General features: G+C 53.0%; 12 protein-coding genes and 6 long non-coding RNA genes across 36 annotated transcripts; 8 read left to right on the top strand and 10 right to left on the bottom strand.

Annotated features, from left to right (window-relative positions):
• The first annotated feature begins 12,621 nt into the window (after nucleotides 1-12,621).
• Nucleotides 12,622-15,390, top strand: LOC124093085 (uncharacterized). The gene is made up of 2 exons (XR_006851843.2): nucleotides 12,622-13,225; nucleotides 14,974-15,390. It is a non-coding gene; the product is annotated as an uncharacterized LOC124093085 (long non-coding RNA).
• Nucleotides 15,391-27,573: 12,183 nt separating this feature from the next.
• LOC124092663 (uncharacterized) lies at nucleotides 27,574-28,603 on the bottom strand. Its single transcript, XR_006851690.2, has 3 exons — nucleotides 28,416-28,603; nucleotides 27,867-28,062; nucleotides 27,574-27,742 (listed from the first exon to the last, which is right to left on the bottom strand). It is a non-coding gene; the product is annotated as an uncharacterized LOC124092663 (long non-coding RNA).
• A 16,127-nt stretch (nucleotides 28,604-44,730) lies between these two features.
• On the top strand, nucleotides 44,731-47,437 carry Gstp1 (glutathione S-transferase pi 1). Its single transcript, XM_046444579.2, has 7 exons — nucleotides 44,731-44,845; nucleotides 45,143-45,178; nucleotides 45,455-45,561; nucleotides 45,671-45,758; nucleotides 46,034-46,137; nucleotides 46,913-47,020; nucleotides 47,170-47,437. Coding segments are annotated over exons 1-7 (633 nt in total). The 5' UTR covers nucleotides 44,731-44,844; the 3' UTR covers nucleotides 47,359-47,437.
• Nucleotides 47,438-48,094: 657 nt separating this feature from the next.
• On the bottom strand, nucleotides 48,095-56,847 carry LOC124092652 (uncharacterized). Its single transcript, XR_006851684.2, has 2 exons — nucleotides 55,442-56,847; nucleotides 48,095-48,339 (listed from the first exon to the last, which is right to left on the bottom strand). It is a non-coding gene; the product is annotated as an uncharacterized LOC124092652 (long non-coding RNA).
• A 9,229-nt stretch (nucleotides 56,848-66,076) lies between these two features.
• Ndufv1 (NADH:ubiquinone oxidoreductase core subunit V1) lies at nucleotides 66,077-70,838 on the top strand. Its single transcript, XM_046445046.2, has 10 exons — nucleotides 66,077-66,247; nucleotides 67,340-67,422; nucleotides 67,496-67,666; nucleotides 68,406-68,589; nucleotides 68,862-69,051; nucleotides 69,437-69,649; nucleotides 69,813-69,979; nucleotides 70,225-70,306; nucleotides 70,420-70,565; nucleotides 70,672-70,838. Exons 1-10 carry the CDS (start codon nucleotides 66,176-66,178, stop codon nucleotides 70,756-70,758), a joined length of 1,395 nt encoding a protein of 464 aa, XP_046301002.1. The 5' UTR covers nucleotides 66,077-66,175; the 3' UTR covers nucleotides 70,759-70,838.
• Nucleotides 70,839-71,066: 228 nt separating this feature from the next.
• LOC124092995 (double C2-like domain-containing protein gamma) lies at nucleotides 71,067-77,418 on the bottom strand. 7 transcript variants are annotated; one of them, XM_046445047.2, is made up of 13 exons: nucleotides 77,306-77,418; nucleotides 75,017-75,103; nucleotides 74,792-74,863; nucleotides 74,328-74,683; nucleotides 74,088-74,167; nucleotides 73,942-74,013; nucleotides 73,662-73,771; nucleotides 73,448-73,583; nucleotides 73,277-73,330; nucleotides 71,827-71,984; nucleotides 71,655-71,736; nucleotides 71,447-71,543; nucleotides 71,067-71,375 (listed from the first exon to the last, which is right to left on the bottom strand). In XM_046445047.2, exons 4-13 carry the CDS (start codon nucleotides 74,566-74,568, stop codon nucleotides 71,191-71,193), a joined length of 1,215 nt encoding a protein of 404 aa, XP_046301003.1. In that variant the 5' UTR covers nucleotides 74,569-74,683; nucleotides 74,792-74,863; nucleotides 75,017-75,103; nucleotides 77,306-77,418; the 3' UTR covers nucleotides 71,067-71,190. The 7 variants fall into 7 exon arrangements, with proteins under 7 accessions (XP_046301003.1, XP_058435428.1, XP_046301004.1 ...); XM_058579445.1 differs by having other exon boundaries at nucleotides 74,788-74,863; nucleotides 77,302-77,417; XM_046445048.2 differs by having other exon boundaries at nucleotides 77,302-77,417.
• A 1,285-nt stretch (nucleotides 77,419-78,703) lies between these two features.
• On the bottom strand, nucleotides 78,704-80,713 carry Nudt8 (nudix hydrolase 8). 2 transcript variants are annotated; one of them, XM_046445056.2, is made up of 4 exons: nucleotides 80,410-80,713; nucleotides 79,663-79,795; nucleotides 79,094-79,171; nucleotides 78,704-78,835 (listed from the first exon to the last, which is right to left on the bottom strand). In XM_046445056.2, exons 1-4 carry the CDS (start codon nucleotides 80,601-80,603, stop codon nucleotides 78,776-78,778), a joined length of 465 nt encoding a protein of 154 aa, XP_046301012.1. In that variant the 5' UTR covers nucleotides 80,604-80,713; the 3' UTR covers nucleotides 78,704-78,775. The 2 variants fall into 2 exon arrangements, with proteins under 2 accessions (XP_046301012.1, XP_046301011.1); XM_046445055.2 differs by having other exon boundaries at nucleotides 78,704-79,003; nucleotides 80,410-80,708.
• Nucleotides 80,714-81,673: 960 nt separating this feature from the next.
• On the bottom strand, nucleotides 81,674-86,215 carry Tbx10 (T-box transcription factor 10). Its single transcript, XM_058579634.1, has 8 exons — nucleotides 86,197-86,215; nucleotides 85,199-85,469; nucleotides 85,019-85,120; nucleotides 84,353-84,524; nucleotides 83,217-83,372; nucleotides 82,912-82,979; nucleotides 82,688-82,782; nucleotides 81,674-82,319 (listed from the first exon to the last, which is right to left on the bottom strand). The coding sequence occupies exons 1-8, from the start codon at nucleotides 86,213-86,215 to the stop codon at nucleotides 82,030-82,032; spliced, it is 1,173 nt and encodes a 390-aa protein (XP_058435617.1). The 3' UTR covers nucleotides 81,674-82,029.
• Nucleotides 86,216-90,708: 4,493 nt separating this feature from the next.
• Nucleotides 90,709-94,716, bottom strand: Acy3 (aminoacylase 3). Of its 3 annotated transcripts, none has more exons than XM_046445036.2 (8): nucleotides 94,406-94,716; nucleotides 93,924-94,227; nucleotides 92,957-93,158; nucleotides 92,594-92,693; nucleotides 92,344-92,451; nucleotides 92,135-92,251; nucleotides 91,112-91,131; nucleotides 90,709-91,014 (listed from the first exon to the last, which is right to left on the bottom strand). In XM_046445036.2, exons 2-8 carry the CDS (start codon nucleotides 94,157-94,159, stop codon nucleotides 90,799-90,801), a joined length of 999 nt encoding a protein of 332 aa, XP_046300992.1. In that variant the 5' UTR covers nucleotides 94,160-94,227; nucleotides 94,406-94,716; the 3' UTR covers nucleotides 90,709-90,798. The 3 variants fall into 3 exon arrangements, with proteins under 3 accessions (XP_046300992.1, XP_046300991.1, XP_046300993.1); XM_046445035.2 differs by having other exon boundaries at nucleotides 93,924-94,161; nucleotides 94,406-94,712; XM_046445037.2 differs by lacking the exon at nucleotides 91,112-91,131 and having other exon boundaries at nucleotides 92,142-92,251; nucleotides 93,924-94,161; nucleotides 94,406-94,704.
• Nucleotides 94,717-96,694: 1,978 nt separating this feature from the next.
• Aldh3b2 (aldehyde dehydrogenase 3 family member B2) lies at nucleotides 96,695-102,662 on the bottom strand. The gene is made up of 10 exons (XM_058579444.1): nucleotides 102,530-102,662; nucleotides 100,605-100,767; nucleotides 100,072-100,182; nucleotides 99,766-99,886; nucleotides 99,534-99,619; nucleotides 99,370-99,451; nucleotides 98,686-99,072; nucleotides 98,095-98,261; nucleotides 97,454-97,553; nucleotides 96,695-97,230 (listed from the first exon to the last, which is right to left on the bottom strand). Exons 2-10 carry the CDS (start codon nucleotides 100,764-100,766, stop codon nucleotides 97,046-97,048), a joined length of 1,401 nt encoding a protein of 466 aa, XP_058435427.1. The 5' UTR covers nucleotide 100,767; nucleotides 102,530-102,662; the 3' UTR covers nucleotides 96,695-97,045.
• LOC124092992 (uncharacterized) lies at nucleotides 99,069-107,742 on the top strand. Its single transcript, XR_006851813.2, has 8 exons — nucleotides 99,069-100,187; nucleotides 100,659-100,834; nucleotides 101,631-101,800; nucleotides 102,079-102,917; nucleotides 103,004-103,094; nucleotides 107,114-107,215; nucleotides 107,351-107,494; nucleotides 107,601-107,742. It is a non-coding gene; the product is annotated as an uncharacterized LOC124092992 (long non-coding RNA).
• LOC124092993 (uncharacterized) lies at nucleotides 107,009-108,623 on the bottom strand. Its single transcript, XR_006851814.1, has 2 exons — nucleotides 108,339-108,623; nucleotides 107,009-108,228 (listed from the first exon to the last, which is right to left on the bottom strand). It is a non-coding gene; the product is annotated as an uncharacterized LOC124092993 (long non-coding RNA).
• A 10,654-nt stretch (nucleotides 108,624-119,277) lies between these two features.
• Nucleotides 119,278-129,110, bottom strand: Unc93b1 (unc-93 homolog B1, TLR signaling regulator). Its single transcript, XM_046445034.2, has 11 exons — nucleotides 128,956-129,110; nucleotides 128,712-128,853; nucleotides 128,200-128,353; nucleotides 125,459-125,620; nucleotides 125,134-125,266; nucleotides 124,701-124,794; nucleotides 124,175-124,299; nucleotides 123,385-123,567; nucleotides 122,316-122,589; nucleotides 120,719-120,837; nucleotides 119,278-119,899 (listed from the first exon to the last, which is right to left on the bottom strand). The coding sequence occupies exons 1-11, from the start codon at nucleotides 129,049-129,051 to the stop codon at nucleotides 119,597-119,599; spliced, it is 1,785 nt and encodes a 594-aa protein (XP_046300990.1). The 5' UTR covers nucleotides 129,052-129,110; the 3' UTR covers nucleotides 119,278-119,596.
• LOC131424195 (uncharacterized) lies at nucleotides 119,896-122,216 on the top strand. Its single transcript, XR_009226850.1, has 2 exons — nucleotides 119,896-120,058; nucleotides 120,310-122,216. It is a non-coding gene; the product is annotated as an uncharacterized LOC131424195 (long non-coding RNA).
• A 9,884-nt stretch (nucleotides 129,111-138,994) lies between the features above and the next one.
• On the top strand, nucleotides 138,995-152,766 carry Aldh3b1 (aldehyde dehydrogenase 3 family member B1). 3 transcript variants are annotated; one of them, XM_046445025.2, is made up of 10 exons: nucleotides 138,995-139,124; nucleotides 142,176-142,338; nucleotides 144,688-144,798; nucleotides 144,898-145,018; nucleotides 145,243-145,328; nucleotides 145,676-145,757; nucleotides 147,272-147,658; nucleotides 148,083-148,249; nucleotides 149,949-150,048; nucleotides 152,126-152,766. In XM_046445025.2, the coding sequence occupies exons 2-10, from the start codon at nucleotides 142,177-142,179 to the stop codon at nucleotides 152,314-152,316; spliced, it is 1,407 nt and encodes a 468-aa protein (XP_046300981.1). In that variant the 5' UTR covers nucleotides 138,995-139,124; nucleotide 142,176; the 3' UTR covers nucleotides 152,317-152,766. The 3 variants fall into 3 exon arrangements, with proteins under 3 accessions (XP_046300981.1, XP_046300980.1, XP_046300983.1); XM_046445024.2 differs by having other exon boundaries at nucleotides 139,073-139,124; nucleotides 142,173-142,338; XM_046445027.2 differs by lacking the exons at nucleotides 138,995-139,124; nucleotides 142,176-142,338; nucleotides 144,688-144,798; nucleotides 144,898-145,018; nucleotides 145,676-145,757.
• A 1,196-nt stretch (nucleotides 152,767-153,962) lies between these two features.
• Nucleotides 153,963-158,185, top strand: Ndufs8 (NADH:ubiquinone oxidoreductase core subunit S8). Of its 5 annotated transcripts, none has more exons than XM_046445031.2 (7): nucleotides 153,963-154,062; nucleotides 154,986-155,043; nucleotides 155,127-155,177; nucleotides 155,926-156,015; nucleotides 156,101-156,273; nucleotides 157,769-157,897; nucleotides 157,978-158,185. In XM_046445031.2, the coding sequence occupies exons 2-7, from the start codon at nucleotides 154,986-154,988 to the stop codon at nucleotides 158,107-158,109; spliced, it is 633 nt and encodes a 210-aa protein (XP_046300987.1). In that variant the 5' UTR covers nucleotides 153,963-154,062; the 3' UTR covers nucleotides 158,110-158,185. The 5 variants fall into 5 exon arrangements, with proteins under 5 accessions (XP_046300987.1, XP_046300984.1, XP_046300986.1 ...); XM_046445028.2 differs by lacking the exon at nucleotides 153,963-154,062 and adding an exon at nucleotides 154,097-154,280; XM_046445030.2 differs by lacking the exon at nucleotides 153,963-154,062 and adding an exon at nucleotides 154,098-154,299.
• A 2,330-nt stretch (nucleotides 158,186-160,515) lies between these two features.
• Tcirg1 (T cell immune regulator 1, ATPase H+ transporting V0 subunit a3) lies at nucleotides 160,516-169,498 on the top strand. The gene is made up of 20 exons (XM_046444987.1): nucleotides 160,516-160,600; nucleotides 162,542-162,662; nucleotides 162,978-163,056; nucleotides 163,762-163,982; nucleotides 164,065-164,153; nucleotides 164,387-164,513; nucleotides 164,586-164,668; nucleotides 164,842-164,935; nucleotides 165,007-165,219; nucleotides 165,417-165,561; nucleotides 166,659-166,798; nucleotides 166,866-167,023; nucleotides 167,119-167,209; nucleotides 167,673-167,791; nucleotides 167,871-168,084; nucleotides 168,298-168,429; nucleotides 168,588-168,698; nucleotides 168,774-168,891; nucleotides 169,091-169,268; nucleotides 169,341-169,498. Exons 2-20 carry the CDS (start codon nucleotides 162,546-162,548, stop codon nucleotides 169,417-169,419), a joined length of 2,508 nt encoding a protein of 835 aa, XP_046300943.1. The 5' UTR covers nucleotides 160,516-160,600; nucleotides 162,542-162,545; the 3' UTR covers nucleotides 169,420-169,498.
• A 1,829-nt stretch (nucleotides 169,499-171,327) lies between these two features.
• Nucleotides 171,328-229,071, bottom strand: Chka (choline kinase alpha). Of its 4 annotated transcripts, XM_046445004.2 has the most exons (13): nucleotides 228,719-229,071; nucleotides 207,561-207,672; nucleotides 196,085-196,114; nucleotides 195,066-195,119; nucleotides 187,596-187,709; nucleotides 183,229-183,362; nucleotides 182,809-182,913; nucleotides 182,017-182,075; nucleotides 179,859-179,946; nucleotides 179,318-179,426; nucleotides 177,401-177,507; nucleotides 176,488-176,569; nucleotides 171,328-172,418 (listed from the first exon to the last, which is right to left on the bottom strand). In XM_046445004.2, exons 1-13 carry the CDS (start codon nucleotides 229,054-229,056, stop codon nucleotides 172,359-172,361), a joined length of 1,392 nt encoding a protein of 463 aa, XP_046300960.1. In that variant the 5' UTR covers nucleotides 229,057-229,071; the 3' UTR covers nucleotides 171,328-172,358. The 4 variants fall into 4 exon arrangements, with proteins under 4 accessions (XP_046300960.1, XP_046300957.1, XP_046300958.1 ...); XM_046445001.2 differs by lacking the exon at nucleotides 196,085-196,114; XM_046445002.2 differs by lacking the exons at nucleotides 195,066-195,119; nucleotides 196,085-196,114.
• Nucleotides 229,072-250,757: the final 21,686 nt, after the last annotated feature.

Raw genomic sequence — 250,757 nt, 5'->3', positions numbered from 1 at the left:
CCTGAGTGTCCATCGAGGGGGGAATGAGTGAACCAAGTGCTAGGTCCATATGATGGAATCGTTTGGGGCCATAAAAACATAGAAGCCCAGACACAGCCACACCAGGGATGGACCTAAAAATATTGTGCTAAGTGAAAGATGCCCGTCACAAAAGTCCAAATGCTGTATGATTCTGTCCACGTGACGCGTCCAATATAGGCAGATCCATGGACGCAGAAAGGGGATTAGCGGTTGCCAGGAGCTGGTGGGAGGGAGGAGGAGGAGAGACTGCTAATGGGTGCAGGGTTTCTTTTTAGGCATGATGAAACATTCTGGAATTAGATAGTGGGGACACAATTACACAATGCCGAATTACTAAACCCACAGAGTGTACATTGTATAAGAGTGAATTTTACATAACAAGGCTGCTTACATATGTATTTAAAACCCACCAAAAACAGGTGCCAATGTCGCATGGATTGGAGGTTGGAGATGGGCAGTGGGAGATGCCTGGTCTGTTGACCTGGGACCCAGAAGAGGGGGCCCAGGGCAGTCACAGAGCCATACCACAGCCTGGGCCTGTGAAGCCAGAGGACTGTGGGTAAAGGCAGCCAGCTACCTGAGTGCCACAGCAGAGAGCAGAGCCATTCTGCGGGAGAGCCTGCACAGGTGTCTGGCTTGACATGGACTATAGAGGGTGTCTTGCTGAGTTAGTCAGCTTTCCATTACTATAACAAACAACCTGAAATACATCAAGTTAAAAAGAGGAAAGGTTTTTTGGCTCCTAGTCTCAGAGGTTTTGGTCCATGGTCACGTGGTCCCATTGCCTTTGGGCCTGGGATGAGATAAATGGTTTATCATGGTGGAGAATGTGGACGAAACTTCTCATCTCATGGACAGAAAGCAGAGAGAGGGAGAGGAATGGGGTGTGATCCCCGTAGCCCCTTCAAGGGCCCGCCCCTGTGACCTAACTTCCTCCCACTAGACTCCACCTCTTAAAGGCTCCACCACTTCCTTCCTCCAGCAGCACAGACGGCAGCCTAGTCTAAGACACACAGGCTTTTGGGGGACGTTTGTCCAAGTCATTGCACCTGCTCTCCTAGTGATGCTTTTGCACAGCGGGAGGGTGTGTGTGGACTAGAGCAGCTGAGGGGAGCCGAGCCTTGGTGCCCTCCTTTGTATAACGGGGACAGGATTCCCTCCCTCCCAGGGTTTTCCTGGAGATGAAATGAGATCATTTGTATGAAGGCTCTTTGTAAGCGGCTCCATGCCGGGCAGATGTTCCCCCGCTGTGAGTGGGATGAGAGCCCAGCTCAGCCACCACCTCCTCCACCCGGCCAGCCCCAGAGAGCTATGCTCAAGTCGGGCTGGGGAAGTGCTCCAACCCTGCGCCCTGGCTGCAGGGGGCGCCCCTGCGTGGGATGGGCTCTGGGCTCTGGGCTCTGGGTAGGGAGGCTCCCTCCCTGTGACTCTGGCAGGATGTGCCTGGAGAGCCCGTGGGAAGGGGGCAGCCAGGGGGACACCAGGCAGGGGAGCCAGGGGGCAGGATGGAGCCCTTCCAGGCCCGCGAGGCCCTGCCTGTGTCCCCAGCCGGGCCTCTGTGGGAGGCGAGTGGCACACTGGGACTCAGCGGGACCACACAGGGGAGGGAAAAGGAGGCTCTGCCCAGCCTTCCCGAGTTCTTAGTAGGGAGCCCCCCCCACACCAGTACCCGGCACCCCCCCACCAGCATAGAGCAGGAGATTCCAGAGAAAGGCAGGACGCAGGGCTGTCTCCGCCTGCGGCAGGGGTGGGGGCACAGGCAGGGGACACCTGGCAGGAAACTAATGAAGCAGGTTGGTCTGCAGGTTCCTGAGCCGATGAGTTTTCTCCAATAAAGGAGAATTTACATCCTGCCTTTAGGGAGAAAGGGGGCGAGATAAAGAGCTTTTCCTGTGCTTGCTGCTTCTCAATTGCCTTCAGCTCAACAGTAATTTTATGTCACCAAGGCACACACGGGGTAACACATTCGAGTTTCCTTCTACCACAGGGTCTCAAAGAGGAAAGAATGAGGGCTAAGAGCTAGGTCCCTGGAGTCAGCCAGATCAGGCCAGCTGTGTGACCTTGTGCACAGCAGTCAACCTCTCTGTGCTTCAGTTTCCTCTTCTGTAAAGTGTATGTCAAGTTCTCAGTCTTCTTCAGTCCCTAAGGATTTGCTCTTGTCCCAGAGATAGGATGGGAAAATGGATGTTTATTTGTTGAAATGGCATTCATTTGTGCAAGAAGCATTTACTGAGCATCTACTATGTGCTGGTGCTGGGGATCTAGGGGTGTGCAGGGTACTCAGTCTTGTCCCCATGTGGCCATGAAGAGCTGTGACATGTGTGTGAGGCTGTGTGGCTGCCTCTGGCAAAGCCACTGCCCTGCTGGCAGGGTACACCTCAGGTGGGCAGGTGGGCCTGGGGCCTGCCCAGCCTTGTTGATGCCACACCCAGCACTTCTTTGCCTGGGACCTGCCGGCTCCCAAACCTGGCCTGTGGCTGGGGTGGAGCCAGGGGTGGAAACAAGGCCTCTGGTCCTCTGCCCACTTCCTGCGGCTCTTGCCCTGCCCTGTCCACGGGTGAGCAGGGTCTGCCCGGGGCGGGTGGGCCCAGGCAGAGCCACCCTCCATTCCTGGGCCTGATCCCCAGTCTCCGTGCCCTGGGCCCTGCAGCCAGAGGGGCCTCGTTGCTGTGCTTTCCCTGTCCCCGGAGCCACCCCTCCCCTGAGGTGCAGCCCCAGCTCCCTCAGGGGGACCGAGGCTCAGGGACGGCTGTTCTGGCTGCTCAGTGGCCCCGGGACCCTGGGTGGGGTCCTGGCCTCCTCTTTTCTCCAGCTCCTTCCCCTTCCAAGCTGGGGTTCCGTCCTGTCTCCACTCCCCCCGGGCTGCCCTGAGGCAGGGCCTCTGTGCTGTCCCTACGCCCTGTCTTGTCCCTCCACCCGGGCATGGCTTACTGCTGCCCTGCTGGGGCCAGAGCTGGAAGCAGGGGTGACCTTGGACACCTGGTCACAGGCCTGCTCAGAGACTCGTCTGTGAGTGACCACACCTTGGTGGGCCTGCACTGGGCCTCAGGAGTGACCAGGGTGGCAGCAGCCTGGCTCGGCAACCCTCACAGACCAGGCCAGGTCCCAGCTGTGCAGGCAGCTCCCCAAGTTCCAGGGCGGGGACCTCACTCCTGGGTCACCTGGGCTGCTCCCTCAGTGAGTCCTGTGGCCTGGGGTGGCCCAGTCCAGAAGGATTCCCGGCAGGTGCTGGCACCACCTCCTGGGGCCTCATGTCCTGGGGCCTGAGCTGCAGCTCCCCAAATCCTGCCCAACCGGAGAGTGGCCAGGTGCCCCGCAGAAGGCCCAGGGCCTGGGTTCCAGAGGGTCGTGGGGTACGGGGTAGGGGCTGCCGTCCCACCCCGACAGAGCTGTGCCGTGCCGTGGGTCTGCAGTGCCCAGCAGGCAGACGGCCACCAGCCCCTGGCGCGCGCAGTGCACGTGAGGCCGGGGGCTTCCGAGTCGACCCCCTGCCCCTTGCTTCCCGCTCTGGCCACATGCGAAGCTGGGAGGCCCAGGCTCGCGGCGGGCAGGCAGGTGGCCTTGTTTCAGGAGCGGCAGGAACTGGCTTCAGGAGAGACCTGACCCTTCTCATGGATTACGAAAGGGGTGTCTGGGAAGCCCAGGGCCTAAGAGGGTGTGGCAACCAGGGAGACGGCGCAGAACCTGGAGCGAACAGAGGCCCCAGGGAGAACAGGGGGGGGGAGAACGGGGGGGGGGGGGACAGAGGGGGGGAGAACAGAGGTGGGGGGGACAGAGGTGGGGAGAACAGAGGTGGGGAGAACAGAGGTGGGGGGGACAGAGGTGGGGAGAACAGAGGTGGGGGAGAACAGAGGGGGGGGAGAACAGAGGGGGGGGGACAGAGGTGGGGGGACAGAGGTGTTGTTATAACATTGATTTTTGTTGTACATATTGTTGTGTAGAACAATATTGGTGGTTACATATTGTTGTTACGATAGTTGGGGGATAACATATTTGTGGTGTTACCCGATTTTGGTGTGATAACATATGTGTTGTGAGGTTTTTTACATAGTGTTTTGGACAAGAGGTTAAGACCTAGGGTGGATAACAATTTTTTTATTGACAGATGGTTGTGGTACCGTATTTGTGTTAGAAACAGTGTTTTAAACTATTTGTTGTAGAACCATGTGTGTGTTACAGAGGTTATGTGTAGAACATATTGTGTTTTATAACATAGTTTTTTTAAGCATATTTGTGGACATATTTTTGAAACATATTGTGGAAAAACAATGGGTTTTGGATAACAGATTGGTTTTTTACAATATGGTTGGTACAGAGTTGGATAAACATATGTTGTTTATAACCGTACATTGTTATACAATATTTTGTTACCCTTTTTTTAAACAATTGTTGTATAACAGGACTTTTTTTTCTAAACAGGAGGTTGTTTTTTGCTAACACATTATTGGTTGTGACCATTATTGTTTTTGTTAGAACACGATATTTGTGTGAGACACATCATGTTTGTGGAGACCATATTTGGGGGTGAGAAACAGAGGGGTGTTGAGAACAGAGGGGGGGGGACAGAGGTGGGGGGAGAACAGAGGGGGGGGACAGTAGTTTGGTTATGTAAACAGATTGGGGTTACAGAGGGTTTGGTAGAACAGGATACATTATTGTTTTTTGATACAGATTTTTTTTTTGGTTTGTTTTAGTAACATATTTTGTGTTTCTTTGTGTTACATATTATTTTTTATTATTATAAAATATTTTTTTTACATATTTTTTTTTTATAACATATTTGGGAATAATCAGATTTGGTTATTAACATATTTGTTTTTAACATAGTTTTTTTTACATATTTTTTTTATAACATATGTTTTTTTTGACATATGTTTATTTTATAACATATTTTTTTTATCACATATTTTTTTAAAAACATATTGTTCTTTACATATTTTAATTGTTTTACATATTTGTTTTTATAACATCTTTTTTTCTACCAGATTGTTTATAAACATATTTTTTGGGGGACAGAGGCCTGCCTCCTCCTCTCATGCCTCATGCTGGCCGTGACGCATATGGACACCAACCTTTGTGTCCGAATCTGTCTGGGTCCCCACAGACACCCAGCCTCCGGCCAAGGGAGGCACACACCTGAGCTTCGGTTGTCCTTTGCGGGGACCAGCCTGGGGGACAGTTGGGAAACAGGCACGGCTTTGGCTGGTTATAGGACCCTGGGCCTACAGACTGCCAGTAGCCAGGGTGGGCAGAAAAGTGCCCCCAGAGCAATGGACCAGAGCGGCCTTCAGGCTTCAGGGGAGAGGACAGAACCTGAGTCCACTGCCTGGCCACTGGCCTAGAGCTCTGTGACAAAGACCGGCGAGAAGTGGCACTGGTGGCCATGGTGGCCATGGTAGAGGACAGGCTGGAGGAGCCCCTTACGCACTGCGTCCACCTTCTCCATAACTACGTGAGCAGGGGCTGTAGGCTGGTGCGGACGGGTCCGGGGTCACCTTGGTCAGTCTTGGTCAGTCTACTCCCAGCCGGAATCACTCCTGTGGGTGGGAGGCGGGAAGGCCCAGTGTGTGCAGGGGCGTCCAGGACACCTGAACCTTTGAAACCCTGCTGGCCCAGAACCTGGGGGCCAGGGCTTCTGGTGGCTGCCCAGGTGAGCGCTGGGTCTGGCCCCTCCCAGCCTGTCCTGGGTCCATTTCTCAGAAGGGCAAACGGAGGCCTGGAGTGGGCCAGTTCACCAGAGCAGAGCCAGAGCTAGGGAGCGGCCAGTGTCCTGTCCCTGAAGCCGCCACACCCCCTCCTCACCCGGTTCAAGCCCCTGGTGCCCCTGCCCTGCAGACGCCCTCGCCGACCGCAGCTTGCTGGACTTGCTGCTGAGCCTCCAGGTGCTGGCCCTGGCTGGCTGGAGGACCCCGACTCTCAGCGCCTGGCCCAAGGCCTTCCTGGCCTCCGTGCTCCTCAGCATGCGATTCTGCTTGGCCTCCCCTGGGAGAGGGGCGCCCTGGGGAACCCTCAGAAACACTGAAAGGAAGCTGCGCTGTGGTCGCTGTCTGTGGTCGTGGAGGAGCTGGGGACCCTCCGCCCTTTCCCGGCTTTCCTGGGGAGGGCGAGGCAGGGTGGGTGCCTGGGCCACTCTGCAGGGAACCGGTGCTGGACTCCAGGAGAGAGAGAGGAGCACAAAGCCCGGGACCCCTGGTCGCACCCAGGGCTGCCTTCAGGACAGGGGTCATGGTCTGAGCAACGCGGCAGCGACCTCGACCTGAGAAGAGACGGAACACTGTGCCCTGGGAGGGTCCATCCAGGGCCAACACACCCACCGGAACACTCCCACAGCTCATGCTGCCGTTCTCACGGGTCACCCACGGTCACAGACACGTGGACACACAGCCGGTGTGCAGCCGGCCAGCGGGCCGTGGGTGTGAGAAGCCCCGGGCAGCCTGGAGCTCAGGGTGCCTCCTGCTGCTCGGGGACCCCGGGGATTGAGGGGCTCCCTCAGCTCAAAGGGGCCTCACCCTGGCCCTGAGGGCCCCCCGCTCCTGCCCAGTCCCAGCCCCAGCCTGTTCTGTCCCTCCTGAGCACCTCCTGCCGAGTCCCTGAGTCTGCCTGACACTGTTGGCACAGGTGGTGAGATGGGGAGGACCGGAGGGGACAGGAGGGGTAGGTAAATGGCCTGACGATCCACCCAGAGGTACGAGGCTTTGGCCACATTCCAGAGAGAGGCCAGCCCTGTCCCACGGAATCCCAGGCACACATCACTGTTCCCAAGGTCACGCCTGCGTGACAAGCTGCTCCAAGTTCCAGTTGACTGCATACGACCTTCTGAGGATGACACTATCACCGTCAACTTGGTCCTTGTCCCCGAAGCCAATCCAGTAGCGAGGACATGGTTTTGAGAAAAGAAGTTTTTCTTGCTTTGCCTGCACAGGAGGAGCACAGGGGCCTCCTGTGCTGGAGGCTGGGTTCTGCCCATGGGGGGGAACGGGGTCTAGGGGTGACTCAAAGGCTGCCTTTCACGTGTGCGCCGTTGGAGTCGAATTCACTTGTTAATCTGGGAGATGGTCATTTCTGAGACCTTCTGCTGCCATCCCCAAAGTCTGAATCCTTGGGTCCTGTGTTGGCGTGTGCTCAGGGACAGATTACTGCCTAGGATGGGCAAGAAAGGTGACCCCGTTTCCCCTGAGACCAGGGAGGGGGAGGGATTAGGCAGGAGCCGGGAGAGAGGAAGAGAAAGAAACATGTCATTTTAGAAATAAGTCACAGTGGCAGAGCAGCAAGGGCGATATTCAAACATAAAGTGGACACTGGTACAGCACCAGGCCAGGAGGGGCAGCATGACCCCAGTACACAGGCGTCTGCCCCCTTCACCCAGGGCAGACTGACTCCCACCAAATGGGCAATTGCACGGCGCACAGGGTCCAAGGAGTGTGGCCAAGGTGTGGGGACACTGCAACTCCCTCCCCAGTTGTGATCTTTTCTATTCTGATACCAAGTAACTGCAGAAGGTCCAACGCGGTTACTCTCCGTAGTTACATGGTGGCGGGAGGTCAACAGAAAGGCTGGGAGTTCCAGCCAATTAGGGTGGGATGGTTCAGGGATTGAACTCAGGGGCACTCAACCACTGAGCCCCATCCCCAGCCCTGTTTTCCATTTTATTTAGAGACAGGGTCTCACTGAGTTGCTTAGGGCCTTGTTTTTGTTGAGGCTGGCTTTGAACTCGGATCCTCCTATCTCAGCCTCCAGAGCCACTGAGGTTACAGGTGTGTGCCACCACACCCAGTGGATGGCTCATATTTCAAGGTGGAAACATTTAAAGACAGGGCCTGGACTTGCTCCCTGGCTGGGGAGGTGGGGCGTCTGGTGACCAGGAGAGCCACGGGGTCAGCAGGAGCTCCTGGTCCTCCCAGCAACTGTTTAGGAAGGATGGGGGGGGCGGTTCAAGGGGCTGGCCTCAGTTCACCCAAGGGTTTGTCCTTTCGTGGAAGAGCCCAGACTGTGAGGTAAATGGTGCATCCAGACTCCGGGGTAGAACCAAGGCTGCTTTCAATACTTTTATTTATTTTTATGGGGTGCTGAGGACTGAACCCAGTGCCTCACATGTGCCAGGCAAGTGGTCTGCCACTGAGCCCCAGCCCCAGCCCCCAAGGCTGCTTTCAACCTGGGATCAGGGCTCAGACCTGGGACCAGGGCTCAGCCTAGGGCTCAGGGCTCCCTGTGGCCCTTGCTCCTCAGTTGAACCATCCGGGCAGGGGAGCTGCTGGAATCTGGTGCCATGTCTCCCAGCCTCACCTCCGACGGCAACTGTTCCGTGGCCCCCTCCCCCTGTGAGTGACCTGAGGGCTTGTCCCTCTTCCAACGGCCGGGTGGTCACTGGTGCCGAGCACCTTCTGTGGGCCAGTCGCTGTTTTAGAGACGAGCTGCCGTTTGCAGCAGACGGACAGCAAGCAGGCATTCTTTCCCAAACCGCCCCGCAAAATTCTCTCGGGTATGTTCCGGGAGCTGAAGTGGCCAAAATGGCAGTTTAAGACACCAATATTAGTTAAATAGTAAACATCCCGACCGGAGCGGAGTCGGAGCCACAGGCATTTCTGAAGCAGAAGCACAGGTCACGTCCAACCTCCGGCGGCTGGGCCTGTGCTCGCAGGGCGAGTGAGCTGGCCACCAGGGGCTCCTCTCCCCCAGGGGACGTCTGGTCCCCGAGGATGGCCTGGTGCGTCTCTGGGAGTTGTTTTTGGCAGTGACCCCACACTGAGCTCCAGACCTTCCCACTGGACACTCGGAACAGAGCGAGGGAGGGGCTCCTTGCCTTTCCTGCGGGGACCCTGGCCCCCAGGCAGGAGCTCAGAGCTTCCCGGGCGCTTCTCGGGGCCTGTCCTTCTGAGCAGCAGCTGGGAGGGAGATGGAGTGAAGGCTGCGGCCGCCCATCAGCTGTGCCTGGACGGGGTTCTGGTTTCCAAGCGGCAAGAAGGTGGTGGCCTCGCGGAAGTTTGAGGCGGTACTTTTAGTGAGTCTTCAGGGAGATCTAGCGACCAGGCCACTCTGGTGGAAAGTTACCATTTTGAGACTTTGAAGCAGCTGTTTTTTCCTGCTATTCCAAAAATAGGGCTACTGCGACCTTTGGCTCATAAATCCAGCCAAGCCACAGTTGCACGCACAGCTGGGACGGCTGCCCGGCTCCGGCCTGGCAGTCTTGGGTATCTCTCCCTCCCAGCTCACCAGTTCCCGGCATCCCGCTCGGGTACCGGGTCCTACCCTCCAGACACAGGCCTTGACGTGTGACCCAAGGCCGGCCAATCACAGAGCCTCAGCTCTGGCCACGGTGACTGGGCCCAGGGGCCAGCACCTGATTGGAGCTGGACTAATCCGAGTCCATCCTTGACCCTCCCAAACACAGGAGGCCAGAGGCCAGGAGCTCCCACTAGGGCCTGAGCTTCTGTTCTGGCCAAGAGGCTGTGAAACGGGGTTTCAGGCAGTCGTTGACGTTGGTCATGGTGGAGAGAGAGGGCACTTTTAGGTCCCTGGGACCAGTCCCTGAGAGACCAGCTCTGCCCCATCCTCCCCTGGTTCGTTTGCAAGACCCATAGCTGCTTCCTTACTGCAGTTGAGGTTCTGTGCTCTCAGCTGAAAGAGACTGTGATAGGCTGGAAATACGTCTACAGATCCTTGGACATTTCCCCCTTGAAGTCTAGAGCCTCATGCCCCACCCTTTGAGGTGGGGACAGACCTAGAGACCCCCCTCTAACTGCAAGTGTTTGGAAGTGATGACGACACCCAGGACCAGGCTGGGAGAGGCCTTGTGGCCACCGTCTTGCCCACTCTCTCCAATCATGTGTTTTGGGAAGGCAGCCGCCATGTCATGAGGATGCTCAAGCTACCTGTGGAGGGGTCAAGGTGAGGAGGACCTGAGGTTCCTGCCAGAGCCAGCACTGAATGGCCATCCACGTGAGTGTGCCATCTTGGAAGTGGGTCCTCAAGCCCCAGTCAAGTCTTTGGGTGAAGAAAGCCCTGACCACTATCTTGATGGCCACATCATGGGAGATTCCAGCAAGAACCACTCAGCTAAACCACTCTGCAAATTCTGACTCGGAAATAGAGATGATAAATCCTCATTGTTTCAAGATGCTTGGTTTTGTAATTGGCTATGCAGCCACCGATGATGCAGATAGCACCAACCTAACAATTAGACCTACAAGTTTGCAACTTTGTAAGGATGGGAAAGCATACCTGCATGTCTGTTCTGTCTTTCGCTTTCAGGACAATATTTAATAAATTGCACGAGCTGTTCAACACTTCATTATGAACTAGGCTCCTGTTAGATGGTTTTGCTCAACGGTCAGCTAACGTGAAGTGTTATGAGCACATTTGAGGCAGGCTGTGCTGGGATGTTTGGAGATTGGGTGGGATAAATGCATTTTCAACCTATGATGGGTTCGTTGGGATACAACCCTGTGGGAAGTCAAGGAGCGTCCTTGTGGAGTCACAACCAGTCATTACCGTCAAGCTCCAGTCTGGGACAGAAGGTGAGAGGTTTGCTGGGCTGAGATTTAGCGACCTGAGCTTTTTCGGGGTCTGGTTTCCAGGGTTGAGTTCTGCAGTCCTCTCTGTTGTCCTGGGCAGAGCTTGCCAGCCTGGGGTGAAGGCATATCCTCCACTCAGGAGTCTTTCTTTGATGTTCCCTGGGGTCCCGATTGTCAACCCAGTGTGGCCAGAGGAGCAACGCTGAAAATCCCAATAGTTTTCCATTGAAGTTCACTCATGTTAAGATGGTAGTGAGGACAGTGGATGCCGAGCTTGACTCCAGGTCTCAGCTTGGCCCTGGGGTCTTTTTAAAAATTCGTTCTTTTTAGTTATACATGACAGTAGAGTATATTTTGCCATATCCTACATACATGGAGTATGACTTTCCCTTCTTGTGGTTGTAACATGATGTGGAGTTTCACTGGTCGTATAATCACGTATGAACATGGAGAAGTCATGCCCAGTGCATTCCACTGTCTTGCCTATTCCCATCCCCTCTCCCTTCCCTTCATTCCCCTTAGTCTAATCCAGTGAACTTATATCTCCCATCTCGGTCCCGCCTATTGTGAGTCAGCATCCGCATATCAGAAAGAACATTCACCTTTGGTTTTTGGGATTGGCTTATTTCACTTAGCACGATAATCTCTGATTCTATCCATTTATCAGCAAATGCCATAATTTCGTTCTTCTTTTTTTTAAATATTTTTTTAATTGCAGTTGGACATAATACCTTTATTTATTTATTTTTATGTGGTGCTTAGGATTGAACCCAGGGCCTCGCACATGCTAGGCAAGAGCTCTACTGCTGAGCCACAATCGCAACCCAATTTGGTTCTTAATGGCTGAGTAATATTCCGTTGTGTGTATGTGTGTGTGTGTGTATATATATATCACATTTTCTTTATCCATTCATCTGTTGTAGGGCATCTGGGTTGGTTTCAACTCATTGTGAGTTGAGCTGCTATAAACATTGTCTGTGTTACTATCATATGCTGATTTTAAGTCCTTTGGGTATATGCTGAGGAGTGGGATGAGTGAGTCAAATGGTGGTTCCATTCCAAGTTTTCTGAGGAATCTCCATACTGCTTTCCAGAGCGATTTGCAGTCCCACCAGCAACGTATGAGTGTGCCTTTCCCCAACATCCTTCCTGAGGCCATGGGATCTTGAGCTAGATGTCTAAATGAGACAATGCACCTAAAACATGTAGCACAGTGCCTGGCACAAAGTAATAATGCTCTAATAACTGGCTAAAATCAAATTCAGTAAAAACCCAGTCTGGGGCTGGGCTTGTAGCTCAGTGGTTGAGCGCTTACCTTGCGTGCGTGAGGCACTGGGTTTGATCCTCAGCACCATATATAAATAAATAAATTAATTAAATAAAGATATCGTGCCCATCTATAACTAACAAAATAACTAAATAAACCCAGTCTGGAAGACATCACAACCATTAGCTTCGTTGCTATCTCAGCATCTTGAGAAAATAGCTGTTGCCATGTATTTTGTACAAATAAGCAGTGGAGCACAATTTGCTTCTTTTAATACATTCATCTCACCTCATGGCAAGAAAGGAAACAAAACAGCAAAACCCTGGACTGACCCCTGGGAAAGGACTTGGCATTCGAGATCTTCAGCCAAGTCATCCATCAAGCACTTGAGTCTGGTTGAAACAAAGAATTGCAAAGTTGTGACTTCCCCTCCAAGGGAAGTTATTTCAAACCACATTTTTTTCTTAGTCTTGAAAATCAACGTTACTCAATAATGAGAACCAAATTGATTATGCTCATCACATCAAACAGGTTGAAAATCTATTTTCCCAGACATAGTCCTTAGTGTGTGATTCTTGTGCTTAAGTAGTCTATTGGGGTTCTCCAGAGAAATGGAATCCACAGTCATACACCACCAGGAAGCTGGCGCAGCTCAGAGGTCTGAGAGCCAGTGAGGTAGTCGCACCAGGTGGGTCTCAAGGCCTGAGGACAAGGCATGCTGATGGGGTAAGTCCCAGTTTGAGGGCGGGAGAAGACTGATGTCCCAGCTCCAGCAGCCAAGCACAAAGGGAATTTGACTTCCTCTACCTTTTTGCTCTATTCAGGGACTTCATGAAAAATGGATGATGCCCCTTACATTAGTCTGTTTTCTGTTGCTACAACAAAATACCTGGAGCTGGCTGATATATGAAGATAAGAGGTTCATTTAGCTCACAGTTTTGGAGTCCGAGAGTCCAAATAGTTGTTGCTGACTTTGGGAGCCCCCCATCCCATCATGGCAGATGGCATCCCAATGGTGGGAGCACATGGGAGAGGAGGAGCTCATGTGCCCAGATAGGAAGTCAGAGAGGAGGAGAGGCCAGGCTCACTCTTTCACAACAAGCTCTTGCAAGAACCAACCAGCGGCCCCTGAAACTGCATCAGTTCCTTCCTGAGCAGCACCCTCCACGCCGCCCTGAGCTCACCGCCCCCACCAGCCCCGTCTCTTAAATAAGTCTCCACACCATCTCCCGGCCCACAAAGCCAAAGCCCCGAGGGACGCAGTCAGACACACCACCCACACGGGGAGGGCCAGCTGTGGCTCAGTTCACCAGTGCAAATGCCGAGCCCTTTTGGAAGCCCCTTCACAAACATCCCGAGAGAGCTACTGGGCGCCCCTTGGCCTGCTCAAGTCGACACCTCAAATTAGCCACCCCTCAAAGCTCTGGTAAGTTCCCCTTTTGTGTAAAAGGTGCAACTCATGTTGCACTCAGTCTTGCATCTGAGTCTGCCGCCATCTTCCCCTAGGTTAGCCTCCACCACCTCTCGTGCTCCTGCCCCGGATCGCTGTCCTCCTCTCTCCCCACGCTGCCAGCCTCCCCTGCCTCCCCTGCAGGTTCTAGGCCTAGCCCGGTGCCCCTGGGCCTAGAAGTCCTGCCTGTGTCCTGTGAGAGCTGACCCGGCTGCCTGGCTTGGGCCTCGAGGGAGAGACGCTGTGGGTGGCCCTGCGCTGCCCTCACCCAAGTGTGGTGGCAGCTGCCCTCCCAGGGTCCCTGCGCCTGCCTCTGCGCAGCCAAGCGTGTTTAGGCCTCCCGCTTTGCAAAGCGTGTTCTCTGAATCAGAGCCTTATTTACATGTATGCTTCCTTATCACAACAGCACAGACCTTTTAAGAGAAGGGGCTGATTGTTTTTTCTTTTTCCACTTTTTAATTGGGCCATAATTTTTTTTCAATTTTTTTTTTTTAGTTATAGTTGGACACAATACCTTTATTTTATTTATTTATTTTTATGTGGTGCTGAGGATGGAACCCAGTGCCTCATACTTGCTAGGAGAGTGCTCTACCACTGAGCCCCAGCCCCAGCCCCAATTGGCCATAATTTACATGGAGTGGGCTCACTTACCTGAGTGTACAGCTCAATAAATCTTTAGATATGAGCACCTGGGTCTAGGTTTACCTGTGGACCGTGACCAAGGCCAGGTGTGGAACATATCCAAAAGGACAGGGGGATTCTCTGCTTGCTGGTGTCACTGGGTTTGGGAAAGCCAAAAATTGACACAACCCATTTGTTATTTCTATATAACAAACCACTTCAGTCTTTTTTGTTATTGTTGTTCATTTTGTTTTGTTTGTGCAACAGATATGGAACCCAGGGGAGCTTAACTACTGAGCCACATCCCCAGCCCTTTTTTGTATTTTACTTAGAGACAGGCTCTCACGGAGTTGCTTAGGGCCTTGCTAAATTGCTGAGGCTGGCTTTAATCTTGTGATCCTCCTGCCTCAGCCTCCTGATCCACTGGGATTACAGGTGAGCGACCCTGCACCTGGCCCTCTTCAACCTTTACTGGCTTGAAGTGTTATGGTGTGCATGATCAATATAATCAAAAAGTCATAGACATAGGTTATAGGTATAAGGCAAGATAGAATAGATAATCAATAAGCAATAGACCTAGATTAAAGACTATAGGAATAAGGTAAGATGACATAGGATTTAAGCCATAGGATAAGCCAGTGTGTCGATATAGTTATAAATAAACATAAGCAAGTAGGTTAATATAGATATAGATAAGGTTAGACTAACAACTTGATCTTGTAGCTTTGCATAGGATAAGGACATAGGGTTTACAGGTATTAGTAAAATGACAGATGAACGTGTGTGAAGACCATAAGATAACTGTAGTTTTAAGCAGGCATCAAATAAGTTACTAGTTTACTGAGTGTGCAAAGCAGTTGCTCTGGTGGAGACTCATTAGTCACTTGCGAGAACTCCCACCTTGCTGGGATTACAGGAATAGGGCCACTGTAGTCATTTGAGTAAAAAGATGTGACTATAAAAACTCCATCTTAGTTTCTTTTTTACTGTCCCTGTGAAGGGAGAACTGCATGCCCCATTTCTAGGAAATAGAAACTAAAGCCGTTTTCTTATAGAAGATTGCTTTTCTGTACTTTGTACCCCACAAATTGAACCCTACTCAGGATGCAGCAGTGGTCGCGGTGAGCTACGACCTGGGTGTGAATGCCCTCGTGGGGCTAAGAAGATTCTCGCCCCTCCGACCCCCGCCCAAATTCAGGATGCGACTGTCTAGCACCTGCTCGAGCCCGGGACTGTGGTCCATTGAACTGCAAAGCTAATGCGTTTTTAGCTTCTGTTTACCGCTTGCTTGCTGCCTGGAAAAGTCCAGTCCTGCCCAGAGCCCACAGGTCCCACTTATCAGTGTTTTAATTTCTGGGATTGGCTAGCTTCTGTGACGATAAGCAGGTCACTGAGTTGTGGTTTTTGTGCTTAGATTCCCCTTAGATGGACCAGGAAGCTGCTGCCCTCCCACAGAGCTTGGTCTCTGCGGTGAGTGTCCGCCCCTGGCCAGGTAAATAAAGCCCTCTTTTGATTTGGAATCCGGACTTGAGTGCTTTCTGGAGTGGCTCCCCATAACACTAGTTCTGTGGCTTGGCTGAGGGTCTCTTCTGGGCCAGGCAGGGGCCTCAGCTGGAGGCCTGGGAGCTCTGCCCCTGGTCCTCACTGGCCTGGAGGCCAGCCGGAGCCTGACCATGTGCTGGCCTCAGGCCTCCAGAGCTTTCCGCTTTGGTACCATCCCATGGCCGAAGCCAGCACACAAAGCCAGCCAGCCTCAGGAGGGGGACAAATACCTTCTCTCCTGGTGGAAAAGCAACAAAATCAGAAGTCTGTGGTCCTTTCCATGGGCCGTGGGTGTTCTTCAGGAAGAAGGCCAGTGACCACAGGTAGGGGATGGCGGGAGGGAGTCAGTGGGGTGCAGCTCAGTGGTGGCTTGGGCCCTGGGCTCCCCCCAGCACCGCAGACACAAACGAGGAGTTGGTGGGGACAGTTCTGGGGGTAACTCTAAAACTGGGATGGAGACAGGGAGTGAAGAATCAGAATGACGCTCTCCACCCTGCAAAAGCTCGCAGTGAAGAGAACAGAACCGGCGGGCCAGACAGACAAAGACAGACGGCAGACAGGAACCGCATCAGCCATTGAAGTATCAACAGACGGCCACGCGAATATGCTCCACTAACTTTTCCCCATTTTTATTCATTTTTAATTGTTGATGGATCTTTAATATATTTATATGCAGTGCTGAGGATCAAACCCAGGGCCTCGCACATGCCTGGCAAGTGCTCTACCACTGAGCCACAACTCCAGCTTCCCCCACCCCATTTTTTTTTATTGTGGAAAAATATACATAACATAAAAATTTCCATCTTTTTTTTTTTTTTTTTTTGCAACACTGGGGATTGAATCCAGGGGTACTGAACCACTGAGCCACATCCCCTGCCCTTTTTATTTTTTATTTTGAGGTAGGGTTTTGCTACATTGCTGAGGCTGACCTTGAACTTGCGATCCTCCTGCCTCAGCCTCCTGAACCACTGGGATTACAGGCGTGGCCACAAGCAGCATTTGCCATTTTGTGAGGCTTATATCACTTAGCAAGGTGTCCTCAAGTTTCACCCAGGTTGCAGCACAAATCAGAATTTCCTTCCATTGCCAGGTATAGTGTAATCCCAGAGGCTCGGGAGGCTGAGGCGGGACGATCACAGATTCGAAACCATCCTCAGCAACTTAGTGAGACTGTACACAACCAAGTGAGATCCTGTCTCAAAATAAAAAATAAAATGGGGGGCTGGGTTGTGGCTCAGTGGTAGAGCGCTTGCCTAGCACGTGTGAGGCACTGGGTTGGATCCTTAGCACCCACCTAACAAAATAAATAAGTAAAATAAGGCATCGTGTTCATTTACAACGAAAATAAATATTTTAAAACAATAAAATAAGACGGGCTGGGGATGTGGCTCAGTGGTTAAGCACCCCTGGGTTCAATCCTGGGTACCAAAAAAAAAATAAAAAAATAAAAGAATTTCCTTCTACTGATCACTCACAGAGATGCCAAAACAATTCAGTGGAGGAAGGAGAGCCCTTTCCACACAAGGTCTGGCAGCAAAAAGGCGTCCACAGGCCGACAGAGAAATGTCTTCTAAACCTCACGTCTTACGCGAACATTAACGGGAAGTGTGGGATTATATAACTTTAAGAGAAGAGATGGGAGAAAACCCTCAGGATTTGGAGCCAGGCAAAGATTTCTTTGACTTGATACTGAAGTGTGACCCATAAAAGGAAAAACGAATAAACTGCACCTTACAAAAACCGAAAAAGTTTGCTCTGGAAAACACCCTGTTAAGAGAATGAGAAGACAGTTGGGAGTGGGAGAAATATTTGTGTCCAGTGAAGGCCCAGCCTCCAGAAGAGTCCCCGCCTCCAACCGTGTTGCTGTTCCTGGTTTCAGTTATTTGTGATCTAAAAATATGAAATGGAAAATTCCAGAAATACAATTCATAAGTTTTAAAGTAACTTTGATGACAGTATATTGTCATATGGTTCTAATATTAGTTACGGCTGTTAATGTCTTACTGTGCCTAATTTGTAAATTAGACTTTATCTATAGGAAAAAACACAGAGACAGAGGATTTGGCACTCTGAGCTTTTAGGCAACCCCTGTGGGTGAGGGGAGACCCTCTCAAGTGGGGAGACCCCTCTTGAGACCCCACAGTACTGAGCCCTCAGACATTTCTGTCTCTACATATTTCTCCAACGAAGACACACAGGAAGAGGTGTTCAACCTCAGCCGGGCAGGAAATGCAAATTAAAACCACCACGAGACCTCCCAACACCTATCAGAGCTGCTAGAAAAATCACCACTGCGGACACTGGCGAGAGTTCCTGGAAGCTGATTGCTCTTCTGTTTCTGGTGGGAATGTAAATCGGTACCTTTGCTCTGGAAGACGGTTAGGCAGATCACCATTCTACCCAGCAAATTTTGCACTCCTGGATAATTTATTCCAAAGAAATGGAAACTTAGGTTCACACATGAAAAACTTGCACATGAATGTTGATGATAGGAATTTTTTTTTAAATTTTGGGGGCTGGGGGAGAGAAGGGGAATACTCAGGACTGATTTTGAGCAAATTATATTCCATGTTTTTAAAATCATGTCAAATGAATCCTAATGGTGTGTATAACTAAAAAGAAACAACAACAACAACAAAAAAAACAAATTCTGGGGGCTGGGGGTGTAGCTCAATGGCAGAGGACTTGATTCACATTTCCCAGCACCGTAAAAAAAAGAAAGAACAACCTAGAACGCTTAACAAATTTTACACGTCATTCGTGTGCAATTTCTAGCAGTTTTACTCATAATAGCCCCAAAGTAGAAGTAACCCAGATGTCCCTCAACGGCTGCTGTTAATGGCGTGGACAGCTACTCAGCCATGAAAAGGGACGAGCTGTGGATACTGGTGACAGGCTGGGCGACTGTCTGCAGAATCCTACTGAGTGGGAGAAAAAGCTAATCCCCACAGGTTACATACTGTTTGATTCCATTTATGTAACATCCTGGAAATGAAAAAATTATGGCGATGGAGAACAGGTTAGTGGTTGCCTGAGATTAAGGACAGGAGTCAGGGGGAGCAGGAGTGGTTATTAAAAGGTGTCTATGGGCCTTGTATGAAGCTGCTGTATGCAGACTGTGCTGTGGATCTAGGAACCACCCAGGGGAGGATGCAATTGCATAGAACTCAGACACCAGGCCAACCCAAACTGCGGAAACCCAAGCAAGATCCATAGGTCATGTCAACATCAATGTCCTGGCTGTGACATCGTAAGATGCTATCTCATCTCAAAATGAAATGTTTAAATAGATTCAAACACTCTCGTTAAAAGACGGAGACTGTAAAAAATGAAAAACAAAAGAAAATCAAATCCTAGTCTGTTAACAAGGAACACTCTAGAAGGGTAGTAGAAGAAGGTGCCCCACACAGGCATCAACCAAGGGAAATCTAGGGCATCTCTATCCTTGCCAGGCCAACGGCACTTGGAAGAAGAAAATAAATAACAAATAGAGAAGCTTCCAAGACAGGGATAGGCTGGGGGCAGCTCTGAGGTAGAGTGCTTGCTTAGTAAGTGCAAGACCCTGGGTTCAATTCCCAGCACCACAAAATAAATGAATCAATTGAAATAAAAATACAGACGGAAATTTGTGAATGGGAAAAAACGTTCAGTATTTATCAGGAAGTTGTAAAAATTATGAATTTGTGTGCATCTAATAACATGGCCTTGAGCTACTTAAAGCAAATCACGGTCGTGAGACACACAGTGTCGATCATTCTAAGAGTGTGTGTGTGCGTGTGCCTGCACATACACACTTGTATTTGCCAATTTTGTGTCCTTTATATTTCCTTCCAGATTGTTGGGGGGGGGGAGTATTTTGACCCTCCAATAGTTGACAGAATAGCAGGAAAAACTGTCAGAGGAACTCTGAAGATCTGAAGGCCTGCAGAATACACCTTCATTCCCAGGACATGAGGACACACAGAGTGGATCCTCTGTGGGGCCTGACTTCAAAATGCTTCAGTGGATTGAAATCAAAGCAGGTTTTCTGCACACAGTGCAAGAGAGCCGGAAACCAGTTACGGAAAGATGACTCCGTCCGCGTAATGAAGAGCCTGCTTCTGGGCGTACAGCAGACTCCAAAGTGTAGCGTGTGGTGCTCCGGAGAGGACGTGTGGGGAGCTATTGTTCAGGCACACACCCATGTGACCACTCCAGCATTCCAGAAGTTTCCCTCATCCTGCCCCTTAGCTCGTACCCTCCCAGGCACTGTGCTGACCTCCAACTCCACAAAACTAGTTGGTGCCTTTAAAATTCCACTTACATGGAGTCACATCCTGTGCATCCTGAGGCAGCTTCTTTTGCTTAGTGGGATGTCTGGGGGACTCCTCTTGCTGGGTGAGGGGGTTCAGACCACAGTCCACCTCTCCTTTCTCTCTCTCACGGCTTGACATGCGGGTTGTCCCTGGTCTGGGGCTGTTATGGATCAAGTCACGACGAACATCCTTGTAGGAGCCCTTTGATGGACCTATGCACTCTTCCTTGAGTTTTGTATTAGTGAGGATTCTCCAAAGAATCAGAACCCATAGTGTGTGGGAGAGGGAGGGAGGAAGGGGGAGAGGGAAAGAGAGGGGGTGGAGAGATCTCAAGGAATTGGCTTACATGACTGTGGAGGCTTGGGAGGTCCAGGCAAGTCCAAAGTCTGCCAGGTAGCCAGGCTGGAGACCTATCACCAAGCACTCTGCCGCCGAGCTGCACCCTCAGCCCTCATTTTGGCTTAAACTTGCATTTCCCAAGATATTGAGCCCTTCTCCTTCTCCCTTCTCCTCCTCCTCTTCCTACTTCTTCCTTCCAGGGATTGAACACAGAGAATTTAACCACTGAGCCACATTCCCAGCCCTTTTTTAAAAATATATTTTATTTAGACACAGGGTCTTGCTGAGTTGCTTAGGGCCTCACTAGGTTGCAAGGCTGGCCTTGAACTCTGGATCCTTCTGCCTCAGCCTCCCAAGCTGCTGAGATTACAGGTGTGCACCACCACACCTGTCTCCTTATTCTTCAAGACTGTATATAGCAGCCTGTGAATGACACAACGACCACAAATTGTTCTAGAGTGCAGAGCTGGGCTATGGGATCCTTGGCTAGACATTGCATTTCCCTCAGAGTTCCTAAATATTCCCTCCAATGAACTTAAGTTTGCTGTGTAGAAGCTGCTTTGTCATTAAAAAAAAAAAAATGAAGAACGTCAACAGAAATGTTTCACTTTCCAAACTGAAAAAAAATCCTCCCCATTTCCTGCTTCTCTGTAGTTCTTGTTCTCACCCCAGGTTGTATATTAATCAGAGAGGTTCAACCGAGGTTACAAAGTCCCCAAATAACAGCTGCGGAAACAGCCAGGAGGTTTTTCCCACCCAGCACCGTGTCATCCTGACTCCGTGGTGTTAGGGTTCGGGTTCCGGCTCCTTCCTGCTCTCTGTCTCTGTGGCCTCGCCTCCTGTGGGAGGCAAGGGTGGTCTCTGAGCAAGCCCTCCCACGAGGCCGTTCTAGGTGGGACCCCCTGCAGTGGCAGAGTGGCTCGGAACCTCTGACTTGCAGTTGACAATGACCTCTAGTGATGATGCGCCACAGAAACGCTCTGACCGAGAGCTGCCCATGTCATCAAGGATTCTTTTTTCTCTCTCCCGAGTACTTCATCTAACCCACTTAGAATCCGGGGGCAGGGGGCTGGCTGCTCCCTGGAGCTGGTTATCCCAGGAAGCCTTAGTGCTGGCCCCGGGAAGCTCCTGCTGACGGTGACTAGGGCCAGGCTGCAGGGTCCACGGCACGGAGGGGGCAGGGGGTGCAGCGCCGGGGCAGGGCCTGCGGAGGCTCCCCAACAAACAAAACCCAGAGCCCTGCCTGGCCGCTCCGATCGCACCCCCCGACACGGCCCGGGGCAGGGCTCCGGGGCGCCGTCCAACGCATCCTCTTTCTCCCCTGTCAAAGGCCGGGGGCTGCAGCCGCCCAGACACCGGTGGAGAGAAAATGGAAGGGATGCCGGGGACCGTTCGGTTGGTTGCCTTGTTTTGCCACGTTTGCGTCCGCTGGCCACCTGCCAGGGGCTGCTGGTCAGCTGCTGGGACTGAGGGGGACTCAGCCACCACGTTAGGTGGGGACTCACCACGGAGGCATCCGCAGGCCTGAACTTACCAACGCCCCCTTGTGGTCAGAACCTCACGCGGTGACCACAACTCAAGGCACAACTGTCAGTCACCATCATGTTGGATTTGGGGCTTCAATGTGCCATTCGTGTACTCAGTGTCCTCATGTTTCTTGGAGTTTTGCATCGGTTCAGCCAGTGATGCATTTTTGTCACCAAGCAGCTGCATGCAACCAGGCATCAAAGACTTGGAGAAGATGAGAAGACCCAAGGGGCCGGAGGAGCCATTGTTTCCAATTCCCCTCAGGAGATCCGTACAGGAGGCTGAGTCACTGCTTGATAGGAGTCCCTATCCACCGACTCATCAAAATCAAATGCATCAAAGTTCAGGTGACACAGACGCTCCCCGATGTCTGCTGGCCACAGACTTTGTTCCAAACACAGTAGTAATTAAAGACCAAGGCCACCACTCAGCAGGCTGCTTCAAAGAGCCACTCACTTCTGTGGCTAGCTGGGAACACCTGGGGGACTGACTGCAAAGATTTGAAAGCCCTGGGGAAGTCACTCTGGGCCTCCACAAACTCTCCTGGGTTTTCCTGTAGGGACGAGAAAAGGGTTAGAGAGCAGGCAGTGGGGGTGGGGGGGGCAAGGCTTTGGGGATGGCAGGGGAGTCAGCAGCCACGACCTTGGGGAAGCTGTCCCCGTCTGGGTGTTGTCTGCTTCTGGGGGGACGTTCCCTGTCAGCCGTACCTGACGATCTCTGGCAGGGGTGCAGGTCTAGAGTCTAGAAGGGCCCTTTGGGGAGTGAGATGGGAACCAAATTCAAGGCGTTGGCATTTAGCTGCATGTGGGTGGGAGAACTGGCGTGCCTTCCCCCGGGGGCCAGGACAGTCTTTCTGTGCCGTTCTCCTAGACTCTCTAGGGTTGGATTATCCTCTGTTGGTGGATCCTGAGAAGACGCCTGTGCTTGGTGAAAATGCATGTCGGCTCAGTGCATTAGAGCCTCGCCCCTGAGCCGGGTCTGGGTTTACGACCAGAGCTATGTGAGGTTCTGCAGCTGCATCTTGGCCCTCCTCGCACGCACAGCTTCTGTGCAACCAGGACACGCAGGCCACACAGAAGGAGGTCACGAGAGCGTCTTCACATCCCCCTGGAGGTGGCAGGTGAGTGAAGCCCCCTGTGGGTACAGATGGCCCTTCAGGTAGCAGACACGTACCACCGGAGACCTCATCATCTTCCCAGGATGATGACCCTGGTTATCAGTGATTTTAGTGGTTTTATTTTAGTCACCACCCCACTGTCTTCCTACAGGTTGTGTTGTGCTGTCTACTCCACCGTCAGCCGATGGGTGGGGAACTTGTAATACAGGAAGCTTCAAGGAGTCAGGAAAGACCAGGCACATCCGGCCCTCCGTGAATCCGTGCTTAAAACTGGGTTTACATCCCTTCCCAAAACTGTTTTGTTTCTCCAACTTGGGTGCATAGCATGGCTTATTAAATCGGTTATCAGAGGCAATTTGACTTGGATCAATCGTATGGAGCCAATTCAAACTGCATATTTTTAAAATATTTTTTTAGTTGTTGATAGATCTTTATTTTATTTATTTATAGGCAGTGCTGAGAATCAAACCCAGTGCCTCACACATGCCAAGCAAGTGCGCTACCGCTGAGCCACAGCCCCAGCTCAAATTGCATGTTAACAGTTTGTTTTGCTTTTTCTTTCTTTTCTTTTTTTCTTTTTTTGATATTTGTCAGTTATCAATGGACCTTTATTTATTTATATGTGGTGCTGAGAATCGAACCCAGTGCTTCACACATGCTAGGTAAGCCCTCTACCACTGAACCACAAACCAGCCCCCTGTTTTGCTTTTTTTTTTTTTTGGTTCTGCAGGATAGAACCCAGGCGTTCTCTACCACTGAGCTACATCTCCAGGCCTTTTGTTTTTTGTTTTGAGACAGGTCTCACTGAGTCCTAGAGGCTGGGCTCCTACCCCAGCCTCTCAATTTGTTGGGATGACAGATGTGCACCTCTGTGCCAGGCTGAATGACAAAACATAACTTGGCCATGGGTAAAGATTGGGTGAGAGTTCACTCATTACAATAATGCCACAACTGACAAGAGGACTTGGTGGTCTCTATTGCATGCAACCTTCCAACAGAATGGCTATATCAGGGCTATTAGGAGTTGCATGCCATTTCTGAAACACATATCAATAAAACTCACACAAATACTACTTGAAGAAAGTCCAGCATTATTCTTTGACAGGGTTTCTCATGTAATTTATCAAATAAGCCTAATAAGCTTTTTTTTCTTGTTTTTTGGTATTGGGAATTGAATTCAGGGGCACTTGACCACTGAGCCACATCCCCAGCCTTATTTTGCATTTTATTTAGAGACAGGGCCTCATTGAGTTGCTCAGCACCTCGCTTTTGCTGAGGCTGGCTTTGAACTCGTGATTCTCCTTTCTCATCTACCCAAGCCAGTATATTACAGGTGTGAGCCACCATGCCCGGCTCTAATAAGCTTGATACCTTTCTTTTTAAAAAAATATTTTTAATTGCAGATGGACACAATACCTATTTTTATGTGGTGCTGAGAATCAAACCCAGTGCCTTCCACATGCAAGGCAAGCACTCTACCATTGAGCTACAATCCCAGCCCTCTTTTTCTTTCTTAATATTTATTTCTTAGAAGTAGTTGGACACAATACCTTTATTTTATTTATTTATTTTCATGTGGTGCTGAGAATCAAACCCAGGACCTTACACGTGCTAGATGACTGCCCTACCACTGAGCCACAACTACAGTCCCCCCATACCTTTCTTTCACAAGATAAGAGACACATTTTTCAATACTTTCCAGTGGCTCAACTGGAAAACTCCACAGTTAATTCTAATCCAAAAATATTTGAATTAACTAACTGATCAAAACAGGATCACAGGTCACCTTGAAATAATAGTCATTCATTTAACCAGAATGATAATTAAACACTTAAAAGATAAATACAGGCTGGGGTTGTGGCTCAGTGGTAGAGCCCTTGCCTAGCATGTGTGAGGCCCTGGGTTCGATTCTTAGCACCACATATAAATAAATGAATAAAATAAAGGTCCACCAACATCTAAAAAATAAAAAAAAGATAAATACAGAAAGTTATATAGTTTTAGGAAAAATCTTAGCTTCCCAACAGAGGCCTCAATCTTCTTAAGTGATCAAAACCCAATAATGGTGACAGGGACACAGGGGATGATTGTTTAGTCCCTAGGCCAATTTCCTACCAAGAGTAGATTGACCTCCAAGAGGACATTTTTGCTTTAGCAAAAGGGACCAAATTCTAGTTTTGCATAAGTACACTTTCAATATAGAAAAACTTGTGATTCTAACTACATCTGGATTGATGACAGGTGACATTCCTCAGGAGGTCCCCCTCCTGTAAACCTCCCACTACCTTGTCTCACCCCTTGGTGGGGGTGTCCCGTGCACTCCAGCCTCTCCTGTTGGAACAAGCCATCATTCTGCTTTGGGACCAAAATCTCTCTCTTTTCCCCTTATCAAAAACACATCTTCCACGTTAGTGTCACTTATCAAAACAACCCTTACTTTGTCCACGTGCAGAATCGACCCCCTTGTTATTTCTAGTTTTAATGACCATATACTGATTTCAAATTACCAAAAAAAAAAAAAAATTCTTTTGAAAGGATGACGGGATCGCTTAGGAAGCTTTGCCTAATTTACCTGTTCTTAGCTATTACACGTGAATTTCTCATCGAATATGTTCGCCACTGAAGGAATTCACGAAGCGCCACCTGAAACACACACACTGGGGGCCTATTTTTGGAGAAGTAGTACTCTGAGCCCCCTCCAAATGCCCCAAGCCCCGATCCTCGGAAGGAGCTCACCTTTCCCCAAAGCCTTTTCCTCTGAGGATGTTTCTTCACCCCTGACCACGAGCCCATTCCAGCAAGGTCACTTGCCCGACCTGCCCCACTAGTGCCCTGACGACTGTCCGCCAGGTGGCGCTGCCGGCGGGAGTCGCTGGAGATGGCAGGGGTGGGGCGGGGACGGGCGGCGGTAAAGGACCCTGAGCAGCAAATGACCCAGGGGACTCATCATGTGACGCCACAGGACACTCATCCCCACCCCCGTGAGGTCGACTGTGGAAGGAATCCCTGCTGGGAAGGCGGGCCAAAGACTCAGAGCCACCGATGGGCACCACCGGTCCCCACAGTCCACCACGGGGCCACCGCGCTCCTCCGTAGATTTGGGGGCACCAGCCGCGTTCCCAAGGCCACCCAGGCAGCCGCAAAGCTCCAAGGGTCGGGGCTGTCACATGACCCGTGGGTGGCGCTAGGCCGGAAAAGGCAAAGTGACTGGAGCTCGCAGGCCCCTGCGCCAGGTGCCCATAGCACAGGCGTCTGACCCCCGCCAACCCGCCGCCCCGAGGTTCAGGCCTCCGGCTCCACCCCAGCCCAAGGGCACCCAGAGCCTGGCGTGAGGGTGCCGTGCAGCCTCCCGCGCCCTCTCCCGGGGCTGGATCTGCGTCCTCCTGCCTGCGCTCCCGGGGATGAGCCTGCCCGACCGCCCCGCCCCGCCCTGCCCTGCCCTGCCCTGCCCTGCCGTGCCCTGCCGTGCCCTGCCTCTGCACACAGCAACCAGGAGCCTCCGCCCACCTCCAGCAACAGCTGCTCATTGTAATCAGATTTCAGACCTAAATACCTCCACTTACCAAGACAAAGATGGAGACAGAAATCCTCTAGGGAAGTCAAAATGCCAGACAGGCGTGTGGCAGTCACCTGTAGGGTCACCACTCACGGCCTAGGCCGGAGGATCACAAGTTCAACACCATCTGACAACTGAACAAAATCCTGTCTCTAAATAAATAAATAAAATGGTCTGGAGATGTGGCTCAGTGGTGGAATGCATGCTCAAGGATTTAAAAAAAAAAGCCAATGGTGCAGCTGGTTATATGGGCTTGTCTTTTGATTATTGTTCTGAACTTGTGATTTTGACCAAGGCACAGAGGTGGTTAAAGAAACAGATCGTGTTGATTTAATCTAAGGTCTTGATGCCACAGGACACACATCTTCCTCCCTTGTAAATGTAAATTTTTGTTTGTTAGTTTCTTTGGCTGTACTGGGGATGGAACCTGGGGTCTGGTAATGCCAGGCTGTACTCTGAGCTGTACTTTAGCCCTAAACAATTTTTTCCACCTTTGAAGTGGGAGAGCAAGAAAACACCTAGTAACTTCAGTTCAAGCAGAGGAGGGCAGGGGGAAGACAGAATGTGAGGTGAGAGCTGTCAATCAATGTAAACTATTTTCTCTAACCCATTAGTTATATAAGCTTTCCATTTGCCTTTTGTAAAGTCTTTTTAAAAAGACAAAAACAATCTTTTTTGAAATGTTTCTAGAAGCTTCTTCTCATCATCCCTGGGTGAGCAGAATTTTGGAGCCTACCTTTTTTTAATATATGTTTAAATTTTGGCATTGGGGATCAGACCTAGGACCTCATGCATTCTAGGCAAGTGCTCTCCCACTGAGCTACACCCCAGCCCTTTACTTCATTTGTAGGCAGGATCTTGCCAAGTTGCCCAGACTGGCCTTGAAATTTTGATTCTCCTGACTCAGCCTCCTGAGTAGCTGTAATTACAGGCGTGTGCCACCACACCTGTCCGTGGCTCGGAGATCCCCTCGACCAACTTAGCCAATGGTCCTGCTCTGCCCACCCAGCCACACACCTGAGGCCTTTCTGCAGGACCCTGTCCTGTTTCTGTCAGGACTTCCACTCTTGCCAATGACCCATCAGAAGGCAAATCCCAAATGGTCACATGCTCTCTCATGACACAAACTAACTCTGGATTCAATGGGGACTCATTGTGGAAAAGGCAGAGTCCGACCTGAGAGATGCTTATGGCTGACTCTTTGGGTTCCCAAAGGGTTGGTGGCACCCTTCCCAGTTCCTCAAGTGTCATGTTTCTCACGACTAAAACACTCAGAGTCACTCCAGAGGAACTGGGCTGCATGAAATAACCACACAAGAGACAGAGATACCTTTTTCTTTGGGTCCTGTGACGGCTCCTCTGACCTTAGGGATCCGTGGAAAGAGAGAGCAAGTGCTGAACCCTTTTATTGAAGCCACTCAAATGAGGCCAGGGGTCAGGTTTCAGGGGGCTGAGTCTAGCTTCTTGATGTCTGCTGTCAGCAGGTTGACTGACATCTAGGAAGGCCACACCCAAAGGCAGAGCAAGAGAAGGGGACACACAAAGGGAGTTTCCATGGAACATTCTATCCCCAACAGGGCAAGGGGTAATATCACAAAGGGACAGGTGAGTGCAGCTTACCCCAGGGTCTGCCTGCTCAGAAGACTTGGCCTTGCTGTCCGAGCAGAAAAGAGTCTGGAGGTGCCAGACTGCAGTCATCTTTCAGGTCTCCGAGGTGCCTCAGGACTGGAAGGCGGGTAACTCAATGTGGCTGCCCACACTCAAGGGTCTCAAAGTTGCCAGCTGTGTCTTTGGGGTTATATGTTTGGGCACCGAACTATGAAAAAACAAAATCGCTACACATTGAAGATCTTGATCAGCTTCTATCCACGATTCTAGAATTGGGCGGCTTCAGAACCAGAGCAGGTTCAGGGACCCCCAGGGCTGCGACATGGTCAGGCACTGGAAGCCACGTCCACAGACAGCTGTTTGGTTACAGCTCAGTGTTTCGCCTTTTTTGAGTCAGCTGGCTGCCTGCGATTGCCTGAGGAGGATTGGGCCCGGCCACGAGTACCGTCAGGTCCCTGCCTGGATCATTGGACTCCGGTAGGGAGGCGCCCTCAGGCCCCCAAGTCACTTAATTCAACGCCCTCTTCTCTTCCTCATGCCCACCTCCCCCCCCCCACTTACCTCTATGTGGCTCCTCTCAGTTATGCCCACATCACTTAAGGCTTCCAGGGACCCAGTGGCACCGAACCACTCTTTCCCGTCGGCTTTTTATCCTAGGTTTGCCACCCTGGTGTGGCTCCCCAGTCACCACCAACCCTGAAGAATCACCAAGGCTGGGAGGAGAGGCTCCTGATTGGCTCACCTGGGGTCACATGTCCTCCCTTTGGGTAGAAGTGGTCAGTTTTCCTTCCGTCGTGTTGATTAAGTCCCTCCACCAAGGATGAGGAGGATGAGGGGTTCTATTATCAGAGGAAAGAGCAAGAGATGCTCAGCTGACAAAGACTTCCGATGGCCTCTGTGCCATCTTTGTCACACTGGGCCTGCTGCTCTGGGCAGCTTTTTCCTGTGCTGCATGATATGAGAACAACGGGTAATGAATGAGGTGGAGAAAATGTGCTCATCAAAAATTCCTAAGAGGAGCTGGAGATCGGCTGGGACTAGTTTGGCCAAAGGGAACATATCTGTGCCCCATGGATGGCTGGCTCTTCCTGGGGACAGGCAGGCAGGAGTGGAGGTACCAGGGGAAGGATACGGAGGCCAGGCTGTGCCTGATGTCACCTCCTCTCTGTGCTCTGCCTTGACCTTCAGTGGCGGGCTGACTCCTCACAGTGCCAGGAACACTGGACTTCTCACACTAATGAGAAAGTGGATTACCCATGATGGCGTCTGAAGACGGGGGGAGCCCACAGGCCTGGTGGGCAGCAGGACGGAGGAGAGAAGGGGGGCTTGAGGTGCTCCGGCCTGGCTGTCGGGATTCACGCCAAGTTTTGCTTCAGTCTGCAAGGGCCAGAGACCAAAGAGATCCCAAGAGCATAGGTCCCTCCAGTTTTCTGATCAGGAGGATGGTAACACCAGCAAGCGTTTCCCAAGCCAGCAACCAGTGCTCTCATCCCCACGCACCAGCTGCCGGGGGTCAACAGTTCAACCCAGTTCTGAACCTAAACTGCCCTTGATGGCCACCCCACGGGCTCAGGCCTTGGTCTTACACAGCATCCACCACTGTCCTGGGCCTCCTGTGCTGCTGACCAACTGTTTATAAATTGGGGGATCCAATGACCCCCTCCACTGGTGCATAATTTGCTCCACAGGCCCACAGAACTCAGGGACACACCTATTGACAGTTTATTACAAAGGATACAACTCAGAAATGGCCAGATTTAAACCCAGAAAATACCTTAGGAACTGACACTATCATTTTGTTATAGGCAACTGTTATAGGCAACTATGGTGCCTGAGAGTCTCAACCCATACAATGGAAGCTCCTGGAACATTAGAAATAATTTAGCAGAATAATATTAGCATAATTTTTAAAAATTAAATCATACAGAAGAGCAAATGACTAGAAAGACTCCTCTGCTTTCCTCCTCCTCCCCAGCCTCTGCTTCCCTGGAGGCAAACACATTTATATCTGGTTCATTCAGCAATTTCCTCTTGCTATTTTATATGGGGGGGTGGCACTGGGGATTGAACCCAGAGGTGCTCCACTGCACTATATCACCAGCCCTATTTAAAAATTTTACTTTGAGACAGGGTCTCAGTAAGTGCTGAGGATGGCCTCAAACTTACCATCCTCTTGCTTCAGCCTCCTGAGCCACTAGGATTACAGGCATGTACCACCGTGCCCAGCCTCTTGCTAGTTCTTAACCCATCTGCTTTGAGCATTACTTGTTGACTTCCTGTTTCATAGATGAAAATGTAGCTCATTCACACACCTCATTCCTCACAAGGTGGGTTAGTCAGTTTCTCTATTTTATTACTGTTACTGAGATCCTAGGATCTAGAGTGTCCTCCTTAAGGACTGCTGCTTCCTGGACTTTAAAAAAATACGCCTTGGGCTGGGGATGTGGCTCAAGCGGTAGCGCGCTTGCCTGGCAAGGGTGCGGCCCAGGTTCGATCCTCAGCACCACATACAAACAAAGATGTTGTGTCCGCCGAAAACTAAAAAATAAATAAATATTAAAATTCTAAAAAAAAAATGCCTTTATTTTTATATTATAAAATACAGACATTATTTCATGATTTTGTACTTTGTTAGGTGAATGAATGTGAGCTACTACTTTTCTCAGCTTTCATTTCCCCATTTCTGGTCATAAACTCTTTTATATTGTCAAGGTTCACAGCAGAAATAATCTGGTCTATAACCATAATTAAAGATTCTACAATTAGCTTGTAAATTTGATTCTAAAAGCTGAAAAACTAGTCCCTAGTGAGTTCATTACGGTGGCCTGCATCATTCCCAGTGGAGTGGACGTGTTGTCATGCCCCTTTGTTGTACAGCTTTTTAGTTTTCAGGAGTTTCTGATTGCCTTTCTTTTTTTCTCTTTGCCGTACTCATGTGTATCATATCTTCTTTATGCTTCAGACTTTCCATTCAGGTATTTTCTCTGCCTACCTTTCCTTGGAAACTTTCCCTAGGGACCTTCTCCCTCCTGTTTTTCCTAGACTGCTTCCTACTCCTTGGGCCTCTTACGTGGCAGTGTCTGGGAACGTCCCTGGCCTATTCCACTATTTGGGGCACATGAGGACTGGTTTCTAAGTGTGAAGGGAATTCTGAAGGTGACAGATTACCTGGGGTGCATGTTAGCTGATAGTGGGACAAAGGGATGTTTCTCCTGTGTCAGATGAGGGAGCTGTCCCCGGGCTTCTTCAAAGGGTCCTGGCCCGAGAGGGGCCACCTCAGGGGTGACCCTGACAGAGCAGGGGATCCCTGATGTCAGGCTGAAGGGGGAGTTTTCAGCACCCAGTTAGAGGACAGACATTGCCCATGTCAAGAGAAGGATCTGGGTGCATATGCGTTTCCAAGGATCTAAAAAAACTTTTCCATGAAAAAACCAGTAACCATCCATCCCCACCTGGGCGTGTGGCTGCCAGTAGGCACCTGAACCTCTGAGCAGGTCAGTGCATTGTCCCTGCCCCTCCCCTGGCCCCACACCTTACCCTTGGGACTGCTGAGAGAAAGGGATGAGAGGATGGTGGGAAGGCCAGACCCCTTCCAATCTGGGCCTCCAGACCAGGGTCTGATCCAACCCGGGGCGGGAGAAGCTCCACGCTGGACGGGCATTCAGAACGTCGAGGGTTGACCTGGACCAGTGCTGAGCACCTGGAAGAGCTTCTGTGGCTGCAGAGCAGTCGGCGAGGAGGGGGATCCGCCCCCGACCTCCTCCAAGGGGGTGAAGCAGCAGGTTCAGTGAAAAGGGGGTGTGGGTGCAGCTTGGCCTGTAGCCCTCTCCCCCACTCTGAGGCATGAGGGAGGGCTCCTGGCTGCCCAGTGTACCCGCAGGACTTGTCTCGGAGTGTCCCAGTGGCTCCCCTCTGGCTGGACTCCACACTTGGTGCTGGGATGCTGGGGATGAACCGGGCACTGCAAGGGGGCCAGTGCTGCTAACACGGGGGAGGGGGGGGGTTGCTATAGCAACTCCCTGCAGAGGCAGAACAGAGGACATTAGAAGTCTGTCATCTAATGCTGCGGTTCAGGACCGCTCTGTGGGTCAGGGGTCGGCCAAGTTTCTGTAGAGGGCGAAGAGTTTAACCTTAGGAACCACACAGATGGCTGCCGTCTGCATTTCCTGCTCTCGAAGCCCAAAAGCAAACACAGATGCCACCCTGATGCGTGAGCTGGGGTGGGCTCCAGTCCGACTCGATTTACAAAATCCACACTTTGTCACTTTGTCCTTTGGGTTTAAGTACATTTTAAATTTATAAAATCATATAAAAAATAAAGCATTTAAATTTATGCTTTATTTTTGGGGAGATGAGAGTCTCAGTATGTTACCCAGGTTGGTCCTGAACTCCTGGGCCTGATCCTCCGGCTCATCCTCCCAAGTAGCTGGGACCACAGGCATGTGCCACGGTACCCCAATTCATATCCTTCTGTTCCTTAAGTTTATTTTCCTCCTTCAGTCTTTTACATCATTCGATTCATCCCAGACGTTATTGACTTTTGCAACGATTGTTTTTATATAATCCACTAATTCCTCCTAACTTCCCATTTCTTATTGCCAGCTACAGTTCTATCCTTGTGTATTTCTTTCTTCTTCGATTCTTATTTTTTGTGGGGAGGGTACTGAGGATTGAACCCAGGAGGCTTAACCACTGAGCCACATCCCAGCTCTTTTTTATTTTATTTAGAAACAGGGTCTCTCTGAGTTGCCTAGGGCCTCACTAAGTTGCTGAGGCTGGCTTGAACATGATCCTCCTGCCTCAGCCTCCCAAGCCGCTGGGATCCCAGGTGTGCGCCGGACCTGCATATTTCTATCCTGTGCGTTCTCTCTGTGGGGCCCACGAGTTTTACATCAGGTGGTACACCTGCTGCCTGACCTTCCCCATACCTGCGAGCTCATACACCCTGATGGAATTGGTCAGTCTGTCTGGTAACAGGGACGGAGATGAGCCCCAGGCACCAGGAGACCATGGTCACCCTCCACACAGTGCCCGGGGCAGGGCAGCACTGGGGGAGGGGCTTCCCAGGTTCTGGGGGTTTCAGGGGAAGCGTGGAGGGAGAAGCCGCAGGGGGGAAGCCAGTCCACCCTCCGCCACAGCACAGTCTGGCAGCACCGAGGGACAGCTGAGGAGAGGCCGCAGGCGAGCTGCTGCCCGCGGACGCCCCAGCGCCAGGCAACAGCCAAGATGGAAGGAGGAGGTCTTGGGGGTAAATGGAGACGCATTTCTTAGAACCAAAAGGTGACGGGAAGGCCAAAGGGCTGAAGTGAGAGGTTGGCAGACCAAGAGCGCCCCAGCGAGAGGACTGGACAGAGTCCCCCGGGCAGGAGAGAAGATGCCCCGTCTCCAGCGAGCGCCCGGCGCAGCGGCTCCGGCACAAAAAGGCCTGGGTTCCCCCCCCCCCCCCCAGCGCAGGGAAAGGCCCCGAGAGAAAGGTCAGAAGGTCAGATTCTGGGGACCAGGAGGACGGGCTCCAAGGGTGTCAGACTCCTCTACAGGATCAGCCGACCGGGCGCGAGAGAGCAGTGAAAACGCCCGCAGCCCGGGACTCGGAATCCAGCCCGACTGGTGTGCAGGGGGCTGCGGCTCCGGCCCCAGGTGGCCACGGAGACTCACGGTGAAGACGCTGTGGGAGGAAGTGATCGAATTAGGAGAGAACTCGTGCAGTGCCGCGGCATGTGTGGAGGAAGGGTAGACGGAGGACAGAGACGAGGGTTTGCATGTGTTGAAACATTTACAGTCAAAGGAAAGGAAAAGGCTACCCATCCGCAAGGGCGCGCGATGAAAGTCCAGGTGACACCAACGCTTAACGGGGAGAGGGGAGGGAAGGCCCAGATAGCTTTGTACCCTACTGACTCATCAATATGCCTCCCCGCGTCAAGTCTCTGAGTTAAAAAAAACAATAACAACAAAAGAACTATCATCAGGACAAAATTGGAATGTATGATTTTTATCAATAGAAAAAAATTTGATCCATCAATGGAGACAAGGGATGGGGGGAAAATTTTCAAGGAAAGTAAAACCAGACAGCACTGTGGATCCTAATACAACAGTCATTACAATAAATGTAAATGAATCGAATTCACCAGCGGAAACAGAAAACTTCAGTTAGATTTCTTTTCTATTTGTGTATGTTGGTACCAAGGACTGAACCCAGGGGCGCTTAACCGCCAAGCCACATCTCCAGGCCTTTTTAATTTTTTTTTTTTTTTTAATTTTGAGATGGGGTCTCTCTAAGTTGCTGAGGCTGGCTTTGAACTTGCAATTCTCCTGTCTCAGCTTCCTGAATTGCTACAATTATAGGCGTGTGCCACTGTGTCTGACTAGCTTTCTTTTTAAAGATTCAAAAATCTGCAAGGTCTATTTTCTGAAAAAAGTTTGAAATCGTGCTGAAAGAAATTAAAGAAGTACTCAGGAGAATGAGGTGGGGATTGCAAGTTTGAGGCCAGGCTCAGGAATTTAGGGAGACCCTGAGCAACTTAGTGAGACTGTCTCAAAAGAAAGAATGAAGAGGCCTGAGGATGCAGCTCAGTGATGTAACCACTGGGTTCAACCCCCAGTCCAAGAAAGGAAGAAAAACAAACGGAGAGATGTTCCAGTGCTGTTCTGTTGCTTGTTTGTATTGCAGAGGTGGGGATGGAACCCACGCCCTTGCACATGCTCAGCAAGCCCTCTACCACTGAGCCATGTCTCCAGGCCAACCAGCACTGTTAAGGTGTCAATTTTCCCTAAATTGCACTAAAGATTAAGTATAATCCTAGTCAGAATTCCAATCAGATTCTAAAATTCACATGGAAGAAACAGAAGAAGTAGAATGTTTCAAGAGCCCCGTCTCATTTGCCCAGGGAGGCTAGTGTATGCTGTGGCCACGATGCACACCAAAGTCTCAGTGGCGTCACGGAGCAGAAGCTCACTTCTCATTCACCCACGGTCTGGTGCAGATGGAGGTGCCGTCCTGGGTGGCGTCACTCAGGCAGTGGCTCACAGATCCAAGTGCCTCTCACCTATGGTACTGCTGCTCTCTGGGGCTTTCTTGGGGTCGAGCCTCCAAGCCAAAGAATGAAGGGGTGACCAGTGAGGAGACTGTGGGAGACACTTTGTGGTCATCCGTGGAACTCTGCCTCCATTCCACGGCCTGGCACCCAGTCACATGGCCTCGGCCTACAAGCAAGGGAGTCTGGGAAACGTGATTTTATTTTTTAATGCTCAGAAGAAGTCAGTGAGGTTGGTGCCCTCTTGCCCAGGTCATTCCACGCACGTTTACAACAAAAGGAACATTCACAGATGACATCATTATTTATGTGGAAAACTCTACAGAATCTAGAAATCTAGAACTTGTGAGTTCAGCAAAGCCATAGATCACATCATCGTGTGCAAACCCATTACAAGTTTATATGCTGGTGTTATGGTTGGGATCTGAGGTGTCCCCCAAAAGCTCCGGCTGAGACAATGCCAGAAGGCCCAGGGGAGAAATGCTTGGGTTGTGACTTAGTCCCCTGATAGGGATTAACTGAGTGGTGACTGGAGGGGGGGTGTGGCTGGAGGGGTGGGGGTGGGGGGTGTCGCGGGGTGTGTATATTTTTGTGTCTGGTGAGTGGAGTCTCTCTGCTTCCTGATCACCACACTCTTCCCCTACGATGTTCTTCCTCACCTCGGGCCCTGAGGAATGGAGCCGGCCTTCTGTGGACTAAGGCCTCTGAAACTGTGAGCTCCAAAATAAACTTTTCCTCCCCTAAAATTGTTCTGGTCAGGTCCTCTTAGTCATAGCAGCAAAAAAAGCTGACCAAAACAGCTGGTAACCAAGATTATCCAATGAAAATTTAAAAACAGTCTCAAATTTTAAATAACCTTTTAAAAGTTATTAGAATTAAAAAGTCTGACACATAAGGGCAAGCAATGCAGTCAATATTTAAAAATCAATTACTCTGGTACATACTAGCAATAAAAATGAAAAATGAAATTTAAAATATCCCATTTATCATGGTATCAAAACCAGAAATACGCAAAGGTAAGTTTAACAAAATAACACAAGTTCTATATTCTACAAAAGTATAAAATATTGCTAAGGGAAAATAAAGAAGACCTAAATAAATGAAGAGATGTACCAGTATTATTAAGATGTTAATATTCCCTAAATTGTACTAGAGATTAAATATAATCCCAGTCAGTATTCTAAAAGGATTCCAGATTTTATAAGGAAAAAGAAAATAATTAGAATAACCAGAACAAGTTTTAAAAAGAATAAGATTAGAGGACACTCATACCTGATTTTAAGGCTTTATAAAGCTACAAAATTAAATAAAATGTGGTGTTGAACAGACAGACACATAGATCAATACAATAGAATAGAGTCCAGAAGTAGACCCACATATATTTGGTCAACTGACTTTGCATAAAACTGCAAAGTAAATTACTGAACAAAGGACAGTCTTTTCAACAAACCATGCTAGAACAATTGTGTGCCTGTACAAGAAACAAAACAAAACAAAATCCTCAACCCATAGTTTGTATCATATATTACAGTAGTCAGCTTTCCATCACTATAACAAAATAACTGAGATAATCAGGTTATAAAGAGAAGAGGTTTTGGCTCACAGTTCTGGAGGTTCTGGTCCATGATTGGTTGATCCCATTGCTTTGGGCCTGTGGTGAGGCAGCACATCATGGTAGGAGTACACATGGCAGAGCAAACCCACTCACCTCCTGAGGACCAGGAAACAAGAAAGAGGAAGAGATGGGGTCCTACAACCCCTGTCAAGGACAGGCCCCAGGGACCTTCACCAGGCTTGGCTTCCTGAAGGTTCTACATCTCTCAATGGTGCCACCCTGTGGGCCAAGCCTTTAACACACGGGCCTTTGGGAGACATTCTATGTCCAAACTGTAACATGTGTAAAATTCAGACTGATTGTAGACATAAGTGTAAAACTTCAGTGTATAAAATTTTTATAAGAAAGCATAAAATACATCTTAAAAAATTTTTTTGAGAAGCTATCTCATTATCTCGCTCAGGCTAGTCTTGCACTATGGGCTCAAGTAATTGAACTACAGGTGTGCGCCACCATATCAGCTCATAAGTCTTTTTTTTAATTTTTATTTTGGATTAGGCAAATATTTTTTAGATATGACCAAAAACATAATTAAAATTGAAACATTGATATATTTTTCTTTATTGTATTAATCTGTTTTCTGATGCTCTGACACAATGACTGGGGCTGGGTAATATATATTTTAAAAAGAGGTTTCTTTTGCTCACAGTTTTGTAGGCTGAAAGTATATGATCAGGTGGTCCCATGGATTTGTTCTCTGGAGAGGCTTCGTGGTCCACCACAATGGTGAGAGGCCTCGAAGAAGAGACCCCATGGTGAGACAGGAAGCCAGAGAGATTCAGGTGCCAGGTTGGCTCTTTTTGTATAACAACCTGCTCTTGCAGAAACTAAGTTCCCACTAAAACTACATTAATTTCTTCCCAGAGCAGCAAGTACCCCAATGACCTCACCCCCTCCACTAGCCCCCACCTCTTGAAGTTTCCCCCACCTACAAATGCCACCACACTGGGGACCAAACCCTAACCCTAACACTAACCAAAATTAAAAATGTCTGCACTGAAAAAATAATTTATTCAGAAAAGATAAGCCAGAGTGGAAGACAATATTTTTAAAAGTCATATCTGATAAAGGATTTTATCTAGATGATATGAAGAATTCTCAAGTCTGAATAATAGTAAAACCTACAGTTCAATTAAAACTGGGCAAAAGATTCGAACTGCCACTTCAGCAAAGAAGATGTACTGATAAGCACATGAAAAGAGATTCCGCATCAACTAGTGCAGTGGTGCATGCCTGCAATCCAGCAGCTCAGGGGGCTGAGGCAGGAGGACTACAAGTTGGAGGTTAGCCTCAGCAACTTAGTGAGACCCTGTTTCAAAAAGGAAACAAAAGAAACAAACAAAAAGATCTGGGGATGCAGCTCAGTGGTAAAGCAACCCTGGATCTAACCCCAAGTACCACCAAAAACAAAACAAACAACAAAAGCCTATCAGAATGGCTGGGGAAAAGGCTGGCCATATTGAATTTGATGGGGATGGAAAACCACCGGAGCCCTCACACACAGCTGGTGGGTGGTAAGTGGCATAACCACTTGGCAACAAGTGGAGAGTGATATATGCACTTACCATATGACTCAGTAACCCTGCTCCTGGGATTTTATCTAAGACAGCGAGGACTTTTGTTCCACGTAACCTGTGTGCAATCAGGCAAGGCAGCTTTAGTCATAATTGCTGCAAATCCTACCCTCCAACTGCTGAACGGATAAAGAACTTCCTTCAATGTAGTATGATTCAGCAATAAAAAGCAAAGAACCAAGGATCCTCCCAGGAGCATGAGTGAATTTCAAATGCATCACACGAGAAGAATGAGACTCCAGATTCTACAGATGGGACGATTCCACTTCTAGGACACTCTGACAAAGATGCAGCCACCAGGAGAGAGAGCAGCTGAGTGGTGGCCAGGGACTAGAGGCGATACATGTGTCCCATCATGTGACAATATATCTATATCTATATCTGAGTGTCTAGGGTTCCAGTCCCTGTCTGGGTGCCAACTCTGGAACCCGCACAGCTGTCCATCGGAAACCTGAGGGGGGTGAGGGATGAAGGAAAGGAAGACAGACACACCTAGAAAAAACCTGGGCCCGTTGGTTCAGCCAAGCCCTGGCGAGGGCGGACGACACCGGAGCTAGCTCAGCACATTTACTATCGGGGGTTTTTCATCTCCACCTCTATATAATACATGGCCCACGATAGCACTCACCGAATTGCCCGGACTGGCCTCAAACTTTCAATCCTCTTGCCTCAGCCTCCAAGTAGCTGGAATTACAGGTATGTACCACCTTTCCTGGCTCAAGAAGGGTTTATTCTGGAATTCATTAGAAAACACATCAATCACTGGGCACAGTGGCACATGTCTGTAATCCCAGCTGCTGGGGAGGCTGAGGCAGGAGGACCGTGAGTTCAAAACCAGCCTCAGCAACAGCGAGGTGCTAAGCAACTCAGTGAGACCCTGCCTCTAAATAAAATGCAAAATAGGGCTGGGGATGTGGCTCAGTGGTCAAGGTCCCCTGAGTTCAACCCCCAGTACCCCCCAAAAAAAATTAAAAAAAAAACATCAATCTAATTCTCCACACTAATAAAATAAAGGAGAAACTATGTGATAGCATGAAACAATGTAGAAAAAACTCTTGATGAGATTGTAACCTATTAATGAGACACATTATTTTTTAACTTTTGAATATTTATTCATTTTTATTTGTCCTACTCAGTTGTACGTGACAGAAGGACGTATCTCAAATTCATTGTACACAAATGGAGAGTGACATTTCAATTCTCTGGCTGCACACGATGTAGAGACGCACCATTTGTGATGTCCATCTCATTCCACCATCTTTCCTACCCCTATAACCCCTCCCCACCTCCCCTTTGTGGGAAGCCACTCTAAATGCACGCACCTTGAAGTCCTGATGTACCACAGGGATCTGAAAGGTCACTGTAGTCTGGTGTGGTAGTGCCGTGACTCGGGACTGGTCTTTTCCCTCGATGGGGTAACAAGGCCAACACAGCGTGGCCCCAGGAGACCCTGGGGTTGAGCTACACTCTCCTATTCCTTTGTAATCCTACCTACCCCTTTGCCCTGTTTAGATGGAATGTTCCATGGAAACTCCCTTTGTGTGTCCCCTTCTCTTGCTCTGCCCTTGGGTGTGGCCTTCCTAGATGTCAGTCAACCTGCTGACAGCAGACATCACGAAGCTAGACTCAGCCCCCTGAAACCTGACCCCTTGCTGCATTTGAATGGTTTCTCCTCAATAAAAGGGGTCAGCACTTGCTCCTCTCTCTCTCTCTCTCTCTCTCTCTCTCTCAACCACTAAGGTTGGAGGAGCCAGCACAGGACCCAAAGAAAAAGGTATTTCTCTGTCTCTGTATGATTATTTTGTGCAGCCCAGTTCACCTGGAGTGACCCTGACTGTTTAGTCATGAGATGTGACACTCCTTTGCCCAATCCAAAGACTGTCCATTCTTCCCATGTCCCCCCCTCCCCCATCATAGATCAGCATCCACTAATCTGAGAAAACATTCAGTCTTTAGTTTTTTGGGATTGACTTACTTCACTTAGCATAGTATTCTCCAACTCTATCCATTTACCTGCAAATGCCACAATTTTATTCTCTTTTAAAGCTGAGTAATATTCCATTGTGTATATTAACCACAGTTTCTTTATCCATTCGTCTATTGAAGGGCATCTAAGTTGGTTCCACAGTTTAGGTATTGTGGATTCAGCTGCTATAAACATTGGTGTGGCTGTGTCACTATAGTATGCTGATTTTAAGTCCTTTGGGAGGAGTGGGATAGCTGGGTCAGATGGTGGTTCCATTCCAAGTTTTCTGAGGAATCTCCACACTGCTTTCCAAAGTGGTTGCACCAATTTGCAGTCCCACCAGCAATGTATGAGTGTACCTTTTCCCCACATCCTCTCCAACGCTGATTATTGCTTCCATTCTTGATAATTGCCATTCTGGCTGGAGTGAGATGAAGAGTATTTTTGATTTGAATTTGATGAGACACATTCTTTTTTTTTTATTTTTTTTTAATATTTATTTTTTAGTTTTCGGCGGACACAACATCTTTGTTTGTATGTGGTGCTGAGGATCGAACCCGGGCCGCACGCATGCCAGGCGAGCGCGCTGCCGCTTGAGCCACATCCCCAGCCCGAGACACATTCTTTTTTAATATTTATTTTTTAGTTTTAGGTGGACACAATATCTTTATTTTTTTTAATTTTTATATGACACTGAGGATCGAACCCAGTGCCTCATGCATGCTAGGCGAATGCTCTACCACTGAGCCCCAGCCCCAGCCCAAGAGAGACACTGTCTTACTAAACTGGGAAGAGAAGGGAATTTCTTGAACTGATGAGGCTTCCATGCCAAAAATCTAAAGCTGGCACTAGACACGATGATCCTCAGCCTCAATAGAAGAAGTAAAGGTAGGGAGAAAGGAGACAGAGAAAAGGAAAAAGACTGTAGCTGTGAATCTGAAAGCTCCTGTGGTCAGACTTACTCTCCAGATCTGATTTTCCTCCAGGCCCGTCTCTCTCAAATTTCTGAGAAATTTACAAATGTTAGAGTTACTGTACATTTGCTCATCTATAAAAATTGTCCTATTTTTATTAAAGCTCAAATGTACTGTTCACTTGTGCAATGTATTTTCAGATTAGATAAAACAGAAATGTGTATTTTACAAATCTGTACTATAAACCCATTCCAAGCATTAACTAGGTAGTGCAGATAATGTCAACCTCAAGCTCCTGGAAAGAACCAGAACATCATAAACAACCTGTGACCCATGATCAGAGAACTGAGTTCACCATCTGATGTTCCCAAATACAGCCCAAGTTCATCCCTGGTAAAGTTTTCTTTAAAAGAAGAGTCGTAGCCAGAAGAAGTGGCACATGCCTGTAATCCCAGGAACTCAGGAGACAGAGGCAAGAGAACCCCAAATTCAAGCCCAGCCTGGGCAACTTAGTGAGACCCTGTCTCAAAATAAAAAGATCCGGGGGTGTGGCTCAGTGACAGAGTTCTAGGGGTGATTTCAATCTCCAATACTTTAAGGGGGAGGGGGGGAAGATACAAAGTATCTAGAATGTAGAAGAAGGAGCCAAAAAAATTTTTTTGAGCCAACTTTTTTGACAGAATATTTTGCTAAAGGAAAGAGAATCTGAACAAATAAATATTCCATCAAGATGTGCATGTTCTCCACATTCATCTCCCAATGTCATACGATGCTAACCAAAGTTCCAGCTGGAGTTCCCTGAGAGATTTGATAAATTTACTAAAGCATTTTGCTAGCTGTACAAAGATCCACAAATTACTAAAAAAAGAAAGAAAGAAAAGTCTGGAGGGTAGGCTTTTTTCCCTCCAAGATTGAAAAAACCAAAATAATAAAAACATCTGTGGCCTTGGCACAAGAACAGACAAGGAGAGGATGAACGGAAGAGAAGAGAGGACCAGCAGGCAAGCTGGCAGGGAGAGGGACTGGACATCTATTAAGCCAGGTGACGTTGGAAGAGACAGCTCTTTATGTTCAGAAAACCAAAACTGGATTCCTACCTAACGGCCCATGCAAAGGTGGCCCCTAGATGGTTCGCTGTAGACGTGAAGATCGAAAGACAAAATTAAGCTGGGCATGGTGGCGCATGCCTGTAATCCCAGAAGCTGGGGAGACTGAGGCAGGAGGATCATGAGTTCAAAGCCAGCCTCAGCAATGGTGAGGCACTAAGCAACTCAGTCTCTAAACAAAAAATACAAAATAGTGCTGAGGATGTGGCTCAGAAAGTGCCCATGAGCTCAATCCCCAGTATCAAAGGAAAAAAAAAGACAAAATTAACAAAAGACAGTGCAGGAGGGTACTGTTGCAGTGGGGCAGGAATAAAAGACTTAAAAGTTTCAAAAGCATAACAGGTAAGCACTGACCCCTCCCCCCGCTTTCTGCAGAAAGAAAAAATTTTAAAGAAAACTTGATGAATTTGATTATGCTAAAATGAAGAGTTTTGTTAAATGAAAACACACCGTGGGCAAAATTAAGAGGCACTTAACAGAACAAAGAAGGTGTTTGTGATGTCTAAAGCCAATAGGACATTAATATCTAGAATAAATGAAGATCTTGTGCAAGTCAACAGAAAGTCGGCAAAAACCCCAAAGAAAATGGCCGGAGGATCTGAACTGGCAATTTCCAAAAGACAAAAACTAAATCCAATAAACACACGAAGAGATGATCCAAATCCTTAGTAATGAAAAATGGGGCAGAAGAGGTCTAACAGCTGGGTGTGGGGTGGTGGGTGGATCCTTGGGGAAGCTACCTGGTTCTACTTATGCAAATCAGGGTTTCATACCTGGGGTACACCAGGGGCTCCCCTCCCAGCCACCCTGCAGACATGGTAGAAGTGAGAGTGGAATGGTGGGTAAAAATGCATAAATGGATGCATGCAGATAAGAGAGAGACCTGCCTAGACCAGCCATATAACTGACTAGGAACTGAGGAGCATGGTAACACCCCCCATCTACACAAGCCCACGTCTAGAGCTTGCAGGCCATCAGGGAGGCCCAGAACCACTGTGGGACAAGAGAGGGAGCCCAAAAGTTTCAGTGACTCATGGGAATATCTTATGGTCTTAGGGCACAGGGACAGAGTGGAAAATGCTCCTGCACATCCCAGTGCAAACGAGGAAACTGACTTGGGCTAATCTAAGTGATCAGAGTACTAGAGGTGAGAAGGGGGCAGTGACCTGGGCTAGGGTAGTGGCAGGTGAGGGGTGGGGGGAAGGTGGGAGGGGTGAGACCAATTACGAGCACCCACGCCTCCTGCTTTTATGGCCCAGATCCTGGCTTCAGCCTGTAGGAGAAAGGCCAGGGCAGGGGGGTGGCTGCAGGAGCAAGCAGTCCCAGCCAGACGACCAGGGCCAGGTCCCCCTGCCCCTGGCAGCTCTGGATAGCCCAGTGGAGACCTCCTTTGTGCTGCGCGCGCGCGCGTGTGTGTGTGTGTGTGTGTGTGTGTGTGTGTGTGAGAGAGAGAGAGAGAGAGAGAGAGAGAGAGAGAATATGAGTGTGAATGGCTCTTTGTGTGCATGGATGTGTGCGCCTGAGCATGTGACAGCAAGCTGTGAACTAGTGTGTGTCTACTGGCTAGTGTTTCCGCAGTGGCTCAAGCTCAGCACCACATACAAACAAAGATGTTGTGTCCACCAAAAACTAAAAAATAAACATTAAAAAAAAAAGGAGTAGATTACTTTTGAAAGGGCCCCAGAATTGGCTGCAAGGAAACAAAGTAGCAAAAGGGCACAGCTTTCAATTTTTTTAATATAAAACTGCAACATAGTTTCTTTGCTTTTGGGGGGGGTAGTTTATTGAATTGAAGGTCATACCTTGAGGATTGGGGAAGGCAATTGCTTTTAACTCAAACAAGCAAATTAAAGAAGAAAGATGAAAACAGATCGGGTGTTAAGGGTGGGAGGCACCGGCAGGACACCTGTAGGGAGGAGGCTGGTTGTGTGCGCATGGGAGAACCCAGGCAGAGACACACAAGGCAGACGTGGAGAGTGTTCTCTGGCCCAGGCACAACCTCGGCCCAGCCCTTCCTGGGCAGAATTTTTAGCACAACCTTGGCCCAGCCCTTCCTGGGCAGAATTTTACCTCTGCTCCCAAACAGTGCCTGTCCCTACTTGTGCCACCTCTGGGTGGGCCTTTTCCAGAGGGCTCACCCTCTGTCCCCTCACCAGTTGGCACAGGGGAATGGCTGCCCATTAGCAGCTCTTGGAGTCCCTCTGAGCTTGCGGAAGCCCCAGCGGGACTTTGTGGGCCACACGTGCAGGCGCAGGTGGGTGCAGGGTCTGTCTCCTCCCAGCCCTTCCCCAAGCGCAGCTGCACCGAGGGCCCTGGCCGCCTGCCATGAGGAAATGAGGCTCCGCCTTCCACACCCATCTATCGTGGTCTGGTACCGAGCGCCTCCCCCACCCCCGTCTCTGCTCTGGGTGGGCTGTGGTCGGGGATGTGGAAGAGAAAGAATCGAGAGGTGCTCTCCCGAGTGCTCCAGGCTCAGCTGAGTCCTGTCTGGGTTTCTTTGTGCCTGGTGGGGACCCCATCCCACTGGCGCCTGGACTCACGAGGCCCAGCAGGGAACATGTGACCCGCAAACGCGGCTGTCTCGCGTCCAGCGGGCGGGGACGGGACGAGCCGGGGGGCCGCCGCTGGTCAGGACTCAGCGGCCAGCGCGGTGACTCAGCAGCAGGGGCGGAGCGGGGCGGGACGCCCCTTATAAGGCTCGGCTGCCACTGGGCCTGCGCCGAGCTCCGCCGCCGTCGTCCACGCACTCAGTGTCGGTCCCGCTCTGCTGACCGCGCAGCAGCCAGTGAGTCCGCGTCGTCTAGTCTCCAAGGGCTCCCAGGATGCTGTTGGCGCGGGGCCCGGGCTACCCGGGGACTCGGAGCTCCCAGCACCGGGCAGCTCCCACCCAGTGCCCCAGTGGGACTCAGGGGTCTCAGGGCGTCCCCAGCGCGGAGCTGGGAGCTCTCAGGGGGCCCAGAGCAGGGACTGGCCCTGGGGAGGGGGCGGGTGCACTCTCCGCCCAAGTCCCCACTGGAGCGGACGGAGTGCACCCGCCCCACAAGACACGCAGGGATCTAACTGTCTTCTCTCCCCGCTCTAGTGCCGCCCTACACCATTGTCTACTTCCCGGTTCGAGGTAGGAGTCTTCGGCCGCAGGGATGGGAGGTACAGGGTGGTATCTGCAGCCCCTGGCCCCTCGCCCACCTGCAAGAGGCCCCACCCACCCTTGCCTCTCCATGTGGCTGCAAGGCCTGGTCTCCTTTGCCATGCCCAGGTCTCTCCCCCGTATTCTGTGAATCAATTGGAGTCTCCTTTCCAGTGACCCCTCCCCTCTCTCCTTCCTCTGGTTCCCCTGAGGCTGGGTCTCTGGGCTGTCCCTCAACCCACCCACCCCGTCCTGACCCCCACCCAGGGCGATGCGAGGCCATGCGCATGCTGCTGGCTGACCAGGGCCAGAGCTGGAAGGAGGAGGTGGTGACTCCGGATACCTGGCAGCAGGGCTCTCTGAAGGCCTCCTGTGTGAGTGACCATACTTCTGTGGGAGCATGAGCTGGGCCTTAGAGGGGCTGCAACTAGGGCAAGTGGCAGCCAGGCTTGGTGGCCCTCACGGAATCATGTCATCCCCCAGGTGTATGGGCAGCTGCCCAAGTTCCAGGACGGGGACCTCAACCTGTACCAGTCCAATGCCATCTTGCGTCACCTGGGCCGCTCCTTGGGTGAGTCCTGAGGACCATGTGTGGCCTCCCAGTCTGGAGTGGATGCAGTTGAGACATGCAGAAGCTGTGCCCTTTGCCCAGGGGGCTGCCCAGGCCCACCTCCCTCCTTGCCCTGGGCCAGGCTGCCTCTCAGGAGCTCTGAGCACCTGCAGTGTGTTAGGCTCAACTGTGCCTCCATCTGTGTCCCCTTCCCCTCCCAAGCCGAGGCCCACCGAGAGCCACATGCCTGTGTTGATCAGGCGCCACTCATGCTGTCTGCTCCCCTGACCCCCCAGGGCTCTATGGGAAGGACCAGCGGGAGGCAGCCTTAGTGGACATGGTGAATGATGGCGTGGAGGATCTTCGCTGCAAATATGTCACCCTCATCTACACCAACTACGTGAGCCTGGGCACTGGGAGTAAAGGAAGAAAGGGGCTTCTTCTGTCCTGACCCCCCACCCTCATGTGGTTCTGGTTGATCCCTATGCCAGTCAGAGTGCCGAGGCTGGGTCAGGCTCAGTGCTGGGGCCCAGGGACCTTCATGGGCAAGACAACCCTCACTCATCCTCATTGCCAGGGATGAGCCAGACTAGTAACAGTAGCGGTGGCAGAGTGCAAGCCCAGGAAGCCTCTGGCAAGACATGGGTCCCCTGGCCTCTGCTGGGCCGGGGCTTCCTGGAGCAGCCTGAGGAGGAGGATCTGTTGCCGGTTTCTGGAAGGAGATGCTGGCAGTTTTGATGGGCAAGGCATGCAGATCTGGAGCATCAGGACCAGTTTAGCAGAGGCCGGGAGCAGGCAGGCACTCACCAGTGTGTGTGTGAGGCCTGGGTGTGGAGCTGGAGCATGAGGAGACAGAGGTGGGGGACAGCAGGCCAGGTCCTGAAGGCCTTGGGCTCTCCTGTGGGCAGTTCTAAGCAGGCTGTGTCTGCTTGGGAGATCTAGAAGAATCCTCCAGGGAAGCCAGCTGGGCAGCCTTTGCAGATCCCAGTGGGGAGAGGAAGGTGAACAGAGTGGAGAATTAGCTGAACTGGAGGCACTTGGAGTAACCTGGGGAGCAGCCAGGCTCCCGTCTCTGGCCTGCCCACCGTGGGCAGCAGAGGGGGTGCATCTCGGGGGCAGCAGGGGCTTGGGTGCGGGTGTGGAGGATGATCGCAGCCCGGGCTTCCTCCTGCCAGGAGGCTGGCAAGGAGAACTACGTGAAGGCACTGCCCGGCCACCTGAAGCCTTTTGAGAACCTACTGTCCCAGAACCAGGGAGGCAAGGCCTTCATCATTGGGGACCAGGTGAGGATCTGGCCCTTCTGGGACACCCCCTCCTTGTGAATGGAAACCGGCAGAACCATTCACACAGCCCAATGGGGTAGTCCTGGGGGGTGGGCTCCGCTCTCTGCCTCCGTCCTGCTCCCACCAGCTGAGACCCACCTTCCCCGCAGATCTCCTTTGCTGACTACAACCTGCTGGACTTGCTGCTGATCCACCAGGTGCTGGCTCCCAGCTGCCTGGACGCCTTCCCCCTGCTCTCGGCCTACGTGGCGCGCCTGAGCGCCCGGCCCAAGCTCAAGGCTTTCCTGGCCTCCCCGGACCACGTCAACCGCCCCATCAATGGCAATGGCAAACAGTGAGGCTGCAGTGAGGGCTGCTGGGCCCTCCCAGAGGCGGGCTGCTTGCTCCCTTGAGACCAATAAAATTTCCACGACAGATGCTGCAGCGTGAGCGTTGTTTTTTGGGCAGAGGGCTCTGGGACCCTCGCTTGTCGGGCTGGGAAAGGTACAGACTGGAGAAACTTGCATCCAAGGCCCAGAGTTTCTTCCTGGAGCCTGCAACCCAGGCAGTTCACTGAAACAGGAAGCAAGAAAGACAGGAAATGAAAGTAAACAGGGGCGAGTACTCACAGCCATCGTCCAGAGGACGCCACGGTCTAGTGAGGGGGAAGTTCATGGATGTGATTTCTAGTCCCGCAGGTGCATGCTAGAGTGACCCTCCAGGACATGAGAGCTGAAGGGACTCGACAGCTGTGGGTGTTGTCCCCCTCGGCTGGGCTGGTGGGGGCCTCCCTCCTGTGGGGGGCTCGCCTCACTTCCTGGGGACTTGGGACTTTGGTGCATCCTGGGCAACAAGCCACACTAGTGTCCCAGTCCAGCTTCTCCAGAGGAGTAGAGCTAGTAAGCTGCTGTAGGGAGGCAGAATTTTTTCCTCTGACCTTTGGCTGGCACTGAGAATTACCCTGAGAGATCAATAGGAGGAAAGCGTTCGGGAACCCCGAAACACAGCTAGTGTTGAACACCTGTATACTGAGACAAATAGCAGAAAATGTGATGGCCCAGTGGCTTGGGCTAGGGCAGTTAATTGAGTAAAGTGTCCATGAAGATAGGGTTAGTTTAATAAGGTTGGTTTGTACAGATTTTCCTTGGCCTCCGTATTCTGTCCTTGATGAGAATGGCACTGTCCTCTGTCCGTTTCTGTTGCTACAACAGAACACCTGAGACTAACTTATAAAGGAAAGAGGTTTGTTCGGGTTCATAATCCTGAAATTCCAAGAGCATGGCACCAGCATCGTGGCCAGCTTCCTGCAGAGTGGGAAGTGGTCCTGGAGTGACCCATCCCTGCAAGAAAAAAAAAAAATCCATGATGGTTCCACCCCCATGACCCAATACCTCTTAAAGGCCCCTGCGTCTCTCAATACCGTTACGTTGGAGCTTGTTTGAACAGGAGTTTTGATGAGGACAAGCAGCATTCAAGCCATAGCAGCATTATTCACAAGGGCATTTCATCCCTTGCTTTTAAGCAAAGGAAGGTCACAGGGTCACACACCTGCTGTACTTCAAGTCTAATTCCAAATACTCAGGATGCCAGAGGCGCATCTATTGGGGTGGCACACCTGGAACTCCTTTTCCCACATCCTCGACTGCCCTAGGCTTACAAAGGCCGAGTTGGTGGCCACAGAGAGGAGGATCAGGCTAGCGGCTGAGCAGTTGCAGAAGGACAAAAGAACAGGTGAGAATCAACACCAGAGGTCAAAGGGAGAGCGTTTCCCCCAATGGCTGACCGGCCTCCGTCCCACAGGACAGATCCATCCACCAAACGTCGGGCTTCATTCATCTGACGGAGAGAGAATATCTTGCCCTCTAAAATGTGCAGATTAGACACTTTGCCCAGAGTAATCCAAGCAGGCGCAGCATGGGGCTATATGAGAGCCCCTCAGGTCATCGGAGGTATGCTCTTGAAGGGGACTGTGGATTCTGGCCCCTTCCTCTTTCGTTGCTTCCTGTCTCGTGATGTAAATGCTTTTGCTCTGCTCTGTACGCTTGTTTTGATGTGCTGCGTTGCCTTAGGCCCTAAAGCAACAGGTCCTCCTGATCATGAACTGGGACCTCTAAATCCATGAGCCAAAATATACCTACTTTCTTTTTAAGTTAATTATGTCAGGTATTTGGTTATAGTGATGGGAAGCTGACTAACTCAGAGCCAATCTCTCAGGGAGGAGTTCACTCTGAGAGACTGCTGAGCTCGTCAGAGGGCAGTGCTCCCTGTGACTGACTGAAATGCCTCCCATCGGGTGGATTTGGGGGAACACGTTCAGACTATAGCAGTTTGTAATAGGGCAGCAATTGTGTGCCCACTGGCAATAGGAGGACCACGGGATTCCCAGGTTGTGTCAACACCGTGGCAGACCAAAACACATCTGGAGCCGTGTCAGTGGGGCAGTGTTTCCTTCTTCCAGTTCGATGGCTTTGTAGCTGGTGGATTATGCCTGCAATGTTTCATGGGGCAAAAGTATGGCCCAGCCAGTTGTTAGGTTTCCCTGGAAATTCCACCTTCAGGAGCTGCTACAACCCAGAAGGAAGTCAGGACAGGTATCCAAGAGGCCTCCGTGACCGGGGTACCATGTCCCCAGCTGCCAGGCTCTCAGAGGGCGGCAGGGGAGCAGGATGTTAAGTGTTATGGGGACCCAGGTGATGAGGCTGGTTAGTGGGGCTCGTCATAGGTGGCCTGTCATCGGGAAGAGCCGGGATGGGTCTTGTGAACTGGCAAGAGAGCTGACAGCCTGGGGACTTGTTTAAAAACATGGGGGGGGGGGGGCCTCTGGCCCTTTCTTTACCTGTATAATAAATTCCTACGAAGCCTCCTGTGAACAGTAAGAGGAACCTGGAAACTGCACCAACGAGAAGCGGCTTCTCACTCGGCAATCCCATCGCTTTCTTTGCCTGGCTCCTGAGAATACTCTGTAAGTTTCCCTGGTGACCCTCCCAGAGGAGCGCAGGTCACTGTGACCTGGTGCTGACCCCAGTGAGGAATCACTGACTGCTCCAGCTCTTCAAAACCTAGAGGTGCCTAAGTCCACCATTCACTGATCTGATCTGTCAGAAGTGAGTCCGGAAGAGCCACCCACCCACCCCGACCCATGACGAGGGCAAGGGCGCCAGGAGCCCTGAGCTTCAGCTTAGATCCCCAGCCCCCACCCCCCCACACCCCCGCACATTTGCAGGTTGTCACCGACTGCATCTGAGCTCCGTGTGTGTGTGTGTGTGTGTGTGTGTGTGTGTGTGTGTGTGTGTGTGATGTGGGGTTGAACCCAGGGCCTTGTGCATGCGAGGCAAGCACTCTACCAACTGAGCTGTATCCCCAGCCCCCGAGCATTTTTGATCTTGGACTGAAGTTATAGAAATTGGGCTGCGTTAGGGCTGGGGACATGGCTCAGTTGGTAAAGTGCTTTCCTCTCATATGCACAAGGCCCTGGGTTCTAATCCCCAGCACCACAAAAAAAAGAAAAAAGAAAGAAATTGGGCTTGTCCTGTGGTAGGAGCTGAGGGAGGAGTGGGTGCCTGATCAGGTTGGAGAGAAACTTAACTGGGCCTTGTAGAGCTACCTGGTGGGTGAGTTTCCAGGAAGACAGAAAATGATGGTTTTATTTAAATCGAGGGAGTCCTAAGACTCTGTCTCAGAACCTATGCTTCTCTAGGAAAGAGGGTGAATCTTACAAAAAACAATTTAGAATTTTACTGGCCACAAGGGGTGGGTTTTAACTTAAAGTTGCTCATCTATGGGTTCCATGGAGAAGGGGAGGAGGGTCTTTCAAACCTCTCAGAGTCCACAGGGTAGTTCTGGCTTTTTGGCAGGCAGAGGCTTTAAGCTTTCTTTCCTAGGTGGGGGGTGGGCCCTTTAAGAGGTGGGGCTTAGTGGGAAGTCCAAACTGGCAGCTGGCCTCCAAGTCAAGCCCTCTTTTTTTTTTTTTTAGCTTTCGGGGAACACAACATCTTTGTTTCAACATCTTTGTTTATGTGGTGTTGAGGATCTAACCGCAGCACGCATGCCAGGCGAGCGGCGCTACCGCTCACTTGAGCCACATCCCCAGCCCAAGTCAAGCCCTCTTGAAAGCCTCCACTCTCTATCTGGCTTCCTGTTTTGAAAAGTGATCCCTTCCTTTCTCACATGTTCCTGTCATCTGCCCTGGGACCCTCATCCCATCCTGCATCATGCATTTGAACTTTGAACCTCACACTGTGAGCTAAATAAATCTCTTTATTTTATAAGGTTAGCTTGCCTCAGGTATTTTGTTATAGCAAAACAAAGACAGAGGCCCTAAGAAATTTTTTGGTCATCTGTTCCCTCTCTAGGGATATTTACCCCCAAGATCATCTGGCCAGTCGGATAACTACAGGGTAATCATGGGTGGAAGAACACCCCTTGCCAGTGAGTGTTTCTTGCTGGGGATGGAACCCAGGGCCTTGCACACTCCAGGCAAGTGTTCTGCCCATGAGCTGCATTGTCAGCACTAATTGTTTCCCCCCAATATAGAAGCCCTTCCCATTCAAAGGGTCCGCTGAGGCCACTGCCGAGCGGGAGCTTCGAGACTTTTATTCCAGGGGTGATGCTGCCCATCACAAGAAGCCTTTTCAAAGAAACACCAGGAGGGAACTTTCCAGGCTTAGAAAGAATCTGTAGCATGGCCACAAGAAGTATCCAGAGAGCAGATGCACGAGATCCAGCCTCCATGATCCCAGACTCCACTCCCAACGGCTGTGCAAGAAAGCAAAGTCCTTGGTTGTCACAGGTGGTGATAAAAGTGCTTGTGAAACAGTGGGTCTCCCGCGGAGGCACCAGGTGGACCACATGGGACAGTGAGGGTGGAGATGAGGAAGCCCTCCCTGGGGCCTCTTATCAGGACAAACTCCCAGGGAGTCAAACAAAGAAAGAGCTGTGTGTCTCTCAGACCTTTGTTCCCTGTGTGTTCTGCTGGCAGCCCCACACCAGCCAAGACTTGTGTCCCCCTGCCTGGCAGAGGCCAGACGGGAGATTCTTACTGTCACAAAGCCAAGCCCTCGGTGTAAAATAAGATGTAAAATAAGACGGGTGAAGAGTTTTCGCGGGAGTGGCAGAAAGTCTGCACGGAGGCCGGCCTGACAGGGGACGTGACCTGCCTGGCCACGAGGGTGGCTCAGGTAACAGGCACAGGACCCACATCTGGGTTCCAGCTGTCCTCCTCCTCCTCACTCCCAGTGACGGGAAGGACAGAGACTGGAGAAAGCAGTGACCATCTCTGGGAGGAAAAGGGGCAACAGAAACAAGAACAGACCTGACAGACTCCGGCGGGGGCTCTCCCCAAAGACCTGGCTCACCCAGAGGTTTTCTCCTGAATTTTGGAAGGGAAGGAGACAAGGAGAGACTCTTGCTAGGCTTCAGCTGGACCTGGCGCCAGAGGTCTGGGAGCAGGCCGGGCTGAGCATCCTCCCCTCCTGCTGGCTTCTGTCAGGAGTCTCGGCTTCAGCAGCCTGGAGCAAGCCGGGTCCCAGCCAGGGAACCCCTTCTCCTTGTTAGAAACTAGGGGACCCCGGAATTTACCTCTATCTTGTTCCCCCTCTCCTTTGGCTAGGCCTGAGAACTCAATCAACAGGAGCCAGACCAGCCCGAGAGCGTTAAATTGACTTCATCCAAACTTTCCAAGGCGCAGGAGGCTTCGTGGGATGAGAAGACCAAAGACATGGTTAGCGTGGGAGTGTGAGTGTGAGCTGGACAAAGAGTAGCTAATTGTGAAAATGGAGGAGGCTGAGCGGCTTGGGAGGTGGGTAACTGGATGGAGAAGAGGCTAGGGAGAGGGGGGTGGGTTTAATGAGGATTGTCGGGGGATCTCCCTTGCATCCTTGCTGGTGGGAATGAGGTTTTCCCTCTGTAGAGGGAGGGCAGCGTTCACGTGGGAATTTCACCTCCTGCTTTTAAGTCAAGGAAGGACGGTCCGAATGATCCAGTACCTGTTGTCTTTTGAGTGTCTAACTCAATATAGTCAGTACACCAGAGTGGCATATTCTGGAGCAGCATGTTCTTAATGCCTTCTGTATACACACACGTGCATATGAAGAAGTCTATTATAAGGTACGCTCATGGGATCATGGAGGCCAAGAAGTTCCACGATGGGCCATCTGCAAGCTGGAGACCAAAGCCCTAGAGCCAGAGCGCTCTCCCCAGACTCTCAGGGGGTCGGACAATGCGTGCCCACTTTGGAGAGGGCTGCTGCTGCTGTGCTTCAGCCCACCCATTCAGATGCCAGTCTCCTCCAAAATCACCCTCGCAGACACACCCAAAAGTCACATTTAATCAGCTATCTGGGCATCCCGTTGCACAGCCAAGCTGACACATGAAATTAACCATCACAGTGGACAGTCCAGTGGGTCTCCCACCTCGTCTCATGTCCAGTTTGTGGAAGGAAGGACTGGAGCAAAAAGATGAACCCACGGGCTGGGGTTGTGGCTCGCCTAGCACGTGTGAGGCACTGGGTTCCATCCTCAGCACCACACAAAAATAAACAAGTGAAATAAAGGTGTTGTGTCCAACTACAACTAAAAAATAAATATTTAAAAAAAAAAGATGAACCCAGCTTGGTAACTGGGGAAGGGGCGTCCATAGGGGCAGAGGAGCCAGGCGAAGCAGAGGCCTGGGGTAGGCGCAGGGAAGGGCAGGAGGGACCAGCCGGATAGCACTCCCAAGAACAGCCAGAGGAGCAATGCCGTGGTAGGCTCTTGGCCAAGACCAGAGCTTGCCATTAACCCGGGGGACACCCCACATACAGGAGTCCTTAGGGACTCCAACCGCCTTCCCTCCATTTCCAAGAAAACTTATCCTAATGAGTTGAGCCTTTCGAGGAAATGTCACTGTCGGGTGGAGGGGAGGCATTTGTGTCCTGGCTGCCGTCTTCTGCCCTGGTGCCCTGTGACGGGCCCTGAGGCAGATTCCACGTCCAGAGGCTGAGCTCTGGGGCCATTCAAGGTGTCAAAACATGCCAGCTTCAGCATCAGGGCAGGTGCCTGGACAGCTCCGGGAGCCTGGGACACAGAGCAGCTGAGGGCAGCGCCGGGCAGCGCCCAGGGGCTGGGAAAGTGGGCAGTGGCTGCAGTTGATTCACCAGACAGAGGCCTTTGGATTCAGGATGTGCAGGTCAAAGGTTAAAAGTGTAAAAGTGCACCCACCCTTGCCAGGGGCTGAGGCGCAGCCTGCAATTCCAGCGACTGGAGAGGCTGAGGCCGAAGAATGGCAAGTCTGAGGCTAGACTCAACCATTTAGTGAGACTTTCAGCCACTTATCAAGCCGGGCACTGTGTGCGAGGAAACCCGGCTCTGACCCACCCCGCACCGTGAGACTGGAGACGTCTCAGATGGTGGTGACTTTGCCAGCCTGGGTCCCCAGTGAAGATGACATGGAGAGGGCCCCTGCTAATGTGTAATGGACATGCGGTATGACTGAGAAATGCCCCTGACCTTGTACATTGCTGCCTTCTGAAGCTGTTTGCTACTGCAACGTGACCAGACCCTCGATGCGCTGCTCTGGGCTCAGGCCGAGGGGATCCAGTCAACCCATCTGCTTTCAGAGTTGATCAGAGAAGGAGATGAGAGAGAGAGCTGTGACTCTGGTGTAGTCCCCTCAAGACGCGACAGAATCTGATCTGGAGGGGGAGGGCCCAGGAAGGCACAGGCAGAGGGGGCAGCGGAGAAGAAGCTGAGGGTCCCAGCTCTCTTCTTGACATGGGCGTTGGGCAGCAGCCTGGAGGGAGGAGCAGGCCTGGGGTGCCCTGAGCTGTGGGCATGACTGGTGCTGTTCCTGGGCCACTGGGGACAGCAAGGGGTGGCTCTGGAGCTGCCCCTTCTGACCGGTTGGAGATGGCTTGAGTGTGTCCCCCAGAGATTCATGGCTCCATGTGGCTGTGTGAGACGAGATGGAAGCGGCAGCTCTGCCCTGGGAAGGAATGAATCCTGGTCTCACAGAGCCGGTTAGTTCCCACCAGGACGGGCAGTTCAGAAGAGCAGCACCGGCCCCTGCGGCTCGCTGGCTTCCTGCCTCACCACGTGATCTCCCGCTCCCCCTCCGCCACTGACACGCTCAGACCTCAGCAGAGTTGAGCAGAAGCCACCCAGTGCTCTGGGACCTGCAGAATGGTGACCTAAATAAAGTCTCTTTTTAAATTACCCAGCCTCAGGTATTTTTTTAATAGCAACAGAAAATGGACTAAGACTCGGCCCAAGAAAGGATCCACAGTCGCGCTTCTGTGGGCTTCCCAAAGCCCCACCCTCACCCCCCCACCCCCGCCCCTGGGAACTTTTGACCCGCTGTGCAACTTCTTCCAACCACAGCTCCGTCATTTCCCTCCAGTCTGCTTCTAGTTACCCTCTGAAATATACACAAGGACCAACCGACCGAGAACATGCTCGGGCTACTTACCCAAGCTTGCTCCAACAGGGAACCAGCCACTGTGGCTTGTGTTTGCGGAGATTCAAAGGCAGGCAGGGAAGGAGAATGGTTTTCAGTGGACACAGGGAAGGAAGGCTCCGGCATGTCCTGATGGAGGGAGCTGCTCCAGGGAGCTGGGGGAGCCTGACTCAAAGCAGATATCCCACTATACACCTGGCTTTCGCTGGGAGGTCTTAAGTTAAAAGCAGAGACAAAAACTAGCCCAGTGTCAGTTATCAACCAAGTCCTGGCATCTGGGGCTGATCACCACAGTTGTCTTTTGCAGATGGTCAGGGAGGGAGCAGTCTCACTGTGGCTGGCCTCTGGCAGGCTAGTGTAGATGGGGGTTGGTGTCCTGGACTTGGTAGCTGCCAGTTGCAGGCTTGGGCTCTTTTCCCATGTGGTCGGCCATCGTCCATCTGCACATTCACAGTCATTTCTCTGGAGGCCAGTGACCCCACCGTGCCACCTGGAAGTCCTTGCTCAGGTGTCTGGAACTTGAGTGGAGAACCATCCCACAGTGGACCGCGGGCGCCCACAGGCTCTTCCCAGGGAGGAACAACTCCTGACTGGTTTCTGGGCTCTTGAAGAGACTGGACACTGGATCACAGGCATCAGGGAAAGCTGATCAGGAGCCGCCCACCAGAACACTGAGACACAAGCCCAGGGAGCCCAATAGCAGGGTCTGCTGGCAGAAGTTCCCTGTCAGCTTCCTGCAAATTCCCAGGGCATCAGATATCAATGGACAACCAAGATTGCCAGATATTTGAGAGAAAGCTCTAACATGAAAGGAAAAGGTAGCAAACAGAAGGCACTCAGAGAAGAGAGAGGTCCTACGGGATGCTCTTGTGAGCGTGCGAGCGCACACACAACTTCAAATGAACTTTAATCCTTATCTTCAGGGATTTTATATTAAAAAAAAATTTAGTTGTTGATTTTGTTTATTTACATGCGGTGCTGAGAATCGAACCCAGGGCCTCACTTATGCCAGGCAGGTGCTCTACCGCTGAGCCCCAGCCCCAGCCGCTCTTCAGGGAAATTTTAAAAAAGAGAGCAAGAGATTAAGAGAAGGAGGCTATCGAAAGGAGCACCTGGAGAGAAAGAAGGCGTTCTCGGGAGTTAAAAATAGGAGAGCAGAAATGAAAAATCTCAGGAGATGAAGTTGAGGAAAATGCAAAAATAGAACAAAAGATAAAAGGTAATAACGACTTGAGGAGGTGCAGGGAGAGGCGGGGAGAAGGCAGAAAACCAAAGAGCAGGGAGGAAAGGACCCAATGAGTAATACAGTTCCGCCTCCCAGCCTGAGGAACAGCAGCTTCCGGAATGAAAAGAACCCAAGACTGATCAGAAGCACATTGTGAAATTCCAGAGACGGGAATAAGATGAAGACCCTGCATCCTTCCAGAGAGATAAACAAACCGAATTTGGAATTGCATCACTTTCTCATGGATTTTTAAATGTGTCCACAAACACTTGGATAGCACTGCCCCTCTGTGCCTCCCGGGAAGCCGGCCAGCCTTTGTGTCGCCTCAGGGTGAACCGAGCAGTGGAATGGTGGGGGTGGGGGGTTCCAGGCTTGGCGGTTTCTGTGACATTCATCCCGGGCTGCCTGCTCCACAGGGAGAGGGGAGAGGGAGACAGAGACACAAAGCGTCTCCAGTTGCTCTCCCAGCCCAGGTGACAGGTGCCAGCCAGGTGACCAGGGTGCCCTCAAGGTGACCCCATGCAGCTGCTATCTGACTGACCACTGGGGGCCCTGGGTGAGAATTGCCTGGTTAAGCCCAGATTCATTGTCCTTGGAAAGGACAGAGGGGACCAACAGGGTGACCTGAAGCTGCAGATCTTCATTCTTGTGTTCTCATGAAAGAAAACTTAAAGTCAGACGCAAAAAGTCAAGAGAACTTTATCACGAAGGAAGGTAAAGTAAGGCTCAAGCATGAAGCCCTCTCAAGAGGGAATGGAGGTCCACAGAGGAAACAGGGCTGCTTCCTCGTTCATCAGGTTGACATTTGCCTTGAGAGCTGGGGTTCCCCTTCTGCACCCTCTGCCAATCAAGTGTTCAGCCTCTCCTTGACGTTGGGCAGGGGAGGTTTTGATCCTCCTTGGTCTTTTCTAGAACTGTCTCCTTGATCATCCTGTCCAGGGAGGCTTCGTCTACACGTCCATCCTATGTTAATGTGGATATTGGGGTCAGTGGCTGGGCAAAATTTATCTTAGTGCACCTGCGCTACTAAGAAATTTCTCTTTTGAAATATGCTGAGAAACCTGTGGCCATAAATCCTAGCTTTACAATGACTCCTACAGACCCTGTTGGGTGTAGGTCCCACTGATCCTCTTTTCTTGAGGTGTTTCTTTTTATTTATTTACTTACTTAGAGTGTGTGAGTGTGAGTGTGTGTGTGTGTGTGTGTGTGTGTGTGGTGCTGGGGATTGAACCCAGGGCACTGCGCACTCGAGGCAAGCACTCTACCAACTGAGCTATATCCCCGCCCTCTTGACATATTTCTTAATTGGCTCCCTTGGTTTCCACTTGTTTATCTGCAGGTTTGTGAGCCTGTGGTTGTTGTATAGGTTATTCGATTATTCATTTGCCTTAAAAGTCATTTAAAGAAACCTGTGACCTTGCCCACTGCTCATCACTGACTACTACCTACACGTGGGGGTAGAGAGAGAGAGTGGTGACACACACCTGCTTGCAGCTGCCCAGGTCTGGAAGTGACACACTCTGCTTCTGCTGCCCCATTTGGTGGCAAGGGGGCTGGGAAACAGTTTCGCTCTTTGCCCTGGAAAAAGAAGTGAGCTTGTAATGTCCATCCAGTCCCCGCCACACACACGAGAGCCCACGTAGACCCAGGAGCTTGGGGTGCGATGGCAGAGGCATCTAAGTAGAGTCCTGTATCATTTGACAGGGGGACATTTTGTCATTGTGCTAACATCATAGAACCTACTTAGGGGACCACCGGCATCCATGCCATCTGTCATTGACTGGAAAGTCATTCTGCAGCACAGGGCTGTAAGTTTGAAGAGTTATTTAATAGTATTAATAAAATCCACTCGCTGTATTAAGGATGTTACTGGGTCCTTGCCTCACACTATATATAATAAACTCCAAATAGATCAGCAGTTCTTGACCTTCCCAGGGGCAGTTTAGTCCCCCAGAAGACATCTGGCAATGTCTGCAGGCAGTTCTGTTGTCACAATGGATGCTGCTGGCACTGGGAATGCCCCTCAGCTCCTGCACCTACAGGATGGCTGCTCCCAACAAGGAACCGTCCCGTTGCCAACATGCACGGCAGCAGGGCTGGAGAAGCCTGTGGCGCACCTGCCTGGGAAAGAGAAGAGTCAAACACAGAAGGAAGTTAAGTGTGCCTACGACCTTAGGTGTGGGGCGAATTTCTTTAAAAAAGCCCCAGAGTGAATGAACACGACTGCATCGCAGCTGAGAGTCCCCTGTGCCAAGATCACTGCTGTGCATCAGGTTATCCATGATTATCAGCAAGACCATTGCATCTACTGACAGGAGGCATTGCAGCCTCTGATGGGGGAGGAAGGCCTGTGGTTGGGGCGGATGTTCTCACCCCTCTGTCACAATCCCCCAAAGCCATGAAGACCAAGAGAGAGCCACTACACACCTCCCCAAAGTGGGGACATACAAAGCAACTACAATATGAGTTTCTGTTACCAAATCACATACCCCGGCGTTCACACACCAGTCGCTAACAAGGAGACAGGGCTTCCTGCAGGGAAAACAGGGAGGGCACTGTCCTTCCAACTGCTCTTGGGACATTCTCTATGACGACCACAGATCAGGCCTTGAAGAGAGTTTTAGAACATTCCGAAGAGTTCAAGAGAAGTAATAAAACCCAAAATAACAAAACCAGGACGTAAAACACCCTAATGGCTGTATATCTGTAGAAATTACTTCTCCAGGAAAAACTGCAGTACATCAAGCACGTGGTTATGAAGAAGCCCCTCCATCAGAGCCCGGCCAGCTGTCTCGGCTCAGCTCTACGCTCTCCAGAAGGGAGGGCCTCACCAGAGAGCAACGGACCCAGCGCAGCAACGGAAGCCCCTCCAAACCTCCTCTGTGGCTTGGGGGAAATCATCTTTGCAGGGAGCCAAGGGACAGCAGGAGGAAGAAAATGTAACCGAAGACGAAGGGCTCAACCTGTTTCTAATAATAAACACAGCAGGGGCTTCCTCCTTTTGCTGGTTGATAAATGGGGTCTGGCATTTCTAAACACTGGACCCTCAAAGAGCGGTGAAGGTGGGTTTCGCATTACCAACAGCCTGGGATTCACGGAGGGACATGGAAGCTCCTCTTGGTGTCTGTCATCCCAAATAGCCATCAAGGGCTATGCTGGGCAGAAACAAAGAGACTGGTGCTTTTGTGTTGGGGGACAAATAGCACCTAGGCAGGATGCCAAGGTCAATTGGGGGAGGGGCCACGGGGAGACAAGGCACATACCCAGGCCAGATCTGCAGGGTGTCTGATCCCCACAGGGAGGTGCCAGGAGTGGTGACCTGAGGGCACTGTTTGGGGACCTGAGACCTGTGTCCACTGAGAGCTCCATGGTCCATCACCTGACAGCAGCTGCAGGTGATTTGAGAAACTGATGTGACTCCATTTTTGAAAACAGCTTCTACCTCAAGGCCTGTCCAAGGAAGGGGGAGTGACCTTTATCCTTGGAAAAACCCACAGAGCACTCCTAGGCACATCCCCACCCTGCTGAGTTGTTTGTCTGCAAATAACAGGAGAGATCTGCTGCGCCAGGTGTCCCTGACTCAGTCAGGCTAGGTGGGGACCCCTAGCAACCCCCTAGCAACCACCAATCAGCATGAGACAGGGAAAATACCTGGGATGCCAGATGACCCCCCCCCCCCCCTTAGTCTGGGTGGTTGATAACATGTTGGGAAACGTACTCCCCTCAAGGATTAAACCAATCAGTTCAAACGAATCCCCCTCTTGTACTAACCAATCACCCCTACCCAACTTGTTCCTGCCAGTGAATGTGCAAACCAATGTTAAGAGTTGTTGTTTGACTTTCTCGCGGTGTGACATGATTTGCTGTTTGATGTTGTGACGCACAGAGTATCCCCTAAAACCTATAAATCCTTACTGAACAAAGGGATTCACTCCCTGGGACCCCTACGTTGGGAACAGCTGTGAGTCCAGGGCTCGAGCTTGTAATAAAGACTCTTGTGTGATTGCATCGGATTCGGCTCCTGGAGGTCTACTGGGGTCCCACGAATCTGGCATCACAATGTCAGGTGTCAGGATCAGTATTAGCCAAAGGGGGACTCAGAGACACTGGCAGGACGGGGGCTGGGCCGCGTAGCAGAGAGCTGAGAGCAGCCAGGAGGAGGCCTGGCGGCAGCAGAACAGCCCACCCCGCACACACTCCTGTTCTAGGTCACCGTCAGCCTCCACCCCCTGACTTTCCTTCCCCCGGTTTTAAATTTATAGACAAAAATTAGAAAGGTGTCTAGTTGAAGAAAGACGAGACCAGCCTGAGACCCCCTCTGTCCTGTCAAACACGTTAATATGAGAGAAGAAAGAAATCTGAATACTGAAATCTCAGCCGAGAAAAAGCAGAGTTTTGTGTAGATTTGAAATAAACCTCTCTCCCAAGGAGGGAAACAGGAATTAACCTGCAGCCAGGGTGGGAGCCAGCGTCTGGGTCGCAGCCAGGATGCAGGTGCCCAGCCATGGCTGAGATCCTGAGGTCAGGCCTCCGCCATCCGCCTGCAGCAGGGGCCAGAAAGGCCCAGCCAGGCCTCCATTGAACAGGGCCAGGGAGGGACTTGGGAGAAAGACATGGTATACATACAGTTGGCCCCTATCTGTGGGTTCTGAGTTCCAGGATTCAAGCAAACAGGAATTGAAAATATTTGATTAAAAAAATACCGCCTCTATGCTGATACTGAGCTTGGCCAAGACTTTATTTCCTTAACAATACCGTAGAACAACTATCCACACGGCATTTAGACTGCATCAGGTATTCTAAGTGTTCTAGAGATTTAACATATACAGGAGTGTGTATGTAGGTGACACGCAAATACTACACCATTTGATGTAGGGACTTGACTATCCATGGATATTGGAATCCTGGGGGTCCTGGAGCCAGTCCACTGTGAATGCCAAGGGACAACTGCACACTGTTTTTGTTTCATATTCAGCAGGAGGGTAGAGAGACATTAGCTAGCTTTTGCCTGGAAGTGAAGTTTAGGCCTGACTTAAAAATTTGAGAGTAGCCACTAAAAATAGAAGCAAAATGTAAAACTTCCAAACCCACAGGAGACCGCACACAGAAAGCTCAGCTAATGCAACAGAAGACCCAGAAATAGAGGGAAAATGAAATAAAGAGGAAGAATACTAAACAGAAAGCACAATATGTGGCCGATATGAGTCCTGGTGGCAATAGCAATAAAGGTAAAGAGCTCAGGCTCTTTTGAAAAGGCAGACCCTGATTGTGTTCGAGTAAAACAGAGTGAAGTTTAATGAGATCTTGTTTTTAAGAGATGCTAGGAAAACGGAAGAAAGACTAGAAGTAAAGAGACAGAAAAAGAGTTTACCAAATACAAACTAAAAGAATGCATGCATAGGGCTGGGGATATAGCTCAGATGGTAGAGTGCTTGCCTCACACGCACAAGGCCCTGGGGTCAGTCCCCAGCACTACAAAAAAAGCATGCATAGCAAGAGAACATAGACCTTGAGGCAAAATTATTCAAAGATACCGACAGGCGTAGTGGCACAGGCCTGTAATCCCAGTAACTCCGGAGGATGAGGCAGGAGGATCACAAGTTAAAAGCCAGCCTCAGCAACTTAGCAAGACACTGTCTCAAAAAATAAAAAGGGCTGGAGATATGGTTCAGGGGTAGAGTTCCCAGGTTCAATCCCCAGGACCAAAAAATAAAAGAGAGAGGGGGAGAGAGAGATAAAGGGAAAGTGCTGGAGAATCAAATTGGCCAAATTATATTGTTCTATTGTGTACACATATGGTTAATAGGTAACAACAAATCTCAACATTGTGTGCAACTACAATGCACCAATAAAAAATGTGGAGAAACAGAGAAATGGTTTATATTGGAAAAATAAATAATCCAATAAGAGAATGTTCTTTTAAATTTTCTGGTCAAAATTGGCTCAAGGAAACAAGAAGTGGTCAGCAAGGTGCCAGCTCCCGGTGGCTTACAGTCAGTCCTAGTCATGATGCAGGAATGGCTCAGCTTTGCCCTCAGCAAACACTCCCAGTACATACAAAAAGGCAAAAGCGGCCCACCCTGTTTTAAGCGGCTAGCAGGACACTGAAGCAAAACTGAGCAAGATCCTCCAGAGGAAACAAGCTCCCCTCGTGCAGAGCATGGATTAAAAAGCTAAATCAGGGGCTGGGGTGTGGCTCAGTGGTAGAGCACTTGCCTTAATCCTGACTGCCTTCTGTCTCTGCTCTCACAGCCTCACAGGGCCTCCTCTTTAGGTCAATAATAGTTCAAAAGATTAGTAAAATGATTGATGTTGTTATCCTCAGATTAAAGAAGGAAAACAACATAATCTCAACTGTAGTCGAAGCAGCTCAACACCACTCAGTAAAACTTCGCTCTTGGATGGAAATTTTCTTAACATGATCAAGGTGTCTGTCAAAAGCTTCAGCAGACCTCATACTCCCTGTCAAGATCCTAAACCATTTGGTGCTGGACGTGGTAGCACACGCCTATAATCCCAGGACACTGAGGCAAGAGGATCACAGGTTCAAAGTCAGCCTCAGCAATTTAGCCAGGCTGTAAGCAACCAACCTAGTGAGACCCTGCCTCAAAATAAAAAATAAAAAGGGTGGGGGATGTGGTTAAGTGCCCCTGGGTTTAGTCGCTGGTACTAAAAAAAAAAAAAAAAGAAAAAAGAAAAGAAAAGAAAAAGAAAGAAAGAAAGAAAAGAAAAAGAAAAAAACATTGGGCAGGGAGAGTGACTTTTAGTTTTTTCTTTGAAGCTCTAAATTTTTAGAGATCAGTATATTTATATGCTATTTGAAGCATTTTAAAATCACCCAGAAGACAGAATGAAAACGCCGCAAATGACAATGTGTTAAAATCTAGGTGGTAAAAACAGGTTACTATTTCGGCTTTCCTGGAAATTTTTAAATTTCCAAGTAAAGAAAACAAATTTTCATTTTCCAAATATAAAATTCAATTACGGTATCGAATCAGCACTTTCCTCGAGCTCTGCACGGGGGTTGAAGAAGAGAGACCTGATGGTGCCTTCCTGGGCCTGTGATGTTAGTTACCAAGAAAGTTAATCCTGTGGCTGAAGAAAGTTTCCTGGGGGAGGCGACAGCCAACAGGCTCCTCAGGAGGAACAAGAAAAAGGAGAGAGTAGAAGACAGATCCCCGTGCGCCCAACTAGCATGCACTGGAGCTGGGCTGCAGGGGTTTGGACACCAGACCAAGAGCCCTGGGTTTTGACTTGAGGACAGCGGAGAACCACAGTCTCAGGCAAAAAGTGTCTGAAATTTACAGTATGTCCACTGGTTCCATATTTGCAGATAAGACATTGAAGGGACGGAGAGATGAGGCTGGGATACCCCCAGGAGGCTTTGCAAACTACAGGTGAGAGATGAACAGACCTGATGACACAGGCCATGTTTGGAAGGTAGAACTGGCAGGATGCCATAGATCTGGAACCTGCGGGACCAGGAGGCTTCCCTGATGCTTCCTAATTTCTGGCCTGGATGCTGGTTAAAGAGGCAGACAGGCTGGGATGGGTGCTGAGGAAGAGGTGAGAGTCAGGGCCTGGGACACCACAGAGGACAGTGCCTAAGAGGTGACACTGGAGGGACCCCCCTCTTCACCTGGGGAGCCTAGCAAGTAGGTGCTCTAGGTGAGGGGGGACCTAACGGGGGATTTACTGTTGGGAAACTCTGCCTGAGCTCTGAAGTCTTGGGCAGGCCAGACGCAGTGCACCCTGGGCAGGCCACTTGGCGCTGTGGATACACTGCTTCTGCAAACAGAGGCTCATCATTCCCACGCTCTGGGTGTGGGAGGATTAAGGGAATAACACAGACCACTACTTGGCCCAGAGCCTGGCCCTGAAGGAACATGGGGACTCTGCCTCTCGGCCTCCATTTCCATTAGCCCGTGCCCAGCACCTCCGGTCTCCATCAGCCTAGTCTGCTTCTCCCTGCAGTTCTGTCCCCTTGGCTCACCGAGAGAAAGAGAAGGAAGGCATTCACCCTCTGGCTTCATCCTGCTCCCCTTCTTCTGCCCAGAGCCCTGGATTAGCTGTGTAATCCCCATCTATGCCTAGACAATCTCTGTCCCTGCCCAGAGCAGAGGGTCTGGGCTGGTCCTGCTCTACCATCTGCGAAACTTCAGAAGGGTGGGGGTGCTCCTGGTCCCTCTGGGGAGCATCACTGACACCCACAGGGACTGTCACAGCCTGTCAGTTGTGCTGCAGGATTGCAGTGTGAGCACTCTGGGAAGGACAGTAGGCCTGGGTGCCAGCCCATCCCCACCAGTCCCCGGGACCTCAGAGTTTTCACGTACAAAATGGAGTTAACACCATGGAGGGGTGCTGTGGGGAGTTCACGGGAAACGGTGTAGATGAGTTTTGTAGATGGCACGTTTCTAGAGGGGTAAGAAAGGATGATTACAGCCCAGGAGAAGAGAGGACAGGGTTCCTTTCCATGAGGACTGGAAGACTGAGCCGGCAGAGAAGACCAAAAGGACAGTCTTACATGGGGACCAGGGCATGGTCCCAGAGCTGAGGGCTGCACACAACTGAAAATGACCAAGTTAGATTACCAAAAGGACAGAGGACAAAACTGGATGAGGGGGACGGCCACAAAACCCTCTACAGCGTAATGAGGCCAGGAACGGTGGCCGGGGATCGCAGCAGGGGCTTGGGCATGATGATCTCGGCGGAGGAAGGGATGGTGGAGCCCTTAAAAGTCAAGCCAGGGCCTGATTCCGAAGGCAGGAGGGGCCGTTCCGGGAATCTGAGCAGGAGCACGAGGTGCTGGATCCTCCTGACAAGGGCCGAGAGAGCTCAGCAGCGCGACAAGGGGATGGGCCACCTTCCGACCATCTCTTGTCTCTGCCTCACTCCAACCAGGGCTGCAGCCGCATCCCCTGGGAAGACCTCCGCGAAGAACCCGCCTGCCCTGGAGCCGGCCGGGCTCTCTGCGGCTAAGGAGCGTTCTTCCTCGGCACACGGATGCACGGGGTGGGGGTGAAGGCTCAGTCCGGCAGGGCTAGGACTGGGGCAGCACCATGACTTCGGAGTCATGAGGATCCGGCTGTGACCGGCCTGATTCCTCCTTCCTCCCCCCAAGTGCATACAGCAGGTGCACACTAAACACGGAGCCTATAGGAAGTGAAACACACCAGGACCTAACAGAAGTCCACGTGATAGGTTTGTTTACTAGGCGTGTGAAAGAACCGCCGCTGGCAGCTGACTGGCAAACGACTACACGCGGAGGGAGGAGAGCGGCCTGAGGCCAGAGGGACTACATCTCCCAGACGCCCCAGCGACAGCCAGGCCACTCCCTGCCCTCTTCCCGCCCTAGTGGGCGGGGCGGGGCGGAGTCGGGAGGCGCGGGGGTGCCTGGGCGCGTCGCCGGCCGGGGGAGCGTGACGCTCTTCCTGTGCGCCGCCTAACGTCTCTGTGGCGCTGGTTCCTCAGCCTCCGAGCTGTGAAGGTGACAGCCGGAGGTGACCGGCCTGGCCCCCGCGATGCTGGCGGCACGACGGCTGCTCGGCGGGTCGCTCCCCGCGCGGCTCTCTGTGCGTTTCAGCAGCGAAACGGTGAGGCCCGGCCGGGATCGGGCCCGGGGCGTCCGCGGGCCTCCGCGCGCCGTGCGTGCCTGGATTCTGCGGTGCCTTCTGCAGAGCCCTTCCCTTCTCCCTGGGCCCGGCGGGAAGCAGAAGGGCACGGTGCAGCGGAGGCCGACGCGCAGTGCGGCTCCCTGCCCGCTGGTCTCACAGGCCTAGCGGGAAGTTGTGCGGGTTGTAAAGCATCCTAGTCTCGCGTCCCTTCCTTGCAGCGTCGTCGGGTGAGAAGGGGTCATGGCCCCGTTCTGTAGATGCAGAAGACAGCTTCGGAGAGGGATGCACACCTCCGGGTTCCTCCTCCAGGCTCTGCTCCCTCGTGACCGAGAAGCGCTTTTAAGGTCCCCTTAAAAGTCAGGTCCTCTTAGCCCGGAGCTGGGTGCTCTTCGCTAGTCACGTGGATTCCCAGTCCCCGCCCCTCAATTTTATCCCAGGGGGTCCCCTCCGGCCCCTTCGTCCCAGCCCCGGTGGGGCATTTTTTTCCTCTCAGTAAACACTGTTTGCCCTTAGTACCATTGGTAAGATGCTGTCATTCTGGGCTTTGGGAGGCAGTTTGGTGCCAGGCCATGAAAAAAGGTGGACTCAAGGACCATCTGCTGGGGCTGGGGCTGGGGCGCAGTGGCAGAGCGCTGACCTAGCACGTGTGAGGTCCTGGGTTCGATCCTCAGCACCACATAAAAATAAATAAATAAATAAAGGTATTGTGTCCACCTACAACTAAAACAAAGAACCGTCTGCTACTTTTGGCTGCGTGACCTTTCATAAGTTCCTTTTGTTCTGAGCCTCAGTTTACTTCTCTGCAAAATGAAAGAAATCATTCCCATCTCAGTGTTGTCATGAGGATAAATTGAGGCTTGAGCTATAAAGTGCTTAGGCCAGTATCTCTGTGCGGGAAGTGCTTAAGTGATGGTGATAGGTGTAACATTTCAAAAAGTTTTGAGGCTTAGGCCTCTGCCTTCCCTGGCCCAGCCCCTCCTAAGCAGGAGGACCCAAGAATCTGTAGCTTCTGGCCCAACCCCTCTTGGCCCCCAGAGCTCTGCTGGGTCTCCTGACACTCGGTCTCCTCAGACAGCACCCAAGAAAACCACATTTGGCTCACTGAAGGATGAAGACCGCATCTTCACCAACCTGTATGGCCGTCATGACTGGAGGTGAGACAGTATCCTTAGCCTATTGTGTTCCTTGCCAGGGCCTTCCCCTCACTGTCTTCCTCACCCTGTCTAGGCTGAAAGGTGCCCAGAGTCGAGGTGACTGGTATAAGACAAAGGAGATCCTGCTGAAGGGGCCCGACTGGATTCTGGGTGAGATTAAGACATCAGGCTTGCGGGGCCGTGGAGGTGCTGGCTTCCCCACTGGGCTCAAGTGGAGCTTCATGAATAAGCCTTCAGATGGCAGGTATGTGAGGGGAGCCTGAGACATGGTCGCAGGAGAGACTTTGTGGGTGGCTAGGGCTTGTCTGACCCTTAGGACTGTGTCCTTAGACATTGTAGCATGAATGAGGCAAGAATACGTTCCCAGGTCTCAAGTGGATGGGACTCCAGTTCTCTTTGCGCTTCCTTGGGGGAGGTGTTGTGGTCTAGCATAGTCAATACAAGATATTGAGGCTGGCTCCGCTGTTCAAATCCCAGTTCTGCCTTCTAGTAAGTCTAGAGCTTTGGGAAATCTTTTGTGAACCTCGTGTTTCCTTTTTGTTCATGGATATGGTGATATCCTGCTGGAACCAAAGAGATAATGTTCATTTGGCTTTTGCCTGTACTTTAGTTAGTACACAGAAAGTAAATAATAAAAATCAGCTACTTTGCCTCCTTTGGCCCCAGAGATGTGAAGGTTGAGGAATGCTCTTTGTAACCAAGAGCAGAATTTGGCTCTCAAGGGAAAACACGGGGAGAGAGTATTGGGCTAAGCAAAACAGAGACCTTTCCTGTGGTCATATCTGCCCAAAGATGGATCAGGCAGTGAGCTCCCTGTCATCGGTGGTGAATAAGCAGAGCCCCTGGGGACATGTTGGGAGGGTAGAGAGGGATTGACTATTGGTGGAGACATCTTTGAAGCCTCTGGAAGGAACAGGGATGGATGTGGTGGAGGACTCAGTCCTGGTGGGCCTGTAGCCTGACTGACCTGCAGGCTCCCACAGGCCCAAGTATCTGGTAGTGAATGCAGATGAGGGGGAGCCAGGCACCTGTAAGGACCGGGAGATCATGCGCCACGATCCTCACAAGCTGGTGGAAGGCTGTCTGGTGGGGGGCCGGGCCATGGGCGCCCGTGCTGCCTATATCTACATTCGTGGGGAATTCTACAATGAGGCGTCCAATCTGCAGGTGGGCAAAGAGGGTATCAACAAGCAGAAGGTGGCCAGCGGGTACTTGCTTGCATGCCCTTCCCCAGCACAGCTGATCTTAGTTATTAGCACTGGTCTGTCAGGTGTCCACTTGGGAGAGGAGTGACCACTTCTGCATGTATCCTGATCAGGACTTGGTTCCTAAAGCCCCCTTCTCTGGGCTCTTCCTTTATGCTCTAGAGCCTCACCTTGGGAAGCCTTCAGGGGCTCCATGATTCCTGAAATTACAAGGCTGACACCCTTGTCCCACAGGTGGCCATCCGAGAGGCCTATGAGGCAGGCCTGATTGGCAAGGATGCCTGTGGCTCTGGCTACGATTTTGATGTGTTTGTGGTGCGTGGGGCTGGGGCCTACATCTGTGGAGAGGAGACGGCCCTGATTGAGTCCATCGAGGGCAAGCAGGGCAAGCCACGCCTGAAGCCACCCTTCCCAGCAGATGTAGGTAAGCCCTCCAGCCCTGGGCTTGTTGTGGCTGTCCTGTGGAGTCCCCCTCAGGGGCTCTTATGGTATTTCTGAGTGCATTCCAGGCTAGGTGGAGAGAGGAGGGTGGTAACAATGCACAGGCTCCCCGTGCCACCCTGTCTCAGCCCCACATTAGACACCCAAGCCCCTTCAAACTCTGTGCCTTGGCAGTATCTGCTCTTGGAGCCGGGGCATGGTGGTGAGCAGACAATACGGCACCTCTGGAGTTTGGGGTCCAGTGGCGGGGGAGAATGTTGAGGGTAAAAGAGCAGGAGCCCTGCCCGGGAGCAGGACCCACAAATCCCACTGCCAGGAAACCTGGCCACTCCCTTGCGGCTACTGTCTCTTTTCTCATTTCCCTGAAGGAGTGTTCGGCTGCCCCACAACCGTAGCCAATGTGGAGACAGTGGCTGTGTCCCCCACCATCTGTCGCCGCGGGGGTGCCTGGTTTGCCAGTTTTGGCCGAGAACGCAACTCGGGTACCAAACTATTCAACATCTCTGGCCACGTCAACCACCCTTGCACTGTGGAGGAGGAGATGTCTGTTCCGCTGAAGGAGCTCATAGAGAAACACGCTGGTGAGGCTGGGGGCCAGCCCTGAGGGGTGTGGTGGGCGTCCACAAAGAGAGCCCAGTGGGAGGACCTCAGGCTGGGGCTGACAAAGGTCCAGGCTCAGGACTCGGCAGGTGTGCCAGCCCAGCCCCGACCATCATCCTTTTGGGGACTAACTTGGGGCCCCAGGGGGTGTCATCGGTGGCTGGGACAACCTCCTTGCTGTGATTCCTGGCGGCTCGTCCACCCCACTGATCCCCAAGTCTGTATGTGAGACGGTGCTGATGGACTTCGACGCCCTGGTGCAGGCTCAGACAGGCCTGGGCACAGCCGCGGTGATCGTCATGGACCGCTCGGTAAGGGTGATAAGGGTGGCCCTCACACCTGGCTGGTGTTCCCTGTGCTGCCTGGCCACTGCCTCCCTCCCCGGGCCTCTCTGAAAACCCTCTGACCAGCTCTCAGCTTCCTGCTGTCACAACCTGAGCTGTTGTGAGGAAGGAGAGGAGGGTAGCAAGGCCACCCTGCAGGAGAGTTCACTGGAAGCCAGAGCATGCCAGTGGAGTGCTGTAGGGGCACCTGCTCACTGTCCCTTGTCTCCCAGACAGACATCGTGAAAGCCATCGCCCGCCTCATTGAGTTCTACAAGCACGAGAGCTGCGGCCAGTGTACCCCGTGCCGCGAGGGTGAGCACCTGGGCAACTTGGGGTGTACTGGTCTCGGTTCCACTTAGCTCCCACCCCAGCGTGTGCCCTGGCTGGGGAGACCATCAGGCCCTCTCCTGTTGCTATGGCCTCAGGTGTGGACTGGATGAACAAGGTGATGGCTCGCTTCGTGAGGGGGGACGCTCGGCCAGCTGAGATTGACTCCCTGTGGGAGATCAGCAAGCAGATAGAGGGCCACACCATATGTGCTCTGGGCGATGGGGCCGCCTGGCCTGTACAGGTATGCATGGAGCTGCTGCGCGTCACTGGTGTGGGCAGTGCTGAGAGCCTAGGACGGGGAGATTTTTGGATTCTGTTTCACCCAGTGCCTTCCTCCTTTCTCCCAGGGTCTCATCCGACACTTTCGTCCAGAGCTTGAGGATCGGATGCAGCGGTTTGCCCAGCAGCACCAGGCCCGGCAGGCTGCTTCCTGAGCCCAAACCCCGGCCTGCTGCCTTGCATTCCTGTCTGGATACTGGACAATAAAGCAAGTGCCACCCACTCTCCCACTGCAGCACATCTGTGACTTTGCTCTTTACCCTGCCATTCCCTGCCACTCCTCAGTCCTGCTCTCAAGATGTGGTCACATCCCCCTCCCTCAGTGTAGGAAGCAGAATGTGGTGGGGACTGGGAGCCTGGTTTGGCAAAGGCCTCTGGAAAGTGGGAGACAGGAGAATGGCATCTGTCTGCCCCGTAAGGTGATGGCAGGGGAGGTGGGGTGCGTGACCAGAGAAGACAGATCTGGTGTGGCCAGAAGATGTTTATTTTGGCTTTGTGGTGGGGTGAATGTGAAAGGGGATAGGAAACGTCCCTGGGTCAAGGGAATGGGTACAGCAGGTGGGGCAGTCCCCTGGATCCTCCCAGCTTCAGGGGTGTCCTGGCCACTGTGGGGCAGGTCTGCAAGCAGGATCCTGTACTGGCTTGTCGCCAAGCTGGTGGGGCACACCGTCCAGCGGGTGCCACAGCTCCAGCCGGTGGTCTGTGTGACCCAGGCACTCACACCAGTGGCGTAGTTGCTCCCCGCTGGCCTGGCTGCTCAACTGCACCCCACCTACCAGGGACACGGATCAGGGTTGGCAGGAGCCCATAGGGCTCCCCCCAGTGCCCCACATTCCTGCTCACCGATGAAGTCATCTGCCGTGCCCAGGTCATAGTCCCACACAGACACTAGCAGTGTCTTCTGGGCCAGCTCCTCTCTGGGGCCTGCGTAGAAGAATTCCTGCAGGGAAAGGGGCAGGAGGGAGCAGGCGAATCTCAGAAACAGGTCCAGGCCAGGGTGGCTCAGCAGTCAAGGCCAAGTGTGGCTGGGCCCTGCTTAGCCCTGGCTCACCTCATTGAACTCGGGGTTCAGGGTCTTCCTCCGAACACTGGTCTTGTATTTAGATTTCTTCCCCAAGTTTGGATGCAGGAAACTGAGGAGATGGGCAAGTCAGGTGTGTCCCTGGAGAGGTGAGCAACTGCCACCTTGCCCTGCCTGCCCACCCATCTACCAATTCACTCACAGGCGGACAAAGGGGTCAGAGTAGCCATTGGCATCCATGGGGGCCAGGTGGGCACAGCGCAGAATGCCCACCAGCAGGCCCCCCCTCTGGGAGCTATAGCACAGGGACAGCAGGATGCGCCCACGTTCCTCCCCAGCCGTCTCGGCCTCTGCCTGCTCCTGCAGGTAAAGGCTTTGGTCAGACCCCATCCAGCCCAAAGTCTACCACCCCACCAGTGTCCAGGCCCCAAGAGGAGGCTCAAACTGGCTGCAGAGAAATTGGGCCAATTCAATTTAATTTTATGGCAATCTCCCTAAATAGCCATTCATCTGGTACCCTAGAAAGGACCTTATGGGTCAGCTGTGCCCTCCAGGGCTGGAGGAAAGGGGCTTGCTGGTCCATTCAGCTCATCTTTGTCATGGAGGGGAGGTAGATAATAATGGTCTCTTGAGTGCCACAAACATGACAGGAGCTTCCTGTGTGGCCTTCAGCAAGTGCCCATAACCACTGCCTATAGGACCAGCCTGGTGCCACAGGGGCACCTTTGGAAGACTGTTCTGTACCCAGGGACCAACAGATCTCTTCAGTTTCAAAACCTATCCTCTTTGTCCCATCCATTACTTCTCTGGGAATAATGTCTTTTGCCATACTACGGGACCCTGGTGCCCACAGCTTGGAGGATGCCAGAAAGTGTCTCCTCCTATGCTTTGAGTAGAATGACTGCAGGACACCCAGCCACCACGTCACAGGCAGTTCTCAGTAACACCGGAGTGCTTGGTGAGCAGCCACTGGGCGCTGTGGTGTTGTACGTTGGTCCTGGGACAGGAGGTGGGTATGACAGGGTGCTTGGTGATGTCCACCACCACCACCTGGGTGTAATTAATCCACAACTGCAGCAACTCGTGTCTCCACTAGGGGGCAGGGCGCCAGGCCCTTTTGTTCCCAGAGGAGTGGGTGGAGGGCCCACCCTAGGCCTTAGGGATGCCTTCCCCTGCAGGGCCATAAGGGTTCTGGCCAGGTCTGTGGTCTCAGGTGGGGTCGAAGAAGCCCACTGGTTACCTTTGCTGCCTCCTAACAAGGGCCTGTCAATGACAACCAGCCACAGGATGGCACCCATGCTGACCCTGGTGGCAGAGCCTGTTCTCTCCCCCACCTTGCCCAGCCCTTCCACCTCCAGCTTTCCGCCTCTACCTAAAAGTTGCCAGGTCTGTGTCTGGCTGTGCCCTCAGGGGCTTCTGGTTTGCCCCAGGGTTCCCATGCTGCCATGGCCAGAGAGTGCCCCCCAGCCTGCCCAGCCACGGGCTTCCCCAGGGTTATAAGGGCTCACAGAGCTTGTGAGAGGTGGCTGCAAATTCCTCCAAGCCCACCTAGGCTAGGACCCCTGCCCACTCCACCCACGTCCTGCCTGACCCACTGCAGCCTGGGCCTCCAGGCCTGCCCATCCCATCCCTCCTCCGTTCAGCAATCTCACCTCCTCATACAGGGACATGCCCCGGGCTGTGTCCAGGCTCTTGGGCCTCTTGGTCTGGAAAAGCAGGGCCCAGTTACCTCAGGGTGCCCCTCCCTGCTCCTCCCTCTCCAGCAACCCCATCACAAGGCCGCTGTCCCCTGCAGCGGCACCCTGGGCTCCCTGGCCCCTCACCAGCCTCCGCTTCTCCAGGCAGATGTTGAAGCTCCTGGCTCGGTTGGGCACCAGTTTCCTCAGGGGCACCCGCAGCTCCCCCAGGGGTGGTGCCCGCCGCCGTCGCCGCAGCCGAGGGTCTTCACACACACACAGCCTGGTGGCCGCCAGTATCAAACCTGGCCAGTCAAACCCCATCCCCCTACCCTGCCCCAGGTGGCCCAGGGATTCTCACCGCAGGGTCTTGCGCCCAGCATCCTGGCAGGTGAAGCCATGGTAGGTGAGTGTCTCCTCCCAGACAGGTCCCCTTGTACCCCGAACGGTGTGGGTCCGAAGCTGGCTGGCCTGGATACCAGGTGGGGTGGGTCAGAAACCTTCCCTGGCCCCCTGCCCTGCCTCCTTGATCCCAGCAACTGAGGTCTAAGTCCTGGGGATTGGGACAAATTGGGGCCAGGTGGGTGCCCTGGGTTGGACCTGCCAGAGAGCAGCAGTAGAGACCTGGGTCTTGCCCTCACCTTGCTGGCCCCTGGCAGCAGATTGGCTTTGACGTAGGTGTCAACAGAACCTGAGGCCGGTGGCTTGAGACCCTGGGAACAGAAAGTGGATGTGGGGTAAGCCTGTGGCCCCGCCCCCTGTCCCAGGGACCCCGCCCCATCCTCACCTGGGCGCGATGGGCAGTGCAGTGCAGGGCGCTGTTGTCCGCATCAAAGAGAAGTGTGAACTCGAGGGTGCCCAGCGCAGCTACGGCAGGTGGCAGGTAGGGTCAGCAGCCAGCTCGGCTCACCTGCCCACTCTCCACGGCACGGTGCCTTCTGCCTGGCCCCTCCACGGGAATGCTAGGGACACCCCAAACCATCCTGGGGGTACCCCCTTGCCCCCCCCCCCACACACACACACTCACTGCTGTCGTCCGAGTCTCCCGGTGGCTCTGGGTCAGGCTGCGGCGGGGGTGCAGAAAGGATGGCCGGAGCGCGCTGGTCACGAGTGTGCAGCGCGGGCTCAGCAAACGCGTAGAAGTGCGGGAAGTAGTCGGAAATGCGGCGGATGGGCCGGATGGGGCCGGGGCTCACATCGATGGCCATGTGCTCCTGCATGCTCACCCTCGGCGACCGCCGCCGGCCCGGGGGCGCCGTGCCCTCCATGGGGGCTCGGACAGGCGGACCGGCTCAGAGCGACCCTGACGGACTGGGGACTGGGGGAACGCACCCGGCCACCGAGACGGAGCGAGGAGGCATCGCTGAGGCCATCAGGGGCGTTCTAGGGCAGAGCGGGGGTCCTGAGGTCAAGGTCTCCAGCCTGGAGGGTCGGGGCGAGTTGGGGGCGCACGGGCGTGTCGGGAGGCAGCCCGCAGGGCTCCTTACCAACCTAGAGCTGCTCCACCGGGCTTCGTTCGCAGCTGCGGGCGCTGGGTGCGCTTGGGAAGGCAGAGGTGACCGTCTGGGCAGGGGTGTGACAGAGCAGGAGAAAGACTCAGAATCAGGAGCCGGCACCTCCCGCCCTCACCCCCCAAGGGCCCCTCCCTAGTGCTGGGGCTCAGCTTCCCCTCCCGCTGCCCCTCTGTTCACACGCTGTCAAAGGAGTTATTTTTACCAGGGTCAGGCGGTCCCGCTCTCGGGTGAGGAGGCTGGAGGGCCGGAGGTGAGGAAAGGGGTGGCGGAGGAGCATGGGAAGTGAGGGCTGCAGGAGAGGAGGAGGGAGGTGAGAAGGCAGGGTCAGGTGGGGAGGAGGGAGCCCTGGGGGGCAGACCCTGCGGGGTGGAGAGGGGGCACATGGGAAGGTGGGATGGGGGCTTATGTGGGGAGCGGGGTGCAGGGGAGCATGCCCTGCTATTTAGACCCCTTGAGGTGGCCAGCTCAAGGTCACTTGGACACCCCTCTACCCGCTCTCCTGGCTGGGAATACAATCCTAACCCATCCTTGAGGGTGTCCCTTGTCTCCTCACCAAGGAGGCGCTCCTTAATCCCATGGTGGCCCTCTATGTGGTGAGCCGCCCCCTTCCCTTCTCCACCTGCTCTTCGTCCCTTCACCTCCCTGCATTGCCCAGCAGCACCTTCTGCCTGAACTGACCTTTGACCTAGCCCCCTGCCTACCTGACTCCCTGGCTTTAACTGCCCAGCATCCCTCTCCTGGTGATCTTTTAATCTTTTAAAAAAATTATATGTATATGTATGTAATTGTATATATATATATATATATGTGTGTGTGTGTGTGTATATATGTATAAAATTATATATATATATATATATATATATATATATATATACACACACACACACATTTTTTTTCTTTTTTAAAAATATTTTTGTAGGGTTGATGGACCTTTATTTTATTCGTTTATTTATATACGGTGCTGAGAATTGAACCCAGTGACTCACACATCTGAGGCAAGCACTCTATCACTGAGCCACAATCCCAGCCCCATATACACACACGTATTTTTTCAATGGATCTTTTATTTTATTTATTTATCTATTTATATGTGGTGCTGAGGATAGAACCCAGGGTCTCACATATGCCAGGCAAATGTTCTACCACTGAGCCACACATTCAGCCCCTGGTCTCTTAATTTTTAACCAAGAAATAACAATTGTAGATATTTATGGGGTTCAATGGATGTCTTGTTATAACTATGTCCCAGTACTTTTTAATTTTTTTATTTTGAGACAGGGTCAAACAACATTTCCCAAGCTGGCCTTGGAACTGCAGTTCTCCTGCCTCAGCCTCCCAAGTCCTGAGCCACCAGACCCTGCTCAGCTTTCTTGGGTTCCATATAAAAGTGAGTTGGTGTCATGCTCTTCTTTGCCTGGCTTATTTGGCTTATCATAACACCCTCCAGCTTCATCTGTGTTGGTGCAAATGACAGAATTGCCTCTGTTAAAGCTGAAAAATACTCCATGTGTGTATGTAACACATCTTCTTTATCCATTCATTAGGTTGATTCCATGTTCTGGCTATTGGCAGTGAATAGGGGGGCACACATCTTTTTTTTTTTTTTAAAGGAGAGAGGGAGAGGGAGAGGGAGAGGGGGAGAGAGAGGGGAGAGGGGGGAGGGGGAGGGAGGGAGGGAGGGAGGGAGAATCTTTTTTTGTAGATGGACACAACACAATGCCTTTATTTTTATGTGGTGCTGAGAATCAAACCCGGGTCCCGCCCGTGCTACATAAGCGCTCTACAGCTGAGCCACAATCCCAGCCCGGGCAGGTATCTTTTTGACAGACCAGTTTTGATTTCTTTGGGTATGTACCTGGAAGCGGGGTGCTAAGTCATATGGTAGTTCCCTTTGGTTTCCAAGGAACCTTCATACTGTTTTCCAACATGGCTATACATATTAGTTATGGTCCCACCCAGAGTATTTAATGGTTCTCTTTTCTGCACTTGCTCCAGACTCTTCTTTTGTGGTTTGTTTGGGGTTTTATTTTTTTTATTTTTTATTTTTTTGCAGTGCTAGGGAGGGAACCTAGGGCCTCACACACGTTAGGCAAGTGCCCTGCCACAGAACTGCAGCCCCAGCCCTCTTTCATTTTAAAAAAATCGCCATTTTAGGGCTGAGGCTGTGGCTCAGCGGTAGAGCACTAGCCTAGTGCGTGCGAGGCCCTGGAGTCGATCCTCAGCATCACATAAAAAATAAAAAAATAAAAGTATTGTGCCCCACTACAACTAAAAAATAAATGTTTTTAAAAATTGCCATTTTAACAGGTTGAGGTAAGATCTCATTGTGGTTTTGACTTGCATGTCCCTGGTGCTTAGAATGTTGAATATTTTTTCCCTACATCCATTGCAATGTCTTCTTTTAAGAACGTCTTGTTTTTGGATTGGGCTGTTTGTTTTCTTGCTGTAGAGTTTGAACCTTAGCCCCTTACCAAACGTCTGGCTCACCCACATTTTCTCCCGGTGTTTCTTCACTGTTGATTTTCTCCTTTGCTGTGCAGCGTTTGGTTTGGTGTCGTCCCATTTGTCTATCTTTGGTTCTGCTGCCCGAGCTTTTGGGGTCCTATAAAAGAAATCATCGCCCAGACCAACGTCTGGAGTGATTCCTCTGTGTGTGTTCTAGTAGTTTCACCTCTTCAGGTCTTAGAGCTGAGTCTAAATGATGTGCCCCTCAGGTGTTCTTTAAGGGCCACCCTTCTCTACTTTTAGTGCAGGGGATTCACCCCTAGCCCTGTCAATCCATAAACTTTAAATCCTACATGCCATGTGCTGGGGTCAGGAAAGGGCATGTGACCAGGGAGGCTAATCAAGTGCAATCCTGAGTTAGACAGCCAGGAGAGGTGTTTTTTTTTTTTCTTTATTTACTTTTTTTTTTGTGGAGGTGGAGGAGCTACTGGGGATTGAACTCAGGGGTGCTCAACTACAGAGCCACATCCCCAGCCCTGTTTTATATTTAATTTAGAGACAGGGTCTCACTGAGTTGCTAAGTGCCTAGCTTTTGCTGAGGCTGGCTTTGAACTCGTGATTACAGGCGAGTGCACTGCACCCGGCGAGAGGTGTTTTCTTTTGATAGGAAGCTGTTGCCCTTTCATCTCTTATGTTTCTGGACTAGAGACAGCCCCTGCACAGTTTAAAAGAGAAAGGGAGAGACCCTGAACCCCTAGACCCAGCCATACCTGAAGCTAGTTATTTCAGGAGTGTGTGATCACCAGTCCGCTTCAGGAAGAGTTAGCTAGTGAATGGAGTTTTCTATTACTTGTCCTGGTACTGCCCAAGAATTCCTCCTATTCCACCATGCAAAGTTCAGATTGTCTAGCCCTCACTCGCTTACAGAATCCTGGTCTACATAACTGATGTTTAATTCCACTATTATTGACTAAGGTACAGTCCCACTGTTATCCATGTGACCACCTCTGAAGGACAGGGCAGGTTCTGGCTGAAGCACAGACATGGCTTCCACACAACACCTGGTCTGCAGCAGGGTCTCAGCAAGTTGGAACTGCACAGTGACATCCAGGGAGAGGGGCCTCCACATTCCCCTCTGGACTCCCAAAGCCCAACAGGGGTGAGCCAGGCACAGGGAACAGGAGGTGTGGGGGGGCATGCACAGCACAGCAGCCTGACACTCCTGTCCCAGCCTTCGGAGGCTGGAGCAAGGAATCCATCCCCCCACCCCAGCTCCAATCTCATCAGCCAGAGGACTGTTGAGGGCGAAATGAAATGGCTCCACACACCTGGCACACAGGAACTGATCCCTACATGGGGACAGTGCGACTGGACTGAGGAGCCCTTCCAGTGGCCTCAGGGGCATGCCCAAAGTCAGGGCCTCCACACAGAAGAGGCAGGAACAGAGCTGTCAAAGACCCTTTATTCAGTCCTAGAGGGCCTCGCAGGAAGGCGGGAGTGACTGAGAGCCAGGCCTTCAGCTGGGGTGCAGCTCCGGGCTGATCAGGCGGGGCTGGTAGGCGCCAGGGGCCAGCAGCTGCAGGGTGAAATCGGTGACAACAGCTGTAAGCCCCCAGATTCGGTGTGGTCCGTGGAGGAAGACGGGCAGTGTGTAACGGAAGTGGCCATCCTGGCAGAAGTGGGTATAGCCCTGATTCTGTGTCTGCAGCAGGTGTGCCAGGGGCAGCACAAACACCTCATCTACCTGTGAGCGGGAGGCAGAGAGAGGGTGGAGGGAGGGCTGGCCGCTGCAGCCTCCCCCAGGGGACAGCCCACCCCTGAGTCCCCCATTTACCTCCTCAGGGTTGGGCTTGAGGCTCTGCAGGTCCAATGGGCCCACACTGGCAAGCACCGGCACCACTGTGGCCTTTCTCTAGGATGGGAGAAGGATAGGCATCAGGGGAGGCATGGCCTGGGTGGGGCTCTGGGGTCAGGAGCTGAGTCAGGGAGGAGGACCTGTCTTGCCATCCATAGGCCTTTGGTGGGCATGGCCAGGTCCAGGGGCTCCTGCTGACTGTCTCGGGGCGCCAAGTGCACTAGGCCTGGTCATGCCTTGGCAGACTGCTTCCCCACCCCCACTTAGTCCACCTGCCACCTTTATAACCTTAAATCTCAAATCTCCCACTTGTCATTCAGGCCCAGCTCAGTCCCTGCCCATCCTGTGAAGCCTCCCCCCAACCTGTTCCTTCACATGGGGCCCCAAGGGTTGTGTGGGGATGGAATGGTGACTCCCAGGCAGTTGCTGGCTTACTACTCCATACCCTACGCCTGCAGGGAGCTGTGACCCTGGGATTCTGGCTCCCTGTCCAGGGTGGGCACAGAGTGGGTGACAGGGTGAGGGTAAATTCGGGCCTGATGGCTCACCGTGTCGTGCACAGGCTGTAGGATGCCCCACACTTGCTCCTCCGACACAGCCAGGCCCAGTTCCTCCTGGGTTTCCCGCAAGGCTGTGTGCACCACATCCTGGTCAGCAGGGTCACACTTGCCGCCTGGGAAACTGAACAGGCACAGGGAGTCTGGTTCTTATGTTCTGGGGGCCATGGAGGGGTGGGGGAGTGGGCCGTGACATAAGGCTAGTAGCCCACCTAGACATCTGCTTCTGTCCCTAGCCACATGACCTGGAGAAGCCAGTTTACCTCCCTGATCAATATAGGTAAGGGAGAGAGCCCCGATCAGTCAGGATAGGGTATGAGGGTCTGCCATCAGGGGCGAGAAGATCCTGGGGCTCAGACACAGAATTCTGCCTGTGGTGGCCCCATGGTGCTTTCATTGACCTCAGGGTGTCCTTAATTCCCACCAGGGGCGGAGCCAAGGCTGGAGGCTGGGGAGCCTCGCTCCTGGGCTCTGGGACTCTCTACAGCCGCCGGCAGGGGGCAGAGTCCTGCCTTTTTAGAGATGGGAAACAGCTCGAGTCCCGGCGGACGTGGTGCGCCGTCTCAGGGGACAAGGGTCGCTCAGTCCTCGCTGAGGCCGTGGGCAAACCGTTTCTCCCAGACCCATTTTACAGAAGCCGAACGAGGCTGAGAGAGGCTGAGTGCCTTGCCCAAGGTCCCTGCGGTCTCCGGGACTCCTCGGCCTCCGGCAGCCGGGAGGAGCTCCCGGCCAGTGTACCTGACGTCCCCCTGGTGCCGGCCTGTCAGGCGACTGGAGCGCAGCGTGTAGAGCAGCGACGGGACCCCGCGCACAAGGCACAGCGGGACGAGCACCGCGGCCGCCGCGGGCCGCGCGCGGAACCGAGCAGTGGTCCTCGCCAGCAGCTGCCTGCAGCGCCGCTCGCCCTCCGCGGACAGGCAGTCAGGCTGCATGTCCCAGCTCCGAGAACTTACGGCGCCCGCCTACCGGGCGAGGGGCGGGCAGCGTCGGGCCCTGAGCAGGCCCGGGGAGTGTCGGCCCTAGGGCTCCCGAGGGGTGGGGCTACGGTGATGCAGGGGCGGGGCCTGCAAGGGGGGCGGGGCTCCAGTGAAAAGAGGCGGGCCCCAAACCGGAGGGCGGCGGGGCGGGGCCTGCGGAGAGCCACCACCCGACGTTATTGCGAGGGCGACGGGGCGGAGCCTGGGAAGCAAACAGGGGCGTGGCTGGGGGGCGGAGCCTGGGCACAAGCTCTTTAGCGCAGGACGGGGGCGAGGCCTCAGGCAGGTGCCATTGCCTCCAGATGGGGCGTGACCGGAAGGGCGTGGCTAAGTGGCAGGGCTTCCGGGTGGGGCGGGCGTGGGCGTGGTCGGCTGAGAAGGCGCCCAGAGAGCGCAGGAGTGTGTTCCAGACCCATCGGAGCTGACGCAGCTCTTACTACCTCGGGGTCAGGGAGTTTGGAGTCGGGTCCAGTGTCCTTCGCCCCAGCGGTGTCCATATCTCCCTTGAAGGGCTCACAGAAAGAGCTCCAGGATTGCAGATGAGTCAGGGGCCCATGTGTAGCTCACCCTGTACCCACTCTTGTCCTGCTCTCTGTTCCATCAGACTGGACTTCAGCTCCAAGATGACAGGGGTCTTGTCCCTCCCTTCCTGTCTTGAGTCTTGATTGATCACCAGATCGCTACCCCCATCCCTACGGGGCCTTTATGGCCACTGCCTATCGTGGTTCTGCACCCCTCACCAGACCCCGGTCCCTCGAGGACCAGGCCATACCAGCCTTGCACACAGACTTTAAATGTGGAATGGCAGATGTTGGCAATGTTTGCTGTGTAACTCTGAGCAGGTCCATTGCCTCTCTGAGCCACAGTTTTGGTTCTCCTCTGGGGATAAAGCAGGGAGTAGGACCCTGGGCCCTCTTCACAGGGCTAAGTGCAGTTCTTCTGTGACTCGATGGTGTCCCCACCTTTACCATCACTGCACTCCCAGGGATGTGGAAGCCACTGGACTGAGCTTTGGGATGCCTACTGAGTTGATATGGGGGCTGTCATGCCTGGTAGTTCCTGAGTCCCTCCACCTTGACCCTTGAGGACACAAGTGCTGTACCCATGCCAAATAGTTTAATGGTTTAATGGTGGAGGAAGAGAGAGGTGAGAGAAGAGTTTGGGGGAATCACCCCCAAGGCTGAAGGGGTCAAGATTCTAGATTGCTGGGGTGGGAAGGAGGAAGACTGGTTCCAAGCCTGGCAGGTCCCAGCCTGGCTGTGACAGGGCTTCCAGCCACCCTGCTCTCTGTGGAGAGGGGCCTCTGCACAGGAGGGGCTGCAGGGGGTAGGGTGGAGACACTCTCACATGGGTGAAGGTCCAGGGTAGAAGGCTTCTGCCATCACTGAGAGTCCTGGCCAGGTCCCAGGTGTGCAGCGGTTGGGGACAGCAGCCCCAGCCCAGCTGGGAGGGTCAGGGTGCCCTGATCTCCATTAGCCCGGATGTTGGGGAGAGGGTATGGTGCTGGTCGGGTCCTTGGAATCCCAAGATGGCTTGGGGCTCCAGGGTACAGGCCCTGGTAAGTGAGGGGCCTATAGGTGGCCGGGGCCAGCAGGGCTTCAGGAGAGGGCAGCAGCTGACGGTGGAGACGGACATGGGTCCTGGAGGTGGAGGCTGAAGCTTTGTTGGGGTCTGAGGGAGCAAAATGGTGCGAGCGGATCCCAGGCCTTCCCTTACACTCTCAGTCCTCATCCACGCCCGCCCTCTCCTCCTTCCTGCCTGCCTTGGCCTATCTCGGCCTCTGCCCTTGCTTTCTTTTCTGCCTGAAATTTCTTCCCCACTCCTCCCACCCAGGACTGAAATCTTTCCCAGTCCTGGCTTGAGAACCACCCCCTCCAGGAAGCCTGCCTGGCACCCCCTGTCTCTGCTCTTGCACCATGTTCCCCACCCTGTTCTCCCTGCCCTGCACCTCATGTCATCTTAGGAAACTTAGCCTCCCCCTTGGTGTCACACAGGGGCCCAGCAGATTTGCTGAGCAAGTCCCTTCCTGGAGACCTCACCTTTCTCCTGCTCTGTGGCGCCTGCCAGCAGGCAGGGACTGAGGCTGCTGCGACTCCGGGCTGGGGTACTGAGCAGGGGCCCTGGGGCCACAGGCCTGAAGATGGGGCAAGCAGGAATGGGGACTGGAGTTGAAGGACCGGCACCAGGGGAGGCCCCAGGAGATGCCTGGAGCGGGAGGGGAGGGGGCGGGGCCGCTGAGTGGGTGGCGGAGGCCAGACAGTACCAGGAGTCCGGGTCACTCTCTCTGAAGCCCTTGGCAAAAGGGTTGCTGGCGATCTTCAGCTGGGTGATCTACGGAGGAGAAGGTGCAGTCAGGGGCTGCCCGGGCTGTGGGGCCCACGCCCCGTCACCCCGCCCTCCAGGGACCCCAGTCCGGAGGCCCGCAGGTCCCAGGCCCTTTGGCCCGGGAACTCGGGAGCCAGGGAACAGGAGGCAGGGGGATTTCTGGGGTGGACGCCTGTGGACGAAGGGCGGGGGGGGGGGCGCAGGGCTCAGGCCTCAGTGTCCGCCCTGGGAGGCGGGCCGTACCCGGTGGTTCTGGTAGGCCGTCACCGCCGTGAACTGGGTCTCTGTGAAGACGAAGGACTTGAAGTTCTCCTGGGCGTAGCGCTCGCTGTCCTTCCGCGGGTCCACGAAGACCACGTGGAATCGCGGCTGGTAGCGGTGCATGGAGTTGAGGATGATCTGTGGGAGGTTGGGGGGGGGGCTGGGCGCCGCGACCCCGGAGCCCCCAGCCCTCCGCCAGGACCCCTCAGCCGCCTCCCTCTTTCTTGAGAGAGCCTGGAGTCCTAGGTTCCAGGGCCCTTTGTATTTAAGTGTCCTTCTTTTGCCCCACATCTGACCCCTCGAACTGCCTGCAGAACCATCCAGAAGGTGACCCGTTCTCCCACCCAGCCAGCCACTGTCATCTTTCCCCTGAGTGCTTCGGGTGCCTCTGCCCATTCTCCATGCAGCAGCTCTGGCAGGACCCATCCTTTAGCTCCTGTTCCAGACCTTGAGACTCCCACAGAGAAGGAAAGCCAGAGTCCTCTTCATGGGGGGCCTGGCCCTATACAACCAGCCCCAACCACAGGTCTCTTTTTTCACTTCCCCTCCTTGCTCCTCTCTAGCCACGCAGGGAGTCCCTGGAAGCCCCCCAAGTCACCTGACATCCTCTGGCCTCAGGGCCTTTGCATGTGCTGTCCTCTGGCCTACAACCGCCAATCTGAATGTTTAGTCTCCATCCCTCCCCCACTTCCTTCAGGTCACTGTTCACGTATCACCTCTTCAGCCTCTGTCTCTGCACCCTTCCTGTTTCCTTTTGCTCTTTGTCATTTATCACTATCTGTGACCTCTCCAGTGTCTGCTGGGTTCTTGGCCTCCCAACTGTCTGCAGCCTCAGGACTTGAGCCTGGGGAAGGTGGGAAATCTTTGTCTCATAAAGTGTCAATCACTATGCCAGGCCTTCCACATCTCCCCCGCTCCTCTGTTGGGATAGTGTCTAGACAGTCCTTTGTGCCTTCCGGGGCCCCACCAAGTGGCCATCATGAGTGGGCAGGGTGCTGGGCACCAAGCCCACAGGGCACCAAAAGTGCCACCAGCCCTGGCTCTCCAGGCTTTGTCACAGTGGAGGCCCAGCCCCCGACACCTGGCTCAGTCCCTCCCCACTGCAGCCTGGACCTCACATGGCCATTGTCGTCCAGCAGGTTGTTGGTCAGCTTGAGCTTGTCAAAGGACACGATCTGACGCATCCACTGGGCGCCCTTGGCTGGTGAGTCCGGATGGAAGTGCACGCGGCCAGGCGTGGCCGGGTCAGCCTTGCCCGCCACCAGCCAGGCTGAGCTGTGGAAGGCGTACCTGGGGAGCAGGGTGAGGTGGTGAGGGATGACCCCACGCCAGAGAGACTGGTGGGCCCCGGGGCTATTGCTGAGCACACCCCTGCCAACGAGGCCTCTTGGTCCTCAGTTCTCCATGGCTGTACCTGGTCCGTAGGAGTCAAGATAACCCTTGCTGTCCTGGGCTAGACCACTGTGCCTACCCCCAGGTTAGCCCACTGATCTGGGCCCCCTCCCGCCATCGGCCTGTTTGCCCTTTAGGTTTTCATTTTCCCCTCGTCCTGGGAATTGACCCCGGGGTGCTCTACCACTGAGTTTCGTTCCCAGCCCATTTTAATCTTTTGTTTGGAGACAGGGTCTTGCTAAGTTGCTGAGGCTGGCCTCAAACCTGTTATCCTCCTGCCGCAGCCTCCAGAGTTGATGAGATTACAGGCATGGCCACCATGCCCAGGGCACAGGTCTGATTCCTGGCCTCAGCACCCTAGATCTGTCCTGCTCCCGGAGCTGGCCCCACACCTGTATCTCTTGTCGTCCAGCGGGATGAAGTCCATGAGCAGGGCGTAGTCGGCCAATGTGTCCATGCCCAGGATCTTCACCTGGAAGGTGGGGAACATCCTCCTGCGGAAAGGAGGTGCTCAGCAGCCCGACGCGACCCCCATCCCTGGCCCTGCCCTGCCCTGCCGCCCATGCCCACACCTGCCCGCCTTGGTGACAATCATCTCGGTGCCCAGCTGGTTGAATTCTTCCCACAGGGGTTTCATCTCCAGCTGAACCATCACGCTGGACACACGCGGGTTCTTGGGTCCCTGCCCAGTGGGCTCAGCCACGGCGTGGGCCTCTGCAGAGGAGCTAGTGCCAGGGCCCTGTGGAAATGGCGCCCCCAGGCGGGGCTCCCAACTGGAGCTGGTCACTGGCAGCGGGTAGGTTTCTGAGGGTGCAAGGACGCTGAGGCCAGCAGACAGGAAGGCTGGGGAGAGAGGACAGAGGCATGGGCCCCAGGCGGCCTCCACCCCCGGCCACGCCCCCAGGAGCCCTCCTCCTCAGGCTGCACCCATGTGCCTCTAACTGGAGCAAGGCCCCCTGCCTGCCGGGCCTGTGTTCCAGTGTCACCTGGTCAGCATCACTTGCAAAGTAAATGTTCACTTAAGATCTTTTCCCCAGAAGCTCCTGGAGAGCGGAGATAGACAGGACCCGACTTGCTCCCCAGGGAAGTGGGTTTTTTTTTTTTTTTTTTTTTTTTTTGGTATTGGGGATTGAACTCAGGGGTGCTGTACCACTGAGTTACACCCCAAGCCCTTTTTATGTTTTATTTTTAGACAGTTTCTTAAATTGCCAAGGCCAGCCTTAAACTTGGGATCAGTCCTCCTGCCTCAGCCTCCCAAGTTGCTGGGATTACAGGAACATGCCACCATGTTCAGCCTCCCCAGGGATTTTTTCTTTTAATAAACATATACATACTAGGGATTGAGCCCAGGGGCCCTTAGCCATTGAGCTACATCCCCAGCCCTTTTAATATTCTATTTTGAGAAAGGGTCTCACTAAGTTGCTCAGAGCCTTGCTAAATTGCTTTGAACTTGCGATCATCCTGCCTCAGCCTCCCGAGTTGCTGGAATTACAGACCTGCACTACCACACGGGGTTCCCCAGGGAACTTTTAAATGACCCTGTGGCTGAGAGCTCGGGCAGTTGTCTTACCTCCAGCCTTAGGTTCCATACTTGTCACAAGGGGTTCTTAAGACCTGCCCCCAGGGCTGATGTGAGGATTGGGAGGACACACACAGGGCCTGGCACACAGTGGCCCCTTCACAAACACCCCCTGTTATACATGATGTGCATCGAGGTCGCAGGGAGCAGCTGGGGCTCTCCACGCTCTGGACACCCTGTGCCTGGTGCTGCTTAAGGAGGGCAGAGCTGAGCAAGAACCCATCCTCCATGAATTACTCAGGCCAGCCTTGAAACCCCCACAGCCTGCCTCCAGAAGCCCATTCTGAGACCTTCTGCTCTGGACCCTTTACTTTCCCCCCCACACGCTATCTTTTGATCTGTAATCCCAAGTAAGCCTTGGCCAAAAGCCTTGCCACCCCCACCCCCATTAAAATAAAATGCTAATCATAAGACACCAATTAACCCTCATTAAGAAGAAAGAAACCCAGAAAGGAACCCAGGGGTTAACAAGTAATGGTGAGCATTTGCAGAATGGAGTCCTTGTATACAGCTGGTGAGAATATAAAATGTAAAACAAATACCATATGATCCACTTTTGGATCTATACCCTCAAAAGTCAAAAGGAGGAACCCAAACAAAGGTATGTGTACATCCATGTTCATAGCAGCATTTATTTACAGTAGCCAAAAGGTAGAAATGACCCAAGTTTTCTCTGACAGATGAAGGCACAGATGAAATGTGGTATAGACATGCAACGGATGTTATCCAGCCTTAAAAGGGAAGGACAGCATGGTGCGTGACTATAATCCCAGAACTCAGGAGGCTGAGGCAGGAGGATCACAAGTTCAAGGCCAGCTTCAGCAATTTAGCATGACCTTGTCTCAAAATAAAAAATAAAACTGTGGGGGATGGAGCTCAGTGGGAGAGCACCGCTGGGTTCAGTTCTCAGTACAAAAAAAAAAAAGAGGGGGGAAGACCTTCTGACACTTGCTGCAACCGGGAGGGACTGTATGCTTCTGCTCGCGAGAGGCACCCGAGAGGTGGAATTCATAGAGACAAAAAGTTGAGCGGTGGTTCCGGGGGTTAGGGCTGGGAGTGGTTTGGTGGGAGGAAGCTGGAGCTCTGCAGGGTACAAACAGAGGCCCCTGGGGCTCTCAGCCTGGAGGGTGCAAGGGTCTCCGGAAGGGACAGGAAGATTGGATGGGTTGACGTCCCCTACCACCCAGGGCCAGGTCATCAAGGGGCCACTGCCTGTGGCTCAGCTGCTCTGCCTGGGCAGGTGGCCCCTGCCAGCCCCCAGGGTCTTGGCGACGGTCCCAGGGGAGGGGCTCATGGCTTCCCTGGGCCTGGGGGCCATGCAGGTGGCACTGGCCCCAAGCCTCCTCCAGGCTCACCCTGCCCACCCCAGTCACTGTGTTCCCCTCAGCTTTTCCAGGAACTCCGGGAGGGGAATGTGCTCCATCTTCTAGAAGCCACACCTTTCCCAGAGGCACAGAGTGCCAGGTCTGGAAGGGAAGTTAGAGGAGTCTTGCTCCAGGTCGGGGCTGAGGTCCAGAGATGGCAAGGGACATACAGGTCACATATGAGGCTGGCATCTCCCAGAAGCAGCTTTGTGCCCTTGCCTCCCCCCCACCAAAAAAAAAAAAAAACTGGCACATTGTAGGCTCCAGCCATCAGCCCTGCCTCACTCACCCTGGAGCCTGACCCACCCATCGGCCACCCTGGTGGCCCACGCCATACCTGCCATGGGGATGGCCCAGATGTCCACTTCCTGAAGAAACCTCAGCTGGGGCTGGGCTGTAGCTGCCACCCAAGGGGCCCTGCCTGCCGGGTGGGTCGCCCGCTGCCCCACGTCTGCTTGTCTGCCCAGCACTGCAGCTCGGCTTGGGCACACACGGTCCTCGGTGCAGTCTGTCCTCGTCTCCTGGTGAAGTTCTCCCCTGCTGCTGTGCACCTGGTCTCTGCAGGTGAGACCCTGGCTCGGGGGTCTGCAGGGTCCCTCTCCAGGCCACCCTCCGACTGCAGTGTCTGAGGCTGGGCCACTGGCGGGGCTGGTCCAGCTCCAGGGGCGGGTGCATGCAGGAGGGGGCAGTGGGAAGGCTCTGACGTCACGAAGCCCCCTCCCTCCCAGTCCTCCTCCCTGGCTCCCTCCCTCCCCCAGCCAAGAGCCTCCAGCCATTCCTGATCAATGGGCCCAGGTGCAGGTGGGAGTGGGGAGCCCAACTTGAGGACAGGCTCTGTGTCCCCAGAGGCCCCATCTGGCTGGAGGGGTGGTCGACGGGGCCTTGGGGAGACTGAGAGGGAACAGTGGTGGCAGGAGATGAGGATTGATGGCAAAAGTGGTGCCCCCCCTTAGGACCCAGACCCTGGCCCTGGGCCCCTGGCAGGGCCTGCTGGTGTGAAGTCAGGGAGGGACCTGAGCAGGAACCGCAAGGGGCAGCAGCCGAGAGTGTGGCGACACCGAGCCCCCAGCCTGGTGGGAGGAAGGTTGGGTCCTCCTGACGGATGGCCTCAGGAGCCAGGGGACACTGGCAGGTCCCTGGCCGTCCTTGTACCTCACTCTTCCTAACTGACCTCAGCGAATCATGTCTTCCACCCGGGACAGCCCAGCCCAGCCTGGGGGCAGCAGGCCTTCCCCGCCTGGAGCAGGGGACAGTACCCTTGGTGATGGTCCCTATAGTCCTGATGAGTACAAGTGGAGTCTCTGAGGCTGCCCTGGGCACAGACCTTTGAGTGGGTGTCCGTTCTGCCTAGAAGTCCATCTCTGTTGACTTGACCCCTTCTCCAGGCAGTCCTGGCCTGTCCTGGGCTAGGCATTCAGAGGCCAGCACTTGGGGACTGCAGGGTCCCAGAGGGAGGTAGAGCAGCGGCTTCCCCTGAGCTGATCCCTGTGCCTTGGCCGAGATGCTCTTGGGCCACGGAGTCCGCGCCTGGCTGCCCTGGGTCAGTCCACCCTGGGCTGGAGCCCCCAGGCGGCGCCGGGACCCCACAGCTCCTCCCAGAGTCTGGCGTATGATGTCTGGCTGAGGAAGCCCCACCCTAAAAAGAAGCACCGGGGACAGGAGACAGGGGTGGGAGGGGCTGCTTCTCTCTGATCCTGCCCCAGCGGACCCTCTTCTCCCTGCAGCTCAGGGATGCGCGCTGGCTCAGTCCCCTGTGTCCCACATCCCAGCGTGCAGGGCCACAAGGGCCCAGGGCTGTGAAGGGAAGAGCACCCATCGCCCCACGGCCCCGCGGGAGGAGGGCTCTGTGCAAGGTGGAGGGTCCCACTGGCCTCCAGGGCCACCCAATGAAGTGTGGCTGTGCCACCCTGTCCCAGGCTCCCAGTGTGGGGGGTGAGAAGAGGGGGTGATGGAGAGGGCGGGGGTCGTCCTGGCCCAGGCTCCCTTCAGCCTAGACGCCCGGGAGTGGCCCGCCTGGGGCTCTGCGGGCTCCTGATGGTGTGCACAACTGTGACCTGTGTGTTGGAAACACCCCGCACCCACACGGGCACGCGCACCCCCCCGCCCCCGCACACACGCACGCCTGAGCGCTGGGGCTTCCCGCAGACACCGCCTGCGCACAGCAGGCACCCGCTGGCTGCCCTTCCGCCCCAGGCGCCCGCTGGCCCCTGCCCCTCATCCATCTCGCCTGCCGGCCTGTCCCTGGCGCCCTCGTGTCTTTCACACCTTCTCATCTGGCCGCTCAATACCAGGAGGCAGCGTGGCAGCCGTGGCCGCGGGGAGACGGATGGGCCAGGCGGGGGCAGGAGAGCTCCGCGCTGGGCTCCAGCGGCCCCTCCAGCCACGCCCCTGTCGGGTTGAGTGGCTGTGGGCCGGTGGCACTCCCGTCAGGCCGCCCTGTCCTGCCCTGTCTGTGCCGCTGTGACCGCCCTGAAGGGGACCTGTGTCGGGACTCAGGGACCCAGCGCTGGATCCCGATGACCCCCGGGGCCTGGGGATGGTGGAGGCGGTGGAGGGGAGCCTCCTTGGGCTCCCTGCTAGGACTCCCTGGTGCCTCCACAGCTGGACAGCTGTTCTGGGTGTCCCTGACCCCAGCTCGACTCTTGAGAGTCACCCATGACCACACACTGGCAAATGCACATGTGGGCTCTGCACCCAGCCATGGACAGACCCCTCAGAGGAACGCCCAAGGTCCTGGGCTCCTGGAAACACACACACACTCCAGGTGGCACCACTGGCCACCACCGGCCCCAGGACACACAGCATAGCCACAGCTACACTGCCAGACACGCACACGTGTGTGCACAGACAGGGAATGAGTGTGCAGCTTGTGTCTCTGCTCCCCCCAGACCACCCTCCGGCCACAGAACTGCTGGGGGCTGGCGCCAGGACAGTCCCCCTCCAGGTTCTTCTCTGTACTATTGGATCTTCCCCCAGGTGTGTGGACAATGTGGACAGAGACAGCCACCACTGGCCGCAGGACACACAGCACAGCCACAGCTACACTGCCAGACCTCCTGGGACCCTGTGGTCAGCTCTCCCCTCCCCCATCCACCTCCTCAGCCAGAGAGGGGCTGCGGAGGACAGAGGACACCAACCATGGGCCCTGGACATTTATTGCTCAGACAGATGGCGGGGCCCTGGACATTTCTTGCTCGGATGGATGGTGAGGCCCGCAGTGTGGCTTGGGTTAGAGAACCTGTGTGGGGGTGGGTGACAGCGGTGGCAGTGGGGGCACAGAAATCATGAGCTTCTCGGTCCGGAGGAAGGCAACGTGCTTCTCATAGTAGGCCGCCTCGTTGATGAACACTGGGTACACAGTGGAGTCCCCCTCGTACAGCACATCCTCACCACTGAACTTCTGGAAGATGGGTGCACCTGGCTGCAGAGGCTCATAGTCCCTGTCCTGGAGGAGAGCCAAGGCCAGCTGGTGACACTCAAGAGATTCCCCTCAGAGCCTTGCCCCACTCACCCTTCACTTCCTCCATCCATGTGACATGTACCTGGTGACATGCCAACTGTTCTGTGAGTAGAAATGGAGATATCAGTCACCTTGAAAAGATGGTTGTCATTATGGAAGTGTTGCCTAGTGGTTATGGGCACAGACATGTCAGTGTTCAAAGTCTGAGTTCAAATCCTTGTTAGCTGTGTGACCTAGAGTACGTTCCTTAACCTCTCTATTCCTAGGCTTCTCATCTGTAAAACGGAGATTATAATATCTCCCCCTATCATTCTGAGATCTAAATTCAGTGGGTTAATAGTGCTGAAAACATATTCGGCACACAGTAAGTACAATATAATATGGTCAGGTGCCACTTAATGATGGGGTTAGTTCCAAGAGAGGTGACATTAGTTGATTTCGTCATCATGGGAATGTTATAGGGTATATTTACACAAGCTGACATGGCGGAGATGCCACTAGCCAGGAGTCTTGCAGGACAGGTTCCCATATGCTGTCTGTCCTTTAGGGAAATGTCGTGGCAGGTGATGGTACTAAATGCTATCACTGAAAATCTGCAAGGCGGATCTGACCTCAACACGGCCAGGTCGGCCTCCACCCGAATGTCTTTACAAGTAAAATAGCACCTCAGAACAAAGCTGCAGGGAACAAGGGCCGTGGACGGCACGAGACCCGGTTCCACAGTGACCCTGTGAGCCGAGCAGCAACTGGCCCCTCTACCAGGAGCAGACACCGGATTGCCGGATTCAGGAACATTCAGAAAGGAGGCTTGGAGAGGGGCACTGGTCAGCCTGCTCACAGGCGTTGCAAGGCAGGGCTCCGTCCGTATTTGCACCTCTGCGCAGGCGCAGCGGGTGGCCACAGCCTCCCTCCCTCTGCCCACAGTTGAGGATCGCTGTGGCCCCAAGGGCCAGGCCTGAGTGTGGAGGTTCCAGAGGAAACGGAAGGGGCGGGGTGGCGACTGCAGCCAGCCGCTGTCCAGCTCCGGGTGATGCGGTGCTGGGGACCCTGCGGGGGTCCGGTTTCTCTCCACCCCCAAGGCCGTGGCCCCCAGCCTCCCGCGCACCTCTCACCTGCAGCTGCGGGTGCACCATGCCGGCCAGGTCCCCGTCCTGGGTGCGCGGGAAGTCCTCGCCGCCCAGGTTTCTATAGACTTCCATCTCGAAGGCAGGGAAGGCCGCGCCTGGCGGAGGCTGGGGGTGAGAGCCGCCCGCTCCGACCCCGCTGGACGGGTCCCCTGACCTCAGGTCCCCGCCAGCGCCTGGGGCTTCTCACCCTGGTTGAAGAGCTCCATGAAGTCCAGAGCGGAGGCCACCAGGGCTCTCATCCTGGAGAAGACGTCAGCGCGCAGCACGCCCTGGGGCTGCGGGCCCAGCTCCACAGCTGGGGACCCGAGGCGGGGGTCGGGCAGGTGTCCCCGCGGGCTGCGCCCCCAGGCCCCCCCCAACTCCCGGAGCCCCGCCCCTCGGCCCCGGCCCCGCCCCTCGGCCCGGCCCCGCCCACTTCCCCAGAGCCCTGGGCCCACTCATTCCGTTCTTGGCCACAGAGTCCAGGCTGAAGCTCTCGCTCGCCGACTGCGGTGGCCGGGTCAGGAGCACCTGGCAGGGCACCTCGGGGAACTGCAGCTGGGTGGGAAGGGAAACAGGCGAGGAGGGAAGTGTGCAGAAGGAACAGGACTCCGGCCTCCCTGGCCAGCCTCCCTGGCTGGCGGCCTCCCTCTGCACTCCGGAGGGGCTGGGGTCCCAGAGGTCCTGGAGTGCCTGCTGGTGGCAGGCCCCCAAGGGAAACCTGGCTGGGAGAAAGGAGCCAAGAAGAGCCCACACTGTCCCCTCTGCTCCCTCTGCCCACCCCCTGGCCTCTGGGGTCTGTGGCCAGCGGCTAGGGCTACCTGTAGGTGGCGGGACAGGTGCAGGGCAAAGGTGTTGTGGGCGCCATCCACCAGGAGGCAGGTGCCCATGTTGGCGGTGGTGTTGTGCAGGTCGAGGACAAAGTCAAAGGCCCGGTCGGAGCCAGAGGCCTTGGGCCCCAGCAGCTGGTCCAGCTCCCGAGCTCTCGTCAGTTCGTGTGGATCATTCGGAGTGGCCCTGGAGCTGTGGGGCGGGAATGGGCAGCGGCCCCCACGTCTCAGGCTGCCGGCAGGAGAGCCTCAGCGTGGCTCAGGCCTGCGCCGGGCCTGCCCCTGCTCCTGGCCCTCGTTGGCTCCCCCTTCCCCATGAAGGGCAAGCTCTGCCTGGCCCCGCCCCCACCTGCCTCATGCTGTCACTTGGGCCACACTTCCCCAGCACCATGCTGGTGCCACCACGAGGCCTGTGTCCTTGCATGGCCCTCCACTGAAAACCCCTGCCTCCTCCTTTCACCTGGCCAACTGCCTACCTCTGGGGCTTGGTGGAGACATCACCTCCTCCAGGAAGCCTTCCCTGACTCTCTTGGCCAGGCTCTGTGCTCTGTGCAGCCCCAGCCCCTGCATTTAGCCTCCTGGGCTGTGGTTGAGTTCTTGCTCCATGTCCCACAGTAAGCTAAGGCCACCCCCCTGGTCTTCTTCCCCATCCTCTTGCCCGAGGGGTCCAGAGCCTCCCTGGAGCTGGGACCCAGTGAGGCCCACAGGAGGAGGGCGTGCACAAGCACAAAGCTGGTGGACGGGACCTGAGGCTGATCTGAGGGAAACTGGCCATCAGGAAGGGCTTCCTGGAGGAGGTGACATGGATCAGGATTTCTCTAAACTGAAAAGAGAGGAGGAGGCAGCGTAGGCAGAGGGGGACCAGCGGGGAGGCAGGAGCAGGCCCTGCTGGTGGCGGAGGGAGGGGCGGTGGGGCTGTGGTGCAGGGCCTCGCTGGCGGCCAGGCCAGGGCACTCACACGAGTAAGGTGTCCGTGAAGGTGCGGTTGAGGTCACGGTCCACATAGCGGCGGCAGGCGGCCGCAGCCGCAGGGTTAGCCAGCACAGGCGTGGCAGAGAAGCTGGGTCTCCGCAACTCCCTGGGGTCCCGCAGCCAGTGCCGGGCCAGGTAGACGCCGGACAGCTCATTGCCATGGGTGCCGCCGGTCACGGCCACATGGCGCAGGGGCGCCTGGGGCACCGGCACGGAGCACATCCCTGTGTGGTGGAGCACAGAAGGGCTCCGTGACGGTGGCACCCGGCCTGGGAAGTTCCTGCCCTAAGCTGAGAGAGAGGCCAGGCTTTTGGGCGCATCCCGACAGCAGGAGGACTCTGTCCCCATTGTACAGACAGGAAAGCTGAGCCGGCCTCAGGGAGCAGCCGGGCTCCAGGGGACCCCTGGGCCTCCTGCGCCTCGTGTGGCCTCTGAGCTGGTGCCGGACTTCGGGAGGCCACTACCTACCTGCTGGTGTGGGTCTGGGCTTCCTGGCCCCGGGCTGCGGCACCTGCCTGCGGCACCTGCCTGCTGGACGGGGGCTGATCGTGGGCCTGGAGATTTCCAAGCAGGAAGCGCTTCTGTCGGCCGGCCAGCAGGGCTGTGGGGGATGGGCAGGTCCCTGCAGCCAAAGGTTGCCCTGGTCTCCTCCCACCGCCGCCCTGCCCAACCGCCACAGCCCACTGGGTCTCTGTCTTGCAGGCAGGTTCCTGTCTTTGCCTTCTGTCCATCTTCTGACCCCAAGGGTCACTCAGGAGCTGGGCACGGCCTTGGGGACTTATTTGCAGAGGTTCCCTAAGACCTGGATGTCGACCAGAGAAGATTGGGCTTTGCAGACTGCCGCGTGCCAGGTGTCCAGCCATGGGTGGACGGGCCTGGGTCCAACCCAGGAGCCACTGGCTAACCAGGGCTAAGTCCATCCGGATGGGCACCTTCATTAAGGCTCACACCTGGCCACTGAAAGTCTCTATGGAGGCACGCACCCTGCTGGCCACCCAAGTAAGAGTCCCCTTGCCTCCACTAGCTCAGAGCAGGTCACTCCTTGCACTCCTATAGGACCAGGGTCACTCCAAGGTCACCCCATCCCAAAGGATTGGCTCCCAGTGGAGTCTGGATTTATGGCTCTTTGATGCTTGAAAAGAAGACCTCGGTGCTTCACCAGTATTCTAGTTATTTCCAGACAACGCAACGGAGTCGCCTGTTGACTGTGGGGGGAATTGACCCTCCCACCCACTCACACATGTCGGGGGACAAAGGTGAAGTCCCCTCACCCAGCCCCAGGGCCGGTTTCTTCCACCCAGCTCTGCGGGCAGGACACAAGGAGAGTCCAGAGTCACCGAGGAGAGAAGCAGAGCTCAGGCAGTAAACCGTCCAGACGGGTCCCCTGTGGCCTCTTGTATGCCAGGTGGTGTTTGAGGGGACCTTCCCCAGGCTTCAGTTCCCAGGCCTTTGCCACATCGGATGGAGGCCAGCCCACGACCCTGGTGGCCAGCCCCCTAGGCTGACCCTCCGAGGCCACTCAGCTCAGACTCAATTCCTGTGTGGCCTGGCTGCCCTCACTCTCCTCCCTCTACCCCCAAGGCTGTGGGACCTTGGCTAGTGCCTGCATCTTGCTGGGGTCACCAGAGGGTGGTAAAGGTGTAAAAGCTCCTCCAGGAGCCACCGTGCTGGGACCTGGGCCTCAGCAGAGATCTCCCTGAGGACCTCTGGGAGGGCCGCTAACCCTTCCTTGGCTATACCCCTGGAGGGCAGCCTAGGAGGCTCTAGGAGGTGGAATGACTATGCCGAGCCACCCCTGCAGGTGACAGGCAGTGGTGGAAGGAGCCAGCAGACGAACCTGCCTCCCTCCCTCCCAGGCCCTGCTAATGCTTTGGGCAGGGGTCTCTGGGCCCTGTTATGAGTCCAAAGTCTTGGTCTTCATCCTAAAGGCCCACCCAGGCTGCTGGGATCCTGCTGACTCATGTAGGATCTCACAGGAAGAAAGGGGCTACTCAGGGAACCTGGCTGTTTGGAAGCCAACCCTTCTCTGTCTGGAGACCAAAGTGCTCCCTACCAGGAGATGCTGGGTCCCCAGCTCTGCAAAGGGCAAGGGCAGGGAGGGCTAGGAATTTTCACTTCCCTTAGCTGCGGTCTAACTTCCCCATTTCGGTGGGTATTTATAGAATGTGTGTGGGGGGGGCTGGAATCTGATGCAAGAGCTCTCAGAAATGGCACCCAGTTGAGTGTGTGGAGGCAGCCTGCTGAGCTACACCTGGGAGCCCAGGAAGGGGAGGGCCCTTCCCCTGGTTCTGACCCCCCAGACCTCAAGAGGCTGTGTGATCTGGAGAGAGCTGATGCCCTCTCTGGGCTTCAGCTCCTGCTAGGGACATGGGGTGGGGCTCTCTTCTAGCCAGGGGCAGTGGTGCGCAGGGCGGGTCCAGGCCTGGGAAACGGGCATCAGAGAAGGACCCTGGTTGTCCTTCCCCACCAGCTTTTCTAGAAAACCTCGGCCCAAGGGAGGCTCGGGGCTCAGTCCTGGGTGGCATATGACTCCTGAGGGTGACATCCCAGACCCAGATGCGTGTGTGTGTGTGTGTGTGTGTGGCTGTTCACACATGCTCCCAGGATGGCAGCTCCCACGGACTCGTCCTAAAGCCCCCAGAAGGGACTGGGGGCCTCACGCTGGGCCCTGTGGCCCCCTGAGGGCTGGGGTGCTGCTCGGGAGGAAGCAGCCCCGGGGCACTGAACCGGGAGGGTTCCTAGATTCTGGGATCCTGCCTCGGGGGACAGCAGATGGCAGGACGGCAGTTCAGCACACTCACACTCTGGACCCTGGAGGGGGGTCAGAGCCACCTTTATGGATCTCACTGAAGCCCTCATCAGCTCCAGCGTCTGCCCGGCCTCGGGGAGACCCCAGACCCCTCCAGTCAGAGGGTGCAGAGGGACTTTGGTACAGAAAGCGACTGGCCAGCTGTCCAGAGGTCTGTTCAGAGAGAGCCCCAGCAGTGGGGTCCTCACGCCTCGGACTGGTCACCTGCCTTTCAGGGACCCCTGGCCTGTGGGTAGCGGCCGGCAGCCCAGGGTGGGCAGCAGAATGCAGGGTGGGTGGGTGCTGGAGGTGGGCAGGGCTCAGAGAAGGGTGCAGCTCTGCGAGTCCAGGGCCCACCGTATCAGCTTCTGGCTCCAATGGCCATAGGGCGGGTAGCGGATCCTGTTGAGCCTCTCCAGGCCCGAGGGGGACAGCAGGCAGGCGCGGTGGTGCGAGAAGGTGTCAAAGGAGAACTTCCCGTGGTACCTGCCCATCCCGCTGTGGCCTGCAGGGGCGGAGGAGGTGGGAGTGAGGCCGGGCGTCCCCTCCAGCCCAGGGGCTGCCACCACCCTGGCCAGAGGCCCACAGCTGGCAGGGAGCTCAGAGAGCCAGGCCACCCTTAGGGACCATTCGACAGATGGGGAAACCGAGGCCTTGGAGGCCCAGGGTGAGCAGTGATGGGGCGACTTGAGCAGGTGGGGACAGGAGGGCAGGAGGCAGGAACGCACCCACTCCACCCAGGGGCAGGGATGGCAGAGTCATGTAGATGAAGCCTTCGTTGCCACCGAAGCTGCCGCTGCTGGTCCCCTCCAGGACCTGGTTCACCACCTGCAGGGGAGGGCGCGGCTCAGGGAGAGGCTCGAGCCCCACACTCAGAGGACGTCTCCGGGCCTCCCACCACCACCCTCCACCGAGCATCCCAGAAGGGTGCAGAAATGAGGAAGCCCCCAAAGCAGCGAGAGGCGCGTGCCTGTGACTGGGACCGTGACCGTGGCTGTGAGGCGTGGCGGCACCGTTAGGACATTGTAGCAAAGTGCATCCGCCCACAGCAACCAGCCCGGCTCTCACTGTGGGGACTTGCACTGTCCCCCGTCCCATCTGGGGCTGTGCTCCCTGTGGGGAGCCTTTACATGGTTCAGAGAAAGGGGGATCCCTGAGCACCCCTTCCCCCAGGAGGAGGCTGCCCAGCCAGAGAGACAGCTGGACAGCCTGGATCCAGCAGGTTGTGACCCCACCCAGGTTCCCTCTGCCAGGTGGCAGTGACACCAGGCAGCCTGGAACATAGTCACCCTGGAGGTGACAGCTGTCCTAATCTGCCCCCCAGGGCCTTGGAAGGGGACGGGGGCCGTCCACTCCTGCCGGGCCGCACCTGGGAGCTGTTGGAGAAGGCGTACAGGGCCAGGGGCTTCTCCCGCCGGTTGATAAAGTCGATGGCTTCATCCAGGCTCCTCACGGTCACCAGGGGCAGGATGGGCCCAAAGATCTCCTCCTGCATCACGGGCTCCGTCTCCTGCACGTCCACCAGCACAGTGGGCGCTGCGGGCGGGCACGGCGACAGTCAGCCCAGGGCCACAGCAGGGACACCCCAGGGGAGGGGATTCAGCAGGGCCCGGGCCCAGGATGCAGGCCGGGGACCCCCTGGCCTGACCTCCCAGCTCTCCAGGCTCTGAGGACCTGGGTCCTGGCCTCTCGGAACTGCAGATGGCAGGACAGACGGCAGGACGGGAGCTTACACCACCCTCCGGACCCTGGAACTGGGGTCCGGCTCAGTGGATCAGAGTTTGGGGTGAGGAGACAGGCTCCGGGCCGTGGTGACGTGGGGCCTTCGTGTTCTGGAACCAGGCACCGGGCCGGGGACCCAGGCCTGGCCAGCAGGGAGCGGGGCCGGCTTTCAGGCGAGGCCCCTGCAGCGAGGAAGGCCCTCGGCCCAGGGGGCTGCGGCAGGGGAGAGGGGACTCACCGATGTAGAGCTCGCTCTCGTCGCTCTGGCCACCGATGGCCACCCGGCCACAGCCCAGCAGTCCCTGGAGCCGCTTGAAATGCTTCTGGCTGATGATGCGGCCCAGGTTGGGGGAGCTCTGGGGGTCGTCGCCATAGAAACGGGTGATGGCGTTCTGCAGGGCAGGCAGCAGGCGCTCGCGGGTCTCGGGGCTGCACAGGACGTAATCCGGGGCCACGCAGGTCTGGCCGGCGTTGAAGTACCGGAACCAGGTGACGCGGTTGGCCACGGTCTGGGGGTCACAGTCGTCGTCCACGTAGCACGGGTTCTTGCCCCCCAGCTCCAGGGTGACGGGTGTCAGGTGCTTGGCAGCGGCGGCCATGACGATCTTGCCCACACGGGGGCTCCCTGGGGGACACCGTCAGGGCTGCCCATCCTCAACTGGCTTTGGCCAGAGACTGGGGGCCCCTGACCCTTGTTGCCTCTCTTTCCACTGAGACAGCCCAGGTCCTGGCCTTCCTGCCTCCATCTGTCCCCAGCCCAGCCACCCAGGATCCAATCTCCGGGAGTCCCTGGGGACCCAGCTGCCCTGTCCGGCTGAGTGGCCCCTGGACCCTGTGTCCAGCCTGACTCTGGCTTCTTTCCCCCCCTTCCCACCCTTTTCTCTGCCGGCTGCCCCCTGGCCGGACCTGGCCAGGCCCTCACCTGTGAACAGGATGTGGTCAAATCTGTGCTCCAGCAGCCGCCCGGTGTCCTCAGGCCCGCCCAGCACCACGGCAAAGCAGCTCTGCCAGGTGGCACAGGAGGTCAGCGGGCAAGCCCAGGGGACAGTAGGACAGGAGGGGACTAGTGGGGCAGGTCCTCCTCACCTGGTCCAGGTACCGGGGCAGCACCTCGGCCAGCACCTTCTCGGTGCCCTTGCTGATTTCCGATGGCTTCAGGACCACGCAGTTCCCTGCAGAGGCACAGGGGGCTGTAGGCGGGGCCAGGGTCCCCCCATCTGCCAGGCCTGCACCCAGGGGCCACCACAGCCCCGCGACTCTGGAGGCCCTCTTTGGGAAGGGGCGGCCGATGGGAGGGCGGACCAGGGCCTGTCCTCACCTGCAGCGATGGCCCCCACCAGGGGCACCAGCGTCAGGTTCAGCGGGTAGTTCCAGGGCGCGATGATGAGCACCAGGCCGAAGGGCTCCTTGCGGATGAAGGCTGAGTGCAGCTTCGTGAGCTGGGTGCAGGGAGGACAGTAAAGTGCCACCAAGGACCACGAGACCCCCTCCCGCAGCCTGGGTCCTCCGCTCCTGTGCATTAGCGTCTCCTGGAGAAGACTGGCCCTGGCCTCGGGGACAGGAAGGAGCCTGGACCAGAGCCATCCCCTGCCCTGCTGCCACCCGGTCAGCCCACAGGGCTCACCAAGTTCGTGGCTACCGGCTCGTCCTTCATCCAGGTGTGCAGGCTCCTGAGGGCCAGGTGCACCTCATTCTGGCACAGGATGAACTCCGACATGTCCGCCTCGAAGGCCGACTGAGGTGAGGGGGAGAGGCGGTGGTCAGCCCTGGCCAGCAGGGTGGGCGGGAGCGGGTCCCCACGGGCACTGAGTGGCCCCGTGGGTGCTGCACACGGGCTGGGACGGCTCTGGAGCCACTCAGCCTCCCCTTGGCCTGTCACCTCAGGCGAGTGACAGCACCTAGTGTCTCAGTTCCCCATTTGGAATAAATTTGGGGACACAGCTAATCACTTTGGTGGGCAAAGATGCTAACGGGGGGGACAGCGATGCTGTGGAGGACATGACCCCAGCCTGGGAAGGACTGGTCTGGACCCCCCGCGGCCACCTCGAACAGGTCCTGGCCCGGTCAGGAGCTGGGCTCTGGTGGCTCTTGGTCCCTCTGTCCCAGCTGTGCTGCCTGACCCCTCCCTGCAGGGCACCCTCTCCCCCACCCGGCCACCTTGTGCAGGTCCTGGGCCAGCGCGTCCAGCAGCAGCTGCCGGTTGTCCTGCAGGAAGCGGCCCAGGCCCTGGAGCTGCGCCGCCCGGAACTCTGCCGGCCGAGTCCGCCCCGAGCCGAAGGCCTCCCGCAGCCGCCGCAGCGTGTCCTCGACGGGGTCCATCCTGCTGGACAAGGCAGCGAGAACTGGGTGCTCCACCTCCAGGGGCGACCTGCAGCTGCCCCTCACAGGTGACAGTCCTCCGCACAGGGGCCGGGGCTGCAGGCGGGAGCTGGAACCCCGGTGGCCCAGGCGTTCCCAGGGTGTCTGGTCTTGTTTGGTGGCCCCGGGCGTCTCCGTGGGATGAGTGTGTCTGTGTCTGTGTGTGGACGTGAGCTGTCCCCAACCTTCAGCAGCACGTCCCGGGGCCATGCCCAGGATCCCTGCCTCAGATCCCCGTGGCCGCAGGACGGAGCAGAGGTTGGGCATCCCCACCGAGTGCCCTGGAGGGACACCCACCCTCCCGGGGCCTCGGCAGGTCAGCAGCCTAGTCAGCGCAGCGGGGGGACGTCCTGGGGGTCAGGGTCTGCCTGGAGGCTGCTCCGAGGAGCAAGAGGAAGCCGAGCAGCCAGGCCCGACGCGGGGACCCGCCCCCCCGCAGCCGCAGACCTGCTGACCCTCCGAGGGCAGCATGAGGTCACTCCTGGCACTGGGGGCCTCCTCTCAGCTCTGCCCTGCCCATGAGGGCCTGAGGGCCACGGCATACAGGCGGTGCTCAGTGAAGACTCATCCACTGAGTGGGCTCAGCTCCCGTCTCGGGCTGGGGGCCCCCCTTCCTTCATGCCTTCCCTCCGCCAGGCCTGGGGAGCTCTCCTAGACCCCTGTCCCCAGCAGGGCCGGGCCATTCCCTGCCCACAGCCCCCACAGGAGCTGGCTGGGCGGGTTGGGCTTGCTCAGAGCCACGGGCGGCCCGGCTGACCTGGAGGGTTCCCAGGCCTGGGCTCTAGGCCCCTGACCCTCACCAGCCCTCGCGGTCCCCCTGCCTAGGTCCAAGGCTCTGGTGACCTCGGCTTCCTACCCGGCTCCCTGTACCTCCCTGTACTGATGCCATCCGTGACACTGTGGGGCCAGGCACCAGGTGCCGCAGGCTCCTCCCACAGCCCATCAGAGCCGCAGCTGGCTCTACGCAGAGGCCAGGAAGGGGCGGCCTCTCAGAGGTGGGTGAAGGACTGGGGTCAGCATTCTGCCAAGGCCCTGTGGGGGTGGACTTTGAAAAACAAGATGTCCCTGGGCCTGGCGACACCTTGATGGGACCTGTCAGCAGGGCTGGCACCTCTGGGCGGTGGGCACACCGGGGAGAGGGGCTGGAGGGGAGCAGAGCTGCCTTGGAGCCGAGGGCTTTGCAGCAGCGTCTCATTTAAGCCTCACAGCTTGACCCCATCGTGAGGATGCGGCGCCTTCGGCTCCAAGAGGCCACCTGACTCTCCTCCCACAGCTGACCTGATGCACACGCCCGCCACCACCCCTGTGTGCTGTGGTCTCAGTGCCCTCCTGCAGCTCCCCGGTTTGCTACAGTGACAACATAGTCCTTCTAGAACCCTCCACGAACAGGGAATGTGGCCCGTGAAATCTGAAGCCAAAGGCTCAGCTCTGGCCTCACCACCCGAGAAGCCCCCTGGCCGCCTGCCCACACAGCACAGCGCTGGCCACTCCTGCCGGCCCCACCTTCTCCTGGCTAGGCCCCTCCGGAAGGACAGGAGTCTCTCCCCGGCCCTGGGGTCCCAGGGCTTGGGGTCCCAGGGCTTTCCCGGAGCTGACCGAGGCCCGGAAGTCCCGGCAGTGAGGGCCGGACAGGGCCTGAGCACCCGTCTGCGCTGTCAACCTGCACCCGGCCGCGCCCTCTCCCCAGCAGCAGCCCCCACCCGCTTTGCCCTGCGCCCTCGTACCCCAGCGTGGGCTCTGAGCGGGGGTCCTGTGTCGACAGCGTGTCTCCAGTGCCCCGACTGCGCTCCCAGCTCTCCTCGCCGGCCCTCCTCTGCCCCTGCCCGGCCTCTGCCTCTGGCTCAGCTGCTCCCACCCCCAGGCCTGGCACTGGGTGCTCCCACCCCTCCTCGCTCCCACTGCCAGTCTCCCTGGCACGGCCCGCTGGGGAACAGGTTGGGCCGGCTGTGAGGCTGCTGTGTCTGCAGGGAGGGCTGGCAGGGCCCCGCCCGATAAGGAGAAGCCCCCCGAGGCGAGATGAGCTGCCAGCCACCTCCACCCCCACGCAGCGGGTCCAGGTCTGCAGGAGCAACAGTGGCTCCTTCTTTTCTGCTCCCCTGTGACCAACTGGAGGTAGGTGGAGGGGCCTCCACAGCAGGGAGCAGCTCCAGGGTGAAGCACACTTGGTTTGACTATTCTCCTGTTTACTGTGTCCCCAGGCAGGTGACTCAGCCTCTCTGAGCCTCTCTGAAGTAAGAGTCACGCACAAGTGTCATGGTTCTTGAGAGAATCCTGGGCAGAGGACAGGAGGTGGGTCACAGCTCCTGATACAGAGCCAGTGCTGCTCAGAGCTGGCTGCTAGTGTCGTTCGCACACGTTCTAGATCTGGGGGAGCAGGAGGCTGCTCAGACTCCTCCCAAGCTGGCACCAAGAACACCCCCACCCACTCAGGGCAGTAAAAAGAGCTTCCTGGCTGTGTGCTGGTGTGCCCTGGCAGGCCGCGGGGACAAACCTTGGGTAGGACTGGAGCCGGCCCCGGGGGAGCCACAGGCTACTGCAAGTCCCGGGCCTGGAATCCTTATTTAGCAGCCAGTAAGATCGCAGGAAGGAAACTGGCGTCTGGGACAGAGGCACGGGATAGTGTCAGGGCTGCCAGGGCCCCTCGAAGAGCAGCAGGTGGGGGGCCTCCTGCCCCCAGGCCCTGGTGGCGTGCCATGTGAATTCTATCCAAGTGAAGCCATTTTTCTTTCGGCTGTCAAGGGACCTTTATTTCTATGTGGTGCTGAGAATCGAACCCAGCGCCTCACACGTGCCAGGCAAGTGCGCTACCGCTGAGCCCCAGCCCCAGCCCCTAGAGCCATGTGTTAAAGAAAAATAAATTGACCGGGCCTGGTGGCCCAGCCCTGTCATCCCAGCCACTCAGGAGGCTGAGGCAGGAGGATTGAAAGTTTGAGACCAGCCTCGGCAACCTAGTGAAATCGTCTCAAAAAGTAAAAAGGGCCAGGGTGAAGCTCAGTGCTGGAGCCCCTGGTTCCAAATTCATCAGTTAAAAAGTGAAAGCAAGAACCCACACAGCCTTTAAGTGTCTTAAAATATGCTCTCCCCAAGCCGTCTCCCGCCTCCCAGGATCTAGGGCATTAAAGTCAAGTCGTCCTCAGAAACTCATCACCCGTCTCGCATTGGTTCCCTTGGCTGCTGCTGGAAAGAATCATTGCAAATGGGGGAAGTTGAAGACAGGGGAAATGTCTCCTGTCCTGGCTGGGCGAGGTGAGGAAGCTGGAAGCAGTGGCCACGCCTGTCATTCCAGCTGCTCGGGAGGCTGAGGCAGGAGGATCGCGAGTTCAAAGCCAGCCTCAGCAATGGCGAGGTGCTAGGCAACTCAGTGAGACCCTGTCTCTAAATAAAATACAAAATAGGGCTGGGGATGGGGCTCAGTGGTCGAGTGCCCCTGAGTTCAATCCCCAGTACCCACCTACCCTGCCCAAAAAACAATCCTCTGGAAGACAGAAGACAGAGACCAAAGTCCAGGTGTGTGTGGTTGGGGGGGCTTTGGCTCCAGGGGAGGGGGCTTCCTGCCTCTTCCAACTTCCGGTGGCTGTGGTGGTCCTGTGCTTGTGGCCACAGCACCCCACCTCTGCCTGCTTACTCTGCTCGGGGTCCACCCATTCTCCTGCCTCCTCCGATCAGGAGGAGTTAGGGTTGGGTCTAGAGGCCCCCAGAAAATCCCGGATGACCTGCACAGGACCTTCCTTCCTTCCTTCCTTCCTTCCTTCCTTCCTTTATTTATTTTTTCATTTTGAAATAGGGTCTTGCTAAGTTGTGTAGGGTGCTGCTACATTGCTGAGGCTGGCCTCAAACTTGCGATCCTCCTGCCCCAGCCTCCTGAGTCCCTGGGATCCCAAGTGTGCGCCCAACTGTAAAGACCTGTTTCTAAACAAGGTCACATTCACAGGCCCCAGGAATCAGGAGGTGTCTTCAGAAGCCATTGCCACCTTACCACAGGGAGCAAAAGCCGCTTGCTTTGTCACCCAGGGGAATATTGGATCATGATTCCTCAAAAATTGTAATCCAATGTCAAGAAATATTTGCTAAGCCCCTGCCAAGTGGCACTTGTCTGCCTCCCAGCACCCAGCCCAGAGGGTGGCAGTACAAATAAGCCACCGACCAAGGCAAACGGTACAGACAATGGTGTGCTGAGGAGATGACGTCTGAGCTGGGACCCCAAGGGTCACAGTGAGGCAGACACGTGCCAGCCAGAGTGACCGGTCCAGGCAGATGGACGCAGGGGAAAAGGTCTCGGCAGGCAGGACTGTAGCTGTGGCTGGGGTGGGGGACACAGTCCAGGACACCCTGCTGGTGGGTGGAGCTGGGATCCCTGTCCTGGAGCAAGGGGAAGCCATGGTGGGGTCAAGGAGGTGGCACGGTCAGAGTCCCCGTTTGGAGGACCTTTGATGGACTGGTGGTGGCGGGCGGTGGGCACCCCCTGTAGGGGTACCCGGGCCAGAGCAGAGCAGAGCTCGGGGAGCCTGTCGGCCTGGACAGGGGGGCGCCCGCAGGGAGCCCTTCTGGAGGGACGTCAAGGGTTTCTCTGAGTGGCAGGTGGCGGGCTGTGGAGAGGGAGAGCCGGGCTCCGCAGGCCCCCGGTGGACGAGGAATGCCCCTTTCTGAGGCCAGGTCTAGGGACTTGTGGGGACACAGATTCAGGGCCAGCAGGTCTGGTGGGCAGGCGCCGGGCGCCCTGGTCACCCTCCCAGGTGGGCTCCGGGGACATGGCTGGGCTGGGAACCAGACTGACCGCAATGGCATCAGGTGCCCCAGGCTGTCCCCGTACATCGCAGGGCATGGGCACACTCCCTGGGCCATTCACACCCCCGCCGTGACAACCCCAAATGTCTAGACATTGCCAAGTGTCCCCTGGGGTCAGCATCACCCCCGTGGAGAACCGCTGACCTGGAGGGTCTTCCAAGGACCCGAGGGAGGCAGAGCGGGAGGGGCTGGGGGGGGGTTTCAGGGGCACCCGTGGGTGACAATTGCGGGTGACCACTGGGGGCTGGAGTAGCATGCGTGGCCACTGGCCAGCTGGCGCTGTGGGGCGTGGGAGGTGGCCTTCCTCGGTGTCGTGTGTTCGCCTCGGGCGGAGAGTGGGACGGTGGCAGGTGGAGCAGGGAGCCGACGGCTTGGTCGAGGCCTCCCAGGCTTGTCCGTGACCCTCCAGTGAGACCTGACAGGTGGCCGTGCTGACCCGTGTCCTATACTGAAGCCCTGAGCCCCCGTGGAGGAGATGGGGCTAGACGAGGTCACGAGGGAGGGCCACCAGGGAGCCTGCTGGTCCCCACCTCCCTCGTGGGGGGACAGCAAGGTGCCCGACTGCAGCTGGGAGAGTCCTGCCAGGCCTCCCTGCCCAGCCTCCACCTTGGACTTGCCCCCAGAAACGCGGGAATGAACCTGGGGAAGTCCGGCCTCCCGGGCTGCCTCCACACAGACCCAGGACGGGCCGCACAGAGGCCGCCGTGGAGGGGGAGGCCCGGGAGAGGGGGCCAGATGCGAGGCTGCGGGTGGGGGAGAGAAAACGGCCTTGGGCCCTGGCTGACAGCGCGCAGCACGTGGTCCACCCTGACCCCCCCACCTGGGGACCCCGAGAGCCACCCCGGCAGGGACATCGTAACCAGCCTCCCTTGATGGTGACGTTTGGGCAGATTTAGAAGCTGCCACTGCGTTCACTCTTCTGACCAGGTGGCCTTCCCTGGATGCTCCCTGGGAAAAGCCACCCTATAGGGTTGGTGACAGGTGTCAGGGCCCCTCCTCAGCTGGGGGAACTGCCATGACTAGGGGGCCCAGGGCCTCAGTCTCTCCGTCCACAGAATGGGGGAGAAGAAAGGAGGACTCGGGTCTCATGAGGTTGCTGAGAAGTCATTCCGGACCCTTCAAAGCATCACAGAGGACAGAGGCCCTAAGCAACTTAGCAAGACCCTGTCTCTAAATAAATTATGAAGAAGGGCTGGGACCATGGCTCAGTGGTTAGGTGCCCCTGGGTTCAAATGAAAGAGCTAAACTAGAATTACCATATGACCCAGCAATTCTATTCCTAGGTGGATACCCCCCAAAATTGAAAAAGGGTGGTCAGACAAATATTTGCACACAAATGTTCCTAGCAGTGTTATTCACAACAGCCAAAACATAGGGACCACCGATATGTTCACCAACAGATAAACAAACAAACACAATTCAGTGTATCCATGGACTGAAATATTATTCTGCCATAAAAAAGGAGTGGAATTTTTCTGTGAACTTAAAACAACTCTAAAAAATAAGGTTCATGTCTTAAAAAGTAATGAAGAGCGAAGGACTGGCTCACGCTGCCATGTGGAGGGATCTTGAAAACAGGACGCAGAGCGAAGAGGCACACACATATGTTGGGATTCCTCTGGAAGGTGAGGGGCTAGCACGGGCTGATCCGCAGGCGGAGAGAAACTGGTGCTGGCCCAGGGGCTGGGGGAGAGGGGTTGGGGGTGACCACTTAGCAGGACTGAGCGTTCTTGGGGGTGATGGAAAGGTTTCAAATCTAGAGCGGTGAATGCCTGTGTGCCCATGAGCTACAACTGGGAGGTGATGGATCACACGTGGATTTTACCTCTCCAAGAGCAAAGGGCTGGGATCCCGCTGGCTCCCACCCCCCTGCCCATGTGCCCTGATGGAACCTCCGCCACACGGTGAGCTGCCCACACCCACGTGGGCGAACTTGGAGGGGGTCATCTCCCCAGAGCCCAGATGGCCACGCCCTGACTGCTGTCCTGACAGTGGCCTTTTCTACCTTAGGGCAGGGCATCGAGATGGGCATTGCTGTTCAGAGGAGAAACAGGGGGCACGGTGGGGCCCCGGTCCCAGGCCACCTGAGACCAGCGGGAGACAATAAAGTGCCCTGCCTGGACCCCAAGGTCTGGGAAGGATTCTCCATGGCTCTGGGCTTTGCTCTCTGGGTCTCCATCCTGTCCTCTGAGCTGTCCGTCCTTTTTCATGGAAGGCCATCTGCGTCTGGTCAGTAGGACGTGGGGGACCCACTGCCCCCTTTTCTGCATGTCCCTGAAGGCTGCCTGGCAGCTTTTCTCAGGAGCCTGTGGGTCTCCCTGAGGCTCACTTCATCCCAGGAAAGTTCCACCCATGATCTCTCCGGGTTGAGCTTTTTCCCATCTGGCCGCTTGCGGGGAGGCTGAGGGCCTGCCCCGGGGATCCTGGAGGGGCCGCGGTCACTGGGTCATCTGGGAGGCACACCCAGGCCTCAGTACCTGGACCTGCGAGAGAATCACTCATCCTTTCCTCTTCCTGAGGTCTCAGCCACCATGTCACCCTCATCTCTAGATCACAGCTCGATGCTCAGAAGTCATTTTTTAATTTTAGCATCTTTTCTCTCTGGAAATTTTGAATTCCAAGGGCCACACGGCCAGACCTATCTCAAAAGAAAAGAGCGGTCAGCTTGTTGTGAGCTTGGGTCACAAAGGGGACGGGCACCCCTGCCTCCCTCTGTGACGTCTGTTCCAGGCGCAGCTGCTCGCCTACCGTGCTGTCTGCCCCCACTGTCCAGCTCATCAAATGGGGCTCTGAGGTCCACAGAACCTGCCCAGTTCTGACCACCCAAGTTACCAGGAGAGACACCTTTCCAGAGTCAAGGGTCACTAGTCTGAGGAATTCCTCCTGCCGACCACAGTGGACTTTGGTCCGTATCAAGACAAAAATAAAAACGAGTGGGATCCGCGTGCAGGTCGCCAGGAAGCCGTGGTGACGAGTCCACCCAACGGGTTAGAGAAAAATCTCCCAGCACAGGTCAAACTTTCTGCCACTTCGACTTTGTTTCCTGCCCTCTGGCCTGACTACACCGCAGCCCAGGCTTAGCTAGGAAGACCTCTGCCCCCCTAGTCCCAGACTGCAGGGAAGGCCACCTGGACAGAACAGAGGGCACGCGGCAGGAACCAGCCTCAGCAACCCCCAGGCCCCATCAGCAGGATTTTTTTCAAATCATTTGTTTTCTTTTAGATCCATGGGTCAAGACGCTCACTGATTCTCATAAAAGCAAGATTAATAAGCAACGCTGGCGTCCACCCATCCAAAACCTGTCCCCAACAGAAACCACATAAAGAATCTTGCTTAGGGCTAACAGCAAGATGCTCACTGAGATCTTGACCCTTTTCCAAGCTGACTTGTTAATAATGAACTTTCTCCTCCCGTCGCTCTCTGGTCATCCGCGGCTTCGCTCTGTGGTGCGGAATTGAGACCTTTCCCATGATCGAGGCTCATACAAAACCCCACAGTTCCAACCATGACCAAGAGAGCAACGACAGCTGACTGGCCTTTGGGTGATACTTTGCACCGTCGGTGTGTCCAGAATGTTCTGTCCAGTGCCTCTTTCCACAGTCTGTGTCCAAAATGTGCAGTCACCCTTGAGTGGGCTCACCAGCCCCCAGAACCTTTCGGAAAGGCTCTCCATGTAGGCACCTGTCCCCTGGAATCAGGTGACCTTTTATCGGTGACATGCTTTCCACCTCAGATACCCTGAGCTTATTAAAGAACTCTCTAAAAACACCTGTTGGAGCTATTTGGACTTTTGAGCCAACAGAGTCCCATTTGCAAATTTTACTAAAACCTATTTGTGGAATGTCTCAGTCTCTCAGTAATAAGTGGGGTCCCTTCAGCACGAGCCTGTGGAGCTCTGTGGAGGGGCAGCTCTGGGGCTCCCTGGAGACCTGGCCTTGTCCATATAACCGGGACCATGGCCCCTTGGAGTGCTGATGGCTGTATCATGGTCCCCAGAGGAGGGGACCCCTCGGGAGCCGCTAGGAGGCCTCGTCTCCCCGGGCGGCTGTCAGGAGTCATCTGGGGTCACCTCCAGGTTCCTGTGAGGCCTGAGGCTTGGAATCCAGCCCTGGAATATGGAAGAACAGGTTCCTCACCTACTGGGCACCCCACAGTCCCCTCTGCAGGGGACCTCAACATTTCAGGGTCATCCTTTTTGGTGTGTAGGACAAGGACCTCAGGACCCAGCACCTTCGGCTCATTCTCCTTTTCCTATACAAAAAAAAGGTGTCATTCCTGACTCCAAGAAAGAGGAGTGGGGGCGCCGGGGACAGGGGAGCGGTGAGGGAGGCCTCTCCAGGACACGGCCTGTACAGGCCCAGCTCCAAGCAGCTGCCTCCTCCTTAAGACTCTCTTTTCCTCTCAGCAATGACCTCAAGCCTAGTTCTACCAGAACGGCCACCGCTAGCCAATCAGAGCTCACCGCTCCTGCAGGCACCGCGAGTGCCAAAGAGCAGTCCTCAAAGATCATTTGCACAGATTTCTGTCCTAATAAAGCCCCTGGGCTTTTCTTTGTTCTCTGGACACACCAGAGGCCACCCTGGCCCCAGCATTACAGTCTATCCTTGGTTCCAAATAAAAGTTCCTTTTTTTTTTTTTTAGAGAGAGAGATGGAGAGAGAGAGAGAGAGAGAGAGAGAGAGAGAGAGAGAGAGAGAGAGAGAATTTTTTAATATTTATTTCTTTTAGTTCTCGGCGGACACAACATCTTTGTTGGTATGTGTGCCCGGGGCCGCACGCATGCCAGGCAAGCGCGCTACAGCTTGAGCCACATCCCCAGCCCAAAAGTTCCTTTATGGGAGATTCTCCTCTGGATTTTTGACATAAGCGACGAGCTGTCTACACGGCCAAGTGGCTCGGGGGATCTTCCCCAGGGGAAGCTTCCCGGTGTGGCCTGCCTGTGAGCGTGGTGAGCTGCACAGTTAAGGACCAGGAGCGTTCCGGATGCCACCAGGGCACTCCTCCCTAGACGGGGCCTGAGCCTCCCTCGCTCCTGCCTCCACAAGCCCTTGGACTACTCAAGTTGGCCCCGAGCGCTCAGGGGTTTCTAGGGCAAAAAACTGCTTATACTAAATCAGCTGGAGCCTTTCATCACAGTGGGCTTGTCACGGGCCTCGGTGGCCCTGCCTTCCCTAACCAGAGCCTACTTGCTGACCTTCTAGAAACTTCACCTGAAGATATTTCTGCTCACCTCATTGCCCAACAATTATCCCCAAATTTCCAATTATCATTAAATCGTGTACCAGACCCCATTCTTCCTCCTTCCTCTGTATTGCAGTGCTGGGGATTGAACCCTGTGCACGCCAGGCAAGTGCTCTACCACCAAGTCACATCCCCGGCCCCACTCTTTTTTTTTTGGGGGGGGGGAGAGGGAGTACCGGGGATTGAACTCAGGGGCACTCAACCACTGAGCCACATCCCCAGCCCTATTTTGTATTTTATTTAGAGAGACAGGGTCTCACTGAGTTGCTTAGCGCCTCATTTTTGCTGAGGCTGGCTTTGAACTCGCGATCCTCCTGCTTCAGCCTCCCGAGCCGCTGGTATTTCAGGTGTGTGCCTCCGTACCCGGTTCCATTCTTTTTAATAGTAGCTTTTTAAAGATACAATGCACATACCTTAAAATCCCAGGGGAATTTGGAATTCTTAGAAATTCCAAGGTGCCATAAGAAATCAGACTCATGCTCAGAAGTGGGTGGGCGAAGCACAATTGTCCTTCTCAGTGGTAGAGCACTTGCCTCGATCACGTGAGGCCCTGGGTTCATTCCCCAGCACCACATAAAAATAAATGACTAAGTAAATAAAATAAAAGATAAAATCTGAGTGGGCACAGAAAAGGGCTACAGTGTGACTGGACACCTGTTAGGGGATTTAAAAATGGCTCCACGCTGCCCAACATGAAACTCGCATGTCACGTGTGTCACGGTGAACACACCTGTGTAACATTACGGATTTAACTTTGATAGAAAAGACAATTCTTACAACTTCCCCCTCTTATATTATCCATATGTAAATCATCTTCTTCAAGTTTGGATACCATCTTTTGACACTTATGTTCAACTGTGTCTAATACTAAAGGATCATTTTGATATAAGACCAGAGTCTGTTGAGAGCCGTCTCCATCAGTCACTGAATGAGACCCTCCCACACACGGAATCACATACCATCGAACTGGATCCATTGCTCCCAATACAACAACTAATGGGGCAATAATAGATGTGATTGGTTCTTTCCATATTATTCTTTAAAAAATTTTTTTTGAAGTCATAGATGGACCCAGTGTCTTATTTGTTTATTATTTATGTGGTGCTGAGGGTCAAACCCAGGGCCTCACAGATGCTAGGTAAGTGGTCTGCCGCTGAGCCCCAGCCCTAGCCCTAGATGTTATTATTTAGTAACGTCTATTAAAAAAAAAGTAACATCTATTTTTTTTTGTAATTCCCTTGAGAGCCTCTCAAATATCAACCCCCTGTTGATTATCATCAATGTAATTAATCCAGTCTGTTTTTGTTTATCATAGATCACCAAAAAAGAACTGATTTAAAATGTGCTGTTATCTGATTTTTGGCTTTGAGCTGATTAGGAATCCCTTGAGATATCCCGATGGAATTTATATGAATATGGGGGGTCACATGACCCTGAGGAAGAGCGAGCCATCTTTTCCCCAGAGAACTGGGAATTGGTCTAAGTGGTCTGCTGCCCATGTGGGTCCTCTAATCAAGGGCTTCAGGTTTATTAAAGTTTTGAGTTTCTCTGGAACCCAGTTTTGCCTAATCCCAGAGGATAAAGGGCGGAGGGGGAGGAAAGGGAACTGGCCTTTTCCTCCCTGGGGAAGGAAACCTTGAACACCCCATTTGCATTGTTCTAATTCTTTTTAATCTAGGCAGGGAAGGGTCTGGCACTGGCCCAGGGGCAGAAGCCTGCAGCTGCTCCGTTTCCTTTGCATCCTCTTTTGACACACTCCGGGGGCAGGAGATGGATTCGGTTGCAGCAGGGTTTGAGTCCACAGGAAGGTAGAGCGGGGGAGTTAAGGGATCCCATGTGTTTGATTCGTCCTTCTGGGTCTCACCATCTTTAGTCATCTTAAGAAGAACAAGGACTTTGGGCCTCTTTCTCTCCAAGACAGCATAAACTACCTCTTCTTGACTAAGAGGGCCTTTGTCATTTATTCTATCAATAATTGACAGACCCGATCTTCATCTGTCTCAAACTTTGGTCAGCATACGGATGGCTTTAGTTTGGCGGCTGAGTCCAAATAAAACAACAGTATTTTATCATCTTTGCTTTCTCCTTCTCTTCTGTCCTAGGGTACCTTTCCAATACTTTAACCTGCGGCCTAGAGGGCTACCGGGGGAACTCTGGTGTCCTTTCCCCTGCCCGGCACCCTCTTTCCCTGGAGTAGCTTTTATTTTCCATCCTGTCCCCTGGGTATGATCTTGTGTTCCTGAGCCTCCGGAGGTGTAGCCGCCCTCGGTTAGGGAGGACTCCTGCCCCTCCCCAGCCGCCCCCTGACTCTGGCCTGCTCCCCCGGGCTTTGCCCACCGACTCCTCCGCAGCCAGGACTTGGAGCACACGCATGCGCACTCGCCTCCCATTCTGGGGGCCACCAGGACAGCGCTCCTCCCCAGCTCGGGTTATTCCCTGGACTAAGGTGCTTGCCAGAGCCCTTCCTCGCGGTGCTGACTCACCTTCGATTTAGGGTCTGCTGTTGGCCTCGGAGTCTCAGCTTTCTCCCCCACCCAGCAAGGCAGCTGGTGTCTCCTCCAAGAAGGGGGTCCCCAGCACCCCCAGGCATGTATGGAGCCCCAGCTGAGCGCCAAGAAATCAAATATGGGACAAAGAATAACTGTCTATAACCACCCACTGTTATATTAACCCCCACTGAGTATAAATGGAAAAGAATTTCCAGACCTGGGGTCCAGAGATTTTTTTGGCATTAGCCCCTCTGGACCGCAGCAGCTTAAATAAGCCTGCTTCCTGGGAATTCCTGGGTGTCCAGCCTCATCTGTCCTACATCACTCAGAAGTGGGTCAGCAAGGCATACTGTCCCTCCACAAAAAGGTGTGCCTCAAAGAGCATCTGGATCTAGCACACCTGGGCAGGTGGCCTGCCAATATTTATCCCTAAGGAGGCATTGCACCTCACTTCTGATAGGAAGAGTTGAGGGTTACAATCTATGTGATTAGTTAATTTAGAATTGGGGTGGGTAAGGAAAAGGGCTACAGTTGTGATTGGACACCTGTTAGGGAATTTTAAAGTGGCACCATTCTGCCCACATGATTCCCAAACTTAGGATGGCTCCATTCTGACCCTATGAAACTTAAGTTACAGTCAACACGCCTGTGTTACATTACAGGGTTAACTTTGATAGAAAAGAAAACATAAATCTTACTACATGATATGTATTTCAGTGGCTTTAGCACAGATGATCCCAACTTGCTCAGCTTAGGACTTTTTGACTTTATGAATGTAGGATGGTAGGCAGAGATTTTCTCAGAGCACAGAAAAAGATAGCAGGACACCATTAGTACCAAGGTGAGCCCTCCCAACTCAGTTGTAACATTGTCGCTCCTCTGTGATCTAGAGATAGAACGTCTAACCAGATATTACCACAAATGGTGAAGTGGCACCCCCTTTCTCCACAGAAAAGCCCTCTTCACCATAGCTGACTTTAGGACTGTCAGCAAAAGAGTCTCTGCAGCAGAGTCCAATGTGATAAACTTCCTATTTTCGTGTCGCCCTGTTTACATGGCTACTGGCACTCCAGGTGCTGGACACCCCCTTACTAGTTTTTCACAAACGTATCCAGTATAGTACTTTGTAGAAATGTGCAAACAAGGCCTCTGGCCTTGAGCTGGGCTTCACAGAGATGTCTACATTCTTAAGATAAGTTACAGATGGGCTCCATAGTAACAGCTGGCAGGGGAGGAAAGAGAGGGGAGAAGAAGCTCCCCCCTTCTCAGGTGTTGTCCTTGAAGAGTTAACTTGCCCAGAACAGTGAAAGAAAAAGCTGCTTTTATGTGAACTTCTGCAGACTGTGAACTTCTGAGCCCCTCCCCTTACATGCTGGATATAAAATTCTGAAACTCCCTGAACTCGGGGTTCAGGGGATTGATTGATTACAGCAAAAGCTGTGCCCCCTGAATCTGGCTGCAGCCAAATAAAACTGTTTCCTGTTGTCTTGGGTGCCTTGCCTCGTTTGTCCCCACAACAATGGGAGAAGGAGTATGTAAGAAATAGTGTGTAAAAGGAAACTAAAAAAGTATATAAGGCTATGGCTCCCTGCACTAAATGCTCAGCCTTTGGATAGGAATCCCCTGAGCCTTTGACGACACAAATAAACACTGCTTCCTGCTGAATGCCCTGGTGTCCCATGTCTCTGTGTCTCTGTGCAAGAATCCTGCAACAGTACCAAAGTGATATGATCAGCAGAAACAACACTTCAGACTTTGACTTTCGCTCTTTTCCCAGGTTAGGAATACACAGTGCCATGGTCTTTGTCATGCCGGGGAGTGGCGGCAAGCACTGCTCCCAGTCCCCCGCGATGGGGGTGAGCCGCTGATGCTCCACAGTGCCCTGGGTGCTAAGTCACCATATTCCATAATTTAGGTGTATTTGGTGCATTTTCAACTTACAATGGATTTACCAGGATGTAACCCCACCTTAAGTCTGGACCATCTGCATCCTCACAGAGTTGTGCAACCACGGAAATGGGGTGACCTGCTGCAGCCACCTAGCCACAGAGATTCCCAGAGATGGGTGTGGCTTCCCAAAATGCCAGTCAACCTTGTTGACTGCAAGACACCTTGAAAGAAGACTCCACCTCTGAAGCCTCATCCCTGCCTTTGATGCTATCCCTTAAGTAAAGAATCGGAGCCATTTTCTAACTGTTCTGTTCCAGCTCCTGTCTATCAGGCGCCCCCTTAAAACTAATTCTGACTTTGTCCCTTGTTTCTTCACTAATTACTTCAGGCTTTAATTTTCTCAGGTGGCTTATCCCCTCCTGTGCAGGAAGAATTACCCTGGAGAGGCGCTGGCCGCCTCGCGATACAGGTGCAGCTTAGGGCCTTGCTGGAAGAATCTGCTTCCAAGTTACTCCCCTGGCCGCTGGGTGGAAGGCACAGGGCCTCAGTTCCTTGCAGGCTGTTCCCGAGACCACCCTCAGCTCCTTGCCATACGGGCCTCTCCGTGGGGCTGCTGACAGTGCAGCAGCTGGCTTCTTCAGAACAAATGAGTGGAAAGCAACAGAAAGTGCAAATGACGAGATCAGTCCTTTGTCTCTCTCTCAAGTGACATCTCACTACTTTGGCCATTGCATTAGTTTTCTGTTGCTGTGTAAAGGTTACTAAATTCAGAATCTAGAAACAACACCCATGTATTATTACCCAGTTGATGTGGGTCAGGAATCGAGCACAGTGTAGCCGGGCTCTCGGCTCAGGGGGACTCATAAGGTCACAGTCAAGGTGTGGGCCGGGCTGTGTTCTCATCCGGGGCTCAGGGTCCTTTTCCATGTTCCCTCTGATTGTTGGCAGAATTCAGTCCCCTGTGGCTGGAGCTCCTAGGCCCCCATATTTTTGCTGGCCGTGAGCAGGGGCCACTCTCAGCTCCTAGAGTCTACTTAAAGGTACCAGCAGGCTGCTCACCTTCCTCCAACCAGCAGGTGAGGGCCTATCAGGTACACACAGGTAATCTCCCTCTCGATTAGCTCCAAGACACTGAAATGATATCCCTTTCTGTTCCGCAGCCCTGACCACACTCACAGCAAGGACATTAGTGTGGTGGGTGCCCAAGGGACCGAGAAGCTTAGAGGCCAGCTCAGAATCCAGTTTGCTACAAGAAATACACTGAAAAATACATAGGAAAAAATACAAAAGATAAAAATAAAAATTAAAAAAAAAATTTAATTTTAAAAGAAAAACAAACATTAACTAGATCCGGCCCATAATGAAAGGATGGAGATTACACAAAGATGTGAAGAATCCAGGGTCAGGTCACTGGGATCCCTCTTAAAATGAGCTGCTGACCCCATCCATCTATTTGACAGCCTATTGTGTTTGGAGGGGGTGTCTAATCCTGCTCTTTCAGGGTCTGTTGTCTAGTTCACAGTGACTCGTTTCCTTGTGTGATCTGTAGTTTTGGATTGTGAGCTCAGCTTCAGAAGGGACTTGTGTGGGAAGCCATGATGGCCAGGCTCAGGGCATGTAACTAGAGAGCTTCCCTATTGGTTTGGCCAGGTACCCCAGGGCCTATCATAGGCAAAGACTGCTAGTCAACGTTAGCCTCTCAACTTCAGGGTTCCTGGACCTTACGAATGGTGTAACTTCTTTGTAGGAATTCCAAACTTATATAAAAATTTCAAGGGAAACGTCTTCTGGACTTAAAGCTCAAGATTTTTTGCACCTTTCTGCTTCTCTGGGTGGACATTTTTTTCTGTCCTTTGTTCTAATAGTGTTGTCTTCCTTGGCCCCAGCTTTAGCGTTGCATTGTAAGAGCCCCCAACCCTCAGCCGTGTCCCCACTTGGCTCGTGAAACTCAACCCAGGCCCCTGGGCTGCCTCAGTTCTCTGTCTGCACCCTGCTTTGCAGCTCTCTCTTCATTTTTGGCCCTAGGAGACTTGGCTTCTTTTCTTTTCTTTTTTTTTTAAAGAGAGACAGAGAGAATTTTTTAATATTTTATTTTTCAGTTTTCGGTGGACACAACATCTTTATTTTATTTTTATGTGGTGCTGAGGATCGAACCCAGCGCCCTGTGCATGCCAGACGAGTGCGTTACTGCCTGAGCCACATCCCCAGCCCTGGCTTATTTTCTTGAATGCTCAACTCTATATTTAAAAGGAAACTTATCCAGTGGCTCTGGAGGCTGAGACAGGAGGATTTCGAGTTCAAAGACAGCCTCAGCAGTTCAATCCCTGGAAGTAAAAAAAAAAAAAAACTATAAAAGGAAACTTGTTTCTCATCAAGCATTTTTATGTGTTCTGTAGAGGGGCCCTTGTCAGGTTATCTCACCTGCTACGGAGAATTTAAAGATGGTAGAAATCCTAGACTGGAGGTTTGAGGGATCATACTTTTAAAATCACATCATGCCAACAGACAAGACATCAGAGTTGCTTTTGGAGCAACGATAGTGCTCTGAGGCAGAGGCTTCAACACAGACTTTCCACCCAGGGATCAAGGCCTCCACTAGCCACTTTATGCAGGGATGACGGAGACAGGGGAGGTGACACCAATGGCACTGTCATCACTGACTGTGAGACCTGGAGCTGCTCAGGGAGCAGGCATTCTGACCTTGGTGGCTCAGTCACCACTGCCCAAAAGAGCCAGCATGTTGCTGCCGCCCTCCCTGTGGCCTGCCCTGTGTGTGCACATGGGTCGCCTGTTGTGTTACGTGGTGCCTGTTCTAGGTATCACCTGTCATGTGTGGGTGTGAGTCTCATCCACGTCCCGGGGGCAGCTAGGTGGATGTGGGGTCCTTGTGGGGACCATGACCCCGTAAGAGGAGCAGGACTGAAGCCGCAACCTCACACTACGCCACACACCTGGGTCACCTCAGTCTGCTCCACATTGGAGACTTGGTCCTTCAGCATAATGAACTTAGAGATGAACTGTGACATCTGTAGATCCACTGTCCAGACATGTCCCCTCCCCATGTTCACCCAGCACACGTAGGACCCACGTCCTTCCAAAAGGCACCCACCCTGCATCCAGGTGCCCATTAGCCCAGGGTCTGGTCACCAACTCCAACTGGGGCTCTGTTGGAATCCTGCCAGGAGGAGGTTGCCACCTTCTAGAATGCTCCCTTCCTCGGCAGGTATTGATGGGACCTGGAGGGACTTGCTGTGTGACAGTGTCTGGGTCTGCTTGTCATTGAAAATTTGCAAGCGAGGCAGGCTGCTTTCCCTCCAACATGTAGACAACGTCTCCTCTCCTCTCCTGCGGTGCCCTTAGAGGACCCGGTGCTGAGGGGCCTACTGCCTCTTTTATGGACTGTCCCGGGAAGCTGTGGTTCAGATGGGAGGGGGGCGCCTTGCAAGGCCACAGCACCTGGCTTCAGGGCCCACTAGAGGCTTGAGAAGGCAATGGGGGGGGCAGAGAAAGGAGAGAGGGGAGCCACAGAACATGGGCAGGAGAACCCAGGAGACCCAATGCTGAGGACGGCGTGGAGGGGAGGCAGAAGCGAGGGTCTGGCCTTCAGCCAGGGGCCCAGGGGCTTGAGCGGGAGTAGTGTGGCCTCAGCAGAACACCAGGGGAAAAGCCACAATCCCCCAGGGCGCCCTGACTCCTCACCCAGTCCTTCAGAGGTCTTCACAGAGGGGTCTGGGTCTTCTCTGTCACAGTGGGCACCTGCAGATGCTTAACACTGCCTGGTTCGCCACCAGCTTCTGGGCATCCTAGCTGAGGCTGTGGCCCAGGACAGTGACCAAGTGTACCTGGGCTCGAGTCACTACTTGGCACCGGGTGACCCCCAACGTGATTCAGAAGTGGAACCTGCCCTCAAAGGTGTCCCTGGGAGATTGTGGCCAACATGCTGCAAGAGACAAACAGGGCTGGGGCCAGGCTGCCCGCCACCACAGTGCCCCAGGGGCGGGACCAGAAAGGCACACACCCCAGGCGCTCTTCATCCCCCTGCACCCACGGCCAAGACCCCCCAGTCAGGACAGTATAAAAATCTCTTTATTGCTTATTTTCTATAAAAAGGCGGGCTCTCATAGGAAGTGCAAAGCGCGAGTCACAAGAGTCACAAGCGGTCCAGGCCCGCAGCGCCCCGGGCTGGGGCGGGGTCCAGTGGCGTCCCTCGGGGCTTCGGCTGTGCTGGGACCCTAGGCCCCCCTCACCGCCGCGGTTCCAGTGGCCCCGGGCTCTGGGGTGGCTTCCGGACACAGATCAGAGGGCGCAGGGCTCCGGGACCGGCTACCGGGGCGGTCGTGCGGCCGGCGGCGAGCAGGGAGGCGCGGTCCAGCCGGCGCCCGGGGCCTCAGTGCTCCTCGGGGCCGTCGCCCCCCAGCGCCTGTTCGTAGGGGCAGGGCCGGCGGCAGGGGACGGCTGGCTCCGGGCCCGGCCCTGCCGCCTCCTCCTCGGCGCAGTCCCCGCCGCGCGCCCCCTCCGCGTCGCTCTCGTCCGAGTTCTCCTCCTCCAGGTAGCGGTAGCCCCGCACCTTGTGCTGCGGCCGCGGGATGCGCGGCTGGCGCGGGGCCATCCCGCGCCGCAACTTCCGCTCCATCCACAGGTACGAGGCCGCCGCCGCCACCAGAGTCACCAGCAGCACCGCCAGCTTAGCCTGGGCGCAAGGGAGCCATGAGGGCACCGTCCTCCCCGCTCGCAGCCCAGCTCGCAGCCACCTGTCCCGCTGCCTCCGGCCGGCCCCAGAGCCTCTGCCCCGCGCCCACACACCTCCAGGGCACCCTCGGGAGGATCCCGGCACCGCCCCGGTTTCCTGGTAAGCCCGACAATCCCTTTGCCTCACGGGTAGATAAGATTGGGTAAAGTCTGACCCAGGCCCGACCCTCTTTGACCAGGGCTTCGATTACCGTCTGTCCCCTCAACACAGCAGGCCGCAGTCAGGCCTTTCAGATTTTTAAAACTGTAACCCGCAGTCAGAGAACAACCGTGACTTGGCTCACAGACTCATATTTGCATCCCTGTTTTGCTGGTTTCTATTCTACTTCATTTTTTAAAAATGTTGCTCAGGACCTGCTAAACTGACCTGCCATGATGAAGCAGCAGCTCAGCGGGACACACTGGCCTAGCATGCTCCAGGCGCTGGGTCCCATCCCCAGCACCACAGAAAGAAAACAAGCAGAGGAGCCCTTGCAGGCCACGGAGGGAGACATGGAGGAAGACAGATTCCGGGAACCCAGGAACCCAGTCTGCATAGGTGACCAAACAGGCCCCAGGAAGACAGCTGGGATACACCCGCAGGAAAGCACAAACGATGGGTCCCTCCAGAGATGGGTGAACTGGGGCTGACAGGAGAGGCGGTAAATGGGGTACTGGGTTGGGGGCCACCCAGTGGGCTGAGGAAAGGGGTCCTTGGCCTGGGGCTTGGCCCAGGGAAGTGGGGATGGGGCATGGAGTCCCTAGCCCCACCCAACCTCACCTTCATGGGCAGGCTGGCACCCAGGTACACCATGAAGATGGCCACCGCCTGCCACCAGTGGTAGATGGTAAAGATGAAGTCCTGCCTCTCCTTGTCCTCATACAGGATTCCCAGGAGTGCTGCAAACAGGCGGAAAGGACAAGCAGGATGCAGGGGTCACCTGGTGCTGGGGACCTCCCCCTGAGACTCTCCTAGGCCCTGCACTGGTCCCCTCCATGAGTCCCAGAGCACCCGGGCAGCACTTATGCCAGTCCTTGCCTGCCCTCTAGAGGAGGCCCTGGTTACCCTGCTGCCCAGGGGAGTTCCAGAGGAGAGCTCTATGCCCAGAAGTCATGGCCTAGATCTCAGGTGCCTAGGGCCAAGAGCAAAGGGACCAGGGAGGGCCAACTATCCACAGCAACCAACTTTCTACAAATCGACCCTCAAGTGTGGGAGCAGGGGACTTGTTTCCCAAGGACCCTCCCAGGTGGGGGGAAGAATACTGACAGGGAGTCAGGGGACTCGGACTTGAGCTTCAGGACTGGAAGGTGGAGGTGGGGGTTCAGAGGTGCAGAAATGTGGATATAAACGTTGGCTCCGAGGGTTATTTGGGTCAAGTGAGTTTATGCATATTCTATGCTGTTAGAAGTTCTAAAGAGAACAGGCCAGCCTGGCACCTCACAGGTACTGGGAGATACTTGCTATTAACACCTCTGCCAGGCTCAGGGAATGAACACTCCTGTCCTGGGGCTCATGGGTGACATTAAAAACCGTTGATAGCTCTGGCACACCAGAACAGATGCCAATGTGGACTACCCACGTGGCTAGACCCATGTGTATCAGTAATTCCCACTGGCAATACCCCCTCCATACAGAGGGCATCACACAGCTGAACTTGGGCTCACTCTGCCTTCTGCTAATAGGACCCCTTTCCCCAGTGACTCATCCCTAGCAGCCCAGACCTGGAGACTGCTAGGCGATTAGGTTAGGATTCATGCCTGTTCCTGTCTCTGCGCCACAAAAAGGCCCAGATCTGGGGCCATATGTATATCTCAGTGGTAGAACACTTGGCTAGCACGCATGAGGCCCTAAGTCAATCCCCAGCATCCAGGGGGAAGAAAGAAAGGGCCCAGGTCTACACCTGCATCCTAGGGTATGGACAGGGCTACCTGCCACTAATCCCACTGTGCTGGTCCCTCGAGCATAGACCCCATCATCCAGTGTATGGAAACTCTATGAAGGCAGCCCCACCCCTGTGATGAGGAGGAGGTGTCCCCGCTGTGTTTTCCAATTTCCCTGAAGGCTGGGCACACCCACCCCATGTGTCCACAAGATCTCACCCCATCCCTTGGTGTCTGCAGGGCTCAGTGCCCACCCTGAAGTATCAACAGAATGTCCATACCCCCAGGGCGTCTGGCTCTTCTTCTTCTATGCCTCCAGTGTGGGTCTGTGGGATTTCCTTCCACCCCTGGACTGCCCACCTACCTTTACTTCATAAAACTCCATGGCAGATCCCCTATATGTTCGTGTCCATCCTTGGGTGTCCATGTCTCCCAACCACCCACAGCTTGCCACAGATCCTCCCCGCAATCATCCCAGTGTCCATGGCTGTACTCACTGCTGAGTCCGGTCTTGTTGAAGGCACTGCCCACACCCCAGAGGGCAGCTGCCACATAGAGGACCCAGCTGTGTTTCAGGGCTCGAGGTGCAGGGGCCCAGAAAAAGAGGCCAAGAGTGAGCAGCAGGTGCAGCCCTGCCCCAGTGACCAGGGGCACTGAGCGTGGCAACCACAGCCCCAGCAGACCCAGGACGGAGGCAGCTGAGGCACCCAGGCTGTAAGCCACAAGGAGGTAGGCCAGCCGCTCCAGCCCAATGGAGCACACTCCATAGCCCTGAGGGAAAAGCAGAGTATTGAAAGTCTGACAGCCCAGGCCCTGACCCTCCCCATACAAATGTCACTTTTTTTTTTTTTTTTAAAGAGAGAGGGGGGGAGAGAGAGAGAGAGAATTTTTTAATATTTATTTTTTAGTTTTTGGCGGACACAACATCTTTGTTTGTATGTGGTGCTGAGGATCGAACCTGGGCCGCACGCATGCCAGGCGAGCACGCTACCGCTTGAGCCACATCCCCAGCCCACAAATGTCACTTTAAGCCACACTTTGTCCTCTCTGGACCTCCTGGGAACTAATTTTCTCCAGGGCTGCTAGGAAGCTTCCAGGAGAACTGTCAATACTGAAAATACTTGGACTGTGTCCCCAAACACTAAGGACTGTACCCTACATAAAACCAAATGCTTTATGGAAATGATCCCAGTTCAACTTCAGAGAGGTTAAAGTAACTTGCCCAGGAAAAAGGAGAATAGGGACAAGGAAGGAAGAGAAAGAGGGAGGAGGTTCTTATACATATTTATACATATGTACTTTTTTTTCCAGTTCTGGGGAATAAACTCAGGGGCACTCTACCACTGACCAATATCCCAAACCCTTTTTACTTATTTTCTTTTTATTTTCTGAGACAGGGTCTCACTAAGTTGCCGAGGCTGGCATCAGCCTCCTAAGTCACTGGGATTACGGGCATGTGCCACCATGCCCACCTATACATATATACATTAAAATATGTGTATTTGGAATTTAAATTTAACTGGATATCCTGCCCCTTGTTGGCAACCTTATGCAGGCTGTACTTACCAGGGCGAGACCAGTGCAGGCAAAGAGCACCTCAAAGCCACTGTAGATAAAGAAGGGCACCAGGTGGCGCAGGCGGAAGTCACGCACGTACTTGAAGGGCAGCTGGAAGATGTTGCCCCAGCCCACGCTGCGCAGGTCGATCTCCTCGGTGGGCCGATAAGCTGCACCGCACAGCCCCAGCACCTGCCGGCAGGAACTGTTTAGAGGTGACCAGCCAGGCACCCCGCTCCACCCCTGGGCTTCAGCCTGATCGCAGCCCAAGGCCCCGCCCCCAGCAACACTCATGGGCTTTGGCCCCGCCCCGGGACACGCCCACAAGCCCTGCTTTCTAGGCCACGCCCCATCCCCACCCCCCAGGCAACGGCCACACCTCCACGCTCGGGTGGACTTGGACCTTGCTTACCAGCCCCCTCCTGATCTTAGGCACGCCATATCCACGCCCCCGGAACTTTAGCTCTGCCTTCTAGTATCGCCCTCAGACTTGAGCCACATCCTCCAGTCCGTGACCCTGGGACCGGCCCCAAACCCCTCTCAGGTAGCACTAATCTCTGGGATTCCAAATCCAGCCCGGGTCCCTAGGCGTAGGCCCGCCTCCTGGACTCAGCCCTGGCTGGCAAACTCGGCGCCTCCAGGCCTGCCCCCTCGGAGGCCACAGCCCTACAACCCTCCCCTGGCCACACCTCCAGGCAGCGGGACGCAGGCCCAGACTGTTTTCCAGGCTGTGCCACTCGGTCCCAAAGACCCATGCTTAGCCCCAACGCCTCTGGCCCATCCCCAGCCCGGGCCGCACCAGCAGCATGGCCAGGAAGGCCACCGCCATGAGCACGCTCTCCACCACGATGAGGTTTCGGCTCCGCGGTAATGTCCGCAGAACCGTCTTGTTGAAGCCATTAAGGATGCCATGGCTGTTGGTGCCTGGGAAGAGTGGGTGGGGACACGGTGAGTGGGACCCGCTGTCAACCCTACCACGAAGAAGTGCAGCAGCCAGGGGACAGGCGAAGGTAGTGCCGGCAAGGAGCGCTCCCCTGGGAGGCTGGGCAGTCCACCTCCATACATCCACCCTGCACTGAGCTCTGCCTGCCTGGCTGGCCCCAAGGGAGAGCTGGACAGTCTCAATCCAGGCGGCCCCCACCGCTGTCTGCTGGCTCAGGCAGCTTAACCACATGCTCCTTCTGGGTCCTGGCCTTTCCCACCAAAGTGATGGGATGCCGGGCTTCAGCCCCGACCCCTGTGAGTGAGGGCTCAGTGTCTGCTGGGTGACTGGGTGGGGGGGAGTAGCAGGCCCTGGTGAGCCCCCCACCCCCATGAATACTAACCGCAGCTCTGCACGTTGTACAATGTGTGGTTCAGGTCATACAGGTAGTAGTTCAGGAAGTAAACCATGGGCAGTTGGGCACAGGCAAAGCTCAGCTGTGGACAGGAGGGCCGTTGGGGCCAGACTCAGGCACCAGCCAGGCAGGAAGCCCTGGCACTGTCTGGGCACAGACTTGGGGAACTGGAGCCCTCCCCCTACTGGGTCAGCCTGGAGGCAGGGTAGCCGGGGGGTGCCCAAGACAGGAGGACTTCTTCCTGGCCAGCAGTGTAGACTGGGAGGAGACAAGGTCTCCGTCACTAGAAGCAGGCAAGCAGGGGTTGGCTCCAGAAAGGAAGCTGGGACTAGAGGATTGAGAAGACGTGCAGTGGGCTCCCATGTATGAGTTCTGGGCCCGGGACATCACACACACCCCCAGTGCGGCGCATGGTGCTCACATGGAAGAAGCTATAGAAGATGGCTTGGAAGACCAGGAGGTAGGGTGCGTGGGAGCCCCGCGGTGGACGCTGCTGAGGGCCCTGCTCATCCTGCTCCTTGTAGTGGGAGTACTCATAGTATTTCTGCGACATCCTGGGCCACAGGAGTAAAGGCTCGCCTCAGCCCCGTCTATGGCAACCCCACTTCTAGCACCCTGAGCTACGGGCTGAGCAGCTGAGGCCCAGAGCAGGGAAGGGGCTTGCCCAAGAGCCCCCAGCTGAGGGCGGCAAAGCAGTCGAGGCTCAACCAGGTCTCCAGCCTCCCAGCCTGCTGCCCCCGACTCACCTGGTGATATAGTTGCCCATGGAGGCCCAGAGAGGAACGATGGCCATGCCCAGGGCCACAGCTGAGGGCACCAGTGTGTAGTAGCGCTCCCAGTAGTTGGTGGAGACAAAGAGCGCATAGATGCCCACGGCCAGGAACATCATCCACTTGGTGCCAAAAAACCTGCAGACAGGGGAGGGGTGCTGGTTTCCCAGACCTGCGGGGACAGCCTGGCCTGAGACCAGACGGCCACGGCCCTGTATCCCCGCTTCAAGGCTGTGTGTGATGGAGAGAGCCCTGGCCAGAGATGGCCAGAGAGGGCCCGAAGATGGAGTCTCAGGTTACAGATGCCGAGTGGATTGAGACAGGCCACTGTGCCTGCACACCTCGGTTTCCACAGCTGTGATGTGGGCAGGACCCAACCTACAGGCCTCTCGTGGTCATGGCAAGGATAGAAGTGAGTGGCTGTGGGTACAGCTAGCACTCACTCCTGTCCTGCCTGACTCACCAATCTCCCTTTCTCCTCCCAGGCTTCTGAGGTGACTCTAGGGCCCAGTGACATATTCAAAGGGCTCGACCAGGCTAGGATGAGAGAGAGGACAGGCCTCACGCTGTCAAGCGCCCGAGTTGGAGCCCTTAGTGCCCCTTCCTCCCTGCCCACTGCTCTTGGGTTCCACTGTGGTCAGTGGGGAAGTTTCCCCTTCTCTGGGTCTGGGGAGACGCCACACAGTGACCATGGAAGGAACTTGATCAGTGACAGGGTAAGGACCCAATCAGAGCACGGAGGCTGATCAGCCTAAAAGCCCACTCCCAGCATTTCTGGGTTTTACTTATGTAAAACTTAGTTCTTTCTTTGTCTTGACTTCCAGGAAGCTCGAAGCTAAACAACCCTGGGTTTTTGCCGCCCATTCTTTTGAGCCACATCTCCAGCCCTTTCTTTCTTTTTTCAAGATAAGATCTGGCCAAATTGCTGAGGCTGGCCTAAAACTTATTCTCCTGCCTCCACTTCAGCCTCTCAAGCCACTGGGATTACAGGCCCCGCTTGTTATTTTTAGTTTGCAATATGACAGACAGGCAGCCTCCTCTTGATCTATTTGAGGGAGGGGCAGTTCACTAAAAAAGCACATTTTGATGGAGCAAAAAGTAAAATGTCAGCACTCATTCACTGCAGGAGAGGATTTCAATGTTTAAAAATTGAAACAGCCCATGGTCATGAGCCTTTGGAAAGGTAGCCTGGTGGTTCTGGCCAACAGTGAGCACCTGGGTTTAGAGTCACTTGACCAGCATTCAAACCTGAGGTCTGCCAGTTACTGCCTGTGGGACGCAGTCAAGTCTTCTCACGACAAGTTTCCCTCGTGTATGGGAGCAGCTACCCTGGACTGTTGGGAATTTAGCTCCTACAGAGTGCCCAGCACATAAGAAACAAAATAAAGGCTAGCTGTAATTATTTAAAGTAATAGGTTTCTAGACCTGAAAGCATTTCATATGCCTTTGACCTAGTGAAGACACTGCTGGGAATTTAACCCAGGGGAAAACAAAACAAAAAAAAATAATTTTAAAAAGAAGGAAAGAGCCGGGCACTGTGAAGCCACCTGTCACAGGAAGCTGAGGAAGGTGGATCACAAGTTCAAGGCCAGTCCGAGCAATTTAGTGAGACCCTGTCTCAAAAAATAAAAGGGTTGGAGGTGTAGCTCAGTGGTAGAGCACCCCTGGGTTCCATCACCAGTACCAAAAAAAAAAAAGTAGTAGAAGAGGAGGACAGACAGACAGCCTGGCAGTGCATGGCCGGCAGTCTCAGCTGCTTAGGAGGCTGAAGTGGGAGGGTTCCTTGCGCTCAGGAGTGAGATCAGCCTGGCCAACATAGCGAGACTCCTGCTTCCACAGAAGAAAGAAAAAGAAGGAAAGAGTGTCGAGCACAGAGGAAGCGACCATGTCCAACTGAGGGCCACAGCTGGTCCCCATCTCTGCAGAAGACACAGCCCTGGCAAAAGTCCTCATTGTGAAGGCTGCAGACGAGGCTCAGATGTGTCAAGTGGAAAGAAAAAAAGAACAAGAGCAAGGCTTGCTCTGGTGACGAGGTGGACTTTATCCACTCGTGCTGGTGGGACAGAGGACATGGGCCATTTACTGGAGGGCTTAGGAGGAGTTTCCTTGTTTATGATTTCAGTTACGGTGACACTGTTCAACTGTGAAAAGGAAACTTAAAAACAAGGGAACTAAAACCCATCTACTCTGCCCGCTGGCCTCCTGGTCTCATCTGGGAGGTGCGGTGGGTGGGATTTCTGCACTGGCCAGGAGGCTGGGCCACATGCCTCTAAGGCTGGGAAGCTCCTGCCCAGCCATTCCCCTTTCTGTGCCAAATGTCCCCTCAACACCAGTCACAGCTAATAGGGCGAGGAGTGGGTGCCTGGGCTTTGCCCACTGACTGGAGCCTCTCCCAGAATCCACAGCCCAACTCAGAAGGTCACTATGGGTCTGGGCCACCACAGAGCCCATGAGAGGATGCCATGTGGGACACAGGCCAACGGAGGGCAGAAGCCTGCTTGAATCTCTTGCCTGAAACCAAATGTGCCCTAGAAGCGGGGACAAAATTCTCCTTTCCTCCCCTACACCTTGGTTTCCCCTCTTCACTCTCACCCTCCTAGGGAGGCACCCTTCCTCCCCAGTTCCCTGTTCCTCCCTGCAAAACAATGGGCCAGCTGGAGACCTAGGGTCCAACAGCCTCTGCACCCTTGGAGACAGGGTGACAGCCCAGCCCTCACCTGATGAGCACCGGTGTGTAGAGCAGGGCAGCGATGGGCGTCACGTTGATGCCCATCAGCATCTTGCTGTCGATGTCGGGAAGGCCCATGTTGCCGTACTTCACCTCGCGGTAGGTCTCATCGTAGTGCAGGATCAGCTGCATCTGCAGGAGGCCTGGGGACAGGGGGCAGCGTGGAGGGAGCGGTCTGGCTCCAGGGGCAACCTTGCAGAGGCGGGAGGCAAGCCTGGCAGGGAGCTCCAGTCACCCGAGGGGTTCCCATTCCTACAGGGAGCGGAGGAGGCAGGGAACCCACCCCCACCCATCCCCACGGCTCTGGCTGGGACCTGGGGACACGGGCCTGGCAGGAAGCCCCTCCTTGCCCCAAGTGAGGCCGCTGCAGCTGCAGCTACGAGGGCGATCTACCGGGAAGTGAAAGGGGAAGGAGAAGGGCTGGCCCAAGGTTTCTCTTTCCCTGAGCGGGTCGGGCGAGGCCAGGGGTCGCGCGGCTTAGGCCGGGGGCGCGGGGCGTACCCAGGTAGACGCCGTAGGTGAGCATGCCGCCCGCGCTGGCGGCCAGCACGTTCTTGAGCACGCCGAGGCGCTTGCGGCGGTAGTAGCGGCGCTCCTCCTCCTCCTCGTTGTAGTTGGGGTACGCGCCCACCAGCTCGTCCAGCTGCGGGCCAGCACGCCGCTAGCACCCGCTGGCCACCCGGCCGCCCCGCGCCCCGCGCCCCGCAGGGGACCCTGCCCCGCGCCGCCCCGCGCCCCCGCTCACCGGGGCCTCGCACCCGTCCGCTGCCCCGAGTCGGTCCTCGTCGCCCTGCGGCCCCACGGCCCCGGCCACCGGGTAGAGCGGCGGCTCCGCCTCCATGGCCAGACCCCGGACTGACAGCGCGCCCCGCGCCTCCGCCGCCGCCGGCCGCTTCCTCCCGGGGCCCGCCCCGCGCGCCGGCTCCTCCCCGCGGGCGTGCCCGGGTCCCGGAGCCGCCAGGGACTCCGCCTCCCGGAGAAGAGGGCGAGTTCGAATCCCGGCTCAGCCATTTCCGGCTCCGTGCCTTTGGGGACGAGTTCCACCCCTTCCCTGTTTTCCTTGCCTGTAAAACGGGGACACTTGGCGCCACTCCCCGGGACTATGGCGAATGACCAGCTAATGCGAAGCCTTGACTCCACCGCGGGGCTCCCCTCCGGCCTCAGCTCCCGCATCTGCGAATCCTGAGCTTGGGGAGGGCGCAGGGGGGCGGGACTGTGGCTCCCCTGGGCTCTAGGGGTGGCCTAGGGTGGCCCCACCACCGCCCGGAGGGTCCAAGGCGCCCGGAGCCCATGAAGTTGCCACCCTGCGGCCACTGACATTCCACAGCCCTGCTGTCCACCTGGCTGGAACCACCTGGGAGACCTTTTAAAATATCCAGTTCCCTTGACCTCCTGGCTCCTTCTGGTGCCTTTCCTCCCTGCTCCTCCCAGAAAGGCCCTTCCCAGGCTTGGCTCTCAGTGCCGGAGGCCAACCCTGAAGACCATGCATCTGGGCTTCTGGGGTTTAATTTCCCACCAAACCAACTGCTCCCCTCCTCCCCCTCATGCCGTGTTGGGCACATACTAAGTGACCAGTAAGTGGGACCGGATGGATGGATAATTAACAAACACCTCCCCCCACAGAAGGGTCACTGGGAAGTCTGGGGACTGGGGACATGGGTATGTGAATTTACAGGGGCCTCAGGCTTTAAGATAGCAACACTTTTTCCAGGGGACACCCAGGTGCAGCTGTGGGAGAAACAGGGTGAATTCTTGCCGGTGGGTGCCTAGAGGTGGGAGCCATACAAGAAGCAGGAGAGAGGGCAGGGCTCAAGGTGCCAGGGCTCGAGGTGCTGGACAGGAGGAAGTGGGAGAATAGAGATGCAGTGGGTTCCTGGAGCCAGGAAGCATGAGGCTGTGGCCAGAGTGGATACCAGGGCTCACTGGGTGATGACAAAGTGCAGGTGTGGCCAGGGTGGGCCTGGAGGTGAGTGGCCATGGGCTGGGGTGGTAGTGTGCTTTGATGCCCCAGGAACACTTGGTCCTATAGAATTCAGGGGACAGGCATGTTCCAGGAGGCAGAGAGATGGTTCCGGGTATGGCTGCAGGCAGTGGGCAGGGGTGGAAAGGGCGGTTTGGAGGCTCGGGGGGGGGGGGGGGGAGGACAAGCCTCTACCTCCCAGGAGGATACCCCCTGAAACCGTGCTGAGGATGGGCTGGTGGGCCTGAGCCCAGATCAGCTCCTAAGGTCCCTGAGGCCTGCGCTTTCCCCTCCGCCAGCCCCTGGATGACTGCCCACGAGCTCTGGGGCCAGCAGAGGTCTCAGGACTATCCTCTGAAGTTGTCAGACCCTCACAAAAGGGAGTCCGAGGCCATAAGGAAAGGGGGAGCTGTCACCCACACACGCCTGTGCTCAAAGCCATTACAAGACTCTGCCAGTCAACCTCGCACAAAGACGCTTGGAGGACAGCCGCCTGTCCAGCCTTGGGTGGGCACTGGGGGTATTGATTCTTGTAGCTGAGGATTATTTTAAAACGATCATAATTCTCCTCATTTTACCTTTAAAATTCTTCACCTTCACTTTACTGGATCTTGGGTTCATATGAACATTGAATTGGTGTTATTTAGATGGACACCAGAAAGAAACAGAGGCGAGGGCCCTCCAGCCATGGAGCGAGTCCCAGGGTGTCCCCCAGCCCTGGACCTTCAGTCTTCTCTGGCCAATTGTGTGGGAAGCCCCTCACCTCGCCCTCCACATACCCCAGGATTTCCTCACCTCCAAATAGGGATAGGCACAAAGGAATTCTGCAGACAGGAAATCGGTTGGAGGGACAGCCTAGTGGCCAGGGGGCACAACCTTGGGTCAGAGCACATGTGTAGGAGCTTGTGGAAAAGGAGACCTTACACCCCTAGATGGAGGGGGCACCAGGCTGGAGATACAGGCAGGATGGGGTGTCCGGTGTGACCACAGGTCCACAGAAATCCCATGGAGGAAGAAGGAGATGACGGACCTCCACGGGGCCAGGAAGCTCTAAGACGCAGTCTCTTGAAGCTGCTGTCCAAGCCTGCAGTTTGGAGGTGTGGCCAGGCCTCTCACTCCACTGCTCAGCCAAGGAGAAGACCTCACGGATTTGTTTCAAGGTAGAGGTGCATTTCCAATGTCCCAAGCACAATGTGTCATCCAGGGAACTCATGGAACAGGACTCATGACCCTTAATGGGGAGGAAGGGGGCATCTGCAGGGTGAGCCAGCAGGCTGGAGAGAGAGAGAAGCGGGACAGTGTGGGTCTGAATGCCATCTGCTGCCAGAATTCCCTCTTCATACCTTTTCAGTGAAGGCCTTCAACTGATTGTATAAGGCCCACCCACCTGGTGGTAGAGCACTTGCCTAGTACGGGCAAGGCCCTGGGTTCCACCCCAGCACCACACACACACCAAAGTCTACTGATTTAACTGTAAATCTCATTCCCAAAATGCCTTCACAGCCACATCTAGAATAACGCTAGACAAATATCTTAACTGCAGCCTCGCCAAACTGACACCTGAAATTAACCATCACCGACCCCCAAGACGAAATGGAGAGGGATGTGTTTTAAGAAATACAAGCAAAGAGAAGGAAGGAGATGAACGGGACGGCTGCAGGAGGGGAGGTGGGCCCCCAGTGAGAAAGGCTCCAGAGTCCACGCACCACGTCACCTCCCGGTGCCCACCCCTCAGCCTAGGGACGGCTCCACTAGGTGCTGCCTGTCCGCGAGTGACCCCACCTTTAAGTTTTCAGAGTTATTTAATTAAAAACCCTTGTTACCTTGGAATCCTCCAGAAGTTCATTTGTAACTTCTAACACTGAGTTGGCGTATTAAAATAAACTCCTTTTTTGTTTTACTTTAATTTATTTTTTGGCAGTGCTGGGGATGCAGCCCAGGGCCTCCCACCAGGCTCCGCTCCGCCACTGAGCCCTGCCCCAGCCCTGACGCCCTCCTTGTTTTCTTTTTTAATTGGCTCATTGTAATGTCACACAACAGTGGGATTTGTTATAATATATTCATACGGGCACACAATAACACATACTTTGGTTAATTTCATTCCCCAGTACCTCCCCTTTCCCTCCCCTCCCTCCCCTGATCTCCCCTATTCTGCTGGCCCCCCTTATATGTTTTGTTAAATTTGTTCTGATTAGTTATACATGACAGTAGAATGCCTTTTGACACATTGTACACAAATGGAGCTCAGCTTCTCCTTCCTCTGGCTGAACATGGTGCCGAGTCACACCAGGAGTGTAATCATATATATTTATAGAGTAATAAGGTCTGTCTCATTCTGAGGTCCTTCCCATCCCACAGCCCCGCCCTCCCCTCACTCCCCTCTGCACAATCCAAAGTTCCTTCAACCCCCTCCCCCCTATGGATCAGCATCCGCCTACCGGTCTTTGGTTTTGGGGACTGGCTTATTTCACTTAGTGTGATGTTCTCTAGTTCCGTCTATTTACCTGCAAATGCCATGATTTTATTTTTCTTTAAGGCTGAGCAATATTCCATTGTGTATATGTACTACATTTTCTTTCCATTCATCTGTTGAAGGGCACCTAGGTTAGCTGCATGGTTTAGCTATTGCGAATTGAGCTGCTGTAAACATTGACGTGGCTTCTTCATGATAGCTTGCTGATTTTAAGTCCTTTGGGTATATACCAAGGAGTGGGATAGCTGGGTCAAATGGTGGCTCCATTCCAATTTTTTTTTTTAAGAGAGAGTGAGAGAGGGAGAGAGCGAGAATTTTTTTTTAATATTTATTTTTTAGTTTTCGGCGGACACAACATCTTTGTTTGTATGTGGTGCTGAGGATCGAAACCTGGGCCGCACGCATGCCAGGCGAGCGCGCTACCGCTTGAGCCACATCCCCAGCCCTCCATTCCAATTTTTTTGAAGAATCTCCCTACTGCTTTCCAAAATAATTGTTCCAATTTTCAGTCCCACCAGCAATGTCCAATCATATTAAATTTAATAATATTTATTTTGGTATTGGTGATTGAACCCAGGGGTGCTTAACTACTGAGCCACATCCCCAGCCCTTTGATGTATTTTACTTAGAGACAGAGTCTCACTGAGTTGCTCAGAGCCTGAATAAATTGCTGAGGCTGGCTTTGAACTCACAATCCTCCTGCCTCAGCCTCCCCAGCCACTGGGATTACAGGCTGCACCACTGCGCCCAGTTAGCTGCTTTCATTTTTAAATGAACACTGACACAAAATTACAAGTACCGATTACTCAAGTTTAGTAAGAAACAATTTTGGTCTTGTTGGTGTCATCGTGTGGTGACAGCCTATGGATTTGGCTCCTGGAATATGCCGGTGGGGAGTGGATCCTGGTGTGCTTATCTAGAGACACGGGGTCTCGGGGTCTCGGGGTCTCACTGGGCTGCTGAGGCTTTGAACTCGCCATCCTCTGACCTCAGCCTCAAGAGCTGCTGGGATTAGAGGCTTGTGCTACCCCCCACCCCCTCCCCCTTGACCTTTGGTTTCTGATGATTGTGGGTCAAAGGGGGGTGCTGGCAGAAAGCAGAGGCGGGGGGAGAGGGGCTGGGTATTGCCACCCCCACCCCTGCTTCTGAACTTTGGAGTGAGCACGGTCAGTGGCTTGACTCCTCCCGGGTCCCAGGGTCCCCTGAGGGAGCCCCTGTGGTTCAAGATTGCCCCAGAGCCCAGACTCCCTGGGATCTGATGGCGTCACTTCCTCCCCTTTCCCTTCTGGTGCCAGACAGGAACCTCTGACTCAGTGAGCACGGGAATGAAACAGAGCCACGTTTGGGGAACACACAGGCAAGGTTTCGATAGGGGCTCAGCTGGCGGGGCAGCACTGGCGCAGGGCACGGCTGCTCCCCGAAAACCAGGAGACGCAGCTCCGACGGCCTGGCGGGCAGGGCAGTGGGCGGGACTAACGGCCGGTGGTTTGGCACTGGGGCCAGTTTGGGGGACACAGTTCTTTCTTGCACCAGATTCTGGCCACTGGGCCGTTGCAGTCAACCTGTGCAGGAACTGTTGGGTCACCCCTGCAGCCAGTGCCGCCGTCCTGGGTGAGCACTGGCCTCATGGCTCCATAGCCTTACGATGGGGCTGAAGGACTGCGGGGCTCAGGCTGCGTAGCTGTGGAAAAGCCCAGGGCTGGGCGGAAGAGAACGCCCACTCCCGCAGCCAGGGTGTCCTCAGGCACAGCCCGGGAGAATCAGACCCTGGCTACTTTGTCCTACACCAGAATCCAACCCGACAGCGTCTGTCTCTGGCTCCACAGCCACCATGTCCACATAGACATCTGTCCACGCTGGGGCCATCAGTGTATCAAGTGCCGGACAGTAGAGGTACCTCCCCTCCAAGGTATGGGCCTCTTGCTGGTTCACCGACATGGGCAACAGCACCTCTGAAGTCCAGCCCATGGGCCAGCTGACAGTGGACTCTGTTGTCACTAGTACACTCACTCTGGGCGACACAGTCCTCGGGGTGATTGCCCACCTTTACACCCATCCCACCACGGGATCCAGGCCACGCACCAAGACTTCAGTGGCACCCGTGATGTCCTCCAAGGCCACCAAACGGCATGCACAGCTGTAAGCTGCTTCTCCAACAGGACGTGGAGGGCTCGCAGCCTTTCACACTGGACACCGACGTCCCAGAGTCTGTCTCAGCCATTTGTATTTCTGCCATAAGCCCCAGCTAAATCCCTCTCAGGTTACAGGCACATCTAAGCCCGGAGGTTGTGCAGGATCAATGACATGTAGCACCCGGGGTCTCTGGCCCCCGCCGGCTCCTGCCCACCTGGACGCTCTCGGCCCCTCCCAGTGCTGTAGGGCGAGTCTCGAACCTCTCCATTTTAGGGCAGTGCACATGTTGTCCACCCCTAAAGCTCACAGGCCAGGGCTCTGCTGGCCTCTGTCTATATTGTCTTCCAAGCTCGGCTTGATGGGCTGAATGAGGGAGCCTGGTCGCCTGGCTAGGCCCTGCTGGCTGCTGCCCGCCCAGGAGCCACGGCCACTGCTGCCCATTACCACTGAGGGCCTGAGGGGTTGATCCCCCTCCCCTCCTCCTCATCAGCCACGGGGAGGCCGAGAGGGGTTCTCAAGGCACGGAGGTCCCCCTCCAGCCACTGGGCTCTGGTCTCGAGGCCTCTTCCTTACCTTGCACCTGCCTCATCTTGACGGGCTCTCTGAAGCCACCCCCGTGTCTGCTCAGAGCAGGAAGGGACGTCCATCCCGCAGCCCAGCCCCGTGCGTGGGCTCCCCGTCCTCTCTCCATCCCCTTCTCCTGGCCATGGGCCGCTGCCCGGGCTCGGCCGCTCGGTCCACAGTCCACCAGGTCCTGCTCACCCCCAGGGCAGTAAGAAAACATCCCAGCCACTTGCCTCCCGAGGGGCCGCCCCGGGGTGGGAGCTCAGTGCTCCTAAAGGTTTCTCCCTGCTCCCAGGGAGCCCACCCGCCGCATCCCGACCTTCCTCGGGAATCCATGCCAACAGGGTGGAGAACCCGAGAGCCACAGGCTGCTGTTGCCAGGGGGAAGGCATCTCTCACCTGACGGCACAGGATCCTGCCGGCCACGCCTGTTGTCAGGCTGTGGCCCAGGCCAGGAGGAGGGTCCGGGCCCTGGAAGTTGAAAGGAGATGTGAGGCAGTTGGGACGGTAGACTGCTCTGTCTGGAGGTGACAGCAGCCCTGCCGTCACCTCCATCGGCCTTCTTTACGTGCAGGTCAGACAGAGAAGGTACGTCAGTGGGCGCATGTCACCAGCAGAGGCTCATGACCTCGAGTCCCTAGGCTGAACCAGGGTGTCTGTGACCTTGGCTACAAACTAAAAGCATAGCCCGTGGGAAGCCTCGGCGAGGAAGTCTGCCTGTGGCCATCGTGGGCCGACAGTGGGTCAGTGACGGGCCATCCCTCTGCTCATTGAGTGCTGGCCGGGGCCCAGGCACTGCGCCCTGTGGCCTCTAACTCTGCACCCCAGGAAGGGCCTCAGGGACAAAGCAAGCACACCCACCTCCTCAGGAGGGCAGGGAGAAGGGCAGGAGGACAGCCACATTCATTGAGCACCTCCTGTATACCTGAGGTCCTGGCAGGTGCTTTCCCGATGGGCTCCTTTTGTCCTCCCAGGAGTGAGGTGAGGACACTGTGGCCTGAGGTGGGGACACTAGCCTGTCTGCAGGTGAGACCAGGGAGCTCTGGGAAAGCTGGAGACAGGCTCAGGTGGCGGCAGGAAACGAGGATGCTGGTTCCACCCGATGCCACACCCTTGTCCACTCTGCCCTCCCCTGCCCCTTGCCCCTGCCTCAGAGAGAGGACAAAGGTGATTTTTTTTTTTGTATTGGAGACTGAACCCAGGAGTGCTCCTCCACTGAGCCACGTCCCCAGCCCTTTCTATTCTTTGACACAGGGTCTTGCTAAGTTGCTGAGGCCTTGAACTCCTGGTCCTCCTGCCTCAGCTGCTGGGATCACAGGTGTGGCCACCACGCGGGGCTAGCAGAGTCTTTCCATCAAATCCTCTGAAGTAAGTGCCAGCGTCTGTGGCACTGCAGGGGCAGGCCAGGCCGAGGCCGGGGGCGGGGGTGGCTGGGGCGGCACCTCCTCCTGGGGGGCCACAGCAGAAGAGGGAGAGGGCTGCTGGGGCGCCCTGGACCCAAGGTCAGGCCCCACCTCAGGCACCTCCCTGGGCCTCCGCTGTCCGCTGCAGATGGGGGCTGCGGGTGGGTGAGGAGGGAAGGGCAATGGGGAGGGCCAAAGCTAGGGGCCCTGGCAGAGGACCGAGCCGGTCTGGCAGGCAGCTGGTGGGTCTGGCAAGGGCCTGAGCCACCTTCCTGTCCTGGAGTTTAGGAAGTGGCTCTCCTTCAGGTCGGGTTGGGGCACTTGAAATGTCAATGACTCCAGTCCCCCCTGCAGGGATTGAGTTATTTCATCCTCGGGATCCTTGGGCATGTGTTACAGTTCCGTATCCCTCTAGGTGGAAATGCAGAGGCACAGGAAGGTTAAGACAGTGACCTGAGGTCACGCAGACAAGTGTCAGGACCGGGCTGGAAACCAGGCTACCCCTCACCGCCTCTGTACCAGGTGCTGAGCTAAGTGCTTCACCGTGTCAGCCGTTTACCTTGTGGACACCCTGGGCCTGCTCTTGCCTGTACACACACGAGAACTCCAAGGCCAAGAAGCAAGTGCTACCCAGTGAGGGTGGGCAGATCTGTCTGGCCCAGACACCTGAGCTTGGTTGGCCACAGCAGGAAGTTCGAGACCTCTGGGTCCCCTACACCAGATGTGCAGTCCCAGGCAGCTCTAAGAGTGACCCCTGGAGGTCCTGCCCAGAGGCCCCGATTATCCTGGCCACAACCGTCAGGCCCACTGAGCCTCTGGAACCCGGCTCTAGGGGCAAGGAGAAGGGTGGGGTGCCTCCCACCCCAGGGTAGAGGGGCCTCCACACCCAGCACAGGTGGACCCTGTCCCAGGAAGGCAGACCTCCTCGGGAGCCTCCTTGCGAGCTGCATCGAGCCCTGCAGGGAGTCTCCTGACAGCTCTCTGGTCAGAGAGGGTCTTTAGGATCCTGCACACCCCTCTCACCCATCAGGACCTTTCCAGGTGGGCTCCCAGTTTGCTGTGTGGCTTTAGGCCTGTGACTGCTCCTCTCTGAGTCTACTTCCTGGCTGAAAGCTATGGGCTCAGCCCCGCCTAGCCCTGCCTGTCACCAGCTCTCTTTGCTTCTGTCTGGCTCAGCTCCAGAGAGCGGCAGAGCAGGCTGTCACATGCTGAGTCACGTGACAGGTGGCGGCTGGGGGCTCCATCCTCCACAGAGAACGGGGAGGGGGTCCTCCGCAGCCCCTTATCCCTCCCCCACCCCAACGAGCTAAATCCTCCAGGGTGTCGGAGCCCACGTGGGCCAGAAGCCCTCTCCCGCCCGCCCAGGGAGGCAGGGGAGCCGGTGGGTGGGGCAGCCGTGAGCATCTCCCAGGTGCAAGGTCGGCCCAGAGGCCCTGGCCCCGGAGCCTCCAGGCAGACCCAGGGCACCAGCAGGGAGGGCACCGCAGCAGGCAGTGGCACAAAGCCGGTCCCTGCCCGCACACCTGGAACCCACGCGCCCGTCTGACCCAGCACCTGCTTGGCCCCACAGGTATGCCTGGGGTGGAGACAGTGGCAAGGCAGGTGGCAGGCCCCCGGGCACAGCTCTGTGCCTGAGGAGGAGTGGGAGCACGAGGTCCCCCAGGATGATAGGTGACACGGTGATGCGTAGCATCTGATCACTGTCGTCGGCAGTGGAGGGTGGTTTCGTCCCTGGGAGGCAGAGGGGACATCCGTGACGGTGAACACCTGCTTGACCCCTGCCCGTGGTCAAGTCCCCTCCCCTTTCTGGGCACTGCTTTCCTCATTGGTAAAACGTCAGGTTTGGGGGGTGACAGGTTCTGTGCAGGGGGTGCTGCTGGGGGTGGTGCTGGGGACACAGATAGGCAGAGGCTGAGGACAGCAGGCAGCAGACATTGTCCTGGGATTGTGCTCTGGCCGCCAGCCATCTCGGCTTTGCAGATGGGGACCCTGAGGCTCGGGGGGCTGGGGCAGGGCAGAGCCTCTCTTGCTGTAGGCCTCCGGGCCCCATCTCGCCCCTGATTCCCGGGTCCACTGCCCTGGGCTCTCCTCGGGCCGGGCCCCTTGGTCAGAATTGACAGGCTGTGTGGCCTGTGGCCTGGTGCTGCCCTCTCTGAGTCCTGGCTCCTTCTCCTGAGGTTCAGGGAAGGATCTAGAGGCCTCTGGAGGAAGTAGCGGCAAAATCTTGCTTTGCAGCCTCCAGCTGGCCCAGCGCCAAAGTCAGGCCGGAGGCCAAGGGTGCCCCGCCCGGGAGGCCGGCCTGTCTTGGACCTTTCATAAGGCAGGGGAGCCCCAGCCGACTGGGGACAGGCAGCAGGAAGGGCAGCTTGGCGGGGCCTCAGGTACTGTATCCCGGGCAGGCTGGGGCTGCACCCATCAGCCAGGGCCAGGACCCGGCTCAGCCACGGGGCTGCCGGCTGCCAGGCAGGCAGGCTGCTTGGGGACACACAGGCTCACTGTGTCCTCGGCTCCATGGCTGGCCAGGGGAGAAAGGGGAAGGAAGAGACAGGGTGGAGGGACCGGGAGGGGGAGAAGGAGGGCCCGGGAGAGGCCGGAGCGCTGGGCCCAGCCGCCAGCAGCCAACCTCCATCTGTGGGAGTGGGTCACCAGGCCTCCTCCTCCTGGGTACCGGACGCCCTGTGAGGCCAAGGGACCCCACCCTGAGCCCAGCTGCCCCAAGAGGGAACACACTCCATGACCCCGGAGGGGGCAAGAGTCTACTCAGGTGACAGCCACCTCCTGGGCATGCCGTGCCATTTCACAGACAGCAAAAGTGAGACTCAGAGGTCAAGAGACTCGCCCTAGGTCCCCTGGCAAATAAGCAGAGCTGCTGGGAGTTGGGAGCCAGGTCGCTGGACCCCCCAGGCCATGCCACGGGCCGAGAGGCGAGCGGCTTAGGGACAGCACTGGCCCAGAAGGTATGAGGCCCTGGGTTGGATCCCAGCACAACAGAACCCAACAACAAAAAGCCCGAAGGCCTGGGTAGGGACAGGGCCTGCAGCCGGAGGAGCATCCAGCCACCAGGCTGCGGACGGGCAGGGCAGGACCCGACGCCGGCACAGCTAGGGGCTCCGTGAGGGGAGGAGCCAGCACCGAGCCACCCCACTCCTCTGGCTGACGGCGCCACACCAGGGCAGGCACACCTGTGCCCGCCAGCCAGAGCCTGTGATTATTTTTAGAGGGATCCCCAGGTCATCCGCCTGGAGGGAAGTGGCCGGACCTTCCCAGCCCCAGGGGACACAGGCCAGTGTTCTTTTCACCCTCAAATGCTGTAGGAAGCCCTGCCCAGCCCCCTTCACAGAGACCTCCAGGCCTGCAGCCCCTGGACCTCCCTGGCCCGGCCCGCGGAGGCAGGAAGGGACTTGGGCCGGCCGGGCGCAGTGGGCACTGGCGGGACTGAGGGCAGGTGAGAGAACAGCACGGGCAGAGCGCCACTCCCGTCCTCACAGGGCGCCTCGCTGACAGGCAAGTGCCTGCCTGGGCCCAAGTCCCCTCCCCAGGACTCTGGCTGCCCCCTCGAAGGGCACTGGAACTGTGCTGAGCCAGGGGTGGACCTGGGTTTCCAGCCTAAGAACGTGGGTGGCCTTGGGGGAGCCCGCGCCTGCTGTGTCCTGGTCTCCATTACTTTCGATGGGGTCACTAACGGCCCCCCAGCTGCTGGCAAGTTTCAGCGAGTCAGGACAGACAGCCAGACAGACTCGGTGTGAGATGGACCTGAGATGGACCCACGAAGGGGGACCGCGCTCCCGGCCCAGCCCAGTGACTGCCGCAGGAATCTCCTGTGTCCACAGTGGCTGCTCGGCTCCTCTGAGGGGTCACAGCCCAGGGTCCCTGATCCTGGGCAGAGGATGGCCTGGCTCCTCTGCTTGCTGGGTCCTGCCCAGCTCCCCACCCTCGGGGCCACTTGCTGGGGGCCTCAGCCCAGAGAGACCAGCCACAGGGGCACGGGCAGGTCAGGGCCGTAGCCTGCTGCCCATGCCAGCCAGCCTCACTGTTGCTAGGAGCAGCTGCTGGAATGTTCCACTGGACCCCTGTCCCCACCGAGCTCCTGCCCACGTCCCCTGTGGGTGCTGCGAGCTTCACATTTTTGTGGGCGCTGAGAGGCTCTGATGAAAGGCAGGGGGCGGAGCGCTTGTCCCCACGCCCTCGGCGGGGGTGAGAAGGTGACGGGAGGGGAGTCAATATTTGTAGACCTCTTAGTGAAACAGCCAGGTGACCCTGTGTCCTGAGCTCAGGGCACAACGGCCAGCGCTTTAGGCCACGTCCTGCCACGTGACGCAGAGGAGCCAGGGCTAGCTTCGCCCCTGTGCTTTGGACAAGGAGACGGAGGCAGGGAGGGCGAAGGCCTGCCCAGGCCTCCCAGCTTACGAGGCCCAGCCAGGAGCCCAGCTCCGGAGGCCGGCAGGCACCTACGAGCTGGCACATGCTGCTCTATGTCCAGCAGGTGAGGAGGCTGGGCACGGAGACCCAAAGGATGGGTCAAGTAGGCCAACAGGGGCTGCTGTCCAGGCCCTTGGGAGGAAGCAGACAGGCAGGGGAGGAGACTGGGGGATGGACAGAGAGTCGCTGGACATTTATCTCACAGCACCACCCAGAACAGTGGGAGCACAGGCAAGGGGCAGCTACGGGGGTGGGTGGGGAGAAGTCAGGGCTGGCTGCCTGGAGGAGGCATCAGCTGAGACCCGAGGGAGGCAGGCACCAGGCTGAGGAGTGGGTGGTCACAGCACTCATCAGGCGAGCCTCAAGGGAACAGGTGGGGCCCAGGGGGACGTGGGTCCCTGCCCTGGCTGGTGACAGCATGGAGCCATGAGTGTCCCTCGCCCCATGTCACCTCCTTCTATAAGCACTGCAGACTGGATTGGAGGGGGCAGCAGGGCCTTCCCCCTTGTGCCAGGGCAACTGAGGTGCAGGGAGAGGGGGCCACTGCCCAGGTCACCCAGGCCTTGAGCTGCCACACCCATCCTGGCTCCCAGGCTGGGACAGGGAGGACAGGGATCTCTGTGTCCAGCACATTCCAAGAGGTGGCCGTGGTGGCCGATGGCAAACTGTCCCTCCATTCACTGTACTCCTGTCCACTCGGCCAGGCCAGGTGATGGCCAGCCTCCCTCCAGGAGGGCTCCCAAGCAGGGTGGGACCATGACTCAGGGCCACCCTATGTGGCAGGAAGTAGGGTGACCTCAGCCTGCCTGCCCAGGTCTGGGGGCCGGGGAGCAGCTGTCCCCAAGCCACACTGTCTCCCGTGACACCCCGCGCTCCCCTGGCAAAGGGAGTGGTTACCAGGCCATGGCAGGGCAGGGACTTGAAGGCAGCAGCTGGCCCGTGGGGTAACTGAGGGGCAGCCGCAGGTCGCCCCTGGAGGTGGAGCACCCAGTTCTCGCTGCCCTGTCCAGCAGGATGGACCCCGTCGAGGACACGCTGCGGCGGCTGCGGGAGGCCTTCGGCTCGGGGCGGACTCGGCCGGCAGAGTTCCGGGCGGCGCAGCTCCAGGGCCTGGGCCGCTTCCTGCAGGACAACCGGCAGCTGCTGCTGGACGCGCTGGCCCAGGACCTGCACAAGGTGGCCGGGTGGGGGAGAGGGTGCCCTGCAGGGAGGGGTCAGGCAGCACAGCTGGGACAGAGGGACTAAGAGCCACCAGAGCCCAGCTCCTGACCGGGCCAGGACCTGCCTCCTGCCTTCACCCAGCCCCGGGTCCTCGGCTCAGTCTGCAGCTACTGTGTGCTGGTGAGGCTCTGGGCACCCGAACAGGGCCAAGGCCCCCAGTGCACAGAGCTGACCCTCTGGTGGGGGACAATACAACAGGACAGAGGTGGCACAGTGGGCTGAGTGATGATGAGTGTCATGGGGACACCCCAGAGAAAGGGCGGAGGGTCCAGGAGCAGGTGCTGGTTTATACATGGAGGGGCAGGGAAGGTGTCTCTGAGAGGGGGGCATTAGAGCAGAGACACAGAGGAGAGGGAAAGAAAGAGCCCCTGGACATTGGGGGTGGCCACCTGTGTAGCACAAGCAAAGGCCCTGAGGCAGGAGGACTTGGTGTATTTGAGGAGCTACAAAGAGACCAGTGTGGCTGGAGGGAGTGGGAGAGAGAGATGTGGAAGGTGAGGCCCGGGAGGTGGGACCCAGTGGGTAGGGCCTGGTCAGCCCCGGAGGACTTTGGCCTCACTCTGGGTACAGCGGGCATCACAGGCTCTGTGTGAACACGGGAGGCCCTCAGGCTCAGACCCTCCCAATCCTGCAGCAGCCACCGTGGAGGCCCCAGAAACAGGCACCTGGCAAGGCCCCACCCCTTGACCGCACTCCTGCCCCAGGACAGCTGTCCAGCAGGCTGCCCCAGAACCCTTTTCTGGGCAGGACGTCCCCAGCTATCTCCTCCCCCAGCCTGTTGGGCTCCCTGGGGAGCGAGTCTCCTGCCACCCGAGACTTGACCTGACCGACCGGGCTATCTGGTCCCTTTGCCACTTCAGCTCCGACTCCTGGAGCCCAGGAAACTCAACCTGGCCCCTCCCCCGGCCGTCCCCACCCCAGCAGGCAGTGTCTCCCAGAGCTGCGTCCTCCCACGCACCCAGCGGCTCTTGGAGGTGCGTCACTCCCAGTTACCCCTAGAGAAGGCTCGGGAGGGACATGTTCTTGCCCGAAGACACAGCCAGGGCCCAAGCCCGCTCCCGGTGGCCCACTCTCCAGAGTCACGGAGCTCAGCAGACCCAGGCTGTCCGGGTCCCGGCAGCGTGACCAGCTGTGGACACGTGTGGCTGAAGGCTCGCCGCAGCCCGGCGGCCACGAGGGGGCATGAGGGGGCACGAGCGGGCACGGCCTTGTCCTCTGAGGCCGTCCCCTCCTCCTGGGCCCAGTGCTGGCCCTGGCCTTGCTGCAATCTAGCTGAGTGACCCCGAGTGGAGGATTCCTGCCTCTGGTCCTGACCACCCGGCACCCTGTGTCCCATCACCTCTGCTCTGACACAGGGAGCTTGTCCTGTAGTCGCTCTGGCCACGGCCTCCAGTAGCTGGCAGTGTCTCCACTGGCCGTGTCTCTCCTGGGGGTGGGGACAGGGCACACCAGCTGGCAGAGATCAGGACAATGTCTCGCCCACTGAGCCCCATCCCAGCCCTGTTTTGTATTTTACTTAGAGACAGCGGCTTACTGAGCTGCTTAGCGCCTCGCCGTTGCTGAGGCTGGCTTTGAACTTGAGATCCTCCTGTCTCAGCCTCCCGAGCTACTGGAATGACAGGCGTGGCCACCGCACCCAGCTCTATTGATTTTTGTCTCCTCCCTCCTGCCCTAGAAACCTGACAGTGGTCCCTGTCCCTGGGCTGTGGGAACAGAGAGCATTTGCCAGGGAGGGGGCTGTGCCCTGCGCTGTACAGATGGATGTCCACCCTGCAGACAGCTGTACGCGGCCTGTTAGGTCCAAGTCGGATCCCGCCCCCTCTGCTCAGCGGCATCTCCTGTCACCTGGCCATCACCTCCGCCATGCAGGGCCCTGCCCCGCCTGGGACCCCTGTCCGGAACGTGCCACCCCTAGGCATGCAGGCCCCACCCTCCTTGTCTTCAGGTCACTGCTCAAATGGCTCCTCATCCCGGAGATCTGTACTGACCACTGTATAAACAGCACACCTCGAGCACACTCTCACACCCACCCCTGCACACGTCAAGACTTAACACAGCCATTGATGATCTCATGGTCACAGTCACTGTCCCCTACATGGGACCCCCAGGGTGGTTGCCCATCTGTTTTGGTCACTGCTCCAACTTGGCACAGGAACAGGTTCGTGCCAAGGAACGTGCGCCTGTTCCCGGTAAGGGCACGGAGTGTGGAGTGAACCCAGAGGTGTCACAGCAGCAGATTCTGTGCCGTCCCCCATCCAGCCACCCACTGACCCCCAGCCCACCTCGACCTTGGCTTTCCCGCAGTCCAACTTTGAGGCGGAGGTGTCTGAGATCGCCATCAGCCAGAGCGAGGTCGACCTGGCCCTCAGGAACCTGCAGACGTGGATGAAGGACGAGAAGGTGTCCAAGAACCTGGTGAGAGGCCCGGGGGTCGGGGCGGGCAGGCGGGCTTCAGGGAATACTTGCTCCCATGGGGTGGCCTCTCTGGGCACCTCACCGTTCACCCCCACCCAGGCCACACAGCTGGACTCAGCCTTCATCCGCAAGGAGCCCTTCGGCCTGGTGCTCATCATCGCGCCCTGGAACTACCCGCTGAACCTGACGCTGGTGCCCCTGGTGGGGGCCATCGCTGCAGGTGAGAGCAGAGCCTCCGCCTTCCTACAGCCCCCCCAGGTCTCAGGGCCCCCAGGGGCCAGACCAGGTGCTTCCACCTGGCCCACTGTCCAGGGCTGTGTGGCCTCAGATGTGTCTTGTCCCCTCAGCCAGAGTCTCCATCTGACAGTGGGCGGGGCCAGCACCTGCCTGCAGGGCTGTGGGCTGGGCGTCTACCTCCCCGCCTCCTCCTCTCCTGCCCGGCAGGGAACTGTGTGGTCCTGAAGCCCTCCGAGATCAGCAAGAGCGTTGAGAAGGTCCTGGCCGAGGTGCTGCCCCGATACCTAGACCAGGTGAGAGGGACAGGCAGCCCCTGGCGTCAGAGACCCAAGTCCCAACCTCAGTGCCACCTCTTCCAAGTTGTGTGACCTGGGCTAAGTGCCCCCCACCAACTTCCCTCTGTGCAGCAGCCAGGGCACCTGTCCCTGGGAGTCCCAGCTCTGTCTCCGGCTGCCCAGCCCGGCCCCACCCCCTCAACCCCATACCTGTTGGGCCCAGTCCCCTGGGGGACCCCAACCTACCCAGCCTCCTAGAGCCTTGGCAACTCTGGGTCAGGCCAGGGGGCTGGGGGTGGGCAGGACATGTCCCACCCCACCCCCACCCCCCGGCGCTGAAGCTGGGACCCCCACCTGTGGCGCAGAGCTGCTTGGCTGTGGCCCTGGGCGGGCCCGCGGAGACCGCGCGGCTGCTGGAGCACAGGTTCGACTACATCTTCTTCACAGGTGAGGAGGGGAGGCCCTGGGGGATCCCATCCCTGACTCCAAGAGCAGGCGACGGCCACTGATGACCCAGCCCCGAATGGGCAAGCTCTGGGTGGGTGCACAGGGGCTGACCTCAACCAGGCTGGGAGCAGGACCTGGTCCCTCAGCACCACTCAAAATGGCATCGAGTCCCCTGTGTGGGTCCACAACCCACCTCTGCCAACCAGTCTCCTGAATCAAGCCTCTGGCCTTGCTAGCTCCAGCTGTGCCAGGCCTTCCACCCCAGGGACAGTGGCCCTACTGCAGGCTAGACAGGTGAGGCCCGGGTCCAGGTGACCAAGGGCCTTGCCCAGGTTCACTCTGCCCTGGCCAGGACAGGATGTGCACCCAAGCCCTTGGTGAGAGTTGACCCCCGGGTTCCCCTGCCGTCACACTAGTCCCCACACCTCCTGGCTTCATCACCAGGATGGGACTTCTGGAGGAGACACAAGGACAGAGGCAGGGGGCGGCACTCCCAGGGCTGAGCTCACCTCTGACCTCAGAGGAGAGGAAGTGGAGACACAGCCTTGCCCTTCTCCCCTGTGGACCCAGCGTCAAGCTCAGGAAAAGCGATGCCTGTCCCACCTGGCCACAGGGAGGCTAATGGAGCAAGAGGGTCTGGTGGCAGCTCCTGTGGTCCCCATGCAAGGGAGGAGCCGCCCCTCCACCCACACCCTGCAGCTCTGGCGGGTGAGACCCCAGAGGCTGTTCTAGGCGTGGTCCTCAAGGTGGCCTGCACAGAGGCTGCAGTCAGCGGGGACCTCTGCTGCACCCCAAGCTCTCCAGGCCTGTTTTCTCATCTGCAAAGCTGTAGTCATCTCTAAGTCACAGGTCCGTCCTGAGGGCGAAGGAAGGGCAGACGAAGTCCTTCCCAGACTTGGCCCTGGAGCTCCATTCTCTCCTGCTGCCCTGGTCAGTGAGGTTTGCTGAGCCCACTGACCAAGTGCCAGACACCACGTGGGCCTCGGGGTGCAGAGGGGCTGGAAGGACAAGACCTTTGGAGTTCTGCGTTAAGGGGAGAGAAGAGAGTAAGGGCCGAGAGGTGTGGAGCTGCAGGCCAGGCCAGTGCGGGAGGCTCCAGGGGTGACAGGTGGCATCTGAGCAAAGGCAGGAGATGAGCAGGAGCCACAGGCCTGGTGAGGTGCCCTCTAGATCCAGGAACTCAGGAAGGGAGTTGGGGACAGAGAGGGGACAGGCAGGCTGAGAGCTGGTAAGAGGCCACCAAGGATCTAGAGGAGAAGGGAGAACTGGGAGGGGAACAGCTGGCATTGTAGGAAGAGTGGCCCACAGGATGGGCTGGAGACGGGGCCAATTGCAGCCGGGCTGCAGCTCGGCCGCCTCCCCAGAACATCTGCATTGCTGGGGCTGGTCTGGGCAGAGACGAGCAGGGCCCTGGCCTGCAGGGTGGCGAAGTGATAAGGAGGCCAGCCCCAGGCCACGGCTATCCGCATAATCAGAGTGATGGAGAGGCTACTCTGGTTTCTTCCCATGCCCAGGGAGCCCCCGTGTGGGCAAGATCGTCATGGCCGCCGCTGCCAAGCACCTGACACCCGTCACCCTGGAGCTGGGAGGCAAGAACCCGTGCTACGTGGACGACGACTGTGACCCCCAGACCGTGGCCAACCGCGTCACCTGGTTCCGGTACTTCAACGCCGGCCAGACCTGCGTGGCCCCGGATTACGTCCTGTGCAGCCCCGAGACCCGCGAGCGCCTGCTGCCTGCCCTGCAGAACGCCATCACCCGTTTCTATGGCGACGACCCCCAGAGCTCCCCCAACCTGGGCCGCATCATCAGCCAGAAGCATTTCAAGCGGCTCCAGGGACTGCTGGGCTGTGGCCGGGTGGCCATCGGTGGCCAGAGCGACGAGAGCGAGCTCTACATCGGTGAGTCCCCTCTCCCCTGCCGCAGCCCCCTGGGCCGAGGGCCTTCCTCGCTGCAGGGGCCTCGCCTGAAAGCCAGCCCCGCTCCCTGCTGGCCAGGCCTGGGTCCCCGGCCCGGTGCCTGGTTCCAGAACACGAAGGCCCCACGTCACCACGGCCCGGAGCCTGTCTCCTCACCCCAAACTCTGATCCACTGAGCCGGACCCCAGTTCCAGGGTCCAGAGGGTGGTGTAAACTTCCGTCCTGCCGTCTGTCGTGCCATCTGCAGTTCCGAGAGGCCAGGACCCAGGTCCTCAGAGCCTGGAGAGCTGGGAGGTCAGGCCAGGGGGTCCCCGGCCTGCATCCTGGGTCCCGGCCCTGCCGAATCCCCTCCCCTGGGGTGTCCCTGCTGTGGCCCTGGGCTGACTGTCGCCGTGCCCGCCCGCAGCGCCCACTGTGCTGGTGGACGTGCAGGAGACGGAGCCCGTGATGCAGGAGGAGATCTTTGGGCCCATCCTGCCCCTGGTGACCGTGAGGAGCCTGGATGAAGCCATAGATTTCATCAACCGGCGGGAGAAGCCCCTGGCCCTGTACGCCTTCTCCAACAGCTCCCAGGTGCGGCCCGGCAGGATGGGGGAATGGCGGCAGCAGAAGGGACACAGCCTTTGTGGGGCAGTCACACAGGACTTCAGGGCTGGTGGCTCTTGGCTTTGTTCCTGCTCTTCTTCCCAGGAGTATGTCCCTGGGGTCTTCTCCAGGGTCCAGAGTCCCCGAGTCAATTTTCCCCATACACCTCCGCCTGGTGGCCACCTTGCCTAGCTCTGGAGGCACACACGAGGGGGCCACCTGGGGTGTGGATAGGACAAGCACATGTAGTACCCAGAATATGCTGATTAGGCCCACGGAGCAGCCTGAGAGTCCCCAGGGCACAGGGGTGGTGTCCCCAGCCTAAGGACACAGCAACAGTTCCCACCACCCTCCCACACCCCTCATGAGATTCTCCTCCTGTCTGAACAATGGTTTTTTAAGTTCACTTTTTATTTGGAAATAACTTTGGACTTACAGAAGAGCTTCAGAGACAGTAGAGTTCTCGCGTACCCCATCCCGGTTCCCCTGCCTAAGGGCCCTGTTGTGGGTCGGAATAAGAAACTGCCATGGTTCATCTCCATGAACTACACTCGGGCTTCCTGGGGACTTCACCAGTTTCCATGAAGGTCCTTTCTCCTCCAGGAGCTAACGATGCACTAGCTAAGCCTCTCAGCTCAATGCCAGCAGCTTTATTTGTCCCCAGCCTCAGGGTGCCTGGTTTTTCCCAGGACTTCATTAGGGGTGCTGGGCTGTGGGGAGCAAGGCTGTGCTGGGTGTGCCGAGACCTCAGCTGGCCAGCAGGGCAAACCTCCGCTCCTGGGTGAGGCTGCACCTGCCGGGGCCCCACCATGAACTGGAGCCAGGCTCCGAGTCTGGCCCTTGGGCCACGGAGGCAGTGTGGGGGGCGCTCTGTGCGCGGTGTTAGATCATCTGCATGTTATTTGTGTCTTCGATGATTTCTGTAGAAGGGATATGTTTATTTGATTCTTTGGGCTACAGGCTGTGTCACAGGCTTGGAGGCCCCTGTGTCCTATGACATGGCCAAACTTTGGTCACCTTGCACCTTCCTGACCCAACTCTAGAACCAGCCATTCCTCCAAGGACCCTGTTTATCAGGATCCTTGACCTTTAGGAAACCGGACCTGGCATCAGGGTCATCTGGCCCTCCACCTCCCTGACCGCCAGCACTGGTCCACCTGGCTGTTTGCTGTTAAGGCTGGTCACGAGGGCCACAAGGATTGGAGCTACATACAGTGAAGTGACCACACAGCAACTATTTAAAGTCGGCTCGTTTTCCCCATTTCCTTCTTCAGATAAACCCAGACTGAAAAGGAAGGTCTTCATTAAGTCAGCCAGGAACAGATGGAACCGCAGGGTCAGGTCCTCGTGTGTCCCCGTGCTCACTCCACATGGCCCCTCCCCATGAGACTGAGCAGGCACACCAGGTCCCTCCTGGGACACCTCCCTGACTACGTGGCACCGCACCACTGCCATGACACTTTACCCGTCCCCAGGTGACACTGTCTCCTGCCTTCCCCTTGGGCTTGAGAGCCTGTGTCCCAGCACGCTGCACAGGCCACGCGCAAGCAAGCACTCAGGAAACACGTCAGCGGCTCTGTGAGGGGTGGTGTGCCTGTCCTACCTTCGGCAGATGCCACGGCCCTGGACCCTCTGCAGCAAGGCTGGAGCCGCCAGGTTCAGCCTCGAACACTCCGCTCTCTCCCAGGTGGTCCAGCGGGTGCTGGCCCAGACGAGCAGCGGGGGCTTCTGCGGGAATGACGGCTTCATGCACATGACCCTGGCCAGCCTGCCTTTCGGAGGAGTGGGTAGGTGCCCGCGGAGCCCTGCCCTCTTGCCATTCCCGAGTGTGTGGCAGCAGTGTTACCTGACAAATTTCTTGCCACAAACTGCTTGAGCCCAACCTCACATGGAAGGCGACATGGAGGCCCCCTGCACTGACCATCCTGCTCTCCTCCCCGGTTTGGAGTGGAAACTTCCAGACCTGCCTGCACTTAACGCACATGGGTGGGCCCACAGGTGCACAGCCGTGGCCACCGTCTGTTGTGCTACAACTTGCCTTTCTCCCAACAGCATGGCTTGGGGTCTACTGTCTGTCCACGGGCACAGCCCCAGGGGCTCCACGCTCCGTGCCTGGCTGCCTGTGCTCCTTCACCCTCCTGCAGCCCACAGGCCAGCCCTGGCATCTGTCGCCAGCCCCCTGCCCTCAGCTCCATCACAGCTGCAAAGCCCTGGCCTCCAGATTGGGAAAACCTCAAGGCTGGCCCCGGAAAGCCCGTCAGCCTGTGTGACCTGGGCAGCCACTTCCCCTCTCCGGCCCACTTCCTCAGTGAAAGGGTAGAGCCGGAGGAGGCAGTCAAGGTCCTGCCACAGTAAGCTCCAGAATGAGCAGCAGCAAGGCCTGGAGAGTTGTACCTCAGTACTGCCTGGACCCTTCCTGGAGGGTGGCTAGGGCCACCGCAGCACACAGCAGGCTGAGGCAACGCCACCTGGCAGTGCAGGCCACACTGGGGTGGGCACACTGAGACCCTGGCTCTGGATTCCCCCTTCCTCCAACCTGGAGCCTCTGCTCCTACTGAGGTCACTGCCAGTCCCACTCCTCATCCTACTTTCTCTGCCCCTGGAGGAGTGGGGGTTGGCCTGCAGGCATATCTGATCCAGCTGCGACCCTGAGGCCCCAGATCAAGCCAGGCCTGACTCCCAGCATCCTGAGGCCAGACCAGGGGTCCCACTCCAGCCTCCTCCCCCAGCTTCCTGCCTGCTGCTTCAGCCACTGAGCTTGGCCCTAATAGGCCTCTGGCCCCCAGGGTTCTGTTACCGCACACCAGTGCTCCTCCTGCCCACCTTCCCTCTTCACCTGGTGAGTGCCCTATCCCTCGGCCCACTCACTCCAGGATGCCCCAGCTCCACCCAGGCCGTGGCCCTGACTTCCCTCGCCTGGTCCTTGTCTGCCTCCCTTCCTAGACACTGATGCAAACCAACAACACAGAGCTTACCACGTTCGCAGCTCTGAGCACTTGCTTGGTTCTTTTTTTTTCCTTTTTTGGTACCTGGGATTGAACTCAGGGGCACCTGACCACTGAGCCACATCCCCAGCCCTATTTATATTTATATATATAGATATAGATAGATAGATATAGATAGATATATATTAATACCTTTGTTTTATTTATTTTTATGTGGTGCTGAGGACTGAACCCAGGGCCTCACACGTACTAGGCAAGTGCTCTACTGCTGAGCCACAATCCCAGCCCCCTCTATTTACTTATTTATTTATTTAATTAGAGGCAGGGTCTCACTGAGTTGCTTAACACCTCGATTGATTTTTTTTAAATTATCTTTATTTCGTTTATTTGTTTTTATGTGGTGCTAAGGATTGAACCCAGTGCCTCACATGTGTGAGGCATGCACTCTGCCACTGAGCCACAACCCCAGCCCTAGCTGAGGCTGGCTTTGAACTCGCAATTCTCCTGTCTCAACCTCCTGAGCCACTGGGATTACAGGTGTGCGCCACCACGACTGACTGGCTTCTTCCTTAGTTTTTGCCACAACCCTTGAGGTGGTTCCATAGTCCCAGAGGATGAACCTGAGTTAAAGTCGCCTGCCCAAGGTGACACACAGCTATTCATGGTAGAGCTGAGCGTTAACCCTGGGCAGTGTGGCTATAAAATAGGCACCCTTGAGCACTGTGTGCCTAGCTTGCCCCAATACCTGGTGTCCCCAGCACTTACTGTCCTGGTGGTAGTGCAAGGCTTGGGGCTCAACCCTGATCAGCCCACTTAACAGATGGGGAAACTAAGGCTCAGAGGATCAGAGCCCAGGTCTGCCTGATATCCCCACAGCGGGCCACTGAGGGCCTGACCTGTGCTCTATGCCACTCTACAGGTGCCAGCGGGATGGGTAGGTACCACGGCAAGTTCTCCTTTGACACCTTCTCCCACCATCGTGCCTGCCTGCTCCGAAGCCCGGGTATGGAGAAGATCAACGACCTCCGCTACCCTCCCTACTCACCACGCAATCTGAGGGTGCTATTGGTGGCCATGGAGGAGCGCAGATGCAGCTGCACACTGCTCTGAGCCCGCAGGTGCTGGGGCACCAGCCTTCCTCCCCTCATGAAGCAGCCAGAGATGTGGGCTAGGGCACAAGGAGACGCCCAGGTGACAGAGCAGCTTGCTCAGCCTCACCCTCCGGGGGATTTCCTTTTCTGACCCTTAGCTGCCCCATAATGAGGACAGGCTGAGGATGGGAGCACAGGAACAGTGCAGAGACCTGCCCCTACCCCCCATGTCATCCATCATGTCCCGGAAGAAGAGAGCAAACGTGGCACCTCTGAGCCACTTGCCTTCCTGCAGAGGGTGCAGCAGAGAAGCCCTGGCATGGGGTCCAGGCCACAGCATGGAAGCTGTGTGAGCAGGTCATCACTGTCTTCTGTGAGCCTCAGTGTCCCCACCTGCAGTGCTGGTGGAGATGATTAATTGACACCTCTGAAGATTGTTACAAAGATTAAATCCCGAGGCTGACCATGAGCTCCGGGTGTCCTTTTATTCTTGGGGTGCAGGGCCAGAGTGGGTGAGGGACAGGGGGCTGCCTCCCTCCAGGCAGGGCTGAGATTCCTGCAGCAGCACTGCCCTTTGCTTCAGCAGCCTCTCAGAAGCTCTGCCTGCCTCCCGGTGAGCATGTCCAACCCTAACTCCTCACCATCCTGCTCATCCTTGGGGCTCCATTCACTCATCTGCCACCAGGGCCAAAACCCTGTGACTCCTGCTTGACGCCCTATCTCCTCCCCCAGGTCACAGCTTTGAACACGTCCTGGTGAACCTGTAACACCCCGGGATTGCTCCAACTCATACACAAATCACAACACCAGGGCCGGGCCTCGAGCAGGACACTATCACCTTACTTCTCCCTCTGGCCTAGCTCCTCTCCCCACGCTACACACCAATCTTCCAAAATTAGGCAGGACCATGCCACCACTCGGCCAAGACCCCTCATTGGCAACCTGTGGCTGACAAGTCCCTCATCTGCTTCAGTCCCCAGGAGGCTCTTGTTCTGCTCCTCTCTCCCAGGACTGCAGTCACCAGGCTGCCAACCTCGGACACGCGCTGGACAAGCTTTCTCTGTCCTTCCGGGCTTGCCCCACCCTAATGTCAGCTCAGGCACCGCCTCCTCCAGGAAGCCTTCCCTGTCCACCATCCCAACACACACGCAGACTGACCCAGGGGCGACTCAGTGCCCGTAGCCCCCAGGGTCCCTCTACCGCGGAGCGCACAGGACGAAGCAGACGATGAGAGGCGGGTCCCGAGGCCCACCGGTCCAGGTGCAGGCCGCACGCCGCTCCTCGGCGGCCTGACACGTCCCCGCCTCGCTTCCCCATCTGAGAATAGTAACGTTTCTCCAGACTGAGCTCTGAGAACTAGATGAAGTCGCACGAGTCCAGCGTCTGCGCCCGGGGTCGCCGCCGCGGTTACAGCGGCGTCACCTAGCCCTCCGGCTCCCCCGCCTATAGCACTCCCGCACCTCTCCCTAAGCCACGCCCCGGACGTCCCGCCTCCAGCACTCGGAGGTCCTTGGGTATTGGTCTTTCCGAACCAAGATGGCGGCGCCCTTCCCAACTTCACACGCCTGCTTTCGCGCAGCCAATCAGAGGAAAGATGCTTCTAGATCCCGCCTCCTTCGGCAGAACCACCGGCCAATAAGGGCACAGCACGGAGGTCACCGCGGAAAAGGCAAAACCAGCCGACCCAATGGCTATGTCCCAGGGATAGGCTCCGCCTCTCGCTGACCAGCCCGCTCGGCTGGGGAAGGAGAGGCAGCGCTTCGAGGTGGGTGCCCGGGGCTCGGCCGTGAAGGCCAGGCTGGGCAGCGCAGCGTCGGGGGCGAGTGTGGTGTCCCCGTCAGTCCCGCAAACTCTGTGCTCACGCTCCGTCTAGGCCCCTTAGGACCCGTGGCCTCTGCGTCCTTCACGTGTCGCGGGCCGACCGCGAAGCTGGCATTCTCGCGGCGCATGCGCTGCCTGGCCGGGTCTTCCTGCGTCCTTGGGGTCAGAGGTCATGGGGAAGGTCGGAGAAGGTGGTGGGTTGGGTGCCTGGGACTGTAGCCATTGGTCAAAAGAGTGGGCCCGCTAGAGGTCATAGGCCTGGAGGGTCCCTTTTGGGCTCTGGCGAAGTGCCAGGCTCTGGACTCACCCTTTGGGGTGTATGAGTCCCAATATATAAATCTCATGACCCCCCTAATTTGCAGGTTAGAAGTCTGAGGCCAGGTGGCGTCACCTACCTTAGGTCACTCAGTATGCTGGGGGACAGTTCTAGAAGGGCCTGGGAGCGGGGAGCTGGGAGAGGGTTTCCAGCGGGAGGCGGCTTCCAGCCCTGAAGCTCCCCTGTTGTGGGACTGGGGGAGTCACTTCACAAGGACAAGTTGACAGTTCCTGAGTGTCCTCACGTAGAACCTGGGGCAGAGTTAACTTGTAGTGCAAGCTGGTGGTGGTTGGCCTTGTTATTTTGTGAGGACAAATCAGGGCCGGGAGAGATGTAGAAGGAACTTAGGACCCATAGAATTCCCAGAGCTTTAGCCCAGCTGAGCTGCATCAGGTTGGAGGGCTGGAAGACCATGTGCCTGGGAACAAGATGGCCATCGTGGGAATGGAGTGTGAGGGCATAGGATGGCACCACTGGCCCTGGGGCAAGTGCCAGGGGTCCTGGAAGGTCAGTTTTCAATCTTGCACTTTCCTTCCATTTTATGCCCTCAGATGCGCTGCCTGACCATGCCTACGCTGCTGCGGGCCCTGGCCCAGGCTGCGCGCACAGGTAGGACCAAGGGAGCCTTCCCTGGGGGTGGGAAAGCCCCTTCTGTCCTAAGATCACAGCACATCATCACCCCTCCCTTGTAGGACATCCCAGTGGACGGAGCCTTCACAGCAGCACAGTGGCAGCAACCTACAGTGAGTAGTGGGGTGGCCTCCAGCCTAGGCTTCCTGATGGAGGCGCAGCCTGCCAGAGGCCAGGGAGGACACCATTCTGGTCCTGGCTGTGCCTGGGCCCTTCCTGAGCTTCAGTTTCCCTTCTAAAAACGAGGATGACGCTGGGCGTGGTAGTGCACACCTGTAATCCCAGCAATCCTAGGAGGCTGAGGCAGGAGGATCACAAGTTCGAGCGAAGCCAGCCTGGGCAACTTAGTGAGACCCTGTTTCAAAATAAAAATAAAAATGGTTGGGGTGTAACTCAGTGGTAATCCCCAGTACCGAAAAAAAAAAAAAAAAAAACAGCAACAAAGGATGATGATAGAGATGGGCTGAGATTCTTGGGAGCAGACCTGCTCGGTCAGGGTGGGGGAGAGTGGTGGCAGTGCTCCTCTGAGTGGGGCCTGCGGTGTGAGTCATGGGTGCCTGTTCCTCTGCATCAGGATTGCTCGTGAAGGTGGGGGCCAAGCCTCTCAACCACTTGTGCTCCTCTTTAAAGCCTTGCTTGAGGGTTCTTGTGGGCTCAAGGGTCACCTAGGCACAGGGAGGAGTGAGTAAGGCCTGCCTAGGTCCAGGCTGACCTCCCAGGTCCTTGCGGAAGCTAGGGAAAGGGTGGGGAATGACCAGGCCCTGGGAGCCCAACTGGTACGCCTAGGAGTGAGGCCAGGCCTCATCTCCCTGTGCTGGACTCCTGAACCTCCTGTCATGGCCCATGCCTGCCACCCCGCAGAGTATGTGAACCTGCAGGAGCCCGAGATGGACATGAAGTCAATAACCGACCGGGCAGCGAGGACCCTGATGTGGACTGAGCTCTTCCGAGGTGGGTCCTGGTGGGGTGAGGACAGAACGGGCAAGGCTGTGCTGGGGAGGAAGACGGCCCACACACATGCCTGTGCTGCCCACAGGCCTGGGCATGACCCTGAGCTACATGTTCCGGGAGCCAGCCACCATCAACTACCCATTTGAGAAGGGCCCGCTGAGCCCGCGCTTCCGCGGGGAGCACGCGCTGCGCCGCTACCCATCTGGGGAGGAGCGCTGCATCGCCTGCAAGCTCTGTGAAGCCGTCTGCCCTGCCCAGGTGAGCCCAGCCCCTGCCCCTGGAAGGAGGACAGGCAACCTGATGGACAGTCCCTTTCCTGCCTGACCCTGCACCCCCTCCCCACGAGTGGGTCTGATGGCCTTGTTGCCTGAGTGTCGTGGGCAGCAGCGTGGCAGCAGAGGCCAGCCTTCAGCCTGTGTGGCTGGGCGGCATGTGTGGTGCTTGACTCGGTCGGTCGGCAGTGTGAGGCTTGGGCCTAGGATCGTTGGGGTGGCGCCTGAGGTGTCCGCTTTTCCCCAGATGTAGCATCAGCTCCAGGAGCTCTGTGTGTGCCTACCCTGGGCTGGACCCACAGACAGAGGCCCCGTCCCTGGTGGCCGGCCCTTGCAGCTCTGGCTTTGGGTGGTGGAGGATTCCCTAGAGGAGGGGCTCTTGGGATGGAAACAGAGATGCAGACGCTTCAGACCCTGGTGTGCCCAGCAGGAGCCCCGCAGACTGTCCTCACTTGGTCCACACAGCGGTCACCTTCCAGTATCTGTGGCTCAGGGTGGCTCCTGGCCACATCCTAGCTGGTCTCTCCTGGACCACTCCCAGGTCCTCCAGGCTGAGAGCTGTGGCTTTGATGCTTCTCCTCCACCCACTGCCTGGGAGCACACAGGAGTGTCCTCATGCAGCAACCGTGGCTACAGCCCACGCCTATCATCCAGAGACTTGGGAAGCTGAGGCAGGAGGACAGCAAGTTCAAGACCAACCTCAGCAGTTTAGAGAGAGACTGTCTCAAAAAGCAGAAAAGGGCTTAGGATGTGTCTCGGTGACAAGTGCCCCTTGGTTCAGTCCCCAGTGCAGTCATGGCTTCTGGGTAGTGAGTGCTGGTCACAGACAGGCATGCACTGAGCTCACGCCTTCCATCATCTCATTTAATCGTTAGTAATGCAAGCAGATAGAGGTTATGTGTCCATTTTTACAGGCATAGAAAGAAGAGGCTACAGCTAAAGGTCCCACTGTGAGTAGGGAGTGCAGCTCTCCTGGAGGTCGGCAGGAGGGTCTGAGCATCCTTGAGGGTCCTCCTGCTGGGGAGGCCCTAGGCCGCCTTTCTTTCTCCCTGCTGGCACACACGTGGTGCACAGAAACCCCTCAGACTCGCTATCCTCAGCTTTATTATCCGTCAGCTGAGGATTAGAGACCTAAGGCAGAGAGCTGCTCAGCACACAGCAGGTAGTCACTGGGCACTTTCTACAGGGCCAGGCCCTGTAGGGCTAATCTGCAGTGAAAGGGGAGGTCCAGCCTGGCCCTGGGGGGCATTCTGAGGCAGGAGATAAGGCAGTTAATTAACAAAGAGCAAGATGTTTCTGAGGCAGGTGCTGAGAGAAACAGAAGCTGGTGTGGCAGGTGTGAGGGCTGCCTCTTAGGAGGGGTGGCAAGGGGCAGAGGCATCTGCGCAGACACCAAGGGTAGGAACAAGCCCCACATGGGTTGGACCTGGGGCCAGGACATGGCTGGCAGTGTGACGGTGACCAGTGGCCACTCCCCCCAGGCCATCACCATCGAGGCTGAGCCCAGGGCTGATGGCAGCCGCCGGACCACCCGCTACGACATCGACATGACCAAGTGCATCTACTGCGGCTTTTGCCAGGAGGCCTGCCCTGTGGACGCCATTGTTGAGGTAAGTGGGCCCCAGGTGGGAGCAGCTGGGCAGAGGTCCTGGGAGGGGTCTGACCTGGCTGGACTTCTGCCCCACCACAGGGTCCAAACTTCGAGTTCTCCACGGAGACCCACGAGGAGCTGCTGTACAACAAGGAGAAGCTGCTCAACAATGGGGACAAGTGGGAGGCTGAGATCGCCGCCAACATCCAGGCCGACTACCTCTACCGGTGACGCGCCCGCCCGCCCAGCTCAGCCCCCCAGCTCAGCCCCAGGCCCCGCTGCCCAATAAAAGAGCCTGCTCTCCCTAGCTGCCTCCTGTCGTGCATCCAGTGTCCAGGGTGGAACTGTCCCCTGCCAGCCCAAGGTCTCTGGATTCCTCCAGCCAGGTGAGGGCCTGGTCCACCAGCTTCATTCTTCCTGTGGGTTCCATCAGCCCAAGGGTTGGCCCAGCCTTCCTGTATGGTTCCATGGGCCCATCAGACCCTCTTCCTGGTCACCAGAGGCCACAACCTCCTTGATACCTACATACCTTCCCCAAGGTGAGCAATGCCAAAGGTCACCTTGGCCCTGCTGCCCCCACAATTGGTGTTCTTGGGAGTAGGGGGAAGCCTGCTCTGAGGTGACAGTCACGAGCAGATGACAAGGCCCTGTTGCCTCTGAGCTGGCCTTTCCTCCAAACACATCCCCTTTTCTCCCCAAGTTCCCCAAACAGACTGCTGGCTTCACAACTTCCCAGTTTGCAGTCCCACTAAGGCAGGGTAGCTCCTGAGCTATACACAGGCCCAGTGCCAATGTACTAGCCAAAGCAGCCCCTTGAACTTGGTGCTAAGCATTGTAGGGAGGCGCTTACGAGGTGAAGTGACTATCCAGGTCACTTAGCACATATCCAGTGACTTACTCGGGTCTAAGAGGCCTTGAGTCCCCTCCCCCATCAATTGCAAAAATGTTTTTTGCAAAATGCTGATCTCCGAAGATGTATCTTGGAAAGCAAGGAGGTGTTTATGGACCATGGTGTGGGAAATGCCCAACTGCGCCGTCTCCTCGCTGGACTTCGGGGCGTTGAGAAGACCTGCTGCTGGTTTCTGTTCTCGGGCTCAGGGGTCACTCCAGTTGAACTGGGCTGACTGGGCTGCGCAAAATAACCACACAAGAGACACAAAGAACCTTTTTCTTTGGGGTCGCTGTGATGGCTCCTCTGACCTTAAGGGTCCACAGGAAGAGAGAGAGTGAGAAGATATTCAAATGAGGCAAGGGGTCAGGTTTCAGGGGGCTTGTCCACTGTGAACAGGTTGACTTAACACCTGGGTAGGCCACACCCAAGCACACAGTAAGAGAAGGGGACACACACAAGGCACTTCCAGGGATGATTCTATCCTAAACGGGGCAAGGGGTTATATCACAAAGGGACAGGTGAGCGTAGCTTCACCCATGGGGCTTTAGCAAGACACACCCATGCAGGGGACACCGACCCTCGAACCCAAGAAGGGTGGGGAAAGCTCTGCCACATTTCTGTGACTGAGCGCCTCAGCACCCAGCCGGGGAGTGTGACTCAGTCACATGTAAGGTTGGTCTCCCACAACCTATAGCACTGAAGCCCAGCCCCCAGTCCATTCTCAGGAGTCCTTTTGCTCACATCCCCTACTAACACCTGGCCTAGTTCCCAGGCTGGCTTTTGTCATCTCCTGATACAGAAGTGACTCAGGCTCTGCTTGGGCCCCACCAACAGCCAAGAATTTGGGGCAGGCCACTTCTATTTAGTTTCCCAGCCACCATTAGCCCTTGAATTAGACCTAGGGCAGCTGCATCAGCAGGTAACCAGGTTCTCACTGATCTGAGGTATGTTCTGGCCTCAGGAGTATATCCATAACATGGTTTTGTGACCATGGTAGAGTTCTGGTTTCCTCTGTGCTCCCAAGGATTGACCTGGGCCCTTGGCACTGAGGTTGGTTGTAGTGAAGGCCCTTCTTATCCCACTGATGTGGAGTCGAAGCACATGTCTCTCAATTTCCTGACGATGCTGATGGTGCTGGTGACTGTTTCCAGGTGTAGTTCCGGGACTGCTCCCCCACACTCCTACCCTCTAGGCCCTCGCTCACTGAGTGTGATTCAAGGATCACCAGGGCTAAGGGACCGTCCTCCCTCTGGTCCCCAGTGGGTACAGTCCAGCCCGTCCAAAGTGCAGGCAGCGAGATGGTGGTGAGTCCCAGTTTCCTGGCACTGGAACTGACAGTTCTCATGCAGATGATTTGAAGCAAGATCACCAGGACACCCCTGTACAGTATGTGTCCAGCCACAAATGAATCTGCTGTGCTCTGGGCAGCCACCCCATCCCCGCAAGGGCACAGCCCTCCTGGCTCAGCCTCCTATCCTGGGTGGTCAGAGCAGAAAGGGTGAATGAGTCGTGTGCTGGGGAGGGCCAGGTTCTGGACCCTAGGGCCTTAGGTCCAACGAGCCCTTCAGGTGGAAGGGGCGTGGGAATCCCGTTCCCTAGGCTGGCGCCTCCCGGGCCTCCGGCGCCCCTGGTCAGTTATCTCCGCTCTCGTCGCCATGATTAAGCGGCCCACGCACCTGAACAGTCCCCGAACCTCCCGCGCCTGATCGGAGGGGACGTGGGCGGGGCGGGGCGGGGCGTCCCGGGCCCCGCCCCTGGGCCCTAGCGAGCCGCGCGCGCCGCGGCAGGGTGCACAGCCCCTGCAGAGAGCCAAGCGGCGCGGCGCGCAGGGTGAGTGCCCGCCCCGGAGGGGTGTGCGGGGCGCGGCTCCGCCTGCCACCCGCGCCCCTGCCCCGGAAAGGTGTCCCGGCGCCCCACCTAGCTGGGTCGAGGAGGCTGTGCTGGCGGCCGCCGGCGGCGTCAGGCGGAGCAGAGGAGACGATCAGGAGGGGCAGGAAGATGGGTGTGGGTCCCCAGCAACTTTCGAGGCCGCCCCTGCCGGCCTGCGCTCAGAGTTTTCCCGCTGCGCCTCGCTCGGAGGGCGGGATGCATTCTACAGATGAGGAAAGCAAAGCTCCCCCAACTAGGAAGTGGCAGAGCCCGAGCCCGCCAGTGGAGGGTTGGCATTCCAGGGCCAGAGGCTGGGAGAGGAGTCGCTGCTTCTGAACTCTGCAGACCATGCGGTGGCTGGAGGCGCTCTGTGGTCTGGCAGGGTCTCCCCTGGCTAGGGCAGGGGCCAGGGGGAACAGGGTGGGGGCTAGCCAGCGGAGGCCAGGTCTGCAGCCCGCTCTGAGCTGGGACTGCCAAGCCTGCAGCCCTGGTCCTGGCTCCTCCCTGGCTTGGCCATCAGCTGGTCATGTTATGTTGGGCCTTGCTTCTCCCGGCTTCAGTTGACCCCCCTTTAAGACAGGGCTCCATCGCCCCTCCCCCAGCATCACCATCAGGGATTAGTGTGAGTTGGTGTGGGTGAAGGGGACAGATGGGGGTCTCTGGTTATTTTTGTCATCTCATATCTGTGGGGGTGGCCAAGTCCCAAAGAGGAAGTAGAGGTCCAGAGAGGGCAAGTGACTTGCTTAATGTCACACAGTGTGACACAGTGTCTCAACCTGGGTGGGGCCCTCAGTCCTGGTTCCTTGCCCTCTGCCCATGGCCGGAGTCATGTCCTTGAATGATGAAAGCCAGGCCCTCCTGCCCATCCTTTGCTGTTCAGGAACCTGCCCTTCTGCGGCCCCTGATGCCTGCCCTCAGAGTTCACTCCTTTCCCAGGCTGTGAACAGGCCTGTGGTTTCCTATTCAGAATTACGGAAACCAGGCCCAGGGACATGTAGGTCATGTCCACACGGCAGGCAGAGCACACTAGTCTCCCCAGGGGGTGAAGGGTGGTCCTCAACCATGTCTGTCTCCCTGCTACCTAGAGAGCTAAGGAAACTGAGGGACCCTGGGACCGGAGAGTAGTGGGCACAGCAGGCAGAGGGGTCCTGACTCTCCAGCAGGTTATCTGCAGGGCCAACTGGAGGCCACCCTGCCCCTCTCCCTGCCTGTGTTTGAGCAAGGCGCTGCCAGGCCCTTCCTGCCATTTCAGTTTCGTTTTTGTTGGTTTCAACACCTGGAAGCCTGTCCCAAGTCCCCAGGGGCGATGGATACAGCCAGGCGGCCTGGGGCCTTGGGATGGCTCCACCCCTGAAGACACCCTTCCCAGGCCAGTCTCTGTGGCCTTGCTGAGTCCCCGCAGAACAAGTAGAGCCGCCCACCCTACGGGCTCAGACTACAGGAAGGTGGGAGGGCGCTGGCTATCCCTGAGGACAAGCCCCATCCAGGCCCTGTGTGTCACTTGTCACAGCTGATGTTTGGATAAATAAAGGCAAGCCTGGGGGCAGCCCTTTGCCTGGGGTGCTAGGGATAAGCAGGACTCAGGTGAGGGCAGACAGAGCATGAACAGAGGGGTGAGCACAGCCAGTGTCACCCCAGTGCTGGGGTGGGTACAAGGGACAGGGTGGAGGCAGGTGGGCTTGCTGAGAGAGCTTGAGGCTGGGCTGGCCTCATGCCCAGTTGTGGCGCTTACTTCCGGTGTGATCTCAGCACCTAACTGCCCCTTCCTGGGCTTCAGTTTTCCCCTTCGGTCACATGGGGACAGTAGTCACAACTCTGAACTACATGAACAGAGCTTTAGGAGGTGCCAGCTGGGTTGGGAGCCTTCGTGGCTTGCCCTGACCTCACCCCCCCCCCCCACAGCACCATGGGCTCCATGTTCCGGAGTGAGGAGGTGGTCCTGGTCCAGCTCTTCCTGCCCACAGCTGCTGCATACACCTGTGTGAGCCAGCTGGGCGAGCTGGGGCTCGTGGAGTTCAGAGACGTGAGTGGGGCCAGGGCGGGCGGGGGGGCCTTCATCCTGGGGCATTGCTGCTGGGGTGGGCTGTGATCTAGGCCTAGATGGGGACCCACCTGTCCCATAATCGCCCCTGGTCCCACATGCATCCCAGCAGCCCTGGCCATAGGTCCTTTGTCCTCAGGAAGCCCGCACCTGAGGCTCCCAGGCACATGGGGATCTGGAGGCTCAGCCCTTTTTGAAGAAGGTGGCTAAGGCCTGAGGAGAGAGAGGCCTTGGCCCAGGGTGGGACCTCCCTGGACCTCTCCCTGACACACTGACCCCTCCATGTGGCCACCGCAGCTCAATGAGTCGGTGAGTGCCTTCCAGAGACGCTTCACAGTGGACATTCGGCGCTGCGAGGAGCTGGAGAAGACCTTCAGTGAGTTGGCCCAGGCCCATCCCAGGCTGGCTTTATGGAAGTGGCCCTGGGCAGGCAGGTAGAAGACAGGAAGGAGGTGCAGGCAGGCCCCCATCTGTGGGTGCTCCTGGGAATGGGCCTGGGTGGGCTGTGCAGAGGGCCCAGGCGAGGGCTGGTTTGGGGGAGCGTGGGAGTTTTGTCCTGTGGACTTTGGGAGCCATGAGGGCTCTCAGCAGGTGAAGGGCATGGACAGAGCTTACTCCTAAGTGATGGACCGGGTGGACGGAGCCCAGGGTGTAGGGCTGGACTCCCCAAAGCAGAGCTGCTTCTTGGACCCACCATGGCAATCTCCAGGAGGTGCCTGTGGCCAACATCCAGCCCCTGCCTCCTGACTGGGAGGATAGAATAGGTTTTATTTCATGGCCTGTTAGTCTGACCAACAGCTTTAGAGTGATCAGGCCTGCAGGCTGACCTCAGTGGGGCTCTGTCCCTGGGCTGGGCAGTGGCCAAGAGATAGGAACACAGAGTCACCCAGGAAGGGAGCAGAACTTTGGGGATAGGGGTGTGGGCTGGGTTTTTTTTCTGGGGCTCACAGGCTTGGTGAATTAGTTAGCAGGTGGCAGTAGAGTTTGGGGTGCACTTGGAATCCTCCAGATGTGGCCAGTCCTTAGCTAGTAGTGGATATTAGCTGGTGTGGCCTCTGCTGAACCTGCCCTCTGTGCTCAGCCTTTCTAGAGGAGCAGGTGCGGCGGGCTGGCCTGGCACTGCCCCCTCCCGAAGGGAGGCTGCCAGCGCCCCCGCCACGCGACCTACTGCGCATCCAGGAAGAGACAGAGCGCCTGGCCCAGGAGCTGCGGGATGTGCACGGCAACCACCAGGCCCTGCGGACCCAGCTGCACCAGCTGCAGCTCCACTCGGCCGTGCTGCAGCAGAACCACGGCCCTCCGGTCAGCTGCGGCCTGGGGGGATCGGCAGGGAAGGTGTGCAGGCCCCACCTGTGCCCGGGTTCATGGTGTCTCCCACTCCCAGCCGGCCGCTGCCCACACCGATGGGCCCTCTTCAGAGAGAACTCCCCTGCTCCCGCCTCGCCAGGGACCGCACCAGGACCTGAGGGTCAAGTGAGTGAGGGAGGACCTCTTGTCCTTTCCCACCAGCCCCAGCCCTGACCCCAGGTGGGGGCAGGTCAGGCCCCCTGCGGGCCTGGCCCTGTGCTCCCTGGGGCTCAGCTCACCCTCTGCCTCCTCCCAGGCCCTGCCCTGGGAGGTTTCTGCCCTTCTGGCCCTGCACTGGGGTCTCCTGCCTTTTCGGGCCAGGGTGGGAGGTTGGAAGCGCCTCCATTCCTGGCTGGCAGCTTTGTGGCAGGTGCCGTGGAGCCCCGCAAGGCTGCGGCCCTGGAGCGCCTGCTGTGGAGGGCCTGCCGCGGCTTCCTCATCGCCAGCTTCCGAGAGGCCGAGAGGCAGCTGGAGGACCCGCTGACGGTGAGCCCGAGGGGCCTGCCGGGCTATCCTGGGCGGAACCAGAAGTCCAGGGTGACCTGAGCCCTCCCGCAGGGTGAGCCTGTGACCTGGATGACCTTCCTCATCTCCTACTGGGGTGAGCAGATTGGACAGAAGATCCGAAAGATTACGGACTGGTGAGCCACCCGGTCACACCGGCTGCCCCCACCCTGGATCAGCAAGCCTCCACCTGCTCAGAACCCTCCCTTGCCTGGGTCTGGGCATTTGCCTGCCCTGTGTGCCCAGGACCCTCCATGTCACCTCCACCCTCCTGGCAAGCTCCCTTCTGACCGTCCCCCGTCCCGACCAGCTTCCACTGCCACATCTTCCCATTCCTGGAGGAAGAGGCGGCCCGGCATGGGACCCTGCAGCAGCTGCAGCAGCAGAGCCAGGAGCTGCAGGAGGTGGGTGCCCACCCGACCGGCCCCTGCCTGCCTCCTGCCCAGCCCCTGCTGACCACCCGCTCCGGCCCCAGGTCCTCCGGGAGACAGAAGGGTTCCTGAGCCAGGTGCTGGGCCAGGTGCAGCAGCTGCTGCCACGGGGGCAGGTGCAGGTCCGCAAGATGAAGGCGGTGTACCTGGCCCTCAACCAGTGCAGCGTGAGCAGCACGCACAAGTGCCTCGTCGCGGAGGCCTGGTGTGCCACGCAGGACCTGCCCGCCCTGCAGCAGGCGCTGCGGGAGAGCTCGGTGAGCAGCGGGCTCCGGGCTTGCCCACTCCACCGCCGCCGCGGACACCTCCTCCGCCTCATCACCTCCTTTCTCAGCACCTTTGCCCCGGGGGAGGGGGTTCCCTCTCCTCCCAGCCACCTCCTCCAAGGGGTCAGCCAGGGTCCCTGAGGCCTCCGCATCCCTCTCCATCCATCTCTCTTTCCTGGGAATTCCAGAGCGAGGCAGGGGTGAGTGCCGTGGCTCACCGCATCGCCTGTAGGGACATGCCCCCGACCCTCATCCGCACCAACCGCTTCACGGCCAGCTTCCAGAGCATCGTGGATGCCTACGGCGTGGGCTGCTACCAGGAGGTCAACCCTGGTGAGAGCCACGGGGCCCTCGCCCTGGACAGCCCTTGGACCCTCTGCCTGGGCCTTGGGGAGGCCCAGCTGCCCCATGGAGTGCAGGCCTGGGTGGGGTGGGGGGCTTCCTCCTCCTCACGTCTGTGGGGCTGTTGGTGGTGCAGCTAGTCCCAGCGGGGGGGGCTGCAGCCTTGTGGTCCAGCAGGCTGGAGGTCCAAGTTCAAGGGTCGGTGGGCAGGTTCCTTCTGAGACCGTGAAGGGGAACGTTGTGGGCCTCGTCCTGGGCCTGTAGGTGGCCATCTTCACAACCACATGGGATCCACCCTTTGTGTCCGCCTCTGTCCAAATTTCCCTACTCATAAGGACACTGGCCCTGTTAGATTAGAGCCCACCCTAATGGCCTCATCGTTTCTGACCACCTCTGTAAAACCCCTTCTCCCGGTGAGGTCCTGGGAGTTAATGTGCAGGAAATCTTTTGGGGGGTCACTGTTCAGCCCATGTAGGGTGTGTGTATTGGAATCGACACCCAAATGAGAACTCACCCCATTTTACTGAAGGGAAATGGACTTGGGAGATTCAGTGACTGGTTTGGCCTTCTGGAACTTTCTGTGTGGCCTCCAGGATTGCTTCTGGACTCTCTGTCCTTTCTGTGGTTCTGCTTAACACTCTTTTTAAAAATAGCAGCAGCAGCCAGGCGTGGGGGGTCGCACCTGTAGTCCCCGCTACTCTCGAGGTGCGAGTATCATCTCTAGGAGATCCACATCAACCCGGGCAACAGGAGGCCCTGGTTCAGAAATAAATAATTGACTTTTCGTCAGGAACCTGTGGCCTGCCAGGTCCTGCCCGGGGACACTCATTTATAATACCCTGTGAAGTGGTGCTGCCTTTCTCCCTGTTTTACAGATGGGGAAACAGGCTCAGAGAGGTTAAACAGCAAGCCCAAGGTCACAGAGATCACCAGTGGCAAATGCTGAAACACCAAGTGGTGTCCCTGCCTCACAAATGCTCCTAAGCTTGGGGTGGGGTGGGGTGGGGGCCTCTGTCGTCTGTGGTCCTCAAGGGAACAGATGCCAGCTCCCGTGTGGTCCTGGCTGACCTGCGCCCCGCTGCCTGCAGCTCCTTACACCATCATCACCTTCCCCTTCCTCTTCGCCGTGATGTTTGGCGACGTGGGCCACGGGCTGCTCGTGTTCCTCTTTGCCCTGGCCATGGTGCTTGCTGAGAACCGGCCCGCCGTGAGGACTGCGCAGAATGAGGTGTGGGCCGGGGGCGCCTGGTGGACGGGGTGGTGGGGCTGGGCATCCCCTGACCTGGCACCCCCAGATCTGGCAGACCTTCTTTGGGGGCCGCTACCTGCTCCTGCTCATGGGCTTGTTCTCCATCTACACCGGCTTCATCTACAACGAGTGCTTCAGCCGCGCCACTACCATCTTCCCCTCGGGCTGGAGCGTGGCTGCCATGGCCAACCAGTCAGGCTGGAGGTGAGGCCAAGGCCCCAGCCCACCCTCAGTCCCGGCCTGTCCTGTGGCTCCCCAGGCTCCGTGCAGCCCTGACCACTTGCCCACCATTGCCCCAGTGACGCGTTCCTGTCCCAGCACCCACTGCTCACCCTGGACCCCAATGTCACTGGTGTCTTCCTGGGACCCTACCCCTTTGGCATCGACCCGGTGAGTCCTGCAGCTGCAGCACCATGTTGGTGGTGGCCAGAGGGAGACTGGGCAGGGACTTCAGCTCATTCACTCCTAACTGTGGCAGCTGGTGCCCAGCCTCTTCTGGGTGCCAGGCACAGGAGACAGCCAGCACCTGCCTGGCTGGGCCTGTCACCATCACCAGGTAAGCAGAGGCCTGTAAGTGCAGCTGCCTAGCACGTGCTGAGCCCTTAGTGATTTCTTGTGTGGTCTGTGTGACAACCTGGGTGCCCATTAGCGTGATCCCGTGTACAGACTAGGAAACTGAGGCCCAGGCTGCAGGCCCAAGGCCACCCAGCTGGGAAGAGCTGGGGCTTGAGCTCCGGTTGCCAATCACTCCCTCTTCGGCCCCCGTGGCAGTGGCAGAGTCCTGAGGGGGCCAACGGGGCAACAGGAGGCAGGGGCTCCCTGAGTGTGGCCCGCCCTCCCTCCCTCCACCCAGGTCTGGAGCCTGGCCACCAACCACCTGAGCTTCCTCAACTCCTTCAAGATGAAGATGTCTGTCATCCTGGGGGTGACCCACATGGCCTTTGGGGTGCTCCTTGGAGTCTTCAACCACGTGTGAGGGCGGAGTTGCCAGGGGGTGTGTGCAGCTGGGCGGGGCCGGGGTGGTCCCAGTGACCCTGCCTGCTCCCCCCAGGCACTTCCGCCAAGGGTACCGGCTGCTGCTGGAGACCCTGCCTGAGCTCATCTTCCTGCTGGGCCTCTTTGGCTACCTTGTCTTCCTGGTCGTCTACAAGTGGCTGTGTGTGACCGTCACGCATGCTGCCTCTGCCCCCAGCATCCTCATCCACTTTATCAACATGTTCCTCTTCTCCAGCAGCCCCACCAACCAGCCGCTCTACTCTGGGCAGGTGGGCTGGCCAGGCAGTGGCTCACACCCCTCATGGAGACCTTGCAGACTCTGGGCCACCCAGAGTCAGAGGGTCCTCGTCTGAGAAACATGGTGTGGGCCTGAGGCCCCGCAGAGGGACAGTCCCTGTTAGTGACTGATGGGCAGGAGAGCCCCTGGGTGCCTGGGAGAGGGGAGGTGGTCCAAACTTCAGAGTGACTCACCTCTGCTGCAGGAAGTGGTGCAGCACGCATTGGTGGTCCTGGCCTTGGCTATGGTGCCTGTCCTGCTGCTGGGCACACCCTTGTACCTGCTGCACCGGTGGCAGCGAAGCCGCCACTCACCGAGGCCAGCTGTGGGCCAACAGGTAGCTGCTGGGAGCATGTGGTAGGGGAGTTTGGTAGACGTGGCCCTTGACCCTGGCTTCCCCACGGGCTCCAGCGTGGCAGGTAACAGGCCCTCAGGGTGGGCCCCTCCTGGTGCTGGGGCTGCTGACACTGCCTGCTCCTCACCCTCTATCTCTAGGACAAGAATGAGGACAAGGCCGGGTGCATGGACTCCCCCGATGCTTGCGAGAAGGGCTGGAGCTCTGACGAGGAGAAGGCGAGGTGCCCAGGGGGTGAAGAGGAGGCCGAGGTGGGTGCAGTGCCGCCTGGAGGGGGCAGCTGGCTGCCGGCCCCTGCCAGCCCTCTCACCGCCACCCTTCCCCAGTTTGCTGCCTCCGAGGTCCTGATGCACCAGGCCATCCACACCATCGAGTTCTGTCTGGGCTGCATCTCCAACACGGCCTCCTACCTCCGCCTCTGGGCCCTGAGCCTGGCCCACGCCCGTAAGTGGTCTGCCGCAGCAGAGTGGGCAGCCAGGGTGGCCCACATCCTGCTCCAGCTCACACACAGCAGCTGTCTGGGTGACCTGGGCAGGTCCCTTCCCTCTGGGCCTCAGTATTCCTCCCCGGCCCCTTGAGCAGGGAGGCTCCAGGGGCTGGAGGATGCCCATTTGCCTGACCCCACCGCCCGCTCCCTCCGCAGAGCTGTCCGAGGTGCTGTGGGCCATGGTGATGCGCGTGGGCCTGCGCATGTGCGGGGAGGTGGGCGTGGTGTCTGTGGCGCTGGTCCCGGTCTTCGCCACCTTCGCAGTGATGACCGTAGCCATCCTGCTGGTAATGGAAGGGCTGTCTGCCTTTCTGCACGCCCTGCGGCTGCACTGGTGAGTACCCGGGCTGGCTGGGTGGCAGGGTGGGTGGGGGCTCCCCTGACCAGCCTGCCCCTTGGCCCCCAGGGTGGAGTTCCAGAACAAGTTCTACGCTGGCACAGGCTACAAGCTGAGCCCCTTCACCTTCGCCATCCAGGATGAATAGTGCCCCCCGCGGGCCATGCCCTCCTCCTTACCTTCCTGAGGCAGAAAAGGAATAAAGAGCCCCAGGCCCAGGAACCGCACTCCGGCCTCTTCCTCCCCCAGGGGCTGGACTGAGACCAGGAGGGCAGGGCCCTGGGTACCAGGCTCCTCCAGCCAGCCTCCACCAGCCCCTATACCTGTCTCCCTTACTCCCTCTGTGGGGGGCAAGGACCCCCACAAACACACCTCCAAAGAACCAGACTGCGGGGGAGGGGGAGGGAGGGACATTTCCAGCACATTCTAGCTTAGACTGTCTTTCCAGCCAGGCCAGGGGAGTGAGGTCCGTGTCCTTGGAGGTATGCAGAGTGGCTGGCACCTCTGTTCCACACCTTGTACAGGTTCCCAGAGGTTGAGGCACTCTGAAGTGGAGCAGCAGCGACACCAAGCCTAGCCTGCTGCTCCTCATGGGACTATGGGTCATCCACCCAGGGCCACAGTCCTGCGGGGAAGGCAGGGGCTGTCCAGAGTCGCTAAGACTTGCCCAGGGCCCTGAGGGTCAGAAGGGGGCTCAGTCCCCATCCCAAGGCCATCATCTCATCCCTCCCCGGTCTCCTGCCCCAGGCCATCCTCCCTGCATAATGGGTGGGGGTGGGCTTCGACCTCCCCAAGTCTCCTCTGGCTGTGCCAGTGGAGGCCAAAGCCAGTGCTTTAGAGGCCAACAGGCTACTAAGTAGTTCTTCCAGCTGGAGCACCAGGAACAAAGGTAGCTTTGAGGCCAGCGCTGCCCTGGGCACAGTGAGCTGGCCATGGCTGTGGCTGTGGCCGTGGCCAGCTGCTAAAGGGGCCTGACCCTTGGATCTTGGACTGTCCTGTTGAGGACCCCAGAGGCCAGGTGGGTGTGCAAGGGACTGTGGTAGTTCACATGCCTGGAAGACTGGGCCCAGAGAGGGGGCAGCAGTGCCTGGCCACGAATGGCTGGGGTGGGGGCGGGGGGCAACATGGGTTCAGGCTGTGAAGGGACCTGGGCTAGTCGGTGGCTTTGATCCTTGGGGAACAGAGTTGAGCAGACCTTGGGGGCGGGGGGTATGTGACAGCAGATGCTCAGTCTAATGGAGGTCTCCTGGGGAGACACCAGTGGGTTGCCATGGAAACAGCACATGCCTGGCTGTGGGGTGGCACCTTTCAGGGTCACCTGCCTTGAGGACTGGCAGTGACCAGGCTGGGCTGAGTTCTCACTCAAGGTTATGGTCTGGCTCAGGGGAGGACCCAGACAGCACTCCAGGGTCAGCTGAGCTTCACGGAGAACAGGTCAGGGTGGCTTAATTTTGTGCACCATCTTCAATGGAAGGATTCAGAGGTGTGAGGGTGCTGCACGCGCTGGCAGGACTCCCCTGAAGGAGCCCCATCACCTGCAGACCTGACCCCAAGGCATCTAGGTTGGCCCGGGGCTTGTAAGCAAGCAGGGCTGTTCAAGTGTGGCTGGAACCAGAGCTGGGGTAGGGCCATGACCTAAGTGGTGAGTGATCACACATCCTGTCCTGCTCAAGATCCTCAGTGTCCAGATGGGTGAACAGTTAAGTCCCCTCCTGCCTCCCCCACCACCTGCTCCACTCCCCAGACAGCCACTGTCCCAATTTCCTCTGCAGAATCAGCAGGCACAGAACTGGGTTGAGTCGGGGAGGGTAACAGGCTGTCCTAGGGCCAGCATGCTGGGCAAGAGCCCCATGGGACTTGGGGCCAAGGGCAGACCCTGGGGACTGGGGAGTCCAGAGGAAAATCAGAACATGGCGGACAGACAAGTGTCACAGGAGGAGGAGAGTCAGATGCTCTTGTCCACAGCTAGGGCAGGGCACTGCCATCTAGAACCTCCCATGGGCACATGGAGGTAAGAGGAGCCCTCCCCAAGGTTAGGACACATCCAGAGAACAGCTTGAGGCTGAGTCTTAATTTTATTATTTATCTGTGTAGTACAGTCTCTGTGGTAGCAGAAATATATGCACAAAAACAATTCAGAGTTTAGAGTAAAAAAAGTCGGCTAAAATTTACCCACTGGACACTAATGCTCATGGATTCACAGCTCTGCTCCATTGCACCACAACCCACGTCAGTGCCGCTGTCTCCCAGAGTGACACCAGGACGTGGGGGTGGGGGTGAGGGTGAGGGATGGGGCTGGGAATGCTGGTCAAGGCCAGGGCAGCAGCCTACGCGGAAGGATTCCCTGGAGGCTGCCTGTGGCCAGGAGAGGGAAGGAGGGAAAGGCTGGGGGCTGAGGTCCCCACACTGTGAAGCCAGAATTACAAAGCACACCAGTCAGAAGGGGCAGGTGCAGGTCATGTCCAGTCATAGAGAAGCTCGTCCACGTATCAACATATGTAGCAGGCGCAGGAGGGCTGTGGCCATCTGCCCGCAGAGCTCCTGGCAGCTCCTATGTAGCCTGCTTCTCCAGCTGCCACCGCTCTGCCCAGAGGAACATGCTGCCCGGGGAGCCACTTCACAGTGTGTCCACTCCCTCGTGTCCCTTGGGAGCAAGAGTGTCTACATCACATTGTCACCTACAAGAAGCCTGGTTACAACGTTCACCAGTATATTAATGATAAATTTAAAATAAAAAAACCAAAAAACATTAACCGAAGTACCTGCAGCAATGCTGTCCGCTCCTGCTGGCGGCCGTGCCCACCGGAAGCCTCACAGCCCGGCGTGAAAGGCCGCCTCTGGTTCCGGGGCTCAGAGGCTGATCTACTGCTCTACTGCCTACACTCTGCTTCCCCACCTCGTCCAAGTCTTAGTGAGATCGTCAACAAGGGATGAGATAAATGTCACTCCACTTTAATGTCTTCATTATCATACATATCTGTGTTCAGAGATGTCCGGGCCTTCATGCTGCAGGTGCCACAGTCACAGTGCAGAGGGCCCAGCTCACGGTCTCCCGCAGTCCAGTGGCGAAGGGCTGCTCCTCCCCAGTCACACCCCAAGCTTCCTCTTCTGGTCGAAATAGGCATCAAATCTGGCTTGCGCATACTCCTGGGAGACAAGGAACAAGGAAGGCCAAGGCCTCAGCAAGGGCTGTACTCCTGGGGCCCTGCCCACGCGGCCGGCCCAGGGCCCAGCTAAGAAGACACCGAGCACAGTGTGGCCCATGCTGCAGCTGCTCTGAAGACACAAGCTGCTGAAGCTCTCAGCACTGTCCCCACACCCCCTTATCTCAAAGCTAATGCCTGTCGAGTGCCACTCAGAAGGACCTCATCTACAAACCTGGCCTTGTGACTGCCCAGAACATTGGGCAGCCCTGGGACAATTCCAATTTTAACAGCAAAGATCCCAGAATGTGGGGAGACAGAGAGAGAGGTCAACTAAAGAAGGTGCCCGTATTTTCTAAGATCACTGGCAGCGGTCACAAGGAGCACTACACGGGGGAAGGGCTGGCCAGGCTATTTCTGCTGTCAAGCTGCCATTCCCAGATCTGCTCCCCTATCTCTCCAGCCGCACGCACAGCAATTTCTGAGGACCCACTCCCAATCCAAAGTCTGCGCTAGGAGGGTTACCTTTTTCTTTTTTCTGAGTACTAGGGATTGGACTCAGGAGTACTTAACCACTGAGCCACATCCCCAGCCCTTTTTATATTGTGTTTAAAAACAGAGTCTCACTAAGTTGCTTAGTACCTTGTTAAGCTGCTGAGGCTGACTTTGAACTCTTGATCCTCCTGACTCAGCCTCCTGAGCCACTGGGATCACAGGCATTATGGGCATGTGCCACCATGCCTGGCTACACTGTGACTTTTTGAAAAATTAATCTGGAGGCAGAATTTCTATCCCCCAAACATGAACCCATTTTAAGGGTACACTGTAGTTTCCACAGACACGCCCACCATGGCAAGAAAGGCCCCGGGTCCCCTGGAGTTCTTGGGGCTTTGCAGTCAGTACCCTTCCTCTCCCCCCAGTACACAGGCAGTGCTGCCCTGACCTGTCCCTAGACAGGCCTCAGTCCTACAGCAGCACCCACAACCACAGCATGTTGGTTCTGGCACCTGAGAGTACTCTGCGCTGTGCAGAACAGGGACCCGCTCCTTCCCCGGGTCCCACTCTGTTTACGTCAGCACCTGCCCATCAGCACTGTGCAATTTCCCGCTTAGGTCTATTGAAACTGAAGGTGTGGCCGTGGTGGCGCACACCGGCAACCCCAGCAACCTGGGAGGATGGGACATTTGGATCGCCAGTTTGAGGCCAGCCTCAGCAACTTAGCATGACCTCGTCTTAAAAAATAAAAAGGCTTGGGATGTAGTTCAGTGATAAAGCACCCCTGGGTTCAATTCCCAGTATGTAACAACTAAACTTGAAAAATAAAATAAAGGTGCCATGAGCAGTTGAGCACTACCAGTTGTGGCCCACCTAGCATGTGGGATGCCCTGGGTTCCAGCCCTGGCACTGCAAAAGAAGAAAACGGGGAGGGAGAGGGGTGCTTCCATTTTGTCGAGCTCCCCTTTATCTGGCTCTCTGTACCCGCGGGTTCCACATTCATGGACTGAAAATACTTAGGGGGAAAACCTGCATCTGTACTGAACCTGCAGACCTTCCCTGGCACAACAGTCACACAGCACTGTATCTTAAGGTAGCATAAGCACTCCAGAGGTGACCAAAATGACAAGGGAAGATGCATGCAGTATTTTATGCCAGGGACTTGGACACAGCAGATTAGGGGAGAGGGTTCTGGAACCACTACTGCTGGACTTCCCCACTACACTTTTCCCCTTTAACTGTGTTTTATGGAACTTATAAAATATTTGCCTAGATCATAAGACTTTTCTTTTTTCTTACAGAAGCCTAATAGTTTGGCCTTTTACAAGTCCATTTCAAGTTAACTACAGTACATGGCATGAGATCAAGAGATTTTTTCCCCCCATAACTCTATGGTTGTTCCTTTTTTTTTTTTTTTTTTTTTTTGGTAATGGGGATTGAACTCAGGTGCACTCCACCACTGAGCCACATCCCAACCCTATTTTGTATTCTATTTAGAGACAGGGTCTCACTGAGCTGCTTAGTGCCTCACTGTTGTTGAACTTTGAACTCGCCATATTCCTGCCTCAGCCTCCCAAGCTGCTGGGACTCAGGCGTGCACCACCACACCTGGCCCCACATCATTTTTTGAAATGAATTACTTTGGTCCTTGAGTGGGAGAGTGTGTGACTGTGGACTGAACCCAGGGGAGCTTTACCAATGAGTCACATCCTCAGGCATTTTTCTTTTTTGAGACAGGGCCTTGCCAAGTTGCTGAGGGTAGCCTCAAACTTGTGGTCCTTCTGCCTTAGCCCCTTCCCAGTAGTTGAGATTATAGGCATCTGCCACCAGGCCCATTCTTATTATGAATTCAATTTGTTTAACAAACATATAGCCATTTCTTATATCAGTTTTGGACATTTTTATCTTTCAAAGACTATGCATTTTCATCTACACTGTCAAATGTGCTGGCACAAGGACTGGGACTGTAGCTCAGCAGTAGAGCACTTGCCTAGCACATGGGAGGCACTGGGTTCAATTCTCAGCACCACATTAAAAAATTAATTAATTAATTGAAGGTACTATTCCCATGTACAACTGACAATATTTCTTAAAATAAGTTTACACAGTTAGACCTGCAGAGACCCTCCTCTTGACACCCTATATTGGTATTGTGTTCTTTTTTTCTTGTCCAGCCTCAAACCTGGAATCCTCTGCCTCAGCTTCCTGAGACACTGAGGTTACAGGCAAGTGCCACTGTGCCCACTGGGGATTTTCTAGATAGCCTTCTGTTTTCTAGATATTCACCTTTTCTAGACATCAGTTAAGTTCCATGAGGACACATCCTTTAAGATTTATTAAACCCTGTTCTCTGGCACAGCACGCACTGCTCTGAGCGCAGGAAGAGTGGATACCGCAGCCGAGCACCCGGTAAGGACCAGCAGGTGAAGCTGCCTGTCTCGGCAACTGCTGATAACCGCCTGCCCACCCTTCCCAGAGGACTGGAGCATGCACTCTAACTCTGCATCGCCTCTTTCCTCTCAGTCTCGTCAGTTTTGTTTCATGTCTTTTACAAGACAGCTGGGTGCACACTTAGTATTTTACGTCCTCTTATTACAAAATGCCATTCTTCGTCTCTGGTAATATTTCTTATTCTGAAGTCGGCTTTGTCTTACAGTGTCATCTGACCAGGACTCCAAATCTGCTTAAAAAACCCAATTTCCTCTTATTTATCTGCCTAATGGTGTCTTTACATCACCAAACCTTCTGCCTAGAAGTGGAAATCACCTTGTGCAAAGCCGAGGAGGACAAGACGAACCAGCACCTCCCACACCTGCCCCAGGGAAAAGGAGCCATAGGCCTGGCTTGTGCCATGTCCTCCCTCAAGATGAAGCCCCAGCACAGGGACTTCTCTAATGGTGTCAATGTCAAGGACAGTTCTTACCATTAAAATCACAGCCTGAATTGGCTACAAGCCAATTGGCTACAATTCTCCTGAAAAAGAACCAGGAGATAAGTACCAATACTTATCAACAAGAACCAGCTTCTGAGGCTGGGGACATGGCTCACGCGGTAGCGCGCTCGCCTGGCATGCGTGCGGCCCGAGTTCGATCCCCAGCACCACATACAAACAAAGATGTTGTGTCTGCCGAAAACTAAAAAATAAATATTAAAATTCTCTCTCTCACTCACTCTCTCTTTAAAAAAAAAAAAAAAAAAGAACCAGCTTCTACCCAAGCTGGGCACTACAGGTGGGCACAAGGAGTGGGCAGATGACCACACCCTGGCAGCGCAGGAGGAGTGCCCACACTCTGCCACTCAGGCTCCCTTATGTCAGAAGGTCTCGATCTCTCCAGGCCTCCTCAGACCACAGGCCTATCCGGCACTGCCCTGAAGCTGGGTGGCAAAGCCAGTGGGCCCAGGAGTGAGGTGACCTCCCAAGGCAACAGTGAGAACCATGCTGTCCTGGTGCCACCAGGTCACCACTTTCAGGGTCTGAGGGAGCAGGTCACTTCTGCGAGTAACAGCCACTGCTTCCAAGCACTCCCATGCGTCACAACATTTCCCCAGGAGAAGATGAAAGCTACCTCTGAACATACCATGTACCCAAATTCAATGGCTGAAATCTTGGCCTGTACAATGGACCAAAGTCCCCAGAAGAAGTGGGATGCGAGGGCAAACCTGTAATCACAGAAGAAACACGTGAGCTGCTCAGTGCCGTCACACCCCTGATGAAGCCCTTTCCCACTGGATGGCCAGCCATCTGGGCTGGATGGGGACAATGCCTTGACCACTTGGTGGGATTACATGTCAGAGGGCACAGAGGGACCTGCAGGAGTGAGCACACCCAGCTGCCTGGCTACAGCACACTGACAGCACAGGGACGGAGACCATGGTGGCCTCACTGTTGCCACAAGTGTGAATGCGTAGGCGCAAGTGAGAAGAGCCCTGCTGGCCCGCTGCCTCTCCCCACAGGCCCTGGGACACTGCTCCCCAGGCAAGGGCTTCCCAAATCCACCCTCATGCCTCTCCCTCCCTGCCACAGAAGGGGAATGAAGCAGATGAGTGCGTGAAACTTGCCATCTTCTCCAGCCCTCTCTGTCACCCTGAATCCACATTCCTCCTCAACAATGCCTGAGTGTCATTTACATGACCAGCCTTCCTCTGCGTCCTGGAGGTCCCTGGCCCACCTAGTCCCTTGGTACTGCCCTTTCTGTGGGTTCTCCTCTGCCTGCGCTTTTCTGTTTCCACTGGTTCCAGAAGCCAGAGTGTCACATGAGCACAGTGGCAGCAGCCTCACACAGCCAGGTCCTGCATGTGGCTGGACCAGGCGTACTGTCCCGGTACCCAGTACCTATCTTAGCTGCTGATGCTGGAATCAGATCTCTACGGTCCCTGCCACCACAGGAAGCAGAAGCCTCGATTTTGGATGAGGTGTGGGCATGACCAAGCACTCCAGGCAGTTTATAAAGGGGCAAGCTGTACTCGCGGCTTTCAAAGGAGGATCGTTACCTATTGACTTCAAGCAACATGTCTTCTTCTATAGCAGATTTTTCTTCACTACTGAGGTTTTCAAAGTCATTCTGGAATGTAGTCAAGTAACTGGAAATAAAATGGAGCTTAAAAAAGAAGTGACTGTGTTAGGACCAATGCTGGTTGAAACAGACGCCGTTCATCGCTGTGCAGAGCACGCAGCTGTGTCCACGGTTCTGCTGGAAGGGTGTGGCGTGGGGGCTGCTAGTTCTGGAGGAGTGATTCAGATAGACTCAGTTTTTTCCCTAATTAAATCCACACTTAAGTTTTTCATTATCTCCATTTTGGAGAAAGGTTTGAAAGAGGGTACACCTCTTTCAAACCTTTCTCCAAAATGGCCTGTGTGCCATGCGGGGCTCCCAGGAGCAAAGCTCTGGGTTACCCTGGCGCTGGCAGGCGTCCCCTCAGGGTGGAAACTGCACTGGACAAGACGGAAGTGTGTGCCTTCCCACCCTGCAAGGCCAAGACTATTTACACACATGTTCATAAACTGGCCAAGTCTGACTTTGCTTTGGAGGAAAAACAGTTTACCCGAGACTGTTCCAGGCATTCAGACAGCTCACCCTGGCAACTCTAGAATGACCAGACATTTAAAACTATTTCATCACAGATGAAAGAAAGGAAATACAAGATCACCTCAAGAGATGCACAAGGGCTATCTTATAAAGCTCCATACCCATATACTACCTTAAAAGTTTTCAAAAAAAAAATGTAACTGGGGCTGGGGATACAGTTCAGCTGGGAGAGTTCTTGCCTGGCATGCACAAGGCCCTGGGTTCAATCCCCCATACTCCCACCCACCCCCCCACACCAAATAACAACAACAAAAAACAGAAAATGTAACTAGGAAGGAACTTCTTTAAATGACATGTTGCTGTGTGATTTTAGCGGTTCATTAGAATGAGATCTCCTCTGACGGCCTCCCTGGCCTGCTTGCCAGTCCTGATGGACAGCGCTCCAGCTCTATGACCAGGGCGAAGCTGTGCTCCCCTCCCCAGGCAAGCAGGCCCCCCTCGCCTGCCCTTCCTTCTCATGGAGTCCTGGCCGCCTGGCTCTGCACATGTCAGGTTCACCCTCCTCAGCCTCGAGATGTGGCCAGAAGAGGGCAGTCGCAGTGCCTGGCCCCTCAGCAAGGCCACAGTGAAAGGGCATCCAAGGGGAATCCAGGAGTGCGGCTCAGGACACTCCTGAGTGAACTGAGGTGGCAGTGCAAACACACCTGTCCTCACCTGACCCTGTCCTCACTCCTGATTGCTGTGTGAGCTGCTGTTGCCACTAGTAAGGTGCCAGGACACAGAGTCATTGTACATCAGGGCCATTTAGGGAGGTGGGCTGAGCTCTCTCCTGCCCTCCCAGCTTCACTGCCACCTGCTGAGCCTGTACTTAGGCCTTAGGGTGATCTAGACCACAGGCGGGGTGGGGGGTGGAAATGCGGGGGGGATGGGACGGGGGTGTCCCAGGAGGAAATGACGCTCCTCCAGTAGCGCAAGACAGGAAAGGGAACTGCTCATGCTAAAGGCATTTCCTCCAGGTACTGACCATGGCGTACAGGACTTCTGTCTGCACAGTGTGAAACCAACAGAGGAAGGGTCACATTCCCCAGAAAGAAGCCCAGAAGGCACAGGCTGGGCTCTGTGGGAAACACTGGAAGCTCCTCTGTGAGCAAGCAGTGCTCGTCTCCGACAGAGGACAACTATTTCCAGCACGGATCTCAACAAGGCTGAAGTGTGAAGTTGGCATCCACGTTAACAGAAAATAACATTTTTAACATGAGCAAAAGGGTTTGCCTAACCATGACACAATTTTAAAAGGGCATCTTTAAAAACATGTAATTCTAATTGCATGAAACTGACTTCTGTAACTATCTTATCAAGTCCATAAAAATGAATCTCTTACCTGTTGTTTCCTGGTGGGATACTTGAGAATGTTGGCAGTAAAGAAGGGGTACTTCTCATAGCTATAGTCATACATCCATTCGCAGAAATGATTCCCAATGTCAAATCCCCTGAAAGAGGAGACAGCGCAGTGTGAGCACACCTGACGCCTCAGAGCCCTCACTGGGAAGGGCGGGCGCGTCCTGCCCGGGCTTTCTGAGGGCACAGGGTGTGGCAGCTCTGTGGACAAGCAGAGCGAAGCAATGGGCATCAGAGTCACAGCTGTGGAGGGCACAACGCTGCCACCCACCTGGCCTGCCCCACCGCCTCAGACGCCTCCTACAGCAGTGCTGAGAAAGCGAAGAGGCTCTGACAGGCCACAGGAAATGGCGAGTTCCATCCATAGAGCCCCTGGCCCAGCGGCCACTCTGGCCAAAGCCTTCTCTTCCAAGAGCGGTGCTTCCAGCTCAGGTGCTGTTGCCACTCATCTTGTCCTCACATCATTTCATAATGTATCACAATAAAAAGCAGTACTGAAAGCTAAGCCTTTGGTGCGACATTACCTGTAATTATAACTGCTGTATTCAAAGTCAATGAGCATCAGTTTCTGTTTTTCAGAATTCTCTCGGCCTTCCAGCAATAAGACATTACCTGCAAAAAAGTTTGAGTGGCAAGACTTAGAACAGAAAGCTGACGTTTTTAGAGCTGAGACTGACTCTTGCCTCTGTGGGGACCCTGACTGAGTTCAGTTTGGGTCCTGCGGCTGGAGCACAGGTGCACTCCTACCAGGGTTGGCCTCCTACACGGAAAGACTCCAGATGCACCTATCCAGATCCTGGCCACCTCCCTGGCACCAGGAGGCTCACTGTGGAACACAGCCTGGCCTCTCCCTCCTGTCAAGGCCGCACCTCCCAGACGTCTGGCACACTGGAGCTTGGTGACCTAAGCACCACCACTCACACCCACCCCAGCAGCCCTGGGACTGAGCTGCTGGCAGTGGCTGGCGAGGGCACAGCAGCTGAGGAGCTGACATGGTGTCCTGCCACAGCTACCACAGGCTGAGCCCGAGGACAGCACAAGCAGCAACCCTATAAGGACAGTTCCTTTAGCGTGGAATTTCGGGAACGAGGTCGGTCAGCCGCCAGCCTGACATGAACTCAGGCCCATGCTCCTGAGGTCCGCACTGTGAGCCCTCGAGCATCTCAGCACCTGGGCCAGTGGACCCTTTGCTACTGTCTGGCCCCTCTCTCCCAGAGTCCCTGGTGAGGGTCTCTAGGCTTGGCAATGTACTTCTCCTACATCCAGGAGCACTGCAAAGGAACTTTGGAGGACCGTGTCCCAAACGCCAGCACAGAAGAAACGTACAGCTCACATCCCCACCTGTTCCTCCCTGGCCATCCAGAGCCACAGTGGTGCTGTGCGCTGCCCTGTCAACAATGGTCACCACTGAAGGCCATGGCTGGCCCCCAGGGCTGCACTGAACTGCCTGTGCCCTGCTTCCCTCGACTGAGCCCACAATTGGTCAAAGGTGACTGGGCTCAAACTAGTGGCTCACTGCAGCTGGAACCTGACCAGGAGCTACTGTGGAACTGAAAACCAACTGCTAAGGCAAGAGGACCTCTTGACCCCAGGAATTCGAGGCCAGCTTGGGCAACACAGTGAGATCCCATCTCCCAAACAAAACAGACTACTGAGCCTGGCAAAGAAGGTCTTGAAGCAGGACCACAGCCACCTGTGACCTCCAAGGACCAGGACAGCAAGGCAAGCTAGGAAATGCCAGCAGCATCAGTGGGAACTGCACCATCAGGAAGCTGAGGCAGGATGACTGCAAGTTTGAGCCCAGCCTGGGCAACTCAGTGAGAGCCTGCCTCAAAAGAAAAAGAGAAAAGGACTGAGGACGTGACCCAGTGGAAGAGCACACGTGGCTTCAAAACCAAGGAGGGGAGGGAGGAAGGACCAAATTGGAAATCACGCTGGGTAAAACTCCGAGACAGTAAGGGGCCCTATGGCGTTGTAATTTCCTGAAGCAGAGCAACCAACAGTCATTAACTGTGCCAGCTGGGACAACCAAGAAGGTGGTCTGAGGCGCTGCCCCGTGCTGCTCGGTGGGCCAGGAGGGGCCTGCATGGCTGCTCCTGGTCTGCCAGCTGCTGCAGGACGAGGAAGCCCCGGGCAACATGCACCTCAGAACATTTAAGTCTTTAGTCCAAGTTCCACATTTAGTGAAAAATCTTTCAGATTTTTTTTCCAAGTCAACATTTTAATAGAAGTGGAATGATACTCTATGTTTTTCTAAAACTTGCTTTTTTTCCTCTTAATATAGCCTAGAGATTTTTCTGTTGATAAATAAAAAGAATAAGGAGAGCTTTACATCTATTTTTATTTTTTGGGTTTTGGAAATTGAACCTAGAGACCACCGTGCCACATCCCCAGACCTTTGTATTTTTTCATTTTAAGACAGTGCCTAATTGCTTAGGGCCTTGCTAAATTGCTGGGGCTGGCTTTGAACTTTACAATCCTCCTGCCTCAGCCTCCCGAGCAACTGGGATTACAGGCATGTGCCATCAGCCTAGCCCAAATTCTTTTTAATAGTTACCCAATACGTACTGTCACTGCAGCATAATCTGATGTATCAAATAGTCCTGTGATGGCCATTTGGTGTTTATCACACATAGAGCATACACACAAATCCCATCTGTAGCATTACATGATGACTCTTACCTTCCTGACAGTCATTGTGACAAAATACAACTGGAGACGGAGTAGATTCAAGCAGTGACCTGGAAAATCAAGGTGTCACTATCACCTGTCGAGGATTAATGTAGGCTGCCCACAGCCCCGCTGCCCACACCAGCTCTTCAGTGCTCCCACACGCACAAGGCCTCTCTGCACCCGCTCCCTCCTGTCCCAGGCAAGGCAGCCCCTGGGTGTTGGTCTGCTCTGATCTATTCCTTCCCAGCATTTATGCAACTTGACACTATGTCATTGTTTACTTGGACTAATAAAAATGACATCTTGGTCACCACTTCCTCACATGACGTACTGCCCAGCACAGCAGGGGGACTGTACATCCTGGACAGATATGTATGTAGGTACGCAAGCCTGCCCAGCCCCACCCTGAGAACAGTACAGGGCCTCCTCTCAGAGATCAGTCTCAGGATTCGCACAGCTCCCCAAAGCTCAGGTTTGGCATTTCTCTCATCAGCTTGCACGCCCCCACCTGCTTCTGCTCCGAAAAAATCTACTGCCCCAGACTTTGCTGCCCCAAGCACCAAACTACCTGTCTGAAAGTCGGCCTCCCCCCGTGAAGCCTTCCTGGAACACAAGAGAGTATCTCGGGCAGCAAGACCCACCTGTCAGACCCGCCTGTCAAATCCACCCTGCAAAACCAGCAACAGATGCCAGGCACAGGATGCGCTTCACCAGCGCCAACTGACAACAGTTCTAGTGACCAAGAGTAGCTACATTTCTGGATAGACGTGCTCACTTGTCAGGAAAGAAGTCAATTCTCACCTGAGGTTTTTCAGTTCCAAAGGCAGATTGTAATTGAGGAACTTGTGAAGCTGTTTGATTCTGGATTCCCCAGTAAATTTAATCCTCAGCACTTGATTTAGATATCTGTTAAAGAAAGGTGAAGCTTCACTGCTTGATTCTCAGACTTCACTTAGACCGTCCCAGTCCAGAAAGAAGAGGGAAGGGTGGCGACTAGGGATCCAAGGTTTTCTGGGACGCTAGCTCTGCCCCCGCCCCGGGGAACAGCATTTCTGCCAAGTCATCTTTCTTGGTCCAGGAATTAATTGCTCCATGTAAAAAAAACTTACCCCAGAGACAAACACTACCCCTGAGGGCCGGCGCACCAGTGAGCCAGCAGAGAAAGGCCTCAGCCTGCCCTGGTACAGAACTAATCGAGGCCTGATCGATCGGACCACTTACTTTTCCATTGTTCCAAAAAGCCATTTTGGTTCCTTATTGAATGGCATTTTCATACCATGAAATGTGGCCATTTTTTCAGCTATTTCTGCAGAAATATCTGGCAAACTTAATTCTTCAGTGTCTAATCGCCGGCTCTGAAAGAAAAAGGGAGTTAAAAACTGATATTTACCAGGTCATCTAACAAGCGTGAGATCACACAATCATAGGAATTAGAAGTCAGTTTTTGCACAGCATTTCAGTCTCACCCAATTAACAAAATTTCCTGCAGAATGGACACTCTGCCCTCACAGATGGTGACCCAGCAACTGCCATGGCAATTCCACAGAGAGGGCAAGCCACCTCTCAGAGTCTATCCTTACGGATGCTATATATATATATATATATATATATATATATAGAGAGAGAGAGAGAGAGAGAGAGAGAGAAGAGAAGAGAGAGTGTGAGTGTGTGTGTGTGTGTCTGTGTGTGAGAGAGAGTGTGTGTGTGTGTTATATACAATACCTTTCATTATTTATTTATTTTTATGTGATGCTGAGGATTGAACCCAGGGCCTCGCACGATATAGACGAGCAGTCTGCAGCTGAGCCCCAACCCCATCCTTATGAATGCTTTTTAACTTTAAGAAAGTCCTTCCTTAAATTTCAATGAACTAAAAGCCCCTTTCCTATGGTGATGTGATTCTGCCCTCTCACACCCGCAGCACCAGAATCCCTGTTCTCAGCAGCGTGCCTCAGCTGGGGTTCTGCTCTGCCCTGCACCGGTGGGATGGTGTGCTGGTCAGAACCAGTGCTGACCAGGGGGTACCATGAGTTCAGCAGGAGCCAGGGCCAGTGGCTCTCACTGTGTCCATTACATCTGGCCTGGCAGAGAGCAGGCTCTGCAGGCCACACTTGTTCTGGGAGCTCTTTCAAAGTGTTCTCAGGGGGCCTAAAGTCCAGGGGACTCTGCAGGTCTTGCACATAAGCTACTCCCTACAGACCCCCAAGGGACGTGTCTCTAAAGGCACAACACAGAGGGCACAGGGCCAGGGACGTGCTCCCCACTTAGACAGTGCATCTAACCCAGGTGCTGTGTGCTGAGAGCCCTGAAGGCACCAGGCTGTCTCCCACTCGACTCAGGAATGTCGTGTTCCACGACATTCTCAACAGCCATGCCACGATCCGGACAGGAAGCTCAGCCTCGAGTGGAGGATGCTCGGCCTTCTTAAGGCACCTCCCGTGGCTTTTTTAAGGGCCAGCATCATATGCCCATTGATGAAGGAACACATTCCCAGAAATGTGGTGCATTGCCTGTGGCACACCTGGGCTGTGGCACACCTGGTCTGTGGTTCAGCCTGCTGCTCAGGGGCTGCAAGGACCAAAACCAGATTAGATCAAGCACAAGAGGCAGGCAGGCGGGGGCAGGCTGCTGCCAGCCTACAGCACACTCTACAGTGTCTTCTCAGTAGAAGGTGGAAGCTCTAAAACAACAATAAATAGTATAGTAAATACATAACCAGTAACAGCCTAAGTTGTTATTATGAAGTTATTATGTGCTGCACATAACTGTATATGCATGTATAAAAGTATATTCAATGTGACTGCTAGCACAGTGTTCACTTCAGCATCACCACAAATGTGTAGAGTGTAGAGTGCTCAACTCTGACACAATGTCACACAGCAAAAAAAAAAATCCTTCCATGCCATCATAATCTCCTGGGACCACTGTCATACATGTAGTCCACTGTTGACTAAAGTGCTATGCAGCACGTGGCTGTAATTTGTTTTGTACTGTGGAAAATTTAAAGTTAACCTGCTCAGGCTGGGGCTGCAGCTCAGTATAGAGCGCCTGCCTAGCACATGTGAGGCCCTGGGCTCCATCCTCAGCACTACATAAAAATAAACAAATAAAATAAAGGCATTCTGTCCATCTACAACTACAAAAATATTTTTTAAATGTTTAAAAATTAATCTCCTCAAAGATGGACAAATCTGGACTGGGGATGTGGCTCAAGCGGTAGCGTGCTTGCCTGGCATGCGTGCGGCACAGGTTCGATCCTCAGCACCACATACAAACAAAGATGTTGTGTCTGTAGAAAACTATAAAATAAATATTAAAGATTCTCTCTCTCTTTAAAAAAAAAAAAAAGATGGACAAATATCAGTATCTGTTCCTTCCTCAAAAGTCAGAAAGGGAAATGGAGACTATTATTCTTAGGAGTCATTAATCTCACATGACCCTTTGAAAGACAGCTACAGGAATCAAAAAGGACAGAATCCTCAAATCTAATGCGGTGGGCAGGCAAGGTGGCACATGCCTGTAATCCCAGCTGCTCAGAAGGCAGAGGCAGGAGGATCACAAGTTCAAAGCCAGCCTCAGCAACTATGAGGCACTAAGCAATTCAGTGAGACCCTGTCTCTAAATAAAATACAAAATAGGGCTGGGGATGTGGCTCAGTGGTCGAGTGCCCCTGAGTTCAATCCCCTAACCAAAAAAAAAAAAAAAAAAAAAATCCAATGAAGTGGCCAAGAGTAAAACTAAAAATGATGGGTTTTTTTGTTTTTGTTTTTTTTTTAAGAGAGAATTTTAATATTTATTTATTTTTTTAGTATTTGGCGGTCACAACATCTTTGTCTGTGTGTGGTGCTGAGGATCGAACCCGGGCTGCACGCATGCCAGGCGAGCGTGCTACCGCTTGAGCCACATCCCCAGCCCCTAAAAATGATGTATGATATTAGTCTGAATCAAACAAAACTGACATATCTGTGGGTCAAAAACAGTCTACTACAGTTTTATGTGGTTCAACCTAGTATTTTAACAGAAATTTTTAAAATCTCAACAGGCATGGCGACACACACCAGTAATCTCAGCAACTGGGAGGCTGAGGCAGGAGGATCGCAAGTTTGGTGACAGCCTGAGCAACTTAGCAAGGCCCTCAGCAATTTAGTGAGACCCTGTCTCTAAAAAAAAAAAAAAAAAAAAAAAAGACTAAGGATGTAGCTCAGAGGTAAAGCAACTTGGGTTCAATCTCCAGTACATTTAAAAAAAGACAAACCCACTATGGTAAGTAAGATACAGTGGCGCAGACCTATAATCCCAGCTATTTAGGAAGCTGAGGCAGGACAATCACAATTGTGAAACCAGCCTGGGCAATTTAATCAGAACTTGTTTCAAAATTAAAACAAATCAAAACAAAAAAACTGAACCAAGCAAACAATATGTAAACTTAGAAGAAGAATAAGATAAAGCTGTCAGGCTGAGCAGGGTGGCCACACCTGTACTCCCAGCTACTCTGGAGACTGAGGCACGAGAAACACAAATTTGAGACCAGTCTCAATTCAGTAAGACCCTGTCTCAAAATAAAAAAATAAAAAGGAATTCTGGGGAGTAGCTCAGTTATAATCCCTGGCACCACAAAAAACAAACAAAAAAACTCCACCATGTAGTAGGTGATATGTACAAAGTGTGCAAAATTTTCTAGGATCTTGCGATCAGTTCCACAGATGCCACAACCTGTGTCCTGTTGCTGTGAGACCCCATCTCTAACATATATAAATTACTCCGTGGTTAAGTGCCCCTGGGTTCAATCCTGATACCAAATTTAAAAGTTAATTAATTAAATAAAGGTACTGTTGTCCATTTACAACTTAAAAACAATAACCAAAAAAGCTTTAAGACAACAAGAAATGGAAAATAATCCTGACTATTTGGAAGTAGAGGATTTAAGTAAGGCCTCTAAACCTCTCGGCACCTGGGAGCAGAAGGACAGGGCAGGAGAGACCCTAACAGGGAAAAGCCAAAGTGAAGGGAAGATATTGGAGACAAGGGAAAGAAGACGTGACAGGTGTGCTGGGAGCCCAGATGCTCCACCAGCAATTTCTAAAAGAAGGCCCCAGGCCAGGTGCAATGGCACACAACTGTGATTCCAACAGCTCAGGAGGCTGAGGCAGGAGGATCACAAGTTCAAAGCCAGCCTCAGCAACTTAACAAGACCCTGTCTCAAAATAAATAAAAAAAGAGATTGGGGATGTGGTTCAGTGGTTAAGCACCCTGGGTTTACTCCTGGTGCCAAAGAAGGCCTCAGAAGGTGAGAAGGATTAAGGGAAAGGGGAAAGCTTACCGGATGATGCAAAGGTGACTCTCACATATATTTTTAATTTGAATGACCATGTCTTTGTAGGAAAGAAACAGGTTCTGATATACCAAAAACAAAACAAACAAACAAACAAAAATCTGTGTGTCTATATATATTTTCTAATTCAGTTTAATAACAGGTCACAAAATCACTTACTTCAAGCCACAGCATCAGGTTCTCTCCATGCTGAGACATGGAGTCCACCTCTGTTTGCGGCTCACATCAACTGACCATTCACACACACACATCTTACCGGAATGAACTGCTCCAATCGGCCTTGGGGAAAGATGCCATAGAGCTTTGGCCCAAGTGACCTCTCTGCGAGAATGGCAAACATAACGCTCTCCAGAACCATAGCCTCGGCCCCCTAGAACAGAGGGCAACAAACCAGGTGTTTACTGAGTGCCTGCTCTATGCCAGGCATCTCACGAGCAGCACCCTCCTCTCCTCCCACTATGATGAAACACGGACTGGCACCATCATCACCCCAGGATAAATATGAAGGAACAGGTCCTGGCATTTGTAGGACCCATGCTTGCAAGCATTATACTACATGAGATTCAAAATTCAAGTTTGATTTAGGTCACTGGTCCAAAAATAGAAAACATCTATTGAGATTTCATGGCTTCTATTTAATTCACAACTGATATGAGTCTCGCCCTTGGCCTCTGAGCAAAGTACACACCACTGTGCACTCTGATGAGGGCTGAATTGTTTTGTGCCAGACAGTCCCAGGGAAGCAAATGATCCAAAGGCCTTCTGCCTTCTAAACTGCTCTGTAGACCAAATAAGTTTGAGAATTCCTGATTTAGGTCTGGGGTGTGCGGTTTTTTGGTGCAAAGCACAGACTGGCACGCAGCCTCCTGGGTTTCTAGCCTCAGCCCTCTTCCCGACCTGCTCCTCCTGTGATGCTGGTCTTCTTGCTAAATGCTCTAGGAAGCCTGCATGCAGTCCTGTGAGTCACGTGGGATCTAGAATCATTCTGCCTTCAAAATTCTTCCTTTTGTCTCATTTCAAACTCATTCTTTAGTCTTTTTCCCTTCAAAAGTAAAATGCAGCTTGAGAGTTTCCATCTTGAGTGTGGAGAATGGGGAAGAGTCCCTCCACCCCGGAGTCCCAAGTCTCCTAAGGAGCTTGCACAAATAGAGATTCCTAGGGTCCTGACTGAGTTTCTAAGCTGACCTGATTAAGGAAAGGAACCAGCAAGTATATGCAGATGATTCTGGTTCATCTCTTCCTGAGTGTGCTGTGGGGGAACATGAGCCCAGAGAACACTGTTTAAAGCACTCACATTACAAAAACAAGCTGAGAAACTAAGAAGACAAGTTCCTTAGGCAGTGACAGAATGCTACAGTGAGAAGCTAACAAAAAAGAAAGGCTACTTCCAAAGGACATTAGACCACAAAGAGTCATTCAGTCACTTCTACCTTGTGTGGGCAAAGTGGAATTCTTGGTAAGTAATCCCCGCCAATTATGGTATAACCATCACCTTGTGAGGCTCAATCTTCATTATTCATTAATTTACAGTTGTTTGTACTGAACAACACTGATAGAGCACTGATTTGATCAAATTAATAGATTTTAGAGCAGGATTTGATCAAACAGGTTTTATTGCTTAAACCCTTAAAGACAGACAATACCAATCTCTCTAGTTGGCAAAATACCTAATCCCCATCATTCACGGATCCTCACAGCACACTTGACCAGAAGGCACAGTCACTCTGGGCCCTGTCTGACCTCAAGTCCAGCACTGGAGAAACTCTCCAAGGAAGCTCACCCCAGGGCTTGCAAAGTGGCCTCTGCTTCCATATCTGCTCAACTGCTGCTGTGGGCAGTGCACCCTGATGTCCTGGGGACTGCGGGCACCTCCCACACTGTATAAAATGCAAAAGCAAACAGAACCTGGGCACTGTAGGACAAGAGGATCTGGCCTTGGCTCCCAGAGCAGGCGATCTGCCATTGGTGAGTCTTCGTAACCCTTTGCCATCTGTAGACTCTCCCACGAAATTCTAACTCTCCAATCACTTCCGAGAGTAGAATTAGGACTTCTTTTGTCTAGGTATCCAGAATTTTGTCAGAATTTAATATGTTTTCCACTCCCCCACCTTTGTTTTTGAACCAGGGATTGAACCCAAGGACACTTAACCACAGAGCCGCATCCCCATCCCTTTTCTCATTTTTTTATTTTGAGACAGGGTCTCACTAACTTGCTTAGAGCCTTGCTAAGTGAACCTGTGACCCTCCAGCCTCAGCCTCCCAAGCCACTGGGGTTACAGGCACATGCCACCAGCCCAGCCCAACTTTTTGTCAAAATGATAAAGTAGGGCTGTTGTGGCTCAGTGGTAGAGCGCTCGCCTAGCACATGCAAGGCCCTAGGTTCGATCCTCAGCACCACATAAAAATAAATAAATAAAGATATTGTGTCCAACTAAAAAATAAATATTTTTAAAAAAATGATAAAGTAATCATGATGAAGGATATTATGGTGGGAATTATACATCTAACACATATATATCCAACCTGAAATATCCCTGAAAGTTTGAAATGGAGCCACAGGTAGATTGACACCTCAGTAGGCTCAGCATGCTGCACATCATGGTTGACATTACTTACACAGGGCAGCACTGTCGTGGGACCTGGATTGACACGCTGCCCAGACTCTGCTTCAGTACTGGCTGAATCAATGCATGCCCAGAAATTGTACTGAGAAGATGAGCAAAGACTTAAAGAACCTCCCAGTTCTCTTCCTGCTGTTCTGAAAGTGTAAACAAAGCTTGGTTCTCATGGAATCCCACAATTTGGTATTTGTGCCCATCAGGAGGGGTGGGGACAGTGTGTAGAGGGCAGGATCTATGGACAGAAACAATGCACAGAAAGACCGGACATGGGAGCTGGGGTTGTGGTTCAGCAGTAGAGCGCTCGCCTAGCACGTACGAGGTACTGGGTTCGATCCTCAGCATCACATAAAAAAATAAAAATAAAGGTATTGTGTCCAACTACAACTAAAAAATTTTTAAAAAAAAAGACCAGACATGAGCAAGAAGGGCAGTGGCTGGGAGGGTGCCTGTGGTCCCTCTGAGTCACTGGTCTCCAGGCCCTTCCTGCGGGCTACTGAGAGCGAGTGAGTGGGCCAACAGGCACGACTAAGTCCACACCTTCATGTCACACCCTGGGCTAGCCATGATCCCAGTGGCTCAGGAGACAGGCAGGAGAATCATGTGTTCAAAGCCAGCCTCACCACACTAGCAAGATCTCATCTCTAAATAAAATGTAAAAATGGGCTGGGGATGTGGCTCAAGCAGTAGTGCGCTCACCTGGCATGCGCGGGGCACTGGGTTCAATCCTCAACACCACATAAAAATAAAAAAGAAAGATATTGTGTCCACCTAAAACTAAAAAATAAAATAGAATGTAAAAAAGGACTGGGATGTGGCTCAGTGGTTACGCACCCCTGGGTTCAACCCCCAGTACCCTCCCCACAAAAAAGATTCATTCACACATTTACCCCAGGCACATTGATGAATGTGTACCTGGCACTGTGCCGAGTAACCAGGAGCACAAAGAGCAATACCATCAGGTCTGTGCCTGCAGATCTTACGTTCTAGAGAGGGCAGATGAATGAGTGAACATGACCACAGACAGGCTTACTGAGAGGGACAGAAGGGTGTTGGGACAGGACAGCTAGGTCTACGGAGGCCCAAAGGGTGAGGGGGAACCATGAGCAGCTCTCAGGCAGGGGAGTCTGGTGTACTCAAGGAAGGGGAAGGGGAAGGGGAGAGTGTAGGGGGGACGGGAATCAGGGGATAGAAGCGGACAGGAGCACCTTGCAGAGGGCTGGGCTTGGGAAAAACCTGGGTTGAAGAACTGAGTGCCAAGTCCTAGTTGGGCATGCCTGTAATCCCAGTTACTTGGGAGTCAGCTCAAGACCATTTGGGGCAACTTGGTGAGAACCTGTCTCAAAAAATAAGAAAGGGCCAGGCGCGGTGGCACACACCTGTAATCCCAGTGGCTCAGGAGGCTGAGGCAGGAAGATCGCAAGTTCAAAGCCAGTCTCTGCAACTTAGCGAGAGCCTGTCTCGAAATAAAAAATTTTTTTAAAAAAGGGGCTAGGAATGTGGCTCAGTAGTTGAGTGCCCCTGGGTTCAATCCCTGGTACCAAAAATAAAGCAAAAACAAAAAACAAAACTCACTGTACTAGACAAGCTCACCCAGGCACAAAAGAGGAGGAACCAGTGCTAGGACTGAGAACTCCCAACATTTAGGGCAATGGCTTCCAAACTGACTGTCCCCGCAGTGCAAAAGGCCTCCACACATCGACCTCCACACACACCAGATGTTACACACAGCAACACGCCCTCACATCAGGGCAAGCTTCCTAGTATTCTCTACTCTATTTCATTTCAAAAAGCCAAGAAGCCAGGCACGGTGCTTAGGCACTTAGAGCCCCAGCTTCGTGGTAGGCTGAGGCAGGAGGATCACTTGAGCCCAAGAGACTTAAAGGCCAGCCTGGGCAACACAGCAAGGCTGACAACTCAAAAAAAATAAATGCATACATTTTATACCCCATTAGAGGGTCACATGACCCGCCACTCCATCCACTGATTTAAATTTGGATAGCAGGAAGAGGAATGGGGCAGGGGGTGCTGGCAAAGGAGGTGAGACACCTGCCATCATGGAGGAGGGGGTGGAGCTCTGTGTCAAATGGTACTAAGGGTCAAACAGGAAGAGAGGAAAGAGGACACTGGATCTGGCAACGTGGAAGTTGAGTGATGATGTCAGAAGGGGTGACTAGGAGTGAGGAGGGAGTTGAAGGGGACAGAAGCAAGGGGTTTAAATGGACTCTCACTTCATCTACACTGGGTCATTTATTCAAAACACTTGACACCCAGAAATAAGAATGATGGCAGGTGAGCCTCTGGAGAAGACATCACCAAAGTTCTGTATAACCTCATTCCAAGCACGAGGAAGCAGGGGGTCAAGACTGAGGGGACATTCTCCAGTAACTGACAGGCATTCTTCACAAGTATCAAGACTGTAAATAAGTAAGAAGAACTGGTATAGGCTGAAAAAGAGCAAGCAGAAACCACCGAATGCAACGTTGGGATTCTGACTAAACCCTGGGATAGAACAAAAGAAACATCAGGGAAAAATCTTCTGAAATTCCAATAAGGTCTGCGTTTAGTACTACCGCAGCAGACTCAAGGACCTGGTTTCGATCACCGTACTTTGGCTGTGTAAAATGAGAACCTCGGGGAAACCAGGGAAGGGGTGCCTGGGAAAACTCTGTACTATGTTTATTATTTATTCCAAATCTCTTTTCTGAAAAAGGAGATTGGGAAGTAAGAAAGCAGAGACAACAGATTCTGTCTCAAGAAAACTTGCTGGGGGCTGCATTCCCAGGGCTCTGGCTTCTACTCTTCAAGACTAAAACAGCAACATAAACCCCACCCAATAAAAATAAATAAAAATCAAAATATATTTTTTTAAAAAGGAAAGAGAAATCTTGTCAGGAACAAGAGCATAAATGGTGGGAGCAGGCAGGGCACTACCACCGATAGCCCTGTTACCAGGAAGTGAAGGGGACAGTGAATGGGGAAGTCAGGTCCAAATAAGAAAGGGGCACAAACATCCTTCAGTAGCAACAGTCAGTGAAAAGTGCCAATGCAGAGGGCTTGTGGTGGACAGATGAGGGACAAGAGATTGGCAGTCATCAAAGAACCAGGTTCTACTTTCTGAAACGGGGAGGTCCAAAGGAGACCCAGCTCTGGAACAGACCTCCCAAATACAGAAGCAGAGCCTAACCTCCTGGAGACCCTGAGCAGGTCCCAGGCAGTGGTGCACCCCTGAGGATGGGCACCACAGCCCTGGAACCAGACCACCCTTCCGACTGTGTGGCTCTTCTCTAGCAGCCCTGGCTGCCTGGACACTGCACAGAGAAGGAGTGGCAGTAGCTGGGCTCAGCAGGGTCGGGGTTTAGAGGAGCACGTGACAGGAAGCATGAGGAGAAAGTTGAGAACACGTGGAAGGCAAGACGTGTGGCAGCAGAGCTAGGTGCTCAGCTAGGCAGAACACATGAGGAGACTGGAGGGCTGGTGGGGAGTGAGAGGGTAGTTGCTACCCACCCTCTGGAATGGAGGTTTGTTTGATGGCAGCCAGATAGCTGCAGAGGTACCCGGGCGGGCTACTGAAGCTGGCCTGCCATAAGGGACACAGTTTCCCAGGGGAGCAAATAACAGGAGGAACAGAAGGAAAGACTGTTAGAGATGAGGAGGTCAGAATGCAGAGGCCAGAGAACCAGAATGGATTCAAACTGAGCTGTGGACTTGGGTCTCCAACACACAAGTAATGGGCAAGCCCAGAGACAAGAGCTACCATTGGGGAGGACTGACAGCACAAAGCATGAGCCTCAAAGGGACAGGGGTTCCTGATGGAGGAGAAATGGTTAGACGCAGGGAAGAGGACGAACAGGAAGACACCAGCTCCACCTGTGGCACAGAAGCACTTGAGAGGTGATAGATGGCCCTAGGGCCATGAGCAAAGATCCTGTGGGACAGTGAGGCTCTGAATGAATGTTCAGAAAAGGGGTTCTGCAAGCCAGGATGGGTGACTCAAAGGGGCTCCATAAGGAAACAAAACCAACTGCTCCACTCTTACTGCCAACCACCTACCTTCTCCTCAAAGGATCATATGCAAAATCACACTCCCTGAGGTTTTCCAATAGGCCTTGAGGAGGAAGAGGAGGCCCTGGATTGACAGTCCAGGAGACAATAAAGTGCATGCATACCAGGAGGAGGGGTGGATGTGCCTGAGAGGTTCCCTGCAACCAGCGCCCTATTACAAGCAGCAAAGAGACAGTGAGAAGCAGCAAGACCCCCCACCTCCAGAAGTTTAGAATCTCAAGGCAGATGGAAGATCATGTCATGCTGACCCCCTTCTTGTGCACACAATTGCCCCCTTCATGATAAGTATACATATATGGAAGACAGCATTTAAAAGGCACTTTTATGGGACGGGGATGTAGCTCAGTGGTAGAGCATAAGACCCTGGGTTCAATCTCCAGCACCACCAAAAATAATTAAAAAAAAAAAAAAAAAAAAAGAACACCACAAAAAAAAACACTTCACTCCAGGTATGGAGATCCTCACCCCAGACTCTATACTTCTAAGCCTCCACACTCCATGTGGTGACAACCTCAAACCCGCTGCTTGCATGTGTTTCAGTAGACGCGGGGTCAGCTTAGCTCACAGTCTCTTGAGTCTAGGGACCTTTTCCTCCTGGAACAATGTCTGCTATTTCCCCAGAAAATGGAGTGACCACTAAAATGACTGGGCACTGACCAGCTTCCCTAATGGGAAGCATGGGAACTAAGAAAAGGGGTGAGACACACTGCAGCAGTGGAAGCCAGCTGCCCCCACATCAGAGCATTACACACAAATGTCACCCCAATCCTCTACCTCTCTGCACCCCGGACACTCGTGTAGAAAATGCTGCCATAAAGACATCAAACTTCCACCATCTGCACCCTCAAGAGGGGCCAGGAACCCCCACTGCTTGCTCAGTCTCAGTGAGGGGGCTCCCAATACACCAAGAGCTCTCCCCCTAAGGAGGACAGGTGAGGGTGTTTCCAAGGGCAGTGAAGAGGCCCTGCAGAACTGCAGCACAGCGAGGTTGGCTGACACTGGTTCACCTCTCATGCAGGTGCAGAACAGACTGAATTACTTACTTGAAATTCATTTTCTTTCTGAGCTTGTTCGGATCCCTCTTTATTACAGGACCTCTATGAATGAGAAAAAGCAAACACTTCCGGTGAGATGGAGAACACTGAGCAGACACTAACTCTGCAACCACCAGAACAGTAGGGCTTATGAACACCACAGATCTTTAACAAGGGCTTCTCAGCCCGCCGTGGGACTGGCGTAGTCTATAGGCACCAGCAGCCTCCAGCACTAGTACCAATGCCTTGGAAAGTGCTTTATCTATTTACAAGAAAAGGGATGTGCCACTGAGACCAAAGAACTGTGCATCTCATGGCCGTCCCTCGGACCTTTCACAATTTCATTGTTAGAGGAAAGTCACTAGATAGTATTCTTCCAATTGAGCCTTCTAAAGAAAAGTGCAGGCCAAGGCTCTCGCTAATTTAGTTATGGGGTTCTTTCAAGCCAACCGCAAGGACTGGGGTATCAATCCACCCACGGATGGCTGTGGTTAGCACAGAGCATGGACAAGAGAAGAAAGCACTGTGCAGGCAGGACACCTGGCACTCCCCCAGACTAACCCTGCTGGTGCAGCTGGTCACAGCTCCAGCAAAAAGAGGACAGGGTGAAGTTAACAAAGTCCCTAAAGTTTCTTATATACTAATATATTAAGGTTACTTTTACATTACTTTCCTCAATGAAATTGCAAATTATTGGCAATATTAACAACATACTAGATCACCAACTTCCATAAGCAGCTCTGAGGCTACATTCTTTCTTCACGGCACAAAGCATGTGTCTTCAAAGCAAGCCCCCCACCCCAAGTGCTTTAAACCCTCATAGAACCTTAAATGAGGGACTGGGGGAAAGTAAAGTAAGAAACTTAAGGGTAATGTCAAAATTTCATACTCTATTGCCTCTAAAATTATGTTATATTTAAAGTCTGCGTGTAAGCCAGACCCAAGAGGAGTCCTATAAAGGAAACCTCTTTAAAAGAAGAGGTTGGTAACTTAAGGTAACAGATCTTGAACATCCCATGAAAACATACCTTTCCATTCCACAGCTTTATCAAAAACACCTGTACCAAGGGTGGAAAGTGTGGACAGGAAAAAAATGCCACGTTAAGCAACACCAGCTACTCTAGCAGCATTCAAAATCCTTGTGACTTACAGCAACCACTCTCTCCCATCATACACGGAATAGCATTCCACAGACATCTTAATGCTTCTTATGTATAAACAATACATGTTTTTCTTACTCAGTATAAAAGTAAACAAACATCCATGTTCATAAAGCTATCTGCTAAAGGCTTTCTAATGCTTGCACTTATACATATTCACTAACATCTGGAACATACGCTTAAAGTACATTTGGTACAAAGTACAGAAAGTACAATGAAGATATATGTTTTCATTTGTGTAATCTGCATTTCTCTGATGAAAGGATGCTACAGGTTAAATCCCGTTACAGTGAACACCGTAAAAATCAAAATATTACAAAAATGCCATTATCCATCTGCTGAGAGGGGTCAATGGATGACGAGATAAACTGAGGAGGAGCTACTGGCTATCATGAAGTTCTACTCCCTCCTTTAACTGCAGGGTGCTCCCTCGGCTGCACTGTTCCCTTAGACTTACACCTCCGTGATCTCTCCTGGGTGGCCTGTAAGTTCCTGAACAGGGACTTCACCTTTGATTGTCTGTCTACCCTGAAAGTACCAAGCAAATTCTGATGCTTGCTATGCTCTGGTCTAAGTGAATCAAGGAATACTCTGGCACTGGCACCGTGAAACACAAAGCAAACAGCTCCAAGGAGCAACCCAGCACCATGCAAGTTCACATCCACATTCCCAGTAGTGGGGAAACTAGACACAGTGTTAATTAGAACACTGAATGGGGCTGAAATGCCCTTAAAAAGTCCTCATGCTTTTTTCTCCAAGGAAAGCTAAGAACAGAGTCGTCTGGATTGGGGTTTAAATCCAGAGCCTCGCACATGCTAGGCCAGTGCCCTCCCCCTGAGCGATACCTTTGTGTGTGTTCTGCAAGGGATCAAACCCAGCCTTGCTCATACCCTAAGCCTAAATTCTATAATCAGACATATTACATACTAACGCTTTGTATGAAGCGCTTTTAAGACAAATAAGGAATTTGGATATATTACTAAATTTTGTTGTAACATTTGGATATATTACTAAATTTTGTTGTAACGGGATTTGACCTGCACAAAATTCTAAACAACTATGGTTATTCCTATGCTGTTATTGCTCTAACTGTATCTTCTTAGGGAGATACAGTTAATGGATTATTTAGCTAACAGAAGTCCTTTTCCCTGTTAAATGGTGCTCTCAAAAGCAAATCGCCTCATCCCAGGTTACAAACTGGCTAACAATCCGTTACAAAGTTCCAAGACCACTCCTTTTTAACATGTTATCACCAGAAGTGGAGGTAAATTTCATTCATTTTCTTCCCACCCCCAGAAGTCCCATCCCACCCCAATGGCTGCATGACTTATTCAGTAATAAGAGCACCATCGCAAAGGCAAGATGGACTTCTGCAGTATCAACCCCATGTTCTGTTTCCTCAGTACAGAATGCACAGGTGCCCTTCAGCTATAACCAAGAAGAGCAGGCCCAAGAAACCTCAAGCCAGGGAAACAACTGTGGAGAGGTGAGCGGAGGCCTGCTCCTAGATGAGCCAGGCACAGACCCACTCACTTGGCCAAAAGAGAGGTCAGAGGATCCTGTCCAGGAAGATGGGAAGAAAAATATATTTGGGGACTTGTGGAATTTTACGTCAGTGGTAAAAATTTATTTGAAGTAGATATTAAGATATAGTGTGTGAATATTTAGTATGACTTTAAACTCTCCTAACTTGCAAATTAATAAAAATTTTATTTTATAAATTAGAATACTAAAATGTTTTACACTTATTAGAATTTAGACATTGTTTTTTTAACATTAAATAATGCTGTGTGTGTGTGTGTGTTCTGCAAGGGATCAAACCCAGCCTTGCTCATGCTAAACTCAAGCTCTAACCACTGAGCAAACACCCCATTCCTAATTTTTTTTTTTTGTGAACATTATATAAGTCATTTTTAAAAAATGATCTTATATAGATATAGACTGAAATATTTACAGAAGAAACGATTTAATGCTGGCACCTGCTTCAAAATATCCCTGGGGAAATAGATGAAAAGATGCAAGAAGGCTGTCCTCCAAGAGAAATGGATAATGGGCACCTGGGGCTTATCACTCTTCTGCCTCCTTCTGTTCTGATCTGAAATTACTCAGAATAAAGCACTTTTTTGAAAATAAACAGAAATTTCAAGACCTAAGAAATTAAAACATCTTGGGCTGGGGTTGTGGCTCAGCGGTAGAGCACTTGCCTAGCATGTGCACGCCCTGGGTTCTATCCTCAGCACCACATAAATAAAGGTATTGTGTCCAACTACAACCAAAAAATAAATATTAAAAAAAAAAGAAATTAAAACATCTTGAAAATATGTTAAAAAATACCCAATTTTATCAATATACTGAGAACTTCTGAATTATAAACCTGAAATAGGTGAATTGTCACATAAATTAAAAAAAAAAAAAAGACAAAGCTATCCTGTCACTGGCTTTCTCGTTTCTCCTTCTCCTTCTCCTTCTCCTTCTCCGTCTTTTTTTCCTATATAAACTACAGAAATTTATTTCTCAGAGTTCTGGAGGCTGAGAAATCCAAGATCTTTAGGCACCAGCAGAAATAAAATCATTTCTTATTTTTCTTTCTTTTTTCTCACAATGCCAGATTAAATCCAGGAATGCTCTACCATTGAATTACACCCCATATCCTTTTCAATTTTTTGAGACAGGGTCTCACTAAGTTTCCAAGGCTGGCCTCAAACTTGGAATGCTCCTGTCTCAGTCTCTCAAACAGCTGGGATTACAGGCATTCACCATTGCACCTAGCTGCCTAAGTTCTTAATAAAAGATTCCTCTATTAATAATTGGGCTGGGGATGTGGCTCAAGCGGTAGCGCGCTCGCCTGGCATGCGTGCGGCCCGGGTTCGATTCTCAGCACCACATACAAACAAAGATGTTGTGTCCGCCAAAAACTAAAAAATAAATATTAAAAAAAAAAAGATTCCTCTATTAATAATAAAGAGGGTTTATGACTATAATAAAACCCCATTTGTGAGATTAAACAAAGCAGCACATCAATTTTCCTTAGATGTGGGTGTATGAATATAAATAAATCAGCAAGAGCAGCACATAATTATTTGAGCCATTTTTAAAGTGACTTTAGAGATCCACTACTGCATGAGCTGCTCCTGGGACAGGCTGGGAAAAGTGGTAACTCAGACCCAAAGAATGACACATCATCAACCAGCACAATAAACTGGGAATGCTATTTAAGATATCAAATCACTGCCAATTATAGGCAATGTCATAATAAGGAAATAACCACTATGTCACACACGATGGTAGCTGCAGGAGTGAAGTGAGTCGAGGCATGACCACACAAACTCACCTAGGACATGCTCTTCTCTCCATCACCCTTTCCCCACCACATGAGGGCTACATGGATCATTTAGCTAGGAGCTCTTTTACAGACTCTCCATAAAACATAAATTGTGGGGTTTTAAAAAATGCTGTGAGACCCATGGAAGGATGACTGAATAATTCAACTGCTGGCCCGACTCAACTTCTAGAGCATGTGAAGGTTGGCTGGGAAAACAATCCACTTCTCCACTAACCCAGGACCATCCTCCTGAGCTGAGGCCTCAACAACTCCCAGGCTATCAATCCTCCAAGAGTGATGGAAGCTGCATCCTGAATGCCAGGCACTGTGACCTGTGGTCCTGGAGTAGCACTGGGATCCATTAGTTTGAAGGCTTCTAATAGCCACCCGCTTATTCAATCATGCTCTACTCTCTAGAAGAGAAGGTTCTGTCATAAACCCTGGCCTTGGGGCTGGGGTTGTGGCTCAGTGGTAGAGCGCTTGTCTAGCAAGCATGAGGCACTGGGTTCAATCCTCTGTACCACATACAAAATAAAATAAAATAAAAAATAGTATGGTGTCCATCTACAACTAAAAAATAAATTTAAAAATTTTTTAAAAATTAATAAACAAACCCTGGCCTAATTCCTGCTGCTGCTGCAGATCTGGTCCACCTCAGGTGAGTATCAATAAGTATAAGAAGGAAAGAAAACATCCTATACTTATTGATTTTATAATTTCTTACAGTATTCTCTGAAAATATTTTACTGAACATTAAAATGTGAGATCCATACACAATGATTTAAAATGGAGCTTATGCTGGGGGTGTAGCTCAGTGGTAGAGTGCTTGCCCAGTATGCCTGAGACCCTGGGTTCGATCCCCAGCACCACAAAAAATAAAAAAAGGTGAACTAAAATGGAGCTTATGTGATTCGTTCATGAGCACATATGAATCACAAGTATGTAAATAGAAAAGTGACTTCTAATATTTGATGGTAGTCTCTATAGAATCTCCCACATTTCCAAGGAATATTCTATGAGTTGATCTTTTGGAACATTAACAACTTCAAACTGGAAGATCTGATGAATATGGATAAGAAACCAGAACCTCAAAAAGGCTCCAGGCCACATAAGGCAGCAGCTGGTGAGCGAAAGCCCGGTCAAGAAGGCCACTTCAGGACCTTCTCAGAATCATGCCTGATGAAGGCAACCTGCTGACCCAAGCCTGCTGGGACTTCCACATAGGCACCCAAGGGCTGACCTGCAGACAACCCTTTTCTAGGAAGTGAGCTGTGACCTCTCTGGCCTGGTATATTCCATGTAGGGTCAGGTCAACACTGCTAAGCTTCATGAAGAAAATGGGCATCCAGCTCGGATAAGACCACAAAAAGCAACTAACTGATAAGGAAAAAGGAAAGAAAGTTTGCTAACTCTCACCAAAAGAACTACTACACTACTACTAGATACACTGCAGTATATGTGCACGCACGCGCATGTGTCTGTATGTGTGTGTCTATGTATGTGTGTCTGTGTGTATGTGTCTTTGTGTGTGTCTCTGTGTGGGTGTCTGTATGTGTGTGTCTGTGTGTGTGTTTCTGCGTGTTCCCACAATGCTGAAAGATGTGAAGGAAGAACCGAAGTACCTCAATTAAATTCTCAAGTTCAGGCCCAATAATGTCTAGAATTACTCAATGTCTGTCATTTTCTACTGAGGAAACAGAAGAAAGGGATCTGATTTGCCTTGGACAAAAAAATAAAATTAAAAAGTGATATATCAATATATAACATTCTGAAATCTTTATCACTGTACCTCTTTAAGCACAGCACAAATTGTAGCTGGTGCTACTTAACAAGCATTACAATTTTCTCTTTAAAAAGCATTTCTTGAATCCAAGAACTAAAAGAAAGAAATTAAAGCTGTAGAGAATGCTCCAACTTCAGAGGTCTCATACTATACCGTGAATCGTGTCTGTCACCTGGAAACCAGAGTGCTCCAGGCACGATCGCATGGACAAGCCTGCAGCAGAGAACACATGCACATACAGCTAAAGTGGTACATTACCCCAGCGCCCTTCACTCCACCCAACACAGACATTCCTTCCCACAGAGGGGTAGGCCGCGGGCAAGCCATCGTTCCGGGGACCAGAAATCTGCATTGGTTTCATGCTATAAATCCCAAACATTTAAGACCAGCAAGACAAGGACACTTTGAATATGTCAAAACTAGACATAGTCTGTGGTTTATTAAGTTATCAAAAGAAGGCACCAAAGCAGGTATAGAAGGACCACAGGTATAACTGGCAGCTACCTCTGGAGAGTATTAACTAAGAAACACTAGGTGGGTCAAAGGGGTGCGTACAATGCAAAGAAAAAAAAGTCTTACTCTGAGGGAAGTTTTGACTACCTTCGAAATAGATACAATCACACCGAACTCAGAGTACAGAGGGTTTTAAAAAAGCAGAGTAAACAAAACAACTTGAAGTCATAAATGATGGCAACATGACAAGGGGAAAAGTCAGCTCCCATCCAGGAGCCTCAGCGGTCATGTCTGCAGGGAGAGTGGCTTCAGCTCCACACAGGAGTATTTTTAAGCAGTTTATTTCTCAGTAGCCAGTAACTATCTACAAGCTGGTCCATATTTTATTGGGTTGAATTAAATGAGTTCAGAGAAAATAGGGAAGAGGATATTTTGTTTTCTGGACTCCAAAAGAACAGTCTCACAAATTTCACTCTTTAGAATCACTAATACATATCTGCGTTGTGCCTTGGTGCCTTTAATTGCATTATGGTTAGTATTCAAACAAGCACTAATATTAGCCTTCTATTACTCAAAAAACAAACAAAAACATTTTTTCCAGACAACACTTAAGAGAGATCTTTGATGTGCATTATTAACATTCATGCCTCTGAGACCATTCTTAATGGTGAGGCCAATCTCTCAGTTCATGCACAGAAGGACCTGGCTTAACACAGAGTCACTGTTCTGACAGAGGAAGGGACAAGGCACTCCTCTGAGACTTCCGTCAACTGGCACAAGTTACAATGAATGAACAATACGTACTGACATTTGTGTCTTCCACAATTCATGATAAATAAGCAAACTGGTTATTTGTAATCAGCCAAACTTGCTTCTGTGAAAAGGCTGCTACTGGACGTCGCAGAGCTCATGTTCCTTCCCAGTATCAGAAAGGAAAAAAATCAAGTTACATTTATAGCTAGTTTTAGAGTTTCAAGCTCTCATCTAGCAGTTATATCTCTTTCCAAAATGGCAAAGGCTCCTCACTTCTCAAAACTTCTAAAACAATCCTACTTTAGTTACAGTCATATTACAGTTGAGTCTGGTTGTCATCATCTATGCAGTTAAGATAAATGCCTTTCCCTCCACTAAAACTGAAGCTAGTCTATGGAAAACAGACATGAAATTATACTGATATGTATTAAGATCAAACCAGCATTTATTAAACCTATAGATAATGGTATATGGCTGGGTCTTCTCCAGATCAGATTTCTGAAGGATCTGCTCCTGCCCTTGCTGAACAAAGGACTTTTCATAAGTCTCTAAAACTAAAAAAAAAAAAACCCAGGATATAATGAGCAAGTTTGCTTATGTCTCATCTTGTATAGAGTTAGGGGCTGGAAGAGACAGATGTTTGTGGACACAAATTGAGCTGTAAGTCAATCACAAGGTTTTACCTTGGCTTTCTGGTACTTAACCCTTAGAGAACTGCATCAAAGAGCAGTCACATCACTGTCACTATGGAAATAAAGGAAATCACATATCTCACAACACCAAGAGGAAGAAATAGGAGAAAACTGAGAAGCATCTAGTTATTTTAAACCAAGTCACTTATAAATCATTACTGAAAGCTGGGGTTGTGGCTCAGTGGTAGAGCACATGTGAGGCCCTGGGTTCGATCCTCAGCACCACATATAAATAAACAAATAAAATAAAGGTATTGTGTTCATCTAAAACCATTTTAAAAATTAAAAATAAATAAATAAATCATTACTGATTAAAAAACATGAGGACTATTTCCATATACTATTTGATTCCCACAGAGGTAAAAAGTTCAAAAGTGTAAAACAAGGAAGGGGAGAGGGAAAGAAGGGACATACTAAACTAAACTAGTCTATCATATAATTAAGCAAAACAAAATATTCTGAGGAAACACACGGGCCTATCATTACGTGCAGCAGCAGTCCTTAATTAACATTCTTCAAGGAAAGGGTGAACTGGAACCCCCTTAAAGGCCCAATGGCACCGAAAGAGCTCACCAAGCAGTCACCAGTCTCTCCTCCATGGACACACACACAGACATAGGATGTGTGTGCAGTTAAAAAGAAGGAAAGCATGGGGCTGGGGCCGGGGCTCAGAGGCAAAGCGCTTGCCTAGCATTTGTGAGGTACTGGGTTCGATCCTCAGCACCCCATATAAATAAATGAAATAAAGGTCTATTGACAACTAAAAAAATATTTAAAAAAAAAAAAAAAGAAGAAGGAAAGCAGATCACCTGAATCACACCACATTTAATTCTGTTGCTACCCTGTAAGTTTATTAAAGTAATGGTATTTATTTATTTATTGGGGTTCCACATTTGCTCTGCATCTGTTAATTAAACAATTAACAATTTTCCATTAATTCTGGCGATTTTTGTTGTTGTTGCTGTTGTTGTTGTTGTGATAAGAATGAAGGCCTCAGTGAAGACCATAAATGTCTCTCTCCATGACGTACCATGTTTATTTCAAAAAGTTGAACATAAAACAGCAATTTGATTCTCCCATGTCCCAGGAGAAATAAATAAATAACAGACTTTTAGAAACTGAATTGAAAACCTTTGAAAAGGAATTTAAATTCATGGTAGAGCTCCTGGCACAGTGCTGGGGAGGCTCAACTTCTGCTGTGCCTGGTTCACTTCTTACTTCCTCCTCTCTACTGAAGTCATTTTTCAGAGTCTCTGAATGTGATTCCTCCCCTCATGTCACAGTAACCCCAATGACCAACAGTCTACAACGGCCACCAATATTTGAGGTTCTTCTTTGGCAACAAATGTTCCTCTTACACCCTGCAGAGTTTGAGAACTAAAAATATTTCAATTCAAAGTTGTAGATCTCATGGTTTTACTATGTTTAAACTTCAACCATAAGAGCATACTTGAACTAAGGTTAAGATCAGGAAGTTTTTTCCAACAAAAATGAGTTTACTGCCGGGTAAGGGGGCTCACGCCTGTAATCCCAACAGCTCAGGAGGCTGAGGCAGGAGGACCACAAGCCAGCCTCAGCAAAAGCGAGGCACTAAAGCAACTCAGTGAGATCCTGTCTCTAAATAAAATACAAAATAGGGTTGGGGATGTGGCTCATGTGGCTCAGTGCCCCTGAGTTCATTCCCGGTACCAAAACAAAAGAATTTACTATCTTAGGTCAAGCATGAGACTGTGGAAGTGTTCCTCTTCATCCACTTAGATACCACTCATTTCTACCCAGATGCTTGCAAGCATGGTCTCCACCTTCCTAAGCAGAGGCAGCTTTGGGAACGGAAACTAATATAATGTTTGCCTAATATAAAGATAACTGACTTGCTAAATACAGGAGTGTCTGCCCCTGAAACTAGAATGGTTTGTGAAACATACTCCATGCTATTAGTTTGGAAAGAGTTAATTTCGTTTTAAGCAGTTCAAATCATTCTGAGATTTATTTTCCTGAGTTACTTAATAGTCTCCCCTCACCTTAAAAATAAATAAGGAGAGTGCACATCTGTAATCCCAGTTACTCAGGAGGCTGAGGCAGGAGGACCGCAAGTTTCAGGCCAGCCTGAGCAACTTAGCAAGACCCTGTCTCAAAGATTAAAAATAAAAAAAGATGGGAATGCAGCTCAGTGGTAAAGGGCCCCTTGGTTCAAAAGAGAGGGGGAGAGGAGGGAAGGAAGAGAGAGAGAGAGGGAGGGAGGGAGGGAGGGAGGAAGGAGGAAGAGAGGGGAGAGGAGAGTGGAAGGAAGACAGACACAGAGTTCCGTTTAAATAAATTCTCATTTCCAAGCACTTCTATTTGTACTTAACTACTAAAAGATAATACTATCAGAGTGCTAAAATTCCAAAAAGGATGAAATATTAACGACTGCTAGTTAATCTTCATTAGGGGAAAGGCTAACTGCCAAGCTGCAGCTGGCTTTTACAGGGTCACTCATATAGTAGTAACCCAGCCCATTCCAGAGCTGGGTTGTCCAATATGGTAATAGTCAACCACATGTGACTATTTCAACTTAATTAAAATCAAATAAAATTTAAAATTCAGCTCACGGGCCACACTTGCCATATTTCAGTGTTTGGTAGTGACATATGGCTAGTGACAAGCACACTGGACAACACAGATACAGAACATTCCATAGCTTCCATCATTTCAGCGGTGCTCTATAACAGAGAACTTTACTCCTAGCTTATACATGGAAGAGCACACTGTGCCCATTTAAAAGGCTTTTATTTAAGATACAAATAGGAATGAAAGTCTTATCAGATTTAAACAATCTTATATCACATGCAATTTCAGCAGCTATTTATTTATTTATTTATTTATGGTACTGGGAACTGAAGCCCGGGTGCTCTATCACTGAGCTATATAACCCCAAACCTTTCTATTCTAAGACAGGCTCTCACTAAATTGCCCAGGCTGACCTTGAATTTGTAATCCTCCAAGTAGCTGAGATTACAGGCATGATCCACCAAACTGAGCTCAGCAGCTACTTTTTAAAGTATTTTAAAAGCATTGCTTAAATGCAAAATATACAGAAGAACAGAAATGGGACTTATTACAGAATGTACACAGTCCTTGAAAAATTCTAAAAAGACTGATTTCATTAGGTCTTTTAACATTAACAGAGCTAAAGGACATCAATTACTTGGAAAATGGCTCTATAATCAACTGCAATTTGATTAAATTAAAAAGCAGGCTACACAATAGACACGAGGATTTTGCTCCTTAAGATCTTCAATGGAGGGTCAGTGTTTTAAGGTGGCTCCAGCTGTGGCTCCTGCTGCATACTAGTTTCGGGACCGCAGATGTTCTGAGGTATGCATGGAGCAGCTGTGTACCTCCAAACAGGCTAACTTGTTCCTAGTACTTTTAGACATTAACCACTTTCCCAGCTGGACAGAGTCAAGGACAAAATATCCAATGAAAGGACTCATTCACATTATGACAATTTTTAACAAATTAACATCTAGATTGTCAATTTTAACTTTACTAAGTATATAATATATATAATCAAATATCACAGATAAAATCTGTTTTTTTTTTCAGGTTGAGTTGAAAAGACTGGTCTTTTAAAAATTTTAGTCAAAAAACTATTCTGTTCTGAAGATAAAAATGGATCTTTTCGAAGATCACAATGGGTATCAAAATCCTATCATAGAAATATAGCAACCTTACGTTTCTTTCCACATGTGGTTAGTGAAATAGCAAAAACAAAAAGGTCTGGGCATTTGAAATATCCTCTAACTGGATAAGACAATTCAACTTACATGAAAACTAAAGTTGACTAATATAAAAATTTAGGAAGATTATAAATTTATCATTCAAAGTTTTAAAGAAATCTCAGAGAAGTAGTTAATAAATTCAGCTTCACTGAGATCATACTTTGTTAACTGAGACTATTCTCCAAAATCTTTTAAAAAATGTTTTAATTGACATCTTAATTATACATATTTATGAGAGAAAATTTTTTTGATGTTGCTATAAAAACCATACCTTCTCCACTTAAAATTTTACAATCTAAGTCTGAGTTGAAAATTTCAGTGTAGAAAATCCAAGAAACATCAGCACTTTTTAAAGGTTTCACCAACATATATTCTCTAGATATAACACTGAGAATATCTGTTTGACTAATAAATATTAGATAAAAACAAGAATTAACTTACGATGTAAATAATGAACCAAGTCATACAGACCAACTAAAATAAAAGCAATATACTTAAATGTCTATAGTGCACCATTAACATCTCTAGAAAGAGGATTGAAGCATCCAGAGGCCCCGCCCAAGCTGCCCACACTCACCATCTGCAGAATCGCCCCATACAGCCGCAGGAGCACTTTCCGAGGCTCGTCGCCAACCGTGGCCATGGTGTCGGGTAAGGAGCACTGGAACAGCATGTTGCTGAGGCCACCTCTGTCAGAAATCAGAGGACAGTAAACATCCACACTGTGAAGGTGAGCAAAGTCACTCTTGGATGAATACAGATGAAAAGTCAGCCCACACAGGAACTGCGCTTGTGGCATCCTGCACCCTCTCAGAACACTTGGAAGGAACAGGATTAGTGAATTTATAGCTTTCATATTAAGTCCACAAGTCACACTAAAAATGGGCAAATTCCCAATCTGCTTTTCTACAGTAAACTTGTGCAGAGGTTTTTTAAAAATTGCCAGTGTGTACCTAGAGAATAAAAAGGGACAAAGAGGAACCTCCTCAGCACTAGGAATGGGGGAACATCCCAGAGGTATTCCTCTCTACAAGATCATATTCTTCTAGAATCCAAGATTTTCATTTTTATTTCCATAATCACAAAATTAAAATGCTGGGCCCTTCCTCTCTAAGGCTTGCGATTCCAGGATCCACCCTTTTTGTTCCCTCAACCAATTTTAACTAACAGCCTTGTCAAATGTCTTTGCAATGTTGGGCTGAGGATGTGGCTCAGTGCGAGAGCACTTGCCTGGTATGCATGAGGCCCTGTATTCTATCCCCAGCACTGAAAGACAGAAAAAAAAAAAAAAAAAAAAACTTGCAATACAAACTGGGGCTTTCCAAAGAAATGGGACCCCAATGCCCTATAGTCAGATTCATGTCTGACTACCAAAGTCAAAAGCAAGCTAGAGCCTTGGAGCAAATCATCTGCCTGGGTGGGAAACGATCAGCTATAGAGAAAAGTTAGTTCCTAAGATAACTATACGATTAAGAATTACTGATAAAATGCTCTTCAACTGTAGTGGACTTCATTATATCCTTTTCTTATCTAACCAATAAATCTTAGGAATACTACTTAAGCAAAGCACTATGATGGAAGCAAGAGTAACAAACTGAACATATGTGAGTCCCTGCCTTCAAGAAAGAGACAGAAACTGAACACAAATTTCTAGTTTACAATTCTAGAGTCCATAAGTCCAAAAATAGGTTTTACATGGCTAAAATCAAGGTTATGGCTAGAGGTCAAAAGACTGTATGTACATCATACCCTAGGAAACACAAGATAACTAGAAACAGATGCTGAGTTAATGGATTTAAAGAATAAGGGTGACTGGGGGAACAGGGTTAGTTAATGTTTACTGGGGACAGAATCTCAGACTGAGAGGATAAAGGGTTCTGGAGATGGATGTTGGTGGTGGTGACTGCTCAATGTGCATGTACTTAATTCCACTCAACTATACACTTAAAAATGTAGATTTTATGCTGTCTACCAAATTTGTAGTAAGAAAGAATGAAGAGCAGGGAGCACTTGTATGTGGCTACAGTCCCAACAACTTGGGAGACTGAGGCAGGAAGATAGCTTGAGGCTATGAGTTTTGAGGCCAGCCTGGGCAACACAGCAAGAGCCCCATCTCTTCAAAAAAACAAATTAAGTATTAGAACATTCTATATGAGCAACCTTAAAAACATGTCATATAATACATGCTGCATGGATGAACCTTAAAAACATTTAGAGCTTGGGGTAGAAGGCAGGGGGAAGGGGTGGGGTTTCTTTGTGATATGATGAAAATGTTCTAAAGTTCACCATGTACACAGTTGCATGGACCTGTGACTACACTAAAAACCACTTCAAATAGGTAAATTTAAATGGTACAGTACGTCAAATATGTTAACTCAATAAAGCTGTATTTTTTATTTTTTTTTTAGTTATTGATGGGCCTTTATTTTATTTATTTATATGTGTTGCTGAGGATGGAACCCAGTGCATCACACAGCTAGGCAACCTCTCTACCACTGAGCCACAATCCCAGCCCCAGTAAGCTGTTTTTAGTTCTCGGCGGACACAACATCTTTCTTTGTATGTGGTGCTGAGGATCGAACCCGGGCCGCACGCATGCCAGGCGAGCGCGCTACCGCTTGAGCCACATCCCCAGCCCAGTAAGCTGTTTTTAAAAAGAAAAAAGCAATGACCTTTTTTCCTATGATTTTTTTCTTAAGCAACTAAAAAACTTGAATATGTTTCTAGGCAATTCCCCTCAGATTTAAAAAAGCCATATTTAAGTAGTTTCCCAATGGCTTACTTAAAACAATCATTAAGTGTCTAGAAATGACTGAGTAAGGACCTATTTTCCCAGAAGACAAATTAAGTTGGTCCTTAGTTAACAAGATCAGAAAGAACAGGGAACCCAAGGTTCCTGGTTTCCAGAGCCAGCAGGAAACAGGCCCAGAGCAGCCTCACCCTTTCTGCTTACCCTCAGGCAGCACCTCCTCCACAGGGCTCATCAGAAAACACACCCAGGTCCAGCCACAGCCAACATGGGTTTCTGGCTACCAAGCAACAGGACAGGCATTACATCGGAGTTAAAAGCCCTGGTTTTTCTTCCTGTCACACACTCTTGAAAGCTCAAATAAATGCCAGAGCAAACAGATGAACTACTGTTCCAAACTGTGGACTTGATTCAAAATCTGTCCCCGTACGCCTACAGAAGGCAGTCAAGCTAGCTTGGCCAGAAACAAGCTCACAACTTGGAAATTCTTCATCTACAGTGTTACCTGCAGTCTGCTGCTCAACAGGCTTTAGTGAAAAAGCTATGGATTATTGCTCAGGGACAGTCCAAATAAATGAATCAAGGTCACTGGCACCAATGACCTCAACTACAATGAGAAACTCCTTAGAAAAAAGCCAATGATTAATGTGTCAAATAACATCACTGGGAACAAGAAGATCTGGTAAGAAGAAAGGCCAAGAAGAGACGGTAAAAATACAAGAGCCCAATTTGCTATATAATTTGTCAGAAATATCCTCCTAGGTGCTCTCAAGGATTTCAAAATTTGTGAAACCAAATTTGTTATCATACATAACAGCTTTACAATAATATAAGTCATAATTAAATAAAGGAGGCATAAGATGTTCATGCAAAATATCAAAGTGGGGCTGGGGATGTGGCTCAAGCGGTAGCGCGCTAGCCTGGCATGCGTGCGGCCCGGGTTCGATCCTCAGCACCACATACAAAGAAAGATGTGTCTGCCGAAAACTAAAAAATAAACATTAAAAAATTCTCTCTCTCTCTCCCCCTCCCTGTCCTCTCTCTTAAAAAAAAAAAAAAAAAAAAAGCCCCAAAATTTGAAAAAAAAAAAAAATATCAAAGTGAAAATGACACATTTACTTCGCATTCACACACATAAGCAATCCATGACGGTAAAAATAAAAGGACAGGAAGTGCCCACTGGTATCCCTCAAGATCACCACTTATTGTGCACACCTGAAATTCCAGCGGCTCGGGAGGCTGAAGCAAGAGGATCACAAACTCAAAGCCAGCCTCAGCAATGGCAAGGCACTAAGCAACTCAGAAAGACCGTGTCTCAAAACAAAATACAAAATAGGGCTGGGAATGTGGCTCAGTGGTTGAGTGTTCCTGAGTTCAATCCCTAGTACAAAAAAAAAAAAAAAGATACATATGCTAATCAAGAATTCACTCCCCTCCCCCCCCAAAAAAAATTCACTTCCAGTAGTTGGGATGTAGCTCAGTGATAAAGTGCTTGCCTAGCATGCAGGAGGCCCTGGATTCAATCCCCAGCACTGCAGAAATTAATGAATGATTGCAGGTAGCTCATTATGCATAGTATGTTGAATACAAATATGAAACAATCTCTAACATCTTCAGCATTCCTTGAAATGCAAAACAAAAAAATAATCTATTGAAAGTACTAAGAAGATGGGGGGGGGGGGGCTACATATTCTTACCTCCTGTACAGTGCCCAACACATGGCAGGCTCCCAATTATTTGTGAAAGAATGAACGTACTCACACACGAATGCATGCCCAAGATCTCCCTGGAAGAACACTTAATACTAACAATGCCTGCCTCTAGAGATGCTGAAGGTCAAGTGGGAGAAAGGCTTATTTTCTAGGATACCCTTCTGTAAAAGTAACTCATTATCTTTTAAGAAGTTTTCAAAACAAAATAAATGTTTGTGGCTCAGTGGCAGAGCACTTGTCTAGCATGTGTGAGGCACTGGGTTCGATCCTCAGCACCACATAAAAATAAATAAATTAAAAGTATTGTGTCCATATACAACTAAAATAAATAAATAAACACCAAACAAATAAAAATAGACCTTGTTTTTCCAACTGTCCTTTGTCATCACTTCATAAATAAAATGTACACAGGGAATAAGCTCTCCTACTTGCTAATTTGGTGAATATCCTCCAAAGATCCATGTTAAAGACTTGGTCCCCAGGGTAGTGCTACCAGGAGGAGCTGAGGACCTTTAGAAAGTGGGATCTTACAGGAGGTCCTTGGTCATTGGGGGTATGCCCCTAAAGGGGACTTGGGACACTGGTCTCTTCCTCTCTTTTGCTTCCTGGCCACAGGTGAGCAGTCCACTTTGCCACAGCTCCCCACCCTGTCATCCAGCCCCTCATCACAGGCCCAAAGTGATGAATCTGTTGATCTTGAAATGAAACTTCTAAAACTGTGAGCCAAAATAAATCTTTTCTCCTTATAAGTTAGCTGTCTCGGGTATTCTGTTGCAGTAATAGGAAGCTGTCTAACTAGCACTTGGCTGAATTTCCTTAATTATCAAGAAGGTTTATAGTAAGCACCATTCTACTCTACAACAACTGGAGGCCAATAAATAAATATATTTAGGAGCAGCTCAGTGGCAGAGCATTTGCCTAGCATATGTGAGATCTTGGATTTGATTCCCCAATGCCACAAAAAAAGCAAAAAAGAAATGTATCCTTGAAAATCTAAAATCTCTTCATACGTCTTCCCCCCCGCTTCCTGCCTTGCATACAACCTGGCAAGCATGACAGGTATTAATGATTCAAGGTCTTTACGGGTCTTGAACATGAAATATTGTTGTACGGTATTGGAGAGAAGAGATACAGAAGAACTCAGAATTGAACTGATTCCAAAGCATAACAGAAAATTTTTTTAACTTTTATAATAATCTTGATTTTTCTTATTTTACACTTTTCCTTAAAGAATATAGAAAATTTCCCATGAATTGGGCGCTAGTTAATTAAATCTTTTCTAAACACCCTTCCTCTAGTCACCTGACAGATAACATTCTGGGTACTTTCCCAGACGTTTATACCTAGGACTCCTTTTCCCTCCCAGATTTCCTTTTTGAACCGTCTAAAAGGCCAAAATGTCCCTTAGTCATATGACACACAATAACAAGGACGATTTTGCCTCTTGGTGGCTTTTCCCTCCTTCAAATTCCGAGAAAGTCCTACACCGAGCAGCTTGTTTTGTTTGCCCCCACTTGTCTTTCCCTGCAACCTTTTCACTGAGCCAAACAGCTCAATCCTTTTCAAGGGAAATCAACGTCACATAAGTGTCCCAATCAAATGAGCCACGCTATCTACCCTAAGGGTGAACCCATAATGTGCTGAAACTGGAAAGGTGAAAAAAATCTTTCTGTTCCTCTTAATTTGCTATTAGGTCACTCGCTACCCTTCAAGAAAGTAACTTTAACATTTAGCCATCAATTGCCAGGCTTCACCATTCCCACTTCATCTGACTTCAGAGGCGCATAAGACAGTATCTGGGAGCCTGTGGTGGGGACTGCTCCCCACTGACACACAGACAATAAAAACCAACTGTCATGTGGGAAAGGAAAGGTGGCGATGGCATTGGCACTGTAAAAACCATCCTTCTATTTACCACTTCCAAAGTCCTTGAGGGTGGGACAGCATAACACAGCTCCTAACTCATCATCCCTCTCTAGCCACTATGCTGCAGGTTCAAGGTGTCACGTTGGATCCAGAACACACAAAGTCAAAGGCAGCTTTGCAAATCCTTCCAACTATGTACCAGCTATAGCAAACACTGAGCATTCTCATCACGTTGGCTATGAAAACTATATTCTAAAAAGTTCATGTAGACATAAACGTACTCTGGGTATAAAACCCAAGTCAAATATGAGTCAATAATGTCATCAAAACCCCAAGAATAAAGCTTAATAGTCTTGTAGATGTAATTTACCCGCAATATGTAACCCACTTTAAAACATACCTCACCCACAGCATATGAAAGCTGATAAGAATTCAGTGTTAACTTGGACACTTGTGTATATCACATCCAAGGTTTTAAAAACTCAATTTGTCTACTTGGGAGGCTGAGAGAGGAGAATGGCAAGTTTGAGGCCAGTCTCAGCAACTTGGTAAGATCTGGTCTCAAAAAAAATAAAAAGGGCTGAGGTTTTAGTTCAGCACTTCTAGGTCCAATCCCTAGTTCTGCCAAAAAAAAAAAAAAAGATTTTTAGAGTAAAATCACTTTATTCAATGGTGATTTACAATATAATACAATCTTTATTTTAGCAAAATGTATTTAAATAGCTTCTCCAATGTATCCTCTATTTGTAGGCTTGGCAGGTCTAAAGAGGTCACTTAAGTTCTGTTACAGCATTCTAAGCAGAAAAAAATCCATGTGATACAACTACCTAGTGACTGATCCAAAGTCTTGAAATATGTCATTCTATACATCTCTCTATGCATGTATGTATGTATGTATTTATTTATTTATTTATACTGGGGGGGGGGGTTGCTGGGGATTGAACCCAGGCTTGTGCTTGCCATGTGAGCTATATCCCCAGCCCCCGCATCTGTATATTTTTTTATCATTTGTAAAAAGATTCAACTGCAAGTGAGTCAGCTAAATGCTCTGGCAGATAATAAACCTAAGCAACTGTTTTCTCCACAAAAACCTTCAACAAAAATATTTTCATCTACTGGGGCTGGAGGTATAGCTCAGTAGTGGAGCAGTTGCCTGGCAATATGCAAGGCCCTGGCTAGGTTCAATCCTCAGGCACAAACACAAAACTTATCTGCTAAATTAAAATAGGAAGTTACTTGGTCTATATCGAAAAAACTTTTTTAAAACAAAAAGTCACCAAAACCCCTGCAAACTGTCCACAAGACCCATGGCATCCAGTAGACCCACAGTCAATCAGCAAGGCTGGGGGCCTGATAGGGGAGAAGACAGAGGCAGCTTGAGAGTTTCAAGAGCATCATTGAAAGAAAAAAGACAACACAACTAGTTTCTCAGAGGAAAAATGAAGCTTAAGCCAACATAATACCAAATTTACATACTGAATTTAAAGCACAAGGAAAATAAGGAAAAAAGTGTATTAAAAAAAAAAAAAAAATTCTTCCAACCATCTAAAACTCAACTTGAAATAACCATGGCTGGGGTTAGGGGGAGTGCAGTAAAATGACAGTTTCTATAGGCAGTAATCAAGAACAGGCATCCCAACCCCCAACTCTCTGCACACAGAGCCTGAGGCACAGTGCAAAGAACAGGCTGTGACATCCAGCCCAGGGGGACTGCTGGCTCCACAAGGAACCATGTGACCTTGGTCAAGTTACTCAATGCCCCTAAGCCTGTTTTCTCACCACAAAATAATACAGCAGTATCTAACAGAGGTCTTTGTGAGGATTCCGGGAGATAATGTGAACTGCTCATCATCAGCACCAATCCCAAAGCAAAGGTTAATCTCAGAGAAGCTGCAGAGGAGACAGTAAAGCTCAGACATGAGCCCTCTACTCCAGGGAGGCTCAGCCCCCACACGTCTGGCACGGGGGTGGAGGCAGAGGGAAGAGGCAGGTGCCCTGTGCACTGTAGGATGTTTGGTCAGCGTCATCTTTGCCCTCTGCCCACTAGAAGCTAGCTGTACCACCACGACAATCAAAACTGTCCAATCATGGGAGGCTGAGGTAGGAGGATTACAAGTTTGAGGGCATGCTGGGCAACTTAGGGAGACCCTACCTCAAAATAAAAAGGGCTGTGGAGGTATCTCAGTAAAGTGGCCCAGGGGTCAATCCCCAACCACCAAAAGAAAAGTCCAAAATCACTTCCATTTGAAAACAGATTTTAGGGGAGCAGGGGCGGGAAGTGCCAGGGATTGAACCCAAGGACACTTAACCACTGAGCCTCATCCCCAGCCCTTTTTTGTATTTATCTAGAGACAGGGTCTCACTGAGTTGCTTAAGCCTCAACTTGAGTTGCTGAGGCTGGCTTTGAACTCATGATTCTCCTGCCTCAGCCTCTGGAGCCACTGGTTACAGGCATGTGCCACCATGCCCAACTGGAAACTTATTTATTTATTTATTTTGGAGGGGGAGTGGTACTGGGGATTGAACCCACCTTGTGCATGCGAGGCAGGCACTCTACCAACTGAGCTATGTCCCCAGCCCTGAAAACTGATTTTTAATAACTCTGTGACCCCCAAATTGGAAGACCAACATATTCTCTACACTGACTTTCAACTCCTTTTTCCGATCTCTATTCAAAATAATGTCTTCCTCTTGATTAGCCAATCTCACCTAACAGTAGTGCCTCTATCTCGCCCAGCTCAAAATCTTCCTTAGCTCCAAAGCTTAGGCCTTTCCCTACCTTTCAAATTCTTTCCTCCTTTCACTCCTTCTCAAATGTAAGTCTCCCAGCTTCCCAGCTCTCTCCCAACTAAGTTCTCCCCCTCCCCGTCCCAGGCCATCCCAGAACCAGTTTCAAGTCACTATGCTTCACCTCCAGGGAATGCAGCCAGCCTCTGGCACATTCCCCTCTTAAAAGGTCCTGCCACCTTTCCAGTTAGGGAACACTCTCACTTCCTCTCAAAGCACCCTAAGCACACCCTCTAGCCTTCTGACCTCCCAGTCCTTACTTTCTTTACTAAAGCTCAACCAAAGGAGCACTAAGCACACTAGAGTGTGGACGTGTTGGGAAAGACCTGGAGATTACCATCTCTCTGTGGAAAGTTAGAGATACAGGCTTTCCCTGGACAGGTCGAGTGTTCTGGCTGCCCGCTCCACAGGAGGAAAAACAGGAGAACCAGGTACCAGTGCAGCTGGACAAGGCTGAGAGCCACGGCCAGTGTAGGCAAAGGAAAGGGAACACACTGGACAAGAGCAACGCCTGCGACCCCATGGAGAGTGGTAGTAAAATACTACTCAGGCTGGGGGGCAGCTCAGAGTCCAGCACGCACTGGAGGCCCTGTGTTCAATCCCTAGGACTGAAAAAATAAAAGTAAAAACTAATGAGCTGCATAACCTCTGGTTTCCATTCTGGCACATAAGCTTGGAAAGGGCTGCCCAATCTATACACACAGAAAACAGACCAAACTCAAAAAGTCAATTATTCTTCTCAGATCCATCAGTGAAGTCATGAGGCACACTCCTCCCCTAAAACTGCACAGGCAGGTGGAGACCCAGAACCGCACCTCACCAGAGCAGAAACCTCAAAGGGAAGCAATGTGGGGCAGGAAGACCTGCTCAACAACTGACAAACTGCTGGGAGCTTCAAGGGAATGGGTGGGGATTTAGCTCAATGGCAGAGCACATCCCTAGGCACAATGCAGAGTTCAATTCTCTGCCCTGGAAGAAGAAAAAAAGAAAACTTCAGGGGACCATCATATAGTGGGTTTCCACAATTATTCATGAACTCTCTACCAGGTCCTCACAGTGATTGGAAATTAAAAAATCCCTTCATAACTGGGTAAGAAGGCACACGCCTATAACCCCAGCAATGTGGGAGGCTGAGGCAGGAGGACTGCAAGTTTGAGGCCAACCTCAGCAACTTAGTGAAACCCTGTTTCAAAATAAAAATAAAAGGGGAGCAGGCATGGGTGGTGCAAGCCTGTAATCCCAGTGGCTTTGGGAGGCTAATGCTGGAGGATGATGAGGTCAAAGCCAGCATCAGCAACTTAGTGAGGCCCTGTCTCAAAAAATAAAAGCTGCTGGAGAAGTAGCTGTAGCTCAGTGGTAAAGTGCCCCTTGGAACCAAAAAATAAAAATCCCTTCATGCTTCTGGCAGACCAGTGGGGAAAGAAACCATCTTAAAATACACAGCAGCATTCCTCTCTCCTTAACAAATCCCGTCTGCCCTAAGGAGAAGCAGTTTTGACAGAGCCTCATCAGCTGGAGTTTTCTCAGAGCCTAACCTATCCTAGGAGAAGGGAATATACTATTCCTGTCCCTCTGGTCATCTGCCCCACCTAAGGGGAGTCAATACCAAGCTTGACAAGTATACTGGCTAAGGGTGCTAAGGGCAAAGTTCACCAAAAGGCTGAGCCCAAATAATAGGACTTCAGGTTCAACATTCAAAAATCAATTAACACAACTTATCACATCAACAAGCTAAAGAAGAAAAACCACTGGGGCTGGGGTGTAGCTCAGTTGGTAAGTGCTTGCCTTGCATGCATAAGGCCCTAGGTTCCATCCCCAGCACCACCAGAAAAAAAAAAAAAATCACATGATCATACTTTAGAAACAAAAGGAAAATCACCATGAAAGCAACACTGAAAGTGCTTCTCAAAACGGAGTTAGAGGGGCTGGGGATGTGGCTCAAGCGGTAGCGCGCTCGCCTGGCATGCGTGCGGCCCGGGTTCGATCCGCAGCACCACATACAAACAAAGATGTTGTGTCCGCCAAAAACTAAAAAATAAATATTAAAATTCTCTCTCTCTCCCTCTCTCTTTAAAAAAAAAAAAAAAAACGGAGTTAGAGGCCACTAAGGAAGCAGGACACATGCTAGAGTCCACAGTGGCCTGGGTGTAAACTTGGGTTACCTCTCTCTCCCCTTTGACTTCAGGAGGCATCTGGAATACCCTTTTTTTTGTTTTGTTTTATGCTGCTGGGGATTGAGCGCAGGGTCTTGTGCATGTGAGGCAAGCACTCTACCAACTGAGCTATGTCCCCAGCCCATCTAGAGCACCTTAACTACCACAGATTACATTGTGCCCAAGAAGCATATCAAGAGGTTCCAGAACATTTGTTTGTTTTTATACTGGGGACAGAACCCAGGGGCGCTTTACCACTGAGCCACATCACCAGCCATTTTTATTTTTTGAGACCAAGTCTTGCTAAGTTGTCCAAGCTAGCCTCAAACTTGGGATTCTCCTGACTCACCCTCCCAGCTGTACTCCTGTTTTATGGAAATTTCCATCCTTTTTATACATTCTTGTCTTTATCTTCTAACAGTAATGAAGCCCCTTTCCTTTCCAGCATGTAAGCTCCTGCTTTTCCTGCCTTCCTCAGAACATGGATCCAGAGCTATCTGAATCCATGTCTTCTGAACTATCATTCTCAAGACCCCAAATAAAGTCCATTTTCAATGCTGTAGTTTCTCAGTTTAGACTGATCAACTGTATCAATAGATAAAAGAAAGCATTTGACACACTGGGTGAGGTGGTGCACACACTTGTAATCCTAGCAACTAGGGAGGCTGAAGCAGGATTGCAAGTTCAAAGCCAGCCTCGACTTAGCAAGATCCTAACTCAAAATTTAAAAGTGGGGAGAGGCTTATTTAGGAAGTAGTTCACTGGTAAGGAACCCGAGTTCAGCAATAAAACAGTATGACAAAATTCAACACCCATTCATGATAAAAAGTAAACTCTCAGAATACAAGAAATGGAGTGGAGCTTATTCAACTTGATAAACAGCATCTATAAGAAACCTACAGCTAATATCATATTTAATGGTGGCAAGGTCACAACTTTCCCACTAAAAACAAGTACAGAGCAAAGACGACCCCCTCTCACCACTCCTTTTCAATATTGTACTAGAAATCCTAAGTAATGCAGTATGACAAAAAAAGAAAATAAGGAGCCAAGCATGATGTTACACACCTGTAATCCCAGCCACTCAGGAGTCTGAGGGTAGGAGAAAAGCAACTTCAAGGCCAGCCTGGGCAATCTAGAGAGACCCTGATTCAAAAATTTAAAAATTGGGGGGCTGGGGATATATGGCAGTGGTAGAGTACTTGCCCAGCATGTGTGAGGCCCTGGATTTTGTCTCCAAAAGTACAACAAAGTAAACAAATGAAAGAAAAAAGGAAGCAGGTATGATGGTACATGCTTCTAAGTCTAGCTACTCCAGAGGCTAAGGATAGCAAATTTGATGTCAGCCTCGGCAACTTGGAGAGATCCTGTCCCAAAATAAAATATATAAAGGGATGAGGATATAGTTCAGTGGTAGAGTGCCAAGATTCAATCTCTGATACTGTGGAGGGGAAAAAAAAAAAAGGAAATAAAGTATACAGAGGGGTGAGGAGAAATAAAACTGACAAAAAAAACCCCAAGAACTAATAAGAGACTACAGCAGAACTGCAGACTACATGGTTATTATATAATAGTCAACTGCTTTCCTATATACTAACAACAAACAAGTAGAATTTGAAATTCTAAACACACTACATTAACATCTCCCAAAAGTGAAATACTCAGATATAATCTAATGAACTATGTACAAGGTCTACATGAGGAAAACTATAAAGATTCTGATGAAAGATATCAAAGAACAACTAAACAAACGGAGAGATATAGTTATTTTCAAGATGTCAGTTCTTTCCAGCTAAAACTGTAGTGTCAACACAATTCCAACAAAATCCCAGAAAGTTGGGAATCAAGATAATCATGTACAACATTTAACTTTAAGGACCACTGACCTCCAAGAAATTCCAATCATCTTTATTTTGGTCAGATCATGTCTGTAGAGGGCTGGAGAACGCTCATTGTGCTCACACCACTAGCACCTCAATTCCAAATACTGATTACTGGGGGGAGAATCACAATGTCACTACAGGTCCACAGGCAAGGCCATTTTACTATGCAGACCAAGTCCAAACACTTGTAGGACACAGGTTGCATTAACTATTTACTTACAACAAAAGAATCATGTCTCCCATTTGTATTTAAGAACTGCTTTTCTTTTGAATATTTGAAATTATGTGATGCTGAGTATTCTGCTGCAAAACAATAAAAAAGAATACACACCAAAAAAATCCTAATGAGTTATTCTGGGGGTACCAATAAACTGATTCTGAAGCTTATGTGGAGAGACAAAAAAATTAGCCAACAATATAACACTATCCAACTTCAGGACTTATTAATAAAGCCATGGTAATCAAGACAGTCTGGGCTGGGGATGTGGCTCAAGTGGTAGCGCGCTCACCTGGCATGCGTGCGGCCCAGGTTCGATCCTCAGCACCACATACAAAGATGTTGTGTCCGCCGAAAACTAAAAACTAAATATTAAAAAATTCTCTCTCTCTCTCTCTCTTTAAAAAAAAAAAAAAAGACAGTCAGTACTAGAAAAAGAATGAATAGCTAGGGCTGGGATGTAGCTCAGTTGGTAAAGTACCTGCCTTGCAAGCACAACGCCCTGGGTTCAATCCCCAGCCCCACAATAAATACATAAATAAATAAATAAAAATAAAAGAGGACAACTAGATCGATAGAACAAAAAAGTTCAAAAATAGCCCAGCCCTTGGACAAAGGCACAAAGGCAATACAATGGAGCAAAATAGTCTTTTCAACAAATGGTCCTGAACATTCACATGCAAAATTTAAAAAGCTAGACACAGCATATCCTCTGTTAAAAAAAAAAATTATATATATATATATATATATATATATATATATATATAATGGGTCATAAATCTAAATATAAAATGCAAAATATAAAATGCAAAACTAAAAAAGTCCTAGACACTAACATAGGAGAAAATTAAGATGACCTTGGCTATAGTGATTTTTTTTTAATAACAAGACAGGAAATAAATGTCCACACTTTTTATTGATGAAATTCAAAATACAATAATTAAATCAAATTTTGTAACACGGGTCTCCCCATGAGAATGGAATCGTTCAGGGAACATAACAGTTAGCTTGAGGTTCAAAGTCAGTTTCCTGTCATTGACATCCTTTACAGATATTTGATCTGTCAGTGCTGATCTGCAATGAGCACTGATATATTTCATCACTTGGAAGGCACTTGGAAAGTTCTAGATTCTTCTCTTGATATTAGCATGTCATCACACTGCAGTCACTGACAGTAACAACTCTGCTTTGAAGGGAAAAAAAAATAGCTTATTCTGAATGACCAAGGCTCAGGAACATGGGTTCAAGTTACCTTGATAATATATTCCCTGGTGGCAGTTCTTAGAAACAACATTAAAGGCACCATCCAAGGTGGAGTCTATAGTTTAGTAGAAGAGCACATACTAAGAATGCATAAATCCTGGGTTCAATCCCCAGTGCATTTACATAAAAAAGGCATGATTCATTGAAAGAAATAACTTTTAGGGTTAACTTCTTTAAAATTAAAAACTTCTCTACAAATGTCACTGTTAAGAGAATGAAAAGACAAATCACAAACATAGGAAAATATGCTTGCAAAAGACACATCTGAAAAAGAATTGCTATCCAAAATCTACAAAGAACTCTTTTTTAAAAAAATTTTATTAGTTATTGAAGAACCTTTATTTATTTATATGTGGCGCTGAGACTCGAACCCAGTGCCTTGTACATGCTAGACAAGCACTCTACCACTGAGCCACAACTCCAGCCCTAAAAAGAACTCTTAAAACTCATCAATAGGGCTGGGGATGTGGCTCAAACGGTAGCGCACTCGCCTGGCATGCACGCGGCCTGGGTTCGATCCCCAGCACCACATACAAACAAAGATGTTGTGTCCGCCAATAACTAAAAGAAATAAATATTAAAAAAAAATTCTCTCTCTCTCTCTCTCTCCATCTCTCTCTCTCTCTCTTAAAAAAAAACAAAAAAACTCATCAATAAGAAAACAGGATGGATTTGGTAGTGTACGCCTGTAATCCCAGTGACTTGGGAGGCTGAAGCAGGAGGATCACAAGTTCAAGGCCAGCCTCAGCAATGCAATGAGGCCCTAAACAACTTGACAAGACCCTGTTTCAAAATTAAAAATTAAAAAGGGCTGAGGATGTGGCTCAGTGGTTAAGTGCCCCTGGGCTCAGTCCAGGTACCAAAAATAACAATAATAATAATAAAACAATCTGGGCTGGGGGTGTGGCTCAGCGGTAGAATGCTTGTCTAGCATGTTCGAGGCCCTGGGTTCGATCCTCAGCACCACATAAAAAAATAAATAAATAAAATGAAGGTACTGTGTCCACCTAAAACTAAAAAAGTAAATTTTAAAAAATAAATATTTAAAAAAATAATAAAAACAATCTGTTAAACAAAAGCGCAAAAAACCTGTACAGATTTACCAAAGAAGATAAGAAGTATGAAAAGATGTTCAACATCATATCATTAGAGAACTGCAAATTAAAATAAGATACTAGCTGGGTGTAGCAACACACACTTAGCATACTGAGCAGCTGGGATTATAAGACAGAAGGATCAAAATTTTAAGACCACTCTGGGCAACCTGTCGCAAAATAAAAATAATAAAAAGGGTCAGGGATATAGTTCAGAGGTATAACAGCTGCCTAGCATGTGAGAGATCCTAGATTCAATCCCCAGCACCAAAAAGAAAGAAAAAAAACCCCTCACACACCTATTCGAATGGCCAAAATTCAGAGCACTGACACCACCAACTGCTGCCGGGACAGGGAGCAGTAGGAAATCTCACTGCTGGTAGGAACACAAGATGGAAGCACCACCTTGGAAAGCAATTTACAAGTTGGCAGTTTCTTTATAAAATCCAACATAATTTGATGATATAACTAATAATCACAATCCTCGGTATTTACCCAATGAACTGAAAACCTACGTCTCCCTAAAAACCTGCACATAGATGTGTATAATTGCTTTATTCATAATTGCCAAAGCTTGGAAACAGGCAGATGTCCTTAAATAGATGAATGGATAAACTGGCACAACCATACAATGGATATTACTCAGCACTAGAAATTAAGAAAAAAAGTAAACTATTAAATCATGAAAAGACATGAAGAAAACATGTACATGTTATTAAAGAAGACAACCTGAAAAGGCGGATGCTTGATTCCAACAGTGGCATTCTGAGAAAGGCAAAACTAGGCCTTTAAAGGGATGGCGGGTGACGGGTGTCAGGAGAGGAGGAGGAACGACCAGACAGTATAGAGGATGTTTTAGGTACTGAAACTATTCTGCATCATACTACAATGGTAAATTCATCTCATTACACAGTTGTAAAAACCCACAGAACATCATCTGCAGTGGCACACACCTGTAATTCCAGCTACTTAGGAGGCTGAGGCAGGAGGATCCAAAATTTGAGGACAGCATGGGCAACTTAGCAAGACCTTGTCTCAGAAATAAAAACTGAAAAGGGCTGGAGATGTAGCTCACTAGTAAAGTAGTAAGTACCCTTGGGTTCAATCTCCAGTAAAAATAAAAACAAAATTTTAAAACGCCATAGAACATAAAATACCAAGAAAAAACCCTAATGTAAACTATAGGCTCTGAGTAATAATTTACATATTACATGAGGCATCAATGTAGGTTCATTAATTTTAACACGTATTCCACACTGCTGGAGGATGTGATAATAGGGGAGGCTACACACACTGGGTTTGGGGAGCAGGGAATGTGTAGGAACTTTGCATTTTCTGCTCAATTCTCCTATGAACCTAAAACTGCTCTAAAAAAAAATTTTTTTTTTTTTTTTTTTAAAGAAGTGCTAGGGGTATAGCTCAGTGAGAAAATGCATGCTTAGCATGCATGAGGCTCTGGGTTCAGTGTCTAGCACACACACACACACAAAAAAGAAAGAAAGAAAGAAAGAAAAGACCAGAAGGATGAAGTCATCCATTCAAAGAACTAAATTTTCACAATAAACCTTATTAACAGTACAGTTCAAACTTTATATTGCAAAATGACACTAAAAATTATTTCTGTTTTTATATTTAATATAATTTGGATTATACAACTATGTTTATACCAAAAAGTGAAAAGAAAATCAAGTAGGGAGTTTGCGCTTAAATTTTCCCCAAAATTTTATGATATAACTATAAAACACAATTCATCCTCTATTTGATATTTACTGATTATCCTTGGCAAAAATATCTGAGGAGCCAGGTGTGGTGGTACATGCCTGTAATCTCAGTGACTCAGGAGGCTGAGGCTGGAGGACTGCAAGTTCAAAGCCAGCCTAAAAAGCTTAGGCCCTAAACCACTTAGTGAGACCCTGTCCCAAAATAAAAAATAAAAGGGCTGGAGATGTGGTTCAATGGTTAAACACTACTTGATTCAATTCCTGGTTCCAAAAAAAACCTAAGGATTTTGCCAGTCTCGAGGTCCTGTTTTTTGATATGTAAATTATTCTGTTTTGCAGGGCTCCTGGTATTATCCTGTTCATTTTCTTTTCTCTGTTAGGGGTTTCTTTTTAGGGTATACTGCAGCAACAGATATGCACTTCTGACCTGTTCTCAAACTTTTTTTTCATTAAACTTCATGAAATCTTGCACCTTTTGCAAGATTTGCAACTTCATTTCACAAATGATTTTAAGTGTTTTATCAATCAGCAATGAAAATGATAATAATAAGTCCTTAATCTAACAAACAGGGAGAGGCTGGGGATGTAGCTTATTGCCTAGCTTATGAGTCCGTGGCTTCAATCCCCAGCACCGTGAAGGAAAAAATAGTAAGAAGTTGTCTTAGTTGTGATGTCTGGGCACAGATGAATTTTTAAGTGACCAATTCATTAATAACAATTTTCATGATCTGACAATTTTTACTTTTCCTTTACTTCTCATAGCTGAAGACACTCAGACAACCAATAATTTGATAATAAGGAACACTGTTTATCACACAGGAAAGAGGCCAATTGAGGTTAAAAATGACAATTACTACTGGGCGTGGTGGCACATGCCTGTTATCCTAACCTGTTATCTCTGGAGGCTGAGACAGGAGGATCTCAAGCTCAAAGCCAGCCTCAGCAACAGCGAGGTGCTAAGCAATTTAGTGAGACCCTGTCTCTAAATAAAATACAAAAATAGATCTGGGGATGTGGCTCAGTGGTTGAGTGTCCCCGAGTTCTAACCCCAGTACCAAAAAAGAAATGACAATTACTACAAATACTTAGGCAGTGCCAACTGTGTGCCAGACATAATTCTAGAGCTGGAGATACAAAGATGAACATGAAATGCCCTCTAGGAATTCAATCCAACATGAAAGCTGAATGAATAAGCACACATACAAGCATGTTAAGTGCTGCCATATCAAGGCCTATATGTTTGATGTGCTAACAAAAAAATACAGAAAACAATTAATTCTGTCTGGTTCAGAGTTAGGCCTTGAAGGAGAAATTTTAAAAGCAGAAACCAGGGGGAAAGCTGCCAAGTACAGGGGAGGGGCAAAGAAAGGCCTGGTAACTGAGGACACAAAGCTCATTCAGAAAATGCAGGGTCCAGTGGAGCTGGCTCCATGTTGGTCACTGCAGTTTGGGAAAGGGTTGATTTTAAAACAGCAACAACAAAAGAACCCCTCTAAAAAGGTAATCTGGGGCCCAAGTTGAGACATTGCAAACAAGTTTGGATTTTATTCCCTAGGTACAGGAAGTCACAGGAATAACCAATGATATTTGAGAAATACCTGGCAACAGGCTACAGAAGGAGAGTGGGGGTGAAACAGAGATCACTGGTGCCTCCTGTTACAGTGTCTAAGCAAGAAGGATGGGCAGGTATTGCCTTCCCCAGGCCTCCACAACTAAAGAAGAGATTTCCAGGATGATGTAAAATTAGAAATGATCTCGGGACTTGAACTACCATGTTAATAATTCAGAGAAAGCAGAAGTACACTTGGGATAGGGAGGACCCAAAAGGATAAATCTTGGACAGGCTGAATGGAGTTGAGGTGGTATGGTCTGATAAACTACAACAAATGAACTAGAACTCAGCAAAGTTGGAGCTCAAGTTGGGCATGATGGCACACACCTGTAAACCCAGCAACTCAGAAGGCTAAGGCAAGAGGATTATAAGTTCAAGGCCAACCTCACCAATTTAGTAAGACCTAAGAAACTTAGTGAAATCCTGTCTCAAACAAAAAACAAAAAGGGCTGAGGATGTGGCTCAGTGGTAAAGTGCCCTAGGTTCAATTCCTGGCTTGAGAGATAAGCGCAAGCAAGCAAGCAAGCACGCACACACACACTCAAGTTCAAAAGGATTGGAAAGTGGAAAGTGTGTATATACACAGAAGCTGGAGCCACAATAAATGTAACTGTCCAAGGAGGACCACTGAATTTTGACCAAGTGCATTCTTCCTACTTAGTTAGTTGCCTTTTTTCTTTTTTTTTAAGAGAAGTACTAAACCCAGGGCCCTGCACATGCTCAGCACTTACTCTACCACAGAATAACATCCCCCAGCCTTCTTTTTTAAAGCTAGGCATCACTCACTTTCCCATGTCCTAAATCACCTTTTATCCTTATGCAAGTCATTCCACAACCACCATCTTCTCCAGAACACAGAACTGAGACAGTGTACCCCATGCTACATTATTTAGAAAGGTCCTCTGTTTTTGAGACTATTAACTTCTAGAGAAAAGAAACAAGACATCCTCAATACTTTTGTAGTGACTGGTTTGAACAAGCCTGAAAGGTTTAACAGATCGGTGGCACTTCCTGGAGAGAACCACAAAAATGTCTTAAGGCTGGATCCAGGGTGTCCAAATGTTTCCACAAGCCTCAGGGAGAGTAAAGATGCAGAAGAGGGGGACACCAGAGACCTTGCAATTCGGGCTTTGTCTGTGATAAACTTGCCTCAGGTAAGTCACATCTCTAGGATTATGTTTTTACAGGATGAAAATAAATGGCCTAAAATACTCTGTACCCCTGGTCTAGTTGAGAATTGTAAGGTCTAACAGGATTGAAGTTTTGGAGTGAACCCTCATGCCTACCTACCACCACCCCCAAAGAGCTGGGGACTGAGCTAGGACCTCACCCATGGCTGGCAAGAACTCTACCACTGAGCTACATTCCCAGCCCCTTTTTCTTTCTTTAAAGTGCCATTAGAGCCAGGACAGTGTCACATGCCTATAATCCCAGCAATTTGGGAGGCAGGAGGATTGCAAATTTGATGCCAGCCACAGCAACTTAGTAAGACCCTAAGCAATTTAACAAGACCCTGTCTCAAAATTTTAAAAGGCCCGGGGATGTAGATCAGTGGCAAAGCCTTCTGGATTCTATACCCAGGATCAAAAAATAAAAAATAAATAAATGAAGTGCCATTAAGAAATTCAGGAATGATGTAATAAACATCTTCAAAGTTCTTGTCTCTACTTCCTCCCAACTGCCTTTTAACTATTTGCTCATTAACATATCTGTAAGTGGGGCGTGAAGGGCAAAGAGGAAGTGAAGTCCAAAGATTTCATTTTGCTGCATTAGTGGCTCTGATGAAAGACTGTGGACACAGAAAATAAATCATACCATAAAGTGGATGTGTAACCGATGTGAATCTGCAATTTGTATACAGGGTAAAAATGGGAGTTCATAATCCGCGTGAATCAAATGTACGAAATATGATATGTCAAGAGCTTTGTAATGTTTTGAACAACTAATAAAAAATAAATAAAACTGGATTTGGAGGGGCTGAAGTTGTAGCTCAGTGGAACAGCGCTTGCCTAGCATGTGTGAGGCAAAAGGTTCAATTCTCGGCACCACATATAATAAATAAAAGTCCATCAACAACTAAAAAATATTTTTTAAAAAAAATGGATTTGGAGATTATGGGTGCTAGCCAGCCAGTTTCTTCCTAGACACTTTCACTCAACCTGGTCAACCAACGAAAAGAAAAATAACAGAAGACAGGCGATCGGGTTTTTTTAAAGGTCCAAACAGAAGGACCCATATTCAATGTTTAAATGCTTGTCACCTGGGAGCAGAACAGCCACAGAAGTCAAGGGCATAGCTATACCTTTCTGTTAAGTCGAAATCTGCAGATACCTACTTCAGTGATTTAAATTTGAGGTCAAATATTATTAAGTTTAAAACAAAGGGATAAATCTTTCTTCTTTTTATTTTTTGCAACCACGCCTCCCAACTTCAGGTCCCCTTCGTCACTCCAGACGGCTTTCAAAGAGGGACAAGAAAAGTCACCAAGTGGTTTTTTTTGGGTCCAGCCACAACACCCCGACTCCCTTCAAGGCCATGAAACCCGCAAAGGGGTCCGCGGGCGCGCGGTGCGCGTCGGCCCTGTCCCCGCGAAGGGTCCGGCCGGCCCGGGGACCCGGCGCGCTGCCCACGGCCCGCCCGCGTCACCTGACCGCGGCCCGGCGCGGCGCGGCACCGACCTGATGACACTGATGTGGAACTGTTCCTCGCGGAGGCCCCGCCAGGCGCCGGGCAGGAACTCCTTGCACCACAGGTAGGCCTTGCGCCGCGTGCGCGGATCCGGCTGCTCGGCGGCCGGCGGCGGCGGCGGCAGCAGCGGCAGCGGCGGCGGCGGCGGCGGCGGGGGCAGCGCGAGCGGCGGCTGCCGGCTGCCCAGCGGCTTGGGCTCCGGCTGGTCGGCAGCGTCGCGCGGCTGCCCCGAGCCGGGCGCCGGGGCCGCGCTGCCGCTGCCGCAGCTCAGCAGCAGCCCGAGCGGCGAGGGCTCCGCCTCGCTGCCGGTGCAGAACTTGGTCTTCATGCCGGACAGGCGGCCGAGGAGGCGCGGGCGGCCGCAGCGCGAGAGAGCGAGGCTCAGGGTCCGGCCGGGGGCCCGCCTGGGGCCGGGCGGGGTCTCTCGCGGGCTCTCTGGGGGCGGCCGGCCGGCGGGGGCTGCGCGCGGCAGGCGGCGGTTGGAGCGCGCGGGGCAGCAGTGGTAGCGGTGGTAGTGGCGGTGGCGACGGCGGCGGGTGGCTGCGGGTGCTGCTGGCCGCGGCGCTCGCTCTTTACAGCGCCGCACGAGGAGGGCGGCCGCGTCACAGCCCGCCCCCGCGCTCCCCGCTGATTGGCCGTCGCGCGCCGCCCTCTTCGCATCACAACCGCCGCCGCCCTCGCCACGCCGCCCTCCGATTGGCTGAAACGCCGCCTCCCCTTACGCGGTGCTGTGGCTGCCAGGGACGGGGCGGGGCCGGCGCGTGGGGGGGCGAGGCGCGCAGCCTGTCGCCCGGGGTCGCACTGAGGGAGGAGAGGGGAGCGGGGCCCGGGGACGCTCGCCGGGCTGGGCCGGGCTGGGCCGGGCTGGGCCGCGAGCGGGGGCGACAGGGCGCTCCAGGCCCGGGAGGCCCCGGGGGAGGCTCCGGAGCGAAACTTTCCCTGGGCCCCTCGAAAGCCGGTGATTTCGGAGGCAGGGGGCCTGGCCCGGCAGGCAGGAAATTGACGCCTGCAGGCAGGCTGCTCTTTCCGCGAGACCTTGGGGGCCCCGTGGGTGTGTTTTATGACATTTCTCAGCGCTGGCTCAGCCAAGGCGCGTCCACGCCCGGTCCAATTCGGGGCCGTTGGTATTACTATCCGCGGTTCAGAAACCGAGGCCCGAAGAGGGAAGAGGTGACCGGTTCTAGGCCCGCAGCCGGGCGGCCCGCACACTTGCACTGCTGCTGCGACCCGCCCTCTGCCTCGGCCCGCCCTCTGCGCACCTCGCCTCAGTTTCCCTGTCCGTGGTGCTGAGGACGCTGAGGCCAAGAGGCCCAGGGCAGGAAGTGTATCTTCCCCCGTCTGTGGGACCGCCACAGGCGCCTAGAACTCTGGCCAAAGGTGCTTGCCACTGAGCTGCTGGCTTTGTGGACGCTGTCACCTGCCCTCCTGCAGGAGATGGCCGCGTGACCATGACTAACGCACCTTTGCCCTGGTGAGGTGGGGCGAGGGTCCCCGCTCCAGTTTGTCCACATACTGCCCCTTGTCCGTCTCTCGGGCCCCTCCACCTCAATCCTTCCTGAAAGTAAGTGGGATATAGATCATATAAAAAGCACGGATCCTGTGTTGTGGGATATGAGGTGGGACAAGAGGTTTCCCTGGTTAACAAGAGCTTAGGAAATCCAGGGCCAGGCGCACAGGAAATGGCTTCTTCGCAGGGATTTTGCAGTCTGCAGGAAACAAATATCTCTTCAAAAAAAGCATGTACTTGTCTGAACCTGATCCAAGACAAATTATCTTAACAAAAGGACATAAATGAAAAGGACTTTTTAAAAAATATATATTTTTTAGTTATAGATGGACACAATATCTTTTTTATGTGGTGCTGAAGATTGAACCCAGGGCCTTATACATGTGAGGCAAATGCTCTACCACTGAGCTACAGCCCAGCCCTAAAAAGGTCTTTGGACAAGTCCATGTGCTTATAAACCTGGAAGTTGAACAGGAGGAAGCTAGGAGATGCCCAGGACTCTATAGGAGTCCCTCTGGATGTCCGAAAGTCTGATAAATCAAGGTCTCCAGTCAGAGAAACATTTAGATAATAGAGCCAAGGACTTTGTCTAAAAATACCAGCCCAAGGGAGGTGGGGCCAGTATCAGTGGCCTGCCCAGGTGGCAGGCCCTTTGTCCCATACCAGTCTGGTAATTGCAGAGGAATGTGGGAAATCTGGCCAGAGAAAGGAGTGCTAGAAGTAAGAAGTGACCTCTATAATTTGAAGTAGCTTTCTGGCTATGAAAACCCACAGGCACCTTTCTGGGATAGCAGCTCCCTATGGAGACAAAAAGTGTCTCATTAAAGAGGCTGGAAAATTTCCTGAACCCCAAAGCTTAAAAGAAAAGTGGAATGTGGGATATGTGGCCAGGCTGTGGGACGTTTGAATTTGGGTTTTGTGGCAATGGGGAGAAGGAGCACCATGTGATGCTGCTCCAAGCATTGATCTCCCCCCTAGGAACCATGAGCCCTGCCTTCCAATTTGAGGGAAATCAGTGTATGGTCATCCCTCAGTACCCAAGGTATAAAATGGCTGTGGTATTTGCATTAAAAACTACCGTATCCTTCTGTGTGCTTTAAATCATCTGTAGATGGCTTGTCATACCTAATGCAAGCAAATGCTGTGTAAATAGTTGTTACATAGGGAAAATGACAAGGAAAAGTGCATACAGATGTACTTTTTTAAAAAAATCTTTTAATAGTTATTTTTTAGTTTTTGGTGGACACAACATCTTTATTTTATTTTTATGTGGTACTGAGGATCGAACCCAGCGCCCCACGCATGCCATGCCAGGCGAGCGCGCTACCGCTTGAGCCACATCCCCAGCCCCTAAAAAAATATTTTTGATCCAATGTTAGTGGAACCCACAGATGTGGAACCCACAGATTTAGAGAGATGACTTGCTCATTTGAAAGTGTAACCACCTTTGAGGAGCTGGAACTCTGGTGGTGGTGGCAGCTCCTGGCCTCTGTCACACCTTTCCCCTCCACTCTCACAGTTCTGCTCCCCCTTCATTAGAGGAGTGCTGGGGCTTTTGAGGGAGCATCAGAGTGCCCTGATGAAGGTGATTCATTTCAACCTGTTGGCTTGAGTACTTAAGAGAAGACAGATGTCGCAAGATGCAAGCTGAATTTTCATGATGTGACTTGAGGCTTATGTCCTGTGTCTGGTAGGGATTTGCCCTCCTTTCCCACAGGCTTCGCCTCACCCTGCGCCCCCTCAGAGGCCACTCAGCCTGGGCCCATGAGGAAAACTACGTAAACAAGGATATCATCCAAAATTCCTTCCCTTAATAGCAATGTTCCAGGGCTGGGGATGTGGCTCAAGCGGTAGCGCGCTCGCCTGGCATGCGTGCGGCCCGAGTTCGATCCTCAGCACCACATACAAACAAAGATGTTGTGTCCGCCGAAAACTAAAAATATAAATATTAAAAGAAAAAAATTCTCTCTCTCTCTCTCTTTAAAAAAAAAATAGCAATGTTCCAAACCTCAGCAGAAACCCTGCAACACCTGCAACAACTCTGGAGCTCAGCTCTGTTATCTCCATTGAACAGATCAGGAAACCAAGGCTCAGAGAAGTTAATAACTCACTTGAGACCACACAAATGAAGCCCATGGCTGATCCCAGGCAGTGTGGCTACATTCTGCAGCTTCCCAAGTCACTCTCCCAAGAAGAAAAATGATTGGCCCAGCTCCTCTCTGAAAGCCTTGTCATGGGGCGTGACCAGCCCAGGAATTGGTGCCCCTGAGTCAGGTGTCCAGGTCTGGCCCAATCAACTCTTTTTTTTTTTTTTAATTTTTTTTTTTATTGTTGGTCCAATCAACTCTTAACAAGTGGCTGGTACCAGACATGACCACCTGAATGTCAGGTACCTTCCCAGGCTGTGGCTGTGGTGAGAAGTTAAGTGCAGCTCCTACTCTGCCAAAACGGGTCCCTTCTTTGGAGAAGGCCCCATGTGACTCAAGTCCTTTTTTCATGTCACAAGCACACCCTGCACACATTGGTCGTCACCTCCAAACCCTGCATAGCACATGCTCTAGAGCACATGCTGTGGAGCCTGGCAGCGTGGAGCCTGGCATCCTGCCTCCAGCTCTCATCTGGCAGCCGTCTTCAAGCAGGCCGCTTACCTCCCCTGAGCTTTATTTTCCTTGTCTGTAAAATGGGCATGACAGTCCACCTCATGGAAGGATGCATGTGTGAGAATTCTTGAAATAGAGCAGGGAAAGCATGACATGTAGTGCCTAGCACATAGAAAATAGCACCATTTTCTTGCTAAATGTCCAGTTTCTGCAAGAGAAGGAGCAGTTATCTGCTGTGGCTTCCATTTAATAGTTAGAGACCAAGCCCTGCCAAGGCTGAAGCCACTTGGCTGAGGTGCAGGACCAGGCAGGACTCTTTCTTCCCAGGTGTCTTGCACCCTCTGCCCCAGACACTACCCCTGCTAGCAGCTCCTTTGGTATAGAACACAACACACATGGTGGACAAGGATACCACATGGGGCTCTTATTGGTCCGTAGGGATGAAAAGAGAGGTTCTTTTTCCTTTTTTTTTAATATTTATTTTTTAGTTGTAACTGAATACAATACCTTTATTTTATTTATTTATTTTTATGTGGTGCTAAGGATCAAACCCAAGGCCTCACATACACTAGGTGAGCTCTCTACCGCTGAGCCACAACCCCAGCCCAAAAGAGAGGTCCTTATTGGTCCATCCTTATCTTTATCAATTAGGATCCACCCTTAATGCTGGGTGGTCAATTCCACTGGAACCCACTGGGCAGAGCCTGGAAGAGCTTAGCAAATTGTGACACTGAAACAACAGGTTTGCCTGAAAGAGTAACTCTGTCCATAGGAGCAGAAACCTCCCTGAGGGGAGGTTCTGGGAACCTTTGGAAGGTTGAGAAGACATTCACCTGGCAGTAAAGAGTATCCCAAAGGAGAAAACACGGCCAAAAATATGCTCATGACCCGTGAGCTAGCAACCTTATTCCCAAGACCCCTTCCAAGAAAGAGATTATTCAAAGCAAAAAGCCCCATGCACAAAATTGCCCGTTGCCACATTATAATTGGAGAAAACTGGAAATACCCTAAATGTCCCACACCCGAGGAGGCTGGACCAATAAATGATGCTGGGCCCATGTGGCATTTTCAGACAGGAGTTAAACACACCCAGGCTGAAGTCAGTGATAACAAGTAAAGGGTTCAAAGGGTTCGTTTCCCACACATTTCTTCTTCCATGCGCCTGCCATAGGGCTTGGCACCCTAGATAGGGGGAAAGCCGATCCGCCTTGCTCCTGCTCCAACCTAGATTGGCCAACTGCACACTGCCACCCTATCTCTCCCCTCACCCCTGTTTGTTGTGTGTGTCTCCCCACCTGACTGGAGCCTCCACTAGACCAGGGACCTTGCCTATCTTGTTCTCTACTATGGTGCTCAGCACAGACTCTGCTGTTTGTAGACCCTCAGAAATATTTACTGATTGAATGAATTAGTGAAGTCCCGCCTCACCACTTACTAATGTATGAGTTTGAGCTGAACCTCAGTTTTCTCATCTGTGAAATGGGGATGATAACGCCCAGTGCACAGGGCAGTTGTGAGGATCAAATGACAGGATTCAAGCCACAGCATGCAGGAAGCACCCAGATCATCACATGGGGTATTTGGTGGCATAGCCTCTCTGCAGTGACTGGTATTCCGATACAAATAATGTGTACACTTATAACAATTCATAGGAAGATAATGTGTGTAAGAAAGAAGTCAACTGCAGTGTGCACTGTGACCACCAAAATGTCAGTACACAAGGGGACAAAGGCTTGGAGAGAGACTTCCTCTGGCAGGAACTCCTCCTGGGGAGAGGTTTTCCAGTTGCGAAACCTTTTGTTCCAGAAGCTCCACAATTGACACTGAATTCTGAGGGTAACCTGGGAGGGTGGGTGAAGGGCCTCAAGAAGAGGGGGCAGGGTTAGGAATCCCTCTTTAGTCCCTCACATTCCTGCCCACTGCTTCCTTGCACTGGTCTAAGGGGGTCTGACAAGGAGTTCCTAGAGTCACTGGGCAAACCATAGCACAGAAGGACCCACCCATGGGCTCCAGCTTTGCCACCAACACCAGCTGGAAGGCCTGTTCAAGAAAGGACTTAGCAAAGCAGGGTGGCACATGCCTATACTCCCGGCAACTCAAGAGGCTGAAGCAGTTCAAAGTCAGCCTCAGCACTAAGGGAGGCCCTAATAAAAAGGGCTGGGGATGGGCGCAGTGGCGCATGCCTGTAATCCCAGTGGCTCAGGAGGCTAAGATAGGAGGATCACAAGTTCAAAGCCAGCCTCAACAAAAGCAAGGTGCTAAGCAATTCATTGAGACACTGTCTCTAAATTAAATACAAAATAGGGTTGGGGATGTGGCTCAGTGGTTAAGCACCCCTGAGTTCAATGTCCGGTACCAAAAAAGGGAAAGAAAAGGAAAGGAAAGGAAAGAAAGGAAGAAAGGGCTTTGTGAATCAGCCTCCCGTCACATAGAAGGATCAATGGTCAAGCCCTGTGCTCTGAGCTCTTCACCTACATCCAGCATCTCTGAAATTTCCCAACCAGCAGTGAGGTGAATCTAGTTAGTACCTCATCTCCCAGGCCAGAAGGGAGCTTCACCAGGGAGTGAAAGCACTGTCCAAGGGCAGCAGGTCCTGCAGATCCCACCCAGGACTCCATCCAGAAGACTTGTCTTTCTGTCCTTCTGCACTCAAAGCACCTTTGACCCAGGAAGCACTAGGCACTTGACACAGTGGGGGGGTTCCCTAGAGGACTGGACAAACAGAGCCTTGGCTGTGCTGAGCTCCCCATCCCTCCCCAAGTTCACCAGGGACCAGGCCCCTACTCCAGTTCTTAGCCTTCAAACATTGATGAGAGTGCAGAGAGGCCATTGGGCTGCAACCCTACATGCTCAGGACTGGTTTACAACCTAGCCAGCAGAGTGACATGAAGCCAGGCCCTTGACTGAGGTTCTGGGTTGGGCCCAGCAGCTCCTACAGGTCTCTGAGCCCAAGCTTCGTCTTATTCAGCATCCTTCTACCATATGCAAAGCTTCAGCACCCACAGCCCACAAGCGGGGCCCAGGCTCAAAGGGGCCAATGAATGCAGCTGATTGGAGTAACCACATGTGTGGTGGATGAGGCAGGTACTCCCCTCATGCCCTATTTGCAGAGATCCCAAGCATAGCTTAGGGGTACTAATCTGTCTTTGGAGGACATGTTCCTACTAGCTGTGTGACCTTGGACAAGGCATCTACCTCTATGTCAAATTTTCCTCATCACCAGATGGAGACTATTGTTCCTAGCCTACAGGGTTATTGGGGAGATTCCCTGAAACCATCAGGGAAAGAGCTGGGCACAGAGCCAAGGCTCCACAAAGGGTAATTGTGCCTGACTACTAATTGTCAAGTGGATTCCCAGAGGCTGGCAGAGGGCAGCTATTGCCAGGTCCTGTGGATTTGTGAGGGTGGCCCTGCAGCAGTTCATTCCCAGTGTCAGGGGGAGAGCAAAGCCTACCTGGGGCCTTCTAGAGGTCCCGCAGAGCCTGGAGCCTTTCCCTTTCTCTGAGGTTCCCAGGAATTTTTAAAATAAAGAAATGTTACTGGGTATGGAGGCTCATGTTTATAATCAGGGAGGCTAAAGCAGGAAAATAACAAGTTCAAGGCCAGCCTGGATAACTCAGTGAGACCTTGTCTTGAAATACAACAAAAAGATGATTGGGGATGTAGCTCAGTGATAAGAGTATTTGCCTAGCATGCACAAAGCCCTGGGGCCACCCCTCATACCACAAAATTAATTAATTAGCTAATTAATTAGGGGAATGAAAAGAAAGAAATGTATTGATGAAACTAAGGAATATTTGAAATACTTAAATTGAACTAATCAATGCTTTTAACACACATGCAAAATTCTAATACAAGGTATTATGGTATTCTCCACCTAGCAGAGAATTTAAGATAATAATGGTTTGCAGAATAGCCACATGCCATGGTGTCCAGACCATTTTCCAAGCCTGACATCACATCTCCCTGACAATCTGATTAACCTATTTAGAGGCAACAATGAAAATTGAAAGCTGTGGCCATGGGGCACATGAAGTCCTCCTGGGCCCTCTGTGGCAGAGCCTGGGCAGTGAGCCCCTGACAGTCTCAAGGTGATGCCTTGGGTCCCTCAAAACCATCTAAACTTACTTTTCAAATTTGGTGAAACCCTGTGTCATGGCTTTGTGTAACACAGTGTGGTTTTCAAGAAGATTCGGGTGTGATGGAAGTCACCTGTGGGAATGAGATTTCTGGACTGGGAGTTGGGAAGCCTGGGTACAGCCCCGCTCCCACTGCACCCCTTTCTTCACAGTCAGCCCTGGTCCCGCAGGCTGAGTTCCTGCCTTGCATGGCCCTCCCTTCTGCAGAACCCCTTGTACAGATGGGTGAGCCAAGGCTCAAGGACAGTAGCTCTGCTTACCCAGAATGCATGGACGCCCTGTGCTGACTCCATTTTCTATGCTCCCAGCCCAGTCTCCTGACCACATCACCCCTCTCAGTGGCACATTAAAAAAAAAAAAAAAAAAAATTATCGATTTATTTAATGTGGTGCTGAGGATCAAACCCAGTGCCTCACACCTGGGCTGGTCCCCCAGCAACTGAGGCTGCCATGTGCCAGAGGGCAGAGAGGGGAAGGGGCGAGGGGGGCGCGGGCATGAGAGGTGACCTTGGAAGATCATCTGGGTCTGGGGAGACAGGCCTACGGTCCTCCCTCAGCTCAACTGACCGAGGCGAATTCCAAGGCCGGGGGCTGCCCAGGGCAGAAGGAATGAGGTCGGACCGGATTCTGGCCTCCTGGGCTGCTCGGCCTGGGGGGAGGGCAGTGGGGCCGGGGCGGGGCCTCCGGGGCGGGGCCTCGCTGTTCACCCCGTTGCTGGGCTTTGGGAGCCGGCCCGGCACAGTACCCCAAGTTCCGGCTGGGCGTGGGTCTAGCGGCCTGGGTTTTTCCTCCTTGATGGAGAGCTGCTTTTGCAACTGCAGCTGATTTACAACGCTGCGGCGCCGGCGGGGAGGTGGGGAAGGCACCCTTGGCCGGCCCCGCCGCGTGTGATCGGGCAAGGGTTCCTGGGTGACAGGCGACCCTTCCTCCCCCGAAGTAGGTCTAATGGGCTATCGGTGGGACGCTCCTCCTCCCCATCAAGACCTCTAGGACGGACCCGGGGCCCCTGCCAGCCCTCTCCCGCACCCTTGGGTCCTGCCAAGAGACCTCTCTGCTATCCTCGCTGTCACTTACAGATCCCCCATTCTCTCTGCGTCTCTATTTCCTACCCGCGAAATGGGGACGGTATTAGTACCTCCTGTGTATGGTTGTTAAAGAATTCAATGAGTGGCCAGGGCTGGGGATGTGGTTCAGTGGTAGAGCCCTTGCCTAGCACGCCAGCGGCCCTGGCTGCCCCAGCATCTCCGCAGACACCAGTCCCTGTGACTTTGGCACCTACCTGCACTCACACACAGCTCCTGGTCTCTGCTACCTCCTTACACTAGCCTATACCCTCTCCCACTGAGCCCTACCTGCAGGCCCTTCGGTTTCTCACCACCTGCAGTAGCACTGACCCTGATGGCTTGAAAGTCCAGCAGCTGCTCCTCCTTTGAGCTTCAGCTTCTCCTCCAGGACCCTCTCTAGCTACAGTTTTCAGACCCCTTTCAACCCTCCGCCCACGGACCTCGCCACTGTCTCCCCAGCAGCCCTCATTTCTACCATCTCCAGTATAGATTCCACCCCTCAAGAGTGCCATGCCCGTCTGTGAGTGTTTGCGCTCTTCCTGGGCCTGCTGCAAGATCACATTTCCCCACCCTCAATCCCACCCCTTTGCAGTGATCTAGGATCATTTGACTTCCTATGTGGGTTACTTCTCCTTCCTGGGGACCCTTTTGGCCCTCTCTCTTCCCTTGTATCTAAGTCGTGATGGAGAATCCAAGGGAGGATGCCTGGCAGAGTTGCCAGGCCTGAGGAGCCTAGGCCCCCAAATCACCACATGGAGGGCTGCCTACCACCTGAATGGACTAAGACCTGGATGAAGGTAGCACTTGTCCTTTCAAGGCTGAGGGGGTGAGAAGCCAATATGCCTTCCCCACACTCTATCCCTTCCATGGTGACCTGGGAACTGCAAGATGACATCATGACAAGAAGGAAGGAGCCTGGATCCCTGTGTTACCATATGAAGGAGAGATGCCTGGCCAAAATGTCAGCAAGAATTCCCTGTGAGCCAGAAGCAGAGCTCTGTGGTGTTCACCCTCTTAGCTATGGGGCTGCTTGTTACAGCAGTTGGCCTATACCCCCTGATAACATCACTCCCTTCCACTGTTCACCTGGCAAACCTCAGCCCTAGATGAACCAACTGTCTCCTTTCCTTGTCCTCCTCCTTCTTCTTCTTCTTTTTTTTTTTTTTTTGGTACCAGGGGTTGAACTCAGGGGCACTCGACCACTGATCCACATCCCCAGCTCTATTTTGTATTTTATTTAGAGACAGGGTCTCACTGAGTTGCTCAGCGCCTCACTTTTGCTGAGGCTGGCTTTGAACTCATGATCCTCCTGCCTCAGCCTCCCAAGCTGCTGGGATAACAGGCATGGCCACTGCGCCCAGTTTCTCTGTCCTTCTTAACTGCCCCTGAAAAGATGAATGCTCCTAAAGAATGTCCCATAACTGGTTCAACTAATTTTGCTTCCGATTCATGACCAGCAATCAGCTGGGTCCTCACACTGCCCCACCTTCCACTGACACTCCACATTCCACACACCCCGTGTTAGGTTTCCATCACTGGGGCAAAGTACCTGATTTAAACAGCTTATAAGAAGCGAGGTGTATCTGGGCTCATAGTTCCGGAGGTTTCAGTCCATTGTAGCTGGGCCTCATTGCTTTGGGACAGTGGAGGCCCAGAGTATCATGGTGGGAACATGTGGCAGAGGAAGCCTGTTGGCTTCCAGGCAGCCAGGAAGTAAAGAGAGAGGGAGGTGCAGGTCCCAATGTCCCCTCCGAGGGCATGTCCCCAGTGACCTACCCTCCTTCCATGAGACCCCGCCACCATAGGCTGCTGACCAAGCCTTTAATACAGGGGCCTTTGGGGACCTCCAAGATCTAAACTATAGACACCCTCTTTCCCACCTAGCTCCTGACTAAAGCTGTCAGGAAACACAGCAGCAGGGAAGAAGCATAGAATAGGGGGACCTAGACTTTATGACACAGGAGTCACCTGTGGAGGTGGAGAGGAGTGGCCCTCCTCTTGTGACCTGCATGTCCAGCCGCCCCAGCTGCCCCAGGGAGGAGGCATGGCAGCCACCTTCAACAACCAAGGCCCCCAGAGCTGTGCTGCCAGTGCACAGATTGGCCAGGGCCAGGCTTCCTGCGCTCTAGACAAAACAAAGTTCAGCAAACTGGGAGGGAGGAAGAGAGGGAGGGAGAGGGGGAAGCTTTTTTTTTGTTTTTTTAAAGAGTGAGAGAGAAAAAGAGAGAGAGAGAGAGAATTTTTCAATATTTATTTTTTAGTTTTCAGCGGACACAACATCTTTGTTTGTATGTGGTGCTAAGGATCGAACCCCAGGCCGCAGGCATGCCAGGTGAGTGCGCTACCGCTTGAGCCACATCCCCAGCCCGAGGGGGAATCTTTGAGGGAATCACAGTTCCTGAAAACCTGGCTGTGTGGCCTGCCATCTCCTCAGGTTGAGCCCAGGGCCACAGGAAGAACCTCAGGCAGGTTCCTGGAGCCTATAGCACCTGGTGGGCCTGGGGGATTGGTCACAGCTGCTCCCTGGCAGGATGTTGAGGACCTAAGACGGGGAGGAAAAGTGGCCTGGACCATTAGCAATGCCTGCAGCAATCTAGGCTAAGAGGGTGGGGGTCAGTGTGCCCAGGTTTTCCATCCTGCAGGGGACCCCTCACCCCAGGGGCAATACATTAGGTACCACGGGAATCAGGGCTTGAAAGCAGCCCCCTGGCTCTGAAGTCTTAGTTCTTCCCATTTTCTTGTTGCCGATGAAATATCCTTTGTGGGTCACCCTTTTGTCCTGGATAGTTCAAGTTTCTCACTTATTTTTGTTGATATTTTTAAAAATAGATTCTCAGTTGCAGATGTACATACAGTGTCTTTATTTATTTTTATGTGGTACTGAGAAATGAGCCCAGTGCTTCACACATTCGAGGCCATTGAGCTGCAGCACCAGCCCCATTTTTTAAAAATATTTATTTCTTAGTTGTAGTTGGACACTTTGCCTTTATTTTATTTACCTATTTTTATGAGGTGCAGAGGATTGAACCCAGGGTCTTGCCCGTGCTAGGCGAGTGCTCCAGCGCTGAGCCACAACCCCAGCCCCTATTTTTATTTTTATGGCTTTGGGAATAGTTTCCCACATTCTAGGCAACTGTTCTACAAGTGACCTATTGAACTACACCCCCAGATCTCTCATTCTTTTAGAAAAGTAATTGCTAATTAAAACAGCAAAGGTGCTGGGGATATAGCTCACTTGGTAAAGTGCTTGCCTCACATGCATATAGGCCCTGGGTTCAATCCCCAGCACCACAAAACAAAAAAACAAAAAACAAACAAACAACTAAACTCAACAGGTACAAGATGTCTCTACTGATTCTTCTTCTTTTTTGGTACTGAGGATTGAACTCAGGGATGCTTTACCACTCACTGAGCTACATCCCCAGTCCTTTTTAGTTTTAAGACAAGGTCTATCTCACCAAGTTGGTGAGCATGCCCTTGAACTTGCAATCCTCCTGCCTCAGTCTCCTGAGTCACTGGGATTATAGACATGTGCCCCCACAGCCAGCTGAACCCCACTAATTCATCTATGAAAGTTTTTTTTTTTTTTTAGTAAATCATTTATTTATTTATTGGTGCTAAGGATTGACCCCAGGGCCCTGTCAATGCTAAGCATGTGCTCCACCACTGAGTCACATCCCCAAACCCCCTAGGCATTTAAAAATCATGGTAAATTATCCATAATAAAGTTTTTATAATGTCTGAGCATGCAGTTCTGTGACATCAAACACACTCACACTGTTGTGCAACTGTCACCATCCACCTCCAGAACTTTCCCGTCAGTCATTCCAAACTGAACTCCACACATATTAAACAGTAACTGCCTCGCCCCACCCCCACCCACCTCACTCCACCCCACCCCTGCCCCCTACCTCCCCCACCCCCGACCCCTACCCCCCACCCAGGACCCAGGACCCCTGATCTTTTTTTTATTGTTTTATTTTGAGACTAAGTTACCCATGCTGGTCCTGAATGTATACACTGTAGTGCATAAGTATGTACAATTGTTACATGGTTAATAACAAATTATAAAAAATATTTAAGGAGATGGGAATGCTGACGTGATCCTTACACACCCACACCTGTCAAGTTCTCAGCAGTGCCCCATAAACAGGTTCAGTTAAAATAGTAGTAAGGGGGGCAAAAATACCATATTAAAAAAACAGTAATAAGGGAAGGGTCAGGTGTGATGCACAGGCCTGTAACCCCTGGACTTAGGAGGCTGAGGCAGGTGGATTGCAAGTTTAAGGCCATCCCTAGCCATCTAGAGAGGCCTTAAGCAATTTAGCAAGACCCTCTCTCAAAATAAAAAATAAAAAGGGCTGGGGATGTAGCTCAGTAGGAAAGCGCCTCTGGGTTTAACCCCTAGTACACAAACAAGAAAAAGTAATAAAGGAAATCCCAATCTTATGAAAGACAAAGCTCCTCTCCTTTTTATTTTATTTTTTTTTAAGTTAAATAATAATTTTAAAAAAATACAAACTCACTGGGAATACTAAAAAAAAAAAGTCAAAATTCCTACTAGCCAGAGGCCACTGTGACCATTCAGTATTTGCTTCATGAGTCCCTCTGGGTCCATGGATTTTCCATAATTTTGTAGGCCCACCTGTTTTTCTTCTTAAAATTATATTGTTGCAACAAAAACAAGTAGTGGGTGAGTGGCCAGATTGAGCGGCCCGAGAGGCGACGGGGTGGGAAGTCGGGGCAGCTGCACAGGCTGACCTCCTGCTGCTCCACCACTGGAGGCTCATTTTAAACTCCTCGTCGGTCGCCCCACCTCCACCCCTGCCCCCAGCTCTTCTCCCTTCCCAGCCTCGGCCTTGGAGGCAGCAAGATGAGCCTTCTTCCTGCCCAGGCCAAGTCCCCTGTCTGTTTGGCTCATTGCCCACAGAAGTGAAGGAATCCAGACTCTGGGGCTGGCACCAGCAGATTTAAGAAGTGGCTCTCCCTCCAGGCTATCACTTGGTCATGAATGACAGGGCCCACCCAGGGTGTGGCCTTTGTAGCTTCTCTTTAAAATCCCTGTGTTCCCCTGGCAGTTAGAATCCCAGCCTCTGGGAGCAGAGCCCACTGGGTTTCTCATTTGCTAGCAAATCAATAACAACCCCCCCCCCCCCCCCCCCGTCAAAACCTTGTCCTCTTTATTGGATTGGCAATGGGGACAAGGACAGAGCTTTTGGTATCAGTGGCATTTAGCCCCAGATACTATGGAGTTCACCATCCACCTCTTTCAAATTCTCTAGAGATGTGCAGTTTTTAATTTCTATCTTCTTTCTTTCTTTTTTTGTGCCAGAGATTGAACCCAGGGCACTTAACCACTGAGCCACATTCCCCAGTCCTTTTTATATTTTACTTAGATACAGGGTTTCACTGAGCTGCTTTAGGACCTCACTAATTTTGCCCAGGCTGGCTTTGAACTTGCCATCCTCCTGCCTCAGCCTCCTGATCTGCTGGGATTACAGGCGGGGCCACTGCACCCAGCTTTATTTCATTTTTTAAATATGTATCATTTATTATGTTGGTGGTGCTGGGAGTGGAAACCAGGACCTCACATACGCTCAGCAGGTGCTTCCCACTGACCACATCCCCAGCCCTCTCCTTTTTATGTTTCATTAAAGTGGGTGATTTTTCATTACCAAGTGTTGAGGGACGACTGGCCGGTGAATGTACATATCTTAAGAACTGGGGAATCCCCCTCCTGGGTGGTGCCCAATGGAAGTGAGCTCATATGTCCACAAAAGACTCGGGCCAGGGGTGCCTGGCACCTAGTTATCGTAGCCCCTGCTGTGGTCGGAATATCCCCATCAAAACTCACATTGAGATCTAACCTTCAGTTGAGGTGGTGAGAGGTGGGACCACGTGGCCTTCTGGGGTGATCCAGGTCATGATGGTGCTGATTAGTAGGCCATCCAGAGAGTGGCATTGTTATGAAATGGTGCTATCTGCTGCCAGTTCTGTTGGTCCCTCGGCGCTCTTCATGGTACTATGACCCAGCGACAGGCCCTTGCCCACTGCCAAGTAAATGCCAGCTCCATGCTCTTAAACTTCCCAGCCTCTAGAATGTGAGCCAAATAAAGCTCTATTCTGTTTTGGGGGGTGTCGTGGGAATTGAACCCAGGACCTTGCGCATGCTAGGCAAATGCTCTGCCACTGAGCTACACTCCAGCCTTTTTTAAAATTTTATTTTTGAGGCAGGGTCTCACCCAGAGTGGCCCCAAACTTTCAGTCCTCCAGCCTCAGCTTCCTGAGTAGCTGGGATTTCAGACATGAGCCACCACCCAACTTAAACCTCTGTTCTTTATAAATTCCCCAGTTTGTGGTGTTCAGTTACAGCAACAGAAAGACAAGTGCCAATAGGAAACAACCCAAATCCCCACCCTGAGTGGAATACAGAAATGATTTGGGGTGCGTTCACAAGAGTGAGCCATAGACAGCAAGGGGGTGCCGCCATCAACCGTAGGGCTCTTCCCACAGCATGGTGGGGAAGAAACTGGCACAAGCTGGCCCTGTTCGGTCCTGTTTGTAAGAGGCTGTAGAACAGGCAAAACGTATGTGTGGGGCTGGAAGTCAGGATGGTGGGCAGTTCCCTCTGGAGAGCATCGTCTGGGAGGAGGCACTCAGAGCCTTCCAGGGGCTGAAAACATGGTCTATATCTTAGGCTGTGTCGTGGTTACGTGAGAATATAGCTTGCCAAAATCAGTTGGGTTGCCACCAAATTGGACAACGTGGTACATTTTAGGTGAAGTGGATTTTAGCACAATTCAAAAAAAAATTGAGATTTTATGTATTGGAAAAGCAAATATCAGTCAGTCTTTCCTCTCCTCTCACCCACAGCGGTCATCACAGGAGACTCCTGTGACCCTAGAAGGAGTGGGACTTGCCCCTCTGCCAGCGAGCAGGCTGGCACCTCTGCAACGGTGGGCAGGCACCAGCGGGCATCCTTTAATCCAGTTCAGTTCTGATACTGTCTACCTGGAGGTGGCCTCCGATCCCTCAGGCCCAGGGCTCAGTCCCTGAGTCTGCCCCCCACACTTTAGATACCAGTTGCAAGCCCCAGGTTGTTATCTGTGAGGGGTTCCCACCACCCTTTCCTCGGGTCTTTGCTTGAGGGCTCAGGGAATGTGGGGACCAATTAATATTCGATAGTTTGTCACAAAGGACAATAACACAGGATTCAGATGCAGAGATGCAGAGGGCGAGGTAGGGGACAAGGGGCACCACCCTCCTGGTCCTCCACAGGCCCAGCTAACAGGAAGCTCTGGCCTCTTGTGCAGTGTTCCTTCCCCAGGCTACAGGGCAGGACCCATTGGGAACAAGGAGGTCTTATGACCTGCTGTCAGACATGTATGCCTGGGAATTTCCTTATAGCCAGGCCAAGACAGGGGGAGAAGAGGGTTTCTATGACCTGCCTACGGGACGGAGTTACAAGCCAGGGACTGTGGTTTTAAAAAAAAAAATCACATAATATCACAGTTGTCTATTAAGATTTGTGGGCTTTACTGATGAAAATTGCACTTCAACAGAAGAATTTTATCCTAAGAACTTTCCAGGAGTTATCTATCTGTCTGATTGTCTATCTGTCCATCTGCTTAGTTATTGAAGTGATGGGGATTGAACCCAAGGGCCTCCTACTCCTGGGCTTCAACCCCAACACTTTTTATTTTTTATTTGAGACAGGGTCTTGCTAAACTGCCAAGACTGGGCTGGAACAGATACTAGTACAGCAGAGGAAGACGCCCAGGAGGAAGGAGGAGGGAGAGGAAGGGGGAGGTCCTGGGAGCAATACTGACCAAATTATATTGTTAAATTGTGTGTGGGAACAAATATGTAACAATGAATCCCACCATTGCGTATAATTATCCTCCATCCAGGAGCTTTTATTTAGTTAGTTAGTTGTACATGGACACAATACCTTTATTTTACATATTTTTTTTTATGTGGTGCTGAGGATGGAACCCAGTGCCTCACACACGCTAGGCAAGCACTCTACCCCCAACAAAGCTAAAACCCCAGTCCCAGAAGATGTTTTAAATATTATTTAAAAATACAGCCTTCAAGCTGGGTGCAGTGGCACATGCCTGTAATCCCAGCTGCTCAGGAGGCTGAGGCAGAAGGATCATGAGTTCAGAGTTCAAAGCCAGCCTCAGCAAAAGCAAGGCCCTAAGCAACTCAGCAAGCCCCATCTCTAAATAAAATACAAAATAGGGCTGGGGATGTGGCTCAGTGGTTGAGTGCCCCTGAGTTCAATCCCCGGTACACACACACACACACACACACACACATACAGCCTTCAGTGGCTACTGGGTTCCCATCTATGGATGCACCCCACTTGACTCTCCCCAGAACTGTTGTGAGAGCCACCACCCCACAGTTAAAACACTGAGTTAAGAAGCAGAGTATATACTGGAAGGCTCTTGGGAAGAGTCTTCACAGGCCCTGCAAGGCTGGGGAGTCTGGTTTGGAAAGAAGGAAGAAGTATAAAAGGCGGGAAGCCACCCCAGGCCTGGGTTCCCCCAGGAATAGGCTGCTCTAGGGCTCACGGTGATCACTACTGACACTGTGGATGTCACCATCAGAGGTAGCGCCACTGTAGGTGCTGCAGATGCAGCTGCTGGGAAGAGCTCCTGGGGGGCTATTCCCTGTGCAGAAATCCCTAGGCCTGAGCCCGAGAGTCTGCAAGTGGAGGACAAGGTGCCGGTCCCCACCCTGCCAAGCCCCACCATGGGAAATTCTACAGGGCAGAAAGGGCCCAAATCAGTCGATGGACCTGCCCAAGAAAACGCCCTAGTTGTACCCATGAGAGCAGCGGCGTGTGCCAAGCGCCAGCTGGTACCAGGCCCCTTGGGCTAGGCTAGTTCCATGTGGCTTGTTTGACCTGTGGGGCGGGCACCTGACTGTCCTTGTTTTGCAGACAGGAGGCAGGTAAGAGGAGCAGGTGATCTGCCCAGAACCATGTGGTGGGGAAGACCCACAGGCCAGTTTGTGCAGGGCATTCACGGACCTCACCAGGTCATTTCCCCTCCTCCATGGCTGCTGCCATTGCAGGGCCTGGAAGCCTAAGAGCCACACTTCCCAGCATCCCCTGCAGCAGGGTTCTGGGTAGTACCTGTCAGTCACAGGCATTTTCCTGAGATCTGGAAGGCTGAGGTAGGCAGTGGTGGCAGGCAGGTGAGGACTTTGCTAGAGGTGTCACTTGGCCAGTGGCTTCTTGTGCAGGGTCCTGTAATGTCACCATTCCTGACTTTGGGAGAACAGGCATGGCTTCCCTGGCCACCACTCCCATTTTGTGAGCCCTGAACCCCCTTTCTTCTTGGCATCCTGTTTTCCCAGCTCAACCTTGATGAGCTGGAACCTAGTTAAGGGAGGAGGAAAGGAAGGAGCTGGGACCCCAGCTGTAGGACAGAAACGCTGGGCCTCCAACCCCGGCCCCATCAGCGCTGTGGGTCTCGGGATGCTTCTTTGGCCAGAGAGTCACTTAATGTGTCCTCATTTCATTTTCCTCATTTAGAACATGCAGAGTTGGTTTTCCCTCGAGGCTTGTGGTGAGAAATCCAGACCAGGCCTGGGAGAGGCAAGTGCCCGGCCGTGCTGGGGAGGCCCTTGGCTCCACTGCTGCATTCCCACCTAGCAGAAGGGGAGAGCAAGGCCCAGAGCTGATGTCCTTTATGTAAATGTGAATTGCACAGCAGGGGTGGCCGGTGTGAAGTCAAGCCCAGGAGTGGGAGGCTTTGTTCCCTCTGGCTGGGCCTCAGGGCTGGGGAGTCCAGCTGTGGTCAGCATCCAGGGAAGGCTGAGGACAAGTCCAAGGTCACCCGTCTTCACAGGGCTCCTCTCAGTCCGACTGACGTGGCGGCCTTTGAGGCCACATGACCTGACCTCAGGGCTGGGACCTCAGGGCGGTGACCCAGAATCCAGAACACTGCCTGGCGTGGTGTGGAACGCCACAGAGCGAACCCACCTTCCCTCCTCGCTGGCAGCAAGGGACAGCCTGCAGCAGACAGACAGGTTCTTGTGCCAGCTGCCCCTGTCTGGCACACATGCCCGCTGGGCCTCAGTCTCCCTCTCTAGTTCTTGGCTGTATAGAGGCAGGTCCAGAAGGTTGCCTGAGGCTGGATGAAGCAAGGCTTCCCGGTCACTGCTCTTGAGGCCGTGGAAACCAGGGAAGGTGCGGTTTTGTGCCAGGAGATGTGCTGGAAGGCCAGTGGGGTCCACTGTATTCTCCAGGGACAAAGGATGTGCTGCTGGAAGGTCAGAGAGTGAGGCTGCGGCTCCTTCCCCTGGACCTCAGGCCACACCCAGGGGCCAACACAGGGCGGACTCAGCCCACTTCCAGGCCCCTCTCTGGGGGATTCCTTGTTGGGCAGGGTCCTGGGCATGGATCCGGGTGTAGCCCTTTGCCCAGCATGGCCTCCTGAGCCACTGTCCTCCCTGGAGGGATGGACGGTGGCTGGCCCAGGGCTCTCATGGCTGGTGGCCCTGAGGTTTTGAGTCCTGGCAGGTTATGCAGATGAGAGGTGGGGGGAGCAGGGGACTTCCTTCTTCAGTGAGAAAGCCCCTTCCTCATCAGCCTGCCACCTGCCTAGCCTCCCGGGGCCAAATGCAGTTTGTGACTCATGTGACTGAGGGGCTTGGGGCTAAGTGGAGGGAAGCGGGAGCAAGTGGGGTACCAGATGGAGGTAGGAACAACATCCAGAGCCCCGAGGGCCGCAGGGCCCTGCTCAGGCTGCGGGGCGGCAGAGAGCCCGGGAGAGGGAGAGGCAGTGCAGAGGCCTCCCACCATCCTTCAAGTCACAGCCCACAGGGCCTCGGTTCCCTGGCCCTGTGGGTAGAGCCGGCAGGCTGGATGACACTGGGTGATGTCCTGCCTTGTAGCTCAGTCTCCTCTTGTCAAGAACAGTGACAAGGAGCCCTGCCTTGCTGGCTTCAGTGTCTCCAAAGACCCCAAAGAGGCTCTTGTGAATTTGAGCCAGGTACGCTGTAGAGGAGGAAGGTCCCACTACCCCGTGGTGGTTGGTGGTTCCAGGAGATGCAGGAGTTGGACATTAGCCCCTTTGGTGAGTGGCTACAACTAAATAAACACAGTTATCACATGTCAACAGCAGTGGCCTCCTGCTGGCCAGGCCACCCACTGACTCACAGCTGGACACCCACCTGCCACGCAGGCATGGGGCAGGGACTCTGGGTCAGGCAGGGCGGGGCAGGGGCTGCCCTGGGTCCAAGCCAGGTTATCTCAGTCTCTCTCGATGTGTGACCCCAGGAAGGTCCCAGCCCCTGCCTCAGTACAGCGAGAGGCCTGGTCTCTCTCTGTCTGGTCTCCGGGTATCTCTGGGATGTAGCTGGGGCTGGGGGGTGCAGGGGGGGAGAGTGACAGCTGGCTGGGGCTGATTAGGTGAAGCCAGAGGAAAAAACACAGACGTTGGAGTTAGATTCCCAGCTCTCGGCTCGAGACAGGCACAGGGCTGCTCATCCCTCGGCTGTTTCACTGGGTCCTCAGTGAGGTAGACACTGCTGTCCTCTCCCTGTAATAGACTGGAAACTGAGACTACGTCAGCAAAGCTGCTAAGTTAGGGACTGGTGGGGACAGGCTTTGCCCAGGAGATGCCTGAACAAATCCTTCAGCTGCCAAGGCCAAAGCTCCCTGTCTTCTGGGCCCAGGCTCTGCCACCCACCCATGTCCTTTAACTGCATTGCCACCCTGAGCGCTCAGCCTCTCTCCAGAAGACGGCCTGTCCTCCCACCTCCAGACTTTGCACATGTACACTGCCACCACCCTTTGGGTTTCTGAACTCCTCTCCATCCCTCAGCACCTTTTTTAAAAAATGGGTACATTATAATTATACATAGTAAGTGGGGTTCATTGTCACATATTTGCACACACACACAATTTAACGATATAATTTGGTCAATATTGTTCCCCAGTACCTCCCCTTTCCTTTCCTTCCTCCTTCCTCCTCATCCTCTTCCTCTGCTCCACTAGTATACTGATTTTAGTTCTTGTAGATAAATATTAAGGAGTGGAATAGCTGAGTCATATGATGGCTCCATTCCTATTCTTTTATTTATTTATTTTGGTACCAGGGATTGAACCCTTGGTGCTTTATCACTGAGCACATCCCCAACCCTTTTTATTTTTTATTTATTTTTGGGGGGAGTACTAGGAATTGAACTCAGAGGCACTCAACCACTGAGCCACATCCCCAGCCCTATTTTGTATTTTATTTAGAGACAGGGTCTCACTGAGTTGCTTAGGGCCTCACTTTGCTGAGGCTGGCTTTGAACTCGTGTTCCTCCCATCTCAGCCTCCCAAGCTGCTGGGATTACAGGTGTGCACCACTGTACCTGGCCCATTTTATTTTTTATTTTCAGATAGCATCTCCCTAAGTTGCTGAGGCTGCCTTTGAACTTGCCATCTTCCTGCCTCAGCCTCTAAGCCTCTGGAGTACAGGCCTGCACTACTGCACCTGGCTGCCATTGCTAGCCTTTTAAGGAATCTCCATACTGATTTCCAAAGTGGTTGCACTAATCTGTAGTCTCACTAATGATGTACAAGGATACCTTTTCCTGGCATCCTCGCCAGCACTTGTTGTTGGTATTCTCTCTTTTTGGTAAAGGGAATTGAACTCAGGGGCACTTAACCACTGATCCACACCCCCAGCCCTTTCTTGTATTTTATTTAGAGAT

Source organism: Marmota monax, unplaced genomic scaffold (assembly GCF_021218885.2).
Source record: "Marmota monax isolate L192 unplaced genomic scaffold, Marmota_monax_Labrador192_F-V1.1 WCK01_AAM20220418_F8-fsc00038, whole genome shotgun sequence".
NCBI classification, from domain to species: Eukaryota; Metazoa; Chordata; class Mammalia; order Rodentia; family Sciuridae; genus Marmota; species Marmota monax.
This window is presented reverse-complemented; position numbering and strand designations above follow the sequence as displayed.

Excerpts from the sequence above, each read along its gene's own strand:
- Acy3 (XM_046445036.2), bottom strand. The coding sequence starts at position 94,159 with ATGTGCTCCGTGCCGGTGCCCCAGGCGCCCCTGCGCCATGTGGCCGTG. Across the intron at positions 93,159-93,923 it reads TTCACGGACACCTTACTCGT|CTCCAGGGCCACTCCGAATG; the intron begins GTGAGTGCCCTG and ends CCCGCCCCACAG. Across the intron at positions 92,252-92,343 it reads CATGGAGCTCTTCAACCAGG|GCGCGGCCTTCCCTGCCTTC; the intron begins GTGAGAAGCCCC and ends AGCCTCCGCCAG.
- Ndufs8 (XM_046445028.2), top strand. The coding sequence starts at position 154,245 with ATGCGCTGCCTGGCCGGGTCTTCCTGCGTCCTTGGG. Across the intron at positions 154,281-154,985 it reads GGTCTTCCTGCGTCCTTGGG|ATGCGCTGCCTGACCATGCC; the intron begins GTCAGAGGTCAT and ends TTATGCCCTCAG. Across the intron at positions 155,178-155,925 it reads CACAGTGGCAGCAACCTACA|AGTATGTGAACCTGCAGGAG; the intron begins GTGAGTAGTGGG and ends GCCACCCCGCAG.
- Aldh3b2 (XM_058579444.1), bottom strand. The coding sequence starts at position 100,766 with ATGGACCCCGTCGAGGACACGCTGCGGCGGCTGCGGGAGGCCTTCGGC. Across the intron at positions 97,554-98,094 it reads CCTTCTCCAACAGCTCCCAG|GTGGTGAACCAGGTCCTGGA; the intron begins GTGCGGCCCGGC and ends CCTCCCCTGCAG. Across the intron at positions 97,231-97,453 it reads CCTGCCCCTGGGTGGAGTGG|GCCACAGCGGGATGGGCAGG; the intron begins GTGCGTTCCTGC and ends CCGCCCCTGCAG.
- Tcirg1 (XM_046444987.1), top strand. The coding sequence starts at position 162,546 with ATGGGCTCCATGTTCCGGAGTGAGGAGGTGGTCCTGGTCCAGCTCTTC. Across the intron at positions 164,514-164,585 it reads AGCTGGAGGACCCGCTGACG|GGTGAGCCTGTGACCTGGAT; the intron begins GTGAGCCCGAGG and ends GCCCTCCCGCAG. Across the intron at positions 168,892-169,090 it reads CCTGAGCCTGGCCCACGCCC|AGCTGTCCGAGGTGCTGTGG; the intron begins GTAAGTGGTCTG and ends CTCCCTCCGCAG.
- Tbx10 (XM_058579634.1), bottom strand. Across the intron at positions 85,121-85,198 it reads ATTGTCACCAAGGCGGGCAG|GAGGATGTTCCCCACCTTCC; the intron begins GTGTGGGCATGG and ends TCCTTTCCGCAG. Across the intron at positions 83,373-84,352 it reads TGCTGGACGACAATGGCCAT|ATCATCCTCAACTCCATGCA; the intron begins GTGAGGTCCAGG and ends AACCTCCCACAG.
- LOC124092995 (XM_046445047.2), bottom strand. The coding sequence starts at position 74,568 with ATGGAGGGCACGGCGCCCCCGGGCCGGCGGCGGTCGCCGAGGGTGAGC. Across the intron at positions 74,014-74,087 it reads GCACTGCCCATCGCGCCCAG|GGTCTCAAGCCACCGGCCTC; the intron begins GTGAGGATGGGG and ends TTCTGTTCCCAG. Across the intron at positions 73,772-73,941 it reads TGCTGCCAGGGGCCAGCAAG|GCCAGCCAGCTTCGGACCCA; the intron begins GTGAGGGCAAGA and ends CCTGGTATCCAG.
- Unc93b1 (XM_046445034.2), bottom strand. The coding sequence starts at position 129,051 with ATGGAGGCGGAGCCGCCGCTCTACCCGGTGGCCGGGGCCGTGGGGCCG. Across the intron at positions 120,838-122,315 it reads CAACAAGACCGGACTCAGCA|CACTCCTGGGAATCCTGTAT; the intron begins GTGAGTACAGCC and ends GCCTGTTTGCAG. Across the intron at positions 119,900-120,718 it reads GTGCCAGCCTGCCCATGAAG|GCTAAGCTGGCGGTGCTGCT; the intron begins GTGAGGTTGGGT and ends CCTTGCGCCCAG.
- Aldh3b1 (XM_046445025.2), top strand. The coding sequence starts at position 142,177 with ATGGACCCCGTCGAGGACACGCTGCGGCGGCTGCGGGAGGCCTTCGGC. Across the intron at positions 145,329-145,675 it reads TGCCCCGATACCTAGACCAG|AGCTGCTTGGCTGTGGCCCT; the intron begins GTGAGAGGGACA and ends CCTGTGGCGCAG. Across the intron at positions 148,250-149,948 it reads CCTTCTCCAACAGCTCCCAG|GTGGTCCAGCGGGTGCTGGC; the intron begins GTGCGGCCCGGC and ends GCTCTCTCCCAG.
- Nudt8 (XM_046445055.2), bottom strand. The coding sequence starts at position 80,603 with ATGCAGCCTGACTGCCTGTCCGCGGAGGGCGAGCGGCGCTGCAGGCAG. Across the intron at positions 79,172-79,662 it reads TACAGCCTGTGCACGACACG|AGAAAGGCCACAGTGGTGCC; the intron begins GTGAGCCATCAG and ends CTCCCATCCTAG. Across the intron at positions 79,004-79,093 it reads TCAAGCCCAACCCTGAGGAG|GTAGATGAGGTGTTTGTGCT; the intron begins GTAAATGGGGGA and ends TCCCGCTCACAG.
- Gstp1 (XM_046444579.2), top strand. Across the intron at positions 45,179-45,454 it reads TGTCTACTTCCCGGTTCGAG|GGCGATGCGAGGCCATGCGC; the intron begins GTAGGAGTCTTC and ends ACCCCCACCCAG. Across the intron at positions 45,562-45,670 it reads GCTCTCTGAAGGCCTCCTGT|GTGTATGGGCAGCTGCCCAA; the intron begins GTGAGTGACCAT and ends GTCATCCCCCAG.
- Chka (XM_046445004.2), bottom strand. The coding sequence starts at position 229,056 with ATGAAGACCAAGTTCTGCACCGGCAGCGAGGCGGAGCCCTCGCCGCTC. Across the intron at positions 187,710-195,065 it reads AGAAAGAAAATGAATTTCAA|GGGGCCGAGGCTATGGTTCT; the intron begins GTAAGTAATTCA and ends CCTCTGTTCTAG. Across the intron at positions 183,363-187,595 it reads GATTGGAGCAGTTCATTCCG|AGCCGGCGATTAGACACTGA; the intron begins GTAAGATGTGTG and ends TTTTTCTTTCAG.
- Ndufv1 (XM_046445046.2), top strand. The coding sequence starts at position 66,176 with ATGCTGGCGGCACGACGGCTGCTCGGCGGGTCGCTCCCCGCGCGGCTC. Across the intron at positions 67,423-67,495 it reads TATGGCCGTCATGACTGGAG|GCTGAAAGGTGCCCAGAGTC; the intron begins GTGAGACAGTAT and ends CACCCTGTCTAG. Across the intron at positions 69,980-70,224 it reads TGATCGTCATGGACCGCTCG|ACAGACATCGTGAAAGCCAT; the intron begins GTAAGGGTGATA and ends CTTGTCTCCCAG.